The sequence below is a fragment of the Tachyglossus aculeatus genome, chromosome 22 (genome assembly GCF_015852505.1).
Source record: "Tachyglossus aculeatus isolate mTacAcu1 chromosome 22, mTacAcu1.pri, whole genome shotgun sequence".
NCBI classification, from domain to species: Eukaryota; Metazoa; Chordata; class Mammalia; order Monotremata; family Tachyglossidae; genus Tachyglossus; species Tachyglossus aculeatus.
The window spans coordinates 29126530-29414887 of record NC_052087.1 but is presented as its reverse complement, the minus strand read 5'-3'; the positions used below and the strand labels follow the sequence as shown (position 1 = coordinate 29414887).

General features: G+C 46.8%; 2 protein-coding genes across 3 annotated transcripts in view; one reads left to right on the top strand and one right to left on the bottom strand.

Moving 5' to 3' along the window:
* The window catches only part of C22H11orf49 (chromosome 22 C11orf49 homolog), a 200667-nt gene extending 73674 nt beyond the window's left edge, over positions 1-126993 (bottom strand). The window contains exons 1-3 of one of the 2 annotated variants that reach the window (XM_038765114.1): positions 126942-126993; positions 86975-87077; positions 50827-50957 (exon numbers count right to left, since the gene is read on the bottom strand). In XM_038765114.1, coding sequence (XP_038621042.1) covers positions 50827-50957; positions 86975-87077; positions 126942-126987 — 280 coding nt within the window. In that variant the 5' untranslated portion in view covers positions 126988-126993. Of the gene's footprint in view, positions 1-12579; positions 12695-50826; positions 50958-86974; positions 87078-126941 lie in introns of those variants that run through there. The other variant, XM_038765115.1, reaches the window with a different exon arrangement.
* A 23229-nt stretch (positions 126994-150222) lies between these two features.
* LRP4 (LDL receptor related protein 4) lies at positions 150223-269477 on the top strand. Its single transcript, XM_038764677.1, has 38 exons — positions 150223-150314; positions 187115-187261; positions 193060-193176; positions 194988-195101; positions 199212-199328; positions 201022-201150; positions 203137-203256; positions 203397-203522; positions 207666-207791; positions 211702-211836; positions 214699-214824; positions 216111-216341; positions 217108-217264; positions 217497-217714; positions 218353-218529; positions 220409-220531; positions 223754-223962; positions 224533-224614; positions 227020-227125; positions 229997-230198; positions 232247-232436; positions 234796-234927; positions 236696-236836; positions 238139-238225; positions 238336-238507; positions 238628-238790; positions 238908-239133; positions 240049-240352; positions 242934-243152; positions 250384-250518; positions 251304-251412; positions 253310-253454; positions 254442-254555; positions 255753-255888; positions 256508-256575; positions 257386-257473; positions 260697-260838; positions 268944-269477. The coding sequence occupies exons 1-38, from the start codon at positions 150245-150247 to the stop codon at positions 269274-269276; spliced, it is 5736 nt and encodes a 1911-aa protein (XP_038620605.1). The 5' UTR covers positions 150223-150244; the 3' UTR covers positions 269277-269477.
* The last annotated feature ends 18881 nt before the right edge of the window (positions 269478-288358 follow it).

Sequence of the window (288358 nt, the reverse complement as noted above, 5' to 3'; positions counted from 1 at the left end):
CCACCGAGCCCCGCTGCTTCTCCAAGAGCCCGGGCTTGGGAGTCAGAGGTCACGGGTTCTAATCCCACCTCCGCCACTTATCAGCCGTGGGACTCTGGGCAAGTCACTTAACTTCTCTGTGCCTCGGTTACCTCATCGGGAAAATGAGGATTCAATCTGTGAGCCCCACGTGGGACAACCTGACTACCTTGGATCTATTAGAACTGTGCTTGGCACATAGTAGGCGCTTAACAAATACCATTATTAATATTAGGTTCTTCAGAAGGACAAAGAGAGCTGAATATGTATATATATTTGTACATATTTATTACTCTATTTATTTTACTTGTACATATCTATTCTATTTATTTTATTTTGTTAGTATGTTTGGTTTTGTTCTCTGTCTCCCCCTTTTAGACTGTGAGCCCACTGTTGGGTAGGGACTGTCTCTATATGTTGCCAATTTGTACTTCCCAAGCGCTTAGTACAGTGCTCTGCACATAGTAAGCGCTCAATAAATACGATTGATGAGGATGATGAGGAGGAGTTGGGAAAGGGTTCCCGCCGCGTGTGACGAGAGGCAGGGAGACAACTGCCTCGGCCTCTAGCTATGAAATATGTTTTATAAATAACAGCCCTAATAATAACACTTTAAAATATTCTGGAATTTCTATAAGCCATTCTTTGAGCGCTTAGTACAGTGCTCTGCACACAGTAAGCACTCAATAAATACGATTGATGATGATGGGGCCTGGTCACCCTCTAGACTGTAAGATCACTGTGGGCACGGAAAGTGTCTGTTATATTGTAACTCTCCCAAATGCTTAGTACAGTTCCCTGCGCATGGTAAGCACTTAACAAATACGTATGACTCCGCGATTAAAAAAAATAACTAGTGGTACAGTGCTCTGCACATAGTAAGCGCTCAATAAATACGATTGATGATGATGATGATTTGGAGGTGGTGTGTGGAACAGCCAAATACTAATAATAATATCTGTTGCTTATCAAATGTCTACTTTTTTGAACCCTGCAATGTGCATTCCCATGATGACACCCCTCGGATATGACAGAGGCGGGAAAAAATTCCAGTCACTCCAAGGTATTTATCGAGCGTGTCTCCTGCCAAATGCTACGTGCTTGGGAAAGGGAAGCAGGAGCAAGACAAATGTCCGCTGCCCTCAAAGAGCTTACAATTTAACGGGAGATGGACGGACAACGCTGCAGAGAAGCAGCGTGGCTCGGTGGAAAGAGCCTGGGCTTTGGAGTCAGAGGTCATGGGTTCAAATCCCGGCTCCGCCAATTATCAGCTGGGTGACTTCGGGCAAGTCGCTTCACTTCTCTGGACCTCGGTTACCTCATCTGTAAAATGGGAATTAAGACTGTGATCCCCCCTTGTGGGACAACCTGATCACCTTGTAACCTCCCCAGTGCTTAGAACAGTGCTTTGCACATAGTAAGCGCTTAATAAATGCCATCATTATTATTATTATCTTCCAATAGCGAAAATATGAGGAAGAGTAAGGAAATAGCGTGAGAGAGTACAACTATATCAGAGTGAAACAGCTGAATACGTGCATATATACGCACAGTCTCCTCGTGGGCAGGGAATGCGTCTACCAAATCTGTTGTACTGTATTCCCCCAAGCGCTTATTACAGTGCTCTGCATACAGTCAGCACTCAATAAATAGGACCGATTGATTGATTTCCACTACTTCCCATTCTCAGTTGCCTTGGTGTGGAGGCGACCTCCAGTATGGTTGGCTGCCTTTCAGTACCAGCTTCGCTGGAAGCTTCCTTTAAGTAAGGAGGGGCACATTTTAGGGTTAGTTTTAAAGGGGAACAGGAGGAGCAGTGTGGCACATGCCATGAGTGGTGATGGGGTGCAGCGAATTAAGCAGGGAAGGTTTCCTGAAGGAGGTGCGATTTTTGGAAGGCTTTGAAGATGGGCAGAGCCGTGATCTGGTGGATTTGGAGGAGGAGCAGCTGTGAGCAGGGGGATGGAAGTGGGAGAATAGAGGATGATTAGAAGGTAGGAGGAGTGAAAAGGGCTTCAGGCTCATTGCTCTCTCTGGAAAAGTGTGTCCTTTGACTACAGCTCTGATATGGCTAGAGTCATCATCATCATCATCATCAATCGTATTTATTGAGCGCTTACTATGTGCAGAGCACTGTACTAAGCCCTTGGGAAGTCCAAGTTGGCAACATCTAGAGATAGTCCCTACCCAACAGTGGGCTCACAGTCTAAAAGGGGGAGACAGAGAACAAAACCAAACATACTAACAAAATAAAATAAATAGAATAGATATGTACAAGTAAAATAAATAGAGTAATAAATATGTACAAACATATATACATATATACAGGTGCTGTGGGGAAGGGAAGGAGGTAAGATGGGGGGGATGGAGAGGAGGACGAGGGGGGAGAGGAAGGAAGGGGCTCAGTTTGGGAAGGCCTCCTGGAGGAGGTGAGCTCTCAGTAGGGCCTTGAAGGGAGGAAGAGAGCTAGCTGAATGGTGTGAGCACTTATTGTGAGCACAACCCTTTCCTAAGCGCTTGGGGGAACAGGACAGAATTGGTAGACACATTCCCTGTCCACCATGAGCTTACAGTCTAAAGGCTAGAATCATGGAAAAAAAGAGGAGAAGTAAGAGATGGGTAAGCTCCTTCCGGGCGGGGAACATGTCTTCCAACTCTGTTATATTCTCTTCTCCCAAATGCTAAGTACAGTGCTCTGCTCTGCTAAGTGCTCAATAAATACCACTGATTGATTGATTGATTAACCCCTGGGTGGTCTCATTCACAGCAAGTATATGGGAGTGAAATGGTGGCCACACATTTTGGCTATGCAATAGGTTTTATAAATAACAGCCCTAATAATAACAGTTTAAAATATTCTGGAACTTCTAAAAGCCGTTCTTTAACACCTCGTTTAGCCGCTAGGCACTTAATATTACTATTTAGACAATTATTCTCTTCCTGCCTCTTCCAAATCCTTCCTCCAAAACTTGCTTCTTCTGTGAAGCCCTTTGATGATTGTCCCCTTTAGATATGCCATCCCCGTAAGGCTAAAGAGGCAAGAGGAAAAATAAAAGGGAACGCCTGGGAGATTTAACCGCATTCTATTTAAGTAAGTACAAAGTAATACTCCCAACTGGAGGATTTGGTGTCTGAGTTGTTTGTCTAACTGAGACTGGAAGCCCTTAGGGCAGGGACTCTTTCTTCTTTCATGTTTTGTGCAGCACTGTCAGGACTCAATGAATAATCAATAAACAATCTTCACCTACCCCATACTTACTAACAAATATGGACTAAATCGAAGCGAGCAGGGTTTTGCGCCTACTTCAATAAACAATCTTCACCTAACCCATACTTACTAACAAATATGGACTAAATCGAAGCGAGCAGGGTTTTGCGTCTATTTCACAAACTTCAAACCGGTTCATTTCATTTAAACGTGGCTCCAGGATGGGACCTCACGTTCTCACAAAATGGAAATAGAGAAAAAAAATGCAGAACACAATTACAGCTCTGTTTCACGAAATGATAAAAATAACTTAACGCGTATCTCGGGCCTTGTCTTCCAAAGAACTCAGAGCCCTTTCTTGGCAAAGGGCTGGATCTGACTAAAGACTTAAGTGGCCTCATTTCTGGAGGTGAATAAACTCTTTATAGAGTACTATTCATTAGCTGAAAGGGGAATTAAACTAAATGGTACCTTAAGGGTCTGAAGGAGTTAATGCATTTCCTAAGAGGGAACAATTTATTTCCTATTTACCATGAGAATCAGGTTCATTATCTCATTCATCCTCCCAACTTTCACAGGAAGTAAGTAGGTGGTAGGCGTTTATTATTCCCCACTTATAGGCAGGGAAATGGAGGCATCAGTGGTTTAACTAACTAAGGTGACACGGGAAACCTCTGATGGAAATGGGCAAAGAATCGATTCCCAAATTCCCAATCCGGTACTCTAGTCACCAAATTCTTCTTCTCCGAGGGCAAGCAGGGCTGGCACTGGGGAAGTGCTACAGACAATGCTTGGCTGCCAATATCAAAGTCTAGTTCACCTGCCTTCCCTTTCTTGCCAAGGCCACTGTCTGTTTAGTGTTGTATTGTACGCTCCCAAGCGCTTAGTACAGTGTTCTGCACACAGTAAGCGCTCAATAAATGATAAATCGACTGGCTGATTAAGACCACAATTCATTCATTCATTCAATCGTATTTATTGAGCGCTTACTCTGTGCAGAGCACTGAACTCCACTGTTGGGTAGGGACTGTCTCTATATGTTGCCAATTTGTACTTCCCAAGCGCTTAGTACAGTGCTCTGCACACAGTAAGTGCTCAATAAATACGATTGATGATGAACTAAGGGCTTGGGAAGTACAAGTCCCTACCCAACAACGGGCTCACAGTCTAGAAGGGGGAGACGGACAAAAAAAACCGAAACAAGTAGACAGGTGTCAAAACCGTCTGAATCATCATCATCATCATCATCAATCGTATTTATTGAGTGCTTACTATGTGCAGAGCACTGTACTAAGCGCTTGGGAAGTACACGTTGGCAACATATAGAGACAGTCCCTACTCAACAGTGGGCTCACAGTCTAAAAGAATCATCATCATCATCAATCGTATTTATTGAGCGCTTACTGTGTGCAGAGCACTGGACTAAGCGCTTGGGAAGTACAAGTTGGCAACATATAGAGACAGTCCCTACCCAACAGTGGGCTCACAGTCTAAAAGGGGGAGACAGAGAACAAAACCAAACATACTAATAAAATAAATAGAATAGATATGTACAAGTAAAATAAATAGAGTAATAATCGTCTGAATAAATAGAATTATAGCTGCACAAGTCTCCTTTCCTTTTTCGTGTCCCACCCCAAACCCGTATTTACGAGGGGGGTGGATAACCAATTAAGGGGGCCTGAATCTTGGGGGCTGAGCCTCTCTAAAAAGAAAGATGGGGAGGAGGGGAGAAGCAGGAGAATAGGCAGAAGAAGGGAGGGGGAAAGGAAGAGGTGAAGAAGAGGCACAGGAGGAGGAGGAGGAGACAGTGGGAGGGGAAAAGAGAGAGGAGGTGAAGTGGAGGAATGGGGGGCGGGGGAGAGATTAGGGGGACAGAGAAGGAGAGAAGGAAAGAGGCAGAAATTGAAAGAGAGGGAACCTGAGGGAGAAAAATGGGGGAGAGAGAGAAGAAGTAGGTTAACTCACCAACCAGCCTGCTTCTCTGCGGTCTCTTTGTCCTCCACCACCATTATCACTGGTCTCCAAAGAACTCATCCCTCTAACCCCACTCCTTCACGCTTTATTAAAACACAGCCTACTCTCTCTTCAACTGCCCAAGCTCAGCATCACCTAAGCAGGTGAGTCCAAACGCCCCGATCACTTGGGAACTCACCCTCGCATCCTGCCACGGCACACTTAAGTACCTGTCCTTATATGTGGGTGCCTGCCCTATGTGTAATTTATTTTAATGTCTGGCTCTCCTGCTAGATTGTAAGCTTCTTGAGGGCAGAGATCATTGGCCTAGTGGATAGAGCACGGGCCTGAGGGGTCAGAAGGGGCTGGGTTTTAATTCCGGCTCCGCCACTTCTCTGCTGTGTGACCCTGGGCAAGTCACTTAACTTCTCTGTGCCTCAGTCACCTCGGCTGTAAAATGGGGATTACAGATGCGAGTTCTACGCGGGACTGGGTCCATGTCCAACCCGATTAGCTTGCATCTACCCCAGTGCTTAGTACAGTGCCTTGCACACAGTAAGCGCTTAAAAAATACCATGAAAAAAAGATCGTGTCTACTTAGCGCTGAGTACAATGCTCGGCACACAGTAAGTGCTCAGTAAATATCTTTGTCTATTACTTTTAGTGCTTTGCACAATTAGTACAGCACTCTGCACATAGTAAGTGCTCAATAAATACCACTGATGATTCAGTGTTTTACTCTTTTATCACTCCTGATGGGTCTGCCGCCAAACCCCCTCTCCAAATTATATAACACAAATTACATGGAGAAACAGCATGGCTCAGTGGAAAGAGCATGGGCTTTGGAGTCAGAGGTCATGGGTTCAAATCCCAGCTCCGCCACTTGTCAGCTGGGTGACTTTGGGCAAGTCACGTCACTTCTCTGGGCCTCAGTTACCTCATCTGGAAAATGGGGATTAAGACTGTGAGCCCCCCATGGGACAACCTGTTCACCTTGTTAACCTCCCCAGCGTTTAGAACAGTCCTTTGCACATAGTAAATGCTTAATAAATGCCATTATTATTATTATTATTGTACACAGGTTGTGAGCTCCTTGAGGGCCAGAGACTCTCTCTAATTCCCACCTGTATATACTTTCCCAGTGCTCTGTACAGGGTTTTGCCCACAGTAAGTGCTTCATAAATATGATTACTACTACTATTATTATTTTAGAACCCTCAAAAGAGGGTCTGTTTTTCCCAAAACAGAATAACTAGTCACCTTACACCCAACGAATGTAATTGCCCAGTATCCAATTTGTTTTCTAAACAGTTTGGGGTAGGAAATAAAATAAAAGATGGGCTGACTCCTTCACTTTGTAATTTACATATCTGAAAATGATAAATGTAAGTCTCAACTCCGTAAACTAAAATGGTTCCCATACCCATTTGTTTTTTTGACTAAACTCCCGGTAGCAAAAGTTAACATACTTTTAATACAGAATCATTAATTTAGAAGAGCTCTTGAGACATCATCTAGTCCAACCCTCTGCCTTCAGGCAAAAATACACCTAATCTATCCCAAGCAGATGAAAATGCGTCTTGTTTAAAAGGCAACCAAAGACTGACACTTCCTTGGGGAACCCATTCCATCACTGTCGGGAAATAAATTCTTATGCCTTCCTCCGGTTGGGAAAGACAGGGGTCAGAGCCTCCAAGGAAATCACGTGACTGTCAGCCCATCAGTCAGTGGCATTTATTGAGCAACTACTGAGTATTAATCGCAGTCTATGAAACATGTGAGAAAGTACAGTAGTAACAAGACAGATGTCTCCTCCCCTCATGGAGCTTACAATCAAGCAGGAGAAGGGGGGAAAAGAAATCTTCTAACGGGGCACTGGGGACCGGTGCCCTAGAACTCTGAATGACTTTTTTGGGGTGCCCAGAATGGAGTGGATTGATCTTGTCCATCTTATAATAATAATAATAATAATGATTCATTCATTCATTCAATCGTATTTATTGAGCGCTTACTGTGTGCAGAGCACTGTACTAAGCACTTGGGAAGTACATATAGAGACTGTCCCTACCCAACAGCGGGTTCACAGTCTAGAAGGGGGAGAAAGACAACAAAACAAAACATATTAACAAAATAAAATAGAATAAATATGTACAAGTAAAATAAATAGAGTAATAAATATGTACAAACTTATATACATATATATAGGTGCTGTGGGGAGGGGAAGGAGGTAAGGCGGGGGGATGGGGAGGGAGAGAAGGGGGAGAGGAAGGAGGGGGCTCAGTCTGGGAAGGCCTCCTGGAGGAGGTGAGCTCTCATTTATTAAGTGCTTACTATGTGCAAAGCACTGTTCTAAGCGCTGGGGAGGTTACAAGGTGATCAGGTTGTCCCACGGGGGGCTCCCAGTCTTCATCCCCATTTTACAGATGAGGGAACTGAGGCCCAGAGAAGTTAAGTGACTTGCCCACAGTCACACAGCTGACAATTGGCGGAGCCGGAATTTGAACCCATGACTTCTGACTCCAAAGCCTGGGCTCTTTTCCACTGAGCCACGCTGCTTCTCTGATCACTCCCTTGCGTTCATCCTGAAATGGAGAGCTGTATTTCCCCCTCTAGAATGTTTCCCCGTCTGGGCAGGGAATGTGTCTGTTTATTGTTACACTGTGCTCTCCCAAGCGCTTAGCCTAGTGCTCTGCACACAGTAGGCGCTCAATAAATACGACTGACTAAATGAGCGAATGAACTGCGGAGGAGAGTGTGAGGGCTTGGCATTACGGGGGCCTTCAAGATCGCTCCAGGATGAAAAGGTTAAGCAACTTGTCTGACGTAAATCCTCCTGGAGCCCATGCTCACTTCCTCTTAGTTTGTTCTCAGTAGGGAAGGGAACAGTGAGTTCCAGGGACGAAGTGCTGAGCTCAACGATTCCTATAGGCTTTGAAAAGCTACATTTCCACTATTCAAGACAATTTCTGTTTCTCAAACAGAGCCCTGTGACCCCGTGGGGGTTGCGAGGGAGTCATGAGGGGATCGAGCGCGGTCGTTGCCTGCTATTTCAAATCCCTCTCCCCTTATTACATTTCTCTCCCTGCTTCTGCCCTCCTCTAATCCCAAAGCAAGGGAAAACAAGTCCTCTGACCTGGGTGTAGGCTCTCCTATCCCAGATTAGCGTGTGGGCCACTGGGCCAGCTTCTCTGGGCTTTATTCACATAATGAGGGGTTACTTTGGGGAGGGTGGGGGGCTAGGGGGGCTGTTTTGCAGAAACCCTTAAGGGTTGGCAAGTGAAAATGACTGAGAGCTACTGGCCCAGGTCAAGGCCCATACATTTCATTTAAGGATGACTGGAAAAGATCAAAATACCACAAATTTGGCTGCTTTGACTCAGCATGAAATTTCTGCATACAACAGCTTCTTTTGCGGCAGTACAACCAAAAAAAAAAAAAAATCTTTCCAGACTCTTCCCTCAGCAAGAATCAGTGACCCTGAGTTAGTAACAGAAACTAGGAGACAGGAGACCTGGAAACCCGAAGTGAGACCTGATGTGACAGGAATCAATGACACGAAGAAACACTTCCTACTCCATCTCAGTACAAAAAGAGGAAACATGAAGTTTGCCCGTAAGTTCTCAGACATGAAAGGACACTTTTCATTAAACTTCCAAGGTGAAAAATTCTCTTAACTCTGTAAGTTCCTTCCCACCCCACTCCACCCAAGAAAAACAAAAAACTGCAATAACAAAAATTCCCTGAGTGAGTATTGTGGTATATTGAATTGGGAATGGTTAAGGATGGGAAATGAGGACTAGTTTGGCCTAGTAGAAAGGGCACAGGAGTGGGAGTCAGAAGACCTAGATTCTAATCACGGCTCTGCTGTGTGACTTTGGGCCAGTCACTTATCTTCTTTGTGTCTCAGTTCCCTCATCTGGAAAATGGGGATTCAATGCCTGTTCTCCCTCTTAATTAGACTGCGGGCCCCACGTGGGACCTGTTTATCTTATATCTACTCCAGTGTTTCTGTTGTTATTGTTTTTTAAATACGTACCAGGCACTGTACTAAGCACTGGGATAGATACAAGCTAATCGGGTTGGCCACAGTCCATGTCCCACATGGGACTCACAGTCTTAATCCCCATTTTACAGATGCGGTAACTGAAGCACAGAGAAGTGAAGTGACTTGCCCAAGGTCACACCACAGACAAGTGGTGGAGCCGGGATTAGGCTGGACATAGTTCTTGTCCCACAAGAGGCTCAGTCTAAGAAGGAGGGAGAAGCGGTCTTGAATCCCCATTTTACAGACGAAGTAACTGAGGCACAGAGATGTTAAGTGACTTGCCCAAACTCACACAGCAGGCAGGCGGAAGAGACAAAGATTAAAACCCAGGTTATCTGACGCCCGGGCCCTTGTTCTGAACACGAGACCACCCTGCTTCCCAGGATAGTGGGTCTCGGCTTCTGAAAAAGAGTATAGGAGGGGGGCAGAGGAAGGGTTTTCTCCTTTTTGCAGTTCTCCCTCTTTGACCTCCTCCTCTAGTTCTCCCATTCTCCCCCTTTGTCTCTCCTTTATTTCCCTCTCCACCTCTCTCCGCACATCCTCTGCTTTTTCTCCCCTCTCCTCTTTTATTCCTTCTTCCTCTTTGCCCAGCCCTTCAAGGTCCCACTCACCAAGACCCAGCCCCTTCAAAGCACCGCCACAAATTTGCTCCCACTCCAAAAAGTACGAGTTGATCCCCCCGACTGAAGTTATGTTCCTGGTTTGGACTAGGAGAAAAAATGGAAACTGAAAAGTTATTTGGAATCGGCCAGGGTCACACAGTGATTCGGTGTCAGGGCTGGTTACAGGATCTAGGAGTTTTCACTTTCAATTCTGTGCCCTAACCCATGGGTAACATTCTCATTAAGAAGCTGAATAAAAGGAACTGTCCAGAGACTTAAAAGGCATAAAAGCAGGACTCGGAGGGTAGGAATAGATGGCAAGATTTTCTACTGTTCCACATCAGAGCAATGTCGAATCACACTATAATGGTAATTTAACCACGGTGGAGAAGAATACAACAAAAACAAGCGGGTAACTGGAGATTTAAGTAGGGAAACAATATTTGAAGCTATTTCTTCCTTTGCTTTGTGCATACATGAACATATACGAATAACCCAGAACTAATATGTATTATATATATGCACACATACATCTAATACAGTGCTCTGCACACAGTAAGCGCTCAATAAATACGATTGATTAATATTACATATTAGCTCCGGGTAGCACAATCAAGTCCTCGGTTGTATTACCCAGAGTGATCAGCAATCTAATTGATCATCTTTCCTCGTCCAGTGGGGTGGTGAGTTTACTAGGCATGCTAAAGATATTTTGCTAAAAAATTTCTGTAGAATACTGTCCAAGAGAAATAAGAAAATCCATTCCTCTGCCCAACACTCCAAGAGGCACGTGTTTCCCCAAACCTCTGGTACAGATGTCTGGAAGTTACGCCTTAGGCAAGGTGAGGGGTCTTTTCTGACCAGTGGAGGGGCTGGGCATTAAAGAAGTTCCTTGCTTCATTGGGAGAGTTGGAAAAAATGGACTTGGTTGTTTTCAGGCACCAAGTCATATAATAATAATGGCATTTATTAAGCGCTTACTATGTGCAAAGCACTGTTCTAAGCGCTGATAATGATGGCATTTGTTAAGCGCTTACTATGTGCAAAGCACTGTCCTAAGTGCTGGGGCGTTTACAAGGTGATCAGGTTGTCCCACGTGGGGCTCACAGTTTTAATCCCCATTTTACAGATGAGGGACCTGAGGCACAGAGAAGTTGACTTGCCCAAGGTCACAGAGCTGACAAGTGGCACAGCCGGGATTTGAACCGATGACCTCTGACTCCAAAGCCCGGGCTCTTTCCACTGAGCCACGCGGGATGGTTTGGGAGTCTCAGTCGACTACGGTTTGTCAGAGAGAAAAGTAAATGGCTTTGAAAAGCTGGGGGGAAAGCCTAAAAAGGGCCCACCCCCTCCATTTTAAAGGCTTTTTAAAAGACATTATGCTTCAGGTCAGTAACTTGCTGGCTCCATTTCACCCCAATGGGTCTAGACTGGATAGCCTGACATGTCCCTTGCTCAAACTACTCAAATTAATTGATTTAATCTACTCTAAAATTTCGCTAATCGGTGACCATATATTGCATATTACCAAATGCCACCAATTTTGTGAATAAATAAGTAAAAATGTGCAAGGAAGAACAGCTTTTCTGATTCTACCGGGCAAGTTCTAAAAGCTTCTTTCTAACACACAGCCATCGGTGGAAAGAGCACCGTTCTATAAATCAGGAGACTTGAGTTCTCTGCCTACCGTGTGACCTCAGGTAAGTCACTTAGGTAAGTTACCCCCTCCTTCCTCTTCCCCTCCTCCCCCTCTCCATCCCCCCCCGCCTTACCTCCTTCCCTTCCCCACAGCACCTGTATATATGTATATATGTTTGTACGTATTTATTACTCTATTTATTTATTTATTTTACTTGTACACATTCTATTTATTTTATTTTGTTCATATGCTTTGTTCTGTTCTCTGTCTCCCCCTTCTAGACTGTGAGCCCGCTGTTGGGTAGGGACCGTCTCTATATGTTGCCAACTTGTACTTCCCAAGCGCTTAGGACAGTGCTCTGCACACAGTAAGCGCTCAATAAATACGATTGAATGAATGAATGAATGAACTTAGCCTCTCTGTGCCTCAGTTCCTCATTCTGTAAAATGGGGAATTCGATACCTGTTCTGTCTCCCTCTTGCTTTGCAATTATCTAATGCCTATCTCAGTGCTTAGCACTTAATACGTGCTTAATAATACCACATTAATAACTCATTTTGGACGGGAAATTAAGAGAATCAGCATGGCTCAGTGGAAAAGAGCCCGGGCTTTGGAGTCCGAGGTCACGGGTTCAAATCCCGGCTCCGCCGATTGTCAGGTGGGTGACTTTGGGCAAGTCACTTCACTTCTCTGGGCCTCAGTTACATCATCTGGAAAACGGGGATTAAGACTGTGAGCCCCCCGTGGGACAACCTCATCATCTTGTAACCTCCCCAGCGCTTAGAACAGTGCTTTGCACTTAGTAAGCGCTTAATAAAAGCTTTCATTATTATTATTATTATTAAATTCAACAACCTGACTTCAACCGCTTAGCAAAACAGAGTCTAACCACCCTGTCATAGAAATGGATTTAAAAATCCATAAAATCTTCTAGTAAAATGTTTCAGGGCCCTAAAGGCACTACTGAGAGACTTGGAATCCCGGCACTAAAGTTAACAAGCCCCTTCACTTCTTTCTGCTTCAGTTTTTCCAGGACGCATGTCTCTGGGAGCTCCTTAAGCGACCGCAGTAGTAATGTTTGATGATGCCTGAAAAGTGCTAATCATATTACCTGCAAGATAGGATGTGAGCCTGAATTCTGGCTCATCCGGATGGGAATTTTGTGTACGGCAGGAGTGAATGTGCTGGAATGTCCAACAGCACGAAAGGTAGACAGGGAACATTTGGCCTGACTCAGAGATTAAGTCGGGGGTGATTTTCTTTCAAATCGAAGCCAAAACACGTATTACATCATCCCGGCCCGTCTGCTTTCAATGATCCACAATTCTCAATGAAGTAAGTATCATATAAAGCTTTGGAGGGAAAGAAAACAGCGGGTATTTAAAGTCCTTAAAATAATCTACCTTTACAGTCCTGCTAACCACCTCGTGTGTATTTTTCCTCTTGGCTGCAAGCGAAGGAAAAAGGAAACTGGCAGCAACTGAAGCTGGAAATGAGAACAAGGTTTACAGTTGAAATGCTGTCTGATATTGTAAACTGAAACAAGCCTCACCCCCTTCCTGGTCCTTTCAGCAACTGTCCCTAGCTCAGTCATTTAAAAAGTTCCACAAAAGGCTCTTTAGACCAGACCAGACAACAATACGAAAATCCTTTCAGGAAAGAGCCGCACTAGTTACTGTGCTTTATCTCTGCCATGTCACTGCAAGGCGATTTACCCTGAGAACATTCTTTCACTGATGTTGACAAATACGTCGGCTGGAAAGAAGCAAAATTTCAATCAAATCGATAAAAGAAAAATATCGGCCCTAACACAATGGCTTTACTCATGAGGGAATCATTATCCTACCCTACCCCCACAGGGAGATTCTGGGAATTTCACCATCTCTGCTGCCTGGCTGCAGAACCCCAATCTCCGCTTCAGCTTTGGGCTTTCCAAGGGAGGATCTAAGCTTTGATTTTGCCATCCTCATCCCAGGGGCAAAGTCAGTCTGTTTTCCTGTCTCTTGTTCAGAGAGAGCTGCGTACTAAGGGAAGCCCATTTGCCACCAGGAAGAGGATTTATAACACTCCTTAGCAGCCTAGCGGAACTGTAAGCACTCGGTCTGTCACATTATATTTACAGAAGAGAGGGCTGCAGGAAATTTTAACCTTCTGAGTGAATTTATGTATCCCTCTTACAGAAGCAGGTAGTGGGTGTGGTATGTCTTAATTGGGGAGAGGCTGCCGAGTTTCCGTCTAGAAGAGGAGTCAGGCAGGGCGAAGGGTCCGTTTACATGCATGTCATTCAACTGTCGCGTCCTCCTGCCTGGAATTTATTTTAGCTTTTCTCTCTCCCACTAGACTGTAAGCTCTTTGAGGGGAGGGATCGTGTCTACTAACTCTATCCCAACTTTTGAAGTTTCTCTCCCTCCTTCCCACAGTCTTTTGAACCTCCCACTGCCCTGTTCCAACCCACGATACTTCCAGCCTTCTGATGGGCTCCATTTTTTTTCTCCTGCGTCCGACGGAATTAGGTCGTCGAATGTTTTTTCCTGAACTCCTTCCCACTCTAACCATTCTCCTAAACCCGAACAGACTTCTGCATATACTCCCACTCCCCCCGGCAGGAGATCGGATAGGACCCACTGAACCGGCTACGGCTTTCAGTGGCGGCATGGTCTGGGGCTCGGCGGGACCACGGGTTCAAAGTTCATTAAGGAATGGCCATGTATGGCTTGGGAAAGGCCTCCGAAGCAGCTGTCTAGAATCTGTCGGGCCTTGAAAGGCTGGAGTCGTCCTCGCCCACTTGATTACTACGACTCCACTTCCCTTCGCCCTCGCTGACGTTAGTAAATACATCACATTCTGTTCTAAAACAGACATGAGGGAAAGGCCGAGACTGACAACTGTATGCCCTGTTGAAATAAATCATTCAGGTCATATGCTTTCCTTGGAAGAAAGAAAACGCTCCTACCCCCCGAGGAGAAAGAGTCCCTAATTAAAGAGTTCTTCAGATAAAAGAATAAAGGGTTTTACATGTTATAACTTATAGGTGGTTTCTTGTTCACTGGGATTTTTATTCAAGTTCAGTTCCCAATGAAGCAACAACATCTCAATCACTCTGTTCCACAAATTAACATATGTTTATCTCAATAAAAGCAGTATCTGTCGGAGAGGAATACTTGATCTTGGTAAGAATTCCCCGCTTTTCTGGCAACAGGCACTTGAGTGGGCCGCTTTCCTCTGCTTTGATTTCCACTCATTTATATCCCCACCCTCCTACCTTCTCGGCCCTTGGCCAAAAGCTGTCGAGCGGCAGGGATCCTTCAAGGAGCTCTCGATAAGCCAAGAGAGAGTCAGGTGCTGTGTGCTTTAAAAAAGGGAATGTCACTTAATCAACAGCTGGGCCTCTTGAGCTTCTAAGCTGAAGGCAGTTCGGGAATGGCTCTCGACTGGTGTTCCTGAGGTTTCATGAAGCATCCGTTAATAGTACAGAACGTAAACGACTGTGCCCATTTTCTGAGGGTTGGCAGGTGGCACTTCATCCAGAGGCAGGGTGCCACGCTCTAAGTGTAGCTGGGGACCCACTGTTTTGGGGCAGAAGTAAATACACCCCAGGAAAGGGTGACTGATAGCAATAATCTGAGCGACTTCAGTCGCACGAACAGGGAAAAACCACGAAAAAACCACTAGAGGAAGCTTGGTATAAAGGCACAACATGAAGAATAAACTGGGGCAAATGAGCCATGAAGCTATCGGCCTGGAATGCGAGAAAACAGAAGATCAAAGGAAGAGAGAAGGGAGATTTTCAGATATTATTAGAAAATGAATAGCAAGGAACTCAGTCATCACCATCAGCGGCCAATTGTCCGGTCCTGATGACAAGGCTCCATAACTCTTCTGAAATTCCTCCCTGGGGGAATCGTATACTTGCCACGCTCAATCCTCTTTCTGGGTCCCTCTCCTTTCATTCTCCTTTCGACGGAAAATGGACCACCGTTCCGAGAATATATCGCTGCCATCCGACTGGCCTGGGCTCTTGTATTAAGAGTAATTAAGTAGCAAGAGTAATGCTATTTATTAAGTGCTTACTGTGACTCTAAGTCACCTGGAGAGTCCATGTGGTAGCTCCTAGGAACTTGTCGCCGAGCAGATTCACAGTGGCCACAGCACTCTTTTACACTCCACGGTCTCGGAGGAATTATGGAAGATTGGGAGAGTTAATACTAACTGTAGCATTTGTGAAGCGCTTACTATATGCCAAGCGCTGGACAAAATGCTGGGGAAGAGACACGATAATCACGGCCCGCATGAGGTTCACAGTCTAAGTAGGAGGGAGAACAGGCACCGAATTCTCATTTTGCAGATGAGGGACAGAGAAGTGAGGTAATAATAACGATGATAATACTAATGATGGTATTTGTTAAGCGCTGACTATATGCCAAGCGCTGAACAAAATGCTGGGGAAGAGACACGATAATCACGGCCCACATGAGGTTCATAGTCTAAGTAGGAGGGAGAACAGGTTGCCAACTTGTACTTCCCAAGCGCTCAGTACAGTGCTCTGCATGCAGTAAGCGCTCAATAAATACGATTGAATGAATGAATGAATGAACAGGTACTGAATTCTCATTTTGCAGATGAGGGACAGAGAAGTAAGGTGGTAATAATGATGATAATACTAATGATGGTATTTGTTAAGCGCTTACTATATGCCAAGCGCTGAACAAAATGCTGGGGAAGAGACACGATAATCATGGCCCACATGAAGTTCACAGTTTAAGTAGGAGGGAGAACAGGTACTGAATTCTCATTTTGCAGATGAGGGATAGAGAAGTGAGGTAATAATAATGATGATAATACTAACGATGGTATTTGTTAAGCGCTGACTATATGCCAAGCGCTGAACAAAATGCTGGGGAAGAGACATGATAATCACAGCCCACATGAGGTTCAAAGTCCAAGTAGGAGGGAGAACAGGTACTGAATTCTCATTTTGCAGATGAGGGACAGAGAAGTGAGGTAATAACAATGATGATAATACTAATGATGGCATTTGTTAAGCGCTGACTATATGCCAAGCGCTGAACAAAATGCTGGGGAAGAGACACGATAATCACTGCCCACATGACAGTCTAAGTAGGAGGGAGAACAGGTACTGAATTCTCATTTTGCAGATCAGGGACAGAGAAGTGAGGTAATAATAATGATGATAATACTAATGATGGTATTTGTTAAGCACTTACTATATGCCAAGCGCTGAACAAAATGCTGGGGAAGAGACACGATAATCGCTGCCCACATGACAGTCTAAGTAGGAGGGAGAACAGGTACTGAATTCTCATTTTGCAGATCAGGGACAGAGAAGTGAGGTAATAATAATGATGATAATACTAATGATGGTATTTGTTAAGCGCTTACTAGGTGCCAAGCCCTGTTCTAAGCACTGGAGTAGATACAGGGTAATCAGGTGGTCCCACGTGGGGCTCACAGCTTTAATCCCCATTTTACAGATGAGGTCACTGAGGCACAGAGAAGTTAACTGGCTTGCCCAAGGTCACACAGCAGACAAGTGGCGGAGCCGGGATTGGAACCCACATCCTCTGACTCCCAAGCCCGGGCTCTTTCCACTAAGTCACGAAGTCACACAACAGACAAGCGGCGGAACAAGAATTGGAACCTAGGTCCTCTGAGTCCCAGAGGACTCAGCTGTGGATGCTATCCAAGAACACATTATCCCTGGCTCCCAGGATTCCCAGGATTGTTGCCAACTTGTACTTCCCAAGCACTCAGTACAGTGCTCTGCACACAGTAAGCGCTCAATAAATACAATTGATTGATTGATTGATTGATTGATTCAGAGCAGAACCTCCAAACTGTCTCTCCGGTGTTAGAGCTGACTGTGCCCATCTTCTTCCCTGACTAAACCCTCCTTTTCTCTTCTCCTACTCCCCTCCGCATCACCCTGACTTGCTCCCTTTATTCATCCCCCCTCCCAGCCCCACAGGGCTTACGTACATATCTGTAATTTTTTATTTATATTAATAAAGATAAAGATAATAAAGATATTTATATCTGCCTCCCCCTTTAGACTGTAAGCTTACCGTGGGCAGGGAATGTGTCTGAGTATTGTTATATTGTACTTTCCCACGTGCTTAGTTTCATCCCCCCTTCCATCCCCATAGCACTTATGTACATACCTGTAAATTTTTATATTTATTAATATGTCTCCCCCTTTAGACTGTAAGCTTACCGTGGGCAGGGAATGTGTCTGAGTATTGTTATATTGTACTTTCCCACGTGCTTAGTTTCATCCCCCCTTCCAGCCCCACAGCACTTACGTACATATCTGTAAATTTTTATTTATATTAATATCTGCCTCCCCCTTTATCATCATCATCATCATCATCAATCGTATTTATTGAGCGCTTACTATGTGCAGAGCACTGTACTAAGCGCTTGGGAAGTACAAATTGGCAACATATAGAGACAGTATGTTATAATATGTTACAATATGTTATATTGTACTTTCCCACGTGCTTAGTTTCATCCCCCTTCCAGCCCCACAGCACTTACGTACATATCTGTAAATTTTTATTTATATTAATATCCGCCTCCCCCTTTAGACTGTAAGCTTACTGTGGGCAGGGAATGTGTCTGAGTATCGTTATATTGTACTTTCCCATGTGCTTACTACCGTGTTCTGCACACAGTAAATGCTCAATAAATACGACTGACTGACTGACTACCCCTTAACCAGCTCTCACACTCCAAATCCATTCACCCAGGCTCTCAGATCCAATCTTCCATTAATAATAATAATAACAATGGCATTTATTAAGCGCTTACTATGTGCAAAGCACAGTTCTAAGCGCTGGGGAGGTTACAAGGTGATCAGGTTGCCCCACGGGGGGCTCACAGTCTTAATCCCTATTTTACAGATGAGGGAACTGAGGCCCAGAGAAGTGAAGTGACTTGCCCGAAGTCACACAGCCGACAAGTGGCAGAGCCGGGATTCAAGCCCGTGACCTCAGACTCCAAAGCCCGGGCTCTTTCCACCGAGCCTTCACAAATGGTATTTTCATTCTAGAGATATATCTTACCAATGAAATTATATTACATTTCTCAGTCATTCATTCAGTCGTATTTATTGAGCGCTTACTGTGTGCAGAGCACTGTATTAAGCCAAGTCTACCCAGGAGTGCCGGAAATTGGATCCTACGGCGATCGTGGTGTTTCACCAAGCAGACATTGGGGAGTACGTGCGGCACGAAGAGACCCTGACTTAAAATCCATCCCCAGAACTTGACACTGGGTGGGGAGGATTGAATGAATGGCCCTGCCTCCGCAGCCTGTCGAAACGGAGGGCGAGTGGCGACAACGCTTCGACCTTTACTGGGAGATGGTCTCTAGCTGCAGTCCGTCACAGACGCTGCCAGATGCAGGCAGGACTTGTATATGGGGTTGGTCTAGCGTGGGGGAAGTTACAGCTTTATATCTTTTTTTATGGATGGTATTAAATTGAATGCTGTGTTTTGTACGGAACGGAGTGGCTTTCTGCCAGTTTCTTTTCTTCTTTCCCCTTGTGAGTTGAGGGGCATAAATTTTGAGTAGTTTTTCTGCATTTATTTGGGTGCTTCTGGATTCGTGGCAGTGAAATGAGGACTAACCTCACGGTAGTATTAGGTGAATTCACATCCCATTTTGTCTTTATTTTCTTCAGCTTCCTTCTAGACTGTGAGCCCACTGTTGGGTAGGGACTGTCTATATGTTGCCAACTTGTACTTCCCAAGCGCTAAGTACAGTGCTCTGCACACAGTAAGCGCTCAATAAATACGATTGATTAATTGATTGATTAAGCGCTTGGGAAGTACACGTTGGCAACATATAGAGACAGTCCCTACCCAACAGCGGGCACATGAACGTCCCACCGGCACCTTACCTCAATATGACCAAAACCGATCTTCTTATCTTCCCTCCCAAATCCCGTCCTCCACCTAACTTTCCCATCACATTGGACACCACCACAATCCTCCCTGTCTTTGAAGCCCACAACCATGGCACTGTCCTCAACTACTCCCTCTCTCTTTCAATCTCCATGGTCAGTCTCTTTCCTAAATCCCGCCACTTTTTCCCCCCGCTACATTTCCCGGATTTTCAAAATCCGCTCCAACCCAACAGCCACCACATTGGTTCCATCCTCCTCCTCACCGGTCTCTCCACTTACACTCTCTCCCCTCTCCAGACTACACTTCAGCCTGATGCCCAGATCATCTTTCTCAAATGTTGGTCTGCAGATGTCTCCTCTCTCTTCCCCCGAAACCTTCAATGTTTACCCATTCCTTTCCACATCAAGCAGAAACTGCTGACCGCTGGCTTTAAGACACTCAATTAGCTCTCTCCCTCCTACTTAATCACTCACCCTCTCCTTTCCTCTCAAGTTGTGCCTCATTCTCCTCTCTCCCGCCTCTGACCTCTTGGTCACACCCTTCCCCTGGCCCGGACCACCCTCCCACTTTAAATCTGCCAAATTATAGTTCTCCCTACCGCCAAAGCCCTTCTGAAAGCACAGCCACCCAGGAAGCCTTCCCCAATTAATTTCTCTTCCCCCAACTACCACTCTTTTTCTTGGTATTTATTATACGCTTCCTCTGCAGCGGGCACTGAACTAGGCCCTGAGGTAGACACGAGCTAACCAGGTTGAACACCGTCCAAGTCCCCCATGGGGCTAACAGTCTTAATCCCCATTTTACAGATGAGGTAACTGAGGCACAGAGAAGTGAAATGACTCACCCAAGGTCACACAGCATACAAGTGGCAGAGCTGGGATCAGAACCCTGGGCCTTCTGATTCCCAGGCCCGTGCTCTATCCATTATTCATTCATTCATTCATTCATTCATTCAATCATATTTATTGAGCGCTTACTGTGTGCAGAGCACTGTACTAAGCGCTTGGGAAGTACAAGTTGGCAACATATGTACAAGCTGGCAACATATCCATTAGGCTATACCGGTTCTGTACTTCTGCACCAGTTGTGCAATTGGGTATTCACCACCAATTTATATACCAAGCGCTTAGTACAGTGCTCTGCACACAGAAAGCGCTCAGTAAATACAATTGAATGAATGAATCTTCCTCCTACCTGTAAATTATTTCAGGGACCGTCTCCCCTGCTGGATGGTAAGCTCCTCGAGGGCACACTACATTCAACAGACTCGCAATAAATACCACTTCTAATATGATGAATAATAATGAAGATGCTTTTCATTAAGTGCTAAAGAGGTGTCGACCATTGTACTAACTGCTGGGATAAATCCAAGATAATCAGATTATACACAGTCATTCATTCATTCATTCAATCGTATTTATTGAGGGCTTACTGTGTGCAGAGCACTGTACTGAGCGCTTGGGAAGTACAAGTTGGCAACATATAGAGACGGTCCCGACCCAACAACGGGCTCACGGTCTAGAAGGGGGAAAGTCCCTATCTTGTTCATGGCTCACTACCTAAGAAACAGGGAGAACAAAGCATTTTACCCTCAATTTACAGTTTAAGTAACTGCAGCCCAGAGATGTTACGTGGCACACTCCAGGTCACCCGGCAGGGTTGGCACTAGAATTTAGGACTCCCGACTCCCAATCCTGAACTCATTCCACTAAACCAGGCTTCTTCCCTACTTCTGGTCAATAAAATAAGAATTTCTGTTCTAGTCCATTATAATGGGTCCGTAATAATAATGATGGCTTTTGTTAAGCGCTTACTATGTCTAAGCGCTGGGGAGGATACAAGGTAATCAGGTTGTCCAACACGGGGCTCGCAGCCTTATTTTCCCAATTGTCCCCATTTATGTAATACATATGAGAACAGTGCTTTGCACACAGTAAGCACTTAACAAACACCATTATTAATTTACCGTCTGCTGTGTGACTTTAGGCAAGTCACTTCACTTCTCTGGGCCTCAGTGACCTCATCTGGAAAACGGGGACTAAGAGTGTGAGCCCCCTCTGGGACAAGGACTCTGTCCAACCCACTTAACCCCACAGCACTTGGATATATTTGTCCAGATTTATTACTCAATTTATTTTACTTGCACCTATTTACTACTCTATTTATTTTGTTCATGATGTGCATTATAGCTATAATTCAATCAATCGTATTTATTGAGTGCTTACTGTGTGCAGAGCACTGTACTAAGCGCTTGGGAAGTACAAGTTGGCAACATATAGAGACAGTCCCTACCCAACAGTGGGCTCACAGTCTATTTGCTCTGACAATTTTGACACCTGTCTACATGTTTTGTATCATTGTCTGTCTCCCCCTTCTAGACTGTGAGCCCGTTGTTGGGTAGGGACCGTCTCTATATGTTGCCGACTTGTACTTCCCATGCGCTTAGTACAGTGCTCTGCCCACAGTAAGCGCTCAATAAATACGATTGAATGAACAGGGGCAGCGGATGGGAAGAAATAGCTAGCCATTTAAAACTAGTCTCTGCATAGGGTTCAGAAACACAAAACCAGCTCCATCTGGGAACCTTAGAGGAGAACCCAGAGCTTGAAAACCGGTATGGCCCTAGAGAGTTGTGAGCCCACTGTTGGGTAGGGACTGTCTCTATATGTTGCCAACTTGTACTTTCCAAGCGCTTAGTACAGTGCTCTGCACACAGTAAGTGCTCAATAAATACGATTGATTGATTGATTCAGCAAAATGAGCAGCTCAGAAGGCCCGTGGATGAGAAGGACCACAGGCGAGCAAGTACAAGGGAATTTCAGGGAGAGACTGCCCCTTTCGAATTTTTTTTTTTAGCTTTAGAGAGTGGTGCTTCAATCCCAGATTTCATTGAGGAACTGTTGCAGGACTAAAGCGAAGGTTAACAGTAAATTCTTATATAAATAAAAGCCAGAGTTCATCACCTGTAGTGCTGTAGCATCAGGGCATGAACAGCTCACAAATTGCAGAGAGAGCATTACCATGGCAACGGGGTGGGGAGGGAGTTCCACTTCCCAAGGGCCTCCAAACCAGTCCTCAAGTAGGAGAGCAGACTAGCTGTACTACAAATGCATCCCCACACTGTCTGGGGTGAAATCTGGGAAACTCGTAGGATGAGCACACAGTAAGCGCTCAATAAATATGATTGAATGAGGGAATGAATATTTATTCCTCCTATTAAGTGCTTAGTACAGTGCTCTGCACACAGTAAGCGCTCAAGAAATACGGTTAAGTGAATATGGAGAATATCACCCAAGATGCTTCTGGAATCGTTTTGGATAAGACTCCTATTTCTAATGAAGGAATGAATGAATCAATCAGGGACCACAACTGCCAACTCGGTTGTACTGTACTCTCCTAAGCATTTAGTTTCCCGAGCCTCCAAACCAGTCCTCGAGTAGGAGAGCAGACTAGCTGTCCTACAGATGCATCTCCACACAGTCTGGGGTGAAATTTGGGAAACTCGTAGGTTGAGCACACAGTAAGCGCTCAATAAATATGATTGAATGAGGGAATGAATATTTATTCCTCTTATTAAGTGCTTAGTACAGTGCTCTGCACACAGTAAGCGCTCAAGAAATACGGTTAAGTGAATATGGAGAATATCACCCAAGATGCTTCTGGAATCGTTTTGGATAAGACTCCTATTTCTAATGAAGGAACGAATCAATCAATTCAGGGAACACAACTGCCAACTCGGTTGTACTGTACTCTCCTAAGCGTTTAGTTTCCCGAGCCTCCAAACCAGTCCTCAAGTAGGAAAGCAGATTAGCTGTACTATAGATGCATCCCCACACTGTCTGGGGTGAAATCTGGAAAACTCATAGGATGAGCAATCAATCAATCAATCAATCAATCAATCGTATTTATTGAGCACTTACTATGTGCAGAGCACTGTACTAAGCGCTTGGGAAGTACAAATTGGCATCACATAGAGACAGTCCCTACCCAACAGTGGGCTCACAGTCTAAAAGGGGGAGACAGAGAACAGAACCAAACATACCAACAAAATAAAATAAGTAGGATAGAAATGTACAAGTAAAATAAATAAATAAATAAATAAATAAATAGAGTAATAAATATGTACAACCATATATACATATATACAGGTGCTGTGGGGAAGGGAAGGAGGTAAGACGGGGGGATGGAGAGGGGGACGAGGGGGAGAGGAAAGAAGGGGCTCAGTGTGGGAAGGCCTCCTGGAGGAGGTGAGCTCTCAGCAGGGCCTTGAAGGGAGGAAGAGAGCTAGCTTGGCGGATGGGCAGAGGGAGGCCATTCCAGGCCCGGGGGATGACGTGGGCCGGGGGTCGACGGCGGGACAGGCGAGAGCGAGGTACAGTGAGGAGATTAGTGGTGGAGGAGCGGAGGGTGCGGGCTGGGCAGTAGAAGGAGAGAAGGGAGGTGAGGTAGGAGGGGGCCAGGGGATGGACAGCCTGGAAGCCCAGGGTGAGGAGTTTCTGCCTGATGCGCAGATTGATCGGTAGCCATTGGAGGTTTTTGAGGAGCGGAGTAATATGTCCAGAGCGTTTCTGGACAAAGATAATCCGGGCAGCAGCATGAAGTATGGATTGAAGTGGACACACAGTAAGCGCTCAATAAATATGATTGAATGAGGGAATGAATATTTATTCCTCCTATTAAGTGCTTAGTACAGTGCTCTGCACACAGTAAGCGCTCAAGAAATATGGTTAAGGGAATATGGAGAATATCACCCAAGATGCTTCTGGAATCGTTCTGGATAAGACTCCTATTTCTAATGAAGGAATGAATCAATCAATTCAGGGACCACAACTGCCAACTCGGTTGTACTGTACTCTCCTAAGCGTTTAGTTTCCCGAGCCTCCAAACCAGTCCTCAAGTAGGAGAGCAGACTAGCTGTACTATAGACGAATCCGCACACTGTCTGGGGTGAAATCTGGGAAACTCGTAGGATAAGCACACAGTAAGCGCTCAATAAATATGATTGAATGAGGGAATGAATATTTATTCCTCCTATTAAGTGCTTAGTACAGTGCTCTGCACACAGTAAGCGCTCAAGAAATATGGTTAAGTGAATATGGAGAATATCACCCAAGATGCTTCCGGAATTGTTTTGGATAAGACTCCTATTTCTAATGAAGGAATGAATCAATCAATCAGGGACCACAACTGCCAACTCTGTTGTACTGTACTCTCCTAAGCGTTTAGTTTCCCGAGCCTCCAAACCAGTCCTCAAGTAGGAGAGCAGACTAGCTGTCCTATAGATGCATCCCCACACTGTCTGGGGCGAAATCTGGGAAACTCGTAGGCTGAGCACACAGTAAGCGCTCAATAAATATGATTGAATGAGGGAATGAATATTTATTCCTCCTATTAAGTGCTTAGTACAGTGCTCTGCACACAGTAAGCGCTCAAGAAATACGGTTAAGTGAATATGGAGAATATCACCCAAGATGCTTCCGGAATCGTTTTGGATAAGACTCCTATTTCTAATGAAGGAATGAATCAATCAATTCAGGGACCACAACTGCCAACTCTGTTGTAACTGTACTCTCCTAAGCGCTTAGTTTCCCCTCAGAGTCACACCTGGAGAGTTTCCAGTCCTCTACCAGCCTCGGCTACAGGAGGGAGAGTCAAGCAGAGGCCCGTCCGTTCCACTCCTCGCTTGGGCAGTGGCTAGCGAGTGGCAGGCAATCTGCCACAAAAGTCAAAACTCACCCATGCTGGGCAGTAGCGGCTTGGGAGAGAGTCGAGGGTGGAGACTCGGGATTAGTAATAATAATAATAATAATAATGGCATATATTACCATGCTGGGCAACAGTGGCTTGGGAGAGAGACGAGGGCGGAGACTCGGGATTAATAATAATAATAATAATAATAATGGCATTTATTAAGTGCTTACTATGTGCAAAGCACTGTTCTTACTGCATGGAAGGAGGCAAGGGTAAATCATTTCCAGATTTTTACCAAGAAAACTTTACGGATCCACTACCAGAACGACTGCAGATGGAGAGCGGGGCGTTCTGGGAGAGATGTGTCCGCGGCGTCGCTTTTGGTCGGAAACGACTCGAAGGCATAAGACAAGACAAGAAGCGCTTAGTACAGTGCTCTGTACAGAGTAAGCAAATAAACATCACTGATTGATTGACATTTATTGAGCACCTGATCTGTGCAGAGCACTGTACTATCAATCAAATCGTATTTATTGAGCGCTTACTGTGTGCAGAGCACTGTACTAAGCGCTTGGGAAGTACAAGTTGGCAACATATAGAGACAGTCCCTAGCTTGGGAGAGTAATGATAATAATAATAATGATGATGATGGTATTTGTTAAGCACTTACTATGTGCAAAGCACTGTACTAAGCGCTTGGGAAGTACAAGTTGGCAACATATAGAGACAGTCCCTAGCTTGGGAGAGTAATAATAATAATAATAATGATGATGGTATTTGTTAGGCACTTACTATGTGCAAAGCACTGTACTAAGCGCTGGGGGGGGTATATGGTGATCAGGTTGTCCCACGTGGGACAGTCTTCATCCCCATTTTACAGATGAGGTCCCTGAGGCCCAGAGAAGTGAAGTGACTTGCCCAAAGTCACACAGCTGACAAGTGGCGGAGCCAGGATTAGAACCCATGACTTCTGACTCCGAAGCCCGGGCTCTTTCCACTGAGCCACGCTGCTTATTTGGGAGGCATGTTCCCTGTCCACAATGAGCTTACAGTCTAGAGCTCATAGCATTTATTCTATTTATTTTATTTGGTTTATATGTTTTGTTGTCTGTCTCCCCCTTCTAGACTGTGAGCCCGCTGTTGGGTAGGGACCGTCCCTATATGTTGCCAACTTGTCCTTCCCAAGCGCTTAGTACAGTGCTCTGCACACAGTAAGCGCTCAATAAATACGATTGAATGAATGAATGAATGAATGAATGAGAGATTTATCAATGCCCAACAAACCTCCAATTTCATACAACCGGTAGCTTTCTGCTCCTTCCCACTCAAACCCCTTCATTAAGTCGTCACTGTTCTTCCTATACACTAAATATAATAAAAGAGAAGAGCTATGTAATGCACTTTGGAGGTTGAGAGTTCATACACAAGAAAACAAAGACATTCAAGGGTTTGGTTCCCAGAGTGACCGTAATTTGTGTACACATTTGGAATAGTTTGTACGGCTACAGTAACTAGGGTGTATGCTTAAGCCTTGATCCATCTGGGGAAGAGATGAGTTGCTGTTGGAAAGAGAATACGGACTTTTCCGTCTTGGGTAAAGTCTCAGTGTTTTTCTAAACTGCTTTATTTGGTTTTTGGTTTCCCTCACTTTTTAAATAGAAGAGGAGGAGGAGAAAGAACAGAGAAATCACAAATTAAAGTGAATTATATGACACATTATTCTGTACATAAGTAATCGGTTCATACATTGTGGGCAGGGATTCCGGCTCCGCCAATTGCTCGCTGTGTGACCTTGGGCAAGTCACAATTTCTCTGTGCCTCAGTTTCCTCGACTGTAAATGGGAGATTAAATCCCTGTTTTTCCTCGTACTGAGACCGTGAGCACTACGTAGGACGGGGACTTTGTCCAACCTAATTAACTTATATCCCAGAGCTTAGAACACTGTTTGACACATAATAAGTGCTCAACAAATACTATTAAAAAAGTACCTACCAATTCTGTTGTATTATTCTCTCCCAAATACTTAAAGTACAGTATTCTGTATAGAGTAAGTGCCTAAAATACCACTGATCGATTGATTTTGCCCAGAGGAGAGGCAATGATGATGATGATGATGATGATGATGATGATGATGGTATTTCTTACCACGTATTAAGTGTCAAGCACTATTCTAAGCGCTGAGTAGATATAAGGTAATCAGGTTGGACATAGTCCCTTGTCCAATTTAGGGCTCATAGTCTCCATCCCCATTTTAAGATGAGGGAACTGAAGCCCGGAGAATAATAATAATAATGTTGGCACTTATTAGGCACTTACTACGTGCAAAGCACTGTTCTAAGCGCTGGGGAGGTTACAAGGTGAGCAGGTTGTCCCACAGGGGGCTCACCGCCTTAATCCCCATTTTCCAGATGAGGTAACTGAGGCCCAGAGAAGTTAAATGACTTGCCCAAGGTCACACAGCAGACAAGTGGTGGAGCTGGGATTAGGACCCATTTCTAACACAGAACTCCAATTTGTCCTTGCAAGGTACATCAGGCCCACGGAGTGACAAACTGCCGCTTCCAGCAACCCTCGGCTCATTATTAAATGAACGGTCTGCCGTATGCTGATCATGGTAAAGGCAAAATTTTAAAGTAAACAGCACGACACGATTACCCAACTGCCTGGGGATTTTTTTCCAGGAGCAATTTTTTCCTCAAGCTGATGAGGAACAATCAGGATTACTCAAGCAAACGAGCCCAGAAGGTGCTCCAAAAGAATTGCATCCTGCAATATATTAAGTTGGGGGCAAGTAAGAATTTTAGTAAATATCAAGCATACGAAACCCCTAACCCCCTTCTTCTGCAGGCTATTGATGTTCATAATAATGGCATTTATTAGGCGCTTACTATGTGCAAAGCACTGTTCTTATTGCATGGAAGGTGGCAATGGTAAATCATTTCATCCTATTTATTTTATTTTGTTGGTATGTTTGGTTCTGTTCTCTGTCTCCCCCTTTTAGACTGTGAGCCCACTGTTGGGTAGGGACCGTCTCTATGTGTTGCCAATTTGTACTTCCCAAGCGCTTAGTACAGTGCTCTGCACATAGTAAGCGCTCAATAAATATGATTGATTGATTGATTGATTGATTTCCGGATTTTTACCAAGAAAACTCTACAGATGCATCATCGCTATGGATGCACAGATGCATCAACTTGGATGCATCATCACTGCATGGGAAGAGCTGGGGAAAATTTTTCCTCTCGGAAACATTTCTACGGACTGCGAGTTTCTTAGCATCTCTTTAAGGCCCATGAATCCTCGCAGGTTTTGCGCCTTATTTTTCCCTGACGTATCAACTAGCCCATGAAACCACATACTTTTTCCACAAAGGAGGTGGGTGGCGAGAAGTACGGGGTGAGTCAAAAATCCCGGTGCACCTCTGTAGACAAGAACTATTGCTCAGCAGCAATTTCCTGCAGAAAAGATACACAGAGATTTCTTCATATTTAATTTAGTTAAACACCAGTGTGGCGGAAGGGGGGCGTGTGAAAGACAGTTAGGTCACACTGTAAGGCAGTTTTGTCATCATCATCATCATCAATCGTATTTATTGAGTGCTTACTATGTGCAGAGCACTGTACTAAGCGCTTGGGAAGTACAAATTGGCAACATATAGAGACAGTCCCTACCCAACAGTGGGCTCACAGTCTCAAAGGGGGAGACAGAGAACAAAACCAAACATACTAACAAAATAAAATAAATAGAAGTTTTGTCATTTGGAGAATACACGCTCAGTAAGTTCGATTGAATGAATGAATGAAAGAACATGCACCAGGACTTGGAAGTCAAATGATAAATTCCTGGATTTGTCCAAAATTTCTCACCAAGAGAGAGGAAGGGCCAGACTTGGGACTCAAACATTCTCACCATCATCATCAATCGTATTTATTGAGCGCTTACTATGTGCAGAGCACTGTACTAAGCGCTTGGGAAGTACAAATTGGCAACATATAGAGACAGTCCCCACCCAACGGTGGGCTCACAGTCTAAAAGGGGGAGACAGAGAACAAAACCAAACATACTAACAAAATAAAATAAATAGAATAGATATGTACAAGTAAAATAAATAAATAAATAAATGTTCACGTAATGGTCTTTCATAGTCGAAGAAGATGTCAGTGATGATGAACTTTATCACTGGTATCTATTGCGAGCTTGCTATGTGCGGAGCACTGTAATAATAATAATAATAATGATAGCATTTATTAAGCCTTTACTATGCTCAAAGCACTGTTCTAAGCGCTGGGGAGGTTACAAGGTGATCGGGTTATCCCACGGGGGGCTCACAGTCTTCATCCCCATTTTACAGGCGAGGGAACTGAGGCCCAGAGAAGTTAAGCGACTTGCCCAAAAACACACAGCTGACAGTTGGCAGAGTTGGGATTTGAACCCATGACCTCTGACTCCAAAGCCCGGGTCCTTCTCCACTGAGCCATGCTGCTTCTCTAAGCAGCGCTAAGCGCTGTACTAAGCGCTTGGGAGAGTACACCTCAGTACAGCAGAGAATGGGTTTGGGAGTCAGAAGGTCATGGGTTCTAATCCCGGCTCCGCCGTTTGTCTGTTGTGTGACCTTGGGTAAGTCACTTCACTTCTCTGTGCCTCCTTTACCTCATCTGTAAAATGGGGATTGAGACTGTGAGCCCCACATGGGACAGCGCTTAGTACAGTGCTCTGCACACAGTAAGCGCTCAATAAATATGATTGATGATGACAGGGACTGTGTCCAACCCGATTTGCTTGTAATAATAATAATAATAATGATGCCATTTATTAAGCGCTTACTATGTGCAAAGCACTGTTCTAAGCGCTGGAGAGGTTACAAGGTGATCAGGTTGTCCCACGGGGGGCTCACAGTCTTCATCCCCATTGTACAGATGAGGGAACTGAGGCACAGAGAAGTTAAGTGACTTGCCCAAAGTCACACAGCTGACAACTCTGCACATAGTAAGCGCTTAATAAATGCCATTAAAAACAAAAACAAAAACAAAAAACTGGCAGAGCTGGGATGAGCTTGTACCCACTCCAGGGCTTAGTACAGTGCCTGGCACTTAATAAGCGCTTTACAAATACCATAATTAGATATGACTCCTGCCCTCAATAAGCTTACAGTTAAATGAGGGCTACATATGTTAAGTTAATGAAAAAGCGCCGTGGGGCTGAGGTGGGATGAGGGTCAAAATGCTTAAGGGTGATGTGGGGTTGGGGAGGGGAGCGAAACGAAAGTACTTAAAGTGTACAGATCCATGCACAGGCAACACAGAAAGGTGGGTGAATAGTTGAGGAAATGAGGGGTTAATCAGGGAAGGCTTCTTGGAGGGGGTGTGGTTTTAGAGAGGCTTTGAAGATGGGTAGAGTCGGATTTGAAGGGGGAAGGAATTCCAGCTGTTCGAATGTGGCTTCAAACCCAGCGACTGACCCACAATCCTGACCACAAAACACACACAAACACACACACTCAAAGCCTGTTCTTTGTTAAGCCCTCTAAGCTTGTTGACTGCAGCCCTCGGAACTGTTTGTGCTTTGCCTCTTTGCCTCGCGGGTCTCTTCAAGCGTCCGCTCAAGAAGGAGCTACTCCTTTCTCAACTGCAGGGAGTGCACCCTGGTTACCTACCTCCTTGGGGGGTATCTCCCCAGCGCTTAGAACAGTGCTTTGCACATAGTAAGCGCTTAATAAATGCCATCATCATCATCTCTCGGGTACAGTCATCTGATACAGCGATTTTCTCACTTAATGCCTCTACGACTTGGGATGGTGCTCGTGGCCCACTGAGTTGGAAGAGTTTTCCAGAGAAGTGGAAACATGTTCTAATGCCTGCAGTCCAGATCAATGATAAAAGAAGAAGAATGGGATTTATTTAGCCCTTGCTATGCTTCGATTGGGAGCCCCTTGAAGGCCAGAGACCCCATGTCTACTTCTCGCCTGTGTCTTCTCTCCTCGTGCTTAGTACACTGCTCCGCACACAGTAATCACTTATTAAATACCGTTACTACTACTGCTACTAGAGAAGCAGCGTGGCTCAGTGGAAAGAGCCTGGGCTTTGGAGTCAGAAGTCATGGGTTCAAATCCCGGCTCCACCAATTGTCAGCTGTGTGACTTTGGGCAAGTCGCTTCACTTCTCTGGGCCTCAGTTCCCTGATCTGTAAAATGGGGATGAAGAGTGGGAGCCCCACGTGGGACAACCTGATCACCTTGTATCCCCCAGCACTTAGAACAGTGTTTTGCACGTAGTAAGTGCTTAACAAATACCATAATAATTATTATTATTATTACTACTACATGCCAGAAGAAGAAGAGAGAAGCAGCGTGGCTCAGTGGAAAGAGCCTGGGCTTGGGAGTCAGAGGTCATGGGTTCAAATCCCGGCTCTGCCAATTGTCAGTTGTGTGACTTTGGGCGAGTCACTTCACTTCTCTGTGCCTCAGTGACCTCATCTGTAAAATGGGGATGAAGACTGTGAGCCCCCCATGGGACAACCTGATCACATTGTAACCTCCCCAGCACTTAGAACAGCACTTTGCATGTAGTAAGCGCTTCATAAATGTCAACATTCTTCTTCTTCTTCTTCTCCCCAGCACTTAGAACAGTGCTTTGCACATAGTAAGCGCTTAATAAATGCCATCATCATCACCATCATCATCATCATGCCAACCATTGTACTACGCACTGGGACAGATAAAGGCTAATCAGCTCAGAAACGGTCCCTTGTCCAAAATGAGGACATCATTTTACAGGTGAGGAAACCGAGGCACACAGAAGTGACACGCTTAAGGTTACACAAGAGGAAAACGGACCGAGTCGGGTTTAAAAACCAGGTCCTTGTTGGGTCATTAGAATGTAATCTCAAGAGTGGGACCTGGTCTTTACTTTTAATTTATTCTCTTAGTACGGGTTGAATGAAATGACTGAATGGATGGGTAGATCCTCCGGCAGAGTTTTACCAATGACTAGGTAACCCATTCTCGGGCTGATACAGTCTCGAAAATCATAAACTGTAGCAGGCTGAGTAGACCACTCCAGATGTTACTTGGAGGCAGCCCCTGTAGTCCTTTCAGTCAACAGAGCCTTCTGTTTTCTTTACGGTCATCATCTGACCAAATGGAAAGGAGTCCAAACAAAACAAAAAAACCCGCTATGATTCTTTGGCTTTTTGTTTCTTTGTCTTTTTAGAAGGTCAGAGGGCCTGGGGCTTAAGTCTTAACTGAGTCCATCGCACTGTGGATGCTTAAGAAAAGTCTGAGCGACCTGGGTTCTAACGCCGGCTCCACCGCATGCCTGCTGTGTGTCCTCGGGCAAGTCGCTTAACCTCTCTGAGCCTCCATTACCTCATTTGTAAAATGGGGATGAAGTAATAATAATAATAACAATGGCATTTATTAAGCGCTTACTATGTGCGAAGCACTGTTCTGAGTGCTGGGGAGGTAACAAGTGAACCAGGTTGTCCCACGGGGGGCTCACAGTCTTCATCCCCATTTTCCAGATGAGGCCACTGAGGCACAGAGAAGTTAAGCGACTTGCCCAAAGTCACCCAGCTGACAACTGGCGGAGCCGGGATTTGAACCCATGCCCTCTGACTCCTCTTTCCACTGAGCCACGCCGCTTCTCATTAAGTGTGTGAGACCCATCGTCATCATCATCAATCGTATTTATTGAGCGCTTACTGTGTGCAGAGCACTGGACTAAGCGCTTGGGAAGTACAAGTTGGTAACATATAGAGACGGTCCCTACCCAGCAGTGGGCTCACAGACCCATGTGGGGCAGGGACTGTGTCTACCCTGATTTAACCTGTATTTACCTCCAGTGTTTCGAACAGTGCCTGGCGCCTGCTCAAGCACTTTAAAAGTACCATTATTATTACTAAATCATCATCATCAATCGTACTTATTGAGCGCTTGCTATGTGCAGAGCACTGCACTAAGCGCTTGGGAAGTACAAATTGGCAACATATAGAGACAGTCCCTACCCAGCAGCGGGCTCACAGTCTAAAAGGGGGAGACAGAAAACGAACCTATTTCTGTGCGCCCAGCCTGCTTCCTCACCACTTCTCCCCAGTGGTCCACCTCCCTGCTTGCCGAGAAATTCCCAACCTGGTTTGGAAATGGGGCCGTGGGAAGGGTGGAGGGAGGGCGGTCAATCTAACGGCCGCATCCGGCTTCGAAGGCCGCACACCGCACGAGTGGCGTGAAGAACAAGGATGAAGAGTGAGGAAATGAGAAGAAGATCCCCAAAGTGACCTCAGTCCAGCCCCTTCATCTCGATAAATAATTCAGCTCAGCTGACGTCCCCCGGCCTCCCCTCAACCATCACTCCCACCTCCCTCGAGGAACCCCTCCCGCAGAGCGGGGATTTCTCCTCCGCTGCCGGTACATGCAACGTCCCGCGCCGGTTGTCTGCACGCGCCTGCGGGGGAAGTGTGTGCTCTCCCCAAGTCACGACATGTTTATGAAAAGATGAACAAACAAACAGCGGGGAGCTCTTGGAAGGATTTCCTCCATCTCCCGGAGGCAGAGGGTGAGCAGCTGCCGCGCTCTTTTCACAGAGCTTTCCCCGTGTGGGCTGGAAACCTCGCTCCCTTCAGAGGGCCTGATACTCTCTTTTCTTCAATCAGTTCACTCATTCAGTCGCATTTATTGAGCGCTTACTGGGTGCGGAGCACTGTATTAAGTGCTTGGGAAGTACAGTGGTATTCACTGAGCACGTACTGCATGCAGGGCACTGCTGTCAGTCACTTAATCATATGTCTCCCCCTTTTAGACTGTGAGCCCACTGTTGGGTAGGGACTGTCTCTATATGTTGCCAATTTGTACTTCCCAAGCGCTTAGTACAGTGCTCTGCACACAGTAAGCGCTCAATAAATACGATTGATGATGATGATGATGATGTATCGAGCGCTTATTGGGTGCACTGCCCCGTACTAAGCGCTTGGGAGAATACAATATTTATTACTGTGTGCTCTGCACACAGTAAGTGCTCAATAAATATGATTGATTGATTATTACTCTATTTATTTATTTTACTTGTACATATTTATTCTATTTATTTTATTTGGCTCATATGCTTTGCTTTGTTGCCTGTCTCCCACTTCTAGACTGTGAGCCCGCTGTTGGGGAGGGACCGTCTCTCTATGTTGCCAACTTGGACTTCCCAAGCGCTTAGTACAGTGCTCTGCACACAGTAAGCGCTCAATAAATACGATTGAATGAATGAATGATTACAATATAAGAATTTACCAGACACATTCCCTGCCCACAGTGAGTTTACAGTAAGCGCTCAATAAATACGATTGAATGAGTGAATGAATGAATACAATATAAGAATTTACCAGACACATTCCCTGCCCACAGTGAGTGTAGAGGCTAGAGGGGAAATTTTACTAAGCGCTTGGGAGGGAACACCATAACAATACAACAGAGTTGGTAGATAAATTCCCTGCCCACAACGAGCTTACCATCTAGAGGGGGAGTAAGACATTAAGATAAATAAATCAACTGTCTCTATATGTTGCCAACTTGTACTTCCCAAGCGCTTAGTACAGTGCCCTGTACACAGTAAGCGCTCAATAAATACGATTGATTGATTGATTAAATTACAGATATGTACATAACTGCTGTGGTGCTCTTTGTACGTGTTTATTACTCTATTTTACTTGTACACATCTATTCTATTTATTTTATTTTGTTAATATGTTTTGTTTTGTTCTCTGTCTCCCCCTTCTAGACTGTGAGCCCGCTGATGGGGAGGGACCGTCTCTATATGTTGCCGACTTGGACTTCCCAAGCGCTTAGTACAGTGCTCTGCACACAGTAAGCGCTCAATAAATACGATTGAATGAATGAATACAATATAAGAATTTACCAGACACATTCCCTGCCCACAGTGAGTTTAGAGGCTAGAGGGGGAGTTTTACTAAGCGCTTGGGAGGGAACACCATAACAATACAACAGAGTTGGTAGATACATTCCCTACCCACAACGAGCTTACCATCTAGAGGGGGAGTAAGACATTAAGATAAATAAATCAACTGTCTCTATATGTTGCCAACTTGTACTTCCCAAGCGCTTAGTACAGTGCCCTGCACACAGTAAGCGCTCAATAAATACGATTGATTGATTGATTGATTGAATTACAGATATGTACATAACTGCTGTGGGGCTGTTTGTACGTGTTTATTACTCTATTTATTTATTTATTTTACTTGTGCATATCTATTCTATTTATTTTATTTTGTTAATATGTTTTGTTCTGTTGTCTGTCTCCCCCTTCTAGATTGTGAGCCCGCTGTTGGGTAGGGACCGTCTCTATATCTTGCCGACTCGGACTTCCCAAGCGCTTAGTACTGTGCTCTGCACACAGTAAGTGCTCAATAAATACGATTGAATGAATGAATGAATACAATATAAGAATTTACCAGACACATTCCTTGCCCACAGTGAGTTTAGGGGCTAGAGGGGGAGTTTTACTAAGCGCTTGGGAGGGAACACCATAACAATACAACAGAGTTGGTAGATACATTCCCTGCCCACAACGAGCTTACCATCTAGAGGGGGAGTAAGACATTAAGATAAATAAATCAACTGTCTCTATATGTTGCCAACTTGTACTTCCCAAGCGCTTAGTACAGTGCCCTGCACACAGTAAGCGCTCAATAAATACGACTGATTGATTGAATTACAGATATGTACATAACGGCTGTGGGGCTGTTTGTACGTATTTATTACTCTATTTATTTATTTTACTCGTACATATCTATTCTATTTATTTTATTTTGTTAATATGTTTTGTTTTGTTGTCTGTCTCCCCCTTCTACACTGTGAGCCCGCTGTTGGGGAGGGACCGTCTCTATATGTTGCCGACTTGGACTTCCCAAGCGCTTAGTACAGTGCTCTGCACACAGTCAGCGCTCAATAAATATGATTGATTGATTGATTGACTAAAGGGAGAAGATCCAGGTGCAAGGGAGACGCAGAAGGGAGTGGGAGAAGGGGAAATGAGGGCTTAGTCCTCCAAACCATCGGAGCTGAATTAGACTCAAGTGGTCAGTTGCAGCGAGGCTGTAATGCGAAGGACAGATAGGAAGGGACAAGCTTTGAAGTGAGGCCCTGGCCCAGGGATTGGAAGGATCCTGCCGGAAAAAGATTCCTTGGAATGGACACGTGAACACGCGCTTGGGAGTTTTCTGTAAAAATCCTGTGCAATATCGGAAGCTCACACCCACATGAGTGACAGAGTCCTGGGTTTGGAGGAAGTGCTTGCGGGAAGGAATGGATCACTCAAAACGGGCCGTGGGTTCTAATCCCCGCTCTGCCATCTGTCAGCTGTGTGACCTTGGGCAAGTCGCTTCACTTCTCTGTGCCTCAGTTACCTCATCAGTAAAACGGGGATTCAGACTGTGAGTCCCGTGTGGGACGTGGACTGGGTCCAACCTTGTATCCACCCCAGCGCTTAGTACAGTGCCTGGCATGTAGTAAAAAAGTGAAGCAATTTAGCTTTAAATTAAACCTGTATTCAGCTGATGGTCCTGCCTGAGAAGAGATTATTATATGACATTCGCTCCTACAGTGCACAGAAGATAGTAAGGTAGGGAATGGAAAACTTCTGCTAAGAGCTACGCATATGCTGAAAAGACAATAATCCCTACAGTGTTCTGACCAGGGAATAGGAACAGTATTCAATAAACAGTATACTGTCAGAGCGCAGCCAGACACACAAAACAAAGATAAAAACACACACAGAAATGAAGGGAGAGTTGTCTTGAGTTATTACTGGAAAAGAGATGAAGGGCCTCAAGGAATGCCGTATGCCAATTTCAAGAGGCGGTCTGGAAAAATACGGATTTACAAAAGGGATTGAAGATGATGTAGGGGTTGGGGAGATTGTGGGGGAATAGGGGAGAGTATAGGGAACAGTATGAAAGGAACTGGAGATAGAACACGGTAGAAACAGGTCAGTGGAAGAGTCAGAATATGAATGTCACCAGAGAAGGGCTTGGGCTGTCCTCATCAAGATGAGGAGAGAGGGTGGAGTAGTAGTAGTAGTAGTAATAATAATAATAATAATAGCATTTATTAAGTGCTTACTATGTGCAAAACACTGTTCTAATAATAATAATAATGGCATTTATTAAGTGCTTACTATGTGCAAAGCACTGTTTTAAGCACTGGGGAGGTTACAAGGTGATCAGGTTGTCCCATGGGGGGGCTCAAGTCTTCATCCCCATTTTGCAGATGAGGGAACTGAGGCCCAGAGAAGTGAAGTGACTTGCCCAAAGTCACACAGCTGACAATTGGTGGAGCCGGGATTTGAAACCATGACCTCTGACTCCAAAGCCCAGGCTCTTTCCACTGAGCCACGCTGCTTCTCTAATCGACAGGAGCCTGGAACTGAGGGAAGGTGTTCCAGAGCAAGGATGTCTACAGAATTCTTGAATGTAGAAGGGAAAGACAGTCCCAGGAGAGGGAAAAAAAGGATTCTTCCTCCAAGAAGCCTCATTTCCCCTATTTGCAACCCCCTTCTGTGGTGCCTATACATTTGGATCTATACTCCTTAAGCGCTTGATAGTCATCCCACCCTATATGTACAAATCCATATGTAATTTTTCTTATTTCTATCTCCCCTTCTAGACTGTAAGTTCCTTTCGGGCAGGGATTGCTTCTACTAGCCCTACTGTACTTGGAGAAGCCACATGGCAGAGTAATAATAATAATAATAATAATAATGGCATTTATTAAGTGCTTACTATGTGCAAAGCACTGTTCTAAGCTCTGGGGAGGTTACAAGGTGATCAGGTTGTCCCACGGGGGGCTCAAAGTCTTAATCCCCATTTTACAGATGAGGTAACTGAGGCTCAGAAAAGTGAAGTGACTTGCCCAAAGTCACACAAGTGGCAGAGCTGGGATTTGAACCCATGACCTTGGACTCCAAAGCCTGTGCTCTTTTCCACTGAGCCACGCTGCTTCCCCGAGCCTGTAAGTCAGAGGACCTGGGTTCTAATCCCAGCTCCATCGTGTGACTGCTGTGTGACCTTGGTAAAGTCACTTGCCTTCTCTGTGACTCAGTTCCCTCATCTGCAAGTTGGGGATTCAATACCTGTTCTTCCTCCTACTTGGACTGTGGAACCCGGCTATCTTGTAATCTACCCCAGCAATTAATACGGTGCTTGGCACATGGTAAGCGCTTAACAAAAGCAATCATTTCTTTTTTTATTTATTGCCCCAAGTGCTTAGAACAGTGCTCCGCACACAGTTAGTGCTCAATAAATACCATTAATAAGGAGGCAGTTCAGGAGATTAGTATTAAAGATCAAGAAAGTTGAATTACCACAACCAAAGGAAGAGTGTGATGATGACCCAGATAAGTCAAACGAAAAACTGTGCTTATGTCCAAATGATATTCATTCAAGCGCGCTGCAGTATCCCCTGTCCTTTAAAAGACTTCCCTTAGTACCACGGCCCCTTTCATCTACTGCTCAGTTATGGATAATTCAGGCAAAAAATCCGCCTGGACAACACACAAATTGCCTCAATTTACCACTTCACTTTGTCCATGAAAGACGCAGCAGGGAGAGTTCAGACTCAAACATAAGAGTCACAAACAAAAAAGTAACTAACTGGCACATTCAAATACACAATCACCACAAAATCTGGCACAGAACCCAGACGAAAAGGGATTCTCCAAACAAGAAACAGTGTGCGTGAAGTGACTGAGAGGACGTTGAAGATTGACTTCAAGGACATTTTGACCTTCTCCAGAGACAGTAAACTCTAAGCTTTCCATCTACAAAGGAAAAAGGAAAAAGGAAAGGATCGAGTTGTGGGGGCTTATTACATTTAACATGGTTTCTTTTGACTAATTTTAGAGCCTAAGGACGGTCATGCAGAAAACAGCAGCGGAGGTATGCGAGAGGTAGCCTGAAAAAAGTGTAACAGAACCCAAAATGGCATCTCGGTGCTTCCACGAAGCGTTTTGTAGGAAAAAAAACAACCCATGGATTTGGAAGTCAGGAAACCAACTCTGACAATGACCTCTTGTGACACCTTGGATAAGCTTTTCCAGGCCTCAGGCTCCTCGTGTGGAAAACAGGGATAATGATATCTGCCTCTCCCTAACTCACAGAGATACTGTGAAGATAAGATGAGGTCATTGAACACAATAATAATAGTTGGGGGATCTGTCCAACACACACTACGTGCCAATCACTGTACTAAGCGTGGGGCCAGATCCAAGATAAACAGGTCAGGCACAGTCCTTGTCCCACCCGGGGCTCGCAGTCTAAGTAGGAGGGAGAAAAGGCATTTAATTCCCATTTTAGATGAGGAAACTGCTCCAGTCTGACCAACCGACCAACCAACCAGCCCTACCGAGAGCTCACCTCCTCCAGGAGGCCTTCCCAAGCTGAGCCCCCTCCTTCCTCTCCCCCTCCTCCCCCTCTCCATCCCCCCGCCTTACCTCCTTCCCCTCCCCACAGCACCTGTATATATGAATATATGTTTGTATGTATTTATTACTCTATTTATTTATTTTATTTGTACATATTTATTCTATTTATTTTATTTCGTTAATATCCTTTGTTTTGTTCTCTGTCTCCCCCTTCTAGACTGTGAGCCCACTGTTGGGTAGGGACCGTCTCTATATGTTGCCAACTTGGACTTGCCAAGCGCTTAGTCCAGTGCTCTGCACATAGTAAGCGCTCAATAAATACGATTGAATGAATGAATGAATGAACCACTTTGGTCGGAGCCTGCCACCTCTTCTGTGGGCATTAAGACGAGGGGGCACACACAGTAAGCGCTCAATAAATACGATTGAATTCATTCGTTCATTCATTCATTCAACAAATACGATTGAATGAATGCTGCATGACCTTGGGCAAGTCACTTCACTATTCTATTTATTTTATTTTGTTAATATGTTTTGTTCTCTGTCTCCCCCTTCTAGACTGTGAGCCCGCTGTTGGGTAGGGACCGGCTCTAGATGTTGCCAACTTGGACTTCCCAAGCGCTTAGTACACTCTGCACCCGGTAAGCGCTCAATAAACAGGATTGAATGAATGAATGAATGCTTCGAAGCCATCCGCGGGTCATCCAAAGTGATCCGGTAGCAACCGGACACTTCCTAGGAATCCCCAGCTGAGGAAACATAATCCTCTGACTGGGCGGAACAGTTCAATTATTTTCTGGTTTGCCTTCAGCTGAACCACGGGGAACCTTTTTTGGGGGGGATGCTGTCCCAGTCTTTCGGGGAGCACCCTGCCCCCAAATGAGTTTAATCATCACCTCATTGCTGCTCCTGGTACCGCAAATCCTGGCACCCTTGCAGATGAACAAGTTGTTGCCAACTTGCACTTCCCAAGCGCTTAGTACAGTGCTCTGCACACAGTAAGTGCTCAATAAATACGACTGACTGATTGATGAACATCCTGTGGCTCTGCCGCAGGGCTTTCACTCCCCACTCCTTTCAGGGTCTGGCTGCTGAATCAGAAAGATGACTAAAACCCTGTCCCCTCGAAGATGCTGCTTCATTCATTCATTCATTCAATCATTCATACATTCAATCGTATTTACTGAGCGCTTACTGTGTGCAGAGCACTGTACTAAGCACTTGGGAAGTACAAGTCAGCAACATATAGAGACGGTCCCTACCCAACCTGTGCTCTGTCCACTGAGTCTTGATGTTTCCCAAATAGAAATGATAGAATAGGGGCAAAGCGAACTTCTTAAAGACTCTGGGAATCAACCTATAAATAGCATTGATTAAGTGCTTACTGTGCGCACAGCACTGTACTAAGTGCTTGGGAGAGTACGATATAACAAAGTTAGAAGATGTTCCTTTTCCACCACTAGCTTACAGTCTAGAAGGAAACATTCATTCTTTCATTCAATCGTATTTATTGAGCGCTTACTGTGTGCAGATCACTGTACTAAGCGCTTGGGAAGTGCAAGTCGGCAACATATAGAGACGGTCCCTACCCCACCTGTGCTCTGTCCACTGAGTCTTGATGTTTACCAAATAGAAATTATAGGCAAAGCGAAGTTCTTGAAGACTCTGGGAATCGATCAATAAATAGCACTGATTGAGTGCTTACAGTGCACAGAGCACTATACTAAGTGCTTGGGAAGTCCAAGTCGGCAACGTATAGAGACAGTCCCCACTCAACCTGTACTCTTTCCACTGAGTCATGATGTTTACCAAATAGAAATGATAGAATAGGGGCAAAGCGAACTTCTTAAAGACTCTGGGAATCGATCCATAAAGAGCATTGATTGAGTGCTTATTGTGTGCAGAGCACTGTACTAAGTGCTTGGGAGAGTATGATATAACAAAGTTAGAAGACATTCCTTTTCCACCACTAGCTTACAGTCTAGAAGGAAACATTCATCATTCATTCATTCAATCGTATTTATTGAGCGCTTACTGTGTGCAGAGCACTATACTAAGTGCTTGGGAAGTACAAGTTGGCAACATATATGGAAACATCATCTCACATCATGTACTACAGTAGCAGGTTGGGGGGAGACTGACCTCTCCCAGACAGATCATCCTGGAGTGCAATAATTAGGGAGAGGCTGCAAGGGTTTGGGGAAGAGGGGCCCAAAAAATCAGCAACAAGTCCTGCAAGGAGCAACGAGTTCAATCCTATCAGAGTACTGAAGTTTTCTAAAGCAGTATACTCAGTACTTGATAGACACAATCTACTGAGCACTTACTGTGTGCAGAGCACTGTACTAAGTGCTTGGGAGAGTATGAAACATCAATAAACGGACACAATCCCTGCCCACACGATCTAGAGGGTTGGGGGAGGCGGACGTTAATATAAATAAATAAATTACACATATGTACATAAGTGCCGTGAGGAAGGGAGAAAGGGAGAAAGCCAGGGCGACGCAGAAGGGAGTCGGAGAAGAGGAAAGGGGAGCTTAGTTAGGGAAGGCTTCTTGGAAGAGGTGTGCCTTAAGCCCACTGTTGGGTAGGGACCGTCTCTATATGTTGCCAACCTGTACTTCCCAAGCGCTTAGTACAGTGCTCTGCACACAGTAAGCGCTCAATAAATACGATTGATTGATTGATTTAATAAGGCTTTGAAGAGGGGGCGAGTAACTGTCTGTCGGATTTGAGGAGGGAGGCTGTTCCAGAACAGAGGCAGGACGTCGGCAAGGGGTTGACGGCAAGATGGATGAGAGCGAGGCCCAGTGAGAAGGTTAGAATTAGAGGAGCAAAGTGTGGGGCTGAGTTGCAGGAGAGTAGCGAGGGGACTCCAAATAATAATAATAACAATAATAATGACATTTATTAAGTGCTTACTATGTGCAAAGCACTGTTCTAAGCGCTGGTGGGGGGATGCAAGGTGATCAGGTTGTCCCACGGGGGGGCTCACAGTCTTCATCACCATTTGACAGATGAGGGAACTGAGGCACAGCAAAGTGAAGTGACTCGCCCAAAATCACACAGCTGACTAGCAAATACTATCATCGTTCTTCTCATTATTAACGAATGCCATCGCTCTCATTATGTATATTGCACCTATGTTTGTACGTATTTATTACTCTATTTATTTGTTCATTTTATTTGAACATAATTTATTCCATTTATTTTATTTTGTTAATATGTTTAATGATAATAATAAGATAATAATAATAAGATTTATTAAGAGCTTACTATATGCCAGGCACTGTACTACGTTCGGGGGTGGATACAAGCAAATCAGGTTGGACAAAGTCCCTGTCCCGCATGGGGCTCACCGCCTTAATCCCCATTTTACAGATGAGGGAACTGAGGCACAGAGAAGTCAAGTGACTTGCCCAAAGTCACACAGCAGGCAAGTGGGGGAGCCGGGATTAGAACCTAGGTCCTCCCGACGCCCAGGCCCGCGCTCTATCTAGTAGGCCAAGCTGTTTCTCTAGTTCTTACCCAAAGGTCGCTCTGTAGCCTTAACATGAATCTCTCGGAATGGTAAAGGTTTGTCTGATGCTTCCAAATCAACTTTACCTCCTTCCGGGGCCTCCGATCCTACAGAGTTTACAGGCTCTCCTGACTCGGGGCTAAGGAAGTCGAAGGACACGATTTCGCGTTCCCTCGGGTGGTCCAGAACCCATCATCTGTGCCCACAATAAAATTCCCTGATCCAAATCGAATCCCACGGCTCCTTACAGCCGTGAGAGTGAGACTACTACCCCAGGAAGATTACCCCATCTGTCAGGCTTGGTCCAGGTCCAACAGAACCAGGGACTTATTATAACCAAGATCCCGGATACGATACTAGGACACTGAGGAGGCTATAACATCGTCGTCATTAGACCCTAAGGAAGGAGTCACGGGCACCAGAACAAAATATCCAAGAAAACAAGGCTCTTCAAAATTTACCCTTTGAAAGCTGGGGCCAAGGGGGTCTGGAAGAAGCAGGGGCACTCCCTACTACCAAGGTAAACAACGTGCGTGTGATGGGTGGCAGCTACCTTTCGGGTTTTTAATAAAGGACACCCAGTCCCTGGTGTCCAAGTCGGATGCTCAACCAATCAATAAACGGTATTTACTGAACATTTATTAAATACGGAGCACTGTATATATACATATATACCTGTATATATACCTGTATATATATATGTGTGTGTATATATACATATATACCTGTATATATCTGTATATATATGTGTGTATATATACATATATACCTGTATATATGTATATATGTTTGTACATATTCATTACTCTATTTATTTATTTATTTATTTTACTTGTACAGATCTATTCTATTTATTTTATTTTGTCAGTATGTTTGGTTTTGTTCTCCGTCTCCCCCTTTTAGACTGTGAGCCCACTGCTGGGTAGGGACTGTCTCTATATGTTGCCAATTTGTACTTCCCAAGCGCTTAGTACAGTGCTCTGCACACGGTAAGCACTCAATAAATACGATTGATTGATTGATTGATTGATTGATGATTGATTGATTGGACTTAGCACTTGGAGCTGTAATTTTGTTTCTTTATATTAATGTCTGTCTCTCCCTCTAGACTGCAAGCTCGTGGTGGGCAGGGAATGTGCCCATTACGTTGTACTCTCCCAAGTGCTTAATACAGTGCTCTGCACACAGTAAGTGCTCATTAAATCTGACTGACTGACAACAGAATTAGCAGACACACTCCCTGCCCACAACGAGCTTACAGTCTAGTTGACGGAGGTTCTCTTCTGAATCTAGCCCTGCAGCATATTTTGCTGGCCTATTTTTAGTCCTGAAGTCTGCCCCCTGACTGGCTTGGCCTAAGATCCAACCTGCCCTGACACTTCTGCCACCTGTATATATGTATATATGTTTGTACATATTTATTACTCTATTTATTTACTTATTTATTTTACTTGTACATATCTGTTCTATTTATTTTATTTTGTTAGTATGTTTGGTTTTGTTCTCTGTCTCCCCCTTTTAGACTGTGAGCCCACTGTTGGGGAGGGACTGTCTCTATATGTTGCCAACTTGTACTTCCCAAGCGCTTAGTACAGTGCTCTGCACACAGTAAGCGCTCAATAAATGCGATTGATTGATTAATTGCCGTCATCACTATTCGAATTGATCTGTATTCTGTAAACTTGTTGTGGGCGGAGAACGTGCCTACCAACTCTTGTTATACTGTTAATGTATCATATATATTATATTAATATATACATATATTGTTAATATTGTTATATTGTACTGTCCCAAGCGCTTAGTAAGGGCTCAACAGAAGCTGCGTGGCCTTGCGGATAAAGCCCGGGCCTGAGAGTCAGAAGGCCCTGGGTTCTAATTCTGACTCCACCACTTGTCTGCTCTGTGACCTTGGGCAAGTCGCTTCATTTCTCTGGGCCTCAGTTAGCTCACCTGTAAAATGGGGATTAAAACTGTGAGCCCTTTGTGGGACAGGGACTGTGTCCAACCTGATTACTTTTTATCTACCCTAGCACTTAGAACACTGCCTGGCACATAGTAAGCACTTTAAAAACTACCATTAAAATGTGTAAATAAATAAGTAATAATAATAATGGCATTTATTAAGCACTTACTACGTACAAAGCACTGTTCTAAGCGCTGGGGAGGTTACAAGGTGATCAGGTTTTCCCACGGGGGGCTCACAGTCAATCCCCATTTTACAGATGAGGTAACTGAGGTACAGAGAAGTTAAGTACAAATAATTGGTCATTCTAGGCCTCTACCCAAGTTGGGTTTCCCTTTCACACTGCCCACTGGGCTCTACCGATGCCTCACCGATCTGCTCAGTGACAAAGCTTCACTTACTTTTGGCTCGAAGTTGGCGAAGGAAAAAAGATGCTCTGAAATTTTTAGAATGGGACTTAGAACGAAATGAAAGCTACTTTGTTCCCCGAGTTTGGTCCACCTAAACATAAAACTGCATCCGGATCTAACAGAATTTGTGGGGTGTTTAATTAAGGCATGTGACAGTAAATCCCCAGGATATAATTTTGGTCTAGCCCGGACTGCCAGATTTCAGATTGAAGAACAGGGAATTTCGGATGAGGTCCAACTTTAACTCTGCGTAAAGTCGGGACTTGGGTCGCTCATATAAAGGGACATATTGCATCCCATCTTGACCTTTCCGGGAAAACAGGATCACACAATGAAAGGAGAAAAAAGTCCTGCAAATAAGAGACATCTGGCAACCCTCGCTTTGGTTGAGTATGTGGAGGAGGAGGAGGAGGAGGGGGGAGCTTGAACTAGCTTCCTCTCAGCAGCTGGATGAATTACTGGCAGAACATCTTCTATTTGGCTGGGTTTCCCTTTCTGCTGTTACAAGGTTAATGATCAAGAAACCCACATCTGCTTAGAGTCCAAAAGAAGTATGAATCACCTGTGATGGAGCCTCAAGTAGGAATAAATTTTCCAAGTAGTCAGACTTCTGAATAAGGTCTGAGTGGTGAGCACATTTGTGGGAAGATGCAGTCAACATATTTCCTTTTCCGTGTCCCGGAAGGGAGAATCTAGCTGCTCCTCGTAAAGGGTTGGGAGAGATGGACCCACAGAGAGTTCTCTACTTGAGAAGTATATAGTTCCGGTCTTCAGCGGATTCCAGGAGAAATGGGCGAAAGTTGATTTCTCCTCTTTGTCGGACGTTCTTGATCCGACAGTGGCACTTCCAGACGGCGAGCCCGTTGTTGGGCAGGGATTGTCTCCATCTGTTGCTCAATTGTACTTCCCAAGCATTTAGTACAGTGCTCTGCACACAATAAGCGCTCAATAAATACAACTGAATGAATGAATGAATTCTCAGTGGGCAAGGAGGGAATTTCTGGTATAGCCGGTTTAATTCAGACTGCTCAGTGATGATGAGCAGTCAGTATGTTTGTTAGTTAGTTGTCAGTATGTTTGGTTTTGTCTCCCCCTTTTAGACTGTGAGCCCACTGTTGGGTAGGGACTGTCTCTATATGTTGCCAATTTGTACTTCCCAAGTGCTTAGTACAGTGCTCTGCACACAGTAAGCGCTAAATAAATACGATTGATGATGATGATGAATATTACTATACCTCAAATAATGTTTCACACTGGTGGGTGCGAGTTAGGTTTCTCTACTGCCTAGCCGGTGTTAGTCTGGCACTTCAGGCAGTGAAAGCGAAGCCTTTTTTTAAACTGTGTGGGCTGGTAAGAGGTGGAAACTAGCCCTGTCAAAAAGATGTGAAAGGATGGGTTCAAATCCTTAGTACAGTGCTCTGCACACAGTAAGTACTCAATAAATACGATTGATGATGATGATGAAATCCTAAATGCTGGTTCTGAGTATCCTGTATTGTCGTTGGTGTTTTCGTTCCAACTGACTCTGTCTTTAGTAGCTGTAACTTCCTGGCTCAGGCCTAAAGGGACATTATATCTTCCTCAGTGGCCCATAAATCTTAGGCTCTAACTCAAAGTCTTTACAGGGCACAGGTATTTTTTAAACTAATTTCCATAGTGAGCATTGTATCTTTTCCTCCAGGACACACAAGGGACAAACCCAGTGTTAAGCTCCAAGTGAGAACTGGGCTGGGTTGCTGAGACCCCCTAGCTAAGTAGCCCTGATTAACTTGTTAGGAGAAGCAGCAGTGAGGAGAAGCAGTGGAAAGAGCCTGGGCTTTGGAGTCAGAGGTCATGGGTTCTAATCCCGGCTCCGCCAATTGTCAGCTGCGTGACTTTGGGCAAGTCGCTTAACTTCTCTGGGCCTCAGTTACCTCATCTGGAAAATGGGGATTAAGACTGTGAGCCCCCCGTGGGGCAACCTGATCACCTTGTAAGCTCCCCAGCGCTTAGAACTGTGCTTTGCACATAGTAAGCGCTTAATAAATACCAAATTTTTTTTTACCCCAGCACTTTTAACAGTGCTTGGCACAGAATACCATTAATATTACTATTATTTCATAACTCGAGTCAGTTCACAGGTGCTAACCCGACAACCCTGATGTTAACATATTCCCCATTTTTTTTTTTGTATGGTATTTGTTAAGCACTTACTATGTGCCAGGCACTGTACTAAGCGTTTGGGTAGATTTACAGTAACCTGGTTGGACCGTGCCCCACTTGAGGCTCACAGTCTTCATCCCCATTTGACAGATGAGGCAACTGAGGCCCAGAGAAGGGAAGTGACTTGCCCAAGGTCACACAGCAGACAAGTGTCGGAGCAGGGCTTAGGACCCAGGTCCTTCTGACTCAGAGGCCCAGTGCTCTATCAAGAGGTCACTCTGCATCTGACTGGCAATCTGCTACAGTCTTCTGACTGTGAGCCCACTGTGGGGTAGGGGCCGTCTCTATACGTTGCCAACTTGTACTTCCCAAGCGCTTAGTACAGTGCTCTGCACATAGTAAGCGCTCAATAAATACGATTGAACGAATGAATCTGCATTTCAGACTTTTCCCCTCCCCAGCCCAAGCTCTTCTCACCCTGCTTCCCCCCTCTGGGGTTCTTACAGCTGTTCTCGGAGGTTAGGGTCTCCTGGGAATGAGGTGAAGAGAGCTGTGGGATTTCCATGTCAATGAGGAAAAAAACACACACGAATGAGATCTCCCGTAAAAATATCTTGAACTGTACCCGTTCATCCTGATGCCTTTGAATCTCATCAGGCTGGCAAAAAAGCACCAGTACGGAAGAAATGCCCCGCTCGGGGTCACAGCTGGACAGTTTCCCGTACTCTACCAGTCTCGACTACAGGAGGGAGAGTCAAGCAGAGGCATACCCATCCATTCCTAGCGTGGAAAGTGGCTAGCGAGTGGAAGGCAATCTGCTACAAGTCAAAACTCACCTGTGCTGGCCAGCAGCAGCGGCGTGCGGGAGAGTCGAGGGCGGAGACTCGAGTTTACTGTGTGGAAAGAGGCGACTTCCATATTTTTACCAAGAAAGCTCCATGGATACACTACCAGAACGACTGCAGATGGAGGTGGGGCATTCGTTCATTCAATAGCATTTATTGAGCGCTTCCTGTGTGCAGGGCACTGTACTAAGCGCTTGGTCGTTTGGGGAGAGATGTGCCCATGGCGTCGCTACGGGTCGGAGGCGACTCGACGGCAGAAGACAAGATGTAGTAAATATTCCTGATGTGAACTCAGAGAAGCAGTATAGTCTAGGGGAAAGGCATGAGTCTGGGAATCAAGAGGCCTGGGTTTAATTCGGGGTCTGCCTCTTGCCTGCTGTGTGACTTTGGACAAGACACCCAATTTTGTCAGTGTCCCAGTTTCCCCATCGACAAAAATGGGAATAAAAGACCAGTTTCCCCCTCCTCTTCCTTAGACTCAGAGCCCCAAGTGGGACAGGGACTGTCTCTGATTAGCTTACGCTGCCTCTTCCCCAGCCCTGAGTAATAATAATAATAATAATAATAATAATAATAATGGTATTTAAGTGCTTACTATATGCGAAGCACTGTTCTAAGTACTGGGCCCTGTTCTAAGCGCTGGAGTACTCTGAATGGCACAAAAAAAGGCACTTGAGAAACACCAAAATTATTATATTTCTTGAGCCATTAGAAGCAGCGTGGCTCGGTGGAAAGAGCCTGGGCTTGGGAGTCAGAGGTCATGGGTTCAAATCCAGGCTCCGCCGCTTGTCAGCTGTGTGACTTTGGGCAAGCCACTTAACTTCTCTGGGCCTCAGTTCCCTCATCTGTAAAATGGGGATTAAGATTGTGAGCCCCACATGGGACAACCCGATCACCTTGTATCCTCCCCAGCTCTTAGAACAGTGCTTTGCACATAGTAAGTGATTAACAAATACCAAAATTATTATTATTATTATTATTACCCCTAGACTTCATGAAATTTTCAACCTGACATTTAGTGTGCCTTGTACAGTTAACCACTGAATTGCATGGCCTGAAAAAAAGTTATTTCTAAATGAATTTCCAGTCGGGGTCTCCCAGGATCTTTGTCTAGAAATGAAATCTTGAGATTGCTTTTCATCCAAAGATCTTCAAGGCTTTTCAAATAGTAATTTAATTGATTTTACCCTACCTCTACAAGGGGGAGATGGCTAATCCCATTTTGCAGAGGAGAAACTATAGAACAGAGGAACTAAGTGATTAGCCTCAGGTCAAAAAGCAATCCAGTGGCATATCTCCGAATAGGACTCAGTAATAATAATAATGATGGTATTTGTTAAGCGGTTGCTATGTGCAAAGCACCATTCTAAGCGCCGGGGGGATACAAGGTGATCAGGTTGTCCCACGGGGGGCTCACAATCTTAATCCCCATTTTACAGATGAGGGAACTGAGGCACAGAGAAGCTAAGTGACTTGCCCAAAGTCACACAGCCGATAAGTGGCGCAGTCGGGATTCGAACCCACAAACCACGCAGAGAAGCAGCGTGGCTCAGTGGAAAGAGCCCGGGCTTTGAAGTCAGAGGTCGTGGGTTCAAATCCCGGCTCTGCCACAAGTCTGCTGTGTGACCTTGGGCAAGTCACTTCACTTCTCTGAGCCTCAGTTACCTCATCTGTAAAAATGGGGATTTAAGACTGTGAGCCCCCCGTGGGACAACTTGATCACATTGTATCCCCCCCTCAGTGCTTAGAACAGTGCTTTGCACATAGTAAGCGCTTAACAAATGCCATCATTATTATTATTATTATTATTAGAACCTCTGACTCCCAAGCCCGTGCTCTTTCCACTGAGCCATGCTGCTTCTCTAGATTCAAGAGCCTCAAAAGGAAGACATCTAGCCAAAATATGCATAGGCCTCTTGGTCTATTGTCATTCCACTGAACTTACAACCAATGCTTCCTCTGTGCCAGGGCTTGCCCAGGGTTCAGCCCGAGCAACTCTGGAATGGGCACGTCACAGCACCACGGCCCCTCTGAGCTTCAAAGTCATTACAATTTTAAAATGTAAAATTGCACAATTGCGGCGCCTCTTTCATTACGACTTAAGTACCTCCTGGACACTTTGGGGTGGATTTTGTTTGCTCCGTTTTTATTTTTTAGGTATTTGTTAAGCGCTTACTATGCACCAGGAACTGTACTCAGCCCTGGGGTTGATACAAGATCATCCAGTTGGACACCGTTCCTGTCCCACACAAGGCTCACAGTTTGCATCCCCATTTTACAGATGAGGCACAGAAAAACAAAGCGACTTGCCCAAGGTGACCCAGCAGACAAGTGGCAGAGCCGGGATTCAGAACCCAGTTCCTTGTGACTCCCAGGGCCTTGGTTTTCCCACCTGACCCCGCTGTTTTCTCCTTTTTACTGAAAATGAATTTGGGGAGCCTTACCTCCATTTCTGCCCACTGTTCGGAAGCACCTCCAGAAGGCCCGCAAGAAGGACGCCCTGTTGTGGGGAGTGGCTTGAATGAAGCTGAATTCGCGGAACAGGACATGAGTTCCCTGACACACACTGTTAAAGCTGCAATGAAGGAAAGAAAAAACAGAATTTTAATCACTGTTCGATGCACTGCTTCGGAAAGCTGGAACCGGAATGAGAAACGGGGGCCAGGGAGAAAAGTTGCCAAGAAACAAGGGGAGAGATCTTTTTGCAACGCATCTCTCAGCTGCCTTAGCGATGGGGTCCCTCGGTTCTCTGGAGGGAAATCTGGTTTCATAACTACATCACTCTGAAGACTCCAGAGGTCGATTCACCCCACGGCCCCCACCTTAGGAAGGGCTCACCAGTCACGAGTGAGTTTTACATCTCCCACGCTCTGCCTGGATGCAATTGGCAATATTTTCTCTTCTCAGAGGATACCGCTCCCTCTGCCTCATTTTCAATTACGTTGCCCTCGAGATATGCTCTTGCTACTCCTCCCTGCTGCTGCATGCACAGAATGGCTCGTGGGTGACATCCGTGGATGCGTCTGTTCCAGTTTGGCGTGTAGCTCCCAACGAACCCAACTCCCTTATTCATTCATTCAATGAATATATATTGAATGAACAGTCTTTTAGACTGTGAGCCCACTGCTGGGTAGGGACTGTCTCTATATGTTGCCAATTTGTACTTCCCATGCGCTTAGTACAGTGCTCTGCACATAGTAAGCGCTCAATAAATACGATTGATTGATTGATTGATTGAATGATATAGTCAATGGTATATTCATTCATTCAGTCGTATTTATTGAGCGCTTACTGCGTGCCGAGCACTGTACTAAGCACGAAGTCGGCAGCAGATAGAGACGGTCCCTACCCAACAACGGGCTCACAGTCTAGAAGCAGCGTGGCTCAGTGGAAAGAGCCCGGGCTTTGGAGTCAGAGGTCATGGGTTCAAATCCTGGCTCCGCCAACTGCCAGCTGTGAGACTTTGGGCAAGTCACTTAACTTCTCTGTGCCTCAGTTACCTCATCTGTAAAATGGGGGTTAAGACACAGATGAATAATGATTAAAATGATTAAAATGGGGATTAGAGATGCAGCGTGGCCCAGTGGAAAGAGCACAGGAAATCATGGGTTCAAATCCCAGACTCCGCCAATTGTCAGCTGTGTGACTTTGGGCAAGTCACTTCATTTCTCTGGGCCTCAGTTACCTCATCCGGAAAATGGGGATTAAGACTGTGAGCCCCCCGTGGGACAACCTGCTCACCTTGTAACCTCCCCAGCGCTCAGAACAGTGCTTTGCACATAGTAAGCGCTTAATAAATGCTATCATTAAGACTGAGAGCACCCTGTGGGACAACCTGATCACCTTGAAACCTCCTCAGCACTCAGAACAGTGCTTTGCACATAGTAAGCGCTTAATAAATGCTATCATTAAGTCTGTGAGCCCCTTGTGAGACAACCTGATCACCTTGTAACCTCCCCAGCGCTCAGAACAGTGCTTTGCACATAGTAAGCGCTTAATAAATGCTATCATTAAGACTGTGAGCCCCCTGTGGGACAACCTGATCACCTTGTAACCTCCCCAGCGCTTAGAAAAGTGCTTTGCACATAGTAAGTGCTTAATAAATGCTATCATTAAGACTGTGAGCCCCCCGTGGGACAACCTGATCACTTTGTAACCTCCCCAGCGCTCAGAACAGTGCTTTGCACATAGTAAGAGCTTAATAAATGCTATCATTAAGACTGTGAGCCCCCCGTGGGACAACCTGATCACCTTGAAACCTCCTCAGCGCTCAGAACAGTGCTTTGCACATAGTAAGTGCTTAATAAATGCCATTATCATTATTATTATTATTAGATCTGCTGTGTGCCTCTGACAATAGCACCTCCGAGGGCGCATCCTATCTGCCTAAGGAGATCAACATTTGCGTGAAGAGCGGAGAAGGGAGATAATGAGGATCAGTGGTAAATGAACAGGGGTAAAATGTGGCCCCTAACTGAAAGGATGAGGCAAAGCCCCAAGGCCCAAGTGAGTCACTGCTTAGCTTGGGCCCCAGGAAAGGAAAAAGCAGGCTCCTCTGCCTTTGGTTCCCCTGCCAAAGAAAAGTACACAATGCAGGAGCCCCGGAGGCATCTAAAAATGGAAATTCTTCTGTTGAGCACACAAAACTCCAGCAATGGCCACTAGTAAGGACAGGTTGAGGGTTGGAGGGTGGGGGGGAAGTTCCTAACTTCTCTGGCTTCGCCCGGGTGAAGAGCATTCCGTTGGGGGCTGGGAGTGGGATGCAACTCCAAAAGCCGGTTTATAAGAAAATTCGCTTAGAGCTGCAAGGGATTTCAGAGGTCGTTCAGTCAATCTCCCTCCTTCTAGAGCTTCACCTGGATCTGCAGCATCCTCCGTCGAGAAGGGAGGCTACTGTACTGGCTTTGTTGTTTGATGGCATTTGTTAAATGCTTACTATGTGTCAGGCACTGTTCTAAGTGTGTGCCGACGCAGTCCATGTCTCACATGGGGCTCCCGGTCTTAATTCCCCTTTTACGGATGAGGCAACTGAGGCCCAGAGAAGTTAAGCAATTTGCTCCAGAGTCGTCAGCAGACAAGTGGAGGAGCTGGGATTAGAACCCAGATCCTTCTGATTCCCAGGCCCATGCTCTATCCACTATCCCGGTTCCGCCACATATCTGCTGTGTGACCTTGGGCAAGTCACTTAACTTCTCTGTGCCTCAGTGACCTCATCTGTAAAATGGGGATGAAGACTGTGAGCCCTGCATGGGACAACCTGATCACTTTGTAACCCCCCCCCAGCGCTTAGAACAGTGCTTTGCACGTAGTAAGTGCTTAATAAATGTCGTTATTATTATTATAGGCGCACTGCTTCTGAAAACCTTAAGTCTAGTTTGGTGACTTAGATTTGGGACAATCAATCAATCAATCATATTTATTGAGCGCTTACTGTGTGCAGAGCACTGTACTAAGCGCTTGGGAAGTCCAAGTTGGCAACATATAGAGACAGTCCCTACCCAACAGTGGGCTCACAGTCTAAAAGGGGGAGACAGAGAACAAAACCAAACATACTAACAAAATAAAATAAATAGAATAGATATGTACAAGTAAAATGAATAAATAAATAAATACAGTAATAAATATGTACAAACATATATACATATCCTAACAGCACTGCTAGAGGGCAAATAATAACGGCTCCCGTCGCAAACTACCGTGTGTGAAAAGACCTCTGCAGCTTCTTTTTCCTCTATGGTATGGAAAATACCTATGTGACAATGCCGAGCAACTCTGGGGCACAGCAACACGACTAAAAGTAGCTTAGAAGTGGGAATCAGCTGTGGTGCAGGACTCGACAGTTATCTCGGGCAAAGAGAGTGAGAAAGGAAGCAATCAATCGATCAATCGATCGCAATAAAAGCTGTTTAGGATGCATAGAGGAGGATTCCCTCTCTGCAAATCCAAACTGAAATGATGCAGTCCGATCTGAGTCAATGCAGAGGATCACGACTGTAAATTCGCTCAGTTCATAAGCTACTCCCTGGGAGCACGTCAGGCAATTTGGAAGCGGTCCTTTCGGCCCACTAGGAGATCATTTAGTAATTCATCATCATCGAGCACTTATTAAATAATTGCTGCTTCCGTGCACTGAAAAATACCTTAGCAGACTGGAAGTGTTCACATCGCTTTCTAAAGTGCCCAATTTACGCCCAGGGAAGAGTTCATATCCTGGAAAAATCTGGTTCAGTAAATTGCTGAAAACTCATATTTAATCAGCATTTACAACGTGAATGGGCCCCGATAGGAAACTGAAGAGGACTCTTAGGGTTCATCAGTGGGTTTGGGCTGATTAAGTTTATGCCCCAAATACTTTAGCTAAGCTATATTTAGATGAGACCCATCCACAAATCATTAAAAATCTTCTCAGTTAAAATGGTTGTTGGGGGATGGGGAACGGATAGAGGGTAACCACTTTCAGCCTAAGAGTTAATTGACAAGCCCATCATCCACAATTAAAATGCTTTTCACATCAGTTAACGATAAAGGAGGGGAGGTGCGTAGCCCAAAGCTCTACCGAAATCTTGAAAACTAACAGTAGATAATATGGGTCTAAAAGCAACGTATATATAGTTAGGATTTTTTAGGTCCAGGATTAAATGAGATGAAGATGTAAATAAAAGTAAGCCACAATCTTCACCTCAAGACCCCAAAGTCACTTATGCATCTGTGCTGCTTTTCTTGTATTTACCTAGGGCGGTGATTACTCACTAAAGAAAAAAAAACCTATTTAGGTTAAGCCATAAGGAGTAGGCCCCTTTTCTATTCAGATTCAGCAGATTTTGCCAGCTCCAAATTGATTTCAAGAACCTAAACCTAACTAATCCACCAGGAGGACTCTCCAACCCCTTTAATTTGTTTTCTTTTTTATGTGCGTATGTCAGTTTGGGAAGGAACAATATTACATGTCTCTCCTTTAAAAAACTGAAGATTAAAATGAAAGTCTCTTTTTCAAAATAATTTTGATAAGGCTTCTCTGAACAACAGCTCCAGGTGGATGTTCATAAAATTTGCCCAGATTTCTCACTTTGTTTCTATTCAAACTTAATTGACGAAAAAACTCTCCTCTTCAGTGATGCGGTAAAAGGAAGCATGTTAGAAAGTGTAATGGTTTGATGGGTTTACAAAGAGACCCTTGGAAAAACATTAAGTAAAAGCGAGGTAGATACAATCCCTTTTTTTTGGTTAAAAATAGGATAAAGCAGGGAAAGTAGCATTGCCCAAAGTTCTACTGAAATATTTAAAAAGTTGACCAACAGGAGCAAAAATAAAATTCCTTCTAGTGGATTTTGTATCTCCTCAGAAATCCAAAATGGAAATCTTAGAAGCAGCATGGTTTAGTGGGCAGAGCATGGCCCTGAGAGTCATAAAGAGCTGGGTTCTAATCCCGGCTCCGGTACATGTCTGCTGCGTGACCTTGGACAAGTCACTTCACTTCTGTGGGCCTCAGTTACCTCATCTGTAAAATGGGGATGAGTGTGAGATCCGCGTGGGACAGGGACTGCGTTCAACCTGACTAACTTCATTCATTCATTCATTCAATCGTATTTATTGAGCGCTTACTGTGCGCAGAGCACTGTTCTAAGCGCTTGTATCTACCCCAGTGCTTAGAACAGTGCTTGACACATAGTAAGTGCTGAACAAGAACTGTGGCTCAATGGAAAAGAGCACGGGCTCTGGAGCCAAAGGACATGGGTTCAAATCCTGACCACCAATTGTCAGCTGTGTGACTTTGGTCAAGTCACTTCACTTCTCTGTGCCTCAGTTACCTCATCTGTAAAATTGGATTAAGACTGTGAGCCCCACGTGGGACAATCTGACCACCTTATAACCTCCCCAGCACTTAGAACAGTGCTTTGCACATAGTAAGTGCTTAAGAAATGCCATTATTATTATTATTAAGCCACTTTACTTCTCTGTGCCTCAGCTACCTCATCTGCAAAATGGGGATTAAGACTGTGAGCCCCCCGTGGGACAATCTGACCACCTTATAACCTCCCCAGTGCTTAGAACAGTGCTTTGCACATAGTAAGCGCTTAATAAATGCCAGTATTATTATTATTATTAAGTCACTTCACTTCTCTGTGCCTCAGCTACCTCATCTGCAAAATGGGGATTAAGACTGTGAGCCCCCCGTGGGACAATCTGACCACCTTATAACCTCCCCAGTGCTTAGAACAGTGCTTTGCACATAGTAAGCGCTTAATAAATGCCAGTATTATTATTATTATTGTCACTTCACTTCTCTGTGCCTCAGTTACCTCATCTGCAAAATGGGGATTAAGACTGTGAGCCCCCCGTGGGACAACCTGATCACCTTATAACCTCCCCAGCACTTAGAACAGTGCTTTGCACATAGGAAGCACTTAATAAATGCCATTATTATTAAGTCACTTCACTTCTCTGTGCCTCAGCTACCTCATCTGCAAAATGGGGATTAAGACTGTGAGCCCCCCGTGGGACAACCTGACCACCTTATAACCTCCCCAGTGCTTAGAACAGTGCTTTGCACATAGTAAGCGCTTAATAAATGCCATTATTATTATAATTATTATTATAATGATGGTATATTCTTCCAGGCAATTTGGGATTAGGTCACCACATGGTAAAACTGTGAACCAAGTCAGGTTCAGTGGAAAGAGCACTGCTCTGGGAATCAGGAGACCTGGGTTCTAATACCAATAATAATAATAATAATGGTATTTGTTGAGCGCTTACTATGTGCCAGGCACTGTATAGGTTCTGTCCGGGGCTGGCTAGTGTACCAAGTCATCCCTGTAGGCTGTAAACTCCTTGTGGGCACGGATCACGGCTACCATCTCTGTTGTCTTGAACTTTTCCGAGAGTATCATGCAACGCTCTGCACACAGCGGATCGACTGCTGCAATTCGTCACGTGCAGCCCCCCTGCCTGCCTTCTTGCTCACTTGTATACCCCGCCCCAGTGGGAACACCACTGGCTGAGAAGAGGGCATAAGAGTGATGCCGGACAACTACTGGCCCTGAAGTCTCATAATAATAACAATAATAGCATTTATTCATTCATTCATTCAATCGTATTTGTTGAGCGCTTATTTATTAAGCGCTTACTATGTGCAAAGCCCTGTTCTAAGCGCTGGGGAGGTTACAAGGTGATCAGGTTGTCCCACGGGGGGCTCACAGTCTTAATCCCCATTTTACAGATGCGGCGGCTGAGGCCCAGAGAAGTGAAGTGACTTGCCCAAAGTCACCCAGCGGACAATTGGCGGAGCCGGGATTTGAACCCATGACCTCTGACTCCAAAGCCCGGGCTCTTCATTCCATCTAGACTTGTTGCGGGCAGGGAACGTGACTACCAACTCTGTCACGGTGTACTCTCCCCAGCGCTTTAGTACAGTGCTCCGCGAACAGTGAGCACTCAATAAATACCACCGATCGACTGAATGATTCCATCTGTCATCCGTCTGAACTTGGCAAATCCAGGAAAATAACCGGAGGAATTCAACCAGGAAGGATTTCTTGAACTTTCACTCTTCCGGGTGGCTTGGCCCAGTTGGGTGATCGTCCAACCACATATTATGCACGTAAACAGGAGTGGGTACGGTGGCCCAGGGCCAAAAGTCAAACACCTTCACTGAGCCAAGAAGTAGAGACATTCCTATGATGCCTCACTTCCTGCAGAAAATTCCTGCTTTTACCTAAGGAAATGAACAGAGCTAATGATCCTTGACTTGCGCGGTTACACTGAATTCCCGTAGTGTCTGCAGTCTTTTCTGGCTTCCAGTTTGCCTTGTTTGTAGCCCACCTTATTTTATTTTGTTAATATGTTTGGTTTTGTTCTCTGTCTCCCCCTTCTAGACTGTGAGCCCACTGTTGGGTAGGGACTGTCTCTATATGTTGCCAACTTGTACTTCCCAAGCGCTTAGTACAGTGCTCTGCACACAGTAAGCGCTCAATAAATACGATTGATGATGATGATGATCTAGTGATGTAGGAATTTTCCAATCTTCCACTGGGACGGGGCTCCCCTTCTTTTTTGTGGGAAGCGATCTGCCAGTAGGAATTTCTCAACTGACCTCCAGAAGCGGTGCTGAAGGTCCCAAAGAAGCAAGACAAATTTGTCATTCGGTAAGATGAGGATCAGCATCGGGGAAAAAGAAAGTACACATTTGGGAAGCATCAATTAAAAAAAAAATACCTTGTGACCAGGCTCCTACTACTAAAGCTTAATGTGAACAGTGGGGCCTAGGCCTCAGGTTTACAATAGGCATCCAGCATTCCTCGGCATAGAAATGGCCAGGAACCAACATTTTCCGGCATGAAAAATCACTCTGCTGTCTGTTACTCATTTCCATGCATAATTCAGATGAAGCCTGAGGCTTTTGACTGCTTTCTTTGCATTTCTCATCTGCCACTGAATTGAGCACTGGTGCAGGCAAAAAACCAGTGAGGCGTGGCAGTGGAGTTAAAAAAGCCTAGCTCACGGTGGAGAATCCTGCAGGGGTGAAAACAACCCCCTTGGCTGTTGCTTCTTCAGCCCAGCCTGATGCCTCCTCTGTCGTCGTAAAAGTGTTGTTTCACCAAAGCTCTGTGCAGGGTTTCTGGGAATCCCTCCTAATCCTCTTCCCGCCTCCTGGATTGAGGGAGTCAGAAGGACGTGGGTTCTCATCTCGACTCTGCCACCGGTCTGCCGTGTGACCTTCTCTGTATCTCGGTTACCTCGTCTGTAAAATGGGGACTAAGACTGTGAGCCCTATGTGCGACGGGGACTGAGTCCACCCCAATTACCCTGTATCTACCCCGGTTCTTAATACAGTGCCTGGCACTTAATAAGCACTTAAGAAATATCACAACTATTAATTATTATTAAGTAGTGTTGGCACACTGTGATCTCTCAGGTGAAGAAAGTTGGGTCCGCTCATTTTTTTTGGTCCTCTGTTGGTCAAGAGAATGTCTGCTTGAATTAGGAGGCGGAGACCTGCCGTACTGCAGCTTAATTTTAATAATTTCCTCTCCTCATTTCACGCTAAACTGACTGAAGGATGCCACTCTCAATTCTGCAAGTCACTTGACATCTCTGTGCCTCAATTACCTCGTCTGTAAAATGGGGATTACGACTGTAAGCCCATATGGGACATGGACTGTGTCAATCAATCAATCAATCAATCGTATTTAGTGAGCGCTTACTGTGTGCAAAGCACTGTACTAAGCACTTGGGAAGTACAAGTTGGCAACATATAGAGACAGTCCCTACCCAACAGTGGGCTCACAGTCTAAAAGGGGGAGACAGAGAACAAAACCAAACATACTAATCTGATTAATTTGTTTTGCCCCAGTGCTTAGCATAATATCTGGAACATAGAAAGTGCTTAACAACTACCATTAAAAAAAAACCCCAAACTACCACTAAAGCATCACTATCCCCGATTTAGCACGGCGCTCATCCCCAAGTGACCAAAGCCTGGTGACAGGTGACCGATGAGCAGAGGGACCACGGTATTTACCAGCCACTTGAAGCTTAGTTGTTTCTGACTCCTCTGACGGTGCCAAAAATTCAACCCTAAACCTCATTAGTTCTCTCTAAAGCCTCAAGTACTTGGGTTTCCGGCTAAGATTTTGCTGGCTGGTTGGGTAATCCTTAGTTGCGGGGCTGGCTTTCATGCGTATGACATCGGTGAGATCAGATTTTACTCGAGTGGGGAGAGGGGAGGGAAAACCCCTGGCCATCCCGGCAGGTTTCGGGGAGCTTTGAAAGGTTTTGATCATGGGGCCATCAAGGGCGATGACTTTCATGTTCCAGCTCCTCATCTTCAGGTGCCCCTCTGCGGCCAAACCCCAAAAAGGAATCTCCTTGAAATGCCAGCATTCCTGATAAGGCGCCTTAACACTCTGAACGGGGAACACACTAGAAGATTCCAAGAACAGGGATGGGTGAAAAGGAGACAAACACTCCACGCAGGCTGTGCTGGGTACTCGACGCTCAGGTACCGATTCTCTGAACGTAAACTGCTCTCAATGGACCTTTGTCTGTTGGTAATTACATTTAGGCCCCCTGCCAAAGTTAAGAAATGTTTCAAACTCTCTTTTCAACTCTTTAGACTTCAAAACAGATTGCCAAAGTCCCGGGATGCTATGGTAACATCCCAATAGCAACCCCATCACACTGGTTGGTTACCTACCTCACAGGAGCAGTGGAGTGGCAGAGGGATTAACAAACATCTGCCAAGTCCTTTGAGATGTGGGTGAAAGTGCAGCCCTCTCGTTTGCTCTCGGTTACCACCGAGCCAATACGAATGGGCAAAATTCATGCAATAATAAGTAAATAATGATAATAATGGTACTTGTTAAGCTCTTACTATGTGCCAAGCACCGTTCTAAGCACTGAGGGGGATACAAGGTAATCAGGTTGTCCCACGTGGGGCTCACAGTCTTAATCCCCATTTTACGATGAGGCAACTGAGGCACAGAGAAGTTAAGTGATTTGCCCAAAATCACACAGCTGACAAGTGGCAGGGCCGGGATTAGAACCCACGACCTCTGACTCCAAAGCCTGTGCTCTTCCCACTGAGCCACACGGACAACTAAAAGACTGCACGCTTCTCTACTGTAAACTCAATCGGGGCAGGGAACGTTGAACCGGACTCTCCCAAGCGCTTAATACAGCGCTCTGCACACAGAAAGCACTCAATAAATAGCGCTGACTGACTGAAGATGGGAAACCAATGCCCCGGGCTTCGGAAAAGGTGAACGTAAATCTTCGCCTTGCCTCATTTCTAGTCACCTGGTAGAAATCAGAAATCAGTGATCACCCTTCGGGCCGATGTAGGACGCTACTAATAAACATACTCTCCCAGTGTTTTGCCAGGTCTCATTTGAAGTCCTGAGTCCTGATTTCTCTCAGGAAATCACTCAGCTAGCGCAGAGGAATGGCTTCTGCACAGTGGAAACAAAAACTTCTCCCTTGAGGAATTTCTTCCTATTTTTAGTCCACCTTTTTGTCCCCCACTCACCCCTCACTCTTTGGAGTTTCCATATTTCCTAATTCATCTTCTTGTTTCTTTCCTCCTTCTTTCCTCCTCCATTGTCCCCAAGCAGAGTTCTTTCAATAGCTCCTTATAAGTCAGTTGCTCCTGCCCTTTTGTCAGATGGGCTTCCTGTTTTTAAACTCCTCTGTTTAACATAACTTACATTTTTCTAGGTCTCAAGGCGCCCAGAGCTGACATGCATTATAGGTAGGGTTTTTTCCAGGAAGACATAGGCAAAGGATTCTCTCCTCCCTTCCCTCGCGTATATGGGCAGGGAACGTGCCTGCTAATTCTGAGATAATGTACTCTCCCAAGCGCTTAGTGCAGTGCTCTTCATACAGTAATGGCTCAGTTGATTGATCGACGTGATGCTTTTTAGTGTGTGGTCCCGAAAACAGCACGTCTATTTCGTTGCCGTCTAGATCATCGTTCACCCTCCCGACTCGTTTCTTGTCAGTTCTCCCTCTTATCCTCTTTAAGTTTTTGCTGGTGCATTTCCAACTTTTTCCCACTCATTGCATATCTGTGGTTTACACGATTTCCTCCCATTTTCTGGAGGTGAACTGCATATTATTTTGTGGCCATAAGCTGAATCCTCCCGATGTGCCCTACTTTTGTGGGTCCCCAGTTCTCCCGACTAGCTTCACCTGCAAATTTCATTAATAACTAACCCTTACCCTGACAGACCCCTCTAGAGACTGCATACCCTACTGCTAACCCAGCCCGTTCACTTCACAGCTGGAAATGTGGTGGTTATCATTTTTCTTCATCCAGTGACTGTCAGGCGACTCTCAGCCCACAGGGCTGCGTTCTCATTCAAGTCAATTTGAACTAGGTTTGCTATGAAAGTTTCCCGAGGCATTGTATTAAATTACTTGTTCGAAGGCCAAATACAGAACAGTTATTGTGATCTTTTCCATTACTTATGGCTTACCATACTGTAATTCCAAATCACCACAATAAGATTCACATTTTTATTTCCACCCCCCTATTACCTACTGCTTCTGATTCTGTTCTCTTTTTAGGTATTTACATATATATTTTTTTCCATTGGCTTATTATTTGTTTGATAATTTGTACTGTTGTAATTTGGGGAATCATATTTTCTTTTAGTTATCTCATTCGCTAACTCTTCAGCTTTTTTCTTTTTTAAAAAATGTGTTTCCTGTATAGAAGCTTTCATTTCTTTTAACTGAAAGCATAACCAGACCAAATCCTGCCAGTTTTTCCTCCACAGCATCCCCAGACTCCATCCCTTCCTTTCCTCCCAAACTGCCACGACACTAGCCCAAGCACTGGTCATACGCCGCCTGGATTACCGCATCAGCCTCCTCACACTCCTCCTCGCCCTCTTTCCAGTCTGTACTTCACTCTGCTGCCCGGATCGTTTTTCTGGAATATCATTCTCGGCAAATCTTCCCACCTCTCCAATACCGCCAATGGTTTCTCATTCCTCTTCTAGCAAGCAGAAACACTTGAACATTGGCTTAAAGGCAATGTCTTTAAGGTACTCGAGAAGTGTTCTTCCCACTTCATTGTGGGAAGGGAATGGGTCTACCAACTCTCTCCCAAGTGTTCCGCACATACTACGGCTCGATCAATACTACTGACTGATTTTTATCCTCAATCCTCTCCCACTACACTCCAGCTAGCAAGCTTAATTCCTCTAGTCAGTGCCTTGTTCTCATCTCACTTGTTTGCACGTGCCCTCCCTCCTGTTTGCGTCTCCACATCTGGCAGACTGCTCCTCTCCACATCTTCAAGGCCCTTCTGAAATCCCATCTCTTCCAGGAGGCCTTCCCAGAATAATCTCTCATCTCTTCGCCCTATTCTTAGTTTTCCCACAACTGCCATTTCAGCAGTTTAAGAACTTGGGTACTCACCCCCGCCAACCCCCTGTAGTTATGTCATTATCTTTGTGCTCTATTGCTTAACTCCTACTTGTAATTTCTTTTAGACTGTGAGCCCACTCTTTTAGACTGTGAGCCCACTGTTGGGTAGGGACAGTCTCTGTATGTTGCCAATTTGTACTTCCCAAGCGCTTAGTACAGTGCTCTGCACATAGTAAGCGCTCAATAAATACGATTGATGATGATGATGACGATTTGAGTGTCTGACTCCCTACTAGAGCGCAGAGATCATGTCTGCTAACTGTATTTTACTCTCCCAAGTGCTCAATACAGTGCTCTGCGCAGACTAAGCACTTAAATATAATGGAGTGACTGACTAAAATAACAGTTTTAAATATAATCAGTTACCCTATATTTTTTAATTATGCCCAGGGTCCCCCAAAATGAGGTGTTGCAATCATTTTAGGGTCCTCACTGAAAAGCAGGCTTTCTTCCTTACGCTGTCATCGGTCTACTTATAAATTCTCAATTTTCTGGACACACATTCTGTTCCACCCTGCCTGCATCTTTTTTCCTGTGGGCTTTTAAGTGAAATTAAGTGGGGGTTTTTTCGTCCTCTTTCTCCATTTCCAGAATTTTCTTTATGAATCAAAGCTAGAAAGGACCTAGCCTAAACAATCTACAGATGAAAATCTATCCTTTGCTTGAATGCTTCCAGAGAAGGATATTCCACAATCTCCCTGGAGATTCTTGCATAGTTCCTCCAGGAAGTCATAAATGGGGGACATAAAAACTTAAGACGATGCTCCATGAACCTCTGATCGCCTCTCCCTACATTAGCATGTTAAGAGAGCCTTTAATTTTCTCCCCAGGCCTATTTAGTCCATCACCAACATCTCAGCCAGGTACACTGACTGTCAAAGGCCATACCTCAATATCCTCCTTTAAATAAAGATAATTTATTGAGCGTCGGCTGGGTGGAATACACTGGGAAAGTTAAACAGCAGCATCAGACACATTCCCTGTCCATAGGGAGTTTACATTCTAATGGGGAGATAGACACAAAAATAATTACAGATAGGGTAATTGAGTGAACAATCATACACACACAAACACACCTATGCCTTAGAGCTGAAGGAGGGTATAAATAAATATATATGTACTATATTAGAGGTGGCTAATGGATTTAAGTGACAGGGTGTTGGGAGTATATTGAGGAAGGCATGGAACTGTAGGAGGGCTTTAAAGGTTGGGGAGAGTTGTGGTCTGTTGGATGAAGGAGGGGAGAGTTGTTGTCTGTTGGATGAAGGCGGGGAGAGAGTTCCAGCCTGAGTGATGGGTCAGAGGTGGGAAAGTTAAGAGTGAGGTACAGTTAAAAGGATGGTTTAGGAAGAACAAAAAGAGTGAGCAGGAGAGTACAGTGCTTAGTGTAAGCGCCTAGTACAGTGCTCTGCACATAGAAGCGCTCAATAAATACTACTGAATGAATGAATGAGAGTAGCAAGTCAAGAGGTCCAATTGGTAGAAAGTGTTGAAGCCAACTGTGGGGAACTTTTGCGTGATACCGAGGACAGTGGGAACTCCCTGGAAGGAGCTGAGGAGATGGGAGATGTGATATGAGTGAGGCTTCAGGAAGAGGGTCGGTCTATGCAGCAGCAGGGAGAAGGGAGAGACTGTAGACAGGAAGATCAGTGAGAAGGCTGAGTCCACAGCCCAGCCATGATAGGGCTGGAGCTTGGACCAAGGTGGTAGCACCCTGGGTGGAGAGGAATGGGCAGATGGGCGAACTAACTGAGAAGGAGGAACCGGCAGGATTTAGCAGGAGCTAAAATGTGAAAATCCAAAGCTGTCAACGGGTCGTCAAGGAGTCATGTGCCGCCCAGATCATGTAAACTGAGCAGTCCCCATGAAGTCTCCTCTTCCCTGTCCTCAGTATCCTGTCCGTCCCATAAGAAGGGTGGCCATGATAGCAGTAGGTCAGGGGTTTTTCCAAAAACCAAAGAAACCTCTGATGGTAACTGAGAATTGAACGAAGGCTAGGCTGGTGGAGATCACGAATTCTCAGGAATGGTTTAGCCCCAGAGTGATTAGGCCAGAGAAGGCCTTCTCTCACTAAAGCATCTCCGAGAGGTCAACGGTACTTCCGTGCAGTCTTTGGCTGGATGCGGCCGGACAGAAGTGAGCGCCTTTTGCTGCAGGGGAGGAGGAGATGATTGGTAAATGCCACGAGTAGGCCTGTGAGCTCCCAGCCCCTGGACCTTGCCTCCCAGGAGGTGTATCAGTTCCCAGCTCGGCTCGTGAGAGAGGCTTCCAAGTCCAGGAAATGGTTTCTGGAAACAGGGCGGATTACAAAAAAATAATCAAAAATCAGTGAGGCGGCTGGGCTTGCTCTCCTCGCCAGAATCCCTTTATCTTTCTTGAGAGTCCCCCAGATCCTCCCAGATTTCCCCCCCTCCCCTTACGCTGGCTCAGTAATCTAACACCCTCAACTCTCAATTCAAGGCCTGTAATGACCTCGCTGTGCTGAATTATTAGCCCAGGATATAAAAAGAGAGCGAAGGAGGGGAAAAAAATCCCAAAAACAACAGAGGCCTTTTGATCAGAGCACCGTACTGCAGCTTGCTGTAACTCAAGCTGCCCATTCTTATATGGCAGGAATTAAGGACTCCCCCTGCCAGGCAGGACCCTATTAAAAGACAATAGCTGTTTGAAAAGAGTAAGCAAGTTGATACGGATATAATAGGCCACATATGGGGGCCCCTTTCTAGTCTGAAATAAAGCTCCTTCTTAGAGTTGTGAGCTGGGAAATCCAGCATTCAGGAAGGCGGGAGGGGGATAATGGAAGAGGGTGGGTAGCCATGCAGAAATGCTTGAAGGTGCTTAAGGAAAAAGGGACGGGGGGCTTTGGAGAGCCCGCAGAGGCAAGCATCAATCACCGGGGATGGAGGCTTTCAGATTCATCATCAGGTGCTCTTCACCCTTCAGGAGGTTTCAGGGACAATGACCAGAAGGGCTTGGCTGGCACAAATACAGCAGCCGGTTCCCAAAGTGGGTCAGTCAAAACCGGGAAGCCAGGGTGGGGAACTCCTGCTGGGAACAAAGCAGCTGGCAAAAGGGCACTCCTCTCCGCCTCGCCCCAAGTAACATTATACATCCCACCATAATGACGGCACCGCTTAGGGATTAGATCCACCTCTAGCCGAACAGCGCCAAAGCCTTTACGGAATTCGATTTATTCTTTGAATAGCCTATGGGTTTTGCGTTTTACAAGGAGCTCAGGCACAGAAAGGGAAAGGGAGCTGTGGAAGTGGATTCGGGAGTGGAACTCGGGGTTTCTTTCCTTCGGGATTAGATTCAGGGAGGAGACAAACAAACAACCACCACAACAACAAAAACGCAAACCAACATCCTCAAGGGAGAGAGAAAGCCTAAACCCTAGAAAGGGCCGCTAGACTTCAGAAAGCATCCTCAAGCATCCTTGACACAAAGGCAGTGAAATGACACACAAGGAAAGAAATGTTTCCTTGCCCTATTGACTAGTCTAATCCTGTTTACAATTGAGCATTCTGTTCATTGGATCACAGAGCTTCCTAAGTACCATCAATTTACTGGCTGGTATGTGAAACTGAGGAAAGATCAAGACCTTGCCCATTGTGCTTAACCGGTCCTCAGAGAAAGGTGGACAAGATGAAGCAGATCCAAGAGAAGTCAACCTGCACCGGTAAAGGGGCATCTGGTCGTCGTTAAGCTTTTCCTTCATTTAAGCTTCCTCCATCTGATTGTCATTTTCCTCGGGTTGTTTCTCACACCCCTTTCTAAGCGCCCGATGATAGGAAGTGGTGAAGAGGAACCCTGAAGAGGCTCTCACCATCCAGAGCCTCTTTCTCGAAGACTGGTTTCATTAAACCAGTTTCATTTCCCCCTTTTAGACTGCGAGCCCACTGTTGGGCAAGGACTGTCTCTATATGTTGTCAACTTGTACTTCCCAAGCACTTAGTACAGTGCTCTGCACACAGTAAGCGCTCAATAAATACGAATGATTGATTGATTGATTAAGTGCTTAGTACAGTGCTCTGCACACAGTAGGCGCTCAATAAATACGATTGAATGAATTACGGAGATGCTGTGACTGCCCCTCCGGAATATTCAAAGAGAAGCGGCGTGGCCGAGCGGAAAGAGCAAGGGCCTGGGAGTTCGAGGACTTGGGTTCCAATCCTGGGTCTGCCGCCTGACACCCTGGGCGAGTCATTTAACTTCTCTGTGCCTCAGTTTCCCCAACTGTAAAATGGGGATTCAATACCTGTTCTCTTCCTCCTTAGACTGTGACGCCCAGGCGGGATAGTGTGCAACCTGATGAACTCTTATATAGCCCGGCTGTTAGAACAGTGCTTGACACGTAGTAAGCATTTAACAAATACCATATAAAAAGGATGAGAAAATTTCTCCATTTCTAAGTCCCCGTCCACTGTTATGTTGCTTTGCTCTCTATCATTTCTTCATCTATCTGTGCAATTTTCCAGTGCAAAAGTCTTTCCCTTTGTTGTGCCTGACCACTGGTAGAGCCTCTTCTGCCATCTAGGTTTATAACAACAGTAATAACAATAATAATAGTATTTGTTAAGTGTTTACTAAGTGCTTACTATTCTAGGCACTGGGGTGGATACAGGCTAATCTGGTTGGACACAGTCCCCGTCCCACATGGGGCTCACAGTCTTAATCCCCATTTTACAGAGGAGGTAAGTGAGGCACAGACCATTCATTCATTCAAGACCAGTTAAAGTGACTTGCCCAAGGTCACACGGCAGACATTGGCAGAGGCGGGATTAGAACCCAGGTCTTTCTGACTCCCAAACCCATGCTCTATCCAGTAGGCCACACTGTTCAGACAGAACATTCGTATGCACAATGTCCAATTAACATTAGGGAACCGACTACACAGACCTTGACGGATATGGTTGCTTTTTGTAGAATTTGGGGAATTGTAGTCTTCACTTCATCCATATTTTCAAGACCCATCAAATATGATTAAGTTCTACTGCTCTCACCATTCAAGATTCATTTCAAATTGCCCATTCTTTCAGCTTCTCCAAAAGCACGCAAGGTAATACACTCCTGTCACTCGAATGATCTGAATATTTATGAATTATCATTGGTAAAGGATAATTACATCAGAGCTGAGGATAAAGCCACAAGACCACTCCAGTGTGGAGGCAACGAGAAAGAGAAGATGATCCCTCAAGATGTCTCCAGGGCTGGAATTTAACCTAAAACCTACATTTTTTAACCTAATTTTCAAGATTTTTCAGGACACTATATTCATTCATTCATTCATTCAATCGTATTTATTGAGCGCTTACTGTGTGCAGAGCACTGAAGGAAAGAGAAGATCCATTATTTAATGGTGGTAATGATGTAGATGGTAGATTAATCTGAAGGCAAAGCAAATGCAGTACGCAAATCATAACTGAGTCAAAACCATCTATTTCTTCCCTTCCCAGAGAAGATGACTAAGCCAGGCCCTGAGCACGGCATCAAGAAAATGGAGGTTTTGAGTTTTTCTATTTTAATCCATGTATGCTGTATTCTAGAATATCTACTATAATTACAACATCTACTAAATGCTTACTATGTACCAAGCATTGGGTTAACCCTGGAGTGGATACAAGATCATCAGATCAGAGGTGGTCCCTGTCCCACACACGGTTCACAATCTACGAGGTAGGGAAAGCGTGCACTTTATCCCTATTTTACCGACGGGAAAACAGAATCTGGGAAAGATTACTTGACTTTCCCAGAGCAGGGCGATGCCAGAGCTGGGATTAGAACCTGGGCCAGGCCGCACTCCTTCCACGAGGCCACGCTGCCTCTGATTACAACCCGAAGTACAGTGCGGAACGGAATGGAAAGGTAGGGAGCAAAAAATGGTAGCCTAGAGGCACCCATCTCTAAATTCTTGGGATTGGAGCTGCTGCTTTCCAAAAAGAGGGGGAATGAGACTAAACTCTGGAAAGAGTTGACGTCGTTTAGCATTTGGACGCTGTCCAGTGGGATTACAGGCATGACACAAACAAGGGGAAAAGATGGAGAAACCGACCAGGAGAAAGCCCGGCATTCCCAGAACGTGGACATACCGCTTGGGTTCTAAAACATGGCACTTCTCCAAACGGGATCGGCTTAGATGATGCAAATTTATCGATCAAACTCTCTACACTTTCCTTACGCAGCTTGGGCAGATTTGAATCTCGAAGGCCTGGATCCTTTGAGGGCACATGTACGCTGAAAAACGAGTCCTCACAGACTCTGGGGGAGTGTGTAGCTGGATAATTACCCCTCCGCCAGCCCCGCTGCAGCTTGTGTGGTGTAAATAACCTCTCCATGCCTGGAATTGTCTGTGCTGCATTCCCTCTTTGGGCTCTGTGGTTTCTTGGTACATTCCGACCGTACAAGAGGCTAGAGTTTGGCTCAGCGAGCACAGATAAACAGCTTCCTGGAGCAGCCGGCCAGCATGAGGAGGGATGACCTCAGCAGGGAACGTCTGCTTTTCATTACGCTGAGCACATCACCACACTCCTCCAGGCAAGAGGGGGGAAAGATGGAAGTCAGCTGGTCTCGACCAGTTAATGCCTCCTGCCCTCTTCGGCTCCTGAAAATCAGTATGCAGAGGAAAACGGGCCCGTGGCCCGACTGAAAGGCAAGCGGGTCACTTAGGGCGTTAGCAAATGCTCTCGGGTCCGTACTACCCCCGAAACGGTGCAAAGGGGATCCGAAAAAGGGGACGAGATTCCTTAATATTTCTTACTCCCAAGCTGCTTGGAGAAGGGAATCGGATCAGAGACCCGAGAAGAGAAGCGAGAGCAAGCTGGAAGGCCAGTCAACAGGTTAACTTGCGAGGGGAAGCACTTAGTACAGTGTCCCAGCACTTAGCACAGTGCCTGGCATGTAAAAAAAAAGAATCACCACAGAAATGTCATTTTTAATGCTCAGTAGTAAGAAGGGATGACTTTAATAATAATAATGATGGTATTTGTTAAGTGCTTACTATGTGCCTGGCACTGTTCTAAGCGCTGGGGTAGATACGAGGTAATCAGATTGTCCCATGTGGGGCTCACAGTCTTAATCCCCATTTTACAGATGAGGTAACCGAGGCACAGAGATGTTTTTCTGTACATATTTATTTTTGTACATATTTATCCATTTTTGTACATATTTCTTCTATTTATTTTATTTTGTTTATATGTTGTGTTTTGTTGTCTGTCTCCCCCTTCTAGACTGTGAGCCCGCTGTTGGGTAGGGACCGTCTCTTTGTGTTGCCAACTTGGACTTCCCAAGCGCTTAGTCCAGTGCTCTGCACACAGTAAGCGCTCAATAAATACGATTGAAAGTTAAGTAACTTATCCAAAGGCACACAGCTGATAAGTGGCAGAGCCGGGATTAGAATCCATGACTTCTGACTCCCAAGCCCGGGCTCTTTCCACTAAGCCAAACTGCTTCTCTTAAGACTTCTCTTTAGGCATATTCCCTTGGGCATATGCCGAGATGAGCTATTTTCTAGCTTTTCCTTTAATGGTCTCATTATGTTCTCACATACTACCGCAGCCCAACAACTCGGTTCCATGGGACTTCATGTCTTGGCAGGAATTTGGGTGGCTTTGGAAACTCTTGAGTTAACCGGGTTCAGCCTTGGCGGGACCTCGCTGTTGGAACTTCACCTCAAAACTGGATGGAGAAATTACAGCAATTCAGTACCAGTAAATCAGCAGGTAATGTCTCCTTGTTCAGGGTTTCCTACTGACAGCTCACCTCCTCCAGGAGGCCTTCCCAGACTGAGCCCCCCTTTTCCACTGCTCCTCCTCCCCTCCCCACCGCCCCGACTCCCTCCCTCTGCTCTACCCCTCCTCCACCCCACAGCACTTGTGTGTATATGTACATATTCACTATTCTATTTTATCAATGATGTGTAAATATCTATAATTCTACCTATTTATACTGATGCTATTGATGCCTGTCTACTTGTTTTGTTTTGTTGTCTGTCTCCCCAGTTCAAGACTGTGAGCCCATTGTTGGGTAGGGACTGTCTCTATTTGTTGCCGAATTGTACTTTCCAAGTGCTTAGTACAGTGCTCTGCACACAGTAAGCGCTCAATAAATACGATTGAATGAATGAATAATTCAATCGTATGTTTTGAGCGCTTGCTGTGAATGAATGAATGAATGAATGAATGAATGAATGAAAGGGTTCAAGTGGAAAGATCTGCTTTATAGCCACAGGTTAGTATCAATGGCAGGGCAATTGCCAGGCAACTGAAAACCATTGACAGTGACTCAAACAACCATCTCCACAGTCTCCAATGACAATTAAAAGATGCTACATCTGGCAGAGACTGCAACTGTTAAGCTCCACGTCTCCTTACTCTTCCTTTTACTAGGAGAAAAGGTTCTGTGGTCTTGACAAAGTCCCAGAAATCCTCTCAATCAAGCAGCTGTATTTATTGAGCACCTACTGTGTGCAAAACACAACACTAAGTGTTTAGAGGAGTACAAGAGAATTAGTGGACTCCCCCATCTCTAGACTGTTAGCTTGTTGCGGGCAGGGAATGTGTCTGTTTATTGTTATATTGTACTCTCTCGTGCTCACTACAGTGCTCTGCACACAGTAAATGCTCAATAAATATGACTGAATGAATGAATGGATAAAAGAACTTGCAACCAAGTGTGGGAGACAGACGTTAAAATAAATGGCAGATATGTGGTGATAATAAAATATAAAATATGCTTCTTAAATGTTACAGACATAGAGTGCGAGTCCCGAAGTGCTTAGGTAGTGTACTACCTGATGGTCAGGAGTTTCTACAAGACGCCGAAAAGAATGGGCGATCGTTGGAGGTTTGGGTGCTGAGCCACATCTTCGAAAAATGATCGAGGCATCAGAGTGAAGCACGGACTGCAGTGGGAAGAGGCTGGAGGCAGGGAGATCACTGAAGAGACTGGTACAGGGGTCAAGCTGGGATATGACGCTTAGACTAAGCGCTTAGTACAGTGCTCTGCACACAGTAAGCGCTCAATAAATACGAGTGATGATATGACCAGTGCCTGAGTCCGTGTGGGGGCCATTTGGATACAGAGGAAGAGGCGGATTCTGGAAATTTTAAGGAAGAACCAAAAGGATTAGTCCTGGGATAGATACCAAAAAACTCAGATCAGACTGAGACCCCTGTCCATACAGGATTCAAAGTCTAATACTAACAATAATAATAATAATGGCATGTATTAAGCGCTTACTATGTGCAAAGCACTATTCTAAGCGCTGGGAAAGTTACAGGGTGATCAGGTTGTCCCAGGAGGGGGGGAGGGGGCTCACAGTCTTAATCACCATTTCACAGATGAGGGAACTGAGGCTCAGAGAAGTGAAGTGACTTGCCCAAAGTCACACAGCTGACAGGCGGTGGAGCCGGGATTTGAACCCATGACCTCTGGCTCCAAAGCCCGGGCTCTTTCCACTGAGCCATGCCGTTTCTCTAAGAGGAAGGGAGGACGGGTATTTTATCTTCATTTTACAGATGAGGAAATCAAAACCCAGAGAAGTTAAATGACTCCTACAACAATCCACAGTTGGCAAGTGTGGCGAGAAGCAGTGTGGCTCAGTGGAAAGAGACCAGGCTTTGGAGTCAGAGGTCAGGGGTTCGAATCCCACCTCCGCCACTTGGCAGCTGTGTGACTTTGGGCAAGTCACTTCACTTCTCTGGGCCTCAGTTACCTCATCCGTAAAATGGGGATTAAGACTGTGAGCCCCCCGTGGGACAACCTGATCACCTTGTAACCTCCCCAGCACTTAGAACGGTGCACATAGTAAGCGCTCATTATTTTGTTAGTATGTTTGGTTTTGTTCTCTGTCTCCCCCTTTTAGACTGTGAGCCCACTGTTGGGTAGGGACTGTCTCTATATGTTGCCAACTTGTACTTCCCAAGCACTTAGTACAGTGCTCTGCACACAGTAAGCGCTCAATAAATATGATTGATTGATTGACTGATTAAATGCCATTATTATGATTATTATTTAGTAAGTGGAGAGCCAGAACTAGAACCCTGGTCACTAGACTCCCAGGCCTGCGGTCTTTCCACTAGGCCAAGTTGCCAAAGAGAGTGGAGATCAAGAAGAGAAGGAGGCTCAGAACAGAACCTTAAGGGATCTTCAGTTAGGAAGTGGAAGTCGAGGAAATCCTGCAAAATAGACGGGGAAAGGAAGTGTAGACCAAGAAGAGAAGGAGGCTCAGAACAGAACCTTGAGGGATCGTCAGTTAGGAAGTGGAAGTCGAGGAAATCCTGCAAAATAGACGGGGAAAGGAAGTGTAGACCAAGAAGAGAAGGAGGCTCAGAACAGAACCTTGAGGGATCGTCAGTTAGGAAGTGGAAGTCGAGGAAATCCTGCAAAATAGGCCGGGAAAGGAACAGTAAGGGGAGAAGCAGGAGAGCTCTCCATCAGGAAAAGCATGACTAAACAGTGTTTCCAAGAGAAGGGAGTAGCCCACACTGTCAAAGTTCGCCGAGAGGTCGAAGACGATTAGGACGGGGTAGATTTGTTAGATCTGGCGAGGAGGAAGTCATTGGTGACCTTGGGGAGGGTGGTTGCAATGGAATGAAGGGGATGGAAGCCAGATTTTGTAGAGGGTCAACAAGAGAGTTGGAAAAGAAGGGGAGGCAGCCGGAGTACACAGTCCACTCGAGGAGTTTGGAGAGAAATGGGAGGAGGGAGACTGGATCAGTCAGTCAATCAATCAATCAATCAATCAATCGTATTTATTGAGCGCTTACTGTGTGCAGAGCACTGTACTAAGCGCTTGGGAAGTACAAGTTGGCATCATATAGAGACAGTCCTTACCCAACAGTGGGCTCACAGTCTACTGTGACTGGATGATATAATAATAATAATGATAGCATTTGCTAAAGCGCTTACTATGTGCAAAGCACCATTCTAAGCGCTGGGGGGGATACGAGATGATCAGATTGTCCCACGTGGGGCTCACAGTCTTCATCCCCATTTTACAGATGAGGGAACTGAGGCCCAGAGAAGTGAAGTGACTTGCCCAAAGTCACACAGCTGACAAGTGGCGGAGCCGGGATTTGAACCCATGACCTCTGACTCCAAACCCCGGGCTCTTTCCACTGAGCCATATGTGGATGGTGCAGTAGGGTCCAGAGAATCATTCGATCAACAGTATTTATTGAGTGCTTACTGTGTACAGAGCACTGTACTAAACGTTTGGGAAAATACAATACAACATCCTTGGCAGGCGTGTTCCCTGTTCACAAGGTGCTTACACTCTACAGGAAAAGTTTCGGTTTGGGGTTTTTTTTTAGGAGAGTCGATACCATGGGTTTGTTTGCAGGCAGAGGGGAAGGAGCTATCAGAGAGTATATGGTTGAAGAGAGCAGTCAGGAAAGGGAAAAGGATAATAATAATAATAATAATAATAATAATAATAATGATGATGGCATTTATTAAGCGCTTACTATGTGCAAAGCACCGTTCTAAGTGCTGGGGAGGTTACAAGGTGAACAGGTTGTCCCACGGGGGGCTCACAGTCTTCATCCCCATTTTACAGATGAGGTAACTGAGGCCCAGAGAAGTTAAGTGACTTGCCCAAAGTCACACAGCTGACAGTTGGTGGAGCCGGGATTTGAACCCATGACCTCTGACTCCAAAGCCCGGGCTGTTGCCACTGAGCCACGCTGCTTCTCGTATACAGTATACAGAAGTATACAGAAGGTTTCTGGGGCTAGGCCTGGACCTTTGACAGAGGCCTTGGATAATAGCACATATCATCATCATCATCATCATCAATCGTATTTATTGAGCGCTTACTATGTGCAGAGCACTGTACTAAGCGCTTGGGAAGTACAAGCTGGCAACATATAGAGACAGTCCCTACCCAACAGTGGGCTCACAGTCGAAAAGATCTTTAAGGATCTTTAAGATCTCATATCTTTAAGGATCCTAAGGCGTGGGCTTTCTTTAAAAAAATATTTGGGATTTCTTAAACAATTATTATGTGCCAGGCACTGTACTAAGCACTGGGGTAGATACAAGCTAATCGGGTTGGACACAGTCCACGTCCCGCATGGGGCTCGCAGTCTTAATCCCCATTTTACAGATGAGGTACCTGAGGCAGAGAAGGTAAGTGACTTGCCCAAGGTCACACAGCAGACAAGTGGCAGATCCGGAATCAGAACCCAGGTCCTTTAACTCCCAAGCCCCAGCTACAGATAAATGAATCAATATTGGCTGAGGCAAGATAAGGTATTATCAGGCTTTTCTACTCCACTGCCAAAGCTATACTAATAGCCTCCATTTATCTTGGTCTTTATCAAATCTATAGAAAAAGAGTTTAAGAGCATTGACAAGTGTAAACAAGCTTCTTGCCTTAATGAGCATAAAGTGAAGTGCCTAAGGCTAAGATGAATGATATATCTTTAGCAAAATACTAATCGAGATGCAGTTCCAGCCCCAAGACTGTGTGTACCTGGCTACCAACTAAAGACACCAGGAGAATTTTAAGAATTTTACACTGGGCTAGATGAAGATCCTTTTATAATCAATTACAGATGATAATAATAATAATAATAATGATGGTATCTGTTAAGCGCTTACTATGTGCAAAGCACTGTTCTAAGCGCTGGGGAGGTTACAAGGTGATCAGGTTGTCCCACGGGGGGGCTCACAGTTTTAATCCCCATTTTACAGATGAGGGAACTGAGGCACAGAGAAGTTAAGTGACTGACCCTAAGTCACACAGCTGAGAGTTGGTGGAGCTGGGATTTGAACCCATAATAATAACAATAATAATAATAATGGCATGTATTAAGCGCTTACTATGTGCAAAGCACTGTTCTAAGCGCTGGGGAGGTTACAAGGTGATCAGGTTGTCCCACGGGGGGGGGGGGGGCGGGGGCTCATACTTTTAATCCCCATTTTACAGATGAGGGAACTGAGGCACAGAGAAGTTAAGTGATTTACCCTGTCACACAGCTGAGAGTTGGTGGAGCCGGGATTTGAACCCATAATAATAATAATAATAATGGCATTTATTAAGAGCTTACTATGTGCAAAGCACTGTTCTAAGCGCTGGGGAGGTTACAAGGTGATCAGGTTGTCCCACAGGGGGCTCACAATCCTAATCCCCATTTTCCAGATGAGGGAACTGAGGCCCAGAGAAGTGAAGTGACTTGCCCCAAGTCACACAGCTGACAATTGGCGGAGCCAGGATTCGAACCCATGACCTCCGACTCCAAAGCCCGGGCTCTTTCCACTGAGCCACGCTGCTTCTCCAACAGATCCAATAATCCATCCCTATATGGAGCTAGATTAGGTCCTGTGATGACATCTAATCTGCCATCCGCCAACTAATCTAATCGGCCATCCGCCAAGCTGGCTCTCTTCCTCCCTTCAAGGCCCTACTGAGAGCTCACCTCCTCCAGGAGGCCTTCCCACACTGAGCCCCTTCCTTCCTCTCCTCCCCATCCCTCCCATCTTACCTCCTTCCCTTCCCCACAGCACCTGTATATATGTATATATGTTTGTACATATTTATTACTCCATTTATTTATTTATTTTACTTGTACATATCTATTCTATTTATTTTATTTTGTTAGTATGTTTGGTTTTGTTCTCTGTCTCCCCCTTTTTAGACTGTGAGCCCACTGTTGGGTAGGGACTGTCCCTATATGTTGCCAACTTGTACTTTCCAAGCGCTTAGTACAGTGCTCTGCACACAGTAAGCGCTCAATAAATACGATTGATTGATTGATCTAATTCTCTAATTGAGAAGCAGTGTGGTCTAGTGGATAGAGCATGGGCCTGGGAGCCGCCATTTATCTGCTGCATGACTTTGGGCAAGTCACTTCACTTCTCGGTGCTTCAGTTCCCTCATCTGTAAAAGGGGGATTAACACTCTGAGCCCCATGAGGGACATGGACTGTGTCCAACCTGATTAGTTTGTATCTAGCCTAGAGCTTAGTACAGTACTTGGCACAGAGTTAGTGCTTTAAAAAAATCATGATATCTAGCTGGTAAAGTGATTCTCTTGAGAATAAAAATGAAATCAATAAGCAGTGGGAGCAATTCAGTAGAAGACTGAAGTACTTCCCTCTTCTTCCTCTTTCTGACCAGTTTCTACAAGAGAAAGACTGTGAGCCCACTGTTGGGTAGGGACTGTCTCTATATGTGGCCAACTTGTACTTCCCAAGCGCTTAGTACAGTGCTCTGCACACAGTAAGCGCTCAATAAATACGATTGATTGATTGATTGATTGAAAAGCAGCGTGCAGCGTGGCTCAGTGGAAAGAGCCCGGGCTTGGGAGTCAGAGGTCATGGGTTCTAATCCCGACTCCACCGCTCGTCAGCTGTGTGACTTTGGGCAAGCCACTTAACTTCTCTGGGCCTCAGTTCCCTCATCTGTAAAATGGGGATTAAGACCGTGAGCCCCACGTGGGACAACCTTGATTACCTCGTATCCCCCCCAAGCGCTTAGAACAGTGCTTGGCACATAGTAAGCGCTTAACAAATGCCAACATTATTATTATTACAAGGCTAAATTACCTCAGGAGGAGAGGGCAGGAAGGAAGAAAGGAAGGTGAGGCAATTCCGGCCAGGTTGAACCTGGACCCAGTGATCAGTTCGGTAACCTTTGACCCTCAGACTTCAAAATGAGGAAAGGGCCCACTGGGCTGTGAAATCACTTCCTTGGTCAGGTACTCCTGAACGGCTTCCTATAATCACTCTGCGGACTTTGTAGCGAAAAAAAAGATAGAGAGTCTAAGTAAACTGGCAGATTTCTTTGTTCCCCTGGGCTCAGAGTCATAAAGACTCGGCACTATGAAGTCCCTAATTATTTGTGGCTATAAAGAGTGACAAAATGGAAAAGGACAAACATCCCGTTAAGCTGTCCTTCCGCGATAATGTCTGCTCATAGCGGCAAGAAGGACAAGATCAATCAATCGATCAATCGTATTTATTGAGCGCTTACTGGGTGCGGAGCACTGTACTAAGCGCTTGGGAAGTACAAGTTGGAACAAGATGTTCCAGTGTCACGTTTCAGACCGTGCTACTGTCATTGTCATTAAGGGAGGGGTGCCAGCTTCCAATGTGGGCCGGGGCCGGGGCGTTGTTCCAATAGTTTTTTGGGCTTGTGGGCAAGATGAGGGTCACTCTTGTCCATTGGCTTCGGTCGTAGCTCAGTGGAAACAGCAGGGGCTTGGGAGTCAGAGGTCATGGGTTCTAATCCCGGCTCCCTCACATGTCAGCTGTGTGACTTTGGGCAAGTCACTTCACTTCTCTGTGCCTCAGTTACCTCATCTGTAAAACGGGGATTAAGACTGTGAGTCCCATTTGGGACAATCTGATTACTTTGTATCCCCCCAGTGCTTTGAACAGTTCTTGACACACAGTAAGCGCTTAACAAATGCCATCGTTATTATGCTTTCCAGGCCTTCCCAGACTGAGCCCTTTCCTTCCTCTCCCCCTCGTCTCCCTCTCCATCCCCCTCATCTTACCTCCTTCCCCTCCCCACAGCACCTGTACATATGTATATATGTTTGTACATATTTATTACTCTATTTATTTATTTATTTTACGTGTACATATCTATTCTATTTATTTTATTTTGTTGGTATGTTTGGTTTTGTTCTCTGTCTCCCCCTTTTAGACTGTGAGCCCACTGTTGGGTAGGGACTGTTTCTATATGTTGCCAACTTGTACTTCCCAAGTGCTTAGTACAGTGCTCTGCACACAGTAAGCACTCAATAAATACGATTGATTGATTGATTATTATTATTATTAGAATGGCCATTTAACATACCCACTGTCCTATGATGCTAATCACGTATCTGGAGGCTGGGAACTTCACCTGGTGATGACCTCTTGATGTCATGGTCAGCTGATTAAAATGATGATGGCCACTTCATCATCATCATCAATCGTATTTATTGAGCCCTTACTGTGTGCAGAGCACTGTACTAAGCGCTTGGGAAGTACAAGTTGGCAACATATAGAGACAGTCCCTACCCAACAGTGGGCTCACAGTCTAGAAGGGGGAGACAGACAACAAAACAAAACAAAACAGTGGAGAGTGGGGGACAAACTGGGAAGTATGACAGGCATGTGAAGAAGAGATGCAGCAGGGAAGGGAGACTCCCGAATTTCTATCCATTTCTGCAGTTGACACCATCAGCAGCTTGCTTCAAAGCAACCTCTAGACTGTAAGCTCCTTGTGGGCAGGGAATGTATCCGTTTATTATCATATTGTACTCTCCCAAGCGCTTAGTACAGAGCTCTGCACACGGTCAGCGCTCAATAAATATGATTGACTGATTAAGATTTAAATTTCAGAGAGGCGAATGGGCTTTGGAAATCACCCCAACCGGAAAGCTCTCACCTCAGGGCTTTATAAACGAAAATTGGCCTCGTTTGGTTTTGCGGAGATAGTCTAGATTATTTGTTTTTGAAAGGACTGGGTGCCTGTGGTTCATTTTGGAAGAGGTGACAACCTATTTTTTAACGGTGCACCTAGCAAAAACAACTGAAATATAAGCTTGGATTGTTTTGATCAGAATTACAATTGAACTCATTCTTTAACATACATTACGACGATTCCCTTTCCCACAACAGTGCACTTATAAAGTTCATGTTTCAGGGATTTCTCCTCATTGAAACAACAAAAAAGGCTCAGATTAGGTTCTGGTATATTTTACTGCAAGATCATCAAGGGGATAGAAAACAGGTGTGCAACTTCCTGCCTGAATTCTGAGAATAACGATGAATCTGGGTGATATTATTAATGTTCTTTCCCTGAAAGCACATAAAAGTCATCTCATATCTTCCTGTTCTAAGATCTAAACTATTCTTATTATTTACAAATGTCTATAAAGCACCAAAAATCCACTCAACATCAGATTAATTCTTTGTGAATTCTGCCTGCTTGTACGGGTCTGTATAGCTTTTCAGATTACAAATGGGGAGAAGAGGGATAAAACATTTTTTGGGGGGGGAAACGTGAACTCTGGGAGGATGTCATTGGTCACGGAGGTTGACGCTTATTATTGTCATTATTGATGATCATCTACATCATCAGCTGGAGGTTCTAAAAAAGACCTGGGGAAAAGGGAGTCTTGAAAAGGACTCTAGAGATAGGAAAAGTAATGTGAGGTTGTCCCGGATTTTATCTCCTCACAGAATCATCAAGATGAAAAGATGAGTTCTCTCGGTTCCTAACTATATCTTCACACTGATCCTTCCTAAGCCCAGGCAGAACAGACTCCATCCAAGCCAGGGACCCTTAAAGGCCCGGCAACCTCTCCCATCCAGAAGTGTTTGTAGATATAAGGTAATAGGATCTATTTCTAGGAAAGGGGACCCTGAATAACAATAATAATAATAATAATGATGGCATTTGTTAAGCGCTTACTATGTGCAAAGCACTGTTCTAAGCGCTGAGGGGGATATGATCTAACTGATGATGATGAACCCCCAAATGGCAATTATTTGCTTATCGCCAATGGCTGGGGCAGCTTGGGCAAAGCTCTATACTGGAAGGAAATTATGCAGAAGATAATTCCATTTTTGCCCTGAATCTGCTCAGGGAAATCTGATTATTAAGCCCCCAGTGAATATTAGCGAGGTTTGAATGAGGCAGCAGCCTAACAGCTCATTTCACTAAGGCCTAGTTTGTCTCCATGACCCCAAATAAGCGGTTTTAAGGTAAACTGGGTTCTTCTGCAGGAAATATCACCAGTCACTAAGCCCCATCTCGCTAGCCTTGAAACATGGCCACCAACTCTTAAAGTCACTAAGCAGCAGGCAGAGTCTGCTCAAACCCTTTTTTTTCCACACTGCCTTGCAGCTTGCTTCATTTTGACGCAATATGCATGTTCTATAAAGTGTCCAACTCACAGATGTTTTCCTTTATGTGTCTATTAACACAAAAATTAAACTCAAAATGTTACAGAAATAACCCACAGCCACAAAGGAAATAGCTACTCTGACATTAGTCAAAGTCAAAATGCGAGATTGAAGGCTGATCATTTCCTTTGTTGACCTTCTGAGGTCAAGCTACCTGACACTCCAGGGTTGGTCACCATAATTTAACCTCGGAGATTCCTGGCTGTAATAGGAATCTTCACTTTCCAGTTCATTTCTAGACTGCGAGCCCGTCGTTGGGTAGGGACCGTCTCCATATGTAGCCAACTTGTACTTCCCAAGCGCTTAGTACAGTGCTCTGCACACAGTAAGCGCTCAATAAATATGACTGACTGAATGAATGAATTTCTCTCTTTCTCATCATTATTTTCCTATGTCTCCAGGGACCTAAAATCTTTTATTTTGTTAATTGCCAACAGAGTCCCATGGTGTTCAGTTGAGATTTTCTGGTCGCCGTATTTTGAACTTCATTTTCTTGTGTACCGGCATTCATAGTTCCCTCTGCCATCTCACCCTTCTGGGGGTAATCTGCTCCTGGAGAGGCCCCCCTCAAGAATAATTCCTTCTACTTTCTCCAGGCTGTGGGGAAACATTCAGAGGTAGAGGTTGCAAACAACATGAAAGAAAATCCCCCAAGATTTAGATTCTCCCTTTCAAGAGTGTCCAAGGAAATACGATCCAAAGATCACACGAGCCTCGCAGACATAAACACACTGCAACTCAGTTTCTCGTGTTTTTACCGCTTATCCCGATTTACAGGAACAATCACGGATTTGTTTGAAAACACCAAAAAGCCGGAGAGTGACAGCCCAAGTGAGGGTGCAGGCAGGCCCTGAAAATCGTCAGGAAAGGCTTTCAGAAGCAATTTCAAAGGGCACGTACATCGTTGTTTAAAGGTTGAATTGCCGTGATTAGAAGCACAAAAGGCCTCAAGGTGTGAACTTGAAAGTCGGAGCTGGAAGTGAGCAGTTAATATATTTAGGAATCGAGCTTCCTGTAGCTTGGAGGCAGGCACCACCAAAAAGTCAACCATTGCATAAACCCCTGGTTTACAGAGATCAAGAGCCAAAGCCTGAGAGAGCGGTTCAGGAGGAGTTTAGTTTCTGAGCATGTGTTCTGGGCATCCCAAAGGCGATCCCAAAGGTGGAACCCATCAGGGCAACTGTCCTGGGCCTCGCATCTCCCAACAAGTGGGGCTTGGGAGAGAGCCACCACCTCACAGAGAAAAATCGCCTGCCGGAGCCCAAGACACGACACCTTTTGCAAGTTTCCACTTCCTTGTGCCACCCTGAGTAGCAGCAACTGTCCAGCCTCCCGCCAGGAGAGGAGACTGGCACTGATGCCCACCCACAGCCCTTCCTGGCTTCACTCCAGCCTATACCCCTACCAGAGGGCTTCCACTTTGCAAGGAAGCACCAGGTTTTCCGGTCAGGGAATACCTGATGCTTCCTTGCGGAGTGGCAGCTCTCCGGACTTGGGAGTGAACTTGGGAATGGCAGAGAGATGGGAGCAAAGGCAGGGCTCCTGGGAGTTCCTCCCTCCCGGAGAAAGGAGGGAAGAGGAGGAAGGAAGGGACATTTAAGAATGGATCTCCCACTCTTTCAACCACTAAGCGCTTAGTACAGTGCTCTGCACACAGTAAGCACTCAATAAATCAATCAATTGTATTTATTGAGCGCTTATTGTGTGCAGAGCACTGTACTAAGCGCTTGGGAAGTACAAGTTGGCAACATATAGAGACAGTCCCTACCCAACAGTGGGCTCACAGTCTAGATTGAATGAATGAATGAACCACTCCACTAGACCTTCCCTCTCTTTCAGAGCAATAGGACCTCCCCACCCCACTTTAGGAATGGCCCTGTGAACTAATAAGAGCTTGAAGTCACCAGATATAAACGTTTTGTGTAGTTATTTAGCACATCAAAACTGGGAGAAAAATGCAATAATAGCCTCTGAGGCAATTTCCCTCCGACAGACTTTATTCTGCCTTCATTCTGACTTCATTCAAGCCTTTAAAGTTTTGTTCAAGGAAAGGTTTTTGATGCTGGCTTCTGGCATCTCACCTCTCAACCTGATCTGCCTCAGGCAGATCTGTTTTCCCAGAATGGTGGAGGTGCATGGAATGGGCCTCCAAAGCACAGGGAACAATTATGGAGCCCTGGGGCAACAGACAAGTCCGCATGGCAAATGGATTTTTAAAAGCATAGAAGCCATTCTTATTAAAGACATATGGCCCGTCTGTGTCCACCTCTTACTGTAGATATGGATTTATGGCAAGGTCTGTGCCACTTTTATCAGAGTTGTTAACCAAATTGATTATTAGGTTATTTACACTGGAATTTAGGGACTTTAGAAGCGGTTCAAGTGGCTCAGTAGGAGACCCTATTTTTAAAGGATCAATTTCTGCATTTTTAATCTGAAGGCTAGGAAAGTCCAGCCTGTGCCCCTAAGCAGTCACAGAAAATATTTTTGGGTTTTGAAAGGGCCAAATGACAAAATGCAGAGCTTTACCAAAAAAAAAAAAAAGGAAGTATAACAACAGAGACAAAGTCCAATCAAGGTCTGGAATTATTAGTAAGATGGTGAAGGATAAATAGAGACGGTAAAGGGGGTAGGAAAAAGTATTATTTCCATGTATAATATCAATTGTTAGAGAGAAAGCGGATTAGACACCTGACTTCTGGTATTTCTGGCCCATAAAAGCAAGGGAGACTAAGCAATGTTAGCACTCATTTCCCTGTTTTGACCCTTTGCTCCAGAACACACCATAAAAATAGGCATGACTCTTTTCCTTCTCAGATCCCGTCCGACAGCTGGGAAAAAGGACCGCCTGGGTTCCCAAATATCCTGTCCTTTACAAGTGCAATTCCACTATGACTAGTAACTTTCAGAAATGTAGCTGGCAGTTCAGTTTAAGAGCCAAGGAGAATCAGGGACCTATCAGAGCAATCCAAGCAGAGGCCATCAAGGGAGTTAATAATAATAATAACAACGATGATGATGGTTTTTGTTAAGCGCTTACTATGTGCCAAGCACTGTTCTAAGCACTGGGGTAGATAAAAGGTAACCAGATTGTCCCATGTGGGGCTCACAGTCTTAATCCCCATTTTACAGGTGAGGGAACTGAGGCAGAGAGAAGTGACTTGCCCAAGGTCACACGGCTGATAAGCGGCAGAGCCGGGATTAGAACCCACAGCCTCTGAATCCCAAGCCCGTGCTCTTTCCACTAAGCCACACTGCTTCTCTGACTCAGAGAAGTCCTGGAAAAGAAGAATATCTGTTTCCAAAGAGAAGAGGGGATAGAAATTGTGTTCATGTTCTCCTGTGGCAGCTAAAAGGGAATGCTACTGCTGGCTAGGAGTGCCTCCTCAAAACTAGAAGAAATGAGAGAGGAAAATAGACAAAAAGCAAAAGACTGCATAAGGGTGAAAAGGAGAGAATGATGTTTGTGCAGAAGAAAATTATTTACCAATAAGAACAATGCTTTTATTTACTTAGAATCCATTTCCTACTTAATTCATAGAGTTTTCCTGACATCTCAGTCAGCCTCCTTTCAAGTAAAGTTTACCAAGGGCATGGCTCTGGAAATGGCAAGTGTTTGGGAAAGATTTTTCTGCATCTAGCAAAACCCCTGGACCAGTTGATGGTGGAGAGCAAAAACTCCGCACTCTCGGCTTCAAGGCTGTCCATCCCCTCGCCCCCTCCTACCTCACCTCCCTTCTCTCCTTCTCCAGCCCAGCCCGCACCCTCCGCTCCTTGGTCGCTAACCTCCTCACTGTGCCTTGTTCTCGCCCGTCCCGCCGTCGACCCCCGGCCCACGTCCTTCCCCTGGCCCGGAATGCCCTCCCTCTGCACATCTGCCAAGTTAGTTCTCTTCCTCCCTTCAAAGCCCTACTGAGAGCTCACCTCCTCCAGGAGGCCTTCCCAGATTGAGGTCCCCCTTTTCCTCTCCTCCTCCCCATCCCCTCCGCCCTACCTCCTTCCCTTTCCCACAGCACTTGTATACATATTCGTACAAATTACTCTATTTATTTTACTTGTACATATTTACTATTCTATTTATTTTGTTAATGATGTGCATTTAGCTTGAATTCAATTCGTTCTATTTTGACACCCTGAGAGCTCACCTCCTCCAGGAGGCCTTCCCAGACTGAGCCCCTTCTTTCCTCTCCCCCTCGTCCCCCTCTCCATCCCCCCATCTTACCTCCTTCCCTTCCCCACAGCACCTGTATATATGTATATATGGTTGTACATATTTCTCTATTTATTTATTTATTTATTTATTTTACTTGTACATTTCTATCCTACTTATTTTATTTTGTTGGTATGTTTGGTTCTGTTCTCTGTCTCCCCCTTTTAGACTGTGAGCCCACTGTTGTGTAGGGACTGTCTCTATGTGATGCCAATTTGTACTTCCCAAGCGCTTAGTACAGTGCTCTGCACATAGTAAGCGCTCAATAAATACGATTGATTGATTGATTGATTGACACCTGTCTACATTTTTGTTCTGTTGTCTATTTCCCCCTTCTAGACTGTGAGCCCGCTGTTGGGTAGGGACCGTCTCTATATGTTGCCGACTTGAACTTCCCAAGTGCTTAGTACAGTGCTCTGCACACAGTAAGCACTCAATAAATACAATTGAATGAATGGAGAGTGTACGTTTTGGAAAAGCCTAGAGGAACACTGCCTAAAACAATACCTGACAGGAAAGCCAACTGCGAAGACACAGTGAAAGGAAGGCTGTGATGGAAGGAAATACGAAGAGTGTACTTGGGGGAGGAAAACCAACCGCTAACAATGTGAAGAGTTAAAAATATTTTTAAGAGTTATAAAGTTTTTATATTTGCCTTCCCTGGTAGAGTGTAAGCAGTGTGATGAGAAGCAGCGTGGCTCAATGGATAGAGCACGGACTTTGGAGTCAGAGGTCATGGGTTCAAATCCTGGCTCCGCCAATTGTCAGCTGTGTGACTTTGGGCAAGTCACTTCACTTCTCTGTGCCTCAGTTCCCTCATCTGTAAAATGGGGATTAAGACTGTGAGCCCCCCGTGGGCCAACCTGATCACCCTGCATCCCCCCAGCGCTTAGAATGGTGCTTTGCACATAGTAAGCGCTTAACAAATACCATTATTATTATTATTATTATTACTACGTATTTTCCAAGTGCCTACTCGGGGCACTGCACCAAGAGGACACTTCATAAATTCCAGTACTACTACGACTAGTGATTGTTGAAAACCAGAAAAGGAATCTGAAGGGGCAGAGTCATCTAATGGAAACAGCACGGGAACGAGAGGCAAGAAAGCCAGGTTCGGGTCACACTTACCCTCTGTGTGCCTCAGTTTTCCTCATCTGTGAGATGGAAATAAAATACCTGCTCTCTCACCTCTTAGATCATGAGCCCCATGTGGGACGGGGACTACACCTGATCTGATCGTCTTGTCTCCATCACAATGCTTGGCACATCATGAGCAAGTAAAACAATAATAATAATAATTATAACCCAAATCTAATCTCTTTAAAAAGAGGATGCCGCTATTGCCCTAGTGGTCACCATTCATCAATAATGTTGTGGCTGGGGCTAGAGGTGTGGGATTGTATAGGCAAATCCTTTCCTCACTGCCAAATCCACACAGAATCAGCATGCGACTCCACTTCAATTTTTCCGAACCCCCGCCTACTGCTTCCAAGGGTCTTCCATGGCCCGGCCCTCCTGGCAGAAGAACGAAGTACTCACTAATCAGTGAAGAACCTGGCAATGCCATATTGACTTATCTCCTCTCTGTTTTCCAGCAGCTGGCTCACGGCGTCTTCCATGTACGTGAGGACGTGTCGCTGAGCTGCCATGGAAAAGCAAAAGAAAGAGAGACATAAGAACGCAAAGATGCTCCCAATCTAATCGGGCGTTGCCTAGCTCTGCAAAACGCACATGGATCATCCATGCTGAGAGGGGTGGACGGAACAAACGGCCGGCCGGGCTGCCGCTCTTCTTCTCCATCCGAGGCAGGACTGGTCACCAAGATCATTCGGCACCCAACCCAAATCCCACCTCGTTTGGCTGCCCTCAGGAGCCAATTCCTTAGTTTCTAATCCCGGCCACGCCACTCGTCTGCTGTGTGACCTTGAATGAGTCACTCAACTTCTCTGCGCTTCAGTTACCTCGTCTGTAAAATGGGGATTAAGAAGGACGTGGGTCGGTGTCCAACCTGATTCACTTGTATCTATCCCTGTGCTTAGTATAAATAAATAAATAAATACGATTGATTGATTGATTGATAGTATAGTGCCTGGCATATAGTGTTTAACAAATCATCATCATCAATCGGATTTATTGAGCACTTACTATGTGCAGAACACTGTACTAAGCGCTTGGGAAGTACAAATTGGCAACATATAGAGACAGTCCCTACCCATTATCAAATTAACAAATGGCATTAAAAAACTGCTTGAAATCATGCATTTTGACCTTGTGTTTTCTTCTCTCTGGATTCTTTTTTGGTTTTGTTTTATGGTACTTTTATGGTACTTTTTAAGCACTTCCTATGTGCCGGGCACTGAACTAAGCACTGATACAAGCTTATCATTCATTCAGTCATATTTACTGAGGGCTTACTGTGTGCAGAGCACTGTACTAAGCGCTTGGGAAGAACAAGTTGGCAACATAAAGGTTGGACACGGTCCATGCCCCACAAGGGGCTCGCAGTCTACCATTTTAAAGGGCAGGTACCTAGAGCTCAGAGAGGTTAGGTGACTGGCCCAAGGTCATACAGCAGACAAGTGATGGAGTCGAGATTAGAATCCAGGTCCTCCGGCTGCTAAGGCCGTACTCTTTCCACTAGGATTCTTGCAAGCTCCTTGAGGAGGGGGACTGTGGTTTTGGGGTGGCATTAAATACTTGGGAATTGTTCTAGAAGTATCTCTTCCCCCAACCTCCGACCTGTTACAGCAACTTTTTCAAGTGAAGAGCTGCTCCAGCTACCTCAACCACTTTTTCGCTCTGGAAACAGAGGACACGGAGGCACAAATAGTGAGAATAGAAAAAGTTCTGATGATTCACTTATGAATGGAAAATTTTACTGTTCTTGAAAGTATTTACACTTGTTACCCACTTAAATGTTACCATCTCTGACAGATTGTAACAGCCACAGATCTCAGTGAGATCCAAATGATTAAAAACCAGCCCTTTTCTGCATTTTTGTCATGACTGACTGATGGGTAAATTAAGTAAAAGCCCGGGAGTCAAAAACTCCGAATTATGATTCCAGCTGTTATGAAGAGACTCCCCCCTGCAACTGACTCAGTTTCCCCTCCTAAGTCATGGACAAAAGGTTTCCTCTTGGGTAGATTCAAAATGAAAAGCTCACCTGAAGTGAAAAACTCTCTGCCAGAGGCCAGGTTTTTAAAACCTATACAAATTTCTCATTTAGCCCTTGGCTTCAGTCACCTTTCCCAAGAAAATCCAAATCAATCGATCAGTTGTATTTATTGAGCACTTACTGTGTGCAGAGATTTGTGCTAAGTACTTGGGAGAGTAAAGAGTTAGTAATAATAGTACTACTAATAATAATTTCTCATTTACCCCTTGGCTTCAGTCACCTTTCCCAAGAAAATCCAAATCAAACAATCAATTGTGTTTATTGAGCACTTACTGTGTGCAGAGATTTGTGCTGAGTACTTGGGAGAGTAAAGAGTTAGTAATAATAGTACTACTACTAATAATTTCTCATTTACCCCTTGGCTTCAGTCACCTTTCCCAAGAAAATCCAAATCAATCGATCAATTGTATTTATTGAGCACTTACTGTGTGCAGAGATTTGTGCTAAGTACTTGGTAAAGAGTTGGTAACAATAGTAATAATAATAATAATTATGGTACTTGTTAAGCTGTCAATTGTATTTATTGAGCACTTACTGCATGCAGAGATTTGTGCTAAGTACTTGGTAAAGAGTTGGTAATAATAGTAATAACAATAATTATGGTACTTGTTAAGCACTCAATTGTATTTATTGAGCACTTACTGCATGCAGAGATTTGTGCTACATACTTGGTAAAGAGTTGGTAATAACAGTAATAATACCAATAATTATGGTACTTGTTAAGCACTTACTATGTGCCAAGCACTGCTCTAAGCACTGGGGAAGATACAAGTTAATTAGGTTGGACATAGTCCCTTTCCCATGTGAGGCTCACACTTTCAATCCCCATTTTACAGATGAGGTAACTGAGTCACAGAGAAGTTAAGGGACTTGCCCAAGGTCACACACACATGTGCTAGAGCTGGAATTAGAACTCAGGTCCTCTGATTTCCAGGCCCGTACACTATCCACTAAGCCATTCTGCTTCTCTAGAAGACACATTCTTCTAGAGAAGATTGGCAGACACGTTCCCTGTCCACGAGGAGCCTACAGTCTAGAGGGGGAGACAGACATTAAAATAAATTACGGAATTACCCCAGCGCCGTAAGGTTGCCGACCTCAGGATCTGTTCCTGAATCCCTAACCGAGAGGAATTAAATAATCTAATAATAAATTATTAGAATCATGACATTCACGGGGTTTCTCACATTTGGCACCTGGCAAAAAGTCCGGGCGAATGACGGCTTTACGTCTTGTGACTTGCTCTATTAAAGGGAATTGCAAAGTAAACAATCAATCATTTCAAAACCACTACAGATAATGAATTTCAATAAATTAGTGCTTTTGCCAGCAGGCCATTCTGGCCCCCATCTCACAGCCTGCAGGATAGCTGTACATGACCTCAAAAGTGGGGGGAGTTAAGCTGTAAATTAAACAGATTTCTTTGATTTCCAGCTCTGTGCTTCTAGACTGTGAGCCCACTTTTAGACTGTGAGCCCACTGTTGGGTAGGGACTGTCTCTATATGTTGCCAATTTGTACTTCCCAAGCGCTTAGTACAGTGCTCTGCACATAGTAAGCGCTCAATAAATACGATTGATGATGATGATGATGCTTCCTAAAATGGAAGGGGGTTATACTGGAAAGACAAACAGCAAGAGAGCATGACATTAGTCAGTCATTCGGTGAGCCCGCTGTTGGGTAGGGACCGTCTCTATATGCTGCCAACTTATACTTCCCAAGCGCTTAATACAGTGCTCTGCACACAGTAAGCGCTCAATAAATACGATTGAATGAATGAATGAATTTTTTGAGCGCTTACTGTGTGCACAGCATTGTACTAAACACTTGGGAGAGCACCATCTAACAATATAACAAAGGGTTAGTTCTTCCATGCTTCTTTTACTCTCCACTCTTTAGAAAAAGTGTCAGGGCTTCCAGCTTTCCAGGGAAAGTTTTTTTTTTATTTTTATGGCATTTATTAAGCGCTTACTATGTGCAAAGCACTGTTAAGTTAAGTTATACTGAACAGCAGAAGGGCTGTCAGTACTTACTGAGTTTCTACATTATACGGAGCACTATACTAAGCATTTTGCAGAGAACAACAGAAGCCAAAAACCTCTACCCTACCCTCGAGGAACTTAAAATCTAATGAGGGAGACAAGTCATCGCGAATTAAAATATCTATTGAAATATCAATGGCTATAAACATGTTGAGGAAGGAAGTAGAAAGACAACTGCTAAGGTGGTAATGGTAATAAAATGTATTGAGTGCCTCCCGAGGGCAATACCCAGCACTAAGCAATTTGGGAACTAAAAGAGAAACATAAGACGCAGTTCCTGCCAGATGAAGCAAGAGAAAAATGCAGACTGTAGAACCACCAAATGGGAATTTAGGTATGCATGCTTGGTTTTTTGCACACTTCGAATGAGGGAAAAATCAATCAATCAATCAATCGTATTTATTGAGCGCTTACTGCGTGCAGAGCACTGGACTAAGTGCTTGGGAAGTACAAGTTGGCAACATATAGAGACAGTCCCTACCCAACAGTGGGCTCACAGTCTAAAAGGCAGAAGAGAGATATATTCTGGGCAACATCCTTTCCTTTTCAGAAGTTATAATACCTCTTTCGCTAGTTAAAATAAATATATAAATGCTAAGGATGGGGCAAACACACTAGAAAAGGTGGCTGTTGGGTGCTGTAACTTGAGGAGGTGTCCCCCTCGTCCCCCTCTCCATCCCCCCCGCCTTACCTCCTTCCCTTCCCCACAGCACCTGTATATATGTATATATGTTTGTACATATTTGTTACTCTATTTATTTATTTATTTTACTTGTACATATCTATTCTATTTATTTTATTTTGTTAGTATGTTTGGTTTTGTTCTCTGTCTCCCCCTTTTAGACTGTGAGCCCACTGTTGGGTAGGGACTATCTCTATATGTTGCCAACTTGTACTTCCCAAGCGCTTAGTACAGTGCTCTGCACACAGTAAGTGCTCAAGAAATACGATTGATGATGATGATGATGAATTAAGCAGGGAAGGCTTCCTGAGGGAAGTATCCTTTTAGGAAGGTTTAGAAGATGGGGAGTGTTGTGATCTGGCAGATTGGCACAACGTAAGCGCTGAAAAAATACCATAATTATGATCATTATTTGAAAGGCGATGGGGAGTGCTGTGATCTGGCAGACTGGCACATCGTAAGCGCTGAAAAAATACCATAATTATGATTATTATTTGAAAGGCGATGGGGAGTGTTGTGATCTGGCAGATTGGCACATCGTAAGCGCTTACTCACTCAATCTACACTCACTCCCTTGGTGACCTCATTCGCTCCCACGGCTTCAACTATCACCTCTACGCTGATGACACCCAGATCTACATCTCTGCCCCTGCTCTCTCCCCCTCCCTCCAGGCTCGCATCTCCTCCTGCCTTCAGGACATCTCCATCTGGATGACCGCCCGCCACCTAAAGCTCAACATGTCGAAGACTGAGCTCCTTGTCTTCCCTCCCAAACCTTGTCCTCTCCCTGACTTTCCCATCTCTGTTGACGGCACTACCATCCTTCCCGTCTCACAAGCCCGCAACCTTGGTGTCATCCTTGACTCCGCTCTCTCGTTCACCCCTCACATCCAAGCCGTCACCAAAACCTGCCGGTCTCAGCTCCGCAACATTGCCAAGCTCCGCCCTTTCCTCTCCATCCCAACCGCTACCCTGCTCGTTCAAGCTCTCATCCTATCCCGTCTGGACTACTGCACCAGCCTTCTCCCTGATCTCCCATCCTCGTGTCTCTCTCCACTTCAATCCATACTTCATGCTGCTGCCCGGATTATCTTTGTCCAGAAACGCTCTGGGCATATTACTCCCCTCCTCAAAAATCTCCAGTGGCTACCAATCAATCTGCGCATCAGGCAGAAACTCCTCACCCTGGGCTTCAAGGCTGTCCATCCCCTCGCCCCCTCCTACCTCACCTCCCTTCTCTCCTTCTACAGCCCAGCCCGCACCCTCCGCTCCTCCACCGCTAATCTCCTCACCGTACCTCGCTCTCGCCTGTCCCACCGTCGACCCCCGGCCCACGTCATCCCCCGGGCCTGGAATGCCCTCCCTCTGCCCCTCCGCCAAGCTGGCTCTCTTCCTCCCTTCAAGGCCCTGCTGAGAGCTCACCTCCTCCAGGAGGCCTTCCCAGACTGAGCCCCTTCCTTCCTCTCCCCCTCGTCCCCCTCTCCATCCCCCCATCTTACCTCCTTCCCTTCCCCACAGCACCTGTATATATGTATATATGGTTGTACATATTTATTACTCTATTTATTTATTTATTTATTTATTTTACTTGTACATTTCTATCCTATTTATTTTATTTTGTTGGTATGTTTGGTTCTGTTCTCTGTCTCCCCCTTTTAGACTGTGAGCCCACTGTTGGGTAGAGACTGTCTCTATGTGTTGCCAATTTGTACTTCCCAAGCACTTAGTACAGTGCTCTGCACATAGTAAGCGCTCAATAAATACGATTGATTGATTGATTGATTGATTAAAAAATACCATAATTATGATTATTATTTGAAAGGCGATGGGGAGTGTTGTGATCTGGCAGATTGGCACATCGTAAGCGCTGAAAAAATACCATAATTATGATTATTATTTGAAAGGCAAGAGCCTGGGATTGGAGGTGGGAGATTTGGGAGTGGGCACAGTGAGGAGGTGGATTTGGGAGGGGCAAAGAGTGGGAGAGAGCTGACATGCAAGACGGGCAAAGTTGGCAGAGGGTGCCTGAACCCACTGGAAGGAGTTTCTTCTTTCTAGGCTCACGGGTTACTTGAATCCTAATGCAAGGATGAATTCTTCGGGCTAAATTTACAAATCCCAAGTGGGCTGCTTTCAGCAAGAGAGGGCCATTTTCAAGTTTTGAGCCCACAGCAGTCCCCCCTCAAAATGTGTGGAAGACACGAAAACGTTTGCTTTTGAAAATAATGAGTTTTAATGCCGTGCGGTTTTTATTTTCACAAATGTTCTCCTGAGTCGCTAGACAACAATATCTTATTCTGTAAACTATAGTATTCCTTAATTCATTCAATCATATTTATTGAGTGCTTACTGTGTGCAGAGCACTGTCCTAAGCGCTTGGGAAGTACAAGCGCTTGTGAGAAGCAGCGTGGCTCAGTGGAAAGAGCCCGGGCTTTGGAGTCAGAGGTCATGGGTTCAAATCCCGGCGCCGCCAATTGTCAGCTGTGTGATGTTGGGCAAGTCACTTCACTTCTCTGTGCCTCAGTTACCTCATCTGTAAAATGGGGATTAAGACTGTGAGCCCCCTGTGGGACAACCTGATCACCTTGTAACCTCCCCGGCGCTTAGAACAGTGCTTTGCACATAGTAAGTGCTTAATAAATCATCATCATCAATCGTATTTATTGAGCGCTTACTATGTGCAGAGCACTGTACTAAGCGCTTGGGAAGTACAAGTTGGCAACATATAGAGACAGTCCCTACCCAACAATGGGCTCACAGTCTAGAACGGAGAGACAAGCATACTTAGAGTGTGCTTTTCTACTAAATCAATTTTAAAAATATATTACTGTATTTTATACTTGTGGTGCTCAGCAAATTTGTCTTCATAGATTAACAGGATGATTAGACTTTAAGTTATTATTGTCTTTAGACCAAGTCGTTCTGTACTATTAATTGAACAATGACAGGTCATTACCGAAATTTGGAATTATTTTTCAAAAATTAAAAAGAAGATTAATCCCGTCATTTTCTCAGCCACAAAATACATTACAAACGGGCCAGCACTTGATGCTAATAATAATAATAACAATGGTATTTGTTAAGCACTTACTATGTGCCAGGCACTGTGCTAAGCTCTGGGGTGGATACAAGCAAACTGGGTTGGGCACGGTCCCTGTCCCTCATGGGGCTCACAGTCTCAATCCCCATTTTCCAGATGAGGTAACTGAGGCCCAGAGAAGTGAAGTGACTTGCCCAAGGTCACACTGCGTGCCCAAGGTCACGTGGTGGAGCTGGGATTAGAACCCCCGGCCCACGTCATCCCCCGGGCCTGGAATGCCCTCCCTCTACCCATCCGCCAAGCTAGCTCTCTTCCTCCCTTCAAGGCCCTGCTGAGAGCTCACCTCCTCCAGGAGGCCTTCCCAGACTGAGCCCCTTCCTTCCTCTCCCCCTCGTCCCCCTCTCCATCCCCCCCATCTTACCTCCTTCCCTTTCCCACAGCACCTGTATATATGTATAGATGTTTGTACATATTTATTACTCTATTTATTTATTTATTTATTTATTTTACTTGTACATATCTATTCTATTTATTTTATTTTGTTAGTATGTTTGGTTTTGTTCTCTGTCTTCCCCTTTTAGACTGTGAGCCCACTGTTGGGTAGGGACTGTCTCTATATGTTGCCAATTTGTACTTCCCAAGTGCTTAATACAGTGCTCTGCACATAGTAAGCACTCAATAAATACGATTGATGATGATGATGATGACCTTCTCATTCCCGGGCCCATGCTGCTCCATCCATAATGCCATGCTGCTTAGAGGTCGAAGCGGTGTGGCTCAGTGGAAAAAGCCTGGGCTTTGGAGTCAGAGGTCACGGGTTCAAATCCCGCCTCCGCCACTTGTCAGCTGGGTGACTTTGGGCAAGTCACTTCACTTCTCTGGGCCTCAGTTCCCTCATCTGTAAAATGGGGATTAAGACTGTGAGCCCCACGTGGGACAACCTGATCGCCTTGTATCCCCCCAGCGCTTAGAACACTGCTTGGCACATAGTAAGCGCTTAACAAATACCATCATTATTATTATTATATCCGGCATCATTCCTGTCTCCCCCTTTTAGACTGTGAGCCCACTGTTGGGTAGGGACTGTCTCTATATGTTGCCAACCTGTACATCCCAAGCGCTTAGTCCAGTGCTCTGCACACAGTAAGCGCTCGATAAATACGATTGATGATGATGATTCCTACTGTACCGATTGCCGTGAATCAAGGGAGACCTATTGTTTGGCTTTTACAGAACGAGGTGGGTTTTTTGAGTCAATACTTTTCCTTCTCCCCACCCCTATAAGGCGATGAGCATCATCCCCGTTTTACAGAGCGACGGTTCTGAAGATGTGCCAGAAATCAGTCAGCAGAGACAAGGCAAATGTTAATAATATCCCAACTTCAAACCTACAGACCCTGGATCTAAGAGTCCCTGACACTCGGATATACGGGTCTGGGTGTGGGTGAGTGAAGTTCCAACCTGTCCCCAAATTGCAAAGCTCTTTGTGAGAAGCAAATTCACCCCACCCACTCCTGATACACAATGAGGAAACTGAAGGCCGTAACGCTCCATAATCCTTTCACCCGTGGGGAAAGGAGCCAGCCGAAGGTAGGAAAGGTTTCGTCCCCTGTAAAACCCCACAAGTACCGAAGCCAAGTTTGCCTGTGCTCTGATCGCAGTCTTCCAGCGTTTCATCCACCTATATTTCTTATCAGTCCGAAGTTCCTTTTATGATTAAGGGCACCAACCCAGCCTAAAAACAACCCTGTAGTTTATCAGACTTCAATGAACCAAGGGTTTCAAAACCATCGCCTGGCAATAAAACACGTAGGGTGTAGCTGCATTTTTTTTTTTTTTGCAAAGGAATACGCTTTAATTTATGTGAATGATTAAAGAAAAATAACCGCACACCTGCATCCCCTGAGGGAGGAGAGATCTGGGCACCTTAGTTGCCCTACTAGAGAAAGCAGCAAGTAAACGATGGATTTTTTTTCCTTTTCATCCTCTCCCTCTTCCCTGCCTCTACCGTCTTTCTACGGCCAAGGCTTAGTTTCTGAACTAGTATTGACAAGGCTCTCTTTCCTTCTGGGCACATTAAGCCTAAATTCAGCCCATGCCCCTCCGAAATCCCTCTCTGTGTGTCCTCGACATTTGTAGCCTTCCTGGCTCTGTTTGGACCGTACGTGCAACGTTAATCAACGACACAAGATCTCCATACTGGTTCTCCCACTTGGCAGAGCGGGAGAGCCTGCTGTTGGGTAGGGACCGTCTCCATATGCTGCCAACTTGTACTTCCCAAGCGCTTAGTACAGTGCCCTGCGCACAGTAAGCGCTCAATAAATACGACTGAATGAATGAACGAACACGCTAAGCCAGCCTAGATCGGCCTTGGGGATCCGACGCGTCCTTGCTCTAGTGCTCTTTCGTACGTATTTATTACTCTCTTTTATTAATGTGTATATAGCTCTAATTCTATTTATTCTGATGGTATTGACACCTGTCTACTTGCTTTGTGTCATTGTCAGTCTCCCCCTTCTAGACTGTGAGCCCGCTGGTGGCCAATTTGTACTTCCCAAGCGCTTAGTACAGTGCTCTGCACACCGTAAGCGCTCAATAAATACGATTGATTGAATGAATGAATGGTGGGTGGGGGCCGTTTCTATCTGTTGCCGATTTGTACTTTCCAAGCGCTTAGTACAGTGCTCTGCACACGGTAAGTGCTCCATAAATACGACAATGAATGAATGACTCACCTTGGACAAATGACTCCATCTGGTTGTCCAGATATAAGATGGGAATGATCATTTTTTTCTAATGGTATCTGTTTTAGACTGTGAGCCCACTGTTGGGTAGGGACTGTCTCTATATGTTGCCAACTTGTACTTCCCAAGCGCTTAGTACAGTGCTCTGCACAGAGTAAGCGCTCAATAAATACGACTGATTGATTGATTGATTGATTAAATGTTTACTATGGGTTAGGCACCGTACTAAGCACGGGAGTAGATACAAACTAATCAGATCGGACAGTCCCATGGGCCTCCACAATCTTAATCCCTTTAGAGAAGCAGCGAGGCGCAGTGGATGGAGCACAGGCTGGGACTCGGAAGGTCATGGGGTCTAATCCCGGTTCCACCGCCTGTCTGCTGTGTGACCTTGGACAAGTCCCTTTACTTCTCTGTGCCTCAGTCACCTTATCTGTAAAATGGGGATTGCAACTGTGAGCCCCATGTGGGACGGGGACTGTGCCCAATACAACCTGCTTGTATTCACCCCAGCACTTATTACAGTGCCTGGCACATAGTAAGCACTGAACAAATAATAATAATAATGGTATTTGTTAAGCGCTTGCTATGTGCAAAGCGCTGTTCTAAGCGCTGCGGGATATAAGGTGATGAGGTCCCATGTGGGACCCCATTTTACAGATGAGGTAACTGAGGCACAGAGAAGTTAAGTGGCGGAGGTGGGATTCGAACTAATCATCATCAATCATCATCATCGATCATATTTATTGAGCGCTTACTGTGTGCAGAGCACTGTACTAAGCGCTTGGGAAGTCCAAGTTGGCAACATATAGAGACAGTCCCTACCCAACAGTGGGCTCACAGCCTAAAAGGGGGAGATAATGACTCTGAGTCCCAATAAAATATTATTATTTTTCAGATGAGACAACTGAAGGACAGAGAAGTGAAGTGACTTACCCAAGGTCACACAGCGGACAGGTGGCAGAGCCAGGGTTATTATTATTAATAACAATAATGATAAAAATAACAGTAATAATAAACTGTGGTATTGGTTAAGCACTTTCTATGTGCAAAGCGCTGTTCAAAGCACTGGGGGATACAAGGTGATGAGGTCCCACGTGGGGCTCACAGTCTTAAACCCCATTTTACAGGTGAGGTAACTGAGGCACAGAGAAGTTAAGTGGCGGAGGTGGGATTCGAACTAATCATCATCAATCATCATCATCGATCATATTTATTGAGCGCTTACTGTGTGCAGAGCACTGTACTAAGCGCTTGGGAAGTCCAAGTTGGCAACATATAGAGACAGTCCCTACCCAACAGTGGGCTCACAGTCTAAAAGGGGGAGATAATGACCTCTGAGTCCCAATAAAATATTATTATTTTTCAGATGAGACAACTGAAGGACAGAGAAGTGAAGTGACTTACCCAAGGTCACACAGCGGACAGGTGGCAGAGCCAGGGTTATTATTATTAATAACAATAATGATAAAAATAACAGTAATAATAAACTGTGGTATTGGTTAAGCACTTTCTATGTGCAAAGCGCTGTTCAAAGCACTGGGGGATACAAGGTGATGAGGTCCCACGTGGGGCTCACAGTCTTAAACCCCATTTTACAGATGAGGTAACTGAGGCACAGAGAAGTTAAGTGGCGGAGGTGGGATTCGAACTAATCATCATCAGTCATCATCATCGATCATATTTATTGAGCGCTTACTGTGTGCAGAGCACTGTACTAAGCGCTTGGGAAGTCCAAGTTGGCAACATATAGAGACAGTCCCTACCCAACAGTGGGCTCACAGTCTAAAAGGGGGAGATAATGACCTCTGAGTCCCAATAAAATATTATTATTTTTCAGATGAGACAACTGAAGGACAGAGAAGTGAAGTGACTTACCCAAGGTCACACAGCGGACAAGTGGCAGAGCCAGGGTTATTATTATTAATAACAATAATGATAAAAATAACAGTAATAATAAACTGTGGTATTGGTTAAGCACTTTCTATGTGCAAAGCGCTGTTCAAAGCACTGGGGGATACAAGGTGATGAGGTCCCACGTGGGGCTCACAGTCTTAAACCCCATTTTACAGATGAGGTAACTGAGGCACAGAGAAGTTAAGTGGCGGAGGTGGGATTCGAACTAATCATCATCAATCATCATCATCAATCATATTTATTGAGCGCTTACTGTGTGCAGAGCACCGTACTAAGCGCTAGGGAAGTCCAAGTTGGCAACATATAGAGACAGTCCCTACCCAACAGTGGGCTCACATCTAAAAGGGGGAGATAATGACCTCTGAGTCCCAATAAAATATTATTATTTTTCAGATGAGACAACTGAAGGACAGAGAAGTGAAGTGACTTACCCAAGGTCACACAGCGGACAAGTGGCAGAGCCAGGGTTATTGTTATTAATAACAATAATGATAAAAATAACACTAATAATAAACTGTGGTATTGGTTAAGCACTTTCTATGTGCAAAGCGCTGTTCAAAGCACTGGGGGATACAAGGTGATGAGGTCCCACGTGGGGCTCACAGTCTTAAACCCCATTTTACAGATGAGGTAACTGAGGAACAGAGAAGTTAAGTGGCGGAGGTGGGATTCGAACTAATCATCATCAATCATCATCATCAATCATATTTATTGAGCGCTTACCGTGTGCAGAGCACTGTACTAAGCGCTTGGGAACTCCAAGTTGGCAACATATAGAGACAGTCCCTACCCAACAGGGAGGGCAGAGGGAGGAATGAATGAATAGTGAGCAGGGAATGTGTCCATTATGGTTGCACTGTATTCTCCCAAGCGCTTAGTGCAGTGCTCTGCAAGCAGTAAGCGATCAATAAATATGATTGAACAAATGACTGAATGAAAAGTCATTCATTCATTCCATCGTATTTATCGAGCGCTTACTGTGTGCAGAGCACTGGACTAAGAGCTTGGGAAGTCCAAGTCGGCAACATCTAGAGACGGACCCTACCCAACAGTGGGCTCACAGTCTAGAAGGGGGAGAAAGAGAACAAAACAAAGAATACTAACAAAATAAAATAAATAGAATAAATATGCACAAATACATTAGAGTAATAAATACATACAAACATATATACAGGTGCTGTGGGGAGGGGAAGGAGGTAAGGGGGAGAGGAAGGAGCGGGCTCAGTCTGGGATGAAATTTCCCATCTGCCAAGAAGAAAAGCTGGATCCTTAAGTCCATGCTCTATCCACTAGCCCACGCAGCTTCTCATGATTATGGTAATAGTGAGAATCATTTTTTTTCTTTTAATGGCATTTATTAAGTGCTTACTATGTGCAAAGCACTGTTCTAAGCGCTGATCATTCCGAAAAACACTCACAGGTATGCTGTGTGTGCCTAAATCTGTTCCCTAGAGATGAGCCCACTGTTGGGTAGGGACTGTCTCTGTATGTTGCCAACTTGGACTTCCCAAGTGCTTAGTACAGTGCTCTGCACACAGTAAGCGCTCAATAAATACGATTGATTGATTGATTGATTGATCCCAGCTATGGCGGAAAGTTAGAACAGCATTTCATTCATTATGATGGTCTACCTCAAGGATGATTACTTAAAGCAGTAAATTTTCCATTCAGTTTCTCCTCTTGGTAATACAGGGGTCGTATATAGCAATGAAGGCAGAAAGCAATTCATCACACTTAAAAAACATCAGTATTTTTGTAGTTGTGTCAAAGTCTCTCTTGGCGGAATCCTTTTGAAGTGATTCCAAGTCTTGGAGATTTCGCCAGTTGAGGAAACCTTCCCTCTGAGCTAAATTGTGTGGGTCGGTTCCTGCTATAGAGATTTAAATAAATTGCTTAGGTTAGTGGTTTTTGTTGTTCTTGTTGTTTTTAAGGGCATTTGTTAAGCACTTACTATGTGCCAAGCACTTTATGAAGTGCTGCAGTAATAATAATAATAATAATAATGATGATGGCATTTATTAAGTGCTTACTATGTGCAAATCAATCAATCAATCGTATTTATTGAGCGCTTACTGTGTGCAGAGCACTGTACTAAGCGCTTGGGAAGTACAAATTGGCAACACATAGAGATGGTCCCTAGCCAACAGTGGGCTCACAGTCTAGAAGGGGGAGACAGAGAACAAAACAAAACATATTAACAATATAAAATAAATAGAATAGATATGTACAAGTAAAATAGAGTAATAAATACGTACAAACATATATACATATATGCAAAGCACTGTTCTAAGTGCTGGGGAAGGTGATCAGGTTGAATAGATACCAGATAATCAGTTTGGACACAGTCCATGTCCCACGTGGGGCTCACAGTCTTAATCCCCATTTTAATACAAATAATAATAATAATAATGGCATTTGTTAAGCGCTTACTATGTGCAAAGCACTGTTCTAAGCGCTGGGGAGGACACAAGGTGATCAGGTTGTCCCACATGGGGCTCACAGTCCTAATCCCCATTTTGCAGATGAGGTAACTGAGGCACAGAGAAGTTAAGTGACTTGCCCCAGGTCACACAGCTGACAACTGGTAAAGTCGGGAAGTGGGAAGTGGGAAAGTGGGAAGTACAAGTCAGCAACATCTAGAGACGGTCCCTACCCAACAGCGGGCTCACAGTCTAGAAGGGGGAGACAGACAACAATACCAAACATACTAACAAAATAAAATAAATAGAATAAATATGTACAAGTAAAATAGAGTAATAAATATGTACAAACATATATACTCACAACTCAATCAAAGCCACTGCACATACAGACCATCTTTTCTTCCAACATCGTATCCCTTCCTATCCAGAGGGACACACATGATGCTTCCTAACTCTTCAACAGGACTCAATCAATGGATATTTATTGAGTGCTTACTGTGTACAGAGCATTGGGACTAAGTTCATTCATTCATTCAATCGTATTTATTGAGTGCTTCCTGTGTGCAGAGCACTGTACTAAGCGCTTGGGAAGTACAAGTCGGCAACATCTGGAGACAGTCCCTACCCAACAGTGGGCTCACAGTCTAGAAGAAGTTCTCGGCAGAGTATACTATAACAGAATTGGTCGACACATTCCCTGCCCACAAAATCAACCAGTCAAATTTATTCAGACTTACTATGCGCAGAGCACTGTGCGAAGTGTTTGTGAGAGTACATTATAACAGAATTGGTAGGCATATCCTCTGCCCACAAAAATCAATCCATTTTATTGAGTGTTTACGGGTGCACAGCACTGCATTAAGTGCTGTATAAAACACAAACCGAGCGAACATCCCTGTCCATTTTCCTCATGGTCAGCTTTTAGTCTGAGCTGATCTGATTTTTCCCTTTATTTAAAAGCATGCTATGATTTGTAATAAATATGACATCATAAATATTGAGATACTACAAATTTTCAGAATCTCAGATAGGCTTGTCAGGCAGCTGCCAAATCAAAAAAGAAATCCATGGTTTGTGAGAACCTAATGAACAAAAAAAGGACTCTACATTTCTGAATAATTTTTGAAACCATCACAACAAAAACCAGTGATTCATCGCAATCAATCACTTTGTCACCAAAGTACCACTATGGGGGCTGCCGTACCCACAAATCACACAATGCCATTCCAGAAGCAAACAAAAAAGTTAATCGTAGGCAGGGCTTATTCTGCTGCCTTTCATCGTCATCATCATCATCACCATAATGGCATTTGTTAAGCGCTTACTATGTGCCAAGCACTGTTCTAAGCGCTGGGAGGGATACAAGGTGATCAGGTTGTCCCACGTGGGGCTCACAGTCTTCATCCCCATTTTACAGCTGAGGTAACTGAGGCTCAGAGAAGTGACGTGACTTGCCCAAGGGCACACAGCAGACATGTGGCGGAGCCGGGATTCGAACCCATGACCTCTGACTTCCAAGCCCGGGCTCTTTCCATTGAGCCACGCTGCCTTTATCTTCTAGATATACCTGAATGGATAGGCTACGGATTGACAGGTCGGCATGATCCATCATCATCATCACCGCAACCAATGGCACTGTACTAAGCGCTTGGGAGTATAAAACAGAGTTGGCAGACATGTTTCCTGCCCACAACAAGCTAAAAGCCTAGAAGGGGAGAAAGGCATTAACAGAAATAAATAATTTACAATATAGAATTGAGAGATATGTACATATGATGATGATGGCATTTACTAAGCGCTTACTACGTGCAAAGCACTGTTCTAAGCGCTGGGGAGGTTACAAGGCCATCAGGTTGTCCCACGGGGGGTTCACAGTCTTCATCCCCATTTTACAGATGAGGTTACTGAGGCCCAGAGAAGTGAAGTGACTTGCCCAAAGTCACCCAGCTGACAATTGGCAGAGCTGGGATTTGAACCCATGACCTCTGACTCCAAGCCCGGGCTCTTTCCACTGAGCCACGCTGCTTCTCGAGCGTGGCTGTACTGAGCGTGGGGGTAGATACGACTAAATAGTCCCTGGAGAAGCAGCGTGGCTTAGTGGAAAGAGCCCAGGCTTGGGAGTCAGAGGTCGTGGGTTCTGATCCCGGCTCTGCCACTTGTCAGCTGGGTGACTTTGGGCAAGTCGCTTCACTTCTCTGGGCCTCAGTTACCTCATCTGTAAAATGGGGATGGAGACTGTGAGCCCCAAGTGGGACAATCTGATTACTCTGTATCCACTCCAGTGCTTAGAACGGTGGTTGGCACATAGTAAGCGCTTAACAAATACCATCACTATCAGCGCTTAGAACGGTGCTTGATAACCTCCTAAACCTCTTGGTAAATCATGGAACGTACTCACTTGAATCTATTCTACCTCAGAATTAGAATATCTGGCGCTCTCTCCTCTTACATATTACTATTAGGGACATTTAAATGAAATGGAAACAGTGTGGCCCAGTGGAAAAAACACAGGCCTGGGAAGTTTGAGGACCTGGATTCTAACCCCGGCTCCTCCATTTGTCCGCTGAGTGGCCGTGGGCAAGTCACTTCACTTCTCTGTGCCTCAGTTAGCTCGTCTGTAAAATGGGGATTAAGACTTGACCATGAAGTTCAAGACTGTAAGGACCCCTAGACTGGAGGCTCATTTGGGGCAGGAAACGGGTGTATCGACTCTCCCACGGGCTTAGTACAGTGACGATGATGATGATGATGGTATTTGTTCGGCGCTTACTATGTGCCAAGCACTGTTCTAAGCGCGGGGGTAGATTGCAAGGTAATCAGGTTGTCCCACGCGGGGCTCACAGTCTTCACCCCCTTTTTACAGCTGAGGTAACTGAGGCACAGAGAAGTTAAGTGACTTGCCCAAAGTCACACGGCAGACAAGTGGAGGAGGTGAAGGAGTGAAGGAGTGGAGGAGAAGCAGCGTGGCTCAGTGGAGAGAGCCCGGGCTTTGGAGTCAGAGGTCATGGGTTCAAATCCCGACTCCGCCGATTGTCAGCTGTGTGACTTTGGGCAAGTCACTTCACTTCTCTGTGCCTCAGTTACCTCATCTGTAAAACGGGGATGAAGACTGTGAGCCTCCCCTGGGACAACCTGATCACCTTGTAACCTCCCCAGCGCTTAGAACAGTGCTTTGCACATAGTAAGTGCTTAATAAATGCCATCATTATCTTTTAGACTGTGAGCCCACTGTTGGGTAGGGACTGTCTCTATATGTTGCCAGCTTGTACTTCCCAAGCGCTTAGTACAGTGCTCTGCACACAGTAAGCGCTCAATAAATACGATTGATTGACTGATTGAGGTGGGCTCTGTATATCATAAGCACTTAATACAATCAGTTGACTGACTGATTAACTTGGACTGCGTCCGACCTAATTATCCCATATCTACCCCAGCGCTTAGTACAGTGCCTGGCTCACAGTAGGGGCTTAAGAAATCCCATTTTAAAAAGGGCACTGTTTTTCACGAGTTGCAAATGCACAATATCTCTTTCTTCACTGTCCAACTCAACCATTCTTGCAGAAATTCGTTCAGAACTGTCATTACTCGGAAAACAGAACCTGAAAGTCACTTTACCATACTCTCTCCGCTGCCTTCTGTCCACTTTCTCAATTGTCTTCAAAATTAGGCTTCTCTATCCCCCGCTGCTCTGAGCCTCGTCGCGTCAAAGACAAAAGTGGAAAAAGGCACTTGATGCAATCAATCGTATTTATTGAGCGCTTACTGTGTGCAGAGCACCGTACTAAGCGCTTGGGAAGTACAAGTTGGCGACAGTCCCTACCCAACAGTGGGCTCACAGTCTAAAAGATGCAATTACTAGTAACAAGCAAGCACGTGTATTACTTATCGTGTCGATATCTAGAATTTAAATGATAGCAAATCCTGATTCAATTCACTGGTGAGAGCTATTCTTTTCTTTTTCTTTTTTAAACAGAGAGTGGAAGCTTGTAGCCCAGGAAGTAGCTCTCGGTAAACCGCCGTCCATAAACAGCTTTGCTAACAGTACGACAAAAGTTCCGTTGTGCTCTTTCACGGCAGGGCCAGGGGAGCGAGCAGCGGGAGAAATCTTGAAGAAACAAAGCTGCAGTCTTCATGCGAACGTCTGCATTAATAAAAATGAAGCAAAAGATACAGGAAAAAAAAAAACCAACGCAGGCTCTCGAGACATAATGGGGCTCTAAAAGGGAGGGTGTTGTTTTTTTTTCTTTACATTTTCCAGGAGGAGTCAGCGAGCCTTTTAAAAACTTTGTCATTCTGGACATTTCACAGACATCACAAGAAAGACATGCAAATAACAGGAGCGAATCAAAGGACGCCCCGCTGCTCTCCTGGCGCCTCTCTCATCCCGGCCTGGTTTGTCATTTTCTGTTAACCCCGCCGGTGGCTGCTGTGTTTTGGGGGGGCAAGGAAGCCCTCCTCCCTCGTGGCAGCTTGGCCCAGCCCGGATGCCATCCCAACACGTTATCTGGCCACTCGGACACACGCGGCAACGCAGTCCGGTGATGGATTCTGCCCATCCCGGACCGCCGGGATGGTGAGGAAACGGCCTCTAAATGTAACAACGCCAAAGGGGTCATTCAACTGTATTTATTGAGCGCTTACCGCGTCCAGAGCTTGGGGAGTCCAAGTTGGCAACATCTAGAGACGGTCCCTACCCAACAACGGGCTCACAGGCTAGAAGGGGGAGACAGACGATTAAAAAAACGTGTGGACAGGTGTCAAGTCGGAACAAATAGATGGTCTATCCTTGACGGTAGATAAGGAGATAGATCAAGGAAACCAACCATCACAAACTTCCTCCCACATCCTCTTGCCTCGGATGGAGATCCAAGGCTAGACTGGACCAACTATTATAAGCACTCAACACATACCATTGATTGACCGGCCACTGGGCTATCCCAGTAATGGCAGTGCATATTCCCTACCCAAAAGCACCTCGCTTTTAACACAGTTATCATCATCATCAATCGTATTTATTGAGCGCTTCCTATGTGCAGAGCACTGTACTAAGCGCTTGGGAAGTACAAATTGGCAACATATAGAGACAGTCCCTACCCAACAGTGGGCTCACAGTCTAAAAGGGGGGTTGGCTTTTTCCTCAGGGCCCCTGGCATGAGCGGTAACAGGTCAGCATGTGAAGTCCGGCCTGAATTTAAGCCAAGACGTGGCCTCTGTGGAAACACCTGTCCTCATCTGCCTGTCTCCCCCATGTCTAGACTGTGAGCTCAATCAATCAATCATATTTATTGAGCGCTTACTGTGTGCCGAGCACTGTACTAAGCGCTTGGGAAGTCCAAGTTGGCAACATATAGAGATGGTCCCTACCCAACAGTGGGCCCACAGTCTAAAAGCTCACTATGGGCAGGGAATGTCACTGTTTATGGTTGTATCGTACTCTCCCACGTGCTTAGTACAGTGCTCTGCACACAGCAAGCACTCAATAAATACGACTGAATGAGTGAATGAGTGAGTGAATGAATCACCAGTTGTTCCAGGTCATTCGTTAATAATAATAATAGCATTTATGAAGCACTTACTATGTGCAAAGCACTGTTCTAAGTGCTAGAGCACTGTTCTATTCATTGTCGTATTTATTGAGCGCTTACTGTGTGCAGAGCTTAGAACAGTGCTTTGCACATAGTAAGCGCTTAACAAATACCAACATTATTATTACTAAGCGCTTGGGAAGTACAAGTTGGTCAGAGGGTGACACTAAGACTCTTCCTCATTTTGTTGATTTTTGGGGGGGGGATTTTGTTCGATAAATCGAAAAATCTATCGATAAATTATGTTATAATTCATTTATTTATATTAATGTCTCTCTCCCCGTCTAGACCCTAAGCTCACTTGGGAATGCATCTGTTGTACTCTCCCAAGGGCTTAATGCAGTGCTCCGCACACAGTAAGTGCTCAATAAGCCCAGTGGAAAGGACACGGGCTTGGGAGTCAGAGGGTCGTGGGTTCTAATACCGGTTTCGCCCCTTGTCCGCTGTGTGACGTTGGGCAAGTCACTTCACTTCTCTGTGCCTCAGTTATCTCATCTGGAAAATGGGGATTGAGACTGTGAGCCCCACATGGGATAATCTGATTACCTTGTAGTTACCCCAATCAATCAATCAATCATATTTATTGAGCGCTTACTATGTCCAGAGCACTGTACTAATCAATCAATCAATCAATCGTATTTATTGAGCGCTTACTATGTGCAGGGCACTGTACTAAGCGCTTGGGAAGTACAAATTGGCAACATATAGAGACAGTCCCTACCCAACATTGGGCTCACAGTCTAAAAGGGGGAGACAGAGGAAAAAAAAAAGAAAACCAAACATACTAACAAAATAAAATAAATAGAATAGATACGTACAAGTAAAATAAATAAATAAATAGAGTAATAAATAAATAATAAATACCCCAGCACTTAGAACAGTGCTTGGCACATAGTAAGCGCTTAACAGATACCATAATCATTATTATAAGTACCATGGATGATGAGGGTGACAGCTTCATTTCCCACTTCAGTATTTTGTTTCACTAGAGAGGACAGTCAAGAAATGAGGACTGTGAGCCCACTGTTGGGTAGGGACTGTCTCTATATGTTGGCAACTTGTACTTCCCAAGCGCTTAGTACAGTCTCTGCACACAGTAAGCGCTCAATAAATACGATTGATTGATTGATTGAGGACAAACACATGAAGACTAGGTGAGAAATTCAAGGACAGAATTCAGCTATTGCCGAATGCTCAAATTCATTTATTCATTCATTCATTCAATCGTATTTATTGGGCGCTTACTGTGTGCAGAGCACTGTGCTAAGCACTTGGGAAGTACAAGTTGGAAACGTATAGAGACGGTTCCTACCCAACAGTGGGCTCCCAGTCTAGAAGCAAATGACCATTGCTTTCTCTAACAACACAGAACTCATTTTGCCCCCATTATCTAAGTGGTACAATTAACAACAGCGATAATGAGGTGAACTTATTTACTCCCTCCTCTCAATAAATCCCACTGATGATGTTGATGAACTGAGCACAGAGTTACATAAATGAAGACACTTAATAAATACTCTTAGATTGGGAGGAGGTACAGAACATCAAAGGCTTACATAAATGCCAAGATTGCATCTTTTGGCAAAGTCATTCTGGAAACAGGAGGGAAAACACAGAGTGATTGCCAGGGACTCATCTCTAATTCCTCTCCTCCTCCCTCAGTCAATCAAACAATAGTATTTAATGAGCATCTGCTGTGTGCAGAGCACCAAATTAAGTGCTTGGGAGAGTATGATATAACAGATTTGATAAGCGAGTTCCTTGCCCACAACAAACTTACAGTCCAGAGGGGCAATCGGACATTAATATACATAAATAAATCAATTTTGCATATATATAAGTGCTCTCGGACTGAGAGAGCAGCGTGGCTCGGTGGAAAGAGCCCGGGCTTTGGAGTCAGAGATTATGGGTTCAAATCCCGGCTCCGCCAACTGTCAGCTGTGTGACTTTGGGCAAGTCATTTCACTTCTCTGTGCCTCAGTTCCCTCATCTGTAAAATGGGGATTAAAACTGTAAGTCCCCCCGTGGGACAACCTGATCACCCTGTAACCTCCCCAGCGCTTAGAACAGTGCTTTGCACATAGTACGCGCTTAATAAATGCCATTATTATTATTATTATGAGAGGGGTGAATAAGAGGTGCAAATCCAAGCGCAAGGGTGATGCAGAAGGGAGTGGGGAAAAAAAGGAAATGGGGGTTTAGTCAGGGAAGGCCTCTTGGAGGAGGTGGGCCTGCAATAAAGCTTCGAAGGTGGTGAGAGTGAATGTCTGTGAAATACGAAGGCAGGACATGGGGAAGAGGTCAGCAGCTAGCGGTGTGTCCGATTTTCACCCAGGATGGGGGTAAAGAGGTAAAAGTAAGCTCTTTGTGTGGCTCAATAAAAATGATGATATTAAAATGTAGAAAAATGCCCTATTTTCCAAAGAATAAACTTCCCTAAAATAACTGTACTTTGTGATGGGGCTTCAGGGTGAGCTAAGTGGTGTCGAATGGGGAGATCTGTGGCTATCAGAGTTTTTTATAATGGCATTTACTAAGCACTTACTATGTGTAAAGCACTGTTCTAAGCGCTGGGGAGGTTACAAGGTGACCAGGTTGTCCCATGGGGGGCTCACAGTCTTCATCCCCATTTTACAGATGAGGTAACTGAGGCACAGAGAAGTGAAGTGACTTGCCCAAAGTCACACAGCTGACAGTTGGCAGAGCTGGGATTTGAACCCACGACCTCTGACGCCAAAGCCCGGGCTCTTTCCATTGAGCCAGTTCTGACGACAAAGAAGAAAGTGCAACTGTGAGCCCGCTGTTGGGTAGGGACCGTCTCTATATGTTGCCAACTTGTACTTCCCAAGCGCTTAGTACAGTGCTCTGCACACAGTAAGAGCTCAATAAATACAACTGAATGAATGAATGAATGAATGAATTGCGAGGTGGGCTGGGTAGGGTTCATTTAAGCCAACCAAAATCAGAAACAGCTATCCTGTTTCTGCCTGCCAGTTATCATCATCATCAATCGTATTTATTGAGCGCTTACTATGTGCAGAGCACTGTACTAAATGCTTGGGAAGTACAAATTGGCAACATATAGAGACAGTCCCTACCCAACAAGTGGGCTCACAGTCTAAAAGGGGGAGACAGAGAACAAAACCAAACATACTAACAAAATAAAATAAATATTTTTTATTTAAAATAAATAGTTATCCCTGGCAATAACTTCCACCGACGGCTCCTACAAGTGAAGGCAGCTACCTTGACGAACTTGGTTGTAAATGAGAATAATAATGATAATAACAATAATAACCGTGGGATTTAGAGAAGCAGCGTGGCTCAGTGGAAAGAACACGGGCTTGGGAGTCAGAGGTCATGGGTTCCAATCCCTGCTCCGCCGCTTGTCAGCTGTGTGACTCTGGGCAAGTCACTAACTTCTCTGTGCCTCAGTTATCTCATCTGTAAAATGGGGATGAAGACTGTGAGCCCCTCGTGGGACAACCTGATCAACTTGTATCCTCCCCAGCGCTTAGAACAGTGCTTTGCATAGTAAGCGCTTAATAAATGCCATTAAAAAAAAAATTTGTTAACTGCTCTCTTCCTCCCTTCAAGGCCCTACTGAGAGCTCACCTCCTCCAGGAGGCCTTCCCGGACTGAGCCCCCTCCTTCCTCTCCCCCTCCTCCCCCTCTTCATTCCCCCGCCTTACCTCCTTCCCCTCCCCACAGCACCTGTATATATGTATATATGTTTGTATGTATTTATTACTCTATTTATTTTATTATCTTTGTACATATTTATTCTATTTATTTTACTTTATTAATCTGTTTTGTTTTGTTCTCTGTCTCCCCCTTCTAGACTGTGATCCCACTGTTGGGTAGGGACCGTCTCTATATGTTGCCAGCGGGGACTTCCCAAGTGCTTAGTACAGTGCTCTGCAATCAATCAATCAATCAATCGTATTTATTGAGCGCTTACTGTGTGCAGAGCACTGTACTAAGTGCTTGGGAAGTACAAGTTGGCAACATATAGAGACAGTCCCTACTCAACAGTGGGCTCACAGTCTAAAAGGGGGAGACAGAGAACAAAACCAAACATACTAACAAAATAAAATAAATAGAATAGATATGTACAAGTAAAATAAATAAATAAATAAATAGAGTAATAAATATGCACAAACATAGTAAGCGCTCAATAAATACGATTGAATGAATGAATGAATGCTTACTATGTGCCAAACCCTGCAGTATGCACTGGGGTAGATACAGGGCCATCATGTGGTCCCTGTCCCACATGAGGCTTACAGTCTAAATAGAAGGGAGTAGGCATTGAACCCCCATTTTTCAGCTGAGGAAACTGAGGCGCAGAAAAGTTAAGCGACTGGCCCAAGGTCCCACAGCAAACAGGTGGCAGAGCCGAGAGTGAGTATCCAGAGCTCACCTCCTCCAAGAGGCCTTCCCAGACTGAGCCCCCTCCTTCCTCTCCCCATCCCCCCGGCCTTACCTCCTTCCCCTCCCCACAGCACCTGTATATATGTATATATGTTTGTACGTATTTATTACTTTATTTTATTTGTACATATTTATTATATTTATTTTATTTTGTTAATATGTTTTGTTTCGTTGTCTGCCTCCCCCTTCTAGACTGTGAGCCCGCTGTTGGGTAGGGACTGTCTCTAGATGTTGCCAACTTGGATTTCCCAAGCGCTTAGTCCAGTGCTCTGCACACAGTAAGCGCTCAATAAATACGATTGAAGGAATGAATCTCAGACCTGTGTGCTTCCCACTAAGTCAAGCACTTGGATGCAACACACACACACCCCCCACCCACACACAACACCCCGATTCCCCCCACTCCACCCTGGCCAAAGCTGCTGAAAGCAATACGGATTTCTCAATCCTCCTTCTGCACATTATAGTTGTCTCAAATTGACACACCAAGATCAACCTCAATTACACCCAAAGATTCTATGGCCACCTAAAATATCAATCAATCAATCAATCATATTTATTGAGCACTTACTGTGTGCAGAGCACTGTACCAAGCGCTTGGGAAGTGCAAGTTGGTAATATCATCACCTGGCACAGCACCAGTCAGGAGATTTGTAAAATGCAGAATATGGAAAAAATGTAATCCCCTGAGGGGTTACCGACTTATTTAGAAAGATTTTTCTTTTTAATGGCGAGTCCCTTTGAAGCAGAAAAAAGCCGCATGCAGAAATTTCTCGGTATGCTGTAACCGGCTACAAAAGATTAAGTCCCCAACTTCTGAAATGACTCACTACAATCTTTCTGCGTGTCACCCTCTCGGAGAGAGGTGAGCGAGTCGGGGAGGGTGGATTATAATTTGTCAGCATTTTAAAATCCAAATGCTAATCTGCTGTTTTACAGGATTGGGTGTGCCCACCACGCAGAATAAGGATTAAACTGGATCTGTCACAGGCGAGATGGAAACTCCCACACAACTCCTGCAGAGCCGAACCAGCCTTTCCCATCTCCAAGAACCTAGAAAAGAGTTGACCAACCCCTCAGGTCCCTTGCAATCTGGTTTTCTGCTAAGAAATCAAAGAAGATAAATAAATATTTACTAGTGGAGCAGAGGTCTAATCGGTTACATTGTCTGGACCAAACAAGGGAGCCCATCGGGATTAAAACTGCTTTCGGCTCCAGGCCTGACCTTGGGAGGAAAAGAGGAGTTTTCATTTTATTTTGAAGACCATTATGAATCCATCATTCACCAGACTCTACAGTTTTCACCCACTGCAGGCAAAACCGAAGAGGAGCGAGTTGGTTTTAGATGGAAACTCATGGATTTTAAGGCAAAGCGTAGTGGTTTGCAAACTATCAAAGATTCCCTCGTGAGACGTGGCCCTCAAAAAGTTTTCCTCCTAACATTAACCGATGTTAACTACGGTTATTTATTCCCTCTGTGAGGGAGATATGATCGGGCCCATTTTGCTCCTGGGGGAAATTCAAAGGAGGAGAATACTACTAATAATGATAACATATTTACAAAACATCCTCCTTCTAAAGGGTTCCAGGGACTTTTATTTATCTCACTAATCCTTACAATATTCCTGTGAGGTCGGTGGCGAATATTACCTTTCTTTCTATTATAGATAAAATATTTGAAGCAGGGAGGAAAGCTTATTTACCCCCACTTCATGGGTATCTGTGCCAAAATTGAATGAGAAATTCAGATATCCTGAGTTCAACCTAGTGGCCCATCTACCATAAGATCATCATCATCATCAATCATATTTATTGAGCGCTTACTGTGTGCAGAGCACTGTACTAAGCGCTTAGGAAGTACAAATTGGCAACATAAGATGCTCCCTCCCTCTCTCTCTTTCACTCTCCTTCTCTCTTGAAACTAACTCAAGAGCAAAAGAAATCAAGACCTGAGCTGAACAGAACTCAGCAATCTCCTTACCTAATCCTTTGGCCTCTTTTCATCACTTCATGCCGTTATTTCATCAAGGATTGGGGCTGTGCTTGTTGCCTCCTTCATGTGCTCAGTATTTATTAATGGGCAACTTCCTTGCAGTTATCATGTCTCCAAATTGGATTATTTAAGACCTGTCATCATGCCCAGAAGCTAAATTATTGTTTGTTTACTGTCTGAACATTAGCATTGTAAATGATGTCAGGAAGAATGTGCCCAACTTTGAGCCAAAGCTACAGAGCCCTTGAAACCTAGGAGGGGGAGGGATTTATTATTTTTCCAAAGCGTGCAACACACAAAGGAAAAAAATGTGATCCTTTAGGTCTAAAAGACTTGACTGCCATGTAAGGAAAGCTAATGCAGCCTTACCCAGACAGGCTAGAATGGCAAAGTAAGGCTTAATCTCCCATGCATTTCCCCCTTAGTGGGGATGTGCTTTTGTGCAGCTGCATACATAATGATAATTTCTCCAGAGAGGCAATTCCTTCCAATAAATCAGACTGAGCAGTGGCTGAGCTGTGAGACTCTTCCTGACTGTGCAATTAACATACAAATGTGTCAGCCCAGAGTGAACCTGACAGCAAGTTGACAAAAAAATAAAAAATAAACGATCCTGTCTGTTTCTTTATGGTACTAACTTTGGATTTCAAACGAACAAAAGGGGGCTTGGCGATTCATATTTTTTCCCCCAATTCTGCCTGGAAGGGCTGAACAATATAGGTTGGGCTTGCAGACAAAGCAATGGGTCTATGTTTTTTTTTATGGTATTTGTTATGGTATTTATTAAGTGCTTACAGTGCTCCACCCTGGCAAAAGCTGCTGAAAGCAATATGGATTTCTCAATCCTCCTGCTGCACATTATAGTTGTCTCAGATTGACACACCAAGAACAAAAAACTTCAATTACACCCAAAGATTCTGTGGCCACCGAAAATATCATCAGCTGGTACAGCACAAATCAGGAGATTTGTGAAATACAGAATATGGAAAAAATATAATCTCCTGAGGGGTTACAGACTGATTTAGACAGATTTTTCTTTTTAACGGTATTTCTTATGGTATTTATAAAGTGCTTACTATGTGCCGGTCATTCAATCACATCTTTTGAGCACTTACTGCGTGCAAAGCACTGTACTAAATGCTTTGGAGAGTACGATATACAACAACAGACACACTCCCTGCCCACAGTGAGCCTGCAGTCTAGGAGACGGAGGTTAATATGAATAAGTTAAAAATATGTACAATAACAGCTGTGGGGGAGCAAGACAGGGCGATGCAGGAAGGAGTGGGAGAAGAGGAAAGGAGCAGGCACTGTTCTAAGCGCTAGGGTAGGGAGAAGCTAATCGAGTTGGATGCAGTCCGTGTCTCACTTGGGGCTCACAGTCTTAATCCCCATTTTACAGATGAGGGAACTGAGCCCCAGAGAAGTTAAGTAACTTGTCCAAGGTCCCACAGCAGACAGGTGGCGGAGTCAGAATTAGAACTCAGGTCCTCTGTTGTAATGCTTCTTTAAGCAGGCCCTCTGATAGGTCCAGGAGTGGGCATAATTGGCAGCTCCTACCTGGCAGAGAGGAAGGAAGAGGATTCTTCACTCGCCCCCGTCTAGATTTGATGAAGACGTTGCTTTTATTTTTTACAATATATCATTTTCCTATTTGGTCCCTGCTTTATAATAATAATAATGATGATGATGATGGCATTTATTAAGCGCTTACTATGTGCAAAGCACCGTTCTAAGCGCTGGGGAGGTTACAAGGTGATCAGGTTGCCCCACGGTGGGGCTCACAGTCTTAATCCCCATTTTCCAGAGGAGGTCACTGAGGCCCAGAGAGGTTAAATGACTTGCCCGAAGTCACACAGCGGACAATGGGCAGAGCGGGGATTTGAACCCATGACCTCTGACTCCAAAGCCCGGGCGCTTTCCACTGAGCCACGCTGCTTCTCTGTATTCACGCCAACCACAGAAGCAAAGCTGCTCCCTCACCAAAAAAAGGGGAGCGTCAAGGGGCTGTCAGCCCGTTGGGTAGGGACTGTCTCTATCTGTTGCCAACTTGGACTTCCCAAGCGCTTAGTACAGTGCTCTGCACACAGTAAGCGTTCAATAAATACGATTGATTGATCGATTGGGGGGCCAAGGAAGGGGGTCTCCATCCCAGGCGAGGAATGAGGAAACTCTGCAAACACCTGATAAGGAGGCCAAACCGATTTCTGCCTGTGATTACAGAAACCGAAGCTGGTGTTTTATCACAATTACCTGTAATCTTGGGGCCCGATAAGAGTATTAACAAGACCTTCAGCTGCACAATCGGACAGCTGGAAAAAAGAAAAAAAAGGACTTTTAGTCTCTCTAAAGAATGGGGCCTTTAAGAAGCCAGTTGGAGGAAGAAAAGGAAAGGGCTGGGAAGTGCCTTCCCAAACAATATTTACTTTAACTGGGCTGTTCTTGCTAATCAAACAGAACTTAAGGCAAACAGCTTTTATGAAAAGCACTTTGGATGAGTTCAGCAGTAATTGCTTTGTTTGAGAGAAGGTGCTTTAGCGAAAACACGGCTAATGGGATCAGTAATTTGGAAGGTTCAGATGTGTTTGGGAAAATCCCTCCTCTCTTTGATAAATCATTAAAATTCTGCACAGATAAATGTGTTTCAACTTGAAATCCGAACTACAGAATGTGGTAATTTCCAAAGGCCCCACCAGATGCCATAGTTAAGGTAATAATAAATATTTGCTAAAAATAATAATTGTGGTATTTGTTAAGCACTTACCATGTGCCAAGCACTGCTCTAAGCGCTGGGGTAGATACAGGGTAATCAGGTTGTCCCATATAGGGCTCACAGTTTTAATCCCCATTTTACAGATGAAGCCACTGAGGCACAGAGGAGTAAAGTGGCTTGCCCACGGTCACACAGCTGACAAGTGGCGGAGCCGGGATTAGAACCCAGGGCCAGAGAAGCCGCGTGGCTCAGTGGAAAGAGCACGGGCTTGGGAGTCAGAGGTCATGGGTTCTAATCCCGGTTCTTCCACTTGTCAGCTGTGTGACTTTGGGTAAGTCACTTAACTTCTCTGGGCCTCAGTTCCCTCATCTGTAAAATGGGGATGAAGACTGTGAGTCCCATGTGGGACAACCTGGTTCCCCCCCTCCAGCGCTTAGAACAGTGCTTGGCACATAGTAAGCGCTTAACAAATGCTATTATTTATTTATTTATTTTTTTTATTACCCCTGACTGCCAAGCCCAGGCTCTTTCCACTAAGCCACGCTGCTTCTCTAAGCCCTTACTGCGTGTGTGCTAAGCACTGTACTAAGCGCTGGGGTAGATACAAGATCACCAGGTCCCACGTGGGGCTCCCGATCTAATTTGGAGGGAGAACAGGTATTGTGTCCCCATTTTTCAGAGAAGGGAAATAAGGCACGGTGAAGTGAAGTGACTTGCCCAAGGTCACACAGCAGATTCAGTGGCGGAGGCAGGACTGGAACCCAGGTCCTCTGATTCTCAGGCCCGTGCTCTTTCCACTAGGCCACACTGCTTCTCTGCACGTCCTGAGAGACCACTCCGGCCCGGTCATCATCATCATCATCATCAATCGTATTTATTGAGCGCTTACTGTGTGCACAGCACTACACTCACTCCCTTGGTGACCTCATTCGCTCCCACGGCTTCAACTATCACCTCTACGCTGATGACACCCAGATCTCCATCTCTGCCCCTGCTCTCTCCCCCTCCCTCCAGGCTCGCATCTCCTCCTGCCTTCAGGACATCTCCATCTGGATGTCCGCCCGCCACCTAAAGCTCAACATGTCGAAGACTGAGCTCCTTGTCTTCCCTCCCAAACCTTGTCCTCTCCCTGACTTTCCCATCTCTGTTGACGGCACTACCATCCTTCCCGTCTCACAAGCCCGCAACCTTGGTGTCATCCTCGACTCCGCTCTCTCATTCACCCCTCACATCCAAGCCGTCACCAAAACCTGCCGGTCTCAGCTCCGCAACATTGCCAAGATCCGCCCTTTCCTCTCCATCCAAACCGCTACCCTGCTCGTTCAAGCTCTCATCCTATCCCGTCTGGACTACTGCACTAGCCTTCTCTCTGATCTCCCATCCTCGTGTCTCTCTCCACTTCAATCCATACTTCATGCTGCTGCCCGGATTATCTTTGTCCAGAAACGCTCTGGACATATCACTCCCCTCCTCAAAAACCTCCAATGGCTACCGATCAATCTGCGCATCAGGCAGAAACTCCTCACCCTGGGCTTCAAGGCTGTCCATCACCTCGCCCCCTCCTACCTCACCTCCCTTCTCTCCTTCTCCAGCCCAGCCCGCACCCTCCGCTCCTCCACCGCTGATCTCCTCCCCGTACCTCGCTCTCGCCTGTCCCGCCATCGACCCCCGGCCCACGTCATCCCCCGGGCCTGGAATGCCCTCCCTCTGCCCATCCGCCAAGCTAGCTCTCTTCCTCCCTTCAAGGCCCTGCTGAGAGCTCACCTCCTCCAGGAGGCCTTCCCAGATTGAGCCCCTTCTTTCCTCTCCCCCTCGTCCCCCTCTCCATCCCCCCGCCTTACCGCCTTCCCCTCCCCACAGCACCTGTATATATGTATATATGGTTGTACATATTTATTACTCTGTTTATTTATTTATTTATTTATTTTGCTTGTACATTTCTATCCTACTTATTTTATTTTGTTGGTATGTTTGGTTCTGTTCTCTGTCTCCCCCTTTTAGACTGTGAGCCCACTATCGGGTAGGGACTGTCTCTATGTGATGCCAATTTGTACTTCCCAAGCGCTTAGTACAGTGCTCTGCACATAGTAAGCGCTCAATAAATACGATTGATTGATTGATTGATTGATTACTAAGCGCTTGGGAAGTACAAGTTGGCAACATATAGAGACAGTCCCTACCCAACAGTGGGCTCACCAGCATGGTGGTTGCCCGCAGAGAATCCGACGGTGAATGAAGTTCTTCATTCTTCATAAATAAATAAATTGATTTATTTATTTTACCTGTACATATTTATTCTATTTATTGTATTTGGTTTATATGTTTTGTTTTGTTGTCTGCCTCCCCATTCCAGACTGTGAGCCCGCTGTTGGGTAGGGACCATCTCTAGATGTTGCAAACTTCCCAAGCGCTTACTACAGTGCTCTGCACACAGTAAGCGCTCAATAAATACAATTGATTGATTGATTGAATGAATGAATGAATTCTTCCCCGGAGCTGCTTTAGATGAGGAGTTAAAAACTAAGTTTTACAGTTGTGTTCCCAAAGGCAAGGGATTCCAGGACTAACCAGGAAACTCTAACATTAAGCTAAAAGATCTAAGGCAAGAACCAAGAATCTCCTTTCCTTTTTGGTCCGGATCATATAATTAAAAACGTGCCCTACTTAGAGAAGCAGTGTGGCCTAGTGGAAAGAGCCTGGGCATCAGAGGGCCATTCATTCATTCAATCGCATTTATTGAGCGCTTACTGTGTGCAGAGCACTGGACTAAACGCTTGGGAAGTCAAAGTTGGCAACATATAGAGACGGTCCCTACCCAACAACGGGCTCACAGTCTAGAAGGGGGAGACAGAAAACAAAACATATGGACAGGTGTCAAGTCATCAGAATAAATAGAAATAAAGCTAGATGCACATCATTAACAAAATGAATAGAGTTCTAATCCCATCTCCGCCACTCGTTTGCCGCGTGACCTTGGGAAAGTCATTTAACTCTGCTGTGCCTTAGTTTCCTAATCTGCAAAATGGGGACACAATACCTGTTCTCCCTCCCAATTAGAACGTGAGCCCCGCGTTCCTATGTTCCTGTGCCTTAGTTTCCTAATCCGCAAAATGGGGATCCAATACGTATTCCGCCTCCTCCTTAGACTGTGAGCCCCAAGGGGGACCTTATGATCTTGCATCTACCCCAGCGCTTATTATTCATTCAATCGTATTTATTGAGCGCTTACTGTGTGCGGAGCACTGTACTAAGCGCTTGGGAAGTACAAGTTGGCAACATATAGAAACGGTCCCTACCCAACAGTGGGCTCACAGTCTAGAAGGGGGAGACAGACAACAAAACAAAAGATATTAACAAAATAAAATAAATAAAATAAACACGTACAAATAAAATAGAGTAATAAATACGTACAAATATATATACATATATACAGGTGCTGCGGGGAGGGGAAGGAAGTAAGACGGGGGGGATGGGGAGGGGGAGAGGAAGTAGCGTTTAATAAATGCCATCATCATCATTATTATTATTATTGGGAAGTACAAGTTCATTCATTCATTCAATCGTATTTATTGAGCGCTTAGTGCTTGGCATATAGTTAGCACTTAACAAATACCACAATCATTATTATTTTTATTAGTAGTAGAATTATACTGGATTTATGGCAGTAGCAGAAAAAGAGAAGTGGCTATGGGACAAGGAAGATTCAGATGCTGGCGGTATCAAATATTTCTTTCTGCATCAGATATTTAAGAGACATCTATAAGACTGTGTTGCAAATACAATTGAGACTTTTTCCTCTTGGCTGGGTCATCACAACGCTATGTTAGGAAATATTTGGACAGTGTTAACGGCCATTGGAAAACGTTTAGTACATATTTACTATTCTTTTTATTTTGTTAATGATGGGCACATAGCTTTAATTCTATTTGTTCTGACGATTTCGACACCTGTCTACATGTTTTGTTTTGTTGTCTGTCTCCCCCTTCTAGACTGTGAGCCCGCTGTTGGGTAGGGACTGTCTCTATACGTTGCCGACTTGTACTTCCCAAGCGCTTAGTACAGTGCTCTGCACACTGTAAGCGCTCAATAAATACGATTGAATGAATGAATGAATAATTTCAGGTCGACGCTCCTTCTACTAGATCATACTGCCTCCCTAATAATAATAATAATAATGGCATTTGTTAAGCGCTTACTATGCGCAAAGCACTGTTCTAAGCGCTGGGGAGGTTACGAGGTGATCAGGTTGTCCCACGGGGGGCTCACTGTCTTCATCGCCATTTTACAGACGAGGGAACTGAGGCACCGAGAAGTGAAGTGACTTGCCCAAAGTCACCCAGCTGACAGTTGGCGGAGCCGGGATTTGAACCCATGACCTCTGATTCCAAAGCCCGGGCGCTTTCCACTGAGCCGCGCTGCTTCCCTAGAAACTCTCTGGTCTTAATTTGAAAGTCAGTGTCCTCTCCTTGTTTCCATCCTACCTCTCCAATCACGCCTTCTCGGTTTCCTCTGCTTATTGTTCTCCTCCCTCTCCTCAAACTTAAATTGTGGTCAGTTCTCAATGGAAAGAGCCCGGGCTTTGGAGTCAGGGGTCATGGGTTCAAATCCCGGCTCTCCCACTAATCAGCGTGTGACTTTGGGCACATCACTTCACTTCTCTGGGCCTCAGTGACCTCATCTGCAAAATGGGGATGAAGACTGTGAGCCCCACGTGGGACAACCTGACCAGCTTGTATCCTTCCCAGCGCTTAGAACAGTGCTTTGCACATAGTAAGCACTTAACAAATACCAAAATTATTATTATTATTATCCTCAAAAATACTTTTAGCTACCACCTCTAGGCAAAAGATTCTCCAATCTTCATGCCTCCCATCTGCTGTACAATCTTGTGTTTTGTCCTGAATTTGGGATATTTCCCTTAAAAACAGTAGAGTAGTGGAGCAGTTCTTGAGCTCCTATGCACAATGCACTGAGGAAGGCACTTCATTCATTCATTCATTCAATCGTATTTATTCATTCATTCATTCAATCGTATTTATTGAGCACTTACTGTGTGCAGAGCACTATACTAAGCGCTTGGGAAGTCCAAGTTGGCAACATCTAGAGACGGTCCCTACCCAACAGCGGGCTCACAGGCTAGAAGGGGGAGACAGACAACAAAACAAAACATAACTTGGGAAGTACAGAATAAAGAAGCGATATATATGTATATATGTTTGTACATATTTATTACTCTATTTATTTATTTATTTTACTTGTACATATTTATTCTATTTATTTTATTTTGTTAATATGTTTGGTTTTGTTGTCTGTCTCCCCCTTCTAGACTGTAAGCCCGTTGTTGGGTAGGGACTGTCTCTATATGTTGCCGACTTGGTCTTCCCAAGCGCTTAGTACAGTGCTCTGCACACAGTAAGCGCTCAATAAATACGAATGAATGAATGAAAGGGATCCAAGTCCATAGACGACGCAGAAGGCAGAGGAAGTCGGTGAAAGGAGGGTTTTTAATCGCCTAAGGAGGAGTTTCAGGCCTGAAGGAGGAAATGGGAAAGGGATCGGTGGTGGGATAGATGAGACGTGGAAGGGGAAACAAATAGCAGACATCAAGTTAAGTGAAAAATTGATAGAATAACAATGATGGCATTTGTTAAGTGCTTAGTATGTGCATCTAGCTTTATTTCTATTTATTCTGATGACTTGACACCTGTCCACATATTTTGTTTTGTTGCCTGTCTCCCCCTTCTAGACTGTGAGCCCACTGTTGGGTAGGGACCGTCTCTATATGTTGCCGACTTGTACTTCCCAAGCGCTTAGTACAGTGCCCTGCACACAGTAAGCGCTCAATAAATACGATTGAATGAATGAATGAATGCCAAGCTACTGTTCTAAGCGCAGGGGGAGATACAAGGTGATTAGGTTGTCCCATGTTGGGCTCAGCGTCTTAATCCGCATTTTACAGATGAGGGAACTGAGGCCCAGAGAAGTACATTCATTCATTCATTCAATCGTATTTATTGAGCGCTTACTGTGTGCAGAGCACTGTACTAAGCGCTTGGGAGGTACAAGTTATGTTGCCAACTTGTACTTCCCAAGCGCTTAGTACAGTGCTCTGCACACAGTAAGCGCTCAATAAATACGATTGATGATGATGATGATGAACATATAGAGATGGTCCCTACCCAACAGTGGGCTCACAGTCTAGAACGGGGAGACAGAAGTGACTTGCCCAAAGTCACCCACTGATAAGTGGCAGAGCCGGGATTTGAACCCATGACCTCTGACTCCCAAGCCCGGGCTCTTTCCACCGAGACCCGCTGCTGGCCCAGTGTTGTTGAAAAATTGGGTCAGCACACGGTCTGAGAAAAAGCGAAGAAACCGTCCAAATTACTTTGAGCTGGCCCTAACAGTTTTTCTGGTCCAATCTCAATTTTTATCCGTTCTCAAGACTTCTGGCCCCAGATCAAGGAGGGTGGAAGAAAAAACTTTTAGAGTTCTTGGTTTCACCGGTGCTATCCTTGACTCCTCTCTCTGTCATTCAATCAATCAATCAATCAATCGTATTTATTGAGCGCTTACTACCCTCGTAGTCAATCTGTCACCAAATCCCGTTGGCCCCACCTTCATAACATCGCTAAAATTTGCCCTTTCCTCTCCACAACCGCTACCACATTAATACAATCACTCATCCAATCCTACTTACTGGCCGTCAGCCTCCTGTCTTTCCCCACTCCAGTCCATACTTCACTCTGCTACTTGGATCATTTTTCTACGAAGACGTTCAGGACATGTCACCCGCCCTCCTTAAAAAACTCCCGTGGTTGCCCATCCACCTCCACATCAAACAAAAACTCCACACCATTGGCTTTGAAGCAGTCCATCACCTCGTCTGCTCCTACCTCACTCTGTTTCTCTCTTTCCACAACCCATCCGGCACAATTCGCTCCTCTAATAATGACGATGGTATTTGTTAAGCGCGTACTATGTGCAAAGCGCTGTTCTACGCGCTGGGGGGGATACAAGGTGATCAGGTTGTCCCACGGGGGGCTCACACTCTTCATCCCCGTTTTCCAGATGAGGGAACTGAGGCCCAGAGAAGTGAAGTGACTTGCCCAAAGGCACACAGCTGACAATTGGCAGAGTCTGGATTTGAACCCACGACCTGTGACTCCAAAGCCTGGGCTCTTCCCACTGAGCCACGCTGCTTCTCTAACACCAACTTAATCACGGAGCCATTTTCTGGCAGCCAGAACTGTCACGCACATCCTGCCCCTATCTTTTATTATTATTATTAATAATAATAATAGCATTTATTAAGCACTTACTATGTGCAAAGCACTGTTCTAATAATAATAGCATTTATTAAGCACTTACTATGTGCAAAGCACTGTTCTAATAACAATAGCATTTATTAAGCACTTACTATGTGCAAAGCACTGTTCTAATAACAATAGCATTTATTAAGCACTTACTATGTGCAAAGCACTGTTCTAAGCGCTGGGGAGGTTACCAGGAGATCAGGTTGTCCCACAGGGGGCTCAAAGTCTTCATCCCCATTTTCCAGATGAGGGAACTGAGGCCCAGAGAAGTGAAGTGACTTGCCCAAAGTCACTCTTTCACCCTTGACAGTTACTCTCCCCCACCATCAAAGCCTCCTCCAAGAGGCCTTCCCAGCCTAAGCCTCACTTTTCCTCATCTCCCACTCCCTTCTGCATCACTCTGATTTCCTCCCTTTGCTCTTTCGCCCCTCCCAGCCCCACAGCACTTAAATAGACATCTGTAATTTTATTTATTTGTATTGATGCCTGTCTTCCCCCATGCTAAACTGTCAGGTCCTCGTGAGCCGGGAATGTGAGGCCTTCCCATTCATTCATTCAATCATATTTATTGAGCGCTTACTGTGTGCAGAGCACTGTACTAAGCGCTTGGGAAGTACAAGTTGGCAAACTGAGCCCCCTCCTTCCTCTCCCCCTCCCCATCCCCCGCCTTACCTCCTTCCCCTCCCCACAGCACCTGTATATATGTGTATATATACATATATATTTATTTTATTTGTACATATTTATTCTATTTATTCTATTTTGTTAATATGTTTTGTTTTGTTATCTGTCTCCCCCTTCTAGACTGTGAGCCCGCTGTTGTGTAGGGACCGTCTCTATATGTTGCCAACTTGTACCTCCCAAGCACTTAGTACAGTGCTCTGCACACAGTAAGCGCCAATAAATACAATTGAATGAATGAATATGTTTGGACGTATTTATTACTCTATTTATTTATTTATTTATTTTATTTGTACATACTTATTCTATTCATTTTATTTTGTTCATACGTCTTGTTTTGTTGTCCGTCTCCCCCTTCTAGACTGTGAGCCCGCTGTTGGGTAGGGACCGTCTCTATATGTTGCCAACTTGTACCTCCCAAGTGCTTAGTACAGTGCTCTGCACACAGTAAGCGCTTAATAAATACGATTGAATGAATGAATATGCTTGGACGTACTTATTACTCTATTCATTTATTTTATTTGTACATATTTATTCTATTTATTTTATTTTGTTCATACGTCTTGTTTCGTTGTCCGCCTCCCCCTTCTAGACTGTGAGCCCGCTGTTGGATAGGGACCGTCTCTAGATGTTGCCAACTTTTCATTCATTCATTCATTCATTCAATCGTATTTATTGAGCGCTTACTGTGTGCACAGCACTGTACTAAGCGCTTGGGAAGTACAAGTTGGCAACATATAGAGACGGTCCCTACCCAACAGTGGGCTCACAGTCTAGAAGGGGGAGACAGAGAACAAAACAAAACACTTTAACGAAAAAAAATAAATAGAATAAATATGTACAAATAAAATAAATAAATAGAGTAATAAATACATACAAACATATATACATATATACAGGTGCTGTGGGGAGAGGAAGGAGATAAGGCGGGGGGATAGAGGGGGGAGGAGGGGGAGAGGAAGGAGGGGGCTCAGTCTGGGATCATCATCATTATTATTACCTAGCATCAGTGCTTAGAAAAGTGCTTGGCACATAATAAGCGCTTAACAAATACTATCATTATTATTATTATTATTATTATCCTCGTCGGCGCTTAGAACTGAGTAAGCGCTGAACAAATGTCATCATCATCAGTAGTAGTAGACTGAATCATATTTCATTCATTCAATCGTATTTATTGAGCGCTTACTGTGTGCAGAGCACTGGACTAAGCGCTTGGGAAGTACACGTTGGCAACGTCTAGAGACTGTCCCTACCCAACAGTGGGCTCACAGTCTAGAAGGGGGAGACAGAGAACAAAACAAAACATATTAACCAAATAAAATAAATAGAATATGTACAAATAAAATAGAGTAATAAATCCATACAAACATATATACAGGTGCTGTGGGGAGGGGAAGGAGGTAAGGCGGTGGGGGGATGGAGAGGGGGAGGAGGGGGAGAGGAAGGAGGGGGCTCAGTCTGGGATCATCATCATCATCATTATTATTACCTAGCATCAGCGCTTAGAATAGTGCTTGGCACATAATAAGCGCTTAACAAATACTATTATTATTATTATCATCCTCCCCAGCGCTTAGAACTGAGTAAGCACTGAACAAATGTCATCATCATCAGTAGTAGTAGACTGAATCGTATTTCCCAAGCGTTTACAGTGCGCAAAGCATTAAGGTAATCAATCAATCAATCCATCAATCGTATTTATTGAGCGCTTACTGTGTGCAGAGCACTGTACTGAGCGCTTGGGAAATCCAAGTTGGCAACATACAGAGACGGTCAATCAATCAATCAATCAATTGTATTCATTGAGCGCTTACTGTGTGCAGAGCACTGGACTAAGCGCTTGGGAAGTACAAGCTGGCAACATATAGAGACAGTCCCTACCCAACAGTGGGCTCACAGTCTAGAAGGGGGAGACAGAGAACAAAACCAAGCGTACTAACAAAATAAAATAAATTGAATAGATAGGTACAAGTAAAATAAATAAATAGAGTAATAAATATGTACAAACATATATACATATATACAGGTGCTGTGGGGAAGGGAAGGAGGTAAGATGCAGGGGATGGAGCCCAACAATGGGCTCACAGTCTAGAAATCAATCCATCAATCAATCAATCGTATTTATTGAGCGCTTACTGCGTGCAGAGCACTGGACTAAGAGCTTGGGAAGGACAAGTTGGCAACATCTAGAGACGGTCCCTACCCAACAATGGGCTCACAGTCTAGAAGGGTTAAGCGTTTGGGAGAGGAGGCCAGATGGAGCTAGGCAACTGTCCTTCGCAAGCGCTCAGTACAGTGCTCTGCATCATCATCATCATCATCAATCGTATTTATTGCACGCTTACTATGTGCAGAGCACTGTACTAAGCGCTTGGGAAGTACAAATTGGCAACATCTAGAGGTAGTCCCTACCCAACAGTGGGCTCACAGTCTAAAAGGGGGAGACAGAGAACAAAACCAAACATACTAACAAAATAAAATAAATAGAATAGATACGTACAAATAAATTAAATAGAGTAAAAAAATATGTACAAACATATATACATATATACAGGTGCTGTGGGGAAGGGAGGGAGGTAAGATGGGGGGATGGAGAGGGGGACGAGGGGGAGAGGAAGGAAGGGGCTCAGTCTGGGAAGGCTTCCTGGAGGAGGTGAGCTCTCAGCAGGGCCTTGAAGGGAGGAAGAGGGCTCTGCACACAGTAAGCGCTCAATAAATACGACTGAATGACTGAGAGAGGCGACGGGCGGGCCTACCCAGGTAGTCGGGCCCGCTCTGGGCGAGCCGGTCCGGGCTCAGCATCCTCCGGCCGCCGCGGCCTCCACCGGAAGTACTCAGTGTGGTCCCTCCGTTTCCATAGCAACCGCGGGCCCCTTGGCCGGGCGCGGTGGAAGGGGGACGGTGTGACGGAAACCCCTTCCGGGTGGAAACCGCCCGCTGAGAATGGAGGTTCCGGGAGGCGCCGCGGGCCCCCAATAATAGTCAGCAATCAATCAATCAATCGTATTTATTGAGCTCTTACTGTGTGCAGAGCACTGGACTAAGCGCTTGGGAAGTCCAAGTTGGCAATAAATAGAGACGGTCCCTACCCAACAGTGGGCTCACAGTCTAATAATAATAATGATGATGGCATTTGTTAAGTGCTTACTATCACCAATCGTATTTATTGAGCGCTTACTGTGTGCAGAGCACTGGACTAAGCGCTTGGGAAGTCCAAGTTGGCAACATATAGAGACGGTCCCTCCCCAACAGCGGGCTCACAGTCTAATAATAATAATAATGATGGCATTTGTTAAGTGCTTACTATCATCAATCGTATTTATTGAGCGCTTACTGTGTGCAGAGCACTGGACTAAGCGCTTGGGAAGTCCACGTTGGCAACATATAGAGACGGTCCCTACCCAACAGTGGGCTCACAGTCTAATAATAATAATGATGATGGCATTTGTTAAGTGCTTACTATCATCAATCGTATTTATTGAACGCTTATTGTGTACAGAGCACTGGACTAAGCGCTTGGGAAGTCCAAGTTGGCAACATATAGAGACAATCCCTACCCAACAGTGGGCTCACAGTCTAAAAGGGGGAGGCAGAGAACAAAACCAAACATACTAACAAAATAAAATAAATAGAATAGATATGTACAAGTAAAATAAATAAATAGAGTAATATGTACAAACATGTATACATATATACAGGTGCTGTGGGGAAGGGAAGGAGGTAAGATAAATATATATGTAGATAATAATAATAATAATAATGATGAGGGTATTTGTTAAGCGCTTACTATGTGCAAGCCACCCGGGAAAGTTCAAAGGTCAAAGCCGCCCCCCTGGGGACTAAGGGAAAGGTCAAGGTCAAGGTGATGAGCCCTCACCTACCCCATCTTCATGTTTGTGCGGATTTATGACTCTATTTATTTATTTTATTTTGTTAGTATGTTTGGTTTTGTTCTCTGTCTCCCCCTTTTAGACTGTGAGCCCACTGTTGGGTAGGGACTGTCTCTATATGTTGCCAATTTGTACTTCCCAAGCGCCTAGTACAGTGCTCTGCACATAGTAAGCACTCAATAAATACAATTGATGATGATGATGATGATGATTTATTCACTTTATTTGTACATATTTATTCTGTTTATTTTATTTTGTTAATATGTTTTGTTGTCTGTCCTCCCCTTCTAGACTGTGAGCCTACTATTGGGTAGGGACCAGCTCTAGATCTTGCCAACTTGTATTTCTCAGTTGCCTCATCTGTAAAATGGGGATTGGGAGTGTGAGCCCCCCGTGGGATAACCTGATCACCTTGTAACCTCCCCAGCGCTTAGAACAGGGCTTCGCACATAGTGGGCGCTTAATAAACACCATTATTATTATTATTTCCACTAAGCCACGGCACGTAATCCAACTGTATATATGTTTGTACGTATTTATTACTCTATTTATTTATTTATTTTACTTGTATATATCTATTCTATTTATTTTATTTTGTTAATATGTTTTGTTTTGTTCTCTATCTCCCCCTTCTAGACTGTGAGCCCACTGTTGGGGAGGGACTGTGTGTTGCCAACTTGTACTTCCCAAGCACTTAGTACAGTGATGTGCACACAGTAAGCACTCAATAAATATGATTGATTGATTCCCAAGCGCTTAGTACAGTGCTCTGCACACAGTAAACGCTCAATAAATACGACTGAATGAATGAATCTTCAGAGAAGCAGCATGGCTCAGTGGAAAGAGCCCGGGCTTTGGAGTCAGAGGTCATGGGTTCAAATCCCAGCTCTGCCAATTGTCAGCTGGCTGACTTGGGGCAAGTCACTTGATTTCTCTGGGCCTCAGTTACCTCATCTGGAAAAAGGGGGTTAAGACTGTGAGCCCCCGTGGGACAACCTGATCACCTTGTAACCTCCCCAGCGCTTAGAACAGTGCTTTTAAGCGCTTAGTACAGTGCTCTGCAGGGGGGAAGTGTGATTGTTTGTATTTATTGAGCGCTTACTGTGTGCAGAGCACTGTACTAAGCGTTTGGGAAAGTACAATACAGCAATAAGGAGAGGCAACCCCTGCCTGCAATGAGCTCACAGTCTAGAGCCGGGGAGACGGACATCAAACAGGTCTCTTCTCCTCCAGCCTCCCTCTAAGTCGAATAATAACTGTGGTGTTTGTTAAGCGCTTGCTAAGGGCCAAGCACTATACTGAGCGCTGGGGTAGATGCAAGATAATCCGATCCTACTTGGGGCTCACAGTCCAAGCACGAGGGAAAATGGGCATTGGATTCCCATTTGGCAGATGAGGGAACTGAGGCATAGAGAAGTGACTTCCCCAAGGTCACCCAGCAGGCACATGATGATTCATTCATTCAATCGTATTTACTGAGCGCTTACTGTGTGCAGGGCGCTGTACTAAGCACTTGGGAAGTACAAGTTGGGAACGTATAGAGACGGTCCCTACCCAACAGTGGGCTCACAGTCTAAAACGGGGAGACAGAGAACAAAACCAAACATACTAACAAAATAAAATAAATAGAATAGATATGTACAAGTAAAATACAGCACTGTACTAAGCGCTTGGGAAGTACAAGTTGGCAACATATAGAGACAATCCCTACCCAACAGTGGGCTCACAGTCTAGAAGGGGGAGACAGAGAACAAAACCAAACATACTAACAAAATAAAATAAATAGAATAGATATGTACAAGTATATAGATTTAAAGTATATATATACTGTATATAGTAAATATATAAAGTTTTTATAAATATAAAGTAATATAAGTAACATAAGTAAATATATAAAGTTTTTATTGAACTGGCTACTGACCTGACCCCCAGGGAGGGACCATGATGAATGGGAAGGCCAAAGAAGTAAGCAGAGCCACTAATCCCTCTTCTTCCCTCTCCCTCTGCACGCAGTAAGCGCTCAATAAATACGATTGATCGATTGATTGATTCTTCTGCTTAGTAAATCAAAGAGTCCGACGGTTGGGTACCGCTTCAACATCAACTGAGCTGGCTTGTGGAAGCTCAAAAAGCTGACACCATCAAGGAAAGGAGCTGGCGGGTGGGGGCCGGAGGCAGAAGTGAGACTCATTTAGGCTGTGGATTTGGTGGGATTTAAGTAACTAATATATATCTATATAAAATTCAGGGAGTACTTATAGGGGATTCATTTTTTAATCGGGTAAAAATCCGGTTTACGTCTCAAAACGTTCAGGTCTTATCTTAACTTTCATGTGTCTGCTTTCCCCCACAGGGATGTAGCGGGGATAAAAGGCAATCGTCGACGTGAGAGTGCTTTGGAAAAATAAAATTGTCGTGCAAATTCTAGGTAATGGAGTCGTAATATCATCAGTGTGGCTCAGTGGAAAGAGCCCGGGCTTTGGAGTCCGAGGCCATGGGTTCAAATCCCGGCTCCGCCACTTGTCAGCTGTGTGACTTTGGGCAAGTCGCTTCCATCAATCAATCAATCAATCGTATTTATTGAGCGCTCACTGTGTGAAGAGCACTATACTAAGCGCTTGGGAAGTACAAGTTGGCAACATATAGAGACAGTCCCTACCCAACAGTGGGCTCACACTTCTGTGTGACTTTGGGCGAGTCACTTCACTTCTCTGGGCCTCAGTTCCCTCATCTGTAAAATGGGGATGAAGGCTGTGAGCCCCTCGTGGGACAACCTGATTACCTTGTATCTACCCCAGTGCTTAGAACAGTGCTTTGCACATAGTAAGCGCTTAACAAATACCAACATTATTATTATTATTATTATTATCTTCACAGCATTACGTTCTAAGTGTATGAAACCTCAAACCTTCATTCGAGGGTGCGTTTAGCCAGCTACATCGTCACAGTTACCTATTCACAATTTTAGCAAGGCTGAAGGCTGTATCTTTTAATTTGGGATATCGGACTTCAGCATCAACACGAAATTTAGCTATATCCAAATCTTGGTTTTGAGATGAGAGTGAACAGAATGGCTGTGAGCCCACTGTTGGGTAGGGACCGTCTCTATATGTTACCAAGTTGTACTTCCCAAGCGCTTAGTACAGTGCTCTGCACTCAATAAGCGCCCAATAAATACGATTGAATGAATGAATAAATGATGGCACCTTCACGAGAGATTAGAAAAAACTAACCACAGGTGTTAGTGAGTTTGAATCTTTAGAAGGTAGGGACAAGAGGAATCCCCCAAGAAAAAAAAATTCTGACATTTAATACAAATAATAATGGTATTTGTCAAGTGCTTACTATGTGCAAAGCACTGTTCTAAGCACTGGGGAAGTTATAAGGTGATCAGGTTGTTCCACGGGGGGCTCACAGCTTTAATCCCCATTTACAGATGAGGTAACTCAGGCAAAGAGAAGTTAAGTGACTTGCCCAAAGTCACACAGCTGACAGTTGGCAGAGCCAGGATTTGAACCCGTGACCTCTGACTCCAAAGCCTGGGCTCTTTCCACTGAGCCACGCCGCTTCTCCAGACATTGCTCACAGTCTAGAAGGGGGAGACAGACAACAAAACAAGTAGACAGGTGGATGTCTGTCTCCCCCGCCCCACAACCTTCTAGACTGTGAGCCTGTTGTGGGCAGGGACTGTCTCTACTTCCTGCTGAATTGTACTCTCCCAAGCGCTTAGTCCAGTGCTCTGCCTTCATTCATTCATTCATTCAATCGTATTTATTGAGCGCTTACTGTGTGCAGAGCACTGGACTAAGCGCTTGGGAAGTACAAGTCGGCGACATAGAGAGGCGGTCCCTACCCAACAGCGGGCTCACAGTCTAGAAGGGGGAGACGGAGAACAAAACAAAACGTATTAACAAAATAAAATAAATAGAATAAATATGTACAAATAAAATAGAGTAATAAATACATACAAACACATATACATATATACAGGTGCTGTGGGGAGGGGAAGGAGGTAAGGAGGAGGGGATGGAGAAGGGGAGGAGGGGGAGAAATGCTCAATAAATACGATTGAATGAATGAGAGTGGGGAGACAGATCTCCTGTCCTTCTCTTTTCTTTCCTTTCTCTCGTCTTCCATTGCTTTTTTCGTTCTCCAATTTAGCTCCTGCCCCTGCTCGGGTAGGAGCCGGCACACCCCACGGCAAGAGAGGGAAATTTGGAGTCCAAACCTGACATCCGACGTGCGCGTATTTGTCGGACATTTGGTGGCTGGGCCCCCGAGACCGTTGCTGCCGTGGTTGTGTGGTGGGGCCGGGAACCAGCTCTGGGGAGACGGCTTTGTTTGGACATTAACCCATTTGTGGTTATAATAATGATAAGTTTCAGCACCAGTGGCGCCTGACTTTTAATGACTCAAAGAAAGCTAAATAAGAACAAGATGGTCCTCTCTGGAGTCACTTGTAGGCGTCCCTTGCCGTTCTAACCCTTCCAAGGGTTTCCACTCTGTAAGGACTTTCTTCGGCTCTTAACTCTTGAGAAGCAGCGTGGTGTAGCGGAAAGCGCAGGGGCCTGGCTTTTTCATCCCTGCTCCGCCGCTTGTCGGCCGTGTGACCTTGGGCAACTCACTTCACTTCTCTGTGCCTCAGTTACCTCGTCTATAAAATGGGGATGAAGGCCGTGAGCCCCGCGTGGGGCACGGTCTGTGTCCGACGTGCTCAGCGTCGAGTAAATACCTGGCACGTAGCAAGTGCTTAACAAAATGAATACCATTTAAAAAAAAAACCCAACCTCCTTAGGCAATCCGGTGGAGATGTTGTTATACCTGCACCGTGAAAAGGGGTCATCTAAGGAGCCTTGGACTGCCCAGCTTGAGTCTCATTGAGGTGGGTTTTAAAACCCTAAACTAAAACCTTTTTAAGCAGAAACAGTGACCTCCCCATTTTTTTCCTCCTCTGAGCAGAACCAGATGCTTTTGTATTTCCCTTCTGTCATAAATTTCATGAGCATAAGTTCTCAATGACAATTCTGAAGTGATGGAGGCACTTATTTATACGGGCGAATCACATAGCACACGGACAGGAAAGAAACACAAGGATTATTGCAGTTAAATATCTGCAAAGGAGCCTGTGGACTAGAGATAAGAAAGAGGAAGACTGACTTTTTCGGATGTTCTAAATTGCAAGAAATATTTGAGGGGGAGTTTCTATTTCTGCCTTGGCAGAGTCATCTGAAAATCAAAGGGTAACTCTACATACTTCTCTAATTATCTAGCTAGTCCTAGTCTAATCCAGCTCCGGCAAAGAAGCAGTGAAGATGACGTTACGGACCCGAAAGGAGAGAAGTTGCGTGAAATAGATTTCTCCTCCAAGCCAAGGCCAGGCTGCACATAAAGGAGAAAACAGGACAGTCTGGCCTAGGATCAAGGGCCATTTCAGTGTGGGAATCGATTAATCGTATTTATTGAGCACTTGCTACAAGCAGAGCACTGTACTAAGTGCTTGGGAGCGTACAATATAACAGAGTAGGTAGACATGTTCCCTGCCCACAGTGAACTTACATTCTAGATAGAGGACCCACCATCAGAGGATGACTTGAGGGAGAAACCAGTCCAGAGTAAAAATTCTTCCTAGAAAAGCAACAATAAAGGGCAAGATCGTGGCTGCTGTAGCTACAGAGGAAGGCAGTTCAGAAATTGAAAGAAGAGAACATTTATGGGAAATGGAGGAAAAGCGAAAGTCAGAAGTAAGCATCTTCTGCAAGAGTTAGAAAGATCTGGGGAAATGATAAGGGGGAGGAAATGCAGATTAACGCTGGCAAAACAGGCTGGAGAAAGTAGGATAGGCTTTTATCAATTCATCAAGCAGAAAGCTGCTAAAGGCAAAATAGCAAGTAAGAAATCTGGGTCTTGAAATTTATGCTGAATGACTAAATTTTAAAATCTGTCTTCAACAAGAGAAATGAATGAACTAAATTTGGACAAGTTGGATGTAATAAAGACATTTCATATAAATATAGAATAATAAATCTGGAAGGAATTATTATTGAGAAGCCAGCAAAAGGAAGACATTTGAATTTACATAAATCAGCCGTCCTGAATGATATATAGGAGTCTGGGGATTTCTTAAGAAAAAATATGGAAATTAACTTCCAAAAGGTTAAGAAGAAGAAATGGATGGGAAAAGAATAATCCTGTAATATCTCAGATTTTTTTTTATAGGATCTGGTTCCTTTTGGGGGTGTTTTGTGAGCAAGGGCTGGGGAATACGACCACAGCTGTTTACCGGGTGGGAGATGCTATAATTTTTTTGTCACTAAATAATCAAGAAATGGAAATCATCCCAAGTCCCTGTCTGAACAAGAAGTCAAAAATGGACACAAAAAACTCCAGTCACTAAACAAGTGAGTGAGTACCTTTAGTGTACTTGCCCAGGTGCTTAGCAGACAATAGGTACTCCTTAAATAATATTGGTTGATTGATTGATTGATTGGTAATAGCCCTCAATTTTCCCAGAGGTGGGAGGGACCACAAGACCGTAAATGAACAGAGTACATAGATCAATTAGAGAAGCAGCGTGGCTCAGTGGAAAGAGCATGGGCTTTGGAGTCAGAGGTCATGGGTTCAAATCCCGGCTCCATCAATCATCAGCTGTGTGACTTTGGGCAAGTCAATTCTCCGTGCCTCAGTTACCTCATCTGTAAAACGGGGATTAAGACTGTGAGCCCCCCGTGGGACAAACTGACCACCTTGTAACCTCCCCAGCACTTAGAACAGTGCTTTGCACATAGTAAGCACGTAATAAATGCCATTATTATTATTATTCTCAATTAGTGGTGTTTAGTAGAGCATTTACTGTGTGCAGAGCCTGGTACTAAGCACTCGGGAGGGTGCAATGCGACAGGATTCTTAGGCACTTTCCCTTCCCACTAGGACCGTTCAGTCTAGAAGGATAGATATATACATATGGCGAATTCTAAAAATGATTACATCTCCATAAGCGCTTAAGTCAGTGTTGGGATAATAAAGCCTAGGGTGGAAGAAATCAACTCTGGAATATTTCCTGAGGAGGTGGGCTTAAAGGTGGGCTTTGAAACAGGGGAGAGTTGTGAGCTGGCCGAGTTGAAAGGGGAGACAGAACCAGACGAGGAAAAGGATATTTACAGTAGGCTCGCTGCAGAAGAGTTAAGAGAGAAGCATAATGAGAAGGTGATGCCAACTGAATAGCTTTCATTCATTCATTCAATCGTATTTATTGAGTGCTTACTGTGTGCAGAACACTGTACTAAGCGCTTGGAAAGTACAAGTTGGCAACATATAGAGACGGTCCCTACCCAACGGCGGGCTACTGAGAGCTCACCTCCTCCAGGAAGCCTTCCCAGACTGAGCCCCTTCCTTCTTCTCCCCCTCATCCCCCTCGCCATCCCCCTCATCTTACCTCCTTCCCTTCCCCACGGCACCTATATATATGTATATATGTTTGTACATAGTTATTACTCTATTTATTTATTTATTTATTTATTTTACTTGGACATATCTATTCTATTCATTTTATTTTGTTAGTATGTTTGGTTTTGTTCTCTGTCTCCCCCTTTTAGACTGTGAGCCCACTGTTGGGTAGGGACTGTCTCTAGATGTTGCCAACTTGGACTTCCCTAGCACTTAGTACAGTGCTCTGCACACAGTAAGCGCTCAATAAATACGATTGATGATGATGATGATGATGATAGAAGGGGGAGACAGACAATAGCTGGTGAAGGGAGCAGATATGATAATAATAACGATGGTGTTGATTAAGCACTTACTATGTGCCCAACTCTGGGGTGGATACAAGCTAAACAGATCAGACACAATCCCTGTCCTTCACAGGGCTCACGGTCTAAGAGGGAGGGAGAATGGGTATTGTACCCTTAGTTTTACAAATGAGGAAACTGAGGCCCAGAGAACTTAGGTAACTTGCTCGAGATCACACTGAAGGCATGTGGCAGAGCCAGGACTGGAACCCAGGTCTCCTGACTTCCAGCCAGTCAGTCAGTCGATCGTATTTGAGGGCTTGCTGTGTGCAGAGCACTGTACTAAGCACTTGGTAGAGGAAAATACAGCAACAAACAGACACATTCCCTGACTGTAACGAACTTACAGTCTAGAGGGAGCACTGGGGTGGATACAAGCAAATTGGGTTGGACAATCAATCAATCAATCAATCGTATTTATTGAGCGCTTACTGTGTGCAGAGCACTGTACTAAGCGCTTGGGAAGTACAAGTTGGCAATGTATAGAGACAGTCCCTACAGTCCTCCACTCTTTCCACTAGGCAGTGTTACCTTCCAGCAGAGAAAAAAAGAGAGAGCTGGTTGAGTGCCTTAAAGCTGAACCTACTACTACTAATAATAATGGCATTTATTAAGCGCTTACTATGTGCAAAGCACTGTTCTAAGCGCTGGGGAGGTTACAAGGTGATCAGGTTGTCCCACGAGAGGGGCTCACAGTCTTCATCCCCATTTTACAGATGAGGTAACTGAGGCCCAGAGGAGTGAAGGGACTTGCCCAAAGTCACCCAGCTGACAACTGGCGAAGCCAGGACTTGAACCCGTGACCTCTGACTCCAAAGCCCGGGCTCTTTCCATTGAGCCACGCTGCTTCTCTGCTACTACCGAAGCCGGGTCTGAGCGGGGTAGTTTTGCATCCCCTTGTCTTATGCCATCGAGTCGTTTCCGACCCAGGGCCCCATCTCTCCCAGAATGCCCCGCTCTCCACCTGCAGTCGTTCTGGTAGAGTTTTCCCATCTTGACTTTCCCATCTCTGTTGACGGCACTACCATCCTTCCCGTCTCACAAGCCCGCAACCTTGGTGTCATCCTCGACTCCACTCTCTCATTCACCCCTCACATCCAAGCCGTCACCAAAACCTGCCGGTCTCAGCTCCGCAACATTGCCAAGATCCGCCCTTTCCTCTCCATCCAAACCGCTACCCTGCTAATTCAAGCTCTCATCCTATCCCGTCTGGACTACTGCACTAGCCTTCTCTCTGATCTCCCATCCTCGTGTCTCTCTCCACTTCAATCCATACTTCATGCTGCTGCCCGGATTATCTTTGTCCAGAAACGCTCTGGACATATTACTCCCCTCCTCAAAAACCTCCAATGGCTACCGATCAATCTGCGCATCAAGCAGAAACTCCTCACCCTGGGCTTCAAGGCTGTCCATCACCTCGCCCCCCTCCTACCTCACCTCCCTTCTCTCCTTCTACTGCCCAGCCCGCACCCTCCGCTCCTCCACCACTAATCTCCTCACTGTACCTCACTCTCGCCTGTCCCGCCATCGACCCCCGGCCCACGTCATCCCCCGGGCCTGGAATGCCCTCCCTCTGCCCATCCGCCAAGCTAGCTCTCTTCCTCCCTTCAAGGCCCTGCTGAGAGCTCACCTCCTCCAGGAGGCCTTCCCAGACTGAGCCCCTTCTTTCCTCTCCCCCTCGTCCCCCTCTCCATCCCCCCGTCTTACCTCCTTCCCTTCCCCACAGCACCTGTATATATGTATATATGGTTGTACATATTTATTACTCTATTTATTTATTTATTTATTTATTTTACTTGTACATTTCTATCCTACTTATTTTATTTTGTTGGTATGTTTGGTTCAGTTCTCTGTCTCCCCCTTTTAGACTGTGAGCCCACTGTTGGGTAGGGACTGTCTCTATGTGATGCCAATTTGTACTTCCCAAGCGCTTAGTACAGTGCTCTGCACATAGTAAGCGCTCAATAAATATGATTGATTGATTGATTGATTGATTTTCTTGGTAAAAATATGGAAGCGGTTTACCATTGCCTCCTTCCACACAGTAAACTTTAGTTTCCACCCTCGGCTCTGTCCCGTGCCGCCGCTGCCCAACAAGGGTGAGTTTTGACTTGCAGCAGGCGGCCTTCCACTCGTTAGCCACCGCCCAAGCTGGGAAAATACTTCATCAGGCAGAAACTCCTCACCCTGGGCTTCAAGGCTGTCCATCACCTCTCCCCGTCCTACCTCACCTCCCTTCTCTCCTTCTCCAGCCCAGCCCGCACCCTCCGCTCCTCGGCCGCTAATCTCCTCATCGGACCTCATTCTTGCCTGTCCCGCCATCGACCCCTGGCCCACATCATCCCCCGGGCCTGGAATGCCCTCCCTCCCCACATCTGCCAAGCTAGCTCTCTTCCTTAGCTCTGTGAGCCCCCCGTGGGTGCTTAGTACAGTGCTCTGCACCCAGTATGCGCTCAATAAATACGATTGATTGATTGATTGATTCCTACCATCAAGGCCCTACTGAGAGCTCACCTCCTCCAGGAGGCCTTCCCACAACGAGCCCCCTCTTTCCTCTCCCCCTCCTTCCCCTCTCCATCCCCCTGCCTACCTCCTTCGCTTCCCCACAGCACCTGTATATATGTATATATGTTTGTACGTATTTATTACTCTATTTATTTATTTATTTTACTTGTACATATCTATTCTATTTATTTTATTTTGTTAGTATGTTTGGTTTTGTTCTCTGTCTCCCCCTTCTAGACTGTGAGCCCACTGTTGAGTAGGGACCGTCTCTAGATGTTGCCAACTTGTACTTCCCAAGTGCTTAGTACAGTGCTCTGCACACAGTAAGCGCTCAATAAATATGATTGATTGATTGATTGTTGGGTAGGGACCGTCTCTAGATGTTGCCAACTTGGACTTCCCAAGCACTTAGTCCATTGCTCTGCACACAGTAAGCGCTCAATAAATACAATTGATTGATTGATTGATTGGGAATGGAATAGGTAGGCCTCTGCTTGACTCTCCCTCCCGTAGCCGAGACTGGTAGAGAACTGGAAACTCTCCAGGTGCGACCCTGAGAGGCTGCATATAATAGGTGGTCAAGGTGGTCAATAAATACCATCGATCGATGGATTGATTGGCTGCACACAGTAAGCACTAAATAAATACGATGGATTGATCCTGCTAGATTCCTAGATCGTTCCTTAAGAAAAAGCTCTGTTGTTCATGGATAGAAGCGGTCCCTGTAGGGGAATGTAAGGTGGCACGTGGGACACCCCCTCAATGACTCACTAGGGCAGGACCCTCCAGGACAGCCGTGGACAACCACTGACTCTCTGACGTTTCCTTCCTCTCCGCTTTCAAACTCACCCTTGTCTCCCTTATCTGAAAAAAACAACAAAAAACACTTCTCTGGACTCCTCCGCCCCATCCATCTCCGCACGTAGTAACTGTGGCTCAGTGGAAAGAGCACAGGTTTGGGAGTCAGAGGACGTGAGTTCTAAACCCGGCTCCTTCACTTGTCTGCTGTGTGAACTTGGGCAGGCCACTTAACTTCTCCGTGCCTCAGTTACCTCATCTGTAAAATGGGGATTAAGACTGTGAACCCCACGTGGGGCAAACATTACCTTGTATCTATCCCAGCGCTTAGAACAGGGCTGGGTACATAATAAGCGCTTAACAAATACCGTAATAATAATAATAGTAAGTATCATCGATAATGATTAAGATGGTGATGACAGTGATGATCTAGTTATTATTGCCCTAACCCTCTTCCTATTCCTCTCCAAATGTCTTGAATGAGATGCCTCCATTTCCTCACCCCCAACTTCCTTCTTGACTCTACAGTCTGGTTTCTACCCCTTTCCTCCGCTATGACCACCCTCCCCGAGGTCGCCAACGTCCTCCTTCCTGCCATATCTAATGGATTCCACTCTGGCCTAAACTTCCTCAACCTCTCTGCTGCCTTTGATACTAAAGAATAGCTTATTGTATGAGCCCTAATTAAGACTAGTGTTAGGAAACTGTAAGCTCATTGTGGGCAGGGAATATATTTATTGTTATAGCATATTCTCCCAAGCACTTGGGACAATGCTCTGCACGCATCAAGCACTCAATAAATATGCTTGAATGAATTATTAGGGTTAAGGCTAAGCGATCGGAGCCCCAGCCATGACCACAGTTTTAAAACAACCATATTCAGGGATCCATCAATCAACCAATTAATCCACGGCATTTATTGAACACTTCCTGAGGGCAGAGCACTGTTGCCAACTTGTACTTCCCAAGCACTTAGTACAGTGCTCCGGACACAGTAAGAGCACAATAAATACAATTGAATGAATGAATGAATGAAAGAGAACGCTCACCTCCCCTAGAAAACACTTTCAAAATTTGGGTCTTCTGATAGAGTTCTCTCTCCCGGTTCTCCTCTTCCCTCTCTGGCCATTTTTATTCTGTCTCTTTCACTGGCTTTTCCTTTATTAAAGCTCAAGGCTCTGCTCTGGGTCCCCTTTTCTTCTCAATTTACGCTCACTCCTTTGGGGAGCTCTTCTATTCCCATGGCTCTTCCTCTCTGCAGGTGACTCCCAAATCTACCTCCCTAGCCCTGTCCATGCTCCTCTTTAGTCTTAAATTTTCTCCTGCCTCCAGGACATCTCACCCTGAATACCCCGTGGGAGCCCAAACTCAACATATCCCAAGTTCAACTCTTCATCTTACCTCCAAAATCTTTTCCTCCACCTAACCTTCCCCTCACACTTGACAGTACCACCGTCTCTGAAGCTCACAACCGTGGCTTTATCCTTGACTCATCTTCTCTTTCAACTCCTATACTCGGTCTGTTCACAAATCCCGTTGGTTCTTCCTCCTCAGCATTTCCAGAAGCTGCCACTTCACCTTTCCAGGTACTTGTCAAATTTTGGCTTGACCATCAACCAACTCACCAGTCTGCCTGCCTCCCACCCCTCCCTTCTCCTGTCCATACGTACTTCGCTGTTCAGCCTGAAGCGTTTTTCTAAAACATTGTTCTGCAGACATCATCATCATCATCATCAATCGTATTTATTGAGCGCTTACTATGTGCAGAGCACTGTACTAAGCACTTGGGAAGTACAAATTGGCAACACATAGAGACAGTCCCTACCCAACAGTGGGCTCACAGTCTAAAAAGGGGAGACAGAGAACATCTCCCCAGTCCTCGAAAACTGCTAATGTTCTCCACTCCTCTCCATATCCAGCAGAAATTCATGACCAAGCTAGCTCTCTTCCTCCCTTCAAGGCCCTACTGAGAGCTCACCTCCTCCAGGAGGCCTTCCCAGACTGAGCCCCTTCCTCTCCCCCTCACCCCTTTCTCCATCCCCCCATCTTACCTCCTTCCCTTCCCCACAGCACCTGTATATATGTATATATGTTTGTACATATTTATTACTCTATTTATTTATTTATTTTATTTGTACATATCTATTCTATTTATTTTATTTTGTTAGTATGTTTGGTTTTGTTCTCTGTCTCCCCCTTTTAGACTGTGAGCCCACTGTTGGGTAGGGACTGTCTCTATATGTTGCCAATTTGTACTTCCTAAGCGCTTAGTACATTGCTCTGCACATAGTAAGCGCTCAATAAATATGATTGATGATGATGATGATGATGACCACCGACTGTAATCAGCTCTCTCTCCCTCCTACTGATCTGCTTTCTTTTTTTATGATATTTGTTCAGTGCTTACTATGTGTCAGGCACTACGCTGAGCCCTGGGGCGGATAGAAGCTAATCATGTTGCACACTTTCAAAATCCCACATGGGGTTCACAATATTAAACTCCATTTTACAGATGAGGTACAGATAAATAATAATAATAATAATGGCATTTGTTAAGCGCTTACTATGTGCAAAGCACTGTTCTAAGCGCTGGGGAGGATACAAAGTGATCAGGTTGTCCCACGGGGGGCTCCCAGTCTTCATCCCTATTTTACAGACGAGGTAACTGAGGCACAGAGAAGAGAAGTGACTTGCCCAAAGTCACACAGCTGACAGTTGACGGAGCTGGGATTTGAACCCATGACCTCCGACTCCCAAGCCCGTGCTCTTTCCACTGAGCCACACTGATAAGTTAAATGACTTGCTCGAGGTCACCCAGCAGAAAAGTGTCAGAGGTAGGATTAGAACTCAGGTCCTTCTGACATCCCAGGCCCATGCTCTTTCCACTAAGCCATGCTGCTTCTAGCACACAATTTCTTCTTCCAGTACACCTCAGATTTCACTCTTTGCGCCTCTTCAGCTGAACTACTCACTGCATCCCGTTCTCGTCTCTCCTGAGACCTCTTGTTCAGAGCCCCGGCCCGGGATCCAGAAGGTCATGGGTTCTAATCCTGGCTCCACCACTTGTCTGCTGGGTGACCTTGGGCAAAACACTTCACTTCTCTGGGCCTCAGTTACCTCATCTGTAAAATGGGGATTGAGACTATGAGTCCATGTGGAACAGGGACTACGTCCAGCTCGACCTGCTTGTATCCAGGTTTTGACTCCTGTGTTTTGTTTTGTTCCCTGTCTCCCCCTTCTAGACTGTGAGCCCATTGTTGGGTAGGGACCGTCTCTATATGTTGCCGACTTGGACTTCCCAAACGCTTAGTACAGTGCTCTGCACACAATAAACACTCAATAAATATGATTGAATGACTATCCACCCCAGTGCTAAGTACTGTGCCTGGCACATAGTAAGCGCTTAACAAATGCCATCATCATCATCATCATTATTATATCTGTTAGACCAGTTGCTCTCCCCACCTTCAAAACACTTCTGAAATTACATCAAGCGCTTAGTCCAGTGCTCTGCACACAGTAAGCGCTCAATAAATATGACTGAATGAATGAATGAATGAATGAATGAATCTCCTTCAGGAGGCCCTCCCAAATAATTTCTAATGTCTCCATTTTAGATCCCCTACTGCCTCTTGGGCACGTCTATGCCAACAAATCACGTAAGCACTCTTACCACCCCCGGCCCTTATCTGCCTATCTTTATACTCTATTACTTTCCTCTAATAATGATAATAACAATGGTATTTCTCAAGAGCTTACTATGTGCCAAGCACCGTTCTAAGCACTGGGCTAGATACAAGTTAATCAGGTTGGACGTAGTCCCTGTTCCATACGGGGCTCACAGTCTAGTCTTTATTAAGGGGTCTGTAGGAATGTTTTTCCCTCTTTTTCGAGGCTTATCTGACAAAGCGAGTGATTCCTAAGAGAAGATGGCACTCAAGCAGAACCTTCTTAGAGGGCCGGGGGTTGGAAGTTTGGAGGTTGCATCTTGAAGATATTTTCTTTCCAGTTTCCTCTTCGTGAAAATTCAAGTCACATTGAAATCATCTTCGCTCTAAGACTCCAGCAAATTCTAGGACTCCCATTCGCCTCTTTGACTCATTCTCTCTCTCACTCTCTCCTAATCCCCAGCTATTTAGATTAACTCTCGGTAGAGTTGAATAACTGCTCCGGGCCCTCACCACCAGGAACCAAAAGAGAAGACCGGAAAATCCCGGTGACCAGGTGAGCTGTGTTGCATCGATCAGCTCCTGGAAGTTCCTCTACTGTGCTGCTCCAACTGGTTCTGAGCCGAGAAGCTGCTTGAAGCTAGAAAGTAGAGCAGCCTGGAAGAAGTAAAGGAATGCCCGCCCCTGGAATAACTCCCCATTGCCTGCTCTCAAGTTGGCAGTTTACATGACACAATCCCTAGCAGTTAATCCCCGCTCCGCCCCGGTCCTTGGCCACGGTCGTGTCCCTGACCCAGATTCATCTGCCCGATTCAATAAAGGGTGAAGACGAGTCACCTTTCCGGCCGCCCTAGGAGAGTAAAGGAGAGGACATTCCTGACTCAAACAACCCCTTGGGGGTCCCCACTTGGAACAAAGTGTTCGTTTCCGTCTTTGTGCTTTCCAAAAATGTCTCTACGGTCCCTGGGCGATCTTTTCTTACTGGCATGTGCCTTTGGAAGATTGCAAGGGAGAGAAACGGCCGGGCCTGGCAGCGCTCTTCAGGATGTCGCACTCCTGAAAAGAGAGTCTGAAAGGCCTGCTAAAAAATAAATATCGCTTGGAACTCCTGGCACAAGAGCGGTTTCTGACAGCCAAGGCTGAGCTCAGCCCAGGGGGTGACCCAGGCGGGGACTGTGCGTTCAACTTTGTTTCTGCCTTTTGATATTCCCAGTAACTCACGGCATCGTGTGTGTGTGTGTGTTTGTCCCACAAAATAGCTACCGTGGAAGGCAGAGGGGTGGCAGAGGAGCAGACCCGCGGCAGAATCCGCGGCCTATCGAGCTGAAATCAGAGCGACAGATCATCATCATCATCATCAATCGTATTTATTGAGCTCTTACTGTGTGCAGAGCACTGTACTAAGCGCTTGGGAAGTACAAGTTGGGAAAGGAACCCGTCCTTGGCATTCAGAGTCCGCTAACGCCTGGTTATCTGAGTTCGCCAGGGTCACTCGGAGGTCCCCAAGAGAAGCAAAATGTAACGGAAACTCTGAGACTACAGAAGGATGGGGAGAAGCTGGGAATTGAACCTATTCCTTCTCGCCTTGCTGATCCATTTCCCTTCTCTGACATTTGCAAGGATTTCGAGAAATTTTCACTGGAGTTGAAGTAGCCTCGACCAGAAAGGCCTGATAGTTTTTTCCAGAGAGGATTCCCGGATTGCCTTAAACAGCTAATCCTACACCATTGCTGCCTTCAGGTTGCAAGTTAAACAGGGTGGGGGAAGAGAAGCTGAAATCCGGGTTGCCGTGGGAATGCTAGCTTAATCAGGTTTTATGTCTGATATGCTCTATGCGAGGCGACGCAGGAATAATATAGAATGGCGGTAGTAGTTTTGGTCGATTATGTTATTTTGATCAATAGACAAAAAATACAAGTATTTTTGAGAGAGAAGGGGGAGTTTTCAAAGTGAGCAACTGGGTTTCAGAGAGATCAAAAATGTGTCCAAGGTCACACAATAAATCAGCGGCAGAGCTAGGGACGTGACACCGTTTCTCTTCATTTCAGATTGCAGCAACAAGTATTCATTCAGTCATATTTATTGAGCGCTTACTGTGGGCAGAGCGCTGTACTAAGCGCTTGGGAAGTACAAGTTGGCAACATATGGAGACGGTCCCTACCCAACAGTGGGCTCACAGTCTAGAAGTAGTAAATATACTACTTAAATCAATCAATCGTATTTATTGAGCGCTTACTGTGTGCAGAGCACTGTACTAAACGCTTGGGAAGTACAAGTTAACAACATATAGAGACAGTCCCTACCCAACAGTGGGCTCACAGTCTTAAAGGCATAGAAATAAGAAAGGCGTCTTCAGATTTCTAGTTTAACAACCTGTCGTTTGTCCAATCAATCGCTCGTTTTTGTTGAGCGCTCGCTGTGTGCAGAGCACTGTACTAAGTGCTCGGGAGAGTTGATAGACACTTTCCCTGCCCACAGCGAGCTTACAGTCTAGAGGGGGAGACTGTTCGTAGATACCGGTCGGGATCCTTTTTAAGTAATGTCTTCATCAGTGCACGAGAGCATTAGTGAGAGCAGAATAATGGAATTTGCAGACGATCCCAACCGAGAAGTATTGGCAAGCTATCGATGACAGAGAAATGATCCTTAGGACCCCAGAGAGGGCAGAGAAATGGGGGAGGATGATGAAAACTAGAGGTTGATCCATCTGAAGCAGAAACACAAATCCTCATAGGGGAGTGGAAGGGTGAGGGGGGGAATAAGAAAAAAAAACTGAGGTGGGGCTAAGGGAACCGTAAAATAGATGGGAAGGGGTAATGGGATACAGTAGCCACAAAGTCCAGCACTCTTCCAGAATAATAATAATAATAATAATGGCATTTATTAAGCGCTTACTATGTGCAAGGCACTAGGGAGGTTACAAGGTGATCAGGTTGTCCCACGGGGGGCTCCCAGTCTTCATCCCCATTTTACATATGAGATAACTGAGGCCCAGAGAAGTGAAGTGACTTGCCCAAAGTCACCCAGCTGACAAGTGGCGGAGCCGGGATTTGAACCCATGATCTTGGACTCCAAAGCCCGGGCTCTTTCCACTGAGCCAGGCTGGAAAGATGACAGAACTGTTTCCCGGCAACTATGGAGAGTTCCCGAAAGAAAATATGCACTTCCAAGCTTCTCGTATCAGAAAACCATCCATAGATGGTTGAGGGCAGCATGGCTTAGTGGAAAGAGCCCGGGCTTGGGAGTCGGGTTGTGGGTTCCAATCCCGCCTCTGCCGCTTGTCAGCTGGGTGACTTTGGGCAAGTCACTTCACTTCTCTGGGCCTCAGTTTCCTTATCTGTAAAATGGGGATGAAGACCGTAAGCCCCCCGTGGGACAACCTGATGACCTCGTATCCGCCCCAGCGCTTAGAACGGTGCTTGGCACAGAGTAAGCGCACAAGAAATACCTCATCATCATCATCATCATCATCTTGGGGTGGAGCCTGGTCTGGGGTGGGGGAGAGGGTGGGGAGCAGGGACTGATTTGAGGGCAGGGCCTGCTGCCACTTGTCAGCTGTGTGACTTCGGATAAATCACTTAACTTCTCTGGGCCTCAGTTCCCTCATCTTGAAAATGGGGATGAAGACTGGGAGCCCCCCATGGGACAACCTGATCACCTTGAACCCCCCAACCCCCAGCGCTTAGAACAGTGCCTGGCACATAGTAAGCGCTTAACAAATCCCATTATTATTATTATTATTATTATCTGAGGGCGGGGCCCGAGATGGGGGGACGGGGCCTGATCTGAGGGCTGGTTCCGGGGGCGGGGGACTGATCTGGGCGCGGGGCCTGATAATAATAATAATAATATTGATGGCATTTATTAAGCGCTTACTATGTGCAAAGCACCGTTCTAAGCGCTGGGGAGCATACAAGGCAATCAGGTTGTCCCACGGGGGGGCTTTCCAGTCTTCATCCCCATTTTCCAGATGAGGGAACTGAGGCCCAGAGAAGTGAAGTGACTTTTCATTCAATCGTATTCATTGAGCGCTTACTGTGGGCGGAGCACTGGACTAAGCGCTTGGGAAGTCCAAGTTGGCAACATCTAGAGACGGTCCCTACCCAACAGTGGGCTCACAGTCTAGAAGTGACTTGCCCCCAGTCACCCAGCTGACAAGTGGGAGGGCCGGGATTTGAACCGTTGACCTCTGACTCCAAAGCCCGGGCTCTTGAACACACTGTTGGGTAGGGACTGTCTCTATATGTTGCCAACTTGTACTTCCCAAGCGCTTAGTACAGTGCTCTGCACACAGTGAGCACTCAATAAATACGATTGATGATGATGATGATAAATACGATTGATTGATTGATTGATTTCCACTAAGCCACGGGACTTGCCTTGGGGGTGGGGGGGGGTCTAATGTGGTGCGGGGGCCTGAGCTGGTGGGGGGACTGATCTGGGGGTGGGGCCTTGGTTTGGGGGCGGGGCCTGTTTTGGGGGGGCCTGGCTAGGGGGTGGGCCTTGTTTTGGGGGCGGGGCCTGTTTTGGGGGGCGGGGCCTGGTCCAGGCTGGGGCCAGTCCTTGTCTTGGGAAGCAGCGTGGCTCAGTGGAAAGAGCCCGGGCTTTGGGGTCGGAGGTCATGGGTTCCTATCCCGACTCCGCCCACTGTCAGCTGGGTGACTTTGGGCAAGTCACTTCACTTCTCTGGGCCTCAGTTCCCTCATCTGGAAAATGGGGATGAATCAATCAGTCATTCGTATTTATTGAGCGCTTACTGTGTGCAGAGCACTGTACACTAAGCGCTTGGGAAGTACAAGCTGGCAACATATGGAGACAGTCCCTACCCAACAGTGGGCTCACAGTCTAGAAGGAGAGACAGAAAACAAAACCAAATATACTAACAAAATAAAATAAATAGAATAGATAGGTACAAGTAAAATAAATAGAGTAATAAATATGTACAAACATCTATACATATATACAGGTGCTGTGGGGAAGGGAAGGAGGTAAGATGGGGGTATGGAGAGGGGGATGAGGGGGAGAGGAAGGAAGGGGCTCAGTGTGGGAAGGCCTCCTGGAGGAGGTGAGCTCTCAGTAGGGCCTTGAAGGGGGGAAGAGAGCTAACTTGGCGGATGGGCAGAGGGAGGGCATTCCAGGCCAGGGGGATGATGTGGGCTGGGGGTCGATGGCGGGACAGGCGAGAACGAGGTACGGGGAGGAGATTAGCGGTGGCAGAGGAGCGGAGGGTGCGGGCTGGGCTGGAGAAGGACAGAAGGGAGGTGAGGTAGGAGGGGGCCAGGGGATGGAGAGCCTGGAAGACTGTGAGCCCTCCTTGGGACAAACTGATCACCTTGTATCCCCCCCAGGGCTTAGAACAGGGCTTTGCACATAGTAAGCGCTTGATAAATGCCATTATTATTATTATTATTATTATTATTATTGTCTGGGGGCGGGGCCTAATCTGGGCGGGGGCCGGTCCTTGTCTTGGGGGGCTGGGGGGGAGGGGTCTTGCCTGGGGGCGGGGGCTGTTGGGGGGAAGGGGGCCTGTTCTGGGGGGCGGGGCCTGATCTAGGCGGGGCCTGAGCCGGGGGCGGGGGTCTTGTCCAGGGGCGGGGGCTTGTTTCAATCAATCAATCGTTTTTATTGAGCGCTTACCGTGTGCAGAGCACTGGACTAAGCGCTTGGGAAGTCCAAGTTGGCAACATCTAGAGACGGTCCCTACCCTACAGCGGGCTCACAGTCTAGAAGGGGGGGACAGAGAACAAAACCAAACAGATTAACAAAATAAAATAAATGGACTATGTACAAATAAAATAGAGTAATAAGTACGTCCAAACATCTATACATATATACAGGTGCTGTGGGGAAGGGAAGGAGGTAAGACGAGGGGGATGGAGAGGGGGAGGAGGGGGAGAGGATGGAGGGGGGCTCAGTCTGGGAAGGCCTCCTGGAGGAGGTGAGCTGGTGTTTGGAGGTGTTTGGGAGGCGGGGCCTGGCCCAGGCGGGGGCCGGTCCTTGTCTTGGGGGGCGGGGGTCTTGCCTGGGGGCGGGGCTTAATATGGAGGCGGGGGGTCTGTTGGGGGAGGGGCCTGAACTGGGGGCGGGGCTCTAATATGGGGTGGGGGCTGTTGGGGGCCGATCCTTGCCTTGCCTTCTAGCCTGTGAGCCCACTGTTGGGTAGGGACCGCCTCTCTCTGTTGCCAACTTGGACTCCCCAGGCGCTTAGTCCAGTGCTCTGCACACAAAATAAGATGGATTGATTGATTGATTGGGGGGCGGGGGGTCTTGTTTGGGGGCGGGGCCCGTTGTGGGGGCCGGTCCTTGCCTTGCCTTCTAGCCTGTGAGCCCACTGTTGGGTAGGGACCGCCTCTCTCTGTTGCCAACTTGGACTTCCCAGGCGCTTAGTCCAGTGCTCTGCACACAAAATAAGATGGATTGATTGATTGATTGGGGGGCGGGGGTCTTGTTTGGGGGCGGGGCCCGTTGTGGGGGCCGATCCTTGCCTTGCCTTCTAGCCTGTGAGCCCACTGTTGGGTAGGGACCGCCTCTCTCTGTTGCCAACTTGGACTCCCCAGGCGCTTAGTCCAGTGCTCTGCACACAAAATAAGATGGATTGATTGATTGATTGGGGGGCGGGGGTCTTGTTTGGGGGCGGGGCCCGTTGTGGGGGCCGGTCCTTGCCTTGCCTTCTAGCCTGTGAGCCCACTGTTGGGTAGGGACCGCCTCTCTCTGTTGCCAACTTGGACTCCCCAGGCGCTTAGTCCAGTGCTCTGCACACAAAATAAGATTGATTGATTGATTGATTGGGGGGCGGGGGGGTCTTGTTTGGGGACGGGGCCCGTTGCGGGGGCCGGTCCTTGCCTTGCCTTCTAGCCTGTGAGCCCACTGTTGGGTAGGGACCGCCTCTCTCTGTTGCCAACTTGGACTCCCCAAGCGCTTAGTCCAGTGCTCTGCACACAAAATACGACTGATTGATTGATTGATATTGATTGATTGGGGGGCGGGGGTCTTGTTTGGGGGCGGGGCCCGTTGCAGGGGCCGGTCCTTGCCTTGCCTTCTAGCCTGTGAGCCCACTGTTGGGTAGGGACCGCCTCTCTCTGTTGCCAACTTGGACTCCCCAAGCGTTTAGTCCAGTGCTCTGCACACAAAATAAGATGGATTGATTGATTGATTGGGGGCGGGGGTCTTGTTTGGGGGCGGGGCCCGTTGAGGGGGCCGGTCCTTGCCTTGAAGGCGAGGCCTGAGCCGGGGGGCGGGGGCTTAATGGGGGGGCGGGGCCCCAGTCGGCTCTGGGGTCGGGCCTGGAAGCGGCTGGGAAGGGGAAGAAGGGGAAGAGGGGGAAGGGGAAGGGCCGGAGGGGCCCGGCTCCCACCCCTGCACCGCTCTCCCTGGGCAGCAGGAGCCGAGTCCGGGGGTCCGGGAGGACACCATGCACCGTCCGGGGGTCTCTCCCCCACTGCTGCTGCTGCTGCTGCTCGGAGCGCTGCTCTGCACCCACGGTAAGACCCCCGAGCTGGAAAAAGAAACACAAGAAAAGTTGGCCAGGCAGGCTCATGGACCCGACTAGTCCTGCCGCCCGGAGGATGGGCCAAACGGGCAGCTCCAGGCCTCCCCCTCCTCCCCTACAGACCCCCCCCAAAAAAAGAGCCCACCCTGCTCTCTCTAAAGGGGGGCACATCAGGGAGGGGCGACAGACTCACCAACCCCTGGGCCCAAGATGCCCATCTCTGTCGGCTGGCCGAGGACGGACCGTAGAGCAGTGCTTAACAAATACCATCATCATCATCAATCGTATTTATTGAGCGCTTACTATGTGCAGAGCACTGGGCTAAGCGCTTGGGAAGTCCAAGTTGGCAACATATAGAGACAGTCCCTACCCAACAGTGGGCTCACAGTCTACCATCATTATTATTATTAGCCCTTAGGAATCGGGGGGCGATCCAGAGAGGGATAATAATAATGATGATGGTATTTGTTAAGCGCTTACTATGTGTGTTGCTGACTTGTGCTTCCCAAGCGCTTAGTCCAGTGCTCTGCACACAGTTAGCGCTCAATAAATACGATTGAATGAATGAATGAATGCAAAGCATTGTTCTAAGCACTGGGGGGTACAAGGTGATGAGGTTGTCCCACAGGGGGCTCACAGTTTTAATCCCCATTTTACAGATGAGGGAACTGAGGCACGGAGAAGTGAAGTGGCTTGCCCAAGGTCGCACAGCTGACAAGTGGCGGGGCCGGGATTCGAACCCATGACCTCTGACTCCCAAGCCCGGGGGAGGATCGGCAGGACGGGACGTTTTGCTCAGAGTTTAGGGCTCTGAAGAAGGGCGTTTATCAATAATAATAATAATGATAGCATTTAGTGAGCGCTTACTATGCGCAAAGCGCTGTTCTAAGCGCTGGGGAGGTTACGAGGTGATCAGGGTTGTCCCCCGGGGGCGGGGGGGGGGGGGGCCACACAGTCTTCATCCCCATTTTCCAGATGAGACCCAGAGAAGTGAAGTGACTTGCCCAAAGTCACACAGCCGACAAATTGGCAGAGCCGGGGTTTGAACCCGTGACCTCTGACTCCAAAGCCCGGGCTCTTTCCACTGAGCCATGCTGCTTCTCTAGCGTTTACTATGTGCAAAGGACTGTTCTAAGCGCTGGGGGGAGGGCGCGTTACAAGGTGATCAGGTTCTCCCATGGGGGGGCTCACGGTCTTAATCCCCATTTTACAGATAAGGGAACTGAGGCCCAGAGAAGTGAAGTGACTTCCCCCGGGGGGCTCACAGTCTTAATCCCCATTTTACAGATGAGGGAACTGAGGCCCAGAGAAGTGAAGTGACTTCCCCCGGGGGGCTCACAGTCTTAATCCCCGTTTTACAGATGAGGGAACTGAGGCCCAGAGAAGTGAAGTGACTTGCCCAAAGTCACACAGCTGACAATTGGCAAAGCCGGGGTTTGAACCCATGACCCTGACCTCTGACTCCAAAGCCCGGGCTCTTTCCACTGAGCCACGCCGCTTCTCTTGTGCTTAGCGTCAGCCCCAGGACACTTTTCCCAGCCTTTGGTCCCCCCCCCCCCCGCCCCCCCCACACTGTCTGATTGATTACCCCTGCACACAGTAAGTGCCCAATAAATGCGAATGAATGAATGAATGGGAGGATCTCCCCTTTGCGGGAATTCGGATCCTTTGGTTGTCGGGGGCTAATCGCTCCCTTCATGCCTCTACTCTGGAAAGATCGGTGCGGGGAGAGGGGAGAAATGAGAGAGAATGGAGAGACTGAAGAGAGAGGAGAGAAAGGAGATGGACAAAAAGATGAGAGAGAAGAGAATGGGAGAAAGGATATAGAGACAAAAGGATGAGGGGGGAGAAGAGAGGAAGAGAATGAGAGCGAAGAGAGAAAGAGAATGAGAGCGGAGAGAGAAAGGGAATGAGAGAAGAGAGAGAATAAGAGGAGAGAGGGAATGAGAGAGGAGAGAAAGAGAATGAGAGAATGAGTAAAAAGAATGAGAGAATAGAGAATGAGAGGAGAGAAAGAGAATGAGAGAGAAGGAGAATGAGAAAAAAGAATGAGAGAATAGAGAATGAGAGACGAAGGAGAATGAGAGAAGAGAGGAGAAAGAATGAGAAGAGAGGAGAATGAGAGAAGAGAAAGAATGAGAGAATAGAGGAGAATGAGAGAAAGGGAAAGAGAATGAGAGCAGAGAGAGAAAGGGAATGAGAGAGAAGGAGAATGAGAAAAAAGAATGAGAGGAAGGAGAATGAGAAGAGAGGAAAGAGAATGAGAGAAGAGAAAGAATGAGAAAGAGGAGAATGAGAGAGAAGAGAAAGAATGAGAGGAGAGAAAGAGAATGAGAAAAAAGAATGAGAGAGGAAGGAGAATGAGAGGAGAGGAAAGAAAGAGAGAAGGAGAATGAGAGGAGAAAGAATGAGAAGAGAGAAGGAGAATGGGAGGGAAAGAGAATGAGAGCGGAGAAAGGGAATGAGAGAGAAGGAGAATGAGAAAAAAGAATGAGAGAATAGAGAATGAGAGAGGAAGGAGAATGAGAGAAGAGAAAGAATGAGAGGAGAGGAGAATGAGAGAAGAGAAAGAATGAGAGAAGAGAGAAGGAGAAAGAGAGAAAGGGAAAGAGAATGAGAGAGAAAAGAGAAAGAGAATGAGAAATGGAGGCAGAAGAGAGATGAGAGGGAAATGAGAGATAGAGACAGAAGAAAGAGATGAGAGAGAAATGAGAGGTAGAGATAGAAGAAAGAGATGAGAAAGAGACAGATACCAAGAGAAGCTTGGAAGGAGGTAGGGGAGGAGGAGATTGGACCTGTCCCCAGTTGGGGAGAACTACAGCTCCTGAATGCCGTTGCCAGGGCCCCTAGCACAGTGGGCCTTTGGCCCACGAGTTAAGTGGGACGTGATGGCAGCGGAACTGTTGTTTCATCTGCTCCATATTACTAACTTGTTTGGGGGGCCTGTAAGTGACTGTTGTGTGTGTGACCGCGGGCTCCGTTGGAGCCTGCTCCCTGCAGCAGCTGGGGCGGTCTGTGCACACCGGGGCTCCCTCCACAGCTGGCTGTGATCTGTGCCCGGCCAGCTTTGATCTCTCCCCGGCGTCGCCCTGCCAGCCTCCCAGCCTTTCTGTCCCCAACTCGGTTAAAGGAGTAGAGAAAAGCCTTAGCCGGGCCACGGTCCCCCTTCCTCAGAAGGGAGGAGAGCCCCTGTCCCCTGCCTCCTTGCCATGGTTAGGAGTTTGTGGGACTCACCCTGCCCTTCCAAGGGTTTGAATGAGAGAATAGGGAAGTAGAATGGGAATGAAGTTTCCTTTACCATCTAGTTCAAGCTGATCTCTCTAGACTGTAGGTCTCTCTAGACTGTAGGCTTGTTGTGGGCAGGGAATGTGTCTGTTGATTGTTGTAGCGTACTCTCCCAAGTGCTTAGTGCATTGCTCTGCCCACAGTGAGCACTCAGTAAATCCGATTGACTGACTCCGGAGTGGCCCCCAAGGCCGGCGTCCCCACCCCTCAAGATCTGAAGCGAAGTTACCCAAGAGCCCAGATCTAGTGTCAGAATGATTCCTGAACTTCCAGGCTCCTTTTTCCTCCCTTTTCCCGGCTCGCCGCCTCCACGCTGGGCTTTCCTCCCAGAGGAGCCGTAGTTTGGTGGATTCCTCCCGTCCTCTCCAGGCTGAGCTCTCCCCCCCTCCCGGGCTCTCTGTTGGCAGGTTATTTGCAGCCTCTGTGGCGTGTTGGGACAGCAGCCCCAGCCGGGTAAGGAATGCAGCTGCTCATCTCTCCCAAAGGGCCCCTTAAAGGGACAGCTGTGCTTTTCGGGGTTTCCCCTTCGGCTCGTCCCCGAGGAAGTGACCCCGAACCGATCGGGGAAGTCACGGAAGGGAAAGGGACTGAAAGCTGGGGCCGGGAAAGCCGTAGAGGAGGCTGTCGTTCTCCCAAGCGCTTCGAACGGTGCTCTGCACGTAGTGAGTGCTCAAGAAATACCATTGATTGATTGGGACACTCACCTAGCGGATGCGAAAGTGGGGGCCGAAGCGGTGCTCAATAAATACCATTGATTGATTGAGACGCTCACCTAGCGGAGGCGAGAGTGGGGGCCGAAGCGGTGCTCAATAAATACCATTGATTGAGACACTCACCTAGCAGATGCAAAAGTGGGGGCAGAATCAACTGCAGATCAAGCAGCCGAGAAGATGTTTATAGCATTTTCTCCGAATCTGTCAAAATCGCAAGCTTCTGTTCCTCAAAATAATAAGTTGAGCATTTCTGCAGCTAATTTGCACGATGTAGTGAGATTTCTAATGCTTTAGAAGCGGGGTAGGTGGGTTTGGGGGTGGGGGGGCGGGGAGGGGTTGTCCTGGAAGAACGTCGTTAATGAGAATTGGAGCAAACTTTCGAGTGCAGTTTATTCTTGGACACCGGCAGCTTTAAGGGCATTGTATGGCGACACGCCTATCACTTGCCTATTCAAGCCCATCTCCTGGTGGGTTAGGTTAGTATTTGGTCATCTTCAGAGAGATCGGGAGAAAAGGCCTCGGTTTTCTTTAGAAATTGTCTAGGTGCAGAGTTCTGAGCTGGCAGAACCAGGAATGTGGGCAACAGCAGAGGATGCCGTTGACCCGTACGAAAACAACTTGGGAGGGGATGCGTGGTGTGAGTTTAGAAATCTGATTGTGATGACCAAGCCCGGAGTCGAGTACGAGAGCCCAAAATCAAAGTGCTGACGTGGATGCTAGAGGTCCCTAAGTATGTCAAGGACCGGGTTTGGCCCCGAGCTTGCCTTTCATTCCACCAGACTTTAGGTCTTTTGACACCTGTCCTTATATTTTCTTTTATTGTCTGTCTCCCCCTTCTAGACTGTGAGCCCATTGTTGCGTAGGGACCGTCTTTATATGTTGCCCAAGCGCTTAGTACAGTGCTCTGCACACAGTAAGTGCTCGATGAATACGATTGAATGAATGAATGAATGGAGGGAAATGGCGTAGCCATGATCCTGACACCAGCGGTGGGGGGAAATTGGCTGAGTCTTTTCAGTTTCAGCGGACTTGCCTTCAAGGCCATTATGGAGGAGCATGCTGTCGTGCTCAATGTTGTGAGGAGGAAAAATGATTGTTTCTGCTGGGAGATCCATCTCTTTGAGTTGCCTTCCTTAGCATGGTTGCGTGCACACAGTTGGAGCTCGATCGACACTGCTGATTGACTGACTGACCGAGGAAGGTTAGAAGCGCTCAGTGAGAGCTCTGCCTCGGAGCGTCTTGGGATGAGGAGACTTACCACTGGCACCTAAGGATGGGCAGCTACTCGTCCTAGATCTAATGACAGAAAGTCACTCGGTCCAAATTCATTCGTTCAATCGTATTTATTGAGCGCTTCCCGTGTGCAGAGCACTGTACTAAGCGCTTGGGAAGTACAATTTGGCAACAGAGACGATCCCTACCCAACAACGGGCTCACAGTCTAGAACGGGGGTGGCGGGGGGAACGGAGAAGCAGCATGGCTCAGTAGAAAGAGTCAGAGGTCAGGGGTTCAAATCCCGGCTCCGCCAATTGTCAGCTGTGTGACTTTGGGCAAGTCACTTCACTTCTCTGGGCCTCAGTAACCTCATCTGGAAAATGGGGATTAAGACTCTAAGCCCCCTGTGGGACAACCTTATCACCTTGTAACCTCCCCAGCGCTTAAAACAGTGCTTTGCACATAGTAAGCGCTTAATAAATGCCATCGTCATTATTATTATTATAATTATTAAAACAAAACAAGTCTCCTTGCCGCTGCTGCCCAGCACAGGGAAGTCTTGACTCGTAGCAGATTGCTTTCCACTCACTAGCCACTGGCCAAGCTAGGACTGGAATGGCTCTGCTTGCAGCCCTAGGTCTGCGTGGGGCTCGGATGACCTTATCGCCCGCTCTCATGGGTTAATGAAGAAACTTTGGCTTGGTGCTGAATCTGTGCTTCCTCTCCCGTCTTACGCCGAGTATCAAGTATCAGCCTTGGGTTTGGCACAGGGTGATGCGGAGACAGGTGCACAGGGGGCCTGGAAGGGGAGCCCGGCCCCCTCTCCTGCCATGAATCACCAAAGACGCTCCGGCTCCCAAAGCAGTGAGCCCTGAGGTATAAACTGAGGAAATGGGGAAATCCAGGAAAGACAGATTCGGGGAGGCGGGGGCGGAACGACGTTTTCTTGTCACCGTTTCCCCAGACTCTAACAAGGTCTTTGCAGACAGCGAGCTGAATTGCAGGGGCACTGGGACTCGAGGTAGCCGGGGTGTCTGTGAATTAATTTTGTACACTCTGCGATGATTGGCCTTGACCCCCAGGAGGAAGAAGAAGGAAGAAATGAAACCAAGAAAGAAGTTTCAGTGAACGTCCCCCATTGGGACACATCGGATGGTGTCTGCTGGAGTAGAGATGCAGGGTCAGATTTGAGGTCTGCGGTGGACGTCCCCCATCATCTTCTCAATCGTGCTATTGTGAAGCCTTTTATCCTTCCCTATCCCAGGGCAGGGTCACGCAACTCGGGTTCTGGTTCATTAGCCGAGATCCTAGCAAGGCCGCCGTGAGTTGGGCAACTGTTCTGCGATGAAGTGCCACCAAAGTCTTGTTGCGAAGCACCTCGGCTCCAGAGAAGCCACAGTAGTGGAAAGAGCCCGGGCTTGGGAGTCAGAAGTCATGAGTTCTAATCCTGGCTTCACCGCTGGTCAGCCGTGTGACTTTGGGCAAGTCGCTTCACTTCTCTGGGCCTCAGTTTCCTCATCTGTAAAATGGGGATTGAGACTGGGAGTCCCACGTGGGACAACCCGATTACCTTGTATCCACCCCGGCGCCTAGAACGGTGCCTGGCACATAGTAAGTGCTTCACAAATACCATCATTATTATCTCCCCCTTTCAGACTGTGAGCCCACTGTTGGGTAGGGACTGTCTCTATATGTTGACAACTTGTACTTCCCATGTGCTTAGTACAGTGCTCTGCACACAGTAAGCGCTCAATAAATATGATTGATTATATCAGCCGAGACTCCATCCTTCTCCCCCGGATGGGATGAGGTGCCCCTGAAAAGACTCCTTTCTGGCTGACCATGGGAGTGAGAAGCAGCACTATAAATAGATCAGACGAATGCCTCTGGCAGCAGCTTTCCATTCCAGCTAGTGTCCGGGGACAGTTGGGTTCTTCCTTTGGTGACAGGCTTAGGAGCATTCCCTAAACTAAATCCCGCCAGTTCCCTACTCACCGGCCCCGGATCGGCGAGGGAACTATCATTTACCCCCTTTATCTTTAGAGAGAGGTCGACCGTCTGATCGGGCCTGCCTCTCTTCAGACCCCATGAAGCCCGAACGCAACTCCCTTCTGTCCTCGCCTTGAGAAATGAGGATTGATGGGAACTGTTGGGGTTGAGACCTTGGGGAATCATTCATCTCTCCAAACTAGTTCTTCTGGCGATGGGGCCGGGGGAGGAGGGAGAAAGAGAGGAAGTATCTGTGCTCCCGGTTGCCCTGGAAGATACAGCTCTCTCTTTTTTTTTTATGGTGTTTGTTAAGCGCTTACTCTGTGCCAGCACAGTACTAAGCCCTGAGATAGACACAGGCTAATCGGGTTGGACGCGGTCCGCGTCCCCCGTGGGGCTCACGGATCTTATCCTCTTTTGCAGATGAGGTAACCGGGTCACAGAGAAGTGAAGTGACTTCCCCAGGGTCACACAGCAGGCAAGTGGCGGAGCCAGGCTCATCCCGCCTTCTCTTTTCTAGCCAGGCTAGTGAGTGAAACCCACTGAGCTCAAGATGAAAGCAGTATCGGGCATTGACTGATTCTCCCACCCTCCCTGGAAAGGAGGTCAGGCCCCAGAGCTCCGGGCCCCAGCAGGCCCTGCCGCTCCAAACCGCCGGTCTCCCTCAGGGCCTGTCTGTCTGACGAGCTCCTCCCGTTCCCGGGGCTTCCTACTCCCTTCACCGAGTGGCCCGTCTTCCATCGGGAATCCTTTCAGCATTCAAGGATAATTGATACGAGTCCCGAGCCCCGCCTCGGCCGCCCCCGACTCCCCCTCCCCAGTTTGACCCCCGTTGTCTCTTTGTTCCTCCGGTTAAGTTGGTGCCAGTGATGTGGTGTTTTTTGGAGCCGCCTGGAATTGGCCGTAACCAAGAGCGGCCGTTAAATGGAGTCGGTTCCCCGCTTCCTGGCACTCACTTGTTTGACTCCATTTTCTGGTCTTCTGTGTTTTTGATTTAGAGAGAAGCAAACATCCTTGGTGCCCTTGGGCACCTCTCAGACCCATTAGAACAAACTCCATTCTTTCTCTGCGCTTAGAAATTCTCCTCCTTCCTCACAGAATCCATCAAAATAGCATCTTGGCTGCGAGGCCCCTGGAACATGTTTAATGGGACCTTTTCCACTCGAGCACAGTCCCAGGTTGGTGGGGGAGGAGTGAGGGAGCCTAGGGAAGGCCTCTCCGGGACTCACTGCAAGCCCTGACTTGGCCCGTTGGATTCCCCCCATCACCTCTGCGCCGAGCGGGGATCAGAGCGGATCCAAAGCCTCGATCAAAGCCGGAAACAAAAGACTCCGGGAGAAAAAACCTCCCATCTGGCCATGAGACGCAGCGACACAAAGGTGCTGCATAATTTATCACCGGGGTTTGCAGGGGCCACGAAGCTCCTGGCGCAAGAGGTGCCTCCCCCTACCCGGCTGAGGGGTCTGGGGGTACCAGCCCCCGCTGCTGGGAGAGACACCCGATTAGCACAAGAAAAAAAGGTTTTGTGAAGCAGGGAAGCCCATGGGGGTTCTCTCCCAGTGGGGCGGGCCGGGGTGGTTCCTGCCGAGAGGTCTGGCATGGAGAGAACTTTTCCTTCCCTCCCTGGGTCCCAGCCACCAGAGCGAGCCGGGGGCTGAGTGGCAAAGGCTGCCCGCCACCTTGCCGAGATGAGCGAATCCTTAAAGGAGTCACCTATGGGGTGGGGACCCGGGGAGGGGAGAGCCGCCAAACGGAGATAGCGGGAAGAGAGGAGTGCCTTCATCACTTCGCTGACCCTTTTTATTCTTCTAGTAGTTGTGCTTCACCCCCGGGATAGGGCTAACGGAGGAGAGGGGTCATTGTGCAGCTAATTCTCTGGGTGTACTATTTGTTCACGGTAGTCTACGGTATCCGTTAAGCGCTCACTATGTGCCTGGTGCTGAGAGAGGTGCAAGCTAATCAGGTTGGACGCTGTCCCATGTGGGGCTCACGGTCTTAATCCCAATTAGTTAAGTGAGTTGCCCAAGGTCACACGGCAGGCAAGTGGCAGAGCCAGGATTAGAGCCCAAGTCCTCTGATTCCCAGGCCCGTGCTCTATCCGCTAGGTTGGGCGGCTTCTAATTGGTGGGGGACCGTTACCGCTCTGGGAATGACCTCCCTCTTCCCAGTAATGCCCCATCTCTCCCCTCCTCTTAGGGGAATCTCCTTAGAAAATCCAAGTATTTAACTTGTGTTCTGTTCTAGGTAGGTTCCCCAATGCTCTGCACCCAGAAAGCCCTAAATGAATACTATCAATTGATTGATTGATTGATTGGTGGTCAGGGGATGTGTCAGTGAAATAACGCTGATATATCGTGCTCTCCCAAGCGCTTAATACAATGCTCCGTACACGGCCCTCATTAAATAAGATTGATTGACTGACTGATCATTCGATTGCTCGCCGACATTCAGAAGAGAAGGGAATTTGGTGGATGGGACGACTTGAAGCAAGCCGAAGCCACTTGTCACTGTGTGGGCTTGGTTTTTTGGAATGTCCCCAAGGTCCTATTTTTTTTATGGTATTTGTTAAGCGCTTGCTATGTGCCAGGCACAGTACTAAATGCCGGGGTAGATACAAGCTAATCAGGTTGGACACAGTTCATGTACTATACAGGACAGTCTTAATCCCCTTTTTATTATTATTATTAATTAATATTTATTATCTTATACTATAATAAATATTATAATTATTAATAATAATGGCATTTAATCGCTTGCTATGTGCCAAGCACTGTTCTAAACACTGGGGTAGATACAAGGTAATCAGGTTGTCCCACGTGGGGCTCAAAGTCTTAATCCCCATTTTAATAATAATAACAATAATAGTAATGGAATTTGTTAAGCGCTTAATATGTACCAAGCACTGTTCTAAGCACTGGGGTAGATACAAGGTAATCAGGTTGCCCCATGTGGGGCTCCCAGTCTTAATCCCCATTTTACAGATGAGGTAACTGAGGCACATAGAAGGGACGTGACTTGCCCAAAGTCACGCAGCCGACAAGTGGCGGAGCCAGGGTTAAAACCCACGACCTCAGACTCCCAAGCCCACGCTCTTTCTACTAAGCCACGCTGCTGGGAACTGAGGCCCAGAGAAGTGAAGTGACTTGTCCAAGGTCACACAGCAGACAAGCTGGAATTAGAACCCAGGTCCTCTGACTCCCAGGGAGTCTATCCACTATCCCCTGCTCTATCCACGAGGGCACGATTTTGAGCTGAGCGACATCCGCTTCAGGAACAATGCTTCTGATAGGGAGGTGGGTTAAAATGGTGAGGGTGATGACGTCTAGAGAATCACTTGTACATTTGATCCCTAAAAATAGAGCAGTCTACTTTTGATCCACTTCTATCCAGATTTGAACTCCTTGGATCCGTGGGGCTGTTGGTGGCCCTGAAGGATTTGTGGAGGGAACAGGAGGTAAAGGCACAGAGAAGCAGCGTGGCTCAGTGGAAAGAGCACGGGCTTTGGAGTCAGAGGTCATGGGTTCAAATCCCGGCTCCACCACTTGTCAGCTGGGTGACTTTGGGCAAGTCACTTAACTTCTCTGGGCCTCAGTGACCTCATCTGTCAAATGGGGATTAAGACTGTGAGCCCCACGTGGGACAATCTGATCACGTTGTAACTTCCCCAGCGCTTAGAACAGTGCTCTGCACATAGTAAGCGCTTAATAAATGCCATTATTATTATTATTATTAAAGACTTCAGGAAGAGCCACCCTGAGACATCAGGATACCAGGAAATCCCAGTTACCTGACCCCCAAGCAGACCTTCCCAGACTAAGCCCTCATTTCCCATTCTCCTCCTTCCTTCTGCATCACTCTTGCACTTGGATGTGTACCCTATAAAAATAATTAATAATAATAATGCTCATGGTATTCATGAAGTGCTTACTAGAACAGTGCATGGCACATAGTAAGCACTCAGCAAATACCATAATAATAATAATAAGATGTGCCAAGCACTGTTTTAAGCACTGGGGTAGATACAAGGTAATCAGGTTGTCCCACGTAGGGCTCACAGTCTTCACCCCCATTTTCCAGATGAGGTAACTGAGGCCCAGAGAAGTTAAGTGGCTTGCCCAAGGTCACACAGCAGACAGGTGGCGGAGCCGGAATTAGAACCCACGACCTCCCAAGCCCGTGCTCTTTCCGCTAAGCCGCGCTGCTTATAGTGCTCTGCAACAGTAAGTTCTCAATAAATATGATTGATGACTAGGGTGTAGTGATTTGGGCTACTTTGTGTTGAATCTGGCTCCGGTTGCTCCCTGCTGCTTGGAGCTGGGACCAGGCAAGGTGCATTTGGAACTAGTTAATAATAATAATAATAATGGCATTTATTAAGCGCTTACTATGTGCCAAGCACTGTTCTAAGCGCTGGGGAGGTTACAAGGTGATCAGGTTGTCCCACGGGGAGCTCACATTCTTAATCCCCGTTTTACAGATGAGGTAACTGAGGCACAGAGAAGTGAAGTGACTTGCCCAAAGTCACCCAGCTGACAATTGGCGGAGCCGGGATTTGAACCCCTGACCACTGACTCCAAAGCCCGGGCTCTTCCCACTGAGCCACGCTGCTTCTCAAGTTAAGAGAGCTGCAGATGAAAGTAGAAGAGCTTCTGAACTCCTGCTCAAGTGTGGCCTAGTGGGTAGCGCGTGGGCCTGGGAATCAGAAGGTCCTGGGTTCTAATCCCGGCTCTGCCATTTGTCTGCTCTGTGACCTTGGGCGAGTCACTTGACTTCTCTGGGCCTCAGTTACCTCATCTGGAAAATGGGAATCAAGATTGTGAGCCCGACGTGGGACAACCTATCTTGTATCTACCCCAGTGCTTAGAACAGCGTATGGCACAGAGTAAGCACTTCACAAATATCATAATAATTATTATTAAACCGTCTCCTCCTCACCCTCCGTTCCCACTCTCTCCCTCCTTTTTAAGCATTTAAGGTGGGATTTCCCAATCATCTCTTTCAGGCTATTATAGTGTTTGGTTGCTAAGTTTTCTTAGGGCTAAAACACCATCTTCAAAGTGAGAAGACCTTGAATTGTCTGTGACTTCACCATGCTGCAACTCAGTTTTCCCATTTGTAGGATGAGGAGACTTGGTTTGTGCCCTCTTCCTCTCAGGAAACCTACGTTCTTTGAGCTTCTCAGAAGACGGGCGCTAAATAAACAGAAAAATTATGATTAATCATCTAGCCTGCCCCCTGTGCCTGTAGTGTGTGACCTTGGGTAAGTCACTTCACTTCTCTGGGCCTCAGTTACCTCATCTGGGAAATGGGGATTAAGGCTGCGAGCCCCCTGTGGGACAATCTGATCACCTTGTAACCTCCTCAGCGCTTAGAACAGTGCTTTGCACATAGTAAGCGCTTAATAAGTGCCATCATTATTATTATTATTACTGTGAATCTACCCCGGCACTTAGAATGATGCTTGGCATTCATTCAGTTGTATTTACTGAGCACTTACTGTGTGCAGAGCACTGTACTAAGCGCTTGGAAAGTACAATTCGGCAACTAATAGAGATAATTCCTACCCAACAACGGGCTCACACATAGTAAGCGCTTAACAAATACCATAATAATAATAATAATAATTATCATAGGGGTGCTGCCTCATTCTAGGGAGTAGCAGCGTGGCTTAGTGGATAGGGCACAGAGCTGGGAGTCAGAAGAACCTGGGTTCAAATTCCGGCTGCGCCACATGTCTGCTGTGTGACCTTGGGCAAGTCACGTAACTACTCTGTACTTGTTACCTCATCTGTAAAATGGGGATGAGTGTGAGCCTCATGCAGGACAGAGACTGTGCCGACCTAATTAACTTGTATCTATCCAAGCATTTAGAATGTGCTTGACACATAGTAAGTACTTAACAATTATTACCACAATTAGTACCACAATTATTATTATTATTATTAGGGGTCTATGAGTAGAACATTCATTACCGCTTGAAGTCCCCTGGGGCCCTTTTACAGATGGTGTGATAAATCAGAATCATCCTGGAAAAAGTGGAATTGAGTTGTCGCGGTCTCTGGGGAGTGACAGGACGAGCTATTTGAATTTTGGTCTCTGGGTTCTGCAGCTCAGGGTGGCTTAATAGACCCTTGGACTTTTCTTGTTTATACCCCTCTTTTCAAGTTCTTCTCAGTCCTTCGCCAGCCTTGACTTCAAACTCGACCCCCAAGGACTTTTTTCTGACTAAAGGTTTTTTAAATCACGGTCTCTAGTCTTTGGCCCAGCTATGTAGAATATTTCCCAGATAAAGCATCCCCCAAATTTCCAACCACTTGAAAAATTTCCCCAATGCCAGCAGTGGGAAACAGTTAGGATTTTGTTGCCTAGCCCAGCTCTGCGGATGAAAAATAGTTGCCATACTGAAGGACTTTGTCCCGCTCTTAGTAGCGGTGGTTACAGTGTGGTTTTACTCAAGTCTAGGTTTTCTTCCACTCTGCGTCACCCGTCCACTTGGATTTGTCCCCTTTATTCACCCCTCCCTCAGCCACACAGCACTTATGTACATATCTGTAATTAATTTATTCCCATAAATGTCCATCTCCCCCTCTGGACCGTAAACTCGATGTGGGCAGGAAGTGTGTCTACCAACTCTGTTATATTGTACTCTCCCGAACTCTTAGCATAGTGCTCTGCCCACTGAAAGCGCTCTATAAATAGAATCGACTGAGTGATATTAAAGAAAAATTGAATTGAATTGCCTGACTTCCCCCAGAATTAGAGACAGGGGACATGAGCTGACATGATGAGGGTCAGATGTAGCGTGGCTCAGTGGAAAGAGCCCGGGCTTTGGAGTCAGTGGTCAGGGGTTCAAATCCCGGCTCTGCCACTTGTCAGCTGTGTGACTCGGGGCAAGTCACTTCACTTCTCTGTGCCTCAGTGACCTCATCTGTAAAATGGGGATTAAGACTGTGAGCCCCCCCACCCCCACCCCGTGGGACAACCTGATCACCTTGTAACCTCCCCAGTGCTTAAATGCTTAATAAATGCAATCATCATCATCATGTAGGGAGACAAAGCCAGACATGGCAGGAACAAAGACAGATACCCAAAATGATGTACTTGCATAGAGAGATATATCAGTAGGAATCATTCATATTTATTGAACACCGTGCAGAGCACTGTACTAAGCGCTTGGGAGAGGACACTACAACAGAATTAGCAGACATGTTCCCAGCCCATAACGAGCTTACATAATGAGCTTAGAGAAGCAGCATGGCTCAGTGCAAAGAGCACAGGCTTGGGAGTCGAAGGTCATGGGTTCTAATCCCGGCTCCACCACATGTCACACAGCAGATTTGGGCAGGTCACTTAACTTCTCTGGGCCTCACTTACCTCATCTGTAAAATGGGGATTAAGACTGTGAGCCCCACGTGGGGCAACCTGATCACCTTGTATCTCCCCCAACGCTTTGAACTGTGCTTTGCACAAGGTAAGCACTTAACAAATGCCATCGTTATTATTATTATTATTACAGCCTAGAGGGGGAGACAGACATTAATATGAGTAAATAATTCATTTGTATAATATAATTTTAAGACATGTAGGTTTAGAAACTGTGGTTGCCATCACTGCAGATATTGTAAGTGATCTCAATCCTATTAATTGAGCATTACTGTGTGCAAGGCATTGCACTAAGCGCTTGGGAGAGTACAGTATAACAATAAACAGGCACATTCCCTGCCCACAGTGAGCAATCAATCAATTGTATCTAGCATGGTGGTGGTGGCAGTCATATTTATTGAGCATTACTGTGTGCAAGGCATTGTATTAAGCGCTGGGGAGAGTACAGTATAACAAGAAACAGGCACATTCCCTGCCCACAGTGCGCAATCAATCAGTTGTATCTAGCATGGTGGTGGCGGCAATCGTATTTATTGAGCATTACTGTATGCAAGGCATTGTACTAAGCGCTGGGGAGAGTACAGTATAACAATAAATGGACACATTCCCTGCCCACAGTGAGCAATCAATCAGTTGTATCTAGCATGGTGGTGGCGGCAATCATATTTATTGAGCATTACTGTGTGCAAGGCATTGTACTAAGCGGTGGGGAGAGTACAGTATAACAATAAACGGGCACATTCCCTGCCCACAGTTAGCAATCAATCAGTTGTATCTAGCATGGTGGTGGTGGCAGTCGTATTTATTGAGCATTACTGTGTGCAAGGCATTGTACTAAGCGCTTGGGAGAGTACAGTATGACAATAAACAGGCACATTCCCTGCCTACAGTGAGCAATCAGTCAGTTGTATCTAGCATGGTGGTGGCGGCAATCGTATTTATTGAGCATTACTGTGTGCAAGGCATTGTACTAAGCGCTTGGGAGAGTACAGTATGACAATAAACAGGCACATTCCCTGCCCACAGTGAGCAGTCAGTCAGTTGTATCTAGCATGGTGGTGGCGGCAATCGTATTTATTGAGCATTACTGTGTGCAAGGCATTGTACTAAGCGCTTGGGAGAGTACAGTATAACAATAAACAGGCACATTCCCTGCCCACAGTGAGCAATCAGTTGTATCTAGCATGGTGGTGGCGGCAATCGTATTTATTGAGCATTACTGTGTGCAAGGCATTGCACTAAGCGCTTGGGAGAGTACAGTATAACAATAAACAGGCACATTCCCTGCCCACAGTGAGTAATCAGTCAGTTGTATCTAGCATGGTGGTGGCGGCAATCGTATTTATTGAGCATTACTGTGTGCAAGGCATTGTGCTAAGCGCTTGGGAGAGTACAATACAACAGTAAACGGACACATTCCCTGCCCACAGTGAGCAGTCAATCAGTTGTATTTATTGAGCGCTACTTGTGTTCAGAGCACTGTATTAAGAGAGAACAATCCAACAGAGTTGGTAGATGTGTTCCCTGCCCATGAACGAGCTTTGCTTCTTGCTGACCTGCCAGCAGAGGTAAGAACTCAGGGGAAACCAGCAAGAAATGAAGCAACAATGGCCGAAAGAGGTATAAATAGAAACTCTAGTCATTGCCCCCATTGCAAATAATAATAATAATAATAATGGCATTTATTAAGCGCTTACTATGTGCAATGCACTGTTCTAAGCACTGGTAAACTGGCTGCCTTGACCAGAGTCATTACCCACGTCTCATCTACCCCTGTGCACGCACCCTGTTTCCTGAGGTGAATCCAGGGAACGGCCCCTTCCATTCCCTTTCTCTACACAAAGTATAAGTATTTTACTAAATTCCAGGTGGATTTGAAAAATAAGATAAGAACCAATAAACAGTAGGCATTTAACAGTTCTAAGTAGAATTAGGACAAGGCAAAAAGAGCATAAACTAAGATCCAGGAAGTAACGAAATGTAGCTCTGGACTTAGCGACAAAGATTCCAGAAAGGTGTTACTGGACCCTTTCTGGAATCTGTTTATAGACAATCTATTTATCTGTCTATTTCTGGAATCCTTTATTACTCTATTTATTTATTTTACTTGTACCTATCCTATTTATTTTATTTTGTTAGTTTGGTTTTGTTCTGTCTCCCCCTTTTAGACTGTGAGCCCACTGTTGGGTAGGGACTGTCTCTATATGTTGCCAACTTGTACCTCCCAAGCGCTTAGTACAGTGCTCTGCACACAGTAAGCTCTCAATAAATACGATTGATTGATTGATTGATTTCAAGTCTTAAGTAGGCTTTCTCTTTCGGCCACCATATACTTTCTTTCAGCTTCATGTCACTTCCCTGGGGCCTCTATCGGTTCAACTGTTTCACCAGTTCAAGCTCCAGGCCCAGGTTCTCACCCAATATTGACTTAGTCCCCTGCAAGGCTTTTCAGGTGAAGTCCACAATTGTATCTGGAACTTTTCCTCCCATCTCTTGTTTGAAAGGGGTCAAAGTGTGCAGCTGTAAAATGCAAATTATTTTGCCCCTGTGGATCTGCCATACCAACTTACCTTGAGTGTGCAATTAGCCCTAGCCTGGAAAAGCCCCCTAGGATTGCTTAAGGAAAAGAAAAAACACCAAATAACTATTTTTCGTGGCCCAGTGGCTACGCATGAGCCTCGGAGTCAGAAGAATCTGGGTTCGAGTTCCGGCTCTGCCACTTGTCTGCTGTGTGACTTTAGGCAAGTCACTTAACTTCTCTGGGCCCGTTACCTCATCTGTAAAATGGGGATTAAGACTGTGGGCTCCGTTTGGGACACTGCTGAGTGGATAGAGCGCAGACCTGGGACTCCGAAGGGCCTGGGTTCTAATCCTGACTCCGCCACATGCTTGTCTGCTGTGTGACTTTAGGCAAGTCACTTAACTTCTCTGGGCCCCAGTTACCTCATCTGTAAAATGGGGATTAAGAGTGTGAGCCCCATGCGGGACAGGGACTGTGTCCAACCTGATTAACTTGTACACTTGGAACAGTGCTGGGCACATAGTAAGCATTTAACAAGTACCATAATTATTATTATAAGCTTGTATAATAATAATAATAATAATAATAATGATGGCATTTGTTAAGCGCTTACTATGTGCAAAGCACTGTTCTAAGCGCTGGGGGGATACAAGGTGATGAGGTTGTCCCACGTGGGGCTCACAGTCTTAATCCCCGTTTTACAGATGAGGGAACTGAGGCTCAGAGAAGTTAAGTGACTTGCCCAAGGTCACACAGCAGACATGTGGCGGAGCTGGGATTCGAACCCATGACCTCTGACTCCAAAGCCCGTGCTCTTTCCACTGAGCCACGCTGCTTCTCAGTTCTTAGAACACACAACCTGATCACCTTGTAACCTCCCAAGTGCTTATAACAGTGCTCGGCACATAGTAACCGCTTAATACATGCCATTCTTATTCTTCTTATTATAAAAACCATTGATTAATAGATTGATTTTGGGCAACTACTGCTCTGAAAAAAGGAAAGTCCCCATCATCATCATCATCATCATCATCAATCGTATTTATTGAGCGCTTACTATGTGCAGAGCACTGTACTAAGCGCTTGGGAAGTACAAATTGGCAACATATAGAGACAGTCCCTACCCAACAGTGGCCCATGCATAGATTCCTAGCATATGCATATCCAGAAAACTGGGTTACCAAATTTTTGCTTGTGATAAACATTTAGAGGAGTGTGCTATCTATATTCAAGTCACTATGTATATATGTTTGTACATATTTATTACTCTATTTTACTTGTACATATTTATTTTATTTTGTTAATATGTTTTGTTTTGTTGTCTGTCTCCCCCTTCTAGACTGTGAGCCCGCTGTTGGGTAGGGACTGTCTCTATGTGTTGCCGACTTCGCTTAGTAGAGTGCTCTGCACACAGTAAGCGCTCAATAAATACGATGGATTGATTGATTGACTGTCTCCATAAGTTGCCAACTTGGACTTCCCAAGCGCTTAGTCCAGTGCTCTGCACACAGTAACTGCTCAATAAATACGATCAAATGAATGAATGAATGAATGAACAGTGCCTGGCACATAATAAGTGCTTAAATAATGCCGTTAAAATGTATATATATTTGAGAAGACACTCAGACCGCCAGGCAGAGTTTTTAAAGCAGTCCCTTGGCCACCATCCTAAGCCCTAGATGCAAGGCCACAGGAAGAGATAGAATAACTGAAACGACAGGTGTTGATGTTTCAGGGTGGGTCCGGCTTTGGCAGAGTCTGATGCTTCTCCCGGAAACAGGAGGGATGCCCTTGAAGGACAGAGGCGCCTTTATCCGGGGCAGTCTCTTCAGCAGTAACTCCTTGCAAAAAACCAGACAAGTGACTGGCTGTCTTCTCCCCAACACGAAGAAGAACTCCCTTTTCCCATCCTGGGACTTGGAATCGGGGCGAGCTGCAGCGCATGAGAAGGAGCCATTGCACCGTTAAGAGGGTTCCCCCCTTCCTTTTTTTTTTTGCCACTGGTATTTTCCAAGTGCTGGCTACTTGTCAACACTGTTTTTAAGCCTGCGGAGATTCAAATTAATCAGGCCTTCCTGTGATCCACGCGTGTTGTGAGCAGCAGGGATAGGACACTGAGGGAAGAGAAGGAAATAGAGCTCTCCTGGGTGGGATGGGGTTTGTTTGGTCATCTGAGATTTCCCCTCTTCCCAACCCCAAACACAAATACACACACACAGACATGCTCTCTGTCTCTCTCCCACTCTCTGTGTGTCTCTCTGTCTCTCTTTAGATGGGAAACAGCTGCTTTGATCTCAGGCTGTCTGGCTGCCTTCCAGAGTTTCAGCTATCTCAGGGCTCCAGAGATAAGACCTGTGTCTCCCTGCATCTGAACTATTGTTTTTTAACGGTATTTGTTGAGCGCTTTCTATGTGGCAGCCATTACACTGAGAGCCAAGTTAGGTTCAAGCTAATCCGGTCGGCTACATGGGGCTCACGGTCTTAACCCCCATTTTACAGATGAGGTAACTGAAGCCCAGCCAAGTGATGTGACTTCCCCAAGGTCACACAGCTGACAAGTGGGAGGGCCGGGATTAGAACCCAGATCCTCCGATTCCCCGATCCGTGCTCTTTCCACTAGGCGTGCTGCTGGCTTAGTGGAAAGGACACGGGCTTGGGAGTCGGAGGTCGTGGGTTCTAATCCCAGCTCCGCCGCTTGGCAGCTGTGCGATTTTGGGCAAGTCACCTCACTTCTCTGGGCCTCAGCTACCTCATCTGTAAAATGGGGATTAAGACTGTGAGTCCCACATGGGGCAATCTGATAACCTGGTATCTATCCCAGCGCTTACGACAGTGCTCGGCACATTGTAAGCGCTTAACAAATACCATTATTATCCAGTGCTTAGAACAGTGCCCAGCACTTGGAACTATATACTTGGCACGTAGTAAGCGCTTAACAAATACCATTATTATTCAGTGCTTAGAACAGTGCCCAGCATTTGGAACTATATGCTTGGCACGTAGTAAGCACTTAACAAATACTATTATTATTATTATTATTATTATTATTATTATTATTAATTATTATTTGGCCTGTCCCTTTCCAGGGTGGCCTGAGCAACCTCACCCCATCGTCTCCCTGATATGAAAGGCAATTTTGCTTTTATCTCCCAAGGGCAACCTCTAACTCAGTTGACTGCAAATAGAGAAGTAGCGTGCAACAACATGGAGACACTACCGGACGATTATAGAGGAACGTGGGCCATTCTGGGAGAAATATGTCCATGGTGTCGCTGTGTGTCAGACATGACTCGACACATAAGACAACAGCACAACAATGCAACAACAAGGGATGATTTCCCATTCTGCAAAGAGACAAGGGGGCTAGACCAGAGGCCCGTTTTAGCCTGAGATCTGCGCTCAAAGTACAAAGGGCTTGGAAAGTACTAAAAAGAGAAGTGACATGTTTTCTGCCCGCAGGGAGTTTACAAATTAATGGTGGAAAAGGACATAAAAATACTTACAAGTAATCACAGTAAATAATTGAATGTACAACTGAGTAAACTGATATAACAAAAGGGCTGAGGATGGACATAAATAAGAATGGGCTGGAGAGGGCTATTGGGTTTAAATGATTCGGACAACCTGGGTTCTGAGAAGCAGTGGAAAGAGCAGGGGCTTGGGAGTCAAAGGTCAAGGGTTCGAATCCTGTCTCTGCCACTTGTCTGCTGTGTGACCTTGGGCAAGCCACTTCTCCGTGCCTTAGTTACCTCATCTGTAAAATGGGGATGAAGACTGTGAGCCCCACATGGGGCAACCTGATCACCTTGTATCCCCCCAGCGCTTAGAACAGTGCTTCACACATAGTAAGCGCTTAACAAATGCCATTATTATTATCTCTGCCGGGTACCTGGTAAATAGAAGCAGTGCTGCTTAGTGGATAGAGCACGGGCCTGGGAATCCGAAGGACCTGGGCTCTACTCCCCCTTTTAGACTGTGAGCCCACTGTTGGGTAGGGACTGTCTCTATATGTTGCCAACTTGTACTTCCCAAGCGCTTAGTACAGTGCTCTGCACACAGTAAGCGCTCAATAAATACGATTGATGGTGATGATGATACTCCCGGCTCTGCTGCTTGTCTGCTTTGTGAGTTTGGGCAACTCACTTAAAATCTCTGTGCCCCTGTTACCTCATTTGTAAAATGGGAATTAATACTGTGAGCCCCGTGTGGGTCTTGGGCTGTCCAACCTGATTAGTTTCTATCTACCCAGCGCTTAGTTCTGTCCCTGGCACATAGTAAGCGCTTAGCAAATATCACTTAAAAAAAAAAGTTCTTCTGTAGACTGATTTGGAGGTTGCATGCTGACTGCACCATGTTTCAGTAGTTCAGGGTGAGACCTTGAGAAAGAGGCCCAGGCTGGGCGCTGAGTGTGAACGGATGACTTCCTTCTCACGGTTGTCCCAGTCTTTGCTAGCCCGAGCCTCTTCATCAATCGTATTTATTTATCATCATCAATTGTATTTATTGAGCGCTTACTGCGTGCAGAGCACTGTACTAAGCGCTTGGGAAGTCCAAGTTGGCAACATATAGAGACAGTCCCTACCCAACAGTGGGCTCACAGTCTAAAAGGGGGAGACAGAGAACAAAACGAAATATACTAACAAAATAAAATAAATATAATAGATATGTACAAGTAAAATAAATAAATAAATAGAGTAATAAATATGTACAAACATATATACATATATACAGGTGCTGTGGGGAAGGGAAGGAGGTAAGATGGGGGGGATGGAGAGGGGGACGAGGGGGAGAGGAAGGAAGGGTCTCAGTTTGGGAAGGCCTAGGAATGAAAACATTAGGATGAAACCAAGATTCCTTGAGCACGGAAGAGCACTGGGTTCTGCCTCCTTCCTGAGCTGGTGCCTTCTGTAAGGCCTGGGAGCCAAAGGACCTGACTCTGCCCTCTGCCATTTGTCTGCCGTGTGATCTTGGGCAAGTCACTTAACTTCTTGGAGCCTCAGTTTCTCCTTTGTAAAGCTGGAGGGAAAGGGGGAGGGGGATTTAAATACCTGTTCTCCCTCCCTCCTACAGGGACTCTGTCTGACCTGATTGTGTTGTGGGTAACCCCAGCCCTTAGTGTAGTGCTTGGCACGTAGTAAGCGCTTCAACTTGTACTTAGTACAGTGCTCTGCACACAGTAAGCGCTCAATAAATACGATTGATTGATTGATTGATTATCGAATACCACAATTAGAAACCTGGCCCATTTGGAACTTGGCCATGATACTCAGTTAATCAATCAATCATTCATTCCTTCAATCATATTTATTGAGCGCTTACTGCGTGCAGAGCACTGGACTAAGTGCTTGGGAAGTACAAGTTGGCAATGCATTGAGACGGTCCCTACCCAGCAGCGGGCTCACAGTCTAGAAGGGGGAGACAGACAACAAAACACAACATATTAACAAAATAAAATAAATAGGATAGTAAATATGTACAAGTAAAATAGAGTAATATGTACAAATATATATACAGGTGTCGTGGGGAGGGGAAGGAGGTAAGGCGGGGGGGATGGGGGGAGGAGGGGGAGAGGAAGGAGGGGGCTCAGTCTGGGAAGGCCTCCTGGAGGAGGTGAGCTCTCAGTAGGGCTTTGAAGGGAGGAAGAGAGCTAGCTGGGTGGATGTGTGGAGGGAGGGCGTTCCGGGCCGGGGGAGGACGTGGGCCGGGGGTCGATGGCGGGACGGGCGAGAACAAGGCCCAGTGAGGAGGTTAGCGGCAGAGGAGTGGAGGGTGCGGGCTTTGCTGGAGAAGGATAGAAGGGAGGTGAGGTAGCAGGGGGTGAGGTGATGGACAGCCTTGAAGCCGAGAGTGAGGAGTTTTTGCCTGATGCGCAGTGGTATCTGTTGAGAGTTTACTGTGTGCAGAGCCCTGTACTAAGCACTTGGGAGACTACGGTACAATAGAATTGGTAAACTCTGGTAAGCTCCCAGAAAGAGTTTTACAGGACAGTAAAGTAAATGAGATAGGGGAAATGGCCCGGCATCTGACATTCTCATCATCATCATCAATCGTATTTATTGAGCGGTTACTGTGTGCAGAGCACTGTACTAAGCGCTTGGAAAGTACAAGTTGGCAACACATAGAGACAGTCCCTACCCAACAGTGGGCTCACAGTCTAAAAGGGCTCACAGTCTAAAAGACTGACAGGAATGCAGTGCAGAAGGCTATCCTGCATGCCTATGCTAAGAACAGCCTTTCAAATTCTTCTAAGCTGAATGGCAGCTTCATTTCTGCCCTTCCATCTTATTCAAAATCTATCAGTAAGGTGTGGGAAGGGGAGTGGAGGCGGGGTCGCCTAGATGGGATGGGGCATTTCCTTGTCTCAGAAAGTTCCTGTGACCACTTCCAACAAGAACCTGGTCCTCCGCGCCGACGTTTAGATAAACACACACCGGCCATGTCAGATTAAGGAGCTCAGTACAGTGCCCTGCACATAGTAAGCGCTCAATAAGTACCACTGATTGAAGAGCCAGGTAGAGTGGGGTGAATCCTGGCCAATCTCAAAGCAGGGCAAGTTTCTAATTGTTGGTATTTGTTAAGCGCTTTCTATGTGCCGAGCTCGGCACTACGATAATCAGGTTAGAAAAGAGTCCCTCTAAGAGGGAGGGAGAACTAAGACTGAGCCTTCCTTCCTCTCCCCCTCCCCATCTCCCTCCCCCCTCCTTCCCCTCCCCACAGCACCTGTACATATGTTTGTACAGTTTTATTACTCTATTTATTTTTCTTGTACATATTTACTATTCTATTTATTTTGTTAACGCTGTGCATATAGCTTTACTTCTATTCTGATGACTTGACACCTGTCCACGTGTTTTGTTTTGTTGTCTTGTCTCCCCCTTCTAGACTGTGAGCCCTTTGTTGGGCAGGGACCGTCTCTACATGTACTTCCCAAGCGCTTAGTTCAGTGCTCTGCCCACAGTAAGCGCTCAATAAATACGATTGAATGAATGAACGAATGAACTAGCATTTAACTCCCATTTTTCAGGTGAGAAAACAGAGGCTCAGAGTAGTTAAGTGACTTGCCCCAGGACACTTAACAGAACAGAACTAGGTTTCTGTAAAATGATGATGTGCTGTGGGTTTGGGTGAGGACGTGTCGGGGGTGAAAATGTTTTTAAATGCAGCAACTAATTTCCTTCACCTCTCCCCGCCCTGAAAGCCCCCCAGAGGACCTGAAGGCTGCAGGCAGATTAAGAGCCGTCCCTTCCTCTGGGCAGCAGAAGGAAGCAGAGATCCTATCCTCCCAAAGGACTCTCCATCACCCAGATGATGCAGATGTTTACGGAGAGGTCCTTCTCCCCTTGTTTGAGCACATGAAAATACTTCAGAAGCCAGGGTCTCTTTGTCTGGGGCTCTGCACACAGTAAGTGCTCAATAAATACAATTGAATTCATTCATTCAATCATATTTATTGAGCACTTACTGTGTGCAGAACACTGGACTAAGCGCTTGGGAAGTCCAAGTTGGCAACATATAGAGACGGTCCCTACCCAACAGTGGGCTCACAGTCTAGAAGCGGGAGACGGAGAACAAAACATAACATATTAACCAAATAAAATAAATAGAATAAATATGTACAAATAAAATAAATAGAGTAATAAATGATTAGCTAGCATTTAACTCCCATTTTTCAGATGAGAAAACAGAGGCTCAGAGGAGTTAAGTGACTTACCCCAGGACACTTAACAAAACGGAACTAGGTTTCTGTAAAGTGATGATGTGCTGTGGGTCTGGGTGAGGACGTGTCGGGCGTGAAAATATTTTTAAATGCAGCAACTAATTTCCTTCACCTCTCCCCTCCCTGAAAGCCCCCCCAGAGGATCTGAAGGCTGCAGGCAGATTGAGCCGTCCCTTCCTCTGGGCAGCAGAAGGAAGCGGAGATCCTGTCCTCCCAAAGGACTCTCCATCACCCAGATGATGCAGATGTTTACGGAGAGGTCCTTCTCCCCTTGTTTGAGCACATGAAAATACTTCAGAAGCCAGGGTCTCTTTGTCTGGGGTTCTGCACACAGTAAGTGCTCAATAAATACGATTGAATTCATTCATTCAGTCATATTTATTGAGCACTTACTGTGTGCAGAACACTGGATTAAGCGCTTGGGAAGTCCAAGTTGGCAACATATAGAGACGGTCCCTACCCAACAGTGGGCTCGCAGTCTAGAAGGGAGAGTCAGAGAACAAAACATATTAACCAAATAAAATAAATAGAATAAATATGTACAAATAAAATAGAGTAATAAATGATTAACTAGCATTTAACTCCCATTTTTCAGATGAGAAAACAGAGGCTCAGAGGAGTTAAGTGACTTGCCCCAGGACACTTAACAGAACAGAACTAGGTTTCTGTAAAGTGATGATGTGCTGTGGGTCTGGATGAGGATTGGGGGTGAAAATATTTTTAAATGCAGCACCTAATTTCCTTCACCTCTCCTGTCCCTGAAAGCCCCCCAGAGGTTCAGAAGGCTGCAGGCAGATTAAGAGCCGTTTCTTCCTCCGGGTAGCAGAAGGAAGCAAAGATCCTGTCCTCCCAAAGGACTCTCCATCACCCAGATGATGCAGATGCTTACGGAGAGGTCCTTCTCCCCTTGTTTGAGCACATGAAAATACTTTAGAAGCCAGGGTCTCTTTGTCTAGGGCTCTGCACACAGTAAGTGCTCAATAAATACGATTGAATTCATTCATTCAGTCATATTTATTGAGCACTTACTGTGTGCAGAACACTGGACTAAGCGCTTGGGAAGTCCAAGTTGGCAACATATAGAGGCGGTCCCTACCCAACAGTGGGCTCGCAGTCTAGAAGGGAGAGTCAGAGAACAAAACATATTAACCAAATAAAATAAATAGAATAAATATGTACAAGTAAAATAAATAGAGTAATAAATGATTAACTAGCATTTAACTCCCATTTTTCCAATGAGAAAACAGAGGCCCAGAGGAGTTAAGTGACTTGCCCCACGACACTTAACAGAACGGAACTAGGTTTCTGTAAAGTGATGATGTGCTGTGGGTCTGGGTGAGGACGTGTCGGGGGTGAAAATGTTTTTAAATGCAACAACTAATTTCCTTCACCTCTCCCCGCCCTGAAAGCCCCCCAGAGGATCTGAAGGCTGCAGGCAGATTAAGAGCCGTCCCTTCCTCTGGGCAGCAGAAGGAAGCGGAGATCCTGTCCTCCCAAAGGACCCTTCATCACCCCGATGATGCAGGTGTTTGCGGAGAGGTCCTTCTCCCCTTGTTTGAGCGCATGAAAATACTTCAGAAGCCAGGGTCTCTTTGTCTGGGGCTGGATTAAGGAGAATCAGGGTCCCACTTTGGCATCCTCTCTGATGTGCAGGAAGTCACAGCTCTATTTACTCAAACTGCCCTTGTCCGCTCTATGGAGTCCCATGATTTTCGCATCTACTCCGTTGCGGCACAAATAGGATTTCCAGGTGAGGCTGCCAAAGGCAGTCTTCAGCTCTGCTGATTCACTGCGTTCAGTGGTGGTGTGGCACACTCTTTTGGGGGCTCTCTTTTGTCTTTCTTTTTATTTATTTATTGGTATTTGCTAAGCACCTACTAGGTGCCAGGCACTGCACTATTCATTCATTCAATCGTATTCATTCATTCATTCAATCGTATTTATTGAGCGCTTACTGTGGGCAGGGCACTGCACTAAGCGCTTGGGAAGTACAAGTTGGAAGCATATAGAGACGGTCCCTACCCAACAACGAGCTCACGGTCTAGAGGGGGAGACAGACATTAATACAAATAGATAAAACAGTAAATTACAGATAGATACATAGGTGCTGTGGGGAGTCATTCATTCAATCGTATTTATTGAGCGCTTACTGTGTGCAGGGCACTGTACTAAGCGCTTGGGAAGTACAAGTTGGAAGCATATAGAGACGGTCCCTACCCAACAACGAGCTCACGGTCTAGAGGGGGAGACAGACATTAATACAAATAGATAAAACAATAAGTTACAGATAGATACATAGGTGCTGTGGGGAGTCTTTCATTCAATCGTATTTAGTGAGCTCTGTGTGCAGGGCACTGTACTAAGCGCTTGGGAAGTACAAGTTGGAAGCATATAGAGACGGTCCCTACCCAACAACGAGCTCACGGTCCAGTGGGGGAGACAGACATTAATACAAATAGATAAAACAATAAATTACAGATATATACAGATAGATACATTTATTGAGCGCTTACTGTGTGCAGAGCACTGTACTAAGCGCTTGGGAAGTACAAGTTGGCAACATATAGTTGGCGCATAGTAAGCACTTAAATGCTATCATTATTATTATTATGATTATTATCAAGCTAATCAGGTTGGACACAGTCCACGTGTCCCACCTGGGACTCACCATCGTAGTTCCCGTTTTACAGTGAGGTAGCTGAGGCACAGAGAAGTAAAGCGACTTGCCCAGGGTCACCCAGCAGACAACTGGTGGAACCGCGATTAGAACCCAGGTCCTTCTGACTCCCGGGCCTGTGCTCTATCCATTGGGCCACACAGCTACCACTGTGGGTGCTCAGGAAGCCAGCTCCTTCTTCCATGTAACAACCTCACTGCCCTTACCTTATGGCTCAGTGGAAAGAGCCCGGGCTTTGGAGTCGGTGGTCATGTGTTCGAATCCCGGCTCTGCCAATTGTCAGCTGTGTGACTTTGGGCAAGTCACTTCACCTCTCTGGGCCTCAGTTCCCTCATCCGTAAAATGGGGATGAAGGCGGTGAGCCCCCCGTGGGACAACGTGATCTCCTTGTAACCTCCGCAGCGCTTAGAACAGGGCTTTGCACATAGTAAGCGCTTAATAAATGCCATCAAAAATAATAATAATAATAATACTGATGGCCAGCATCACTTCCCAGAGACTAAGAGTAACAAATCTTTCCCCTGTTTTGGTCGGAGGGTCTATTTTCATGGTCATCAGCTGATCAGGTCTATTGATAATGTTGAGTATTGGGAATAATAATAATATTAATGATGGAATTTATTAAGCGCTTACTATGTGCAAAGCACTGTTCTAAGGCTGTACTTAACACTGTCATGGCACAAACAGAAATTAATCAAAGTGTCCTAGTTTCCTGGAAAGAACATCGACCTGAGTTAGAATAATAATGATCGTATTTGTTAAGTACTTGCTATGTGCCAAGGATTTGGGTTCTAAGTGCTGGGGATGTTACAAGGTGATCGGGTTGTCCCACGGCGGGGCTCATGGCCTTAATCCCCATTTTACAGATGAGGTAACTGAGGCACAGAGAATAATAATGGCATTTATTAAGCACCCACCATGTGCAAAGCACTGTTCTAAGTGCTGGGGATGTTACAAGGTGATCAGGTTGTCCCACGGGGGGGGGGGGGGGGGCGCTCACAGTCTTAATCCCCATTTTACAGATGAGGTAACTGAGGCACAGAGAACAATAATAATAATAATAATGATGGCATTTATTAAGCGCTTACTATGTGCAAAGCACTGTTCTAAGGCTGTACTTAACACTGTCATGGCACAAACAGAAATTAATCAAAGTGTCCTAGTTTCCTGGAAAGAACATCGACCTGAGTTAGAATAATAATGACGGTATTTGTTAAGTGCTTACTATGTGCCAAGGATTTGGGTTCGAATACTGGCTCGGCCGCACGGCTGGGGAAGTGACCTTGGGGAAGTCACTTAACTTCTCTAGAGAAGCAGCATGGCGTAGTGCTTAGAGCACAGTCTTGGGAGTCAGAGGGTCATGGGTTCTAATCCCACCTCTGCCACTTGTCTGCTGTGTGATCCTGGGCAAGTCACTTCACTTCTCTGTGCCTCAGTTACCTCATCTGTAAATTGGGGGTTGAAACTGTGAACCCTACGTGGGGCAGGGACTGTGTCCAACCCAATTTGCTTGTATCCACCCCAGCGCTTTGTATAGTGCCTGGCACATAGTAAGCGCTTAACAAATACCATGATTATGATTATTATTACTATTCTCTGTGACTCAGTTACCTCATCTGCGAAATGGGGATTTAATTCTCCCCCCTCCTAGTTAGATAGTGAGCCCATTGTGGGGCAGGGATTGTGTCCAGCCTGATTAGCTTGTATCTACCCCAGCGCTTAGTACAGAGCTTGGCAATAGTAAGTGCTTAACTATTATCATGACTAGTGGTATTTATTGAGTACTTACTGTGTGCACAGTAGTAAGTGCTTGGGAGAGAATTAGCACACACTTTCCCTGCCCATAAGTAGCTTAAATTTTAGAGGGACTACCAGAGTGCATATAATAATAAAATAATAATAATAATAATAATAATAATAACTATGGTATTTATTAAGCACTTACTATGTGCCAGGCACTGTACTAAGTGATGGGTTGAATACAAGTAAATTGGATAGGACACAGTCCCTGTTCCACATGGGGCTCACAGTCTCAACACCCTTTTTAACAGATGAGGTAACTGAGGCACAGAGAAGTTCGTTCATTCATTCATTCATTCATTCAATCGTATTTATTGAGCGCTTACTGTGTGCAGAGCACTGTACTAAGCGCTTGGGAAGTACAAGTCGGCAACATCTAGAGACGGTCCCTACCCAACAGCAGGCTCACAGTCTAGAAGGGGGAGACAGACGACAAAACAAAACATATTAACAAAATAAAATAAATAGAAAATGCACAAGTAAAATAAATAGAGTAATAAATACGTACCGAGTCACGCTGCTTGTATCTACCCCAGCGCTTAGGACATTCATTCAATCGTATTTATTGAGCGCTTACTGTGTGCAGAGCACTGTACGAAGCGCTTGGGAAGTACAATAAATACGACTTGAAGTGACTTGCCCGAGGTCACACAGCAGACAAGCGGCAGAGCTGGGATTAGAACCCAGGACCTTCTGATTCCCTGGCCGGTGCTGTAGCCACTAGGTCACGCGCCAGATGCCTTGTCGCCTTAAAAGTGCTCAAAAGTGAGGATCTGGCGGTTTAGTGGGCGGTCTGGGTTCATTTTCCGAGGGAAAGGGATGCTGGACCAATCAGCTGGGATTTGGAATGGCGTATCTGCAGGAATTGGGGTAGAAAGTGCCACTGTGCACCCCAACTCAGCCCCGCTTTTAGGAATTACTGAGCTGTGGGGTTGACCCCAAGGCAAGGACGCTGCCAGGGGCAACCCAAGTGACCGGAGGAGTCAAGATTTCAAGAGCCTTTGCCCATCTGTGGATCGAGTTGCTGAAGGAGTCTTCTAGACTGTAAACTCTTTGAGGGGTAGGAACGTGACTACTGTAGACACATTCCCATTTATTTCTTTATATTAATGTCTGTCTCCCCCTCTAGACTGTAAGCTCATTGTGAGCAGGGAATGTCATCATCATCAATCGTATTTATTGAGCACTTACTGTGTGCAGAGCACTGTACTAAGCGCTTGGGAAGTACAAGTTGGCAACTTATAGAGACAGTCCCTACCCAACAGTGGGCTCACAGTCTGAAAGGGGGAGACAGAGAACAAAACCAAACATACTAACAAAATAAAATAAACGGAATAGATATGTACAAGTAAAATAAATAAATAAATAGAATAATAAATATGAACAAACATATATGCATATATACAGGTGCTGTGGGGAAGGGAAGGAGGTAAGATGGCGGGAATGGAGAGGGGGACAAGGGGGAGAGGAAGGAAGGGGCTCAGTCTGGGAAGGCCTCCTGGAGGAGGTGAGCTCTCAGCAGGGCCTTGAAGGGAGGAAGAGAGCTAGCTTGGCGGATGGGCAGAGGGAGGGCATTCCAGGCCCGGGGGATGACGTGGGCCGGGGGTCGATGGCGGGACAGGCGAAAACGAGGTACGGTGAGGAGATTAGCGGCGGAGGAGCGGAGGGTGCGGGCTGGGCTGGAGAAGGACAGAAGGGAGGTGAGGTAGGAGGGGGCCAGGGGATGGACAGCCTGGAAGCCCAGGGTGAGGAGTTTCTGCCTGATGCGCAGATTGATTGGTAGCCACTGGAGATTTTTGACGAGGGGAGTGATATGCCCAGAGCGTTTCTGGGCAAAGATAATCCGGGCAGCAGCATGAAGTATGGATTGAAGTGGGGAGAGACACGAGGATGGGAGATCAGAGAGAAGGCTGATGCAGTAGTCCAGACGGGATGCAGTAGTCCAGATGTGTAGTCCAGAATGTGTTGGACAAGTGCTTAATCTCCCCACTTCTGGACTGTAAGCCCTGTGGGGGCAGGGACTCTCTTTTTGGCTGAATTGTACTTTCCAAGCGCATAGTACAGAGCTCTGCACACAGTAAGAGCTCAATAAATATGACTGATTGAATGAATGAACACAGTGCTCTGCACACAGTAGGTGCTCAATAAATGCAGTTGAATGAACTCAGATTGTGCTTTCCCAAGCGCTTAGTACAGTGCTCTGCCCACAGTAAGTGCTCGATAAATCCGGTTGATCGATTGACTGATCGATCGAAGGACCCAGGGAGGGAATGCAGCGTGGCTCAGTGGAAAGAGCCCAGGCTTGGGAGTCAGCGGCCGTGGTTTCTAATCCCGGCTCCGCCACTTGTCAGCTGTGTGACTTTCGGCAAGTCACGTAACTTCTCTGTGCCTCAGTTTCCTCATCTGTAAACTGGGGATTAAGACTGTGAGCCCCATGTGGGACAACCTGATCACCTTGTATCCTCCCCAGCGCTTAGAACAGTTCCTGGCACATAGTAAGCGCTTAACAAATGCTATTATTATGATTATTAATGTATAGTGTCTTCTGTCTTCCTTCAATTACCCTCCATCCCTGCCTCACCCCCTAAAATGGTCCCTTTGCATCTTAGAGAACGGAGGTACTTTCATCATCATCAACATCATCAATCGTATTCATTGAGCGCTTACTGTGTGCAGAGTACTGTACTAAGCGCTTGGGAAGTACAAGTTGGCAACATATAGAGACAATCCCTACCCAACAGTGGGCTCACAGTCTAAAAGAATAATAATTGGCCTTTGTTAATCGCTTACTATGTGCAAAGCACTGTTCTAGTGCTGTCGAGGTACCTTGACTTCTCTGTGGTGGGTTCCCACTCCGAATTTTGTGAGGAAAACTTCCCCGTTGCTCTCGAAGGGATGGATATGCCAGTCTTAGCCGGAGGGGAGGAGTGGGGAGAGGGGCTGGGGCTCTTCCAAACGCTCCCGGGCTGGGATGGGGAACCATCCACTGTGGCTACTCTGTCGTGCCTGATTCGCGCCAGAAACAGTATTTCTTTTTCTTGTAAGACGTGTGTGGTGGGAGAGGTGATCGGGGAGGGGGCCTGGAAAGGGGTCAGCGTGAGAGGAAAACTGGTATTTCAGTGTGCCACCTCTCCAGCTCCAAACTCCCTTTCCCTCCAGTCCCCGTGGGTGGCGGTGGGGCCTGAGAACTTGGGTGGGCCTGGCCGGTGTCCTCCCTTCCTTCCTCCCTTCCCTCCTCCTCCTCTTCCCTGCCGTCTCCTCCCTCTTCCTCTTCACAGCCCCCTCTCTCTCCCTCCTCCTCTTTCCCTCCCTGCATGCCCCCCCCTTCGCTCTGGCGGCTGCGGTTGGCCGCGCCGGGCCTGGGTGACGGGGGGGAGATGAATGCCGGGGAGAGTGACCCTGGCAGGGGCCTTTGTTAGAGGCGAGGCAGGAGCGGGGGTACAGAGCTGTTCACACGCCTCCGCCGGGCATCCTGCTGGGCACGCCGGGGAAGGGGCACGGCGACTGGTCATGGGACTTGGCCGGACGGATTGAACGGCGCTCAATAGCCGGCCGGGATCTGCCGCGGCCGGCCTGAGGCAGGGTGGGATGAGGGGACAGAAGGGACCGGGGCTCTCCCCTTCATCCTTTGCCACCGCCAAGCATCCCTAGAGGTTTTCCCTGTCTCTTACAGGTCTTCCCTCCATCCTCCCCTACCCTCACCTCGCTTCTTCCAGCATCCTCTCCCTCACCGAAGCCTCCTTCTGCCACCAAGGAGGTGGTGAGGGCCACCGCAGGGCCCCCGTTCACGTCAGGGTCTTCTCCCAGTTGGAGGAAACAGTGGCTCCTGGAGCCACTCCGCAGCGGCCCAAGACCTCAGGAATTCTGTGGCTCTCCCGGCGCTGGCAACTCTGTCTTCACTCCCCTCTCTACGCTGTCAAGGATGCAGCCCTGCCACCCAATCCCCGGCATCTCTCCCCGCTTTCTCCCGGACCTTGCCGTACTCCTCGGTTTATTTCAACTCTCTCATCCTCACCCGGGGGGCCACTCAGTCCTCCAAACCCAAGCCGCACTTGCTAAGGAGATGCCCGCAGCCCCTTTCTGAGGATTAGAAGGCCACCTCTTCCTTGAGAGATTGATTGATTGATCGATTGATCCTCAGAATTATCCAAGAGTGATGGCTTAGGGAGCTTCTGGGGTACAGGAAGGAAGCCTAGTTGGATTTGGAAGGGCAGCTGACCTTCCATTATTGAAGGCTTTGAAACCCCTAGAGAAGCAGCGTGGCCTAGTGGAAAGAGCACAGGCCTCGGAGTCGAAGGACCTGGGTTCTAATCCAACCCCGCCACTTTGCTGGGTGACTTTGGGTAAGTCGCTTCACTTCTCTGCGCCTCAATTACCTCATCTGTAAAATGGGGATGAAGACTCTGAGCCCCGTGGATCGTGTCCAGCTGGAATAGCTTGTATCTACCCCCGTGCTTACTACAGTGCTTGGCACGTAGTAAAATGCTTAATAAATACCATTAAAACAAAACAAAACTTACAACGTCGCTAAAATCCGCCTTTTCCATTCATTCATTCATTCATTCATTCATTCAATCAATCGTGTTTGTTCAGCGCTTACTGTGTGCAGAGCACTGTACTAGGCGCTTCGGAAGTACAAGTTGGCAACATATAGATACTCTCCATCCATACTGCTACTACGTTAATACAATCACTAATCACTAGAGAAGCAGCATGGCTCAGTGGAAGGAGCCCGGGCTTGGGAGACCGAGGTCATGGGTTCGAATCCCGGCTCTGCCGGTTGTCAGCTGTGTGACGTTGGGCAAGTCACTTAGCTTCTCTGGGCCTCAGTTACCTCGTCTGTCAAATGGGGATTAAGACTGTGAGACCCCCGTGGGATAACCTGATCACCTTGTAACCTCCCCAGCGCTTAGTACAGTGCTTTGCACATAGTAAGCGCTTAACAAATACCAACATTATTATTATTATTATTATTATTATTATTGTTATTAATTTGGTTTTACTGTAATTCTGTACTCTACTGCTGACTGGGGTCATTGGATGATGATGGGGTAGAAAGAAGGGAAGGAGGACAAACTAGTGAAAGAAGATGAAAAAAAAAATCTAGAGGTGGAAGAACCCTCTCCCCTCCCTACACTTCTGTTTTTCCTTTGAATACCTCTTGAATCAATCAATCAGTGGTATTTACTGAGCGCTTACTACATGCAGAGCACTGTACTAAGCATTCGGGAGAGTACACTACAACAGAATTAGCAGACACGTTCCCTGTCCTTAACGTGCTTACAGCCTAGAGGGGGTGACAGACATGAATATGACTAAATAAGTAATTTATAATATATAATATTATATATTATATTATATATCATATATAAATATATGATATATAATATATAATTTAAAGATAGGTGTGTAAGTGCTCTGAGATTATAATATATAATTTAAAGATAGATGTGTATGTGCTCTGAGGTTGGGGCAAATATCAGATCAGTCAACCAGTGGTATTTATTGAGAGGCAGCATGGCATGGGGAATAGAGCACGGGCCTAAGACTCAGAAGGTTATGGGTTCTAATCCTGGCTCTGCCACTTGTCTGCTGGGTGACCTTGGGCAATTCACTTCACTTCTCTGTGCCTCAGTTACCTCATCTGCAAAGTGGGGATGGAGACTGTGAGCCCCACGTTGGACAGAGTCTACGTCCACCCTCATTTGCTTGTATCAGCGTGGCTCAGTGAAAAGAGCCTGGGCTTTGGAGTCAGAGGTCATGAGTTCCAATCCTGGCTCCCCCACTAGTCAGCTGTGTGACTTTGGGCAAGTCACTTAACTTCTCTGAGCCTCAGTTACCTCATCTGTAAAATGGGAGTTAAGACTGTGAGCCCCCTGTGGGACAACCTGATCACCTTGTAACCTCCCCAGCGCTTAGAACAGTGCTTTGCACATAGTAAGCGCTTAATAAATGCTATTATTATTATTATCCACCCCAGTACCTGGCACGTAGTAAACACTTAACAAGTACCATAAAATACGATTGATGATGTTATTTCTGTGTGCAGATCATTGTACTAAGCACTTGGGAGAGTACAATGCAACTCTTTCAACATAAATAGATGAATATTTAGCCATGGAAATAGATCCTCTAGACTGTGAGCTGGTTGTGGGAAGGGATTGTCATTCTTATTATTGTATCGTACTTTCCCAAGCGCTTAATACAGCGCTGTGCACACAGTAAGTGCTCAATAAATTCATTCATTCAATCGTATTTTTGAGAGCTTACTGTGTGCAGAGCACTGTACTAAGCGCTTGGGAAGTACAAGTCAGCAACCTATAGAGATGGTCCCTACCCAACAATGGGCTCATGGTCTAGAAGGGGGAGACAGACAACAAAACAAAACATGGAGACGGGTGTCAAAATCATCAGAACAAATAGAATTAAAGTTATATGCACCCCATTAATAATAATAATAATAATGATGGCATTTATTAAGCGCTTACAATGTGCCAAGCACTGTTCTAAGCACTGGGGAGGTTACAAAGTGATCCAGTTGCCCCACGGGGGGCTCACTGTCTTCATCCCCATTTTACAGATGAGGGAACTGAGGCCCAGAGAAGTGAAGTAACTTGCCCAGTCACACAGCTGCCAATTGTCTCCCCCTTCTAGACTGTGAGCCCACTGTTGGGTAGGGACCGTCTCTATGTGTTGTCAACTTGTACTTCCCAAGCGTTTAGTACAGTGCTCTGCACACAGTAAGCGCTCAATAAATACAATTGATTGATTAAGTGACTTGCCCAAAGTCACCCAGCTGACAATTGACATCCGCCAAGCTCGCTCTCTTCCTCCCTTCAAGGCCCTCCTGAGAGCTCACCTCCTCCAGGAGGCCTTCCCAGACTGAGCCCCTTCCTTCCTCTCCCCCTCGTCCCCCTCTCCATCCCCCCATCTTACCTCCTTCCCTTCCCCACAGCAGCTGTATATATGTATATATGTTTGTACATATTTATTACTCTATTTATTTTACTTGCACCTATCTATTCTATTTATTTTATTTTGTTAGTATGTTTGGTACTGTTCTCTGCCTCCCCCTTTTAGACTGTGAGCCCACTGTTGGGTAGGGACTGTCTCTATATGTTGCCAACTTGTACTTCCCAAGCGCTTAGTACAGTGCTCTGCACACAGTAAGCACTCAATAAATACGATTGATTGACTGATTGATTGATTGGCGGGGCCGGGATTTGAACCCATGACCTCTGACTCCAAAGCCCACCCTCTTTCCACTGAGCCACGCTGCTTCTCAGTAACAAAATAAATAGAATAGTAAATATGTACAAGTCAAATAAGTAGAGTGATAAATCTGTACAAACATATATACAGGTGCTGTGGGGAGGGGAAGGAGGTAGGGCGGGGGGAGATGGGGAGGAGGAGAGGAAAAAATAGGACTGAGTGGATGGATGGATGGATGGATGAATCGCTAACGGTCGTGTTGGATCCTCTCTCTCCGCAGGCCTGGACAGCAGCCCCGAGTGTGCCTGTGGCCGCAGCCATTTCACCTGCGCCGTGAGCGCGCTGGGCGAGTGCACCTGCATCCCTGCCCAGTGGCAATGCGACGGCGACAACGACTGCGGCGATCACAGCGACGAGGACGGCTGCAGTAAGGACCCTCTCCGTGCCAGGGGCGGGAGTCCCGGGGGTTAGCGGGAAAGGAGGATGTGAGCACAGGCTAAGGGAGGGGATCCTTTCGCTTTGCACTGGCATTTTTGGAATGGAAGCTGCTTTGCTCGTGGCAGAGAGTCCTGAAACAGAGGGAGGGATTTCACTCATTCATTCATTCATTCATTCAATCGTGTTTATTGAGCGCTTACTGTGTGCAGAGCACTGGACTAAGCGCTTGGGAAGGACAAGTTGGCAACAGATAGAGACGGTCCCTACCCAGCAAGGGGCTCACGGTCTAGAAGGGGGAGACAGACAACAGAACAAAACATGTAGACGGGTGTCAAAATCGTTAGAGCAAATAGAATTAAAGCCATAGGCACATCATTAACAAAATAAATAGAGTTTAATGAGTGCTTTCTGGATGCAGAGCACTGGACTAAGCGCTTGGGAAGTACAGGTTGGCAACATATAGAGACGGTCCCTACCCAGCAACGGGATCACGGTCTAGAAGGGGGAGACAGACGACAAAACAAAACATGTAGACAGGTGTCAAGTCGTCAGAACAAATAGAATTAAAGCTAAATGCACATCATTAACGAAATAGAATAGTAAATATGTACAAGTAAAATAGAGTGATGAATCTGTACAAACATATATAAAGGTGCTGTGGGGAGGGGAAGGAGGTAGGGTGGGGGGATGGGGTGGAAGAGAGGAAAAAGTGGGCTCAGTCTGAGAAGACCTCTTGGAGGAGATGAGCTCTCAGTAGGGCTTTGAAGGGAGGAAGAGAGCGAGCTGGGTGGATGTGCAGAGGGAGGGCATTCCGGGCCAGGGGGAGGATGTGGGCCGGGGGTTGACGGTGGGATGGGCGAGAACGAGGCACGGTGAGGAGGCTAGCAGCAGAGAAGCGGAGGGTGCGGGCTGGGCTGGAGAAGGAGAGAAGGGAGGTGAGGTAGGAGGGGGCCAGGGGATGGACAGCCTTGAAGCCGAGAGTGAGGAGTTTTTGCCTGATGCGTAGGTTGACTGGTAGCCACTGGAGATTTTTGAGGAGGGGAGTAACATGCCCAGAGCGTTTCTGCACGAAGACGATCCAGGCAGCAGTGTGAAGTACAGATTGAAGTGGGGAGAGACACGAGGATGGGAGATCAGGGAGGAGGCTGATGCAGTAATCCAGTCGGGAGAGGATGAGAGATTGGACCAGCAGGGTAGCTGTTTGGATGGAGAGGAAAGGGTGGATCTTGGTGATGTTGCTGAGGTGAAACCGGCAGGTTTTGATGACGGATTGGATGTGAGGGGTGAACGAGAGAGTGGAGTCGAGGATGACACCAAGGTTGCGGGCTCGTGAGACGGGAAGGATGGTAGTGTTGTCTACAGTGATGGGAAAGTCAGGGGGAGGGCGGGGTTTGGGAGGGAAGACAAGGAGTTCAGTCTTGGACATACTGAGTTTTAGATGGCGGGCAGGCATCCAGATGGAGATGTCCTGAAGGCAGGAGGAGACCCGAGCCTGAAGGGAGGGAGAGAGAGCAGGGGCAGAGATGTCGATTTGGGTGTCATCAGCGTAGAGATGATAGTTGAAGCCGTGGGAGCGAATGAGGTCACCGAGGGAGTGAGTGTAGATAGAGAACAGAAGGGGACCAAGAACTGACCCTTGAGGAACCCCTATAGTAAGGGGATGGGAGGGGAAGGAGGATCCCGCAAAAGAGACTGAGAATGAACGGCCGGAGAGATAAAAGGAGAACCAGGAGAGGACGGAGTCTGTGAAGCCAAGGTTGGATAACGTGTTGAGGAGAAGGGGGTGGTCCGCAGTGTCGAAGGCAGCTGAGAGGTCGAGGAGGATTAGGATAGAGTGATCCGAGCAGCCGCGTGAAGTATAGACTGAAGTGGGGAGAGACAGGAGAATGGGAGATCAGGGATGTCAGTGGATATCTGGTCGCTACCCAACCTTTAACTGTGTCGCACCGTTAACCCTAGCTCAGGTCACAAATCCCCTTCTATTTAGAGCTGCAAAATTGTCTTTTAGTGGAAAGAGCTTAGACCTAGGAGTACGAGGACCTGGCCTCCAGTCCTGGTTCAGTGGGGCTTAGTGGAGAAAGAGCACAAGCTTGGGATTCAGAGGTCGTGAGTTCTAATCCCGGCTCTGCCCCTTGTCAGCTGTGTGACTTTGGGCAAGTCACTTCACTTCTCTGGGCCTCAGATACCACATCTGTAAAATGGGGATTAAGACTGTGAGCCCCACGTGGGACAAGCTGATAACCTTGTATCTATTCCAGGGCTTAGAACAGTGCTTGGCACATAGTAAGCGCTTAACAAATACCATCATTATTATTATGTATCTGCTGTGTGACCTTGGGCAAGTCACTTCAATTCTCTGAACCTCCTTTCCCTCATGTGTAAAATAGGGATAAAGACTGTGAGCCCCACGTGGGACCGGGACTGTTTCCAACCTGATTAGCTCGTATCTATCTCAGTGCTTAGAACAGTGCTTGGCACATAGTAAGCGCTTAACAAATACTACAGTTATTATTATTATTACTATTATTTTAGACCAATTTCAAGAAAGTACCTTGTATTTGAAGACCACCTATCAAAAACAATCACTTTAGTGGAACTGCAAGTGTTTTCCTTAAGCCAGTACTACTGTATTCATTTGTTTGCACACGTAAATGCACATCATTTTGGTACATCAACCTAAATGTTCCTTCTAGGAGTGTTCTACGTATTTGTCCATCTTGTTTCTTTCAAATGAAAAGTTCTTGGAGGGCAAGGACTATAATTTCTCCATACTCTATAACCCCTCCAGAGCACCGTACCAAACCCAAAATGAGCTCTCAAAAATTTATGTTGATGATATCATAATGATAATAATAATAATTGTGGTTTTTTCATTAAGCACTTACTATGAGCCAACCACTGTACTAAGCGCGGGAGTAGATACAAGATAATCAGGTCCCACGTAAGGCTCAGAGTCTAAATAGAAGGGAGAACAGGTATTGAATCCCCATTTTGTCTTGTTCTGTTGTCTGTCTCCCCCTTCTAGACTGTGAGCCTGTTGTTGGGTAGGGACCGTCTCTCTGTGTTGCCGACTTGTACTTCCCAAGCGCTTAGTACAGTGCTCTGCGCACAGTAAGCGCTCAATTATTATTATTAAAATGGGAATTAAGACTGTGAGCCCCACGTGGGACATGGACTGTGTCCAAACTGATTATCTGGTATCTATTCAACCTGATCACCTTGTAACCTCCCCAGCACTTAGAGCAGTGCTTTGCATATATGTATATATGTCTGTACGTATTTATTACTCTATTTTACTTGTACATATCTATTCTATTTTATTTTGTTAATATGTTTTGTTTTGTTCTCTGTCTCCCCCTTCTAGACTGTGAGCCCACTGTTGGGTAGGGACTGTCTCTGTGTGTTGCCAATTTGGCTCTGCACACAGTAAGCACTCAATAAATGCAATTGATTGATTGATAAATACGATTGAATGAATGAATGAATTTTGCAGAATGAGGGAATTGAGGCACAGAGAAGTTAAGTGCCTTGCCCAAGGTCACAAAGCAGACAGGTTGCAGAGCTGGGACTAGAATCCAGGTCCTTTGACTCGCAGGCCTGTGTCGTTTTTCCCTAGGCCTCTCTGCTCCTACCCAAGAGTCGAGATGTACGATGCAACTTTTATTGTAGATTGATAGTTAAGAAACACTTTTACTCATTTCTTAATTTGGGCCTCACAGAAACCCAGCCTGCCACCTGGGCCGACTTTAATCCTGATTTTCAGGACCGAATGAGAGTTTGCACAGTCAGGCCGCAGGGAGTCGGGGACCCGGAATCTGTAACGCGTCCAAGACCTAATGGTACGGGCTGAGGAAAAGCGGCGTGGCCTAGCAGATAGAGCAGGGGCTTGGGAGTCAGAGGACCCACGTTCTGCTGGTTGACCTTGGGGAAGTCACTTTTCATTCATTCAATCGTATTTATTGAGCGCTTACTGTGTGCAGAGCACTGAACTAAGTACAAGTTGGCAACGTCTAGAGACGGCCCCTACCCAACAGCGGGCTCACAGTCTAGAAGGGGGACACAGAGAAGAAAACAAAACGTACTAACAAAATAAAATAAATAGAATAAATATGTACAAATAAAATAGAGTAATAAATGTGTCCAAACATATTCATTCATTCATTTGTATTTATTGAGCGCTTACTGTGTGTGCAGAGCACTGGACTAAGCGCTTGGGAAGTCCAAGTTGGCAACATCTAGAGACAGCCCCTGCCCAACAGCGGGCTCACAGTCTAGAAGGGGGAGACAGGGAAGAAAACAAAACGTACTAACAAAATAAAATAAATAGAATAAATATGGACAAATAAAATAGAGTAATAAATGTGTCCAAACATATTCATTCATTCAGTTGTATTTATTGAGCGCTTACTGTGTGTGCAGAGCACTGGACTAAGCGCTTGGGAAGTCCAAGTTGGCAACATCTAGAGAAGGTCCCTACCCAACAGCGGGCTCACAGTCTAGAAGGGGGAGACAGAGAACAAAACAAAACATACTAACAAAATAAAATAAATAGAATAAATATGTACAAATAAAATATAGAGTAATACATGTGTCCAAACATATTCATTCATTCAGTTGTATTTATTGAGCGCTTACTGTGTGCAGAGCACTCTACTAAGCGAAGTCGGCAACACATAGAGACAGTCCCTACCCAACAGCAGGCTCACAGTCTAGAAGGGGGAGACAGAGAACAAAACAAAACATACTAACAAAATAAAAGAAATAGAATGAATTTGTACAAATAAAATAAATAAATAGGCCTCTGTTTCTTCATCTGTAAAATAGGGATTAAGAAACAAAACATACTAACAAAATAAAATAAACAGAATAGATATGGACAAATAAAATAAATAGGCCTCTGTTTCTTCATCTGTAAAATACGGATTAAGACTGGGACTGTGTCCAACCTAAGAAGTGCTTAGTACAGTGCCTGGCACTTCAAAAGAATTTAACGAATATCACTTAACCAGGAAAAAATAAACAAACAGGGAATCTCATGGCACTCTAGCCTAGATGGCATAAAAACTTTCTGGTCCCCGCCGCCCAAGTTAAACGGACTACAGTCGCCCGCTGTTGGGTAGGGACCGTCTCTATATGTTGCCAACTTGTGCTCCCCAAGCGCTTAGTACAGTGCTCCGCACACAGTAAGCGCTCAATAGATACGATTGAATGCGGAAAGAGCACGGGCTTGGGAGTCAGAGGGCATGGGTTCAAATCCTGGCTCTGCCGCTTGTCAGCTGTGTGACTCTGGGCAAGTCGCTTAGCTTCTCTGTGCCTCAGTTACCTCATCTGTCAAATGGGGTTTAAGATTGTGAGTCCCACACGGGACAACCTGATCACCTTGTATCCTCCCCAGCGCTTAGAACAGTGCTTAACAAATACCAAAATGACTATTATTATATTATTATTAAATGCGATATAGGTCGTGCGTCCTTCCCAGTAGGAAAAGACTTTTTCTTTCTCCCCTCACGCTTTTCCCTGATTTCCTGAAGGTCGACTTTCCCAAAACGTCCTTCCTCCCTCTCGAGGATTCCCTCCCCCATGAACTCCCTGCCCTCAATCTCCATCCTTCTGGTTGCCACTCGGGCAACGGCCGCCGCTCGGCACATGGCTAAGGACCCAGATCCCAGTTGGGAGAGGGACAGAGGGATTGAGAGCCGGGAGCTCCGGCTCCGTGCGGAGGGGGAATAGCTCGGTCTGGGCAGGGGAGCGCGGGCTCACCTTGTGACGTCTCTCGCCGGCCTCCAGTGTTGCCCACCTGCTCCCCTCTGGACTTCCACTGCGACAACGGCAAGTGCATCCGCCGCTCCTGGGTGTGCGATGGCGACAACGACTGTGAGGACGACTCGGATGAACAGGACTGTCGTGAGTATATATGTATATAAGTTTGTACATATTTATTCCTCTATTTATTTTACTCGTACATATCTATTCTATTTATTTTATTTTGTTAGTATGTTTGGTTTTGTTCTCTGTCTTCCCCTTTTAGACTGTGAGCCCACTGTTGGGTAGGGACTGTCTCTATATGTTGCCGATTTGTACTTCCCAAGCTCTTAGTACGGTGCTCTGCACATAGTAAGCGCTCAATAAATACGATTGATGATGATGATGATGATGGTGATGAGTGTTGGTGGCCGGGGGGGAGGAATCGGTGGCCTTGAAGTGGGGAGTGGAAGCAGTGTGGCCTGGCGGTTAAAGCCCGGGCCTGGGGGTCAGAAGGACCTGGAGTCTAATCCTGGGCCGTGCCGCTTGTCTGCTGTGTGACCTTGGCCAAGTCACATCCCTTCCCTAGTACCTGACACGGACTAAGTTCATTCGTTCGTTCATTCATTCAATCGTAAGCATAATGATGGTATTTGTTAAGCGCTTACTATGTGCAAAGCACTGTTCTAAGCACTGGGGGGATACAAGTACAGTGCTAAGCGCTTAGTACAGTGCTCTGCACATAGTAAGCGCTCAATAAGTACGATTGATGATACAAGGTGATCCGGTTGTCCCACGGGGGGCTCACAGTCTTATTCCCCATTTTGAGTGCTTACTGTGTAACAATATTACGATGATGATGATGATGATGACGATGGCATTGATTAAGCGCTTACTGTGTGCACTGTTCTAAGCACTGGGGAGGATAGCAGGTGATCAGGTTGTCCCACGGGGGGCTCACAGTCTTCATCCCCATATTGAGTGCTTACTTGTGTACAAAGCACCGTACTAAGTGCTTGGGAGAGTACAATATAATGATGATGATGATGACGATGGCAATGATTAAGCGCTTACTGTGTGCAAAGCACTGTTCTAAGCACTGGGGAGGTTACAAGGTGATCAGGTTGTCCCACGGGGGGCTCACAGTCTTCATCCCCATTTTGAGTGCTTACTGTGTACAAAGCACCGTACTAAGTGCTTGGGAGAGTACAGTATAACGATGATGATGATGACGACGCTGGCATTGATTAAGCGCTTACTGTGTGCAAAGCACTGTTCTAAGCACTGGGGAGGTTACAAGGTGATCAGGTTGTCCCACGGGGGGCTCACAGTCTTATTGCCCATTTTGAGTGCTTACTGTGTACAAAGCACTGTACTAAGTGCTTGGGAGAGTACAATATAATGATGATGATGATGACGATGGCATTGATTAAGCGCTTACTGTGTGCAAAGCACTGTTCTAAGCACTGGGGAGGTTACAAGGTGATCAGGTTGTCCAACGGGGGGCTCACAGTCTTCATCCCCATTTTGAGTGCTTACTGTGTACAAAGCACTGTACTAAGTGCTTGGGAGAGTACAATGTAACAAAATATTTATTTTATTTTGTTAATATGTTTGGTTTTGTTCTCTGTCTCCCCCTTCTAGACTGTGAGCCCACTGTTGGGTAGGGACCGTCTCTAGATGTGGCCAACTTGGACTTCCCAAGTGCTTAGTCTTTCAGTGCTCTGCACACAGTAAGCGCTCAATAAATACGATTGATTAAAAAAAGAATGTTATAACGTCAGGTCTCGACTGTTTTCTGAGCTCACCCTGAGCTCCGCAGGGGAGTTTTGGGTCTTGACCCTTCGTCCCCCGCGCAGGCAGCGGCAAGGATCTGGTGTGGATCGGGGGCTGGTCCGGGCCCGGGGGACCCCGGGTTTTTCCGGCGGGTTCCCGGACTTGGGCATTGGGTGACTCCGTGCACGTCCCCGCAGCACCCCGAGAGTGCGAGGAGGACGAATTCCCCTGCCAGAACGGCTACTGCATCCGCAGCCTGTGGCACTGCGACGGGGACAACGACTGCGGCGACAACAGCGACGAGCAGTGTGGTGAGTGATGCCCGGGGGGCCTGGGAGGAGGAGTTCGGTTGATTGAGCGAGCGCAGAACGCTGTACTGAGCGCTTGGGAGAAGACGGCATAGCGGGGTTGGTACATCCGATCCCTGGCCACGGGGATGAGTTCGGCCTAGCCCAGGGGAACAGGTCCCGGGGAGGAACTGGACGGGCGGGAACGTCGGGCAAGATGCCCACGGTCGCCTGAGCCGTGGAGAGGAGCAGAAGGGAGAGGTCGCGGCCTGGGCGGGAAGGCCTCCGAGACCCTGTTGCCAACTTGTACTTCCCAAGCGCTCAGTCCAGTGCTCTGCACACAGTAAGCGCTCAATAAATACGACTGAATGAATGAGAAGCGGTGTGGCCTTATTACTCTATTTGTACATATTTATTCTATTTATTTTATCTTGTTAATATGTCTTGTTTTGTTCTGTCTCCCCCTTCTAGACTGTGAGCCCGCTATTGGGTAGCGACTGTCTCTAGATGTTGCCAACTTGTACTTCCCAAGCGCTTAGTCCAGTGCTCCGCACACAGTAAGCGCTCAATAAATACGACTGAATGAATGAGAAGCGGTGTGGCCTTATTACTCTATTTGTACATATTTATTCTATTTATTTTATTTTGTTAATTTGTTTTGTTCTCTGTCTCCCCCTTCTAGACTGTGAGCCCGCTGTTGGGTAGGGACCATCTCTATATGTTGCCAACTTGTACTTCCCAAGCGCTTAGTCCAGTGCTCTGCACACATTAAGCACTCAATAAATACGATTGAATGAATGAGAAGCAGTGTGGCCTTATTACTCTATTTATTTGTACATATTTATTCTATTTATTTTATTTTGTTAATATGTTTTGTTTTGTTCTCTGTCTCCCCCTTCTAGACTGTGAGCCCACTGTTGGGTAGGGACCATCTGTATATGTTGCCAACTTGTACTTCCCAAGCGCTTAGTACAGTGCTCTGCACACAGTAAGCGCTCAATAAATATGATTAAATGAATGAGAAGCGGTGTGGCCTTATTACTCTATTCATTTGTACATATTTATTCTATTTATTTTATTTTGTTAATATGTTTTGTTCTCTGTCTCCCCCTTCTAGACTGTGAGCCCGCTGTTGGGTAGGGACCGTCTCTAGATGTTGCCAACTTGTACTTCCCAAGCGCTTAGTACAGTGCTCTGCACACAGTAAGCGCTCAAGAAATACGATTGAATGAATGAGAAGCAGTGTGGCCTTATTACTCTATTTATTTGTACATATTTATTCTATTTATTTTATTTTGTTAATATGTTTTGTTTTGTTCTCTGTCTCCCCCTTCTAAACTGTGAGCCCGCTGTTGGGTAGGGACCGTCTCTAGATGTTGCCAACTTGTACTTCCCAAGCGCTTAGTCCAGTGCTCTGCACACAGTAAGCGCTCAAGAAATACGATTGAATGAATGAGAAGCAGTGTGGCCTTATTACTCTATTTATTTGTACATATTTATTCTATTTATTTTATTTTGTTAATATGTTTTGTTTTGTTCTCTGTCTCCCCCTTCTAAACTGTGAGCCCGCTGTTGGGTAGGGACCGTCTCTAGATGTTGCCAACTTGTACTTCCCAAGCGCTTAGTCCAGTGCTCTGCACACAGTAAGCGCTCAAGAAATACGATTGAATGAATGAGAAGCAGTGTGGCCTTATTACTCTATTTATTTGTACATATTTATTCTATTTATTTTATTTTGTTAATATGTTTTGTTTTGTTGTCTGTCTCCCCCTTCTAGACTGTAAGCCCGCTATTGGGTAGGGACCGTCTCAATATGTTGCCAACTTGTACTTCCCAAGCGCTTAGTACAGTGCTCCGCACACAGTAAGCGCTCGATAAATGCGATTGAATGAATGAGAAGTGGTGTGGGCTAATGGAAAGAGCCTGGGCCTGAGATTCAGAGGACCCGGGTTCTAATCCCAGCTCTGCCACTTGTCTGCTGGGCGGCCTTGAGCAAGCCAGCAGCGTGGCTCAGTGGAAAGAGCCCGGGCTTGGGAGTCCGAGGTCGTGGGTTCGAATCCCAGCTCGGCCGCTTGTCGGCTGTGTGACCTTGGACAAGTCACTTCACTTCTCTGGGCCTCAGTTCCCTCATCTGTAAAATGGGGATGAAGACTGTGAGCCCCACGGGGGACAACTTGATCACCTTGTATCCCCCCAGCGCTTAGAACAGTGCTTCACACATAGCAAGTGCTTAACAAATACCACCATTATTATTATTATTATTTTTCTCTTGGCCTCAGTTCCCTCATCTGTAAAATGGGGATTAAGACTGCGAGTCCCATGTGGGAAAGAGACCGTGTCCAACCTGATTTGGTTGTATCTACCCCAGCACTTAGTACAGTGCCTGGTACATAGTAAGCGCTTAACAAATACCAATTAAAGAAAGGAAGGATAGAACTGTCCAGGGCTTTTCTTTCTCAAGGTGTTCAGCCTGGCCTAGTGGAAAGATTATGGGTCTGACATGGATTATAATCCTGGTTCTACCACTTGCCTGCCCTGTGACCTTGAACAAGTCATCCTTAACTTCTCTGGGCCTCAGTTTCTTCATCTGTCAAATGGGGATTAAATCCCCCTCCCTGTGACTTAGATTGTGACCCCCATGTGGGACAGGGACTGTGTCCAACCTGCTTACTCTGACTCTACCCCAGCACTTTGAACAGTGATTGACACAGAGAGCAAGCACTTAACAAGCACCATTATCTCATTAATTTTTTTATTTAATTCTCTTTATGAGATGAAATTCAGTGTGTGGGACCTACTGAGTCCTGAGCTCCCAGGACAGAGGAGCTGTGGAGGTCGGGAGTTGGGAATGGGGTGGAGGGTAGGGGGGATGGCGGGGCCAGAGGGAAGGTGGTGGGCACATCTGAGAAGCAGCGTGGCTCAGTGGAAAGAGCCCGGGAGCTTTGGAGTCAATCAATCAATCAATCAATCGTATTTATTGAGCGCTTACTGTGTGCAGAGCACTGGACTAAGCCAGAGGTCATGGGTTCAAATCCCGGCTCTGCCAACTGTCAGCTGTGTGACTTTGGGCAAGTCACTTCTCTGGGCCTCAGTTCCCTCATCTGGAAAATGGGGATTAAAACTGTGAGCCCCCCCTTGGGACAACCTGATCACCTTGTAACCTCCCCAGCGCTTAGAACAGTGCTTGGCACATAGTAAGCGATTAACAAATACCATTATTATCATTATTCTCATCTATCTCCATGTGAAGTTGAGGCTCTGTTCTCCTGGAACCTCCCTCTTTTTTTTTTATAATGGCATTTATTAAGCACTTAGTATGTGCAAAGCACTGTTCTAAGCGCTGGGGAGGGTACAAGGTGATCAGGTTGTCCCGCGGGGGGCTCACAGTCTTAATCCCCATTTTACAGATGAGGGAACTGAAGCACAGAGAAGTGACGTGACTTGCCCAAAGTCACACAGCTGACAATTGCTTCTCGGAGGCGGGAGCTCTGGAACAGATGGTTCTAGACTGGGAGCCCGCTGTTGGGTAGGGACCGTCTCTATATGTTGCCAACTTGTGCCTCCCAAGCGCTTAGTACAGTGCTCTGCACACAGTAAGCGCTCAATAAGTACGATTGAATGAATAATAATAATGATGGCATTTATTAAACGCTTACTATGTGCAAAGCACTGTTCTAAGCACTGGGGAGGTTACAAGGTGATCAGGTTATCCCATGAGGGGCTCACAGTCTTCATCCCCATTTTACAGATGAGGTAATTGAGGCACAGAGAAGTGAAGTGACTTGCCCAAAGGCTCAGTGGAAAGAGCCCAGGCTTTGGAGTCAGAGGTCATGGGTTCAAATCCCGGCTCTGCACATTGTCAGCTGTGTGACGTTGGGCAAACCGCTCAACTTCTCTGTGCCTCAGTTCCCTCATCTGTAAAATGGGGATGAAAACTGTGAGCCCCCCATGGGACAACCTGATCACCTTGTAACCTCCCCAGCGCTTAGAACAGTGCTTTGCCCATAGTAAGCGCTTCATAAATGCCATTATTATTATTATTAACTGGCAGAGCTGGGATTTGAACCCGTGACCTCTGACTCCAAAGCCCGGGCTCTTTCCACTGAGCCACGCTGCTTGGGTGTCTCCCTGCAGATATGCGCAAGTGCTCGGAGAAGGAGTTTCGCTGCAGCGACGGCAGCTGCATCGCTGAGCACTGGTACTGCGACGGCGACACGGACTGTAAGGACGGTTCCGATGAAGAGAGCTGCCGTGAGTGCTTGCTTGGCCCCTGGAGCTCCGCGGGGAGAAGGAGGGATGTGTGCTGCATGTCAGATTCAAAGGCGTGAAGGGAACCCCGCTGCTGGGTAGAGACCGTCTCCATATGTTGCCGACTTGGCCATCCCAAGCGCTTAGTACAGTGCTCTGCACACAGTAAGCGCTCAATAATTGCGACTGAATGAAAGGGGGCCTAGCATCATAGTGCTAGTGGTTTGTGCCAACTCCCTTGCGCTCTCCGGTCCCTGCCAGTAACGTTGGTGCTGGGGCACGGAATGCCCCCCGCAGAGGGGCCGGCAGAGGGGCAGCACATGCGAAGTGCACGTGAAGGGTCATTTTGTAACACACATGACCCATTTCTGGCCAGAGCGTGACCACAGCAGAGGGTTGATGCTTTGACGTAGACCATGACCCGGAAGCCACTTGCCTTGGGGGCCACTGTGGTCCCCGTTGGCCGTATTAGCCGGCTGTCTTTCGAGTTTCTTTTTAGGTTTGTCCACTTCGTGCTGTGTGACCTTGGGCAAGTCACATCACTTCCCTGGACCTCATTTACCTCATCTGTAAAATGTAGGCCTTCCCAGACTGAGCCCCCTCCTTCCTCTCCCCCCGCCTTACCTCCCTCCCCTCCCCACAGCACCTGTATATATGGATATATGTTTGTATGGACTATTACTCTATTTTATTTGTACATATTTATTCTATTTATTTTATTTTGTTAATATGTTTTGTTTTGTTGTCTGTCTCCCCCTTCTAGCCTGCGAACTGTTGTTGGGTAGGGATCGTCTCTATATGTTGCCAACTTGTACTTCCCAAGCGCTTGGTACAGTGCTCTGCACACAGTAAGCGCTCAATAAATACGATTGAGTGAATGAATGAATGTATATATGTATATATGTTTGTACATATTTATTACTCTATTTATTTTACTTGTACATATTCTATTTATTTTATTTCGTTAATATGTTTTGTTGTCTGTCTCCCCCTTCTAGACTGTGAGCCCACTGTTGGGTAGGGACCGTCTCTCTATGTTGCCAACTTGTACTTCCCAAGCGCTTAGTCCAGTGCTCTGCACACAGTAAGCGCTCAACAAATACGATTGAGTGAATGAATGAATGTATATATGTATATATGTTTGTACATATTTATTACTCTATTTTACTTGTACATATTCTATTTATTTTATTTCGTTAAGATGTTTTGTAGTCTGTCTCCCCCTTCTAGACTGTGAGCCCACTGTTGGGTAGGGACCGTCTCTATATGTTGCCAACTTGTACTTCCCAAGCACTTAGTCCAGTGCTCTGCACACAGTAAGCACTCAATAAATCATCATCATCAATCGTATTTATTGAGCGCTTACTATAAATTATAAATACGATTGATTGATTGATTGCAGAGCACTGTAGCAAGCGCTTGGGAAGTACAAGCCGGCAACATAAAGAGACAGTCCCGACCCAACAACGGGCTCGCAGTCTAGAATAATATTCATTCATTCATTCAATCGTATTTCTTGAGCGCTTACTGTGTGCAGAGCGCTGTACTAAGCGCTTGGGAAGTGCAAGTTGGCAACATATATGGCACGTAAATACCACCAAAGGGAAAACCCAAGAGGCCCGTTACCCTGAACTGGGGTGACCGTGCCACCAGAGCCCCCAAAGCTGAGTTTTCTCTCCCCTCCCCGGGCCCCCAGCCTCGGCAGTGCCGGCCCCGCCGTGCAGCTTGGAGGAGTTCCAGTGCGCGTATGGCCGCTGCATCCTGGACATCTACCACTGCGATGGGGACGACGACTGCGGCGACTGGTCTGACGAGTCCGACTGCTGTGAGTGTCCCTTCGGCCGCGGGCCGGGAAAGGCGAGCGAGGAGATGGTGACCGGGAGAGCCAGAAGAGTCGCCCCGGGGACGCGGGGAGGGGACGAGGTTGCCGATTCAAACAAAGCATCGTCGGCTTCCAAGCTCTCATCGTCATCATCTAGACTGTGAGCCCACTGTTGGGTAGGGACCGTCTCTTTATGTTGCCAGCTTGTACTTCCCAAGCGCTTAGTACAGTGCTCTGCACACAGTAAGCGCTCAATAAATACGATTGATTGATTGATTGATCATCAGTGGTCTATATGAGTGCTTTCTGCTTGCAGAGCCCTGCACTAAACACTCGGGAGAATATAATACAGCAGAGAAGCAGCGTGGCGTAGATAAAGCACAGGCCTGGGCGTCGGAAGGTCGTGGGTTCTAATCCCAGCTCCGCCCCTTGTCCGCTGTGTGACCTGGGGCAAGTCACTTCACTTCTCCGGGCAGCAATCAATTAATCGTATTTATTGAGCGCTTACTGTGTGCAGAGCACCGGACTAAGCGCTTGGGAAGTACAAGTTGGCAACATATAGAGACGGTCCCTACCCAACAGCAGGCTCATAGAGAAGCAGCGCGGCTCAGTGGAAAGAGCCCGGGCTTTGGAGTCAGAGGTCATGGGTTCAATTCCCGGCTCTGCCGATTGTCAGCTGGGTGACCTTGCGCAAGTCACTTCGCTTCTCTGGGCCTCAGTTCCCTCATCTGGAAAATGGGGATGAAGACTGGGAGCCCCCTGTGGGACAACCTGATCACCTTGTACCCTCCCCAGCGCTCAGAACAGTGCTTTGCACATAGTAAGCGCTTAATAAATGCCATCATTATTATTATTATTATTATCAGTTGCCTCATTTGTAAAATGGGGATTGGGACTGTGAGCCCCATCTGGGACAGGAACTGTGTCCAACCCGATTTGCTTGTATCCACCCCAGTGCTTAGTACAGTGCCTAGCACATAGTCAGCGCTTAAGAGATACCATAATCATTATTATTAACAGAGGTGATAGACACGTTCCTCGCCCACAACGAGCTTACATTCTAGAGTGGGGGGAACCAGTATTTTTTTTTAAATGGTGTTTAAAGAGAAGCAGAGAAGCAGCGTGGCTCAGTGGAAAGAGCCCGGGCTTTGGAGTCAGAGGTTATGGGTTTGAATCCCAGCTCCGCCACATGTCTGCTGTGTGACCTTGGGCAAGTCACTTAACTTCTCTGAGCCTCAGTTACCTCATCTGTAAAATGGGGATTGACTGTGAGCCCCAAGTGGGACAACCTGATCACCTTGTATCTCCCCCAGCGCTTAGAACAGCGCTTTGCACATAGTAAGCGCTTAACAAATGCCGTCATCGTTATTATTATTATGAACTAATACCGTAATTATTATTTTTCGAGAGGAGTCGAGACCCGTCTGAGCCGTTCCTTTAGAAACGCAGGCGGCGAGCCTCCCTGCCCGTTCTCGATCTTCCGGTCCGACTCCTGGTCCTCATCCATTCCCCTCTCCCCTCTTAACAAATGCCAACATTATTATTATTATTATTATTATTATTATTATTATTATTCATCAATCGTATTTATTGAGCGCTTACTATGTGCAGAGCACTGTACTAAGCACTTGGGAAGTACAAATTGGCAACATCTAGAGACAGTCCCTACCCAACAGTGGGCTCACAGTCTAAAAGGGGGAGACAGAGAACAAAACCAAACATACTAACAAAATGAAATAAATAGAATAGATATGTACAAATAAAATAAATAAATAAATAAATAGAGTAAAAAATATGTACAAACATATATACATATATACAGGTATATATATATTGAGGATTTGTGATGCATCAAGCACTGTACTAAGCGCTGGGATTGGACATTCCTATTCAACAAGCCTCCTGGCACCCTATAGACAAGCAACAGCCGATCAAATGGGGAGCAGGGCGGGCTGCGCCGTCTCCCAACTCACTTCTGCTTTCCTACAGCCTCCCACCAGCCCTGCCGGTCCGGGGAATTCATGTGCGACAGCGGCCTGTGCATCAACGCGGGCTGGCGCTGCGACGGGGACGCTGATTGCGACGACCAGTCCGACGAACGCAACTGCAGTGAGTGGTCGGAGGGTGGGTGGGGAGACGGGCCGAGGAGAAGGTGGGGGGCTCCTTGGGGCACGGATCGGTGACGATTTGATCTCGGGGGGGGCGGCGTGAGGGCCCCCTTCTCGGGTCAGCTCCCCTTCCTTCTCCAGCCACGTCCATGTGCACGGCGGAGCAGTTCCGATGTAAATCCGGCCGCTGCGTCCGTCTTTCTTGGCGCTGCGACGGGGAGGACGACTGCTCAGACAACAGCGACGAGGAGAACTGCGAGAATACAGGTTGGGCCCCACTGCTCTATCCTCCAGCCTCCTCGGACGCCAGGAGACGACCGCTACCTCTTTCCCCATGAGGAAGGGCTCCAAAACTAAACTTACAAGCCTGGATCATTTTCTCCTTTCTACATTTTCGGAGTGAGGAAGTGTCGGAGAGCAGTGATCATCAGTCGACACTCAGACGTATCTTCAGTTGCTACTCGAAATCTCGCTTGCCTGTAGCCTGATTTCCTTCAGGCTCTGAATCATCATCAGTCGTATTTATTGAGCGCTTACTATGTGCAGAGCACTGTACTAAGCACTTGGGAAGTACAAATTGGCAACATATAGAGACGGTCCCTACCCAACAGTGGGCTCACAGTCTAAAATCTGAATCTCCGGGCCGTGCCCGACTTGTTTAACCTTCACCCCGTTCCGGCAACGACCTGAGCCGCTTCCCTCTCTCTCACACTTCTCTCTCACGGGTCCCACGTCCTTTTTTTCAGTGTATTGTTAAGCGCTTACTATGTGTCAAATACTGTTCTAAGCACTGGGGTAGATACAGGTTAATTAGATCGGACACCGTCCCTGTCCTGCATGAGACTTACTAAGTAGGAGGGAAAACAGGTATTAATAATAATAATGTTCATTCATTCATTCAATCGTATGTGAGCCCACTGTTGGGTAGGGACTGTCTCTATATGTTGCCAACTTGTACTTCCCAAGCGCTTAGTACAGTGCTCTGCACACAGTAAGCGCTCAATAAATACGATTGATTGATTGAGCGCTTACTGCGTGCAGAGCACTGTACTAAGCACTTGGGAAGTACAAGTTGGCAACATAAAGAGACGGTCCCTACCCAACAACAGGCTCACAGTCTAGAAGGGGGGGATAATAATAATAATGATAATAATAATGTCAACTTGTACTTCCCAAGCGCTTTAGAACAGTGCTCTGCACACAGTAAGTGCTCAATAAATATGATTGAATGAATGAATGAATGATGGTATTTGTAAAGCGCTTACTATGTGCCAAGCACTGTTCTAATCACCGTGATAGATACAAGGTAATCAGGTTGTCTCACGTGGGGCTCACAGGCGTCATCCCCATTTTACAGATGAGGTAGCTGAGGCCCAGAGAAGTGAAGTGACTTGCCCCAAATCACATACCTGACAAGTGGCAGAGGCGGAATTAGAACCCATGACCTCTGACTCCCAAGCCCGGGCTCTTCCACTTAAGCCACTCTGCTTCTTATCGAGGTGTTGAATCTCCATTTTACGGGTGAGGAAGCTGAGGCACAGAGAGGTTAAGTGGCTAGCCCAGCTTCACACAATAAGCAATTGGCAGTCAGAATTAGAACCCAGGTCCTCTGACTCCTTGTCCCATGCTCTTTCCAGTATTCATTCATTCAATCATATTTATTGAGCGCTTACTGTGTGCAGAGCACTGTACTAAGCGCTTGGGAAGTCCAAGTTGGCAACATCTAGAGACGGTCCGTACCCAACAGCGGGCTCACGGTCTGGAAGGGGGAGACAGAGAACAAAACAAAATAAAATAAATAGAATAAATATGTACAAATAAAACAAATAAATAAATAGAGTAATAGATACGTACAAACATATATACATATATACAGGTATATATACAGTAGGCTATGCTGTTTTCCCCTTTCCCCCTCTGGGCCCATCTCACTCTTTCAGGCTGGAATTGTCCCTCAGAGGAAAATGCAAATGTTTAGACCAATCAATCAGTCAATCAATCAGTGCTATGTATTGAGCATTAACTATTCATTCATTCAATCATATTTATTGAGCGCTTACTGTGTGCAGAGCACTGTACTAAGCGCTTGGGAAGTTCAAGCTGGCAACGTATAGAGACGATCCCTACCCAACGGTGGGCTCACAGTCTAGAAAGGGGAGACAGACAATAAAACAAAACAAAACAAAATAAAATAAATAGAATAAATATGTACAAGTAAAATAAATAAATAGAGTAATAAATATGTACAAACATATATACATATATACAGGTATATATGCAATAGGCCATGCTGTTTCCCCTTTCCCCCTCTGGGCCCATCCCACTCTTTCAGGCTGGAATTGTCCCTCGGAGGAAAACGCAAACGTTTAGGCCAGTCAGTCAATCAATCAGTGCTATGTATTGAGCATTAACCATTCATTCATTCAATTGTATTTATTGAGCGCTTACTGTGTGCAGAGCACTGGACTAAGCGCTTGGGAAGTCCAAGTCGGCAACATCTAGAGACGGTCCCTACCCAACAGCGGGCTCACGGTCTAGAAGGGGGAGACAGACAACAAAACAAAACATATTAACAAAATAAAATAAATAGAATAAATATGTACAAATAAAATTAATAAATGCATAGAGTAATAAATACGTACAAACATATATACAGGTATATATACAGTAGGCTATGCTGTTTTCCCCTTTCCCCCTCTGGGCCCATCCCATTCTTTCAGGCTGGAATTGTCCTTCAGAGGAAAACGCAAACGTTTAGGCCAATCAATCAGTCAATCAATCAATGCTATGTATTGAGCATTAACCATTCATTCATTCAATCGTATTTATTGAGCGCTTACTGTGTGCAGAGCACTGTACTAAGAGCTTGGGAAGTCCAAGTTAGTAACATCTAGAGACGGTCCCTACCCAACAGGGGGTTCACGGTCTAGAAGGGGGGAGACAGACAATAAAACAAAACATATTAACAAAATAAAATAAATAGAATAAATATGTACAAGTAAAATAGAGTAATAAATACGTACAAACATATATACATATATACAGGTGCTATGGGGAGGGGAAGGAAGTAAGGCGGGGGGGATGGGGAGGGGGAGGAGGGGGCGAGGAAGGAGGGGGCAACTATGTGCAGAGCACTGTACTAAGCGCTTGGAAGAGTGCAATACAACAGAGTTGGCAGACAAAATCCCTGCCCACAGGAAGCTCACGGTCTAGAGGAGCAGCATGGCCTAGTGGATAGAGCACAGACCTTGGCGTCAGAAGGTCATGGGTTCTAATCCCGGTTCCACCCCTCTGTCCTCTGTGTGACCTTGGGCAAGTCAGTTCAGTTCTCTGTGCCTCAGTTACCTCATCTGGAAAATGGGGGTTGAGACTGTGAGCCGTACTTGGGACAGGGACTGATTTGTTTGTATCCACCTTAAAACAGTGCCTGGTGCCTAGTGTCTGGTTATGAGAAGCAGCGTGGCTCAGTGGAAAGAGCCCGGGCTTGGGAGTCAGAGGTCATGGGTTCAAATCCTGGCTCTGCCAATTGTCAGCTGTGTGACCTTGGGCAAGTCACTTCACTTCTCTGGGCCTCAGTTACCTCATCTGGAAAATGGGGATGAAGACTGGGAGCCCCCCGTGGGACAACCTGGTCACCTTGTTAACCTCCCCAGCACTTAGAAGAGTGCTTTGCACATAGTAAGCGCTTAATAAAATGCCATTATTATTAGTAGTAGTAGTAGTAGTAAGTGTAGAGAAGCAGCGTGGCTCAGTGGAAAGAGCCTGGGCTTTGGAGTCAGAGGTCATGGGTTCGAATCCTGGCTCTGCCACATGTCTGCTGTGTGACCTTGGGCACGTCACTTAACTTCTCTGAGCCTCAGTTACCTCATCTGTAAAATGGGGATTGACTGTGAGCCCCAAGTGGGACAACTTGATCACCTTGTATCTCCCCCAGCGCTTAGAACAGCGCTTTGCACATAGTAAGCGCTTAATAAAATGCCATTATTATTATTAGTAGTAGTAGTAAGTGTAGAGAAGCAGCATGGCTCAGTGGAAAGAGCCTGGGCTTTGGAGTCAGAGGTCATGGGTTCGAATCCCGGCTCTGCCACATGTCTGCTGTGTGACCTTGGGCACATCACTTAACTTCTCTAAGCCTCACTTACCTCATCTGTAAAATGGGGATTAAGACTGTGAGCCCCCCGTGGGACAACCTGATCACCTTGTATCTCCCCCAACGCTTTGCGCATAGTAAGCGCTTAACAAATGCCGTCATCGTTATTATTATTATGAACTAATACCGTAATTATTATTTTTCGAGAGGAGTCGAGACCCGTCTGAGCGGTTCCTTTAGAAACGCAGGCGGCGAGCCTCCCTGCCCGTGCTCGACCTTCCGGTCCGACTCCTGGTCCTCATCCGTCCCCCTCTCCCCAGGGATCCCCCAGTGTGCCTCCGACCAGTTCCTCTGTGGAAATGGACGCTGCATTGGCCAGAGGAAGCTGTGCAACGGTATCAACGACTGTGCGGACAACAGCGACGAGAGCCCCCAGCAGAACTGCCGTGAGTCACCGGATTGGCGTCGGCCCCAACCTACCTCCTTCCCCTCCCCACAGCACCCGTATATCTGTTTGGACTGCTTGATTCCTCTATTTATTTGACTTGTCCATATTTACCATTCTATTTAATGCGTTAATACTGTGCACCTAGCTTTAGGTCTATTTATTCTGATGACACCTGTCCACGTGTTTTGTTTTGTTATCTGTCTCCCCCTTCTAGCCCGCTGTTGGGTAGGGACCGCCTCTCCATGTCACCGACCCGTCGTCGGGTCGGGGCCGTCTCTAGATGTTGCCCACTTGTACTTCCCACGCGCTTCGTCCCGTGCTCTGCACACTGTAAGCGCTCTGACATTCAGCCCAAATGGCCCAAATGGCCCAAAATGTTTTCAGGAAATAACGTGCAGATGATGAGGTAACTCCTAGGCTGTCAGTAAGACCCTATCTAAAATGCTCGCCGATTAAAACGACAGTCAAGCAGTAGAGTCCGCCGTAAATAAGATGGAGACGTACTCCCAACACTCTAAAAGTGGCAATAAATGCAAACTTGGCTTCCTGTGGCTTTCTAAAGTCTGCTAGACTCTGAGACCATTATGAAGTTTCCAAACATGATTATTAGCCATAGAACTGCAGTTATTAGACTGTGAGCCCACTGTTGGGTAGGGACCGTCTCTCCATGTCGCCGACCCGTCGTCGGGTCGGGGCCGTCTCTAGATGTTGCCCACTTGTACTTCCCACGTGCTTCGTCCAGGGCTCGGCACACAGTGAGCGCTGTGACATTCAACCCAAATGGCCCAAACTGTTTTCAGAAAATTACGTGCAGATGATGAGGTAACTGCCAGGCTATCAGTATCATCATCATCATCATCAATCGTGTTTATTGAGTGCTTAGTGTGTGCAGAGCACTGTACTAAGCGCTTGGGAAGTACAAGTTGGCAACATAGGGAGGGAGACAGTCCCTACCCAACAGAGGGCTCAAAGTCTAAAAGGAGTAGGCCCCTATCTAAAATTCTCGCCGATTAAAATGACAGGCAAGCAGTAGAGTCTGCCGTAAATAAGATAGAGACGTACTGCCAACACTCTAAAGGTGGCAATAAATGGAAACTTGGCTTCCTGTGACTTTCTAAAGTCTGCTAGACTCTGAGACCATTATGAAATTTCCAAACATGATTATTAGCCATAGAACTGCAGTTATTAGACTATGATCCCGCCTTCTAGACTGTGAGCCCGCTGTTGGGTAGGGACCGTCTTTCTATGTTGCCAACCCGTCGTCGGGTCGGGGCCGTCTCTAGGTGTTGCCGATTTGTACTTCCCACGCGCTTCGTCCCGTGCTCTGCACACTGTAAGCGCTGTGACATTCAGCCCAAATGGCCCAAACTGTTTTCAGAAAATTACATGCAGATGATGAGGTAACTGCTAGTCTATCAGTAGGACCCTATCTAAAATGCTCGCCGATTAAAACGACAGGCAAGCAGTAGAGTCCGCCATAAATAAGATAGAGACGTCCTCCCAACACTCTATAAAGGTGGCAATAAATGCAAACTTGGCTTTCTAAAGTCTGCTAGACTCTGAGACCATTATGAAGTTTCCAAACATGATTATTAGCCATAGAACTGCAGTTATTAGACGTCAGCCCACCTTCTAGACTATGAGCCCGCTGTTGGGTTGGGACCGTCTGTCTATGTTGCCGACCCATCGTCGGGTCGGGGCCGTCTCTAGGTGTTGCCCACTTGTACTTCCCACGCGCTTCGTCCAGTGCTCTGCACACTGTAAGCGCTCTGACATTCAGCCCAAATGGCCCAAAATGTTTTCAGAAAATAACATGCAGATGATGAGGTAACTGCTAGGCTATCAGTAGGCCCCTATCTAAAATTCTCGCCGTTTAAAACAACAGTCAAGCAGTAGAGTCCGCCCTAAATAAGATAGAGACGTCCTCCCAACACTCTATAAAGGTGGCAATAAATGCAAACTTGGCTTTCTAAAGTCTGCTAGACTCTGAGACCATTATGAAGTTTCCAAACATGATTATTAGCCATAGAACTGCAGTTATTAGACTGTGAGCCCACCTTCTAGACTGTGAGCCTGCTGTTGGGTAGGGACTGTCTCTCTGTGTCGCCAACCCGTCGTCGGGTCGGGGCCGTCTCTAGATGTTGCCGACTTGTACTTCCCACGCGCTTCGTCTAGTGCTCTGCACACTGTAAGCGCTCTGACATTCAGCCCAAATGGCCCAAACTGTTTTCAGAAAATTACATGCAGATGATGAGGTAACTGCTAGGCTATCAGTAGGACCCTATCTAAAATGCTTGCCGATTAAAACGACAGGCAGGCAGTAGAGTCCGCCGTAAATAAGATAGAGACGTACTCCCAACACTCTAAAGGTGGCAATAATGAATGACCATTATGACCAATAATAATGACCATTATGAAGTTTCCAAACATGATTATTAGCTATAGAACTGCAGTTATTAGACGGTGAGCCCGCCTTCTAGACTGTGAGCCCACTGTTGGGTCGGGACCGTCTCTATATGTTGCCAACTTGGACTTCCCAAGCGCTTACTACAGTGCTCTGCACACAGTAAGTGCTCAATAAATGGGGCTTACAGTCTCAATCCCCATTTTCCAGAGGAGGGAACTGAGGCACAGAAAAGTTAGGTGACTTGCCCAAGGTCATACAGCTGAAAAGTGGCGGAAGCGTGAGCCCGTTGTTGGGTAGGGACTGTCTCTCTCTGTTGCCAAATTGTACTTTCCAAGCGCTTAGTACAGTGCTTTGCACACAGTAAGCGCTCAATAAATACGATTAAATGAATGAATGAATTAGAACCCACAACCTCTGACTCCCAAGCCCATGCTTTTTCCACTGAGCCACGCTGCTTCTTCAATACCATAATTATTATTATAATAATTGTTATTATTATTAGAGAAGCAGTGTGGCTCAGTGGAAAGAGCCTGGGCTTTGGAGTCAGAGGTCATGGGTTCAAATCAATCAATCAATCAGTTGTATTTATTGAGCGCTTGCTGTGTGCAGAGCACTGCACTAAGCGCTTGGGAAGTCCAAGTTGGCAATATATAGAGACGGTCCCTACCCAGCAGCGGGCTCACAGTCTAGAAGGGGGAGACAGAGAACAAAACAAAACATATTAACAAAATAAAATAAATAGAATAGATATGTACAAGTAAAATAAATCCCGGCTCCGCCACTTGTCAGCTGTGTGACTTTGGGCAAGTCACTTCACTTCTCTGGGCCTCAGTTCCCTCATCTGTAAAATGGGGATGAAGGCTGGGAGCCCCACATGGGACAACCTGATCACCTTGTCACCTCCCCAGCGCTTAGAACAGTGCTTTGCCCATAACAAGCGCTTAATAAATGCCATTATTATTATTATTATTAATAATAAATATGATTGAATGAATGAATGAATACGAGTGAATGAATGAAATCCGACCCCGCTTAGAGTGCTCGGAGCTAAAAAGGACTCCTCCTGAGGGGCTCCTGCAATGGCGAGAGCCGTTCTCTAAAGCAGCGAAGCAGCGTGGCTCAGTGGAAAGAGCCCAGGCTTTGGAGTCAGAGGTCATGGGTTCAAATCCCGGCTCCACCGCTTGTCAGCTGTGTGACTTTGGGCACGTCACTTAACTTCTCTGGGCCTCAGTGACCTCATCCGTAAAATGGGGATTAAGACCGTGAGCCCCCCGGGGGACAACCTGATCACCTTGTAACCCCCCCGCCCAGTGCTTAGAACAGTGCTTTGCACATAGTAAGCACTTAATAAATGCCATCGTTATTATTTCCCAAGCGCTTAGTCCAGTGCTCTGCACACAGCAAGCGCTCAATAAATAGGATTGAATGAAGTTGGAATGCTAAGTGGTTTCCGCCGGGACGATGCGGGACTCGGCCCTCTTCTTTGGCTTGGCTGGCACAGGGCCACGGACGGGCGAGGAGAACTGCAACGTCAATAACGGCGGCTGTGCCCAGAAGTGCCACATGGCACGGGGGACGGTGCAGTGCACCTGTCACACTGGCTATCGACTCATGGAAGATGGGCGCGCGTGCCAGGGTAAGTTGAGGGGGGCCTGGGCTGTGGAGAAGGTGGGTGGAAGAAAGAGATGGACGGATGACCGGGAAGCGGCGTGACCCTTTTGGAAAAAGGTCGGGGCCTAAGGGGCAGAGGACTTGTCTGCTGGGTGACCTTGGGCAACTCACTTCACTTCTCTGGGCTTCAGTTAATAATAATAATAATAATAATAATAATAATGGTATTTGTTAAGCGCTTTCCATGTGCCAAGCACTGTTGAAGGTAATCAGGTTGACCCACGTGGGGCTCACAGTCTTCATCCCCATTTTACAGATCCGGGAACTGAGGCACAGAGAAGTTGAGTGACTTTCACTTCTCTGGGCCTCAATAATAATAATAATGGTATTTAAGCGCTTTCCATGTGCCAAGCACTGTTCAAGGTAATCAGGTTGTCCCACCTGGGGCTCACAGTCTTCATCCCCATTTTACAGATGAGGGAACTGAGGCACAGAGAAGTTGAGTGACTTTCACTTCTCTGGGCCTCAATAATAATAATAATGGTATTTAAGCGCTTTCCATGTGCCAAGCACTGTTCAAGGTAATCAGGTTGTCCCACCTGGGGCTCACAGTCTTCATCCCCATTTTACAGATGAGGGAACTGAGGCACAGAGAAGTTGAGTGACTTTCACTTCTCTGGGCCTCAATAATAATAATAATGGTATTTGTTAAGTGCTTTCCATGTGCCAAGCACTGTTCTAAGCACTAGCGGGAACGAGGTAATCAGGTTGTCCCACCTGGGGCTCACAGTCTTCATCCCCATTTTACAGATGAGGGAACTGAGGCACAGAGAAGTTGAGTGACTTTCACTTCTCTGGGCCTCAGTTAATAATAATAATGGTATTTGCTAAGTGCTTTCCATGTGCCAAGCACTGTTCTAAGCACTGGGGGGAACGAGGTAATCAGGTTGTCCCACATGGGGCTCACAATCTTCATCCCCATTTTACAGATGAGGGAACTGAAGCACAGAGAAGTTGAGTGACTTTCACTTCTCTGGGCCTCAGTTATTAATAATAGTAATAATAATAATAATAATGGCATTTGTTAAGCGCTTTCCATGTGCCAAGCACTGTTCTAAGTGCTGGGGGGAACAAGGTAATCAGGTTGTCCCACATGGGGCTCACAGTCTTAATCCCCATTTTACAGATGAGGGAACTGAGGCACAGGGAAGTTGAGTGACATTCACTTCTCTGGGCCTCAATAATAATAATAATAATGGTATTTGTTAAGTGCTTCTTGTGTGCCAAGCACTGTTCTAAGCACTGGGGGGAACAAGGTAATCAGGTTGTCCCATATGGGGCTCACAGTCATAATCCCCATTTAACGAATGAGGTAACTGAGGCACAGAAAAGTTGAGTGACTTTCACTTCTCTGGACCTCAGTTAATAATAATAATAATAATAATGGTATTTGTTAAGCACTTTCCATGTGCCAAGCACTGTTTTAAGCGCTGGGGGGAACAAGATAATCAGGTTGTCCCACATGGGGCTCACAGTCTTAATCCCCATTTTACAGATGAGGGAACTGAGGCACAGGGAAGTTGAGTGACATTCACTTCTCTGGGCCTCAATAATAATAATAATAATGGTATTTGTTAAGTGCTTCTTGTGTGCCAAGCACTGTTCTAAGCACTGGGGGGAACAAGGTAATCAGGTTGTCCCATATGGGGCTCACAGTCATAATCCCCATTTAACGAATGAGGTAACTGAGGCACAGAAAAGTTGAGTGACTTTCACTTCTCTGGACCTCAGTTAATAATAATAATAATAATAATAATGGTATTTGTTAAGCACTTTCCATGTGCCAAGCACTGTTTTAAGCGCTGGGGGGAACAAGATAATCAGGTTGTCCCACATGGGGCTCACAGTCTTAATCCCCATTTTACAGATGAGGTAATGACAAGTGGCAGAGCCGGGATTAGAACCCATGACCTCTGACTCCCAAGCCCGGGCTCTTTCCACTGAGCCATGCTCATCCGCAGAAGTCATTCAATCATATTCATTGAGCGCTCACTGCGTGCAGAGCACCGTACTGAGCGCTTGAATGTGAGCCCTGTGTCGGACCTGATTACCTTAGATCTACCCCAGCTCTTAATGCAGTGCTTGGCACGTAGTAAGCATCATCATCATCATCAATTGTATTTATTGAGCGCTTACTATGTGCAGAGCACTGTAATAAGCGCTTGGGAAGTACAAATTGGCAACATATAGAGACAGTCCCTACCCAACAGTGGGCTCACAGTCTAAAAGGGGGAGACAGAGAACAAAACCAAACATACTAACAAAATAAAATAAATAGAATAAATATGTACAAGTAAAATAAATAAATAAATAGAGTAATAAATATGTACAAACATATATACATATATACAGGTGCTGTGGGGAAGGGAAGGAGGTAAAATGGGGGGGATGGAGAGGGGGACGAGGGGGAGAGGAAGGAAGGGGCTCAGTCTGGGAAGGCCTCCTGGAGGAGGTGAGCTCTCAGCAGGGCCTTGAAGGGAGGAAGAGAGCGAGCTTGGTGGTTGGGCAGAGGGAGGGCATTCCAGGCCCCGGGGAATGACGTGGGCCGGGGGTCGACGGCGGGACAGGCGAGAACGAGGTGAGGAGATTAGCGGCAGAGGAGCGGAGGGTGCGGGCTGGGCTGGAGAAGGAGAGAAGGGAGGTGAGGTAGGAGGGGGCCAGGGGATGGACAGCCTGGAAGCCCAGGGTGAGGAGTTTCTGCCTGATATTTAAGCACTTAAATACCATAAAAAAACGGGAAGGAAGTGATCAGACGAGCGGGCAGGGAATCGGGTTGGGGGGAAAGGGGGAGAGGAGGGTCTCCTGACGCGGGCACTGTCCCTCCCAGATGTGAATGAGTGTGCCGAAGAAGGCTACTGCAGTCAGGGCTGCACCAACAGCGATGGGGCTTTCCAGTGTTGGTGTGAGGCCGGCTACGAACTGAGGCCCGACAGGCGCAGCTGCAAGGCTCTCGGTAAGGACAGCCATTCATTCATTCATTCATTCATTCGTATTTATTGAGCGCTTACTGTGTGCAGAGTGCTGGACTAAGCACTTGGGAAGTCCAAGTTGCCAACGTAGAGAGACAGTCCCTACCCAACAGCGGGCTCACGGTCTAGAAGAGGGAGGCAGGCAACAAAGCAAAACATATAAACCAAATAAAATAGAATAAAATAAAATAGTAATAAATATGTCCAAACATATATACATATATACAGGTGCTGTGGGGAGGGGAAGGAGGTAAGGCGGGGGGGATGGGGACAATCAGTGGTAGTTAGTGAGTGCTTACTATGTACAGAGCACTGTACTTGGTGCTTAGAAGATCACACCACGGCAGATAACTTCCCCGCCCACTTCGGCAGACCATTTCAGAAGAGAGCAGTCTATTGAATCATTTGGGAAAGACAATTTTCTCTAGCTTATCAATTACTAAACCAATTTACTAGACCACATCATGTTTTCTGCCTCTTCAGTACTGTTAGGTGACAGTTTTGCCGCCATTCTCTCTTGGAATAGAGGAGGGACTCTTAGATTTCAGCTTTGGTAGGGCCCTTCACATACGATCCGAACGCAACAGTGTAGACGGATCAGAGCATTCAATCAATCAATCATATTTATTGAGCACTTATTGAGCACCGGACTAAGCGCTTGGGATGTCCAAGTTGGCAACATATAGAGACGGTCCCTACCCAACAGCAGGCTCACAGTCGTAGAAGACCAGAGCGGAGAGGTTCAAGCCCAACAGACTAGCTCTACGATGAGTTCATTCCGCAAAGCAACTCTAGCTTAAATCAGCCCTGACCGTTATTAAAATAAATGAAAGTGTGTGTGTCATCAACTGGCCCCACGGGCAAGGGAGCGGCGGACCCATGCGACGAACTCTTGGCTTTCCTACAAGAAGAGGCTGAGCAGAGAAGGGTCTGGGTTCAAATCCCGGCTCCGCCACTTCTCTGGGCCCCTCTCCTCCTCTGTAAAATGGGGGTTAAGACTGTGAGCCCCAGGTGGGACAGGGACGGTAATCCCATCCGATTAGTTTGTGTCCACCCTGGTGCTTGGCATGTAGTAAGTGCTAAACAAATAACATAAAAAACAACCGCGGTTTCAGTCGCCGAGGGATAGGGGAAGGTCGGAGGGAGACGGACCACTCTGTGATGGAGGAGGGCATCCCCAGGAGAAGATACGGGGTTCCCACCCTGGGAATGGGAATGGCCCTCCCGTGGAGAGGAAGCGGGAATTTGAGTGGACGGTTGACTCCCTCAGGGCCAGAGCCCGTGCTGCTCTTCGCCAATCGGATCGACATCAGGCAGGTGCTGCCGCACCGCTCCGAGTACACGCTGCTGCTCAACAACCTGGAGAACGCCATCGCCCTCGACTTCCACCACCGGCGCGAGCTCGTCTTCTGGTCGGACGTCACTCTTGACCGGATCCTTCGGGCCAACCTCAACGGCAGCAACGTGGAGGAAGTGGTGTCCACTGGGCTGGAGAGCCCAGGTACCGAGTGGGAAGCCTTAGGAAAGGGGCTGCAGGTGGGGAAACGCCAGGGGAGGAGGGCCGGAAGCTAAGGGAAAATGACTTGGGGAGGATAATACTACTACTACTACTACTAATAATAATAATAATGGCATTTATTAATATCTGCAAAGCACTGTTCTAAGCGTAGTTCATTCATTCATTCATTCAATCGTATTTATTGAGCACTTACTGTGTGCAGAGCACTGTACTAAGCGCTTGGGAAGTACAGGTTGGCAACATATAGACTGTGAGCCCACTGTTGGGTAGGGACCGTCTCTATATGTTGCCAACTTGTACTTCCCAAGCACTTAGTACAGTGCTCTGCACACAGTAAGTGCTCAATAAATACGATTGATTGATTGATATAGAGACGGTCCCCACCCAGCAGTGGGCTCACAGGCTAGAAGGGGGAGACACAGAACAAAACAACACATATTAACAAAATAAAATAAATAGAATAAATATGTACGAATAAAATAGAGTAATAAATCCGTACAAACATATATATATATATATATAGGTGCTGTGGGGAGGGGAAGGAGGTAAGGCAGAGGGGAGGAGGGGGAGAGGAAGGAGGGAGCTCATTCATTCATTCAATCGCATTTATCGTAGTTCTAAGGAGGACGCGTTGTAGAGTGTGTCCGGGGAGTCCGGGGCCAGGATTGGGTCTGCGACCGGGATAGAAACGTGAAAACTCGGTATTCCGGCACTAAAGCTCTCACTCCGTCCGTCTCTTTCCCTCGAGGGGGTCTGGCTGTGGACTGGCTTCATGACAAACTCTACTGGACCGACTCGGGGACCTCCCGGATTGAAGTGGCCAACTTAGATGGTGCCCACCGGAAGGTGCTCCTTTGGCAGAACCTGGAAAAGCCCCGTGCCATCGCCTTGCATCCCATGCAGGGGTGAGTGAGACCCCTGACCGGTCACGATAGACGCCTCAGTGGGTCACACAGGCCTGTGGCACCGAACAAATGTTAATGTCGCCTCGCACTCCCCAGACTTTACTCCCAACCGCCATACCGAATCCCGTGCTTCAGGGCTGCTCTGGGATCCACCTGTCTCCCCGAAAACTTGGTCCGGGGGCCCTTTCCCATTCTCAGGCTTCTCTCTTCTTTTCCCCTTGCCTCTCTTTAGTACCATTTACTGGACAGACTGGGGCAACACCCCCCGCATAGAGGCCTCCAGCATGGACGGCTCGGGTCGACGCGTCATTGCCGACACGCACCTGTTCTGGCCCAACGGGCTCACCATTGACTATGCGGGGCATCGCATGTACTGGGTGGATGCCAAGCACCACGTCATCGAGCGGGCTGACCTGGACGGGAGCAACCGCAAGGCCGTCATCAGCCAGGGTAATGCCCGCCTGGCTTAGGCTTTCCTTTGCCCCGCCCTGCATCTTTGGTCCGCGACCCCCAGCCCACGTCTTCCCTCGGGCCTGGAATGCCCTCCCTCTGCCCATCCGCCAAGCTAGCTCTCTTCCTCCCTTCAAGGCTCTACTGAGAGCTCACCTCCTCCAGGAGGCCTTCCCACACTGAGCCCCTTCCTTCCTCTCCCCCTTGTCCCCCTCTCCATCCCCCCCATCTTACCTCCTTCCCTTCCCCACAGCACCTGTATATATGTATATATGTTTGTACAGATTTATTACTCTATTTATTTTACTTGTACATATCTATTCTATTTTATTTTGTTAGTATGTTTGGTTTTGTCTCCCCCTTTTAGACTGTGAGCCCACTGTTGGGTAGGGACTGTCCCTATATGTTGCCAATTTGTACTTCCCAAGCGCTTAGTACAGTGCTCTGCACACAGTAAGCGCTCAATAAATGCTATTGATGATGATGACGTGACCTCTCCCCGGGTCCCAGGGGATAGGAAGCTTCAGACGGGGCGGAAGCCTCGATGGCTTTTCGCTTAGACTTCGCTGTTCGCGGGCCCTGGGAGCAACCAGGAGCTGGCGAGAGCGAGACTCAGGGCATTTTGCGGTTCTCCACAGGCCTCCCGCACCCCTTTGCCATCACGGTCTTTGAGGACAGCCTGTACTGGACGGATTGGCACACCAAAAGCATCAACAGTGCCAATAAGTTCACCGGCAAGAATCAGGAGATCATCCGCAACAAACTTCATTTCCCCATGGACATCCACACCCTGCACCCCCAGCGCCAGCCGGCAGGTAACCGCCCACCTGGCAGTTAAGTAGGCAGCCAAGCCGTGCCCCCGTTTAGGACGGTCCCCAGAACCTGTCGAGTCTTCCCCGCATCCTCCTGGGGCCCATTTTTGTGAGCGAAAACCTACGATTGAGGCACTTTTGGGACAATCCTCCCCTCTACTGGTCCCCGAAAGCAGAGCAATCCGGGTAACTGAGGCCTCTCGATAAAATCGCTGAGTTGGAAGAAACCAAAACAGGTCAACTGGTCCCGTCTCCCTCCTTTAAACATTGCATTTTTAACGATTCCCAGGGATGGAGACACTGAAACCTTCTTCGGTCACGTGTTCCGGTCTTCAATCTCCTCTTTGGCCTAAAAGTTATCCAGTCCCTCGAGCACCGTCCCGCTGTAAATTGAGTCCATTTTCTCCACTTCTCGCTCATTAGGGTGGATGGGCTCTCCGTCTGATTCTACCCTAATATTAACTATTCCCAGACTGAGCCTCCTCCTTCCTCTTCCCCACCCCGTCCCCCCCACCGTACCTCCTTCCCCTCCCCACAGCACCTGTATATATGTATAATGTTTGTACATATTTATTACTCTATTTATTCTATTTATTTTAGTTTGTTAATATGTTTTGTTTTGTTGTCTGTCTCCCCCTTCTAGACTGTGAGCCGTCTCCTTCCTCTCCTCCTCTTCCCCCACCCCGTCCCCCCCACCTTACCTCCTTCCCCTCCCCACAGCACCTGTATATATGTATATATGTTTGTACAGATTTATTACTCTATTTATTCTATTTATTTTATTTTGTTAATATGTTTTGTTTTGTTGTCTGTCTCCCCCTTCTAGACTGTGAGCCCCCTCCTTCCTCTCCCCCTCTTCCCTCTCCCCGTCCCCCCCGGCCTTCCCTCCTTCCCCTCCCCACAGCACCTGTATATATGTATATATGTTTGTACAGATTTATTACTCTATTTATTCTCTTTATTTTATTTTGTTAATATGTTTTGTTTTGTTGTCTGTCTCCCCCTTCTAGACGGTGAGCCCCCTCCTCCCTCTCCCCCTCTTCCCCCTCCCCATCCCCCCTCCTTACCTCCTTCCCCTCCCCACAGCACCTGTATATATGTATATATGTTTGTACAGATTTATTACTCTATTTATTCTATTTATTTTATTTTGTTAATAATAATAATAATTTTGTTAATATGTTTTGTTTTGTTGTCTGTTTCCCCCTTCTAGACTGTGAGCCCCCTCCTTCCTCTCCCCCTCTCCATCCCCCTGCCTTACCTCCTTCCCTTCCCCACAGCACCTGTATATATGTATATATGTATGTACGTATTTATTACTCTATTTATTTATTTTACTTCTACCTATCTATTCTATTTATTTTATTTTGTTAATATGTTTGGTTTTGTTCTCCCTCTCCCCCTTCTAGACTGTGAGCCCACTGTTGGATAGGGACCGTCTCTCTATGTTGCCAACTTGGACTTCCCAAGCGCTTAGTCCAGTGCTCCGCACACAGTAAGCGCTCAATAAATACGATTGATTGATTGATTGATTCCCAAGCGCTTAGTCCAGTGCTCTGCACACAGTAAGCGCTCAATAAATACGATTGATTGATTCCCAAGCGCTTAGTCCAGTGCTCTGCACACAGTAAGCACTCTATAAATACAATTGATTGATTGATTGATTGATATTGATTGGGTAGGGACCATCTCTATATGTTGCCAACGTGGGCTTCCCAAGCGCTTGGTACAGTGTTCTGCACACAGGAAGCGCTCAATAAATACGATTGAATGAATGAATGAACCATTCCCGCCATCCTTCCCCGCCGCGTCCGCCGCCCATCTGTCCAGCCTCTGGCCTTATGTGCGGCTTTTTTTTTTTTGCTGGGGGCTATTTGAGCAGGGAGAAATCGCTGTGGGAACAACAATGGGGGCTGCACCCACCTTTGCCTGCCAAGCGGGCAGAACTACAGCTGCGCCTGCCCCACCGGCTTCCGCAAGATCAGCAGCCAAGCCTGTGCCCAGAGTAAGTCGGGGTCCGGGGGCATCCCGCCTCCTCCGTGCCGCCTGTCCGGTCAGGGCTTCTCTTGGGGATGGGATTGAGGCGGAGGAACTACAAATACTCCCTGGAGAGCGCCAGAGGAAAGGGAAGCGGGAAACACCGGATTTCCAGATAAGGCCCAGATTTCCACTGCCGAACAGGGACCTCGCCCTGGGGAATAATGTTTGTCGAGAAGCGGCGTGGCCTAATGGGAAGCGCATGAGCCTGGGAGTTGGAGAACCTGGGTTCTAATCCCGTCTCTGCCACATTGCCTGCTCCGTGACCTTGGGCGAGTCACTGCTCAATTCCCTCATCGGCAGGATGGGGACTCGATCCCCGTTCTGCCTCCTACTTAGACTGTGAGCCCCTTGTGGGATCTGATGATCTCATATCAACCACAGCGCTTAGTGGAAATAACAATAATAATAATAATGATGGCATTTATGAAGCGCTTACTATGTGCAAAGCACTGTTCTAAGCGCTGGGGATGTTACAAGGTGAACAGGTTGTCCCACGTGGGGCTCACAGTCTCAATCCACATTTTACAGATGAGGGAACTGAGGCACAGAGAAGTTAAGTGACTTGCCCAAAGTCACACAGCTGACAATTGGCAAGAGCCTGGGCTTTGGAGTCAGAGGTCATGGGTTCAAACCCCAGCTCTGCCAATTGGCAGCTGGGTGACTTTGGGGAAGTCACTTCACTTCTCTGGGCCTCAGTTCCCTCATTGGTAAAATGGGGATGAAGACTGTGGGCCCCCCTGGGGCAACCTGATCACCTTGTCACCTCCCCAGCACTTAGAACAGTGCTTTGCACATAGTAAGCGCTTAATAAATGCCATCATTATCATTATTATTTGGAGTCAGAGGTCATGGGTTCAAACCCCAGCTCTACCACTTGGCAGCTGGGTGACTTTGGGCAAGTCACTTCACTCCTCTGGGCCTCAGTTCCCTCATCTGTAAAATGGGGATGAAGACTGTGGGCCCCCCTGGGGCAACCTGATCACCTTGTCACCTCCCCAGTGCTTAGAACAGTGCTTTGCACATAGTAAGCGCTTAATAAATTCCATCATTATTATTATTATTACAGTGCTTGGCACATAGTAAGCACTTAACAAATACCACTGTTAGTATTAGGTAACAACTAAGTAGCACCCTCTAGCTTAGCCTCTCTTGGGACTACATGTTTATTCATAGTCTGTGACCCTCCTCTGCTATGAATCCCAGAGGTGATGATCAAAACTGGAGGCGAAACTTCTCTGAGCAGTTACTTCCACCAGACCATCTATCAGTGATGTTTATTGAGCACGTACTACGTGCAGAGCGCTAAGAGTTTGGGAGAGTATGACAGAGACACATTCCCTGTCTACAGGGCGCTTACAGTCTGGAGAAATGGCAATCAAACCAGATTCATAAACGTCTACCAACTCTGTTATATTGTATAATGATAATAATGATGGCATTTGTTAAGCGCTTACTATGTGCAAAGCACTGTTCTGAGCACTGGGGAGAATACAAGGTGATCAGGTTGTCCCCCGTGGGGCTCACGGTCTTCATCCCCATTTTACAGATGAGGGAACTGAGGCCCAGAGAAGTGAAGTGACTTACCCAAAGTCACACAGCTGACAAGCGGCAGAGCCGGGATTTGAACTCACGACCTCTGACTCCTGAGCCCGTGCTCTTTCCACTTCCAAGTGCTTACTCCTGGGCTCTGTGCAAAGTAAGCGCTCAGTAAATACCATTGATGGATATACAGGGCCTCCCCCTGGTATTCCAGGGAAGTGTCATCCCCTCCCTATCCCAGAATATGGCATCCCTGAGGGGCCCACGATGAGCACAGAATCCTAGAGAGGGAGCACCATTCATTCATTCATTCAATCAATCCTATTTATTGAGTGCTTACTGTGTGCAGAGCACTGTACTAAGCGCTTGGGAAGTACAAGTTGGCAACAGTGGCAGCACCACTGGTCTTGCTACCTAATCCAGCGCTTAGAACAGCGCTTTGCACATAGTAAGCACTTAATAAATGCCATCATTATTAATCATTAGTGGAGGCAGACTGGACTCTGGAATATATGGGCCTTGTCCAGGGGCTAGACTGAGCGAGGAGAGCAGCGTACTGTTTCAAGCGCTTAGTACAGTGCTCTGCACACAGTAAGCGCTCAATAAATACGATTGAATGAATGAATGGATTAAGAGGGGCCAGAGCATCGGTGCGTTTTATGTAAATTATTCCCGATACCTGATGGGGTCCCCAGCTAGAGCCAGGCATGTTTGGGGAGATGAAATCAATTAATCAATCAATCGTATTTATTGGGCATTTACTGTGTGCAGAGCACTGTACTAAGCGCTTGGGAAGTACAAGTTGGCAACATATAGAGACAGTCCCTACCCAACAGTGGGCTCACAGTCTAAAAGAAAGGACCGCCTCTAAAATCAGTCAATCAGTGGTGTTCATTGAGCCCTTAATGTGTGCAGAGCCTGGGCTGGGAGGAAAGGAGGCAATTAGCTGGGAGAGGGTGGGACTGGAGAGAAGATGCCTCTTCCAGGCAAAGTTGCAGCGGGGGAAAATTCCCCACCTCTCCCTGGGAAGCCAGTAGATAAGCTGGAGCTTTCTGTTGAGGAGCAGAAGGAAGGAACCAGAGGGGAAGCTCGGAACTAGATCCAGAAGCAGGGGGAAGTCAGAAAATCAATCAATCATATTTATTGAGCGCTTATTATGTGCAGAGCACTGTACTAAGCGCTTGGGAAGTACAAATTGGCAACATATAGAGACAGTCCCCACCCAACAGTGGGCTCACAGTCTAAAAAGAGTTTCGGGGGAGCTGGAGGAGGCCCATCAGGGCACTGGGGCGGAGAAGGGGAAGTAGGGGGATGACAGAGGAAAGAGAAGGCAGTGATAAAAGATCAAAAAGGCCGACGGAGCCTTTGGTCAGCACCCTGTTCAGCCAGCTTGCCCCACCCAGTCCCAAAATCTCACTCCAGCGGCTCTTGGGCCTCCGGTTCTGTCTCTCCGACCACCAGAGCCATTCAAGCCAAAGGGTGGGAGAGGCTCTCAGGGCTGGGAGCAGTAGGGAGGAGCGAGGAGAAGGACGCGAGGCCCGGGTGGGAAACCCAGCCGAGCCGGATGTCACGCAGGTGATGGTCTGTGTCTGTCACCGTGTTGTTGGATTTAGAGAATTAAAAGAAGACCCTTTCGGCCTTTGATCAGGTCTTGACAAGTTCCTGCTTTTTGCCCGAAGGATGGACATCCGTCGGATCAGCTTCGACACGGAGGACCTGTCCGACGACGTCATCCCGTTGGCCGACGTGCGCAGCGCCGTGGCCCTGGACTGGGACTCCCGCGACGACTCTGTCTACTGGACCGACGTCAGCACTGACACAATCAGCCGGGCCAAGTGGGATGGAACAGGACAGGAGGTACGGCTCGGGACAGACGGGATGCCCCCTTTTTTTTAACCTCCTCTCCTAGAGTGAAAAGGCCTTTCTGGACACATTTTCACTGTAGGCCAGAGGAGAGCGATTGTTTGAATCCATGGACCACGTACCAAATTTCTAAGTGGCTGCGGGTTAGCCAGTGATGAAAAACTGAAGGGAGAAGGGAGCATTTCACCAGCAGAAGTGAGGCCACTTGGGGTCCTGGGGTCGGCTCCAGGCCAGCCGGGGATTCAGTTGGTAACCCCTCGTGCTGCCAGACTTGTGATCATCATCATCAACGGGTTTTATTGAGTGTTTACTATGTGCCGAGCGCTGTACTAAGAGCTTGGGAGAGTGCAATACAGTGGCACGCCGAGGCGTTTCCAACTGCACAACATCGGGGCTGCCGCAGGCAGAAGCATCTTGTTCTGGATGGATTTTGTCCATCCCTGTTTTAGAGTCTCCTAACCCTAATTTGGAGGCGGGGAGGTTCCTCTAATGGGTAAAGGTGGGGATGGGTGCCGGCTCAGAGAGCTTGATTTGATTTGTGACGATGTTTTGCTCCCTGCCCAGGTGGTGGTGGACACAAGTTTGGAGAGCCCGGCGGGACTGGCTATTGACTGGGTCACCAACAAGCTGTACTGGACAGATGCAGGTATGCCTGGCCTGGCGCTGTGGGGAACGGGGAAGGCCGTGGCCATTGAAATTCTTCACCCTGAACTCAGCTGGAGCAAACTCGGAGCCCTCGTCCACTTTGGTCACAGACTGGGGTTTCCACGGAGCAGTTAGGAGAGGCCTGTGGAAGCTGACGGAAGGATTCATAGTGTGATTCGGGCGTTTTCTAACCAAATGGCAGCTATTCCCTCTTACGGTTTGAACCCGGGGACTCAGTCAATTGTATTTATTGAGCGCTTACTGTTTGCAGAGCACTGTACTTAGCGCTTGGGAGAGTACGATACAACAATAAACAGACACATTCCCTGTTCACAACAAGCCCCCTCTCAACCTCTTCTACTCTCTGAGCTGGGTGAGGGAGACACTTCCATTAGCTATGACTCTCACCAGTTGGGTTAATAGGATCAATTTATTGAGTACTTACTGTGTGCAAAGCACTGTACTAAGTGCTTGGGAGAGTACAGTATAACAACAGACACATTCCTGCCCACAGTGAGCTCACAGTCTAGAGGGGGAGACATACATGAATATAAATAAATAAGTTGATTACATAAATAAATAACAGATGTATACATATGGGCTGTGGGGGTGGGAGGCAGAATGCATGAAGGAACAAGTAAGAGTGGTATAATAATAATTGTGATGGCATTTATTAAGCACTATGTGCAAATAATAATAATAATAATAGCATTTATTAAGCACTTACTATAATAATAATAATGACGGCATTTATTAAGCACTTACTATGTGCAAAGCACTGTTCTACACGCTGAATAATAATAAGGATGGCATTTGTTAAGTGCTTACTGTGTGCAAAGCACTGTTCGAAACACTGGAGGGGGATACAAGGTGATCAGGTTGTCCCACGTGGGGCTCACAGTCTTAATCCCCATTTTGCAGATGAGGTAACTGAGGCACGGAGAAGTTAAGTGACTTACCCATGGTCACACAGCTGACAATTGGTGGAGTCGGGATTTGAGCCCATGACCTCTGATTCCCAAGCCCGGGCTCTTTCCATTGAGCCACGCTGGTTCTCTAGCACTGTTCTAAGCACTGGGGAGGTTACAAGGTGATCAGGTTGTCCCACGGGGAGGCTCACAGTCTTAATCCCCATTTTACAGATGAGGTAACAGAGGCCCAGAGAAGTTAAGTGACTTGCCCAAAGTCACACAGCTGACAATTGGCAGAGCCGGGATTTGAACCCGTGACCTCTGACTCCAAAGCCCGGGCTCTTTCCACTGAGCCACGCTGCTTCTCTAAGTGTGTAAGAGTATGAAGGGAGTGGGAGAAGAGAAGAAGGCTTAGGGAAGGCTTCTTGGAGGAGAATAATAATGCTACTACTACTAATAATAATAACAACAACAATAGTAATAATAACTGTGGTATTTGTTAAGTGTTTCTACAGTGGTAGATGTGAAATAATCAGTTCAGGCATAGTCTCTGTCCCACATAGAGCTCACAGTCTAAGTAAGAGGGAGAGCAGGTATTGAATCCCTATTTTTACAGATGAGGGAACTGAGGCCTAGAGTAGTTAAGTGACTTGCCCAACATCACATAGCAGGTACATGTCAGAGCCAGGTCATTCATTCATTTATTCATTCAGTCATATTTATTGAGCGCTTACTGTGTGTGGAGCACTGTAGTAAGCGCTTGGGAAGTACAAGTTGGCAACATATAGAAACAGTCCCTACCCAACAGTGGGCTCACAGTCTAGAAGGGGGAGACAAACAACAAAACAAAACATATTAACAAAATAAAATAAATGGAATAAATATGTACAAATAAAATAGAGTAATAAATACATACATACATATATACAGGTTCTGTGGGGAGGGGAAGGAGGTAAGGCGGAGGGATGGAGAGGAGGAGGAGGGGGAGAGGAAGGAGGGGGCTCCGTCTGGGTCCTCTGACTCCGCGGCCTGTGCTCTTCCCATTAGGCCATGCCGCTTCTCTATTGAAGCAGCGTGGCTCAGTGGCAAGAGCCCGGGCTTTGGAGTCAGAGGTCATGGGTTCAAATCCCTGCTCCGCCACTTGTCAGCTGTGTGACTTTGGGCAAGTCACTTCATTTCTCACGGCGGCAGTTACCGCATCTGTAAAATGGGGATTAAGATTGTGAGCCCTACGTGGGACAACCTGATCACCTTGTATCCCCTCAGCGCTTAGAACAGTGCTTTGCACATAGTAAGCGCTTAACAAATGCCATCATTATTATTATTATTATTATTATTATTATTATTTGAATGAGGAAAGAGAGAGAGGACTCGATTTCCAGGAGTGCCTGAATGAGCAACTTCTCCATCTCCCCTTTCCTTTCTTTCCTTTCCTTTCTCCTCTCCCGGCTCGAGTCCAGAGGGCAAACCTTATTTGTCTTCTTTGTCTGTGCAGGCACCGACCGGATCGAGGTGGCCAACACGGATGGCACCATGCGGACCGTGCTCATCTGGGAGAATCTGGACCGCCCTCGAGACATCGTCGTGGAGCCAATGGGCGGGTGCGATTTTGCAATTTTACTACTACGGTATTTTCTGCGTGCTTACTACGTGTCTAGCACTGTTCTAAGCTCTGGGGTAGATACAGGTTAATCGGTCCCTGTCCCACATGGGGCTCGTGGTCTAATTAGGAAGAAGTAGAATTTCACCCGTTTTACAGCTGGGGAAGCCGAGGCACAGTTAAGTGACATGCCCAGAGTCACAGAGCAAGCAATTGGCAGAGCCGTAAATAGTATCCCTATCCTTTAACTCCCGGGCCCGTGCTCTTTCCATGAGGCCAAACTGCTTCCCTAGGCCATGCTGCTGCTTTCCCGGCCGGACGCTCTGGGTCTCCTTTGGGCTGCGGGGAAAAGCTTTGGGAACCACTGAAGCTGCCCAGTGCAAGCTATCATGTGTAAGGGAATATCTACAAAAAAAGCTCTTCCCCCCTTCTAGAGCCCACTGTTGGGTAGGGACTGTCTCTATATGTTGCCAACTTGTACTTCCCAAGCGCTTAGTACAGTGCTCTGCACACAGTAAGCGCTCAATAAATATGATTGATGATGATGTGTAATGGAATATCTACAAAAAAAGCTCTTCCCTCACACTTATGGAATCCTTCAGGCCCTATGGGAAGGCGAGGGAAGCGAGGGAAGCTATCATGTGTAAGGGAATATCTACAAAAAAAGCTGTTCCCCCCTTCTAGACTGTGAGCCCGCTGTTGGGTAGGGACCGTCTCTAGATGTTGCCAACTTGTACTTCCCAAGCGCTTAGCACAGCGCTCTGCACACAGTAAGCGCTCAATAAGTACGATTGATTGATTGATTGATTGAAGTGACTTGCCCAAAGTCACACAGCTAACAATTGGCGGAGCCGGGGTTTGAACCCATGACCTCTGACTCCAAAGCCCGGGCTCTTTTCACTGAGCTACTCTGCTTCTAGTCCATGAGCGCGTTGTTGGGTAGGGACCGTCTCTATACGTTGCCGACTTGGACTTCCCAAGCGCTTAGTACAGTGCTCTGCACATAGTAAGCGCTCAATGACTGAACGAATGAATGAATGTGGGATTAATTCAGTCATTCCTTCACTCAATCAATCAATTGTATTTATTGAGCACTTACTGTGTGCAGAGCACTGGACTAAGCGCTTGGGAAGCCCAAGCTGGCAACATATAGAGACGGTCCCTACCCAACAGTGGGCTCACAGTCCAGAAGAGGATAACAAAACATATTAACAAAATAAAATAAATAGAATAGTTATGTCCAAGTAAACTAAATAAAAAGTCATCTGTGGGACTTGAGGCAAGTCACTTCACTTCTCTGGGCCTCAGTTCCCTCATCTGGAAAATGGGATGAATCAATCAATAAGTCAATCAATCGTATTTATTGAGCACTTACAGTGTGCAGAGCACGGTACTAAGCGCTTGGGAGATTGCCATACAACAGTAGGCAGACACAAGCGCTTACTGTGTGCAGAGCACGGTACTAAGCGCTTGGGAGATGACACTACAATAATAAGCTGACGCATTGCCTTCCCACAGCGGGCTTACGGTCTAGTGGTAACTGGGGAAACTGGTGGGCTAGTGAGTCCCTCCTTTGGCCTGTGCTTGCCCTTAGGTTCATGTAGGGCTCACAGTCGTATTTACTGAGCACTTACTGGGTGCAGAGCACGGTACTAAGCGCTTGGTAGATGACACTACAACAATGAGCCGACGCATTGCCTTCCCACAGCGGGCTTACGGTCTAGTGGTAAGTGGGGAAACTGATGGGCTAGTGAGTCCCTCCTTTGCCCTGTGCTTGTCCTTAGGTTCATGCAGGGCTCACAGTCGTATTTATTGAGCGCTTAATGTGTGCAGAGCACGGTACTAAGCGCTTGGGAGATGACACTACAACAATAAGCCGACGCATTGCCTTCCCACAGCGGGCTTACGGTCTAGTGGTAACTGGGGAAACTGATGGGCTAGTGAGTCCCTCCTTTGGCCTGTGCTTGCCCTTAGGTTCATGTAGGGCTCACAGTCGTATTTACTGAGTGCTTACTGGGTGCAGAGCACGGTACTAAGCGCTTGGTAGATGACACTACAACAATGAGCCGACGCATTGCCTTCCCACAGCGGGCTTACGGTCTAGTGGTAAGTGGGGAAACTGATGGGCTAGTGAGTCCCTCCTTTGCTCTGTGCTTGTCCTTAGGTTCATGCAGGGCTCACAGTCGTATTTATTGAGCGCTTAATGTGTGCAGAGCACGGTACTAAGCACTTGGGAGATTGCCATACAACAATAGGCAGACACAAACGCTTACTGGGTGCAGAGCACGGTACTAAACGCTTGGGAGATGACACTACAACAATAAGCTGACGCATCGCCTTCCCGCAGCGGTCTTGCAGTCTAGTGGTAACTGGGGAAACTGATGAGCTAGTGAGTCCCTCCTTTGGCCTGTGCTTGCCCTTAGATTCATGTAGGGCTCACAGTGGTATTTACTGAGCGCTTACTGTGTGCAGAGCACGGTACTAAGCGCTTGGGAGATGACACTACAACAGTAAGCAGATGCAGTGCCTTCCCACCGTGGGCTTACAGTCTAGTGGTAACTGGGGAAACTGATGGGCTAGTGAGTCCCTCCTTTGGCCTGTGCTTGCCCTTAGGTTCATGTAGGGCTCACAGTGGTATTTACTGAGCGCTTACTGTGTGCAGAGCACGGTACTAAGCGCTTGGGAGATTGCCGTACAACAATAGGCCGACACAAGCGCTTACTGTGTGCAGAGCATGGTACTAACCGCTTGGGAGATGACACTGCAACAATAAGCCGATGCATTGCCTTCCCACAGCGGGCTTACGGTCTAGTGGTAAGTGGGGAAACTGGTGGGCTAGTGAGTCCCTCCTTTGGCCTGTGCTTGCCCGTAGGTTCATGTACTGGACTGACTGGGGTGCCAGTCCCAAGATTGAGCGGGCGGGCATGGATGCCTCCAACCGCCAGGTCATCATCTCCTCCAACCTCACCTGGCCCAACGGGCTGGCTATCGACTACGCTTCCCAGCGGCTCTACTGGGCGGATGCCGGCATGAAGACCATCGAGTTTGCCGGGCTGGATGGCAGCAAGAGGAAGGTAAGAGTGGGAGAGGACTCCCGGGTTATTAAAAGCAACCCAGCGCTTAGTACAGTGCTTGGCGCCGAGTAAGCGCTTACCAAGTCCCGTTGTTATTATTATTATTACCGCCAAATTAATGGTTGAACATCGGCACGCCCAGGCGTCAGAGGTGGGTGAGCCGTGAGCCCGCTGTTGGGTAGGGACCGTCTCTATAGGTTGCCAACTTGGACTTCCCAAGCACTTAGTCCAGTGCTCTGCACACGGTAAGCGCTCAATAAGTAAGCCCCCGGGCGGGGCGGGGTGGGGGGAGGCTCGACTTAGGTCTCGGAGTTGGGGAGGGAGTTGGGAGGCTTTAGCTGCTTTAGAGAAGCAGTGTGGCGCAGTGGAAAGAGCCCGGGCTCTGGAGTCAGAGGTCATGGGTTCTAATCCTGACCCCGCCACTTGTCAGCTGGGTAACTTTGGGCAAGTCACTTCGCTCCTCCCGGCCTCAGTGACCTCATCTATCAAATGGGGATGAAGACCGTGAGCCCTCCCCCCGTGGGACAGCCTGATCACCTTGTATCCTCCCTAGCGCTTAGAACAGTGCTTGGCACATCGGAAGCGCTTAGTAAATGCCATAGAGAAGCAGCGTGGCTCAGTGGAAAGAGCCCGGGCTTTGGAGACAGAGGTCATGGGTTTGAATCCCGGCTCTGCCAACTGTCAGCTGAGTGACTTTGGGCATGTCACTTCACTTCTCTGGGCCTCAGTTCCCTCATCTGTCAAATGGGGATGAAAACTGTGAGCCCCCCGTGGGACAACCTGATCACCTTGTAACCGCCCCAGCGCTTAGAACAGTGCTTTGCACATAGTAAGCCCTTAACAAATACCGTCATTATTATTACTATTATTATTAAATACGATTGAATGAATGAATGAATGATGCTTCAACGTTAATTATTTCTAGATCAGTCAGTCAGTCGTATTTATTGAGCGCTTACTGCAAGGACAGTATTGTAGTAAGTGCTTGGGAGAGTACATGAGAAGCAGCGTGGCTCAGTGGAAAGAGCCCGGGCTTTGGAGTCAGAGGTTATGGGTTCAAATTCCGGCTCTGCCAATTCATTCATTCATTCATTCATTCATTCAATCGTATTTATTGAGCGCTTACTGTGTGCAGAGCACTGTACTAAGCGCTTGGGAAGTACAAGTTGGCAACATATAGAGATGGTCCCTACCCAACAGTGGGCTCGCAGTCTAGAACAGTGCTTTGCACATAGTAAGTGCTTAATAAATGCCAGTATTATTATTATTATTATTATTATTATTATTATTATTATTATTACAGCATAATGGAGTTGGTAGACACGTTCCCTGCCCACAACGAGCTGACAGTCTAGTGGATTTGTAGATGATATGTTACCATCGGTAAAGCTGCAATGACTGACCCTTCCACTCCATTCTAACCCTAAATCTATAACCACGTCCAATCAATCAATTAATGGTATTTATTGAGCGCTTACTGTGGGCAGAGCACCAGACTAAGCACCACCAGCCCTAATCAATCAATCAATCATATTTATTGAGCACTGACTGTGTGCAGAGCACTGTACTAAGCGCTTGGGAAGTACAAGTTGGCAACATATAGAGACAGTCCCTACCCAACAGTGGGCTCACAGTCTAGAAGGGGGAGACAGAGAACAAAACCAAACATACTAACAAAATAAAATAAATAGAATAGATATGTACAAGTAAAATAGAGTAATAAATACGTCCAAACATATATACAGGTGCTGTGGGGAAGGGAAGGAGGTAAGGCGGGGGGGGATGGGGGGAGAGGAAGGAGGGGGCTCAGGCTGGGAAGGCCTCCTGGAGGAGGTGAGCTCTCAGTAGGGAGAGCCAAGTGGTGGGGGCGGGATTAGAACCCACGCCCTCTGACTCCCAAGGCGGAGCTGTTGTCACTAAGCCACGCTGCTCCTCTGTGAGAGGAGGATGGAGGACGGGGTCCCCCAGAGAGCCCCAGCGGCCCGGCTCCGATCCCCCCTCCGCCCACCCTGGTGGGATTGACGGGGACACCTCCTGGGGTCCGGCAGGTGCTCATCGGGAGCCAGCTCCCGCACCCTTTCGGGCTGACCCTTTACGGGGAGCGGATCTACTGGACCGACTGGCAGGCCAAGAGCATCCAGAGTGCCGACCGGCTGACGGGGCTGGATCGGGAGACGCTGCAGGAGAATCTGGAGAATCTCATGGACATCCACGTCTTCCACCGCCTGAGACCTCCGGGTGAGCCGTCCCGCCGTCCAGCGGGAACAGCCCCTCCTGCCCTCTTCTTCCTTGGTTTCTTTCTGGGAAGCTGACGGCGCCTCACCGCCGCCTCCCATTCTACCTCTGCACTTCCCCCAAAGCCCCTTGTGAATAATAGCAATAACAAGAATAATAATAATAACACTAATAATTAGGTGCTTACTGTAGTAAGTGCTTAATAAATGCCATCATTATTTTTTATTATTATTAATGTGGAACCTGACTGACAATAAAACCAAAGTGGCAGACCTGTTCCCTGCCCATCCTTACGGTCCCACTGAAGGATTATCTGAGGGAATCAGTAGGTCAGTCCATCAGTGGTAGTTATTGATGTGGCCCACAGTCTTAATCCCCTTGTCACCTCCCCAGCGCTTAGAACAGTGCTTTGCACATAGTAAGTGCTTAATAAATGCCACTATTATTTTTTATTATTATTAATGTGGAACCTGACTGACAATAAAACCAAAGTGGCAGACCTGTTCCCTGCCCATCCTTACGGTCCCACTGAAGGATTCCCTGAGGGAATCAGTCAGTCAGTCCATCAGTGGTAGTTATTGATGTGGCCCACAGTCTTAATCCCCTTGTCACCTCCCCAGCACTTAGAACAGTGCTTTGCACATAGTAAGCGCTTAATAAATGCCATCATCATTATTTATTATTATTAATGTGGAAGCTGACAATAAAGTAAAAGTGGCAGACCTGTTCCCTGCCCATCCTTACAGTCCCACTGAAGGATTCTCTGAGGGAATCAGTCAGTCAGTCCATCAGTGGTAGTTATTGATGTGGCTCACAGTCTTAATCCCCTTGTCACCTCCCCAGCGCTTAGAACAGTGCTTCGCACATAGTAAGCGCTTAATAAATGCCATTATTATTTTTTATTATTATTAATGTGGAACCTGACTGACAATAAAACAAAAGTGGCAGACCTGTTCCCTGCCCATCCTTACGGTCCCACTGAAGGATACTCTTTTAGACTGTGAGCCCACTGTTGGGTAGGGACTGTCTCTATATGTTGCCAACTTGTACTTCCCAAGCGCTTAGTCCAGTGGTCTGCACACAGTAAGCTCTCAATAAATACGATTGATTGATTGATTGATTGATTGAAGGAATCAGTTGGTCAGTCCATCAGTGGTAGTTATTGTTGTGGCCCACAGTCTTAATCCCCTTGTAACCTCCCCAGCGCTTAGAACAGTGCTTTGCACATAGTAAGCGCTTAATAAATGCCATTATTATTATTTATTATTATTACACCAAGCCATGTACCAAGCACTGGGGAAGATATAAGATCATTAAGTCGGACACAGGACCTGTCCCCCGTGGGGCTCACCGTCTAAGAGGGAAGGAGAAAAGTCTTTCTTCCCCATTTTGCAGTTGGGCCTCAGTTACCACCTACCTTGCCTGTGCTTCCAACCTGTTCTTCCCCAAGCGCTTAGTACAGTGCTCTGCACACAGTAAGCGCTCAATAAATACCATTGAATTCATCCCCTTCTAGACTGTGAGCCCACTGTTGGGTAGGGACTGTCTCTAGATGTTGCCGACTTGGACTTCCCAAGCGCTTAGTACAGTGCTCAGCACACAGTAAGTGCTCAATAAATACAATTGAATGAATGAATTCATAGAAGCAGCGTGGCTCAGTGGAAAGAACACGGGCTTTGGATTCAGAAGTCATGGGTTCGAATCCCGGCTCCGCCACATGTCTGCTGTGTGACCTTGGGCAAGTCACTTCACTTCTCTGAGCCTCAGTTACCTCATCTGTAAAATGGGGATTAAGACTGTGAGCCCCATGTGGGACAACTTGATAATAATAATAATAATTTTGGTATTTGTTAAGCACTTACTATGTGCAAAGCACTGTTCTAAGCGCTGGGGGAGGATACAAGTTGATCCTTTGGAGGTGATCAAGTTGATCACCTTGTATCCCCCCCAGCGCTTAGAACAGTACTCTGTGCATAGTAAGCGCTTAACAAATGCCATCATTATTATTGTTATTATTATGAAGCAGCGTGGCACAGTGGATGGAGCCCCGCCCTGGGCATCTGAAAGTGATGGCTTCTAATCCCAGCTCCACCACTTGTGTGCAGGGTGGTCTTGGGCAAATCGCTTCACTTCTCTGTGCCTCAGTTACCCCATCTGTAAAATGGGGGAGAAAGACTGGGAGCCCCAAGAGGGAGGGTGGTCTTGGGCAAATCACTTAACTTCTCTGTGGCTCAGTTACCTCATCTGTAAAATGGGGAGAAAGACTGGCAACGTGATTTGCTTGTATCCACCCCAGCGCTCAGTACAGCGCCTGGAACATAGTAAGTGCTTCTCAAATGCCTTTTTTTTTTTTTCTTTTTAGTGCACACAGCTTGTGCCGTGGCCAACGGCGGCTGTAGCCACCTGTGTCTCCGGGCCCCTCCTCCCAGAGGCTTCAGCTGCACCTGTCCCACCGGGATCAACCTTCGGACGGATGGAAAGACCTGCTCCTCTGGTACGTGCCGAAATCGTGGGAGTCGGGAGACTTCCCGGGAGCTTGGGATGGGTCTCCTCCTTTGGGATCCGGTCTGTTCTGGAGCCGGAGGGTGAGAGGGCTCCGATGGGGAGCTGCTAGGGGAGGTGAGAGACTCAATGGAACCTGAGGATGGGGTGCTAGATGGTCCAACTGGTACTATATGTTGCCAACTTGTCCTTCCCGAGCGCTTAGTCCAGTGCTCTGCACACAGTAAGCACTCAATAAATACAATTGGATGAATGAATGAATAACGGTCAGGCCCGCCGGGGCGGTTGGAAGTCGGAAACATGGGAGATGCCAGGCGACTGAGTGGATTTCTAGCAACGGTATTTATTGAACGCTTACTATGTGCCGAGAAAAGTACTAAGGGCTTGGGAGAGAACAGAATTGGCTAAAACGAACTTAGAGTCTAGAGGGATATAATAATAATGGCATTTATTAAGCGCTTACTATGTGCAAAGCACTGTTCTAAGCGCTGGGGTGGTTACAAGCTGATCGGGTTGTCCCACAGGGGGCTCACAGTCTTAATCCCCATTTTACAGATGAGGTAACTGAGGCACAGAGATGTTAAGTGACTTGCCCAAAGTCACACAGCTGACATGTGGCGGAGGCGGGATTCGAACCCATGACCTCTGACTCCAAAGCCCGGGCTCTTTCCACTGAGCCACGCTGCTTCTCTAACCTGTACCCCGCGGGGAGCTCAGGAACTGAAAGGGAGACCGCCCGATTGTGGGATTTGATCAGCGCTTACTCTGGGCTGAAGGCTTAGGAAGCTACAAGATAATCAGATGGGACCCAGTCCGTGTCCCAAAAGTCCACTCCGTGTCCGGAGGCTGGCCCTTGGGAGTTCATTCATTCAATCGTATTTATTGAGCGCTTACTGTGTGCAGAGCACTGTACTAAGCGCTTGGGAAGTACAAGTTGGCAACAGATAGAGACGGTCCCTACCCAACAGTCCTGCTCCCCCAGTCCCTGAGCTCTGAGCGGGGCAGACATTTGGAGCAGCGTGACTCAGTGGAAAGAGCCCGGGCTTTGGAGTCAGTGGTCGTGGGTTCAAATCCCAGCTCCGCCAATTGTCAGCTGTGTGACCTTGAGCAAGTCACTTAACTTCTCTGGGCTTCAGTTACCTATCTGTAATATGTGGATGAAGACTGTGAGCCCCCCGTGGGACAACCTGATCACCTTGTAACCTCCCCAGCACTTAGAACTGTGCCTTGCACACAGCAGACCAGAGAAGCAGCGTGGCTCAGTGGAAAGGGCACGGGCTTTGGAGTCAGTGGTCGTGGGTTCAAATCCCGGCTCCGCCAGTTGTCAGCTGTGTGACTTGGGGCAAGTCACTTCACTTCTCTGTGCCTCAGTTCCCTCATCTGTCAAATGGGGATGAAAGCTGTGAGCCCCCCATGGGACAAGCTGATCACCTTGTAACCTCCCCAGTGCTTAGAACAGTGCTTTGCACATAGTAAGCACCTAATAAATACCATTATATATATATATTTGTATATATTTATTTGTACATATCTATTCTATTTATGTTATTTTGTTAATATGTTTTGTTTTGTTGTCTGTCTCCCGCTTCTAGACTGTGAGCCCACTGTTGGGACCGTCTCTATATGTTGCCAACTTCTACTTCCCAATCGCTTAGTACAGTGCTCTGCACACAGTAAGCGCTCAATAAATACGATTGAATGAATGAATGAATGAATATCTATATTTCTTGAATGGCTCCTCTTTCTCCCCGCCTCTGCAGGCATGAGCAGCTTCCTGATCTTCGCCAGGAGAACGGATGTGCGCATGGTGTCCCTGGACATACCTTACTTTGCTGATGTGGTGGTGCCCATCAACGTTACCATGAAGAACACCATTGCCATCGGGGTGGATCCGCAAGAAGGTCAGCGTGGCCTTCAGAGCTCTGGGCCTCGACTCCGTTTGCACAGCATCCTTAAGGGCACCGGTCTCCCTCGGGCCGTGGCGCCTGCCCTGTTCTTCCTTGGTTTCTTTCTGGGAAGCTGTGAGGGCCTCACCACCGCCTCCGATTCTACCTCCGCACTTCCCCCAAAGCCCCTTGTGAATAATAGCAATAGCAAGAATAGTAATCATAACACTAATAATTAAGCGCTTACCGTACGCCAAGCAACGTACCAAGCGCTGGGGAAGATATAAGATCATCAAGTCGGACACAGAACCTGTCCCCCGTGGGGCTCACCGTCTAAGAGGGATGGAGAAAAGTCTTCCTTCCCCTTTTTGCAGATGAGGAGACTGAGCTGGAAATTAAGCAACTTGTCCTTGGTCACGCGGCAGGGATGTAACAGAGCCGGAATGAGAACCCAGGGCCTCTGACTCCTCATTCATTCATTCATTCAATCGTATTTATTGAGCGCTTGCTGTGTGCAGAGCACTGTACTAAGCGCTTGGGAAGATATAAGATAATCAAGTCGGACACAGAACCTGTCCCCCGTGGGGCTCACCGTCCAAGAGGGACGGAGAAAAGTCTTTCTTCCCCATTTTGCAGATGAGGAGACTGAGCTGGAAATTAAACAACTTGTCCTTGGTCACGCAGCAGGGATGTAAAAGAGCCAGAATGAGAACCCAGGGCCTCTGACTCCTCATTCATTCATTCATTCAATCGTATTTATTGAGCGCTTTCTGTGTGCAGAGCACTGGACTAAGCGCTTGGGAAGATATAAGATAATCAAGTCGGACACAGAACCTGTCCCCCGTGGGGCTCACCATCTAAGAGGGACGGAGAAAAGTCTTTCTTCCCCATTTTGCAGATGAGGAGACTGAGCTGGAAATTAAGCAACTTGTCCTTGGTCACGCAGCAGGGATGTAACAGAGCCGGAATGAGAACCCAGGGCCTCTGACTCCTCATTCATTCATTCATTCAATCGTATTTATTGAGCGCTTGCTGTGTGCAGAGCACTGGACTAAGCACTTGGGAAGTCCAAGTTGGCAATATATAGAGACGGTCCCTACCCAGCAGTGGGCTCGCAGTCTAGAAGCCTCAGCCCGGGCTGCTTCCCCCTTCGCTCTGGGCGTGAGGTTACCGTCAATCCGGATCCATCCTCCACCTTTCCCATGACATTTCTGCTCGCTCCTCTCCTTTCTCCTTCCGGAGAGAGCCGATCCCACTCGGACACGGAGCGGCCAGCCTCCTGGCCCCGTTTGGCTAACGGGGGTCTCTTGCCCGTAGGCAAAGTTTACTGGTCGGACAGCACCCTACGCAGGATCAGCCGTGCCAACCTCGACGGCTCGCTACACGAGGACATCATCACCACAGGTGAGGGACACCCGGTTGCCGGCGGGCTCAGGGCTCCCGAGCGGGGCGAGGGCTCGGCCGGAGGCTTTGAATCGGAAGCCGACGGCCAGCGTCCTCCGGGATCTTCGCAGGGCTGCAGACCACGGACGGGTTGGCGGTTGATTCCGTCGGCCGGAAGGTCTACTGGACGGACACGGGAACCAACCGAATTGAAGTGGGCAACCTGGATGGGTCCATGAGGAAGGTGTTGGTGTGGCAGAACCTGGACAGTCCTCGGGCCATCGTCCTGTATCATGAGACGGGGTGAGTTCGGAGCGAGTGGGAGCAAAGCCTGAAACGCGGAGACTAAGGTGGGGAAATCCTGGGGCACTCTATAGTTTTCTGTTGGGAAGTTCCACTCACTTCTGACTTCCGCTACTGCAGCTCCATGTACTGGACAGACTGGGGGGAGAACGCCAAGCTGGAAAGGGCCGGGATGGACGGCTCGGACCGCACCGTCCTCATCAGCAACAATCTGGGCTGGCCCAACGGACTGACGGTGGATAAGGCCGGCTCGCAGCTGCTCTGGGCCGATGCCCACACCGAGGTAGGGAGCCTCTCCTCGGGAGGACGAACGAGGAGCAGGGAGGGAGGGGACGGAGCCGGAGGGGCCCGGGAGCGAGGGGCTTTCTCCCGGTTCATCTCCTCCCTCTCCTCCCTGCAGCGCATCGAGGCCGCCGACCTGAACGGGGCCAATCGGCGCACGCTGGTCTCTCCCGTGCAGCACCCTTACGGCCTCACCCTGCTCGACTCCTACATCTACTGGACCGACTGGCAGACCCGCAGTATCCACCGGGCTGACAAAAGCACCGGCAGCAATGTCATCCTGGTGCGGGCCAACCTGCCCGGACTCATGGACATCCAGGCGGTGGACCGGGGCCGGCGGCTTGGTGAGCCGGACAGCGGGAGAGCCGCTGGGGCTTTTCCCGGATCCCCCAGACCGGGCCAGCAGAAACTCCCTGTGGTCCTTAAGACGTCGGGCTCCAGTGTCCCACGCTTCCCCTTTTTTGATGGGATTTGTTAAGTTCTTACCGTGGGCCAGGCACTGTTCTAAGCTTTGGGTAGATACAAGGTAATCAGGTTGGACACAGTCCATATCCTAAATGGACCTCACAGTCTTAATCCTCATTTTACAGTAGTAATAATAATTATAATTATAATAACAGCCAGCATTCTAGGCACTGTACTAAGCCCTGGGTTAATACAGGCAAATTAGGTTGGACAAAGTCCCTGTCCCACATGGGGCTCTTAGTCTTCATCCCCATTTACAGACGAGGCACAGAAAAGTGCAGTGAGTTGCCCGAGGTCACACAGCAGACCTGCTGTTTGATGAGACTCTGTGCCTTCCTCTGTAGCACGACCATCATGAGGCTGTGATCGCCAAACTAGGGCACCTGGCTTCAGTTTCCGCGGAGGCTTCCCGGACCCTTCCTGCCACCTAGGAGTCGGGAGGTCATGGGTTCTAATCCCGGTTCCGCCCCCTGTCCGCTGTGACCTCGGGCAAGTCACTTCGCTTTCCTGGGCCTCGGGTAACTCATCCGGAAAATGGGGATTGAGACTGTGAGCCCCACATGGGGCAGGGGCCGGGTCCAACCCGATTTGCTTCTATCCACCCCAGCGCTTAGAACGGCACCTGGCGCATAGTAAGCGCTTAACAAATGCCGTAATTATTATCCTAGTTATCTCTAGGCGTCTGTCCCTCCCGTCGAAATAGCGGCAGTTAATCGGTCCTTGCTGCCCTCCTCAGTCGGGATTTCCCGTAGGGCTCTAAAATCCCCCTCCTCCCCTGCTCTTTTCCCCGCCAGGCGCGAACAGATGCGGCTTGAAGAATGGCGGTTGCTCCCACCTCTGCCTGCCCCGGCCCTCGGGCTTCTCCTGCGCCTGCCCCACGGGCATTCAGCTCAAGGGAGATGGGCACACGTGCGACCCTTCCCCCGAGACCTACCTGCTTTTCTCCAGCCGGGGCTCCATCCGGCGCATCTCCCTGGACACGAGCGACCACACGGATGTGCACGTGCCCATCCCCGAGCTCAATAACGTCATCTCTCTGGACTACGACAGTGTGGATGGGAAGGTCTACTACACTGACGTTTTCCTGGATGTTATCAGGTACCCTGCCTCTTCCCCGCACCTGCCGAAAGCGTGGGTTGTGAGTGGTAATTCCCATCAATCAATCCATCTATCGATCGTGCTTACCGTGTGCGGGGCATTTGGAAGAGTACGGTATAACAGAGTTGGTAGACACACTGCCTGCCCACAGCGAGCTATCCTGCTTCATTTTTTAAAAAAATAGCATTTGTTAAGCACTTATTGTGAGTCAGGCATGGTGTAGCGGATAAAGAATGGTCCTGGAAATCAGAAGGTCTTGGGTTCTAATCCCACTCTACCGCTTGTCTGCTGTCTGACCTTGGGTAAGTCACTTCTCTGTGCCTCAGTTACCGCCCGTGTAAAAGGGGGATTGAGATTGTGAGCCCCAAGTGGGACAGGGACTGTGTCCAACGTGATTTGCTTGTATCCATCCCAGCGCTTAGTACAGTGCTTGGCACATAGTAAGTGCTTAACAAATACCATAATTATTACTATTATGATTATTCTTACTAAGCATTGGGGTAGATATAAGATAATCATATTGGACACAGTCCGTGTCTCAGGTGGGGTTATAGTCTTTATCCCCATTTTTCAGGTGAGGTAACTGAGGTTCAGAGAAGTTGAGCGACTTGACAGTGGTCATACAGCAGACAAGTGGCAGAACCGGGATTAGAACTCAGGTCCTCTGACTGAGGACTCCCTTCCCGGGCTCTCTTCCCGACTCCGCTAATTGTCAGCTGTGTGACTTTGGGCAAGTCACTTCACTTCTCTGGGCCTCAGTTCCCTCATCTGTAAAATGGGGATTAAGACTGTGAGCCCCCCGTGGGACAATCTGATCACCTTGTAACCTCCCCAGTGCTTAGAACAGTGCTTTGCACATAGTAAGCGCTTAATAAATGCCATTGTTATTATTTTTAGGCCATGTGACTTCTATTGCTTCCTTGATAGCCCTGCGTTGAACAATCAATCAATCATATTTATTGAGTGCTTACTGTGTGCAGAGCACTGTACTAAGCGCTTGGGAAGTACAAGTTGGCAACATATAGAGACAGTTCCTACCCAACAGTGGGCTCACAGTCACTTAGCTTTCCTTTGCCTTTTTGAACTTTGAAGGGGGCAGAACCTATCAGAGGGGAACCCTTCCAAGTGTATATATAGGATCTCTCATATAATAATAATAATAATTATAGCATTTGTTAAGCACTTACTATGTGCAAAGCACAGTTCTAAGCACTGGGGAGGTTACAAGGTGATCAGGTTGTCCCACGTGGGGCTCACAGTCTTAATCCACATATTACAGATGAGGTAACTGAAGCCCAGAAAAGTGAAGTGACTTACCCAAAGTCACACAGCTGACAGTTGGTGGAGCCGGGATTTGAACCCATGACCTCTGACTCCAAAGCCCGGGCTCTTTTCCACTGAGCCACTCATATGTACCAGAAGACCTGTCAAAGAACCAATAAATGCCCAGAGAGATTCTTTTTCTACTGGTCCCCATCACTCGCTCAGCCTTTATCCCCCGCTGGAGGTCTGATGGTGATTCTTGGGATGCTCTTAGTTTCTGCTTGGACATAGGGTGTGGGTTGTCCCGTACAGTCCCTGCCAGTCAGAGGCCCAACGTAGGACACAGGGCATGGGAGCTGAGTCTTAAGTGTTGCTCTCCCACCCATCTGGATCCCAACCCATTGGTAGCTTCCATGACCTTGGCAGACCCAATGTCTTGGAGGCTGGGCCCAGAATGCATTCTGTCTTGTTAGGTGGAATCAATCATAGTAATAACGCTAATAAGATAATGAAAGTGACTTTGGGCAAGTCACTTCACTTCTCTGTGCCTCAGTTCCCTCATCTGGAAAATGGGGATTAAGATTGTGAGCCCCACGTGGGACAACCTGATCACCTTGTATCCCCCCCAGCGCTTAGAACAGTGCTTTGCACATAGTAAGCGCTTAACAAATGCCATCATCATTATTATTATTATTACAGATGAGGGAACTGAGGCCCAGAGAAGTGAAGTGACTTGCCCAAAGTCACCCAGCTGACAATTGGTAGAGCTGGGATTTGAACCCATGACCTGTGACTCCAAAGCCCGGGCTCTTTCCACTGAGCCACGCTGCTTCTCATACTATGTGCCAGGCAGTGTACTAAGTCCCTGTCCCTTGTGGGGCTGACAGTCTCAATTCCCATTTTCCAGATGAGGTAACTGAGGCCCAGAGGTGTGAAGTGACCTGCCTGAAGTCACACAGCCGACAAGCGGCAGAGGCGGGTATTTACTGAGCGTTTGCTAGGTGCAGAGCATTTTACTCAGCTCTTGGGAGGGTACAGTACAACAGAATTAGCGGGCACGTTCCCGGCCCGTAATGATCTTACAGTCTTGAGGAGTTTATAAGCTAGAGTGTGGGAAAGGGCGGAGATACCCATCTGTTCCTGGGACCCCCAGTCCTTCCTTCTCTCAATCAATCAATCGTATTTATTGAGCGCTTACTGTGTGCAGAGCACTGTACTAAGCGCTTGGGAAGTCCAAGTTGGCAACATATAGAGACAGTCCCTACCCAACAGTGGGCTCACAGTCTAAAAGACTCGCATCCCGGGCTGGTTCCCTCAGGCGGGCCGACCTGAACGGCAGCAGCATGGAGACCGTCATCGGACAGGGGCTGAAGACCACCGATGGATTGGCAGTGGACTGGGTGGCCAGAAACCTGTACTGGACAGACACGGGCCGCAACACCATCGAGGCAGCCCGGTTGGACGGCTCCTGCCGGAAGGTGCTAATCAACAACAGCCTGGATGAGCCCCGGGCCATCGCTGCTTTCCCCAGGAAGGGGTGAGTGAGTGAGCGCGTGTGGGAGCCCGGGAGTCCCAGGAAGGCTGAGAGGAAAAATGGGAAGCAGGGCCAGTCTTAGATAATAATGATGGTATTTATTAAACGCTTACTATGTGCCAAGCACCGTTCTAAGCACTGGAGTTGATACGAGGTAATCAGGTTGTCCCACGTGGGGCTCACGGTCTTAATCCCCATTTTACAGGCTGGGGAACTGAGGCAAAGAGATGTTAAGTGACTTGCCCAAGGTCACACAGCAGACAAGTGGCGGAGCCGGGATTTGGATAGGAGGAGGGAGGAGCGTAGCTCATGGAGTTGGGATGCTTAGGATGGGTTGTGTGCTAGAGGAGCTTGGCTTGGGGTTGCTGTATTGGCTCTTGGCCAGTGTCTTCCAGACTCCCGTCACTTTCTGTAATGATAATAATGATGGTGGTATTTACTGAGCTCTTGCTCCGTGCCCAAGCCAATCAATCGATCAATCGATCGTATTTATTGAGTGCTGACTATGTGCAGAGCACTGTACCAAGCGCTTGGGAGAGTGCAGTACAACAGACACATTCCCTGCCTACCACGAGCTTATGGGGGGGTAGACAGACATTAATATAAATAAATAAGTGGGACTGGGAAGGCGGAATAAGAAGAAGAAGGAGAATGATGCTATTTATTAAGCACTTACTTTGTGCAAAGCACTGTTCTAAGCGCTGGGGAGGTTACAAGGTGATTAGGTTGTCCCATGTGGGGCTCACAGTCTTAATCCCCATTTTACAGATGAGGTAACTGAGGCACAGAGAATAATAATAATAATGGTGGTATTTGTTAAGTGCTTACAGGGTGCAAAGCACTGTTCTAAGCACCGGGGAGGTTACAAGGTGATCAGGTTGTCCCATGTGGGGCTCACAGTCTTAATCCCCATTTTACAGATAATAATAATAATGATGATGATGGTATTTGTTAAGCGCCTACTATGTGCAAAGCACTGTTCTAAGCGCTGGGGAGATACAAGGTGATCAGGTTGTCCCACGGGGGGCTCACAGTCTTAATCCCCATTTTACAGATGAGGGAACTGAGGCCCAGAGAAGTGAAGTGACTTGCCCAAAGTCACACAGATAACAAGTGGTGGAACCGGAATTTGAACCCATGACCTCTGACTCCAAAGCCCAGGCTCTTTCCACTGAGCCACGCTGCTTCTCACAGAACAAAGGGAGCGAGTCAGGGCGATGCAGAAGGGAGTGGGAGAAGAGGAAAGGAGGGCTTAGTCAGGGAAGGCCTCTTGGAAGAGATGTGCCTTCACTAAGGCTTTGAAGCAGGAGGGAGTAATTGTCTGTCGGATTTGAGGAGGGAGGGCGTTCCAGAACAGACGCAGGATGGGGGCGAGGGGTTGGTGGCAAGATAAGATCAATATACAGTGAGAAGGTGAGCATTAGAGTGAAGTGTGCGGGCTGGGTTGGAGTAGGAGAGGGCAAGGTGACTGAGTGCTTTAAAGCCAACGATGAGGAGTTTTTATTTGATGCAGAGGTGGATGGGCAACCACTAGAATTTTCCGAGAAGTGGGGAGAATGTTTTTGAAGAAAAATGATCTGGGCAGCAGAGTGTGAAGTATGGACTGGAGTGGGGAGAGACAAGACAGCCAGGAAGTTGATGCAGTAATCCAGGTGGGATAGGGCGAATGATTGTATTGAGGTGGTAGCAGTTTGGATGGAGAGGAAAGGGTGGATTTTTAGTGAAGTTGAGAAGGTGGGACCAACAGGATTTAGTGATGGATTGAATATGTAGGTTGAATGAGGGAGAGGAGTCAAAGATAACGCCAAGGTTACTGGCCTGTGAGACAGGGAGGATAGTGGTGCCGTCTACATTGATGGGCAAGAAAGGGGGAGGACTGGGTTTGGGTGGGAAGATGAGGAGTTCAATTTTGGACGTGTTAAGCTTGAGGTGACAGGAGGACATCCAAGTAGAGATGCCTTCAAGGCAAGAGGAAATGCGAGACTGCAGAGAGAGAGAGAGATCAGGGCTGGAGATGTAGATTTGAGTATCAATCTGCATAGAGGTGGTAGTTGAAGCCATGGGAGTCGTTGAGTTCTCCAAGGGAGTGGGTATAGATGAAGGGGACCCAGAACTGAACCTTGAGGGACCCCACAGTTAATGGGTGGGAGGCAGAGGAGGAGCCTGTGAAGGAGACTGAAGATGAATGGCCAGAGAGAGAGAGAGATAAGAGGAGAATCAGGAGATGACAGTGTCAGTGAAGCCAAGGTTGGTTAATGTTTCAATCAATCAATCAATCAATCGTATTTATTGAGCGCTTACTATGTGCAGAGCACTGTACTAAGCGCTTGGGAAGTACAAATTGGCATCACATAGAGACAGTCCCTACCCAACAGTGGGCTCACAGTCTAAAAGGGGGAGACAGAGAACAGAACCAAACATACCAACAAAATAAAATAAGTAGGATAGAAATGTACAAGTAAAATAAATAAATAAATAAATAAATAGAGTAATAAATATGTACAACCATATATACATATATACAGGTGCTGTGGGGAAGGGAAGGAGGTAAGACGGGGGGATGGAGAGGGGGACGAGGGGAGAGGAAAGAAGGGGCTCAGTCTGGGAAGGCCTCCTGGAGGAGGTGAGCTCTCAGCAGGGCCTTGAAGGGAGGAAGAGAGCTAGCTTGGCGGATGGGCAGAGGGAGGGCATTCCAGGCCCGGGGGATGACGTGGGCCGGGGGTCGATGGCGGGACAGGCGAGAGCGAGGTGCAGTGAGGAGATTAGTGGTGGAGGAGCGGAGGGTGCGGGCTGGGCAGTAGAAGGAGAGAAGGGAGGTGAGGTAGGAGGGGGCGAGGTGATGGAGAGCCTTGAAGCCCAGGGTGAGGAGTTTCTGCTTGATGCGCAGATTGATCGGTAGCCATTGGAGGTTTTTGAGGAGGGGAGTAATATGTCCAGAGCGTTTCTGGACAAAGATAATCCGGGCAGCAGCATGAAGTATGGATTGAAGTGGAGAGAGACACGAGGATGGGAGATCAGAGAGAAGGCTAGTGCAGTAGTCCAGACGGGATAGGATGAGAGCTTGAATGAGCAGGGTAGCAGTTTGGATGGAGAGGAAAGGGCGGATCTTGGCAATGTTGCGGAGCTGAGACCGGCAGGTTTTGGTGACGGCTTGGATGTGAGGGGTGAATGAGAGAGCGGAGTCGAGGATGACACCGAGGTTGCGGGCTTGTGAGACGGGAAGGATGGTAGTGCCGTCAACAGAGATGGGAAAGTTAGGGAGAGGACAAGGTTTGGGAGGGAAGACAAGGAGCTCAGTCTTCGACATGTTGAGCTTTAGGTGGCGGGCGGACATCCAGGTTTCCAGGAGAAGGGGGTGGTCAACAGTGTCAAAGGCAGCTGAGAAGTCGGGGAGGTTTAGGATGGAGTAGAAGCCGTTGGATTTGGCAAGAAGGAGATCATTGGTAACCTCTGAGAGGGCAGTTTCTGCGGCGTGAAGGAGACGGGAGCCAGATTGGAGCGGGTCAAAGAGAGAATTGGAGGAGAGGAATTTGAGACGCGACAGAAGACAACTCATTTAAGGAGTTTGAAGAGGTACAGTAGAAGGGACATGGGGCAGTAACTGGAACTGTGGTGTCAAGGGAGGGGATTTTTTAGGATGGGGAGACATGGGTACGTCTGAAAGCAGTGGGGAAGAAACCACTGGAGAGTGAACAGTTGGAAGATGGCTGTTAGGGAGGGAAGAAGGGAACGGAGAGAGTTTTTATAAGGTGCGAAGGAATGGAGTCAGATGTGCAGGTGGAAGGGGTGGATTCTGAGAGGAGGCAGGACATCTCATCTAAATAATAATGATGGTATTTGTTAAGCACTTACTGTGTGCCAAGCACTGTTCTAATGCTGCTGGAAAGGATGGGAGAGTTGAAGAGGGGGCCGGAAGGGGGAGGGACTGAGGAGGGGTAGGGGAGATTTTACGGAGCTCACGCCTGGTGGCCAGGTAACTGGGGGCAAGGGATAATAATAATAATAATAATAATAATAATAATGGCATTTGTTAAGCACTTACTATGTGCAAAGCACTGTTCTAAGCGCTGGGGGGATACAAGGTGATCAGGTTGTCCCATGTGGGGCTCACAGTCTTAATCCCCATTTTACAGATGAGGTAACTGAGGCTCAGAGAAGTTAAGTGACTTGCCCAAGGTCACACAGCAGACCTGTGGCAGAGCCGGGATTAGAACCCGTGACCTCTCTGAGGAGGTAGTTACACGTCTGGCACAACTGGCGAGGGCTCATTGGTGTCAATAAGACACCTCTTCAGTAAGGGTGGAGAAATAATTTTGCCGGGGCAAGGAGAGGGCAGAGTTCAAACGTGCAAGGATAAACTTGAAGTGGACAAAGTCAGCCTGATATTTAGATTTCCACCAGCAGCGTTCTGCAGCTCGAGCTCAAAAGCGAAGGAGGCAGACTGTGCAGGTGACTCGGGGCTGTGGGTTAGTGGTACGAGATCGACAAAGGGAGAGGGGAGGGAGTGAGTTAAGTAGAGAGAGTGGTGTTGAGAGCATCAATCTGGTCATCAAGGGACGGTAGTTTGAGTAGGGAGGCTAGGTGAGGCATGAAGAGTTGAGAAAATTGGATGGAGTCAAAAGATTGGAGGTCTCTGAGGGGGAATAATATGGATTTACGGGAAGGAGGTGTGCGGGAGAGGACACAAGTGAGGAGGTTGTGGTCAGCTAGAGGGATTTCCGAGTTGGTGAGCGTAGAGATTGTGTAATCATCATCATCAATCGTATTTATTGAGCGCTTACTATGTGCAGAGCACTGTACTAAGCGCTTGGGAAGTACAAATTGGCAACATATAGAGACAGTCCCTACCCAACAGTGGGCTCACAGTCTAAAAGGGGGAGACAGAGAACAAAACCAAACATACTAACAAAATAAAATAAATAGAATAGATATGTACAAATAAATTAAATAAATAAATAAATAGAGTAAAAAAATATGTACAAACATATATACATATATACAGGTGCTGTGGGGAAGGGAGGGAGGTAAGATGGGGGGATGGAAAGGGGGACGAGGGGGAGAGGAAGGAAGGGGCTCAGTCTGGGAAGGCCTCCTGGAGGAGGTGAGCTCTCAGCAGGGCCTTGAAGGGAGGAAGAGAGCGAGCTTGGCGGATGGGCAGAGGGAGGGCATTCCAGGCCCGGGGGAGGACGAGGGCCCGGGGTCGATGGCGGGACAGGCGAGAACGGGGCACGGTGAGGAGATTAGCGGCAGAGGAGCGGAGGGTGCGGGCTGGGCTGGAGAAGGACAGAAGGGAGGGGAGGTAGGAGGGGGCCAGGGGATGGAGAGTCTTGAAGCCCAGGGTGAGGAGTTTCTGCCTGATGCGCAGATTGATTGGTAGCCACTGGAGATTTTTGAGGAGGGGAGTGATATGCCCAGAGCGTTTCTGGACAAAGATAATCCGGGCAGCAGCATGAAGTATGGATTGAAGTGGAGAAAGACACGAGGAATGGTTTAGAGATGATGAGATCGAGTGTTTCCTTTCCAAGTCGGTGAGTGGGCGAGGTGGGGTGGAGCAGGAGGTCAGCGAAGGTGGTCAGCGAAAGGGTTATTAGGAACATCTATGTAGATACTGAAGCCATTCATTCATTCATTCATTCATTCAATCGTATTTATTGAGCGCTTACTGTGTGCAGAGCACTGTACTAAGCGCTTGGGAAGTCCATGTCGGCAACATATAGAGATGGTCCCTACCCAACAGTGGGCCCACAGTCCTCGAGGATCAATGTGGGGCTGGAGAAAGAGAGAAGAAATGTGAGAAAGGGATCAAAATGGGTAAATAAGTTGGGAACGGGGTGGGGTGGGGGGCATAGATGACAGTTACTAGAATCTAGAGTGGTTCCTCTCCCCCTCCTCCCCCTCCCCATCCCCCCCACCTTACCTCCTTCCCCTCCCCACAGTATATATGTATATATGTTTGTACATATTTATTACTCTATTTATTTTACTTGTACATATTTATTCTATTTTATTTTGTTAATATGTTTTGTTTGGTTGTCTGTCTCCCCCTTCTAGACTGTGAGCCCGCTGTTGGGTAAGGACCGTCTCTATATGTTGCCAACTTGGACTTCCCAAGCGCTTAGTCCAGTGCTGTGCACACAGTAAGCGCTCAGTAAATACGAGTGAATGAATGAAAGAATGAATGATATGGGCTTCAAAGGAAGGGAAAGAAAGGGAAGGCGGAGGAGGGATGGTACGAAAGCAGAATTGGGGAAGCCAACACCTCGTCCTTTCCCAGTGAGTCTGGAGGAGTGGGCCCCTCTGGAGAGAGCAGCAGGGGAGATCATGTTGTCTGGGAAGAGCCAGGTTTCAGTGATGGCGAGGAGGAGGAGGGACAGTCAGGAACAGGTCGAAGATGAAGGAGCGGGGGTTCCACAGGCCACACTTGGCTGAAGTTGGTAGTGAGGTGAGGTGGGAGGGGAGGACTGGGATGGGCTAATGGGGTGAGGGTGGGGAGGTGAGGATTGAAGGGTCATTGTGGAGTCAGTAAGGTAAACGATAGTAATGCCAGCTTAATCCGATGATACCCGGAGGAGATGGCTGAATTGTCCTTTGGGTCCTTGAGAGTGAAAAGGCCAGTGATTGAGGAGACGGTTGAATTTTCCTTAGGACTTTGAGAGTGAAGTGTCCAGTGTTAAGGGGAACCCTGACAGATGGGTGAATTGTACTTGGTTCCTTGGGATTGAAGAGGCCAGTTGGTGTGATCGTAGTGGGGGCTGAGTAGGTGTGAAGGCAAGCAGCTTTAGAACTGTAAAAGAGTATGAACTTGGACTGTGTTGTGTCCTTGTCTTGTGTCCTCTCGGTGGAGAGATCTCGCCGTCCGCAGGCGGATCTGTCCTGAGTGGCGGTTGGTGGTCCGTGCTGGTTGTATCCACCCCAGTGCTTAGAACACGTATTAAGTGTCCACAATGCAGCTGATGAAGCCGAGAAAAACAGAGGGGCCGGAGACGGACAGAATCGATATCGTTTCACCCCACAAGCCTTTGTGTGTGCTGGACAATCCAGTCCTGTCCTACATGGGGCTCACAGTCTAAGTAGGAGGGAGAAACAGACATCGAATCCCCGTTTTACAGACGAGGAAACAGTCACGGAGAAGTGAAGGGACTCAGTCGAGGTCACATGGCTTCTTTCCATGTGAAAGCATCCCCTCATCTGGATTGCCTTTCCTAGCACGACTTTCAAATCCACTTTGTCCCAGGTACCTCTTCTGGACAGACTGGGGACACATCGCCAAGATCGAGCGGGCCAACCTGGATGGCTCCGACCGGAAAATCCTTATCAATACAGACCTGGGTTGGCCCAATGGCCTCACTCTAGACTACGATACCCGCAGGTAAGGACACCGTCTCAAGCACGAGGGGCAAATGAGTAGGTAATTTGTCCCCTGTGGAGGTTCTTCCGTAGTTTGGGCCTAGGTAGGTGGGTGGGGGAGAGATGTGGAGTGCTCTGCACACAGTAAGCGCTCAATAAATACGATTGAATGAATGAATGGAGGCCAGGGGTGGTTGGAAACTTGTTCCTCAAGACCGTAAGCTTATCCTTTACACTGAAAGTTAGTTGTGGGTAGGGAATGACTCTGTTCCAAGCGCTTAGTACAGTGCAGAAAACACTCCTTAAATACAGTTAATTGATTCTTCAGGGGCATTGTATTTTCTGAATCCTGTATCCTCCTCTTTCCTGAACAGCCTCCAGGGTTCTCTGAAAAACACCCACCATTCCCCGCTAACCCTGAGGCCCAGCCCGAATCTCTAACCACCGAGGCCTCGCACCTTCCTGTGATTTATCCATGAGTGGGAGGGATCAGTCAATCAGTGGTATTTATTGAGCACATGCTATGTTCAGAGCACTTGGGAGAATACAATACAACACAGTTTGTAGGTACATTCCCTGCCCACTAGTATCAATCAATCAATCAATCGTATTTATTGAGCGCTTACTGTGTGCAGAGCACTGTACTAAGCGCTTGGGAAGTACAAGTTGGCAAGTAGCTTTCAGTCTAGAGGGGAAGGAATGGCTCCTTGGGGCAGGGGCTGGTTCCAGGGGTGGAAATTCTCTCCACCGGAGAGGATTTATAAATCCGCACTTCTCCTACGAGATTTGACTTCTCCCCTCTCACAGGATATATTGGGTGGATGCACACCTGGACCGGATCGAGAGCGCAGACCTCAATGGAAAGCTACGACAGATCTTAGTCAGCCAAGTGTCCCATCCGTTTGCTCTCACACAGGTAAACCAACCCCGGGAGAGTCTGAATAGGCCAAAAGCAGCTGGGGTTTCTTCACTGAGAAGCCAATTTTCTTGTGGGATGTCCATAATAGTAATAATGGTGGTATTTGTTAAGCACTTACTGCGTGACAAGCACTGTACTAAGCCCTGAGGTAGATACAAGATAATTAAATTGGACGTAGTCCATGTTTCATATGGGGCTCAGTCCTTTAGGCGGGAGGAGGATTTAATCCCCATTTTACAGATGAGGAAACTGAGGCCCAGAGACGTGACGTGACTTGCCCAAGGTCACCCGGCGGACAAGTGGCCGAGCCAGGTTAGAACCAGGCCCGGACTCTTTCCGCTAGGCCACGCTTGCCCATCCAGCCAACCCGATTCTACTACAGGAAAGTAACATTTCTAGGACGATCTCTGAGTTTCCCCCTGCCTCCGAACAGAGCAGGGCCACCTGCCCCGTCAGTGGGGCCTCCTCAGAGCCCGCAACGGTGCTGGCCCTGACTCCGTCATTCAGGGTCACTGCAGGAGTTGGCAGGGAAGATGAGGAGGAGGAGCGGTAGAAATAGTTGTCGTAGTAGTCATAATCGTATTTATCAAGCCCTTACTGTGTGCAGAGCACTGTACAAATTTCCAGGAGTGAATACACAGCTAGGAATTAGACACCGTCCCTATCCTTCGGGGAGCTCACCATCTAAAAGTTTAAGTGGGGAATAGGGATTGGAGACAGACACATCAGGAGCGATAAAAGATTAAAGCACAACGCAAAAAAATACACAAAATAGGCTTAAAGTCTCGGCGGGGATGGAGGAGACCGAGGGCACGCGGGAGCAACTTTTATCCCCAGTCCGGCAGGCCCGGAGCGTGCTGGAAGCTGGGGGACCCTCTGTGTTAGGAGGGAAGGTGGCGGTTCCCTTGGGACTTTTCTTGGTGGCGACAGAGGAGTCTGAGAGCATGTGGGAGCAGCTTGGGAAGGCAGGGATAGTAGGGATGACATGGAGCAGTTCTTTACTGGAGACCTTAAAGAGCTTGGAGACCATATGTCAGAAGGAGAAGAAGTCAGAGTCTCCTCCTACCTCCTTTGTGAATGAGGCTCCCTCCTTTGTAACGCTCTACTTCAGCTTTTTTTTCCATATGCTATTTATTAAGCACTTACTATGTGTCATGGACTGTACTAAGCGCTGGAGTGCGTACAAGCAAATTGGGTTGGACGCTGTCCCTCTCTCACAGGGAGAAGCAGCCTGGCTTAATGGAAAGAGCACAGGCTTGGGAGTCAGAGGTCATGTCAGCTGTGTGACCTTGGGCAAGTCATTTAACTTCTCTGGGCCTCAGTGACCTCATCTGTAAAATGGGGATGAAGACTGTGAGCCCCACGTGGGACAACCTGATTACTTTGTACCTGTCCCAGCGCTTAGAACAGTGCTTGGCACATAGTAAGCGCTTAACAAATCAATCCATCAATCGTATTTGTTAAGCGCTTACTGTGTGCAGAGCACTGTACTAAGCGCTTGGGAAGTACAAGTTGGCAACATATAGAGACGGTCCCTACCCAACAGTGGGCTCACAGTCTAGAACAAATACCAACATTATTATTATTATTATTATTGGACTCATAGTCTTAATCCCCATTTTACAGTGGAGTTGCCTGAGGCACAGAGACGTGACTTGCCCAAGGCCACACAGCAGTCAAGTGGCAAAGCTAGGATTAGAACCCATGACCTTCTGACTCCCAGCCAGGCCCGTGTTCAATCCACTAGGCCACGCTGCTTCTCACCTAGTCCAGATCTCTGCAAAATTGCATTCAACCGGGACGGTTCCGTCCTTGATGATGTCTGAAAGCTGGGGCCCGAATGGTGGCTAACGCGAGTGAAATCCAACCCCTCTTGGATTCCCCCGGTGAGCAGCAAGACAGGTGGATCTACTGGACAGACTGGCAGACCAAATCCATTCAGCGAGTGGACAAGTATTCGGGTCGGAACAAGGAGACGGTGCTGGCTAACGTCGAGGGGCTCATGGACATCATCGTGGTCTCCCCGCATCGGCAGACAGGTGCCAAGATACTGTTCGGTTTCTTCCCCGAGATCAGCTTCTCAAACCCACTGATGCCAACGGTAGCAGTGGCTGGTTTAATAAGGGTGAGGTGAGGCCAGCCTTCCTCTCAATCAATCAATCAATCGTATTTATTGAGCACTTACTGTGTGCAGAGCACTGTTCTAAGCGCTTGGGAAGTACAAGTTGGCAGCATATAGAGACAGTCCCTACCCAACAGTGGGCTCACAGTCTAAATATGTACAAACATACATGCATATATACTTTACTTCTCTGCGCCTCAGTTCCCTCATCTGTAAAATGGAGATGAGGACTGTGAGCCCTCCCGTGGGCCAACCTGATCACCTTGTAGCCTCCCCAGCGCTTAGAACAGTGCTTGGCACATAGTAAGCGCTTAACAAATGCCTTCATGATGATGATGATTGTCCTTAGGCCGGCCCCAAACTGGCCTCGGGACAGGAAAGAATCTATCCCCAGTCTCTGAAGAGCATTCTCCGGTGGCCTGCTTTCATGACAACCTCATCATCATCATCAATCATATTTATTGAGCGCTTACTATGTGCAGAGCACTGTACTAAGCACTTGGGAAGTACAAATTGGCAACATATAGGACAGTCCCTACCCAACAGTGGGCTCACAGCCTAAAAGATCACCTTGTAACCTCCCCAGCGCTTAGAATAGTGCTTTGCACATAGTAAGCGCTTAATAAAATGCCATTATTATTATTATGAGGGCACAGAAGTGAATTCTGGGTACGCATTTCAGTCCCCGGCTCTGGAATTTGTTTGTAGTCTCCCTCGGTTGAACCTTTGGTCTCCCCTTTCCTCACATCCCAGCTTCCAAGGATTACTCTGCTCACATTCTGCCCCACCCTCGGAGTGGGGGTGACCTCCAAGTCCTCCCTCACTGTTTCTGGTTAAAGTCTTGTCCCCGAGGAGCCCTCCAACTTCACCTCAGGTCGGACGCTTGGCATCTCTGCCCCTCCAGGGACCAACGCCTGCGGGGTGAACAATGGAGGCTGCACCCACCTCTGCTTCGCCAGAGCTTCGGACTTTGTCTGCGCCTGTCCCGATGAGCCAGATGGGCGGCCTTGCTCCCTAGGTGAGTTTGTTTGGTGTCCACTCTTCCCTGCCAGATTCCAAGTGCTTTGTGGGCAGGGATCATATCCATGAAATCCATTATAGGACCATTATACTGTCCTCTCCCAAGTTCTCAGTACAGTGCCTTGCATGCGGGAAGCATTCAGTAACTACCATTTTTTAAAAAGTGGTATTAGTTAAGCACTTACTATGTACAAAGCACTTACTATGTAGAGAAGCAGCGTGGCTCAATGGAAAGAGCACGGGCTTTGGAGTCAGGGGTCATGGGTTCGAATGCCGACTCCACCACATGTCTGCTGTGTGACCTTGGGCAAGTCGCTTAACTTCTCTGCGCCTCAGTTACCTCATCTGTAAAATGGGGATTAAGACTGTGAGCCCCACGTGGGACAACTTGATCACCTTGTATCCCCCCAGCGCTTAGAACAGTGCTCTGCACATAGTAAGTGCTTAATAAATGCCATTATTATTATTATTATTATGTACCAGGCACTGTACTAAGCGCGAGGTTAGATACAAGCTAATTGGATTGGACACAGTCCCTGTCCCATGTAGGGCTCACAGTCTTAATCCCCATTTTACAGAGGAGGTAACTGAGGCACAGAGAAGTGAAATGATTTGCCCAGGGTCACACAGCAGACAAATGGCAGAGGCGGGGTTAGAACCCAGGTCCTTCTGATTCCCAGGCCCGTGCTCTATCCACTAAGCCACGCCGGATCTCCTTCAGGCAACCTCTCCTTCGGAAGGGGCTGGGACGGGACCGAGGGTGGTCGATCTGTGGGGGTGGGTTTCTCCCTTTCTCACTCCCTCCTTTTTCTTTCTCACTCCCTCCTTCTTTTTCTTTCTCTTTCTTGTCGTCCCCCTTTCATCTCACAGTCTTCCCCTCCCTCTCTCCCCCTTCCTCCTTTCACTCTTTCCCCTTCCCCCTGTCTCTGCATGGGCTATTTTTTGTTTCATTCATTCATTCAATCATATTGATTGAGTGCTTACTGGGTGCAGAGCGCTGTACTAAGCGCTTGGGAAGTACAAGTCGGCAACATCTAGAGACGGTCCCTACCCAACCACGGGCTCACAGTTTAGAAGGGGGAGACAGACGACAAAACAAAACATATTAACAAAATAAAATAAATAGTAAATATGTACAAATCTGTACCCTTCCTTGGTCCCCTGGCATCTCATTGACATTTTCCATCCTCTACAGTTCCTGGACTTGTGCCCTCAGCACCCAAGGCCACCACAACGAGCGACAAGAGCCCCGGGCCACCCAACATGCCACCCACCACCCTTCACTTGCCCACTGACAGAACCCACACTTCCCGAGAGGCAGGTGAAGGAAAGTAAGTGGGGGACACGGGGAATGGATAAAAAATTGGGATCGGGGAACACGGGGAATGGATAAAAAATTGGGATCGGGGGTGGGTGATCTTGCTCCTTTCTCTCCTAAACCCTTCTATATGGAATCGGGTGGAACTCAGCAGTGCTCACAACAATGTCTCATCCCTACCCTGTCTCACTTTGGGTCTCAGAGTGCAACGAGTGAGTTGGGTGGGCAGGGATGGGCAGCAGGTCAAAAGAAGTTGCCGAAGTTTTTACACCCGGGATGGGATCCTTTTACGCCGAAGAGAGTGCCGCGTTGCGCTGACACTGTGCAGTACGTCCTGTGACCAGCCGACGGTGGCCTTGGTGACCACTGCCGCCTGAGAGAGGAGGCTTCCTCGATTAGAAGTTGCCCTCCCCTCCCTCCACTCTTCGCTCCTCTCCTTTTTCTCCTCCTCTCCCCTCTCTGACCCAATTCCCCTGTGCTGGAGTTGCTCCCTCTCGGCTCTCCTGAAAGGGCAGTGCCTGAGGGTGAAAGCAGCCCACCCCAGGCCCCGAAAGTGGAGGAGGTTGTTGGGGGGAGAGGGGAGTCTGTGCCACGTAAAAAGAAGCCTCTCACTCTGTCCTTGTGTCTCTCAGCTGCTCGGAGAAGAACACCCGCCAGGGCCTCTGTGCCCATTCCAACGAGGCTGTGCCTGCTGTCTCAGGTGGGTCAACTTCCCCGTCAGCTCCTGGGGCTCATTGGAAGTTGGAAGTCTGGGACGGTCGGAAATCAATCGACCGATCCGTGGTATTTATTGAGCACTTACTGTGTGCAGAGCACTGTACTGAGCGCTTGGGAAAGTACAGTATAACAGAGTTGGTAGACGTGATCCCTGCCCACAAGGAGTTTACCGTCCGTGGGAAAACGCCTCCTCAATCCTCAGTGCATTCCTCTCCAAATCCCAGACCTCTCCCTCCACCTGTCTGTCCTCAGCCTGTGAGGTCGGGTCAAGGAAGCTGCAGAGGTCCCTGCGGGCCTGAAGGACGACGGCGTGATGATTGCCACGTTACAAAACTCTCCCGAGCTCCTTGGTTGCGTGGGAATTGAGGAACAGTACAGGCCAAGCAAGGGCCTATCCTGAGCTAGCATCCTTTCCCTTCCCTTCCTCCTCCCTCCTCCCCCCCATCTTACCTCCTTCCCTTCCCCACAGCACCTGTATATATGTATATATGTTCATACATATTTATTACTCTATTTATTTATCTATCTTGTACATATCTATTCTATTTATTTTATTTTGTTAGCATGTTTGGTTTTGTTCTCTGTCTCCCCCTTCTAGACTGTGAGCCCGCTGTTGGGTAGGGACTGTCTCTATGTGATGCCGACTTGGACTTCCCAAGCGCTTAGTCCAGTGCTCTGCACACAGTAAGCGCTCAATAAATACAATTGATTGATTGATTGATGGATTGATTCCCCGGGTCTCCCAGTGAAAAAGCCGAGGTGGTCCCTGCAAAGCGTTCTTTGTCTTTTCCAGGAGAAGGACTGCACGTCAGCTACGTCGTTGGCGGCCTCCTTAGTGTCTTGCTCATTCTGCTGGTGATTGCTGCCCTGATGCTGTACAGGTAACCCCACTCTCCCTGAATTCTCAGCTCCCACCTACAGGAAAAGGACCCACTCTGGGCAATCCTCATTAAAGCCTAGGAACTCTTTTTTCTCCAAGCCTCAGAAGCCTCCTCTCTCCCCCCGCTTTGGGGGCCAGACCCAGCCTCCCACCCCAACACCCACCCTGTTCATCCTTAGTCCGGGGGAATTGAAGAGACAGCTGAGATTAGAAATGGCCCCTCTGTTTACACCTACCCGGCTCTTTCAAGGCCCTACTGAGAGCTCACCTCCTCCAGGAGGCCTTCCCAGACTGAGCCCCTTCCTTCCTCTCCCCCTTGTCCCCCTCATCTTACCTCCTTCCCTTCCCCACAGCACCTATATATATGTTTGTACATATTTATTACTCTATTTACCCCCCCATCTTACCTTCTTCCCATCCCCACAGCACCTGTATATATGTTTGTATATATTTATTACTTATTTATTTTACTTGTACATACCTATTCTATTTATTTTATTTTGTTAGTATGTTTGGTTTTGTTCTCTGTCTTCCCTTTTAGACTGTGAGCCCACTGTTGGGTAGGGACTGTCTCTATATGTTGCCAACTTGGACTTCCCAAGCACTTAGTACAGTGAGCGCTCAATAAATTTGATTGATTGATTGATTTCACCTCACTCAGTGAGGAAGATGTGTATATGTGTTTGTATGTATTTATTACTCTATTTTATTTTGTTAATATGTTTTGTTTTGTTGTCTGTCTTCCCCCTTCTAGACTGTGAGCCCGCTGTTGGGTAGGGACCGTGTCTGTGTGTTGCCAACTTGTACTTCCCAAGCGCTTAGTACAGTGTTATGCACACAGTAAGCGCTCAATAAATACGATTGAATGAATTAATGAATTTTATTTGTACATATTTATTCTATTTCTTTTATTTTGTTAATATGTTTTGTTTTGTTGTCTGTCGCCCCCTTCTAGACTGTGAGTCCGGTGTTGGGTAGGGACCGTCTCTATGTGTTGCCAACTTGTGCTTCCCAAGCGCTTAGTACAGTGTTCTGCACACAGTAAGCGCTCAATAAATGCGATTGATTGAATGAATGAATTTTATTTGTACATATTTATTCTATTTATTTTATTTTGTTAATATGTTTTGTTTTGTTGTCTGTCTCCCCCTTCTAGACCGTGAGCCTGCTGTTGGGTAGGGACCGTCTCTATGTGTTGCCAACTTGTACTTCCCAAGCGCTTAGTACAGTGCTCTGCACACAGTAAGCGCTCAATAAATACGATTGAATGAATGAATGAATTTTATTTGTACATATTTATTCTATTTCTTTTATTTTGTTAATATGTTTTGTTTTGTTGTCTGTCGCCCGCTTCTAGACTGTGAGCCCACTGTTGGGTAGGGACCGTCTCTATGTGTTGCCAACTTGTGCTTCCCAAGGGCTTAGTACAGTGCTCTGCACACAGTAAGCGCTCAATAAATACGATTGAATGAGTGAATGAATGAATGAAGATACTTCAGGGTTCCTCTGTCTTCTGGGGAAATTGAATTCGCCACCTCAGGCAGGGACTGTCCTCTCATCTTTCTTGAAAGTACTCAATCAATCAATGGTATTTATTGAGCACCTATGTGCAGAGCACCGTTCCAAGCTCTAGGGAGAGTACAATACAACTGAAATTCAACTCCTCCCTCCATCCCCCCATCTTACCTCCTTCCCTTCCCCACAGCACCTGTATATATGTATATATGTTTGTACATATTTATTACTCTATTTATTTTACTTGTACATATCTATTCTCTTTATTTTATTTTGTTCGTATGTTTGGTTTTGTTCTCTGTCTCCCCCTTTTAGACTGTGAGCCCACTATTAGGTAGGGACTGTCTCTGTATGTTGCCAACTTGTACTTCCCAAGCGCTTAGTACAGTGCTCTGCACACAGTAAGTGCTCAATAAATATGATTGATGATGATGATGATGATGAAATAGCAGACACGTCCCCTGCCCTTACTCCTCAGTAATAACTGGTGTTGGAAGTAAACTGGAAGGGACGGGAACCCAGCTGTGGTGGGGGGAAAAAACAACCCCAGAGCGGTTCTTCTGGTAGGAAGAGAGTTTCGTAGTGGCCCTTCCCCTGATGGAGGGCTGATCCTCCTTTCCCCTCTCCATGCCCAAATCCCTCTTGCTGCTGCTGCTCCTCATCCCTTTTAGACTGTGAGCCCACTGTTGGGTAGGGACCGTCTCTATATGTTGCCAATTTGTACTTCCCAAGCGCTTAGTACAGTGCTCTGCACATAGTAAGCGCTGAATAAATACGATTGATGATGATGATGATCCCTGCCACCTGGGACAGCCATGACTTTCCGCTTTGACGTGTATGTGCTTTCAGCTCTGGTAACCCCTTACTTGATGATGATGGCATTTGTTAAGCGCTTACTATGTGCAAAGCACTGTTCTAAGCGCTGGGGGGGGGGGGGTTTACAAGGTGATCAAGTTGTCCCACAGGGGGGCTCACAGTTTTAATCCCCATTTCACAGATGAGGTAACTGAGGCCCAGAGAAGTGAAGTGACTTGCCCAAAGTCACCCAGCTGACAGCTGGCGGAGCCGGGATTTGAACCCGTGACCTCTGACTCCAAAGCCTGGTCTCTTTCCACTGAGCCACGCTGCTTCTCTTACTTGACTCTTGGCTGATGGACCTCTCTTCCCCCTCAATTCACTTGTGGAGAAAAACAAAAAATCAAATCCTAGTGATCTGTGGGAGACCTTTCCCTTTGGTTGGTCCCAATCACCAGGTGATTCTGGGTCCAGTGATGACATAATAATAACGATGGCATTTATTAAGCGCTAACTATGTGCAAAGCACTGTTCTAAGCACTGGGGAGGGTACGAGGTGATCAGGTTATCCCACGGGAGGGTTCACAGTCTTAATCCCCATTTTCCAGATGAGGGAACTGAGGCCTAGAGAAGTGAAGTGACTTGCCCCAAGTCACACAGCCGACAGTTGGGGGAGCCGGGATTTGAACCCGTGTCCTCTGACTCCAAAGCCGGGGCTGTTTCCACCGAGCCATGCTGCTTCTACATGGAGAAGCAGACGTGATTTGAACTGAACCTCCTCTCCGAGCAACAATAATGACCGTGGTGTTTTTAAGCGTCTACTTTGTGCCAAGCGCTAGGGGTGGATACAAGGGAATCGGGTTGGACAGAGTCCCTGTCCCACATCTTCTCTCTCTCTCTCTCTCCTACTGCAGGCATAAAAAATCCAAATTCAGCGACCCTGGTCTGGGGAATCTGACCTACAGCAACCCCTCCTACCGCACGTCCACCCAGGAGGTGAAGATCGAAACCAGCCCGAAACCAGCCATGTATAACCAGCTGTGTTCTAAGAAAGAGGTAAGAGCAGAAAGCGACAGACAAAGGTACAAGGAACTGAATCCCCACGCTGTAAGTGCTGAATAAATACCACGGATTGATTTGTGAGGAGAGGAGGGAATAAAAGGCCCACGGCCCCGGCCCACGTCATCCCCCGGGCCTGGAATGCCCTCCCTCTGCCCCTCCGCCAAGCTAGCTCTCTTCCTCCCTTCAAGGCCCTGCTGAGAGCTCACCTCCTCCAGGAGGCCTTCCCAGGCTGAGCCCCTTCCTTCCTCTCCTCCTCGTCCCCCTCTCCATCCCCCCCATCTTACCTCCTTCCCTTCCCCACAGCACCTGTATATATGTATATATGGTTGTACATATTTATTACTCTATTTATTTATTTATTTATTTATTTATTTTACTTGTACATTTCTATCCTATTTATTTTATTTTGTTGGTATGTTTGGTTCTGTTCTCTGTCTCCCCCTTTTAGACTGTGAGCCCACTGTTGGGTAGGGACTGTCTCTATGTGTTGCCAATTTGTACTTCCCAAGCGCTTAGTACAGTGCTCTGCACATAGTAAGCGCTCAATAAATACGATTGATTGATTGATTGATTGATTAAAAGGCCCGTTTGGCAGTAGGGAGATTAAACAGTGAGTACGTTGCTTTGGGTTGGATGTAGAGCAAAACCCTTCCCAGAGCTACACAGAGTTGTGGGCTTATCTGTTCTCATTCCTCTCCCTCTTTCCCTCTCATGTGATATTTAAGTGCTTACTATGTGCCAGCTACTTTACTAAATGCTGGGATAGATACAAGCTAATTAGGTTGGACATGGTCCCTGTCCACCTCTGGGCTCCCATTCTTAACCTCCATTTTTCAGATGAGGTAACTGAGGCACAGAGTAGCGCGATGTCTTTAGGAAATCTGTAAGGGCTTCATATGAATTTACAGAGGATTATTCAAACAATGGTATTTATTGAGGGCTTATTGTGTGCAAAGCCCTGTACTAAGTGCTTGGGACAATACAAGAAGCAGCGTGGATCAGGGGAAAGAGCCCGGGCTTTGGAGTCAGAGGCCTTGGGTTCAAATCCCGGCTCCGCCAATTGTCAGTTGTGTCGCTTTGGGCAAGTCGCTTCTCTGGGCCTCAGTTCCCTCATCTGGAAAATGGGGATTAAGACTGTGAGCCCCCCTGTGGGACAACCTGATCGCCTTGTGACCTCCCCAGCGCTTAGAACAGTGCTTTGCGCATAGTAAGCGCTTAATAAATGCCACCATTATTATTATTATTAAAAAAGATTTAGGGGACCCACTCCCAGCCTACAAGGAACTTACAGTCTAGAGAGGAGCTTCCAGGCCATCATCATCATCATCAATCGTATTTATTGAGCGCTTACTATGTGTAGAGCACTGTAGTAAATGCTTGGGAAGTACAAATTGGCAACATATAGAGACAGTCCCTACCCAACAGTGGGCTCACAGTCTCAATGGTATTTATTAAGCGCTTACTCTGTGCAGAGCACTGTACTAATCACTTGGGAGAGGACAATGTAGCGGAGTTGGCAGACACGTTTCCTCCCCACAGTGAGCTTACACTCTAGAGGAGAGACAGACATTCATTCATTGTCATATTTATTGAGCGCTTACTGTGTGCAGAGCACTATACTAAGCATTTGGGGAGTGCAAGTTGGCAACTTACAGAGATGGTCCCTACCCAACAACAGGCTCACAGTCTAGAAGGAGGAGACAGGCAACAAAACAAAACACGAAATAAATCATTTATACCAGAGAAGAGCTTAGAGTCTAATAACAGTAATAATAATAATTTTGGTATTTATGTGTTTACTATATTCCAGACACTGTACTAAGAGAAGCAGTGCGGCTCAGTGGAAAGAGCCCGGGCTTTGGAGTCAGAGGTCATGGGTTCAAATCCCGGCTCTGCCACTTGTCAGCTGTGTGACTTTGGGCAAGTCACTTCACTTCTCTGGGCCTCAGTTCCCTCATCTGTAAAATGGGGATTAAGACTGTGAGCCCCACGTGGGACAACCTGATCACCTTCTAACCTCCCCAGTGCTTAGAACAGTGCTTTGCACATAGTAAGCGCTTAATAAATGCCATTACTATTATTGTTATTATTACTAAATGTTGCGGTAGATACAATGTAACGTGGTTAACGTGGTTAGACACCGTCCCTGTGCCATACAGGGCTCACAGTCGTAATCAATCAATCAATCAATCGTATTTATTGAGTGCTTACTGTGTGCAAAGCACTGTACTAAGCGCTTGGGAAGTACAAGTTGGCAACATATAGAGACAGTCCCTACCCAACAGTGGGCTCACAGTCTAAAAGAGGCTCACAGTCTAATCCCCATTTTACAGATGAGGTAGCTGAGGCCCAGAGAAGTGGTGTGATTTGCCCGAGGTCACACAGCAGACAAGTGGTGGAGCAGGGATTCGAACCCAGGTCCTTCTGATTCCCAGGCCTGTTCTCAGAAATAGGATAGAATCATTTAATTTGATCTTGGTTTTCAAAGGACCAGGAGATTGTAAGTTTGTACAAATATCGAGTTCCTTCCTGATGCGTGCGTGAGAGAGAGAGAAAGAGAGAGAGACAGACACACACTCACTGGGCTCCAAAGTTCCTCTCCACTTCTTCCTATTCCGTCCTGCTTTTGCAGGGACTTGAATTCTTCATGGATGGCAGGGATGATACATATATTCATTCATTCACTCATTCAATCGTATTCATTGAGCACTTACTGTGTGCAGAGCACTGTACTAAGCGCTTGGGAAGTACAAGTTGGAAACATAGAGACGGTCCCTACCCAACAGCGGGCTCCCAGTCTAGAAGGGGGAGACAGATGACGAAACAAAACATATTAACAAAATAAAATGGAATAAATATGTACAAATAAAATTAATAGAGTAATAAATACGTACAATCATATACATAGATACAGGTGGCGTTGGGAGGGGAAGGAGGTAAGGTGGGGGGGATGGGGAGGTGGAGGAGGGGGAGAGGAAGGAGGGGGCTTAGTCTGGGAAGGCCTCCTGGAGGAGGTGAGCTCTCAGTAGGCTCAGTGGAAAGAGCCCGGGCTTTGGAGTCAGGGATCACGGGTTCAAATTCTGGCTCTGCCGATTGTCAGCTGTGTGACCTTGGGCAAGTCACTCCACCTCTCTGGGCCTCAGTTACCTCATCTGCAAAATGGGGATGAAGACTGTGAGCCCCCCGTGGGACAACCTGATCACCTTGTTACCTCCCCAGCGCTTAGAACAGTACTTTGCACGTAGCAAGCACTTAATAAATGCTCAAAAAGCATTTATTAAATAAATGTAATAAATAATTATAAATATATAATTCTCCCACGGCTTCTTTCTTGGACCCTCTGCTAGGTCGTTAGCTTCTCTAGATATGTCAGTTTCTTTTTCCATTCTTACACCCTAAACGGACCCCCTCAAGGGGTTTCTCTTGTTCTGAGAGTGCTTGCAGTTGGAAACCCTCTTCAAATGGGAAGAGATGTCCCATTTGCCGTACGTTCAGGCATTTGCCGTACGTTCAGGCGCTTTTAGTTTTGGCGAAAACTGCTCGTCTTTCAGGCTTTAAAACAACTCCCAACAACTTGGGGAAGAAGTTGGCTCTGTGGCCCTCCAAGGATCAAGATCCATCCTTAGGTTTTCATATATGGATCTTTACTGTTTCGTCAGCAGGCAGGCTATATGAGAAACCTAATCCATCAGCTGAGGAACATTCCAGCTTGCCAAGCAGGGCCTGTCCTCTGAATGCCAATCCCTTCCCTCGTTGCTCATATTTCATTTCATTTAATCGTATTGATTGAGCGCTTACTGTGTGCAGAGCACTGGACTAAGCGCTTGGGAAGGACAATTCAGCAACAAAGAGAGACCCTCCCTGCCCACAGCGGGCTCACAGTCTCAGGAAAACATGTAACAGGCATCATTCATTCATTCTATTGTATTTATTGAGCGCTTACTGTGTGCAGAGCACTGGACTAAGCGCTTGGGAAGGACAATGCAGCAATAAAGAGAGACCCTTCCTGCCCACAGCGGGCTCACAGTCTAGAAGGGGGGAGACAGACAGCAAAATGTGTAACAAGCATCATTCATTCATTTAATCACATTTATTGAGTGATTACTGTGTGCAGAGCACTGTACTAAGCACTTGGGAAGGGCGTATTCATTGGTATAGTTTTCATTGTCGTTTGGCTGCTTTTCATGGGTACATAGATATTCCCCAGGCCCTGAAAACAAGCTTCTTCAGAACAAACCAAGAGTTGCCCAGGGGTGGGGGTCATCATGGGTACATAGATATCATCATCAATCATATTTATTGAGCGCTTACTGTGTGCAGAGCACTGTACTAAGCACTTGGGAAGTCCAAGTTGGCAACATATAGAGCCAGTCCCTACCCAACAGTGGGCTCACAGTGTAAAAGACTGTGGATATGGACCAGGCCTGGAAATGAGAAATAGGAATTCCAGTTGTGCCCTTCATTTTTTTCTTCTTTTTGTTTCCTTCTCAGCAGCTCTCTCACCCTTCCGATAGCCTCTCGCCTTTTCTCTTCTGATTTTCTCCTGCCCCCCTTATAAGGTACCTGCAAGAGTGTATATGCGTGTGTGTGTGTCTACAGTAGCTGATAACCAAACGAAACGTCCCCTAACATGCTTAGAATATTTCTGTGATGAAGACACTGAATGGCCTGCATCTTGTCTTGGACTAATTTCGGCTGGCTGACGAAGGGTGTTTATGTCGTGGCAGGTCGGGGGGAAGGGATCAGGGAAATAGGCTTTTTTGGGGGTATTTATTAAGCACTTCTCATGTGCCAAACTCTGTACCTGAATCCTCAGCCAGGGCCCTCTCCACTAGTCCAGACTCCTTCTTTTTCTCAAAATTAAAGCAGCTCCACAACAATCACCATCATCATCAATCGTATTTATTGAGCGCTTACTGTGTGCAGAGCACTGTACTAAGCGCTTGGGAAGTACAAGTTGGCAACATATAGAGACAGTCCCTACCCAATCCTGGATAGGGTCTACTCGCCTGGGTGTCCAGCCCGGTCCCTGACCTATTTTTCTACCAGGACGGCAGCCGTGTCTCGTGGCTCTATGCCAGATTTGCCGGTCTCCCAGGGAACCTGAATTTTCCTAGGGGAAACAAGAAAGAGAAGGAGGCCTGAGCAGAGTATAAAGTCGAACCCTATGTGGAAAGGATCCAGGTTGCCTGGCAGGGGCGGACAGCGGGGAGGTGGCCGTAAAATAAAAGCACCAGGTTGCGGGACCAGCCCAAATTGAAGTTTAGCCCAAGATAGACTCGCCCCCACCCGCCCACCAACCATCCCTTGCTTCCATGCAGGACTTGACCATAAATATCCTCCGTCCCTTCGGAGGGGAGAGCGTTCCAACTCCTATAACCAAGTTTAGTTGGAAATCCGCGTTGTCACCGCGTCCTCTCCTGGCTAAGATGGAGACCTAAAGCCTGACTTTGGCAGCACATCTTGTACAAGGCACTAAAAGTACAGTTCCCCACCCGCCAGGCGGAAATCACTCCTTGAAGTGATGGAAGGGAGGAGGTCTTCCCCATCCCTCACCCATGCGGAGAAGCAGCATGGCTCAATGGAAAGAGCCCGGGCTTTGGAGTCAGAGGTCAGGGGTTCAAATCCCGGCTCCACCACTTGTCAGCTGTGTGACTTTGGGCAAGTCACTTAACTTCTCTGGGCCTCATCTGGAAAATGGGGATTAAGACTGTGAGCCCCTTGGGACAACTTGATCCCCTTGTAACCTCCCCAGTGCTTAGAACAGTGCTTTGCACATAGTAAGCGCTTAATAAATGCCATTATTATTATTATTATTGTTATTATTATCCCTCCTAGCCCAGCCCTCCCCGTTCCAAGACCTGCGGGGACTGTGTCCCCCATACTGAACTGGGCACCCGCCCCGTCTCCCCCGTCAATCAATCAATCAGTCGTATTTATTGAGTGCTTACTGTGTGCAGAGCACTGGACTAAGCGCTTGGGAGGTTCAAGTTGGCAAAATAAATAAATCTGAGAAAATAAATCTGAGACCCTCCGTTCGATGTTTAGTTCTGTAACTCTGATTTTAATTTCGGCAGCTCCCACTTGGTGGATTTGGCAGCCGCTTTCATTCATTCCGTCGTAATTATTGAGCGCTGACTGTGTGCAGAGCACTGGACTAAGCGCTTGGGAAGGACAAGTCGGCGACATCTAGAGACGGTCCCTACCCAATAGCGGGCTCACGGTCTAGAAGGGGGAGCCGGACAACAAAACAAAACATATTAACAAAATACAACAAAATAGTAAATATGTACAAGTAAAATAAATAGAGTAATAATATAATATTATTATTATTATTATATTAATAATTATTATATATAATATAATTATATTAATAATAAGTATGTATAATAGTAAATATGTACAAGTAAAATAGAGTAATAAATCTGTACAAACATATATACAGGTGCCGTGGGGAGGGGAAGGAGGTAGGGCGGGGGGGGATGGGGAGGGGGAGGACTCTTCTAGACTGTGAGCCCACTGTTGGGTAGGGACCGTCTCTATATGTTGCCAACTTGTACTTCCCAAGCGCTTAGTACAGTGCTCTGCACACAGTAAGTGCTCAATAAATACGATTGAAATACGACTGAATGAAGGAGGGGGCTCAGTCTGGGCAGCTGCTTCTGCCCCGCACCCCCATGTCTCCCATCCCTGGTGCTCCTCGCTCCCCAGAGTCACAGAATTGGGGCAACTCAGGGTGGGTCCGCAGTGGAGTGGTTTGGGGGAGGGCAGGAGGCCGAGGAGGGGCTGCTCGGAGGAGAAGGAGATTCATTCATTCATTCAATTGTATTTATTGAGTGCTTACTGTGTGCAAAGCACAGTAAGGCCTTCCCAGACTGAGCCCCCTCCTTCCTCTCCCCCTCCTCCCCCTCCCCATCCCCCCTGCCTTATCTCCTTCCCCTCCCCACAGCACCTGTATATATGGATATATGTTTGTATGGATTTATTACTCTAGTTTATTTGTACATATTTATTCTATTTATTTTATTTTGTTAATATGTTTTGTTTTGTTGTCTGTCTCCCCCTTCTAGACTGTGAGCCCGCTGTTGGGTAGGGACCGTCCCTAGATGTTGCCAACTTGTACTTCCCAAGCGCTTAGTCCAGTGCTCTGCACACAGTAAGCGCTCAATAAATATGATTGATTGAATGAATGAATAATAATAATGATGATGGCATTTGTTAAGCAGTGGCACTGTGCTAAGCACTTAGGAGAGTACAATATAAGAATAAATAGATACATTCCTGTCGGGGAGGGGAGGTGAGCTCAGGAAGCAGTGGATCGGGATCAGAAAAGCCCAAAAGCCGAAGTATGAGGAGGGGCTGAAATGAGAACCCATCTTCTGAAGCTTCTAGAATTCATACCTCTGCTGCTAACTTCTAGCCTGTGAGCCCGCTGTTGGGTACGGACTGTCCCTATATGTTGCCAACTTGTACTTCCCAAGCGCTTAGTACAGTACTCTGCACATAGTAAGCGCTCAATAAATACGATTGAATGAATGAATGAATAATAATAATAATGATGGCATTTGTTAAGCGCTGGCACTGTACTAAGTGCTTAGGAGAGTACAATATAACAATAAATAGACACATTCCTGTTGGGGAGGGGAGGTGGGCTCAGGAAGCAGTGGATCGGGATCAGAAAAGCCCAAAAGCTGAAGTGTGAGGAGGGGCTGAAATGAGAACCCATCTTCTGAAGCTTCTAGAATTCACACCTCTGCTGCTAACTTCTAGCCTGTGAGCCCGCTGTTGGGTAGGGACCGTCCCTATATGTTGCCAACTTGTACTTCCCAAGCGCTTAGTCCAGTGCTCTGCACACAGTAAGCGCTCAATAAATGCGATTGAATGAATGAATGCTAACCAAAGATGACTGTGGGTGAAACTGCCGTAAGAGCCGTAGCTCTCCTTTCCAGGTTGGCCCTGAGACATTCGCTTCAACCGTGCCGCTCCATTGCCTGTCCTTTGTTCCTCATTCCTCTGCTTCTGCAGCCGGATCTCGCGTCCCCCCACCCGCCTCATCCAGCTGACCTTGTCTGTGTTCCTCACTCCTCTCCCACCCTCAGGCCGGTCCCGACCACAACTACACAAAGGAGAAGATCAAGATCGTGGAGGGGATCTGCCTCCTGTCCGGGGACGAGGCCGAGTGGGATGACCTGAAGCAGTTATGCGGCTCCCGGGGGGGGCTCCTGCGGGACCACGTGTGCATGAAGACGGACATGGTGTCCATCCAGGCCAGTTCCGGTTCTCTGGATGACACGGAGACGGAGCAGCTGCTGCAAGAGGAGCAGTCCGAGTGCAGCAGTGTCCTCGCCGAGGCCACCCTGGAGAGGCGGGGCTCGCTGCCGGACACGGGCTGGAAACACGAACGCAAGCTCTCCACTGAGAGCCAGGTCTAGATGCTCATGCTCTTCTCCCCCCCGTCCCGTCCCCACGTGGCTCTCCTCCTCCTCCTCCTCCTCCTCTCCCCTCTGCTCCTCCTCCATTACAAACTTCCCGGCCTCAGGCTCACTTAAACAACCACCTTCCTCACAGTTGCCCGCCCCTCCCCATCATGGGAAGTGTTTTCCATCTGTATCGAAGGCCACCTGGGCATGAGAGACGGCAGCCCGGGGACTATCACCGGTGCCCGACTTCCATGGGAGGAGCATCAAAGTCCTCTCCTACTTGGAACCGAGGGGGCGGCCCCCCCAGCGGCTCCTCAGAGCTTGATCCGATCTTGGTTCCTCTTCTCATTCAGTGTAGACATCAGCCGGTCCTTTCCGCAGACCATTTCCCTGGCACGGCCAGGCTCCGGCCACCCCGAGAGGAGCTTGCAGCCTAGGACCCTTCTCCTTCAAATGCTTGCCTGTTTTGGGGACTGGGCAAAAAGGAAACTGGTGGAAGAGGGAACTGGGGAAGAGGTGATGATCCTGTTAGGGATGGGCTGAAGAGAGGAAAAGTCCATTCTGGGAAACCTCCAGCCCACACAGATCTGCGTCCTCTGCCAACCATGCAACGCGTTGGTTCTGGGAAAGGGGCTGGGTCTGGGCATCCATTGCTGGCGATGGATATTAATACTGCTACCCGAGGAGCAGCTGGTCACCTGCCTTCAAATTTCAGCGCAACTGTATTTCTAGTTGCAGCCTCTCTTGTCTTCCCCTGCAGCCGAGATCACGTCTCAAGCCCCCCGCCCCGTGCTTCCAGAGAGCGGTCACACGTGCCGGGCTCTTTTTACGTGGCTTCTGGCTCCAAGAATCTTTCCTGCCAGATGTCATCCAGGTGCAGGATCCTTCGGCCGAAGCTAAGACCCTTGTGGAGGACTGGGTGTGAGGACCTTGTGCTGTCAGTGTTAGGAAGCCGGCCCCAACCTGCACTTTAATGTGTCTCTCCGTCACTTTCCACCGCCTTGGGAACACCTGGAGGGAGGGAGATCCAGATTGACTTTTCAGCATTGACCCTAAGTTTCAGGGAAGGGCCAGGTGGAGTGGCTGAGAAGCCGCGGGCCTCGAGAGGAAGTACCCATGAAATTAAATTTCCCGTGTTGCCCTTGACGGGCTCAGGGAGCGAGGCTGGACTGTGGGAAGCCAGAGGAAGGGCCGTTTCCTCCCCGTGGAATGAGTTAGCTGCCAAGCTAGAATTCCGGCTCCTGGCCCAGACCCTCTCATCTACAAGACCTTGAGCCACAGGCTGGTCCCACCGGAGACCCGAGAGAGGTCTCCCGGATCTCCTCCTCCGATTCCACCCCTCCGCATTTATCCCCTGCTCCTCTCTGCTCTTCCGGACCCAGACAGCTATCACAAAGGATCTGCAAGATCGTGCTGGGAGACCTAGAGCGGAGAAGGGAGAGGAAGAGACGGCTGATGGGAAGGGAATCTTTTTCCTCCATTCCGCTCACTTGAACCATCCATCTCTGTGGGGCCATTGGCCACCCTCGCAGTCCCCTCCCATCCCGCTGCTTTTTCCCACAAATCCCCCACGGCCCCAGCTCCCACCCTACATGGCACTTGGAGATAGGCCAGTCAGCTCCAGGGAGGAAGAGGAGGCCAGGAACAGTGGCAGGCTGTGTTTCAGCCAGCGGGCAGGGCAGGAGGGGAAAGGAGGGGGGCTGTTGGGGGAGAGAGGAGAGCGAGCAGTATGTGAGAGAGACAGAAAATCACTCATGGGTTCCTCGCGGGGAATCCAAGGCGCACTGTTTGAGAACATTCCCTGCCACGGCTCTTCCCGTTCCCCTCCACCCACTCTGGGAGTTCAAACCCGAGCGTACTTTGTCCTCTCTGAAAGCAGCGGAAGGTAGAGGGGAAGCCTCTTATGGGCCTGCAGCCGCCCGAGGAAGGGAGTACCGAAGAAGGGAAAACTTTTTTGATGGGGAAGCATCTCCCATTTTTTCTGCCTCCATAACTCACTGTTCGGAAAATGAACCGCCAAGTCACGTGAGGGTAGAAGAGGGCAAAAAAGACAGAGCCCTTTGTTTTCTGGCCAAGACTGCCGAGGGCATGTGCCAAACCTCTCCACCTCCAAGCTGCCGGCTCCGGGATGGGGGCTTTGACCGGGGGCGTGACCGCTTCTCCCCGCTGCCCCTTTCCCAGTGCTTGGGTGGGGTGAGGTGTCACTCTGTGAAAGGGGGGGATCGGGAAGGAGGGGACGGACGGCCTGTGCCCCCGGGGCTCCTCACTCCAAACTGCTGCCAGTCCTGAATGGAGTGGAGAAATCTGTGGTGGGGAGAGCGGGAGGCGGAGAGGAGAGAGAGACAGCCCCGACAGTCTCGTGGCCGGACAGAAGGACCTCAATGCACTCGGGCTGTGCAGAATGTAGAAAGGACATATTTGATGAATTATCTATTTGAGCACTGATTTACTATGTAAAAAGCAAAATCTCTCTGTCTGTCCTAAGCTAACGGAAGCGATTCTCCCGCGCTCATGTGTAATGGTTTTAACGTTACTCACAGGAGAGATTGGACTTGCTGGAGTTATTTAACCACTATGTTCAGTATTTTAGGATTTGATGATAATTTAATATAAATTTAGCTTTTCTTAATCACCTTGCCTGGCTTGTAGTCATGACTAAAATCACCACCACCCGCTCCCTCCACTTGAACTTTGGGAAGGGGGACGTGACTGTACACCTCACCTCTTCTTCCAGGGAACTTTGGGGTTTGGGAGGAGTCGGGGGAATGAATCGTGTAAAGTACCTGATGACGTAGCCTTTGCCAAGGGGAATGGCAAGAAAATGCCATTTCGCCAGCCCTGCTGGCTTTCCTCTCGGTACGGTGCTTGGCACTTATTAAGCGCTCAATAAATTTGGTGGAATGGAATCTCTCTCTTCCAGCCCTGCTCAGGGCTACCATGGAACTGAACCTGACGTGGCCATGAAGCCAGGCCTGCGGAGGGCTGAAAGCGAAGGAGGAATTGGTCTTGCACTTAGAGAAGCAGCATAATGTAGTGGATAAAGCACAGGCCTGGGACTCAGAGGTCATGGGTTCTAATCCCAGCTCCGCCACTTGACTGCTGCGTGACCTTGGGCAAGTCACTTCACTTCTCTGGGCCTCAGTTACCTCATCTGTAAACTGGGGATCGAGACCGTGAACCCCAGGTGGGACAGGGACTGTGTCCAACCCAATTCCCTGGTGTCTGCCCCAGCGCTTATTACGGTGCCTGGCACATAGTAAGCGCTTAACAAATGCCATAATAATAATAATTATTATTATATCCACGACAAATGGGGCCGAAGGATGGAACCGGGAGATAGAGATCTCTTACAGGCTTTGACTCAGAGCCGTACTCGACCCTTCAGGAAGTTTGGAAGCCAATATCATAAGCTTAACAGTCACTTTCCTAAAATAGGTGGGATTGGGTTTTTCTACAGCTTGAGCAAAATAGTCCCTCTCCGAGGAAGCGATATGTATGACCAGAGAGAGCAGGATTTATGGCCTCCTGTACTAGGATGAAAAAAGATAAATCCCTCTCATTTCGGGAAAGGAGTCAAAGACTTAAAGTCGGAGTCCTCAAAAAACCTTTCCTTGTCCCTGAGTCAGTTGCCACAGATTGGGGGCAACATGAAAGGAGAGGGCTAAAAGTTAAGAAAAGGGAGTCTCACATTCATCTACTTTCCCACACAAAGCTCTCTTTCCCCTGGTGTGCTTTTGACAGAGACAGTTTTGCTCTAACCGCCGGTGAAGTTTATCACTGCCTGACTCTTGGCCACTCTGTCCTGGCCATCTCAGATAGGGGATGTATTCTCTACATCAGCACACTACCGAGGAGAAAATGCAACGCTTCTCCAACTGATGAAAGAGCTTCAGGCGATCAGATCATCCCTATCAATCAATCAATCAATCATATTTATTGAGCCCTTACTGCGTGCAGAGCACGGTACTAAGCACTTGGGAAGTACAAGTTGGCAACATATAGAGACGGTCTGTACCCTACAGTGGGCTCACAGTCTAGAAGGGGGAGACAGAGAACAAAATAAAACATATTAACAAAATAAATAGAATAAATATGTACAAATAAAATAAATAAATAAATAGAGTAATAAATACATACATACATATATACAGGTGCTGTGGGGAGGGGAAGGAGATAATGCAGGGGGATGGGGAGGGGGATGAGGGGGAGAGGAAGGAGGGAGCTCAGTCTGGGAAGGCCTAGAGACAAGAAAGCCAAGCTGAGCTCGAAGGAGCATCCTTGACCAAGACTTTCAAAAAATTTGGAGGACTAGAGGAAGCCCTTAAATTACCCAGCCTACACTTGCTTAGGAAATGGGGTGTTTTTTTAGGGAGCGAGCACTTGTCATGTGATCAATCATTCCCCTTGTTGGGACCCATAAAGGCATCAGTTGGGGCCCCAATTAAAGTAAAATCTTGTAGCTCCTGTGAGAAGCAACATAGCCAAGTCGAAAGAGCACAGGCTGGGGAGACAGAGGACCTGGGTTCTAATCTCAGCTCTGCCACTTCTAAGTTGTGTGATCTTGGGCAAGTCACTTAACTTCTCTGTGCCTCAGTTCTCACCTACAAAAGGGGGGTTAAGATTTCGTACCCTATGTAGGGCAGGGACTGTGTCCCACCTGATTATCTCGTATCTACCCTAGTGTTTAGTACAGTGCCTGGAACACAGTAAGGACTTAACAAATTACATAGAAATAGTAAAAAAAAAAAAAAAATAGCTGAGTAGGTGACTTTGACATAGGTGACTTTACCAGGCAGTCCCTGCTTTTCTAGGAATACCTTCCCGGATGGTTGAGGCTAACCTCTTTTCCCATAAGGAAGTAGTAAATTTCTCATTTTGAGCTCCTTCATCATTTCTGGGACTCATGCAATAGTTAGCAATCCTGAACCAAAGATGTACCTGTGAATGGTACCTTTGGATAAACTGGAGACTGCGCAGGTAAGGGGAATAATAATAATAATAACAATTTTCATATTTAAGTGCTTATTACATGCCAGGCACTTGGGTGGGTTCAAGCAAATCGGGTTGGACAGAGTCCCTGTCCCGCGAGGGGCTCAAAAGTCTTAATTCCCATTTTACAGATGTGGTAACTGAGGTACAGAAAAGTGGAGTGACTTGCCCAGGGTCCCACAGCAGAAAAGTGGTGGAGAAGGGATTAGAACCCAGGTCTTTCTGACTCCCAAGCTCCTGTTCTACCCACTAGGCCGTAATGTTGATTTAGGAACTAGTAATTTAGTTGTTAGTGTCGCACGCAAGTTAGTTTCCAGGTGTATTCCGGGAGAGATCAATCCAGCAAGTATACTGGTCGGGTGGGGAGAAATTGAGTAGATAGAGCAATAAAGCTTTGTATCCTTTACTGGACGCTAGAGAAAGGGAAAAGTTGATATTCTTGAAGGTTTACAAGCAGCTATTGATGACCCACTTTCACACAATTTTATTTCGTGAGAGAGCCTCAATTTTGACAGTTTTGCCCCCTTAGAAGAACTGCCAGTAAAAGAAGCAGCAATCCAGATTTATATTAGTTTCAGCCCCGTCGGCTAGAGGACATGCTGCCGAAACTGCCAATTTCTCAGGTCTTTCTTCAAATTGAACCCAGAGAAACAGCGGCTCCTAATCCCCTTCGGGAAGCTCAGTGGGGGCTGGAAAGAGGAACCCTAATTCCCTGGACTGTAGTAAATTTCTGCTCTACGGGAGGGGGTAACTCATTCCTTGTGCAGAACTTTTCCCTACTCCATCAAGGTCTTTCAAAAGGCCTTTAATGTCTAGCACTCACAGGACTTGCCCAGTTGTTGGACAGTCGATTTGATTTTTTCCTCCCACCATCCTGTGGGGGAAAGTAAGCATAGGTCCTCTATTTTACGGCGGCAGGGGGGGGAAGCAAATTGCCCCAGGTCATTCTATGAATTGGTGTTAGATTTCTAAGATTAGATAAGCCTTTGGGTCCTCTATCCACCCTGCTGAACCCAATCTTCGATTTAGGTTTGCAGAGTGGATAATAATTGTGGATTCAATCATTCATTTAATTGTATTTGAGTGCTTACTGTGTGCAGACCACGGCACTAAGCACTTGGGAGAGTACAATACAGCAATAAACAGAAACATCCCCTGCCATCAATGAGCTTTCAGTCTAGAGGGTGCTCAATAAAGAGTTGAATCAATGAGTCTTATTTTTTGAGCACTTACTGTGTGCAGAACACTATAAAGCACTTGGGAGAGTACAGTATAGCGGAGTTGGTAGATGTGTTGTATTTACCTGTGCTCTTTGCACTTAATCGTATTTATTGAGTGCTTTCCAAATGCAGAACACTGTATTAAGCGCTTGAGAGAGTACAACAGAGTTGGTAGACACATTCCCTGCCCACACTTACTCCCTGTTTCCATATGTAATGATTTAAATCATCATAGGATCATAGAACTGAAAGGAATCTGAGCAGATCATTTCCCCCAGACAGCCAACGCCTGAAACACTTATTGGACTCAGGTCCACCTGGTTTCTAAGAGGAAATGAGGTCAAGTTCATTCAGACTGTGAAGCTGGAAGCATGGACCGGATTTTCTTATAGACCTCCAAGGATAAATCATCTGTTCCCTCCAAGATCTCTCTCTCCTTCTCTCTGTCTTCTCAGAGGGTAGAGGATTTAATCCCCATTTTACAGAGGAGGAAACTGAGGCCCAGAGAAGTTAAGTAATAATAATGATGGCATTTTTTAAGCACTTACCATGTGCCAAGCACTGTTGTAAGCACCGGGGTAGATACAAGGGGCTCGCTGTCTCAATCCCCATTTTCCAGATGAGGTAACTGAGGCCCAGAGAAATGAAATGACTTGCCCAAAGTCATACAGCTGACACGTGGCAGAGCCGAGATTAGAACCCGCGACCTCTGACTCCCAAGCCCAGGCTCTTTCCACCGAGCCACGCTGCTTCCCATAGGACAATAATAATAATAATGATGATATTTGTTAAGCGCTTACTATGTGCCAAGCACTGTTCTAACCACGGGGGTAGACACAAGTTAATCAGGTTGTCCCACATGGGGCTCACAGTCTTAATCCCCATTTTCCAGATGAGGGAACTGAGGCCCAGAGAAGTGAAGTGACTTGCCTAAAGTCACACAGCAGGCAAGTGGCAGAGCTGGGATTAGAACCCAGAGAATACATATAATGAACACAGGGATAAATCAGTCATTTGCAACTAATAAATTCATAAGTTCATAGAGAAGCAGCGTGGCTCAGTGGAAAGAGCCCGGGCTTTGGAGTCAGAGGTCATGGGTTCGAATTCTGGCTCCGCCCCATGTCTGCTGTGTGACCTTGGGCAAGTCACTTAACTTCTCTGAGCCTCAGTTACCTCATAAGGAAAATGGGGATTATGACCGTGAGCCCCACGTGGGACAACCTGATCACCTTGTACACCCCCCGTCGCGCTTAGAACAGTGCTTTGCACATAGTAAGCGCTTAATAAATGCCATCATAAAAAATAAGCAAATCATCCGTTGCCTCCAAGATGTCTCTCTCTGCCCGCTCTTTGCCTAGTGGAACTAGTGGACAATCTGGAGGGAAGACACACTAGGATACTAAATGTGTAAATAACCATTTTTTGATATAAACTTCCCTGAATTAGTAGTAAAAGTAGTTATTAAAGGCCTACTGTGTTCCACTGTACCAAATGCTGGGGGTAGGTTGGGGGCGTTGTGATACCATCATCATCATCATCAATCGTATTTATTGAGCGCTTACTATGTGCAGAGCACTGTACTAAGCGCTTGGGAAGTACAAATTGGCAACATATAGAGACAGTCCCTACCCAACAGTGGGCTCAGAGTCTAAAAGGGGGAGACAGAGAACAAAACCAAACATACTAACAAAATAAAATAAATAGAATAGATATGTACAAGTAAAATAAATAAATAAATAAATAAATAAATAGAGTAAGAGCGAGTGATCTAAGAATAAGGGCGAGGAAGGGGTTAGAGACAGACACCTCAGGAGAGATGAAAAAAAAATATATAAAAGCAGTCCAGCTCTAAATACTCGATCCAAGGTAAGGAAGTCACAGCTGCAGCCTGGGCTGTGGACATCCTAGTGCTATAAAAGCTGAGAATTCATTCGTTCAGTCGTATTTATTGAGCGCTTACTTTGTGCAGAGCACTGTACTAAGCGCTTGGGAACATCTAGAGACGGTCCCTACCCAACAATGGGCTCACAGTCTAGAAGGGGGAGACGGACAACAAAACAAAACATGTGGACAGGTGTCAAGTCATCAGAATAAATAGAAGTAAAGCTAGATGCACATCATTAATAAAATAAATTGAGCAGTAAATCTGTACAAGTAAAATAGAGTCATAAATCTGTACAAACATATATACAGGTGCTGTGGGAAGGGGAAGGAGGAGAAGAAAAGGCCTGATGCAGCTGGAATTTGATCTTTCCTAAGATGGAGCAGTTGTTGGATGGGAGTCCTGAGGGGAAGGGGGCAGCTTCTTCTCTTACCAATGTTCGGTGACAGAAGTTCCCTGGGGCTCAGAGAATCATAAATCCTTGGAACCGAAAGGCGCTTCCAAAGTAAGGTGAACGGGAGTCCCGTTTTGGGTTGGAAAGTCATACCATGGACGCCTCTATCACTCCTTGTAAAAATCCCACCTGCAGCCACAGCCCGGGAAGTGGCCACGACAGAAATGATGGTGGTGAGGCTGAGAACAGGGAAGGGGAAGGAGTGGCCAATACAGTCTTGTTGCTGCTACCGCCTCCATTTTGGCCACAATGGAAACGTCTGGGAATTCATTATTATTATTATTATTATTATTGAGCGCTCACTGTGTGCAGAGCACTGTACTAAGCGCTTGGGAAGTACAAGTCGGCAACATAGCTGATGCCACAGTGAAAATGGCGAACGAAGCAGTGGGTAAGACAGCTCCACACTAGTCACTGTTTCACCTCACTTGCTCCTTTAGCTGCTGTCGGCCTAGCTCCGGACTTCTTATCAGCGAGTACAAAGTTTGGATGAGTTGTGCGTCTGTATGTTCCTGAGTAACGGTGACATTTTCTTGGATGTCTCTGCCTTTCTTCATCCTAATCTCTAGATCATCATCATCATCGTCATCAATCGTATTTATTGAGCGCTTACTATGTGCAGAGCACTGTACTAAGCGCTTGGGAAGTACAAATTGGCAACATATAGAGACAGTCCCTACCCAACAGTGGGCTCACAGTCTAAAAGGGGGGAGACAGAGAACAAAACCAAACATACTAACAAAATAAAATAAATAGAATAGATATGTACAAATAAATTAAATAGAGTATAAAAATATGTACAAATATATATACATATATATATGTCTCTCCGTATCATCAGTATTTACAATATTAAGTGCCTTCAGTGCGCAGAGCACTGCACTGGATGCTTGGGGAATGCGTAGTTGTAAACGCTGTGATTGCTTGCCCTTTATCTAGTGAGAGAATTACAATCAATCAATCAATCAATCGTATTTATTGAGCGCTTACTGTGTGCAGAGCACTGTACTAAGCGCTTGGGAAGTACAAGTTGGCAACATATAGAGACAGTCCCTACCCAACTGTGGGCTCACAGTCTAAAAGACACATAAATGGATGAATATAGTATACATAATTGAAAGGATAAAATAATAAGAAGTGCTTAACAAATGCTATTGCCTTCCAGACTGTGAGCCCGTTGTTGGGTAGGGACCGTCTCTAAATGTTGCCGATTTGTACTTCCCTAGCGCTTAGTACAGTGCTCTGCACACAGTAAACACTCAAAAAATACGATTGAATGAACTACCTTACGTATAAAGCACCATTCTAAGGGCTGGGGTAGATTCAGAGTAATCAGTTTGGACCCAGGCACGGGGCTCACAGTTTAATTCGGAGGGAGGAGGATTTAATTCCCATTTTACAGTTGAGGAAACTGAGCCCCAGAGAAGTTAAGTGACTTGCCTAAGGTCACACAGCAGGCAAGAGGCAGAGCTGGGATTAGAACCCAGAGAATAGATACAATGAACACGGGGTAAATCAATCATTTACAACAGGTAAGGTCATGACCGTTCTTAGGTGATCAGAGGAAAGGAATGAATGGGATGGCGGGATTAATTTGGGAATGTCTTATGGAGCATTTTAAGTAGGACTTTGAAGGCATGGGAGGGCAAGATGTGGGATGGTATTCCTGGAGGATGGAAAATATCACCAGTGAATGTGAGGCTTTATAGTTGACAGCAAGGTTCAGTTAGCAGATAAAAGAACAAGGAGGATGTAGTGGGAGAAAGAAGCGGCTAGGTATGAGTGAATTAATTGTTGGGAGAATCATAAAGTCTAGACTGTGAGCCCCTTGTTGGGTAGGGACCGTCTCTATATGTCACCAACTTGTACTTCCCAAGCGCTTAGTACAGTACTCTGCACACAGTAAGCGCTCAATAAATACGATTGAATGAATGAATGAATGAATAAAGTCCATGAGAAACAGCATGGCCTAGTGGAAAGAGCACGGGCCTGGGAATCAGAGGACCTGGGTTCTGATTCATTCAATTCATTCAATTTTATTTATTGCGCTTACTGTGTGCAGAGCACTGGACTAAGCGCTTGGGAAGTACAAGTTGGCGACATATAGAGACGGTCCCTACCCAACAACGGGCTCACGGTCTATTCATTCATTCATTCAATCATATTTATTGAGCGCTTACTGTGTGCAGAGCACTGGCCTAAGCGCTTGGGAAGTACAAGTTGGCGACATATAGAGACGGTCCCTACCCAACAACAGGCTCACGGTCTATTCATTCATTCATTCAATCATATTTATTGAGCGCTTACTGTGTGCAGAGCACTGGACTAAGCGCTTGGGAAGTACATGTTGGCGACATATAGAGACGGTCCCTACCCAACAACGGGCTCACGGTCTAGAAGGGGGAGACAGACAACAAAACAAAACATATTAACAAAATAAAATAAATAGAATAGATATGTACAAATAAAATAAATAAATAAATAGAGTAATAAATACATACAAACATATATACATATATACAGGTGCTGTGGGGAGGGGAAGGAGGTAAGGCGGGGGGGATGGGGACGGGGTCTAGAAGGGGGAGACAGACAACAAAACAAAACATGTGGATAGGTGTCAAGTCGTCAGAACAAATAGAATTAAAGCTAAATGCACGTCATTAACAAAATAAATAGAATAGTAAATATGTACAAGTAAAATAAATAGAGTAATGAATCTGTACAAACATATATACAGGTGCTGTGGGGAGGGGAAGGAGGTAGGGCTGGAGGGATGGGGAGGAGGAGAGCTCCGCCACTTGCCTGCTGTGTGACTTTGGGCAAGTCACTTAACTTCCCTGTTCCTCAGTTTCCTCATCTGTAAAATGAGGGATTTGATACTTATTCCTCTTCCTCCTTAAACTTTGAACCCTGTATGGGATCTGAATGACTCGCATCCACCCCAGCACTTAGATTCAATCGATGGTCTTTATTGAGTGCTTACTATGTGCAGAGCACTCTACTAAGCAGTTGGGAGAGTATAATATAACTGAACTAGTGGTGCATTCCCTGCTTATAATGAGCTTACAGTCTAGAGGGAGGAACAGTGCTCTGGCCAAAGTGTTTAACAGATACTATTATTATCACTACGTATTTCACTCCCCTCTGTCTCCATGTTCCGTTTTGGACTTCCCAAGCGCTTAGTACAGTGCTCTGCACACAGTAAACGCTCAATAAATGCGATTGATTGATTGATTGATGACCCAGACTGAGCCCCCACCACCCCCCCGCCTTACCTCCTTCTCTTCCCCACAGCACCTGTATAGATGTATATATGTTTGTACGGATTTATTACTCTATTTATTTATTTTACTTGTACATATCTATTCTATTTATTTTATTTTGTTAATATGTTTTGTTTCCTTCTCTGTCTCCCCCTTCTAGACTGTGAGCCCATGGTTGGGTAGGGACCGTCTCTATATTTTACCAACTTGTACTTCCCAAGTGTTTAGTACAGTGCTCTGCACACAGTAAGTGCTCAATAAATACGATTGATCGATTGATTGATTGACTAAAAATAGTAATAATATTGAGAAGAGTTTGCTTCTTGCAAGAAGCAATGGAGAGCCATTGGAGGGTTTCAAGGAGGGGAGTGATTAGCTCTGTTCAGCAGCTGGTAGGTAAGACAGACTAAGGAGGAGAGCGAGGCAGAAAGCAGGCGGATCTGTCAGGTGGTTGTCACTGTAGACGATCCCCTGGGCTTGTTTACAGTAGCAAATACTGGCCCAAAAGTTAAGTACCATGGATCCAGAACCCTTTCCTAGACCCCATCCATTTAAAAATCATTTTCTACTGAGCACTAAGTGCAGAGCACTGTACCAAGTGCTTGGGAGAGTACACTATAACGATAAACAGACACATTCCCTGCCCACAACGACCGTTACAAACATTAATATAAATGAATTGACAGATATGTACGTTAATATGGTACTAAAATGACAAAATCACATACTTAAATGAGGCACCGATTGGTGTTGGCACATGCGCGTTCCGCTGCGATTCTTCACCCACGTCTTGCCGAATTAATTTGCGAAACCTGCTGTGGCAGAGAGCAGCTCCCTTCCCTGGACCTCTCTTCAGCATTTAAAAATGATTTCATAATGTTCATGTCACATAAGATGCATATTAGACTGTGCATATTAGACTATATTATATCTTTTAGACTGTGAGCCCACTGTTGGGTAGGGACTGTCTCTATATGTTGCCAACTTGTACTTCCCAAGCGCTTAGTACAGTGCTCTGCACACAGTAAGCGCTCAATAAATACTATTGATTGATTGACTGATATTAGGAGAAAGAGGCTCATGAGGAGATTTTTTTTAGAATTATGTTGGCTTCGATCAATAGTGTTTATTGAACATCAGCTGTGGGTAGCGCACTCTACTAGGAGGGGTGTGGGAGAATACAATAATAATAGTAATAATGGCATTTGTTAAGCACTTGCTAGGTGCAAAGCACTGTTCTAAGCACCAGGGAGGATACAAGGTGATCAGATTGTCCCACGGGGGGCTCACAGTCTTCATCCCCATTTTACAGATGAGCTAACAGGCACAGAGAAGTTAAGTGACTTGCCCCAAATCACACAGCTGACAATTGGCAGAGTTGGGATTTGAACCCACGAATAATAGACGTGATCCGCGCCCACAGGAAGTTTGCGATCTAGGGGGAGAGACTCTAATTTACAGATAGGAGGAAGAAGGAAAATGGGAGGTATACATGAGTTAGTATTTTACTAAGCACTTACAGGTTGTAGAATCCTGATTTAAGCAGTGGGAGAGATCCTTGACCATAAGGAACTTATCTGGGAAGATGGGAAATGAACCGGGAAGGCTTCCACCAGGTATTTCCTAGGTTACATCTTCCTCCCCTCCCAAACCTTGCTGAATGCTTGCTCTCACCTCTCTCGCCTCCAGCCCCTTGTCCCCCTCCTTATCAGGAACTCCTTCTCTTTTCATCATCATCAATCGTATTTATTGAGCGCTTACTATGTGCAGAGCACTGTACTAAGTGCTTGGGAAGTACAAATTGGCAACATATAGAGACAGTCCCTACCCAACAGTGGGCTCACGGTCTAAAAGGGGGGAGACAGAGAACAAAACCAAACATACTAACAAAATAAAATAAATAGAATAGATATGTACAAGTAAAATAAATAAATAAATAAGCAGAGTAATAAATATGTACAAGCATATATACATATATACAGGTGCTGTGGGGAAGGGAAGGAGGTAAGATGGGGAGGATGGAGAGGGGGATGAGGGGGAGAGGAAGGAAGGGGCTCAGTCTGGGAAGGCCTCCTGGAGGAGGTGAGCTCTCAGTAGGGCCTTGAAGGGAGGAAGAGAGCGAGCTTGGCGGATGGGCAGAGGGAGGGCATTCCAGGCCCGGGGGATGACGTGGGCCGGGGGTCGATGGCGGGACAGGCGAGAACGAGGTACGGTGAGGAGATTAGCGGCGGAGGAGCGGAGGGTGCGGGCTGGGCTGGAGAAGGAAAGAAGGGAGGTGAGGTAGGAGGGCATGAGGTGATGGACAGCCTTGAAGCCCAGGGTGAGGAGTTTCTGCCTGATGCGCAGATTGATTGGTAGCCACTGGAGATTTTTGAGGAGGGGAGTGATATGCCCAGAGCATTTCTGGACAAAGATAATCCGGGCAGCAGCATGAAGTATGGATTGAAGTGGAGAGAGACACGAGGATGGGAGATCAGAGAGAAGGCTGGTGCAGTAGTATTTTCAAATCTTCCAGACCTTAGTCATCCCCACCTTCTCCAAGGCCCCTCTCAGTTTCCAGTACTCTGTCAGTCCCGGCAATCAATCAATCGTATTTATTGAGCGCTGACAGTGTGCAGAGCACTGTACTAAGCGCTTGGGAAGTACAAGTTGGCAACACATAGAGACGGTCCCTACCCAACAGCGGGCTCACAGTCTAGAAGGGGTAAATATGATTGATTTATCCTACAGTAATTGTTGGATAAATCTTACGCTACCTTTGGCATACACTTCTGAATTTACTGCCTGTATATTACTCTGTACCATATACTCTCTTTGGCTATGGGAGAAGCAGCGTGGCTCAGTGGAAAGAGCCCGGGCTTGGGAGTCAGAGGTCATGGGTTCGAATCCCGGCTCTGCCAATTGCCAGCTGTGTGACTTCGGGCAAGTCACTTCACTTCTCTGGGCCTCAGTTCCCCCATCTGTAAAATGGGGATGATGAAAGTGAGCCCCCCGTGGGACAACCTGATCACCTTGCAACTGCCCCAGTGCTTAGAACAGTGCCTTGCACATAGTAAGCGCTTAATAAAAGCCATTATTATTATTAATATTATTATGGGAGGAAGAGTCAAGCAGAGGCCTACCCATTCCATTCCTAGCTTGGGCGGTGGCTAGCCAGTGAAAGGCTATCTGCTACTAGTCAAAATCAATCAATCAATCAATTGTATTTATTGAGTGCTTACTGTGTGCAGAGCACTGTACTAAGCGCTTGGGAAGTACAAGCTGGCGACATATAGAGACAGTCCCTACCCAACTGGGCAGCAGTGACATGGGAGAGAGTCGAGGGCGGAGACTCAAGTTTACTGCATGGCAATGGTGACCATTTCTGTATCTTTATCAAGAAAACTCTGTGGATCCACCACCCGAATGATTGCAGATGGAGGTGTGGCATTCCGGAGAGATGTGCCCACGGCATCGCGGTGGGTCGGAAACGACTCGACAGCATAAGACAAGACCTTCTTCAAGAGACTTTCCCCAATGCCCTTTCTTCTCTCCAATCAATCAATCAATCAATCAATCAATCATCAATCGTATTTATTGAGCGCTTACTGTGTGCAGAGCACTGTACTAAGCGCTTGGGAAGTACAAGTTGGCAACGTATAGAGACAGTTCCTACCCAACAACGGGCTCATAGTCTAGAAGGGGGAGACAGAGAACAAAACAAAACGTATTAACAAAATAAAATAAATAGAATAGATATGATAAAATAAATAGAATAGATATGACCACATTCGTTCATTCAATCGTATTTGTTGAACTCTTACTGTGTGCAGAGCACTGAACTAAGCGCTTGGAAAGCACAATTTGGCAACAGATAGAGACAATCCATCCATCCATCAATCGTATTTATCATCATCATCATCATCAATCATATTTATTGAGTACTTACTATGTGCAGAGCACTGTACTAAGCGCTTGGGAAGTACAAATTGGCAACATCTAGAGACAGTCCCTACCCAACAGTGGGCTCACAGTCTAAAAGGGGGAGACAGAGAACAAAACCAAACATACTAACAAAATAAAATAAACAGAATAGATATGTACAAGTAAAATAAATAAATAAATAGAGTAATGAATATGTACAAACGGGCTCACAGTCTAGAAGGGAGAGACAGACAACAAAACAAAGCAAGTAGACGGGCATCAAGGCCACATGGTCTAGATTGCGAGCCCGTTGCTGGGTAGGGACCGTCTCTGTATGTTGCCGATTTGTCCTTCCCAAGCGCTTAGTACAGTGCTCTGCGCACAGTAAGCGCTCAATAGATACGACTGAATGAATGAATGAACATGGTCCCAACTACCACCTGAGCATGTCTGAAACCCCAGCCACCCGCAGCAGTCCTACACATTGGCTTACCTACTTTAATAATAATAATAATAATGGCATTTATAAAGCACTTACTGTGTGCAAAGCACTGTTCTAAGCGCTGGGGAGGTTACAAGGTGATCAGGTTGTCCCACGGGGGGCTCACAGTCTTCATCCCCATTCTACAGGTGAGGTAACTGAGGCCCAGAGAAGTTAAGTTACTTGCCCAAGGTCACACAGCTGACAATTGGCCTTCCCAGACTGAGCCTCCTCCTTCCTCTCCCCTTCCTTCTCCTCCCCATCCCCCCGCCTTACCTCCTTCCCCTCCCCAGAGCACCTGTATATATGGATATATGTTTGTACGGATTTACTACTCTATTTCATTTATTTTATTTGTACATATTTATTCTATTTATTTTATTTTGCTAATATGTTTTGTTTTGGTCTCTGTCTCCCCCTTCTAGACTGTGAGCCCGCTGTAGGGTAGGGACCGTCTCTAGATGTTGCCAACTTGGACTTCCCAAGCGCTTAGTCCAGTGCTCTGCACACAGTAAGCACTCAATAAATACGATTGAATGAATGACAACCTGATCAACTTGTATCCCCGCCAGCGCTTAGAACAGTGCTTTGCACATAGTAAGCGCTTAACGAATGCCATCATCATTATTATTATTATTATGAATGAATGAGCCCGCTTTTGGGTAGGGGCAGACTCTATATGTTGCCAACTTGTACTTCCCAAGCGCTTAGTACAGTGCTCTGCACACAGTAAGCGCTCAATTAATATGATTGAATGAATGAATGACAACCTGATCACCTTGTATTTCCCCCCAGCGCTTAGAACAGTGCTTTGCACATAGTAAGCACTTAACGAATGCCATCATCATTATTATTATTATGAATGAACGAGCCCACTATTGTGTAGGGACCGTCTCTCTATGTTGCTAACTTGTCCTTCCCAAGCGCTTAGTACAGTGCTCTGCACACAGTAAGCGCTCAATAAATACGATTGAATGAATGAATGAATAAATAGGATTGAATGAATGCATACAGTAAGCGCTCAATAAATATGATTGAATGAATGAATGCAGGAAGGAAGGAAGGAAGGAATGACAACCTGATCACCTTGTATCCCCCCAGCGCTTAGAACAGTGCTTTGCGCATAGTAAGCGCTTAACGAATGCCATCATCATTATTATTATTATGAATGAACGAGCCCACTATTGTGTAGGGCCCGTCTCTCTATGTTGCCAACTTGTCCTTCCCAAGCGCTTAGTACAGTGCTCTGCACACAGTAAGCACTCAATAAATACGATTGAATGAATGAATGAATAAGTAGGATTGATTGAATGAATGCATACAGTAAGCGCTCAATAAATATGATTGAATGAATGAATGCAATTGAATGAATGCACACAGTAAGCGCTCAATAAATGATTGAATGAATGGATGCAGGAAGGAAGAAAGGAATGACAACCTGATCACCTTGTATCCCCCCCAGCGCTTAGAACAGTGCTTTGCACATAGTAAGTGCTTAATGAATGCCATCATTATTATTATTATTATTATTATGAATGAACGAGCCCGCTGTTGGGTAGGGACTGTCTCTCTATGTTGCCAACTTGTCCTTCCCAAGCGCTTAGTACAGTGCTCTGCACACAGTAAGCGCTCAATAAATACGATTGAATGAATGAATAAATACGATTGATTGAATGAATGAATGAATACGATTGAATGAATGAATAAATACGATTGAATGAATGAATGACAACCTGATCACCTTGTATCCCCCCAGCGCTTAGAACAGTGCTTTGCACATAGTAAGTGCTTAATGAATGCCATTATCATTATTATTATTATGAATGAACGAGCCTGCTATTGGGTAGGGACCGTCTCTAGATGTTGCCAACTTGTCCTTCCCAAGCGCTTAGCACAGTGCTCTGCACTCAGTAAGCGCTCAATAAATACGATTGAATGAATGAATGAATGACAGTACAGCGCTCTGCACACAGAAAGTGCTCAATAAATGCGATTGAATGAATGAATTAATAACAACCTGATCACCTTGTATCCCCCAGCGCTTAGAACAGTGCTTTGCACATAGTAAGTGCTTAACAAATGCCATTATTATTATTATTATTATTACGAATGAACGAGCCCTCTGTTGGGTAGGGACCGTCTCTAGATGTTGCCAACTTGTCCTTCCCAAGCGCTTAGCACAGTGCTTTGCACACAGGAAGCGCTCAATAAATACGATTGAATGAATGAATAAATACTATTGATTGATTGAATACGATTGAATGAATGAACGAATTAATGAATGAATAAATACGATTGAATGAGTGAATGACAGCCTGATCACCTTGTATCCCCCCAGCGCTTAGAACAGTGCTTTGCACATAGTAAGCGCTTAACGAATGCCGTCGTCATTATTATTATTATGAATGAACGAGCCCGCTGTTGGGTAGGGACCGTCTATGTTGCCAACTTGTCCTTCCCAAGCGCTTCGTCCAGTGCTCTGCACACAGTAAGCGCTCAATAAATACGATTGAATGAATGAATGAATGACACAGTACAGTGCTCTGCACACAGAAAGTGCTCAATAAATACGATTGAATGAATGAATGAATGACACAGTACAGTGCTCTGCACACAGAAAGTGCTCAATAAACGCGGTTGAATGAATGCACACAGTAAGCGCTCAATAAACGCGATTGAATGAATGAATGAATGATCACTTTCACACAGAATGAATGAATGAATGAATACGATTGAATGAATGAACGAATTAATGAATGAATAAATACGATTGATAAATACGATGATATATACGATGATAAATACTATTGATTGAATGAATGAATGAATACGATTGAATGAATGAACGAATTAATGAATGAATAAATACTATCGAATGAATGAATGACAACCTGATCACCTT

What these genes read in the sequence shown, in the direction of transcription:
- LRP4 (XM_038764677.1), top strand. Translation starts at nt 150,245, where the DNA reads ATGCACCGTCCGGGGGTCTCTCCCCCACTGCTGCTGCTGCTGCTGCTC. An exon ending in GTCTGACGAGTCCGACTGCT is followed by an intron (nt 201,151 to 203,136) that starts GTGAGTGTCCCT and finishes GCTTTCCTACAG; the next exon opens with CCTCCCACCAGCCCTGCCGG. An exon ending in CCCCCAGCGCCAGCCGGCAG is followed by an intron (nt 218,530 to 220,408) that starts GTAACCGCCCAC and finishes CTATTTGAGCAG; the next exon opens with GGAGAAATCGCTGTGGGAAC.